Consider the following 288,358-nt stretch of genomic DNA (forward strand, 5'->3'; position numbering starts at 1 on the left):
CATTGCCTTCCCGTACATCCGCGTATACATACACGTAGGTCAAATGCGTGTACCATTGCCACGCTTAACTTGTTAGTTAGATAAAGAAGAAGAACGTAAGTAGCCGCGTAGCGAAGATACGGAACCTCAGGCTTGTACGAACGAATTATTCGAGCCTGTCTCTGCCTCGCACACTTGCACGAATAAAGTAGTAGCGTTGAGTAAAAGAGAGTTTTCTGGAAGCTGTTTACTCGCGTTAGAACGAACAGTTCGCTAGAGAAGCGTACCGTAATTGTGTACGGGTCAAGTTCAATGCGTCATTATGAATGTTAAAGAACTGGCTACGTGAGCATTAGTCGTTAGATTTATATCAGTAGCGTAAAAACAACTAAATTGTTTATGAAACGCTGTTAGGATGTCGAAATTGCTTATTGCGTGTAAAGTTCAAACATACGAGTAAGAAATCTCATTACAAATAAACTATGTAGTGTTCAGCATAATAGACAATGTCCCATTCATCTATTCTCGTTTATTTTATCTGAAAGGCAAAAAGGAATGCGGAGTAGGACGTTAGATGTTTCTTTTGAGCGTGACACAGCTTCTGGGAATTACTTGTAGTCAACAAAGCAGCGATATATTGTGCTTCGGAAGAGGGATTTTCGTAGGTAAGAAACATTAGAAACAGGATGAAATTTACTCTAGCACTTTGCGTGCGTTTACACTCCATTTCAGTATGGTATAATTAAACATGAAAATTCTTACGAAATACAATCCCGGACGTAAACGTTGTCGTTATTTATTTCGAATGTATTCCATCAAATTTCAGTACTGCTCCGAATGTATTTCGTCTTGACACTGTATAGTCACAGTATCTCAACTCGATCCTACATTCAATTCCGTTGACCTAGATTAAACGCTAGTCGAAGTGGCAGATATTCATAGGCCATTCCCCGTTTCTCTCCAGCTATATCGCTGTTGAAAGAAACAGATACGTCGACGTACGTTTTACAATTGCGAAACGTGTCCTGTAACGCTCATCAGCGTGGCATAAATGCAAGGTGGAGCGGGATTTTCGAATAGACTAATATGGATGCTGTGCGAGCGGTGAATTCCTTGTCGCAGGACTCGTAGCCGCTCCTACAGGGAGAAACAGAGACGGAGAAAGAGAGAGAAATTAAGAGAAGCGGAACAAGGGAGTGTGAAATAGTGGGATAGACCGGACTACGAAAAAGAGATCAATGAATAATTTTAAAGTAGTGAGCGGACGAAAAGCCATCGATTGAAATTTTCATCGTGCTTTTGCACGCGCATGTTCGTTCAATTATTTATTCACGGAATAACGAACGAAGAAGCAGATAAGTCGGGTTGGCGAGCAAACGAACGAAGAAGCGAACGGCGTATGGTTCGACGACGAAAGAAACTAAAATGGCAAGAAGGAAAGAGCGACGACACGTTGAACGGTTTTCGGACGTTATGGAAAATTTCAGGCGAGGTTACGTCGTCGAAAGGTTTCGAGCTAATCCTGTCGAGTACCTCTGACGCGACGCGACGTTCGAACTCGGCGGAGAGATAACTTGGGATATAGCTAATTTCATATTTGGCGTTCACACGTCGAATTTAAACGAGCACACGTGGCCGCGTCGCGTCACGTTATTATTAGGTGTCTGCAGCTCGTATAAAGCGTAGCCAGTGGTTTCTAGTGAATTTCAGTCTGACATTCAGCCGTTTTGTGTTTTAATATCGCGGCGTTCACGTTCGCGTCACCGTGCCGCCCACGCTTTAAATTCATTTCACGAAGTGCAGCAGCGTCGGGTTTGAAAAAGGGCGACGCACATGTCGTTCTCGACGTTTCCAATGGCAGGTCGCGTTACACAAGCGCGTGGAATTACAATATCGGATTTCATTTTCCGTCATAGGACCGGAGATTTCTCGGAGAAAGAGCCGACGGAATGCTTCCGAGTGAAATTCGCCGCGCGATGAACGGTTTTGCACGATCACCGCTCCTCTTGTCCTCCTTTGCAACAAGTATATTCTATACTAAGACCGGAGCACCCAGCTAGGATGATAGGCGTTTCCTTTAAACAAAATATAGTTGGCTGAAGATGGTTTCAGAAACCGAAGTGGGCGATGTATCGTCTGGACGCGAGAATACGTGTTTATCAAACCGTCTGGTCTCGTGGAACAGGAATTTGCTTCCAAATAATGATAAACTGCCCGCTTTTATTATTCTGGCTACGTATTTCTATTATAAGATTTCTCCATCCTGTTGAACTGACGAAGAACGTGGTACAACATTACACGATATACTTCGGACATTCTAACAGCCTATTCTTCGTTTTACCACCAGATCGATTCATTATACATACTGTTCATAAGAAACAGAATTGTACTAGCGATGATATTCGTCTAATTCAAGACGACTCGACGCTCGGTTATCCTCGTTTTCCTGACTGTAAAAGGAATTTTTATCAAGCCGCCCTGTTATTCGGCTCTTCGTTCGAACACCGATACTGGACGCGCGAACGCGTGAACTTTGTATTAGAAATCCGCGCGTTCACGAAACAAGAAACGATGATAAAAGCAGACGAGTTCAGGCTGGAATCAACTGGTTGAATTCCGCAGGAATTTTCGAGGCTTCCCCAACGGGCAATAACGAGGATTCGGCCTCGTTTATCACCACTTGTAGCTCTACTCTGGCCGGCCGAACCGTTTTCTCTCGCTCGTGTTCGCAAAAGGAAGAAGGCGCGACGACTATCTCGTTTCTGCGACGACCGCTTGGTCGGGTTGCGACGCTACGTAACCCTCTTTCAGCCCTTTATTTTCAGACCGTTTTCACACGTATCGCTACTACCACCATCGTCGCCACCGTCAGTATCTCTTTCTCCCTTTCACCATTTTTTTCTTGCTCTATTTTCTCCGCTCTGTTCACTTTCCAGCGAATCGAGAACTCGACGACGAGCACGCAAGCGCGTACGTTCATGCTCGTGTAAAAGCTATCCCATTCTCCTGCAACTATACGTGGAACTCCTGTTTTTCGATGCACGAAGCAGACGTTTGTCTGGCACGCGACTACTCGGCTTCTTCCACGTCCTCATTCTACTTTTGCTACACCGACGCACAGCTGATTCTTCTTTCTCGGTTCTGGTCGGATAGTACCTGCTCCCTCGAGGGTAAAAGCCGATTGCGTCGCGGAAAGTCAATGAGACAGCTGTGGCTGTGACCAACTCCCTCAATGGCTGATTATAACAAACTCTGCCGATGGATCGATTAGAAACCGGATTTATCTTCCCTTTTATCACGTACAATTACTCGATCGTGATCCTAGTCTCTTTATTGAATCTAGTTTTCCTTAGTTTATACGATAAAGACGCGCCTAAAGACGGTGATGAGCGTTACTTTACCTCGGCAGGCTTTCCATCAGTCCTCGACACCGTAAGATACATCCCGCGATAAGAAGAAAGTTTACGGAGATAGCTGACGTATTAATTAGTCAGCGCGTATTAATCTTCGTCGAGTAATCGAAACAAGTAACGAACGTCGTGCCCGTCATCGTGGTACACTGGCGCGGAACTTTTAATATTTCATGGTGTCATTTCCTTCTTTTTACTCTTTTCTTTTTTCTTTTTTATTGAAAACTCCTGCACAAGATGGACAATAACGCTGGGGCATCGATAGATTAACGACAAGATCGAATCCATCGTAACGTGGACGGGGAGTAACGCTGGGGAAAAGGAAATTAACAACTTCTCTTTTTCTTCTATCGTCAATTTTATTGCGACTTCTCGCCTCCACTCGGCAGGCAGATTCATCCTGACTAGTTGATTGCATGGAATTTACTCGAAAGACCCAAGATATGCCCGATACACACAACGAAGAAGATGACGAAATGAGAGTGGTCGATAGTTGCACGACGCTCTTTCCAGTATTCCGTTTTCCTCATCCCCTTCAGCTCTTCTCTTTACTCCTTCGTGGAACTCACCCCAGTTTCCATGCGAACGACGGCCCCGTGCTTCGCTTTCTTCACAGTTTAACGTAACATCTATACAAGTTCGGTGCGATACGTGTTTCAATGCAACCGTACAGCTACATTATCGAAAGCAACAATGACGACGACTTATTTTTCTTCCTCCGCATCTCTGCACTCTTTCAGTCACTTTTTTCCCGCCGTTGTTTCTCCACGTTTCTAATACGACCAAATGGGCTACGTCCTTCGCACAAACGAGTGCGTTAAACAATGAAATCTCCCAATTATGGTAAACTGGTAAACCGGTAAATTAGACGACAGATGGGTTTAATGACTGGACGTTGAAAGAAGTTTCGTTTGGCAGAGATCTAAGCCTTCTCGCACGATGAATTAATGTTATCAGTGAAGTTTAAGTCAGCACAAATTTAAATCATCTTCTTCTAATAAAGATGAAGTCTGTCATATTATTTTGGCAGATAATTTCTTTCATCTTCAGGTAACTTGCGTAATTTCATGATGTACGTTGGGAATGATCGTAGAATTCGATTCTGTAAAGTTTAAAGTAGGTCTCTTTGATGTAAAATAGATATTCCTCCCTTACGTCGGCGTAAACATTCAAAATTCTTTGATGTGATTTGCGAGTCATTTCGTGGAATATCCATATGTTAATTTTACAACGTTCCGATACAGGTTTTACTCACAAATTCCTAACTTTTCTTTTATAATTCATCACAACTTCGGTTTTGAAATGACGACGACATTGTATCTGAATATTCTGTATATCGTTACATCCTGTTTTAAATAATTCATTGTCTTCGCATTCTGCCATTTTTCAACATCTACAGATATTTCGCAATTGACTATCCCTCGAAAGCACATTCAGTAATTCGATCCTTCTATCATACTCGGTAGATACTCGTACTGATACTTTCGCAGTCATGATTCTTAATGTTTGCGATGGCAGAAGACATGCTATTAATAAAATCTTGTTATCAGCCGAAGAAAATACGAGGAGAAACGTTTCCTGAGAAAATATTTCCGATATATTCCGCGGAAACTTGTTGTAGAAAGCAACTTGCACTAAAAGCTGCTTCAAATATTGCATAAAACTTTAATTTATTATAACGAGTGTAACGACAAGAAGAAAATAAAATCTCCATTTCTCGCTTCAACGACGTACAAGCAGAAGCTTACAGCAGCTAAATTGGAATTTCGAACCATTTCAATCCACTCGAAACGATTCAAACTGTCTAACTGCTTTAATATTTTCTTTATTCCATCCTACAAACAAAATATCTGTGGGACAAATTGAAAAATTCCTTTGACCCTTTGCAGCAGGATATCTGTTCTCAGTCATCAAAGCAAAGAGCCACTCTAACTCAGCCAATCAACGCCCTGACGAAAGAATGTCGTGCATCGATAAATATTTAAATATATCGTATATTAAGTTTAGAGCAAACGCTATTCCTGGTTCGAAGAGGAAACTGAAATTGGTATAACAAGATGTCATTGGACGCCAACTGGAATGTTCAACTCCATTCATCCCACGCACTGAATATAACGTAATATCACGATCATTTATTCTCATTTTTATCAAGCTTTCTCAACGATGAAACGTTGAACAGTTGTAAGACTTGAAAGCTTGCACGAGCTACTTGAACGTTTCCTCTCATTATATTATTATTGTTCCTTCAATACTAAATAATTCCAATCAGTATAGCAGCCATGTCTGAGCGCGATACTATGGTAAAAAATTAAACAATCCAGAATCAAAGATGAGAAATTCTCAATAGAGATTGTTTTCAGTCGTTGTATTCCTCGAGTATCGAGCGCGAAGTTCGTACGTCTGGGTACAAGTTGGCCAATCAGCGAATATTTACAGATGTATCCCAAATTTATTAACGCACGCTTTTCGCGTCGAACGCAGTGAAAACATTTGGCATTTCGATAGTTCTTCGCGGTTCGGCTGCGTCGATAGCATCGTGTTGCGTTCGCGAAGGAGGTGCGAAGCACAGTGGCCAGAACGTTGTCCTCGCGAATTCATTTCCTTCGTTCCGAGGAAGGTCTTGAGATGTTCGATTCGATACGACGTTCCATTGAAAAAACGTGATTGGAATAAAATAGCGAATCGTCCGAATCTTCAGACAGAACAGGAGCAACAATAGCCGGCGTCTTTTCCTTTACTTTTGTTCTTTTCTTTTTTACAGTCGCGTCTTTGCCCTGATTGAATTTACAATTTTTGAGATGGAAAATTGCACACGAGCGATCGCGTGCATCACGGACCGGGGCGTCGATTCATCGCAGCCACGCAATTTGGCATAGCACGTGCTGTTAGCAAACCGATGCGACGGCTACAAATTGATGCCCTCTGGGCCCAATGTCGGTAAATTAATAGAACCAGCGTTAAGTTCAATCGATGATGCGCAATAAATTGATGAAATCGTTATTGCACAGTCCGGTATTATTTAATCAGCGATGCACACTTCATTCAAGCACAATTTTCTGAATAACCGTGTATAACTAGATGCTCGAATAACACTCCGGAGCCTGGTCCGGCCATTGTTCATCGACGTCGATGATACACTGTAGGACGCTTCATGCTACCGCGTTTCGTTAATGACACCGACTCCCTCGGTGTATCGCGACGTCCCCGGAGAGACACTTGCGTCACAATCGTCCCTGCAGCGTCTTCGTTCGTTGGCTATTTTTTCTCCCCTTGCGATACGTTGAGCTTTTACCTTCTTCCAGTCGAGTTTGTCCACTTTGTCGTTGTTCGAGTGCCAAAAATGCGAAGCTGCCAGCAAACCGTACCGCGGGATCGTGCTACTCGAAATTGCCCCAAAAAAGGGAAGAAGAATATTTCCCTTTCCTTTAGAACTGCGTGGAAAAGATACGTGACAATAATCAGAGAATTTCCTTTCGCGAGTTTCCTTTTCCATTTTTCTTCTTCGACACGAAACTTTCATGCGATCGTTCCGTGGCCTTTGTTCTTACGTCCGCATCTTGGACCTAGTTCCACGTTACACGTACTCGCTGGTCTTGGTAAACTCGTAAGCGTGCGCGTGACAGGTAATAGGTAACAGTTATTCGCAACGGCTCGGTGAAAATCCCGGGAAATTTATTAAAGGCCCGGCCTCGACGCGCACGGCAAACGAAAAGTTTCATTTGAGTATACGCGAGTCGGCGTACCACCTAAGTCTACGGTATTCTGCTTCTTTTAATTCCTCCTCTTCCACTCGTCTTTTGTCCACGATTTTTATCTCTCGAACGGGGGGCATCGTTGTAATACAGTTAGTTAACGACCGTCTCCTCTCCTATATACTTCAAATAAGGAAAATCCAACGTCGCCTGGTTTTACTGAAACATTTGGAAGAAGGCACAATCCCACCGAGAAACCGGAGTAAATACTTTATTTCAATCTTTAGAGGCCCCGTGTCTCTTATCTAAAAGGGTAGTCACAATGCGATCTTTTCAATCCGATGAAGTACAGAGTACCCCTTCAGAGACGCGCATTTAGGATCCGCGAATGTTTTGCGGAGGAGATGTAAACCGACCGTTATATTCGTTAATCCACTCTTAACGCAGTTAACGATCAGAGCGAGAGAGGGAGAGAATCCTTGGAAACAGTACAATGCGATCCAAGGCACGCCGTGAGACGCGCTCGGCCTTGATAGCTTTCGATGTAATCTGAAATTAATGCACGTTACGAGTTACGTGGTTGAAGCAGCGCATAAGCGTCACGAAGACTAAAAGAAATTTAAGATGCCACGGGACCCGGCCTGAATACAAATTAAACGCAAAGATTGTACACGTGGCTACGGTCCCTCAAAAATGGATAATACGCAAATTCCTTTCTCCGGTCACGCAATTCTAGCTAAGCTACGTTCTAAACTCTCGTCGAACGTTGTACTTTCCTTCGGATTTGGAAATTAGAGCGAGTCCGAAAGGATCATTCCGGTTGATGGAACCGTTGTCCGGCGTGTGATCTCGAACTTGCACCGACACGACGTGACCTTACGACTTGCAATGGTCTTGTCGTTTCGAGGACACGCAAAACTCACATTCGCATCAGCTGTTAACACGCGAGACTCACTTGTAACGATAAGCGTATGGTAATCCGCTGATCGTAAGCGATTTAAGATCATAGCGTTTGCTGTACGAAAGTTTCGACGAAAGATGGCGCGTTTAACAGCAGATCGTTTGTTAACGAGCTTTCAACATCTTCCTGACCCCGCGTCAATATTAGAGCAACGACGCGGCTCGTGAGCTGTCAGCTATTAGTAGTTAGTTACCATTCGCGTGCCGCCGCCGCTCGCTGTGGAAGACCCTCATCTAGGACGCACCGAGACTTACGACGTACACTCGCACTTGAACCGTTTGTCGACCAGAACACGCGGAGTGACTACGATTCAATCGGAACGTTACAACTAGGATTAGCGACACATTTTTAGAAACGCATGTAAGTTGTCCCTTATGCATAGGGTTATCGTGCTCGAGCACACGGAACGCATAGGATTGCACCGATAGGATTACCAAGTCGCAGAACATCGGTTATGTTACGGCTGATAATACCTACGAATCGTGTAACGCACAGAGGGATCTCAAAGGCTTCGCTAGAAATGCATGGAGCCGACCGTTGTAACATCCAGGTTGTCTGCCGTGGTGATCGTGTAGCATGGTACCGATGGATAGGGTAGACGTGAATCGAGCGATAATATCGGCTGCGCTTCGTTCGGCCACGAGCGTGCGAGGAACTCGAGGGCGAAAACCGCAGTCGAACCTCGGCGACGTTCTCAGTGGTCAACTTCGAACACAGATAGGACAGTGGCTCGGAGAGTAGCGAGAGCTTGTGGACGAAGATGAACGGGATACGCGCAGGCGGAATGGGGGTAAATAGACGAGCGGAGGAATAGAAGGAGAGGGTGAGAGAGGGTTAAACAGAAAGCGGGAGGAAAAGAGAAAGGGGAATAGGGTGAGAGAGTGAGAGGGTGGAAGGCGAGAAAGATAGAAGAGGGAGGCAGGCGCGTGAAGCGAGATGGAAGAGAAACAGATAGATTAATAGAGAGAGGGAGAACCGTGGCAGGTGCAGGAGAGGATTCGCGTACGGGCGGGTTAGTTGTGCGTACCAATCGCGGGTGCAGGGTACGTCCGCAGGCACGCAGGAGGAGGCGAAAACCGGGCACAGCCCCAGGAGCGGAGGGTCCCGGCGAACGGGGCAAAACCGCCCACGCTGCTTCCTGGGGACCGGCGCGCGTCTGCTCGCGCTGCGACGAGTGCAACGCATTGAGTACCGCGCGCGAAAACGGGCTTCAACGCGACTCGGTTGGGTGGTGGCCCGCTGTTCACTCGTCGGAGAGAAAACGCGAGACAAGGAGGCACGCGAGACAAGGAGGTACACGAGGAGCGACAGGGATGAGAAGAAAAAGAGAGGGATGCGTGAAGGAGGAAGGGTGAAGAACGGAAGAGGAAGAGGAGGACAGAGGAGAAGGAAGAAGGGTGGCAGGGGTTGACTCGGGGTAGGAGGTTAGCGGGGACGAGTGAGCTCTGGCGGAGGTTGGGCGACGGGGGTGGCGGCCGATTCTCGGTTGGTGGCGAAGGCTGAAGGGGAGAGAGAGGTGGCGGCGGTAGTGGCGGCGGCGGCGGCGGCGGCGGCGAACATAAAATCCCTCGCACATGCCTGGTGCATTCATTAGGGGGGATGTGTCCGTGCAGCGTACACGTCGACCTGCATCCACGCCACCCTCTCTCTCTCTCGGTGCCACCCCTGGCCTCAGTCGCGCTTCGCGGCCAACTTGGTACACACGCCACTTTGTTGTTTCTCCCTCTCGGAGTTTCGTCCGCATTTGTACGTCTTCGACGTCGCGTCGCGAGATAATCGTGCTACGCGAGAATATTTCGTTTCGATCTTGCCGTCGATCGTCGATTCAACGAGAAAAAGTAATCACCGACGGTCGTTATTAACACCGCTCTCTCTCTCTGATTACGCCGTCTGTGTTTCTCGTTTTTACATATCGAAACTTCCTTTCCTGCTTTGCTTCTTCGTTCGTTCGATTTGACGCGTTTGCGATCATGAATAACGAACGTTTCATGAGTTGAAGATACCGTATAGTAACTACTCGGTGTCGAACGATTATTACGAGTGCGTTCGTTCCGTTGGTAACTATCGTGTGCGCGAATGTACTGTCCATGAAGAAGGCAGAGATCGCAGTTGCATCGTGAAACGCAAAAGAAGCTGCCTGCTGATCGCCCCTTCCGTGAATGTGAAGAGGATCGTCTTCGTTCGTCACCAGCAAGGATTGTCCCCGTAAGATCGTCGCGGAAGATCTTCACGTAGGAGGATCAAAAGGGATCCTTCCTCTGAATCTGCATGGTGCGGCTACACGCCAGGCTGACAGGATTTCATGTTCACGAATTTCAGTAAACCAGGTAACGATGCGCCTAATCCGCCTTCACGGTATCGGCGCGTCGATTTTCAGATTTTCCTTCGCGCGACACCCTCGCGTCGTTAGCTCTATCGAGAGAATACGTTCAATTTGCGCGCTCGGCTTTCCTCTGGCTGCACGCGGTGGTTCGCTTAGAGGGGAGGCCAGCTGCGGATTCGCGCCTATTCCGTGGCCCGCAAACAACCTACCAGAACCGGACCCATCGATCGCGAGATCTAGAGGCATGCGTCGCGTGTTCCTCTCTCTCTCACTTTGTCAATCTCCCTTCGAGAGACTAAGACGCAACCCACGTCGAGGCAAAAACGTTCAACTACCGCCGATCAAATACGACGTTCATATTTCTTGTCGCACGATCGTTTAAACGCATTTGTTTGGTCAGTTTTTATCGACGTGCGAGCCTCGCTCGTTCGTTGATCCGCTGTTTTGACAGTTCGTTTTCTATTTTTACGCGAGTCGATAATCGGATAGGAAAATAAGGGAAATGGTTGCACCGTTCAACGTAGAAAATATGCGGAATGTATCGAAACCGAGGGATCAGAATCCCTTGTTAAATTCCGTAACTGGTCGGAAAACTGTATAGTTTAGCGGATTTCGATAATATGCTCAGTAAACTAGACTGTATTTATTGGTTTACCGTCCGATTGAAACATAAACTCGCTGAGCGCGGACAAAAATACGCGGTAACGCGATTGTCGATTCTCGAAAATATATTCGCCAACGAACGCGTGCGTGGCCTATTTCGTGACCATCGTATCGTTTCCATTGTTTCGCGAACAGTAAAACCAGGCGAAAGATGTTCCTTCACGCTGTAGATGAGAACAACGAAAATTTACGAGCGATGAAATTTCAATAAGCGAAACGAATATGAAAGTTAAAACTCGCCAAGACTGACTTTTGCTCAATAAAATGATAAAAAATCTATTTTTTTAAATACGTAGCTTTATTGTAGCAAATAGAGGAAATCCAAAATTGTACGTAAGATAGATCATAAAATAGGTGCAATATAGCACCTATCGTATTTCATGTCGGAAAAATTACATTTCAACTGAAACGGAGAAACGTTGTTTCTCAGTTTCTAGGTGCTTCAATTTAAGGTTTGTAATTAACCGAAGTGCGCGACGAATAAATACGCAACTATGCTATTACTCATTATGTAGCTTACATCTAAAATTGCAATTTACCTAGTTGCGTAAGGTAATAAATATTAAATTTCGCAATTTCTCATAGGAGACAGCGGCAGAAAGGAAAAGAGAGAGGGAATAAAGAAACTCATTTCTTCCTCGAATCAGAATTCGAAATACGTGAAATGATATTTCTGAATCGGAAACGTTGTTCGGCCCGTACAAACGAAACATTCCTTAAGATATAATTTAAAAGCGACGTTCTACTGACATATGTTTTTACAAAAGTTTGTCATGCAAATTTCCTAGAAATATACTGGTCGTTTCACAATCGAAAAATAGGATTTGAGAGAAATAAAACCGAGCGAAGAATTTTGTCGAGCACTAAGATTCGAAAGAAAAAAGACGAGCCGTACGTAGCTACGTTAGAATCTTCTCGGGATTATTTGCGCAATGTTTCTCCGGTAACGTTCTTTCCTTATGCAAATACAGAATGCCCTCCTTACATCGTGCACTTCGGTGGACAAATATTACAGTAACGGTATATCAAGATTAATTTTTAATCCGTCGCGATGAGCGGTGAGAAGCGAACCATATTTTATCATGCGCGCATGTAGTTTTTCCGTGCTTCGAGTTACCTACACGTTGATTAAGAGACAAATAGGATAAAAATAGAATTAACAAAAAACAAAAAGAGAGAAAAAGTAAAGAAAAATAAGTATCATGAACATATTCGCGTTTCATAAACCAATGAATAGTTATCGTTCATTTTCTATAGCTCGATGCAGCAGACGATGCTCCTATTAAAACGAACTGATCGAAAGTTCGAGCATGATCAACGCCAAACAATGTGTTTACACTCTACCCTTTTGGAAAAGACGACGGGAGGCAACAGAAAGCAAATTCTCGTGTCTCTCGAACGTATCGTGACGTCGTCCAAGATGACGCATCGATATCGATCGAATCCTTCGATCGCAGAAGATCGAAGGAGTATGTATTGCGCAAGAAAGAGAGAAAGAAAGAGAGAGAGAGAGAGACAGAGAGCCAGAGAAGAAAATTAATTCGCGGTATAACCAGGACTTCCAATTGTCCTGTACTAGCGGCAATATTTGTGCAGCGCGTAAGAACGTTTAATATAGGCCCCGAAGTTTCCGCAGCAAAACGTCTCGATCTTTTCAAAATTACACGTTTAAAGCGTGCTATTTCTTCTCCTTCTAAGCTACACCGCCGCATTGTCGCTAAGAAAACGTACGACCGAGCGCAGCAGCGTGCGTCTTTTATCGGGACAGCGTATTTTATGCGAACTTTCTTACTACTGCATTAAACTTTACTGCACCATCGTGAATCCGTTGCGTTTTGTTCGAGCGTGAATTATGTATACCATCGTATACGACACTCTTTTCGTTGCGAGTTTTAGTCCGAACAATCGGACCAAGTATCGAACAAGAATCGAAGGTACTTGAAGAACGATCGTGCACGTACATGTGTCGATCCATTAATTATTCATCGCGACAAAGAGAAGAAAAGATAATTAGAAGTTTTATCGCGAAATGCCGAGTTAATAGTCTGTGTTGGGTAATTTACGAGGAATCGGCGCGCGCGCAGTTAACGCGCGAACATGCGCGCAGCGCGAGAAGATCGCGCAAGCCGCGTGGCAGCGCTGCATTTCCGGTATGCACCGCGCGAAGATCGTCCCTGAAGATCTGCCAGCCGCACGGAAGACAGAAATATGTCTTTCTTCTTTTTTTTTTTTTTTTTGCCGCGCGACTTCTCAACGCGCTAGGGCGAAAAACAGCGACGTATCCAGCCACAATACGTCACGATATACCTGCTTCCACTTGTTTTCCTCGTGGAACAATCAAGGCCATCGCGAGATAATTATGCAGATAACGGTGATGCTCGCCGATATCCCAGCTGTAGGAGGATCTACAGGTCCGTTCCTTGCTTTACTATTTTTCTCTCTGTGTGTCTGTTCTTTAATATCACCGATCTTTGCTCTTTCACACATATGCATACACATGATTCAGTGTTGAATATTCTTGTTGATTTTAACTTTTTCTGACGATCATGTAGACATGTCATATTTACATATGAAACATATGTATATGTATATATATATTATTTTAGAAGCAGATTCTTTTCTCGAACGGTATCTATAGGCAACTCGCTCTAGGAACCGGTTCGCACAATTAATTGCGTAACCATTTAGTTGACCCAGGATGATGTTGTTAATGTCTGGTAAACGAGCAGGCTCTTTGTTAGCAATAGGTTTGCGTTCTTCGATGCGATAAAATCGACTCCGACGCGATTAAAAAAGTCCGTGTAAACGCGCCAATAGCTAACTACTGCAGCCTTTCTAGTACTTATTCATCGATGAAACGAGTAAATCCGACTTGATACCACCGGATACGATTACTCGTTCTCTCTTCTACTTCTTCTGTTTCCTTTAATTCTCGCGTTTGTACTATTTGCCACAGTCACCCGAACGAGGGCAAAGAGAAGGAAAAGTTGAGAAAAAGAAGATACATATATCGTGAGAAATTTTCTGCGAGTACGCGAGACGGAACAAGAAGTAGATTCGAGCAGAGAATCATTTAAAATTTCTCCCTTCCGCGCAATACTTTCGAATTCACTATACGTCCTGATACGGTTAATAATATTCTTCCTTTCGCTTATTTACGGGTCTCTCCTAAACGAGATGTCTGTTATAATTTACGATAACGCCTAGCCGCGAAGCGAAAGTACATCACGGAGCAAAACGCGAAGCTTTCTTTAAACGAAGTTATCGGTTTAAAATGTTTTCAGTCGGTGAATCAGTAAAAATATTGCGGCCCTAACTGCAGTATCTATTGTCTTCATTGCCAGGCCAATCGTTTAAAATCCTCAGAAACACACGAGCCCGAGATAAATTCAATTATACTCACTGTGTTATCCGCTTAATACACTGAATTCCTATTTGCTAACACGGCCGTATCTTCGTCGGGGACAAGCAGACGAATAGTAATTTTGCGCAGTGCCAATCAAAGTGCGGATTAAATCTGTTAATGGTCGGGCAAAGCTTGTAAATCCATATTCGAAAACCGATTAAGGAGATTTTCCAATTTTCCCGCTACCTATTGATTTCGAATGGTTAACGCGATTATCATTCGGCTCGCGGACGGCCGAAATTAATATCAGAAAGCTTACGATTTGCGCGAATTACCGTTTAGTGGAGTCAAATGAAGTCGATCGACTCCTTTACATTGCATGATTTTCCGTGAAATGTAATCCCCTCTCGTATAACGTAGCGCAAATACGTCCGTTTAACTAATGGACCAGCAGAAAAAAAAGCTGGTTTATGAAAAAGGTGTAGCAACATTTTCGTGTTCATCAGTCGTGTTCTATTCGCGGGAGTAGTTACATGATAATAACTGTGCAAACAAATCTTTAGATTAGATTTCGATTTTTAAGAAGGATGGGATTTGTTCAAGAATGAAACGGATTTTAAGGTTTTCTTTTTATAGCATCTGGTTCAAGGATCTATGAATTTTACATGCATTACGTGCATTACAATATCGTAACAGGGTATACGTTTGTCACGTTTTACGGAAAGCCGAATTTCCGTGTAACACTTTCAAAAGTATCACACGACGTATCTAAACGTATTTGTAAAAAATACTTTATAAAAAGTATTTTTATAAAAAAAAGAAGAGAAAGGAAGAGAAATTAATTTTTACTATGATAATTGTTTTCAATCACATGATTAGCTTTGTAGAATGAACAGAAATTGTTTCGTTTATTCCGATTATTATGGAAACATTTTAAGCTCTTAAACTTTCACGATTGAAATCATTGATATTTTTGATAGTACTATGATAGGAACTTTGTTAACAAGAGGAAAGTGTCCATTGAACAAAGTATAATTTCTATTAAAATAAGGCGCTTCAAACTGTCAATAAGATAAATGCGTTTAGTAAAAGTAGAATTGGGAATTTGTTTACTTTTTTTAACTTTTAACGTTTACGTATTCTATAATTTATACATTTCGACGGTAATTTTATTTAGGTAAATTATGTATCGCGTGTTATTTCCATTTTGGATTTATAATCGTATTATTATTATTATATCGTATCGTATACGAACGTTAAAAACGGAAAAATAAACTTTTGTATAACGATATTTTAATATAAGTCATTGTTTTCTACTTTTCGAAAAACAGATAATATTTTTCTTAGTTTGTCGTTGCATCTTAGGCTGAAATTAGCATTATTGGAAATATCGATACAAAAGTACGTAAATATAAAGTGAAAGAAACGTTCAATTAAACCGAAATTGTCGAGAGAAGTCGTATTGCGTGACTAGCAACGTTTGAATTTGAGCGCCCTTCGCGCCATTCCCCCCGGCAGATGCACGAAGGTCAAAAGTATTTTAAAAATAAGGCCGTAGGCATTGGCAGATTGGTATGGTAGTGGACGTTAAGGGTCGGGTGGCGTTGTAATGGCAAAAAGTTTGCGAAAGGTGAGTAATCATCGGGACGATAAACAAACTCGGGTCGTTAGTGTATACGATGCGTTAGTTAGCTGGCGCTGGGTTTAGGTAAATAAAGCCGCGTGTGAAGCGTGTTTGAATGGTTAGAAATCGAGCATCAACAAATCGAGTTTTCGCGAGAAGGCTCGTGGCTAGACGAGTACGGCCGACAATGGCGCCCAAGCCTCGCGAATATTGACATTGCCGAAAACATTATCTTCGAATATAGGATATTATCATATCCGTGGGTGACACATACTGCGTCGCAATTAATACTCTAACCTTCTTTTAATTCGCGCTACATTTGTCGAAGTGAAATCGCGAACACTGTTATTTTTCGGTTACTGAGGTTATGCGAAAAAATGTTTTTGGTACGTATAGTAGCGACGCGTGAACCCTGAAGGGTTTTACAGTTATACTGCAATGTGGCACATTTGCAGAAGCACGGAGGAAGTTGTGTGGGTCTAGAGTTGCGATATAATCTCTGAGGAGATATCGTCAGGCCGATATAGGAGAGTGTGCGTGAAGAAGGCGTGTGAGTTAACGTTTTAAGGGTTAGGGAGTCATTCTGTAGTCAGGGTGATCAAAGTCTCTAGTGTGGACAGTTCAGGGCAGCTAGTTTGGTTGTAGGGTTGGGATTGGAGATAGACAAGATGGACCAACAGTATTGCCTACGGTGGAACAATCATCCAGCCAACCTCACAGACGTTCTCAGCTCCTTGCTTGCCAGAGAGGCACTCTGCGACGTTACCCTGGCGTGTGTTGGAGAGACATTCAAGGCACACCAGACGATACTCTCTGCATGCAGTCCATATTTCGAGAGCATTTTCCTCCAGAATACCCATCCCCATCCAATTATATTCCTGAAGGATGTCAATGAAACGGAAATGAAGGCGTTGCTGCACTTTATGTATAAGGGAGAAGTTAACGTTAGTCAGCATCTGCTACCGATGTTCCTTAAAACAGCTGAGGCATTACAGATTAGAGGCCTCACTGATAATAGTGTAAATAACAAGGCAGAAGAGAAAAGTCCATCGCCAGAACCAGAAACACAATCTGGTGTTAGGCATACTGAATCGCCTAACCTTCAGCCTCTTCCTGAAAAGAGGAAACGAAAGGCCTCGGGCAGCTATGATGTTTCCCTTAGTGGTCCACCCAGTGAACGGTTCATGTCAGATTCTCAGGTACGTAATTTTAAATACTCTATATCGATGTTATTAGTTTATGCATGTAAGTATCACGAGAGTTATGTTTTTACTCTTAAATAATTCAGATATCATATATTTTTCCTCTGTCATAATTTCTGTTATTATTGTTTTCATTTTCAAGTTCATAATAAGCAGTTATTTAACAAAATGTCTGCAACAACAATGTAATAGAATAGAAATAGTGAAATAGAATATTTCATTCTTTCTAATCGTGCTAAAAATATTTCTTTATAAGAAATTTTAAATTCTTTTCTAATTCTTCCATATTTATTTACAATATGTATTCAAAATATATGTACAAAATTTGTCAATATTTTTCTGTAAACCTAATAAGAATTATGAAGTAGGTCACTTTCTTTTAATTTGTATCAGTTTTAAGATTTTTATGTACTCCGATAACTATAAGTACTAGCTACTCCATTTCTAGATAATCTGTATCCTATTTACAATGCATGAGAAATAAATTATGATAAAACGAGAAGAAAATTATGTCTCAGTATAAAACAAAGTAAACAGAAATTTCAATAGTGGTGAAATAATGATATATTATGTATTTTTGAAAATGGAGTACATAAAATACGTGTTTTGTTTTCTTTATTGTACGTTTATTTTATTATCTAATTGCCGCATTTTTAATATTATATGCAAGTTTATGTTGCAGTATTGGTTTTATGTAAATTTATCGCTTTTAAATAAATCGTTTTCAAAACATATGCTCCCGCGAAGTTGCGCGCGTGCGTTGTGCATGCATGCGTACACGTATACACGTGTAGTCACGTGTGTATGCTCAAAATTTTCTTACAGGTAGCGCCTAAAATTCGAAGATAATGATCGCACTTTATTATCATTAAATTATATATCTATATGATTGGACAGCTTTCCAAATATCTGTACTTGTAACCTTGGGGTATATAGCAAATGCTGATCTTAAAATATCATTTCTGTCACAGACTAATCCTTTACAATTAATGATGTTTTGGATAACTCCTCTCTTTAAGTAACTGTCCTGCATATTTTAATTTTGATAGAAATTTTCCAAATAATGTACAATAAAGAAAATAAATCAAAATTTTAGTCAATCAAAAGAATTTTTTTTTTATCATAAAGAAGAAGTTTCCTTTATGTTGTAAATTTAAATATGCTAGATACAAATATTATTATAACAATTATAAATAATTTTATTTGTAATGCTTCTAAAGTGCATAATTTTGTAATTGATTATTTTCCAGGCATCGTCACAATGTAGTTACAAATCAAGCCCTCCCGTGATTCCAAAGTTAAATAATGCCATGGGAGGTGATATGGAAGATGGTGGTCGACCTATGTCTCCTGCATCACAGCCACAACCTTCGATCAAGCAAGAGTTAGATCATCATCTGCCAGACTTCCATGACAACATTTCCCTCCCAGTAAGTACCCTTCAGTTTTTTTTCTTTTTTTATATTAGTATGTTTTAAATATTTATGAGAAAGAGTTACAACATGCATGTAGTGTAATTGATAGCATGTAAATAGTTGACAATATGTAGTTATATGCTTCCTGTAATATGAAATTTATATAGTAATTTGTAACATTTCTTTTTCTATGATTGCTGTATTATATTAGATTATTTATTAATTCAAAAAATAAATAACTTTTAACTATTCAATAGAATATTTAAATTCGTCCGTATAATTTTAATAAAAGTTGCTATGATCATTTATAATATTAAATATATAACAAATCAATTATTGCATTTTTTTCATATTTATAGTTAAAAGTTGCTTTAATGTAGTGTAAATTTTGATATTTTATGCATCATAATGGAATTAATCTTTTATGTTACGTATTGCTTTTATTTCAGAATGTTACTTTATTCTATTTTATTGTTGTATTGTGTAACCAAATTGTATTTAAAAAAAAATTTTTAACACACATGCATAGCTTGTAAGCTATTCGTGAAATTATACAATATATCGAGTAGATTGTACAAAAAATGTGAAGTTTCGTTACTGTTCCTGTAATCAATGATTTTCTACTATTTTCCTACAACTACTCAGTCCAAACAAACATGGGAAGGAAGGGATATCTAAATAGAGATACGAAATTGGCTTCTTATATGCTAAAAGACAAAATCAAAAATGTGTTGATTAAACACATATCCTTTCCTTCTCTGTTGACAGACTAGTGTGGAGTGGGAGGTTCAAAGAGATGGGAAGAGTGACGAAACTATGGATGTACAGAACATGACCCAAAATCAAGATCCTGCTGTGATACAAGTTTCTCGCGAAAGCACTATCATGGCTGGAGGTTCTATGTCTATCAATATGTCAGGGACTGCATTTAATAATCCTTACAAAGCTTCACAGAATCAATCTATATCTTTAAAGTCTAATTCTCAAAAGAGTAATAACGTAGAATTCAATTCTTTATTTGGTTCACTTCCCGAAAGTAATGCCAGTGGGAAAAAGTTTCACAGTAATAATGATGTAAATAGATCAATAATTGTAAATCCACAGCCAAGCATGTCAATAACTCAATCAAGTTTATGTAATATTTCACAACGTTCTATTACTCAAAGTAGAAAGGCTGGTAGATTCAAAATTGGATGGTTAGATATGTACTCTTGGCTTGAATATGACGAAAGAACGAATCTTATGTTTTGTAAATATTGTAGAAAATGGAGTGATTCAATTCCCGAAATACGTACTTCATTTGCTGCTGGGAATGGTAATTTTAGACTCGAGATTGTCAATCATCATGATAAGTGCAAGGCTCATAATTTGTGTGTAGCTAAAGAGAGCAAAGCAAAAGAAAGTTATTCTTACATTATGGAAACCTGTTGATTTTTCATTATAATTGTATCTTAATAACAGCTGATTTCTGATTAATTTTGCTCAATTAAGATTCGATCTAATTTCGATCATTAACAAAATATTTTGATCACGCAAAAGAAGGTTCGATGAATGCTATAAAAAGCCTTGTAAACATTTTTTTACTTTCTATTATTATAAGGTCTATATCTTCATATATGTCTGTAATTATTTAAGGCTGTACAAACTTTACCATCCATACCACATTTTGATAAAATTTAATTGTGTTATTTATTTTCTCTTAAAAACATGTTCATGCCATAATACATATTTTGAAAGCAATTCAAAAGGATATATATTCTTCTTCATATTATACTCAGTTTTAATAAACCATTAAACTGTCTATGCAATTTTGGGTAAGTGAACATAAATTACGAAGCTTGTCTTCTTTCAATATATATATATACTGTTTCAATATAGGATTAAAACTGACATTTTTACAAGATCTTTTTAAGAATTTTAGCTCTTATTATGACATTTTTAAATATCTTATATTTGTATAGTTAAGGCTGTTATCTTTTCATGGTTAATTAATCATTATAAAATTGTTTGATTCAAGTAAAATCCTTTTTTAAAATTTTATGTATCTTAGCAGATATTATATGATGAAATATTTTATGAAAATTATAAATAGTTTAAATATTTGTTTTTAATATTACGTTAAAATGCAACCGTTGTTCAAGTTTATAAAATTAATACGTAGATGTCTAAGTGAAAAATATGTTTATGTATCTAATGATATCTTTGACGTGAAAAAATATTTACACTTTCACGAGTTATATGTTAAAATTTATATTTGTATATTTGCGGATTTAATATTTTTATGTAATAACATTTACACTGCCAGTGTGTGTTATTAACATTGAAGTGTTGTTAGAAAGAGACGAATTGCCAAAGCATGTGTATTTTTGTGATGAATATCTCTCGCGTGAAATGTAAATAAATGTGCAAATTCAATATTTTTATTATAGAGAATGCTGACTTTTTCTATGAAATGTACGGAATAAGCATGGCATTTAAGATTTCAATGAATTGTCTTTCATGAAATCGACAAATTATATTTTCTTCTCCCTCCCTCCCATACTTATTATTATTAATTATGCAAATAGTAAATAAAAAACGACGTAATTCCGTTTTATTAATTTGGATCAATTTCAATAGTTGATTTTATTTATACGAACTAAGAAAAGTTCTTAGGAAAAAAGAAAAAAACATTTCGATTTCGATTTTATTTTCGATATTATCTCTTTTACTATCTCATGCTTTCAAGTAAATTAAATATTTTTTAAATGAATTCTTATCCGGTCAGATTATTCGAAAATTAACATTTGTTCCCCTCATATTTCGTTCTATTTAATCGTTGTTTAATTCAGCATAGTAGACGAATGCGATAGCAGTAAAGTAATTGATATATTTCGAGACGGAAGAATTTGTAGATAAATCCCTCGAAGTGTCTTTGTTCACAGTTGAATTTATAATGTATAATCGTGACGTGTGCAGGGTCATCCAGTTGGACTGCTAGGAGAAGAAGGAGGAGCAACAACAGGCACGCTAAGCGATGGCGTGTCAACAATTGAATCGTCTGAACACCATAATCCCCCAGAAATGCTCGACGGACTCGATGGTAAGACCTATAAATATCTATCATTATGATCAAAATTACATTTAGATTTCACGTATTTCCTTAGCTCCTTTGAACGCCGTTATTGCAACGACGATTTTGATAAGTCATCTTTCTCGTCGTTTTTAGTGAGTTTATCTTGGAATAATTCGAGGATACATTCCTCTTTTACTTCTTTTTTTTTTTTTCTCGTCACCTTTTTGTAGTAATTGATACAATTATGAATAATAAAATGAATAATGGCAAAAGATAGCTACGGAAATACCGGAGATCTAAGAAATCGAGGGAGATGTGCATGCACGTTTGCAAGAATTTTTGCGCGTCGAGTCGTACATATAGGCGTACGAAGCGAGCATCCCTCTATTTCCAAGTCTGGCAAGCGTAGTGAGTGGTAACCTCTTTTTAGAAAACACGAACAACTTTCTTTGCTACGATGTATCCTGTATATGTGTATGTATATATATGCATACATGAACTGACGACATGTGTGCGTGTATTATATATATATGTATATATATATATGGGTATAGATGACACAATATTCATCCTTGGTGTTGTGGTGATGGTATCGTGCATTTGCTATGTCACTATAGTAGTTACAAACCTGTCAATGTGTTAATAAAGCAATAGGAACTACATTACATCTAACAAAACAAAAAAAAAAAAAAAAAAAAGAAAAAAAATAAATAAAAAGAAAGCAACAAAAAAAAAACAGTTGCTTTTTCCCTTGGGAAGTGGTATCGGCAAAGTGGACATTTCTTCTGTTGGTATCAGCAAATGGACAGTACTCCTGTTTGATTGAGATTCTTGAGACGGCTGTATGGTTGATGATTGTACATAAGGTCTCGTATGTGTTGTGTTTCTTTCCTTCTTTTTTTTCTGTTACTCTATACACACTTACGTATATTACATATATATATATACATACATACACACGTGTATTTAGATACACCTATTTACTCACACCTTCACATCTAACATATCGGTGGATTTGCGTGTGCGTGACAAAATAACGGAATCCACGGTATGATTGCGCGCGTGAGCGAGTAAGTGCGTGTGGATGTGTCTCATCTGCGTGAGAACAAATGTATATACGTGTGTTTTGCATAGCTATAAACTTTATTTATAAACGAATACATATATACACGTATATATATGTAGATATGCATATTTCATTATATGTACGTGTGTATGTATGTATATATTATACGTATATCATTACGGCGGGATTCTCTGTGCATGTCTTTTTACACACTGTTTTTTCTATCCTCTTACAAATACCTTTTGCCACGTTCTTACGTCACCGTAACCAGCGATCTTAATCTTACATTCTCACGCGTCTCTCTTGCGCCTGTTTGTTTTAACCTGTATCACCAGTACATAAGTAAATGGAAATATTAGCAACAAAATACGGACATACACGTGCTGCGTTCTTGTTACGTAAGTGATCGATGGATCGAACACGAGCGTCGTACCGGTTTGGTAGCAAAGCGAGTTACATAACGTTACAGAATCGTTTTCGTTTGTAATCGTGATTTTTCTTGAGACGAATTTCGTCGTGTGACTGACTCAAGAGAAACACGTTACGCTGTCTAAACGATATCTATATAATGTTATCAAAGAATGCAAGCATTTTGTTGCTAACGTGACGGTCCGTTTACCATTTTTTGAAAACTGTTGGCGCTCGATCTTGCAGTAACATCATCGCTGTCGTCATTGTTGTCATAGTCTTCGTCGTCGTCGTCGTTTCACGATTGTATTAATTCGTATCGATGCTCGACAAATGGCAAAGGATGTTGACATAGAATTTCGCCACCCTGGCAAACGTTGAATATCGATTAATCTCCAGGATGCATCTCGCGTGTGTGTGTCAACTAGTACGTCGATAAAAGAAAGTAGCAGCGGAACAAACTCGCACCACTTTTTTTCTCCGACTATACTAGCACTCGTCTCGAGAAAGTATTGCATTTACAAGCAACCTCTTTCAACCAGGGTTCTTCCGCTTGCGTTGGTCTTTTAAACGGGACTCTTTCTTCTTTTACTTTTCGTATCCCGTTTTTATATATCTGATTTTGTATTTGTTTTTTATCTTTTACTTATTTACATTTTGTTCTATTTTTTTTTATGTTCTCTCTCTCTCTCTCTCTCTCTCTCTTTCTCTTTTCTCGATGTTGGTTTGCTCTCGTCGGTTGTGTGACGACGTGTTGTGTTTAGCTTTGCGTTTTTGTATTGTTATTCTGGACGATGATGAGATCGTAGGTGTGCGTTTTCTGTTTTTTCTTCTTTACGTGATATGAACGTTTTATATTTATATCTTTGGTTACGAGTAGGCATTTCTAGACATGCGTAATATTACTATATACGAGTGTGGTGTTTCGTAATGATATCATCGTAATATTGATTGGAGAACGTAATTAATTGAGAATCCCCTCTTTTCTGCAACCTATTTGACTTGACCGTAGAGTGTGGTACTATACGAGAGGCATATACACGTTTATATATTCCTCTCTCTCTCTCTTTATATATATATATATATATATACCTATATATAGAATATATATATATACCTTATCATGAGTCTGGTAGAGATTGTCGGTAATCATAATTAGTCGCCTAAGCAATTTAATTGAAACGGGATCTTGTAATTCCAGGAACATCAGGAACTTGCAAAAAAGAGAAGGATATAAGTAAAGAGAGTCAGTCGAAGCTAGAACACTCCAACCTCGGTACGGAGTGTTGTAAGCTTTGTGGCAAGAGCGTAGCGAACATAAAAAAGCACATGAAATCGCATTTCCCCGATAAATATCAGTGCCAAATCTGCATGATATCGTTAACGAGATCCGATAATTTGAAAAGGCATATTAAATTGAAGCACGGAATACGAGAGGGATCATTGATATCGCCGTTCATGCGCTTAGAGCATAAACATTTTTTAGCGAAATCGGAACCGGCTTACCTCACCTAGAATTCCATACGTTACGCTCGCGAAATACGAACGACGGGGAGTGATAAGAAATTAAGAAAAAAAAAGAAGAAATAAAAATACGTGCGCACGCGCTGATGCAAATCGTGTGCTCGGCTATATTTATACACAGCGGTCGTATAGAACATCGAAAAGATACGCGCGATAGACGGACATCGGACAGAGAGGAAGCAGAACCCGAGATTGTCGCGTAAAACGGCCGCGTTGCTTGCACATTCCAGAACACAGATGGAACGCGATGTCGCAATTCCATATAAAATTCACCCTTCGTCGTGTTTGTCTTGTACTACTGGCAATCATTTGCTTTATTTCTCTAATCAGTGAGCGAAGATCGCAACGCTTCGCTCCATTATTTTTAATCGTGTTCTTCGTTTGATATTTTCGTAAGAGAATCTAATTATTTATTATACATCTATATTTTAATATTTAAGAGTTTTTATTATTAAGAAAATAATTAGCACTTAGCCAACCGTGCGCGCCACAGCGAGCCATACGTTTCCACCGCACTCGAACAAACCATCCTATGTCCACTGCGCGTTTTTCATGATTTTTGCATGTTTTTAATGATTTTATTTAACGATTTCACATATTATTTGTACAAAACATCAAACTAAGAGTATATATTACAAATATAAAAAGATATAAAAATTAAAATTAAAAGCATTAAAAATGGCTAAAGATAAATAACTTGAATATGAATTAAAGGTTCATAATGCATTTTAATATTTGTTCACAGTATGCACCGTCCGATTATAACTTTATTTAGTCAATGTAACTTTTTAATTAACTTTGTTATCACTAAATTGGTGCATTTTATTATATATTGTATTTTATAAAAGTAAAAAAAGTACAATTAATTGGGAACAATTACAGGTAAAGAATAACTGGTAATAACAACAACAAAGTAAAAGAAAACGCGTTGCTAAAGTCAAAAAGGGAGATTTCCCTGTTTGGTCACGCAGCGATGTTTTTCACAGAGGGGAGATCTCCCCATTCGGTTGGTTAAGTGTTAAGCGTATTGAATATCTGGCCGTTTTTAGAAGAAACGGTCGCTAGTATCTCTTTTTCTTTTATTACTAATGTTCGTAGAATCGCTTAGATCTCACGTTCACAAAGTCAATTCGAGTACAAAGAGTGTAAAGGAACGTTGTGCAAATGTCTTTTGAGAGAAAAAAAAAAAGAAAAAAAATGTCGTGTTCGTAGAATACTACCTCCCGCGCGTGTGTTCTCGCGTACACGCGAGGATTTTAATCGTTTTTCCTCTTTAGAGCAAGCGAGAAAATTCTAAGTCTAACCAAGTGTGTTTACGTTCCGAAACGGAAAGGTTTTCCCTCTCAAAAATTGCCGTCACCGCTGCTCTTTCGTACGTACGCGGCGCATGGAACTGACTTTTAACACAGCGGCGCTCACCCCGCGAGCCCACTCGTTCATTTCTGACCAAAACTGAATTTCCATCGGGCCAGAGAGAAACCTCGAGATATTGCCTTTGATTAGATTTGCATAAGAGCGATACTTTGGCCGGCAAAACGTTGTGGAGCCCCGGCTTTTACCACAGGCGCGGGGATGATTTCCAAACCGCGAGGAAATTCTCCTCGAAATTGCTCGTAAAACGCCCCTGTTAACGAAACATCGACGCGTCTAGGGTATTTCATCCAGTTCCATGCCCGGTGTGCACTGTTATAATACTTACGCGCAACTTTGTATCTCGTAATGGCAGCCTTGTTCCGCAGGTGGAGAGAGGAAGATCAGTATTAAGTAACTATTTATACACTTATTTATAGATCCTATATTATATTATATTTATATTTATACATACATCGTAGGTTGTGAAATACGTCGAAGACTGAGTATACGAAAAAAAAGAAAAAATAATGAAAGAACCGTTGAATCTCGTGGGCCGGTGTGGCTCGATAAAATAGTCATTATGAACTAGTCTCTGAGGCCCGAAGGCTATTGCAAAAAAAAGCAGACTTTTCCATAGAGGTTTTTTTTCTGGTGCCTTTCCATTTAAAGTACAATATTTGTCTAATCAATGATCGATATCAGATATATGTTATATATATATTATATATATTACATATATATTATTATATATATTGTATATATATATATATATATAATAAACACAGCTATGATATCACATGCGTAATATGTAACGTGTGCGACCAGTCTCTTCTATCGACAGTGCATGACATCTAATAATCGAACATCGATCTTTCTCTGTGCTCGCGTGCTCACCTGCACGAATACATACAGAGAGACTTATACCTACGCGGAATACCAAAGAACAGTATACATACGTACATACATACATACACACGGAGATACGTACAGACTACAGAGACACGCCGTATGTCGGCTACCTATGTAACCCTTTCCTAGTAGAGTGAATCTGATCAAAGCGAAAAGAAAAGAGCTCGAGGGTAAACGGAGTGAGGCAGTCTCTCCGGATCGAATCACGTCGATGGCCGTTTTTCACACACGACTTTTCTCTATTTGCAGATACGACACTTTTAACCCCTCAGGGCATTGAGTGCGCGCCGATTACATACATTCAGAGAGTTAATCTGTCGGAGTTTTTCGAAAAGCTGCCGTATACGTATACTAGCAAATGCAAACTATGCGGTCGGGTCGTGTCGAATCTAAAGAATCATTATTTGACGCACAATCCAGGAAATTACGTGTGCCCGCTCTGTGGCTGTCGTAGGACTCGACTGGATAACTTGAAGGGTCACATTAAACAGAAACACCCTGAGATACAGATACTGCAGAAGTCCAGCGGCACCGTGCAGACATGAACAGAGTCTTGTCTCTAGCAATTCTCTCCGTGATATCTTCCCCTTTTGCACGGTATGCCGAGCGTTCGAGCATTTACGAGCACCACGGTGCATTCATTGAAATCGCAAGCACAACTATAACAATTGTTTTCAGTTGTGAATTTTCTTTATGAATACATCACGTGATATATTTATTACAGTAGAACGTTGATTATCCGGATATTAATTTTTCAACAATAAAAATGTCAATATAATCCGTTATCGATGATCATTTATATTACTGTACAGTAATGCAAATTAAATACAATTTTTATCAAAACCTACGTTAAGCTCAATGTGTAATTTCCACTTCTCTTTATCTGAGAATTTTATCCAGATAATCGATAACCGATATATCATTAGATAATTATAAATAGCATTCTACTGTATTATACAACTCGTACTTATTTTATACTACTTTTTAGGTTTAATTTCTCGCTCCCTATTTTCGAATTATTAGAGACTCGAGAGGGTATTGTAACGTTATCCATATTTTACATAGTATTGCAGAAAAATGTATTTAATCTTTCAGTAATTTCAGCGAGCACCGTAATAATACTTAAATCCTCGAACGTTCGCTCTATCCACCTAAAACCCTTTTACACGAGTGGTGGTAGCACGGTCGAAGGTCGTTTCGTCTTATCCGCTTCCTTCGGGTCTCGTCAGTCAACGTCAAGAACCGTTTCGCCGGCCCGTTCGTTCGTTCGATAGGCTCTTAACCCCAAGAACAGCATTGTGTGCGTCGTTTCAGCGATGAATAGGTGCGCGCGAAGCGTTCCCGTTCTTGAAAACGGTGATACGCTAGTCACGCAAGGTGGTCGAAAGTATACGAGACTTTAACGACGGGAACGAGACGAAAGACGCGGCGTATCGGCTCGTAATTTTCTGCTTACAAACCGAATGGATCGTGGTGTGAAATTCGCAGAAACCGCCCCTATCCCGTATCGGTTGTCCAACAATGTGCAATCGTTCGTATCGACGTCAGTATCGCGATGGATAAGCGGATTTCGCGATTGACGAATAGTCGACGCACGTGTTGTATACTGGTCGATCAAATCGATCCAAAATCAACGCCTATAGTTTCTGTCTGTAACCGAACACTGAAAACGAAACTATAAAAGGAAAAGTCGTTTCTAAAAGAAAAGATAAAAAAAGAAAGAAGAAAAACGGTAATAGATTCGTTATACATAATTGTAAATTAAGAGGCCCAAAGGGTGTATCGTTTTAAGATTAATTATTAATCGTTTGCTAGATATCTTGAGATTAATTCTATGAATTAGCTCGCTGTACTAAGTGGAGATCTTAGCGGAATGGATGGTTTGTAACTAAGAATTAAAAATGGAAATAGAATATATAATAAATTTGAAACACTGAAGAATGAAGGTGCTGGTACATCGTCTCGTAGTAAATAATTAATCATCTTTTAGACACGTTCAGATTAATCCCATGAATTTCTCCGTTCCACTGTAGAGAGACTTTAGAGGGAGAGAGTGTGGTGTCATAGGACGAGACACGTTATGTCACATCTCTGATACAAGGAACAGTTTCTCGTGTCACAACTCTGTCGACCTTAACACATGGTTGGCGTAAAGAATCAGTGGGTTTCCTTGTACATTAATAGAGAAACCCTTGGTAGAGGCGAAGTGGAAATTAGTATTACGCGACATTTCTCTATTGGTCTTGATGGTAGCTCGTTTCTTGGTCAAAGGACGTTTCACGGTTAGCGATAAAAAGCGTTTCGTCGTTTTGCGTCCAGTCGTGACGACGACATAGTCCACTGGTTCGATCCTCCTTGCATTTAATTACATCGTGCTCCCTTCATTAGCGTAATTATTCTTTTTGCGCACGTCTTCTTGCACCGTTCTTTTGACGATCGATCGATCTCCTTCTCCAACTTCCGTCCAAGCTCCGTTTTATTTTTCCAACCCCGACGCTGCTGTCGTCTGGCTGGTTTGTTAGCTATGCAGGTCGAGTTGCTGTAAATTAGCAGCTTAAATAACTTCTTTGTTCATGCCACTTTGCAAAAAATATCCTTATAAATACTGGCGTTTGTTAGGTGGTTGTTCCGGACTTGTCTTAATTTCGTTAACCGGTACTGTTTGTTCTCTCGCGAGTAATCTTGCTGCTAAGGAAACTTCGATCACTTAACATGCAGCAAACTTTAAGTTTGTGTATTGGAAAAATAGCAAATACGGAAGTTTTCGTGTTTATTTACAGCAAAATACTATTAGCATATCATTACATTTTATTGCAACATTTATGTAATAATTAACTAGGACAGTGCGTAAATTTCTTATCACTTTATAATACTTTCATATGATTACAAACGTTTGATAGTATGAAAATAAAATATACATAGAACCTGATAAAAAAATAATTCATCGGAAAATAAGGCTATGTATTGGCAATACTTTTTGCAGATAATTGGAAAGTATCGATTTATTTCCATATTTCTAGGGAATACAAGGATGCTAAAATATTTCATTTGCGGAAAATATTTCAATCTATCGCCCATTAAAATAGACATTGCTAGACGAGTTAAAAATAACTGACACGCTATTTTTCAAGAACTTGTAATATTTAAAACATATTTTTCACACTATAGTTTGTACATAAAATTCTTAAAATCATTTCTATGTCCGCTTTTATTCGCCTGTTTCATGCTATTTTATTGCCGTATATTATCATTCGTCTGATACGGATCAGTTTATAATAATTACTAGCTTCTGCATTTTTATCTTAGAACTAAATTCTGCTTTCACAGTCAAACATCACTCTGATTGTAAAGGATTAAACGTTTTTAAGATACGCCATCTGAAAAGAACGTGTAACCGATCTGTATTATCCATGTAAAATAATTTCAAATACACATTACTAAAATATTTTCAGACCAAAATTCGCTTCTAAAATAAACCTGAACGTCCCGATACTGCACTTAGGATTCCATGAAAATTCTATTAGTCGCCTGTCAGCACGATATTCTTCGCGAACAGCGATCGACTCCGCCAGAGTTCTATTAAAATTCTCCGTCCCAAATTTAACCAACGGGAGAATTTGATTTTGCGACACTTCCAAACAGGATGCCCGATTCTCTAAGTCTCTAGGAACATTATCGAGCTAACTAACGGAATCCTCTTACATACAGGAGCCTTTGTGTCAAGCGTGCTCGATCGTTTCTGGTACGCGAACAATCTCAACACTGGCTCCACTTGTTCGCTAATTGAGCCGCTATTCGTCAAATGTCTCTCGCCGTCTATTTTCCTTTCGTTTCTTTCCGCCTCTTTTTTTTTCTCGATGATACAGTTATTTCCACTTGGAAAATCAGCCGCTCGATCTCGCAGCGTCCGATATTCGTGCAGACCATTCATCGATCTCGAGCAAAGCGGCTTCGAAACGGTGTATTATACTTGTGGACGGTTCCACGATGCTCTATCACCTGTTTAATATCTTGGAGAGGGGCGAGGAGGAGTTTCAGAGGCAGGTAAAGAAAGGACCGATGAGAGAAAAGGGTGATGGAGTACAACTAAGAAACTGAGAGCAAGAGAAGATCCTTTTCGCGATAAGCTCCTTAATGGCATATCTTCTCGCACTTATTACAGGGCCGTACTTCATGGATGAACGATCAGGGTAGGAATCGACGGGCTGCTCGATAAGAGGATCACCGGTTAGGGACACGTAGCTATTGCAAAGAGTTTCGTTTTCTTGTGCACGCAAGAGGCTTTTGTTGCCTTTCTTTCTTTCGCATTCGTCTTCGCTTTAAACTTCGCTAGTTTAGTCAATGGAGGAAAAGAGTCTGCAGACTAGGTGCTCGAAACTGATCACGCGGCACTGAGACAAGTCGTCACCAAGTTGTAGAAACTGGATTCTTTTTCGTTGCTTCGCGATCTGTCGAAAATACCACGAGACAGAGACAGGAGAATTATATCTGCTCCGTTGAACTTCCTTCGGGTATAGCTTCTCATTAAAGATAGTATTTTATTGTAAAGCGTTTCTTCAGCTTTTTAGTATCTTTTTAATGAAATATTTACATCAGTTTTTCGATAGGAATTTGGAACGTACATTTATTCGTGTTTCGGAAGATTCGTAAATTTTTTAAGAAGATATAACCAGAATTGATAGTTGTAGTGCCTTTGTAATGAAATATTTACATCATCTATTCCGTAGGAATTTGGAACATTTATCCATATCTTAGAGCATTCGTACATTTTGTAAGAAGATAATTCTTCGAATGGATTTTTAAGGGGAAGTTTTCACGTCACTTTTGTTAGTTTCAATGAATTTTTACTTTTTCCGTACCTTTCGCGGACTGAAAGAAATAAAAATAGGTGCGCTCAAAGTTCAGAGGCAATAGGTCAAGTAGACTTTAACACGACATGGAAAATATTTCAAGGAACATTGGTTTTGAGAAAACTGCCTTATTCGTTGTAACATTTTCCAAACAATCACAATTCCCTGAATATTGAAAATTCAGACACAGAACTTCGTATAGATTTCCTCGAGACTATATTGTTTCAGAAAATAAGAAAAGGAATTCGACTTATTTAAGAAGCTACAATAGGATATTCCTTCAAGTTTTTCATGTTCGCTTGAGACGTGAACGATATGATCTCTGCACACGAATATGTTTGTTTTTGAAGCATTAACAATGCTTGGAACATACGCACGCCGCAGTTACCGCTCGACTTCCGGTCGCGACTCCTGGAGAACCTCTCGCCAGCATTATTTCGCGAAGTTTCCGCACGTATATGGTGCGAATTTTTCTGCCATTCGGAAATTTCCCTGAAATTTTTCCCTGAAGATTTTCCCTGAAATCTACCGTACCGTGAATATATGTATCTCTTTAGAATTAACTTGTGAAAGTTAAAATTAATCTATAGTAATAGATCGTTGGAAAAGATAGTTTGGTTTAATTGAAACGGACAAATGGATGCAGTTGGAGTTGTTTCAATTCGGTTTCAAATCGTTCATCTATTCCTGTCAGTGATTTAACTAGATTTGATGCAATATTTAATGATCGCTAATCTCTTTGGAATAACACGTCATATTTGGATCGCGAATTATTCAAATAGCGGGCATTACTCGTAGTCTCGTAGTATTTGGCGTATACGTTTGTTCAAACGAAATGTTTGCGCGCTAAAACGTCCGGATAATGTGAGATTCGGATTTAAACGCGAGTTTCAAATGTTCAGAGTAACGTTTGTCTTCTTTAGCTCTATCATTATTACCGCGTGCTTGGCTGAAGCGTGAGATTATTGTATTGCACCGGGTGTTTCGGAAATCTGACGATATAAGTGCGAAAAATGAGATTCTTTATGGAACATTAAATCTCGTAATAATATTTAATTTTAACGAAGTAAAATAACTGCAATATATTGTAGTAATTAAGATATTTTTATAAGTACATTTTATAGACGATTTTGCAAGAATACGATGTATTAATGGAACAAAAGTGTTTTATTTAATCCTTTGTATTGTGAGACCATGTGATAACACATGGTCATTCGTGGATGTTAAAAATTGCTTTGGAAGTGTACGTATGTCTATGTACATATGGACATCTTATGTTTTATACTCGCCGGTAATGAGATAATTTTAACGTCTCTTGTTAAATATGATTGTACAGTTCGAAATTTTCTTTACAATTTTATCGCTGAAATTTCCGAGTTTTCCGAATTTATGAATGCTCAACTTTTTAACTTATATATTTTATTTGTTAAAAAATTGATTTATATGTTGTAGTGTACCTTTGTGAAACATGTTACAGAAAGCAATTTTAGATTAACACGTATTAGAATTATATGCATATATATTTCTCGTATTATGCACGTTCTATTCCGAATATTTTATTAGTATAGAAGATTGATTAAAAATGCGTTTATCAAAAAAGTAAATTTTAAATCGGACAATATTAGAACCGATTAAGACAAGATAGAAAAATAATTATAGAACAAAAGGTTAGAAAAAATATAAAAAGTCCTATATGATGAATTGTGAAAATTAAGGTTGAACGGCGTGATCCTCTTAATCCTCTTTGATGGATACTGTTATATCCCGAAGCGAACTTTCAACCGTAGAAAATATTTCATTTCGTCTTTCCTTTTTTACGCGTATACCAATTTTTTTACACACGATGGTAGCGATCCGTTGCAAAATGCATTTATCTTACGTCCGAATGGTTATTGCATTCAAACATCTATCCTTCGCTTTAGATGTCCCCTTTGTTTGCATTCATCCGATGTCTCGAGCGTGTCATTATTTTCGTTTTGGTAGGTTGCACGATCAATCAACGTTAGTTATTGGTTCTATCCAGCAGCGGCACGATATTCCTCTGATTTTGACCTGGGCAAGCCGATAGGTTATGCGAGACTAAATCCAAACATATACGAACACTCCGCTTCGTTGAGGAAATTTACGAATGTCCGGTATGAGACGGTGAAATTATTATTAACCCATTTTCATCCATTTCGAGTTTCGTGCTAGGTGAAACAAGGCGAAGCACCGGACCTTTTGCGGCCATTAAAAATGAATCAATTTGCCAAGGTAGCTTTTAACCGATATCTGTCTCACGGGAGAGGGAGATGGTCCAACTTAAATCAACATAGATATAAATTTCATCGACGGTTAGAAGACAGTAGATTTTTTTCCTAACGTGTTCATCGTGTTGAAATTATCCAACGATCATTGAAAATAAATCGCCGTTTCTCATAACCGTGAATTTTCTCGTTCCTAGTTTTCCCTCGTCGAGCTAATAATCTCCTCTCCATTGCAGCGAATCTTTTCACGCGAGTATCACCTGGCAGAGGGAACGACGATGGGGTAAAACGTAGTTGGAGGGGTTTGGACGTCGGTATCGTTGGGAGAATCGTCGCCTGGAGAGAGAAAACTGGCGTCCCAAAACAGTTTCTATGACAGTTGTACGGTTGTTTCGTTGAAACCGCACACATGTATCATAGTGACTGGGCTGCTGTACATACATACGTAAACGGGGTTACATAGCCTCGAATGCAGTGGCATAGCGGAGAGAAATACGAGAGAGGGAGAGAGCTTGAGAGATATAATGCTACTCACCGACCTTCTTTATCCTAGTTTCTACCATCCTTATACGTACAGAGCTTCGTGTTCCCTCCACGTAACTCTCTCTCTCTCTCTTTTCTGTCTGCCTGTCTCTCTTATTATACTGTAATTCTACAGAGCGCAGTTGGCGAGAAATATAACGCCGTGATCGATGTCGGCGTATGCAAATGTCGGGCCTTGCGTTGTAAAAGATCGTCTTGCGTTGGTTAGAGCATACCGAAAAGGGATCCATCCATCCCGTCTTTCACATTTTTTTTTCTCCCCCTATGCACGCTAATCAACGTCCAGTCTCTCTCTTCCTCTCTCTCTGTTACAGTGTTGGCCAGTGGTGTCTCACTGGAGAAGAGAGAGAGGGTTGCGCCCCGGCAAGGTCAGAGTTCCAGCTGCCCTGTTGGATGCCTCCGCCCTTGCGATCCTCTCACGAGCCGAGGAATCCTCGTGCAGAGAGGGTGACGACGGGCGGCGGTGTGCTGGCAGTGGTGGTGTTGGTACTGGCCGTGTGTGCCGTTAGCCGTCGTATGTTTGTCCGGATAACCAGGAACGGTTGTCGTTCCCAACTGCGTGCAGCTGCCTCCCATTGTGGCACAAATCGGTCAGTAACCGAATGCACAGCGTAAGATCGCCACATCGACGTCGAATATTGTCGCTCTATTGGAATATTGTTCCTCCCTTCCACTTACAACCGCCTTCTGTTGCATCGTATTCTGTTCTATGTACATACATATGTATACACGAACTGGTAACTCGAGGACAACCAATCCAGCTCATTTAGCATCATCCTTTCATCCACGGCTATTCTGGCTTCATTCATTATAGTTACGCGCTCGCAAGTTTTTCCAGGTTTCTGGTACGTTTCGTCAGTCGAAATACGGAAGTCGTTTGATTCGACACAAGTCAGCAGCTGGATAGGTCGCGCAAACTTTCGACAACTTCCTCCGAAGAACTTTCTCGCAGGAAATTCGAAAGGCGACGATGGTCTTCGATAGCGTCAGGCTTCTGATTTCTCAGACTTTCCTGTGTCTTGGTTTCTAACGAACGTGGCAATCTTTCTATTTTCGTCGTACCACTGCCACCGCCGTGACGCATGTACGTAGAGGTATAAACGTACGAATAGATTCGAAAACATCGCAGGGGAGCAGTTGGATTGGAGCAAACTCCGCGAGGCGTATAATTATAAACGCTCGAGTATCGACACGATCGGCGACAGGTTCGCTCGGGTTATCATCAAAGGATGAACGTTTTCTACTTGGTTCGATTTCATTTTAGCCAATATCGTTGGCTCCGGAACGCACGATATAGCATAAATTCGTATGCATGCTCTCAAAGTACGTGCATGATCGAATCGACGAGGCACAAGTAGAGATACTCTGTTCTCTTCTCTGTGGCTGGCTTGCTAGATCGAGTTCTCCCCCTGTATTTTCCGTACGTTGTAGCCGGTGGGAAAAGTTCCGCGGAAATAAAGGATGAAACAAAAGGCGGAGTTTGAATGACTTCATCTCCCTGCACGGCGATCTTGCGGGAAACCGCACACCTACGCGCGCCGTTCAATTGAAACAGACCGTTTCGTCCAGTTGTTTTCTCCTCTTTCACTCTTGCTTGTTTCGCTTGATTAGGTAATATGGCCGACAAAAGTCGCGATAGTCGCTTCCAGAGAGGTTCGTGGCCGGAAATCTGCTACGCCCTGTGACTGGTCACTCGCCCTGAGTGTGCCAGTTCCCCGTTTGTTGGCCAGAGCTTCGCGATACTTTTCGAAGTTCATTTCTGGTCGATCGATCTTCGTCTCCCATCTAGATATACCAGGACTCTAAGCTCGAAAAGGGATTTTGCTACTTTAGCTCCGAATCCTCCATGCGATTAAACGCTCGTACCGTTGCCTTGATCGATCTTTCATTCTTCAGAATACGTTTTCATCCTATGTACTCTTATCATACTGCATTCTGGTACGAGACAGAGTAATATCGATGACCGAAATTCGCTAACTGTGGTCATTTCTCGGTTCAGCTTATGTAAGTACGTCCAGAGTATATCGAATCGGAAATTTGGAACATTCGTTTACGATTATTATATTACTGGTAATGAGTCCGCTGTAACGTACGAGCAACGTAGACGTAGTCGACGTAGAGCAGTGTCATTTGTAAAAACAATTTCATGCACGTCTTTCATCATTCTCCAGTTCAATAAATCTAATACAACCACTTCCTTTCTCTATTTCGTTCTGAAAATAGAGGACGATAGGCGAGAAGTATCGATTGGTCATACGTTCATAGAATGATTATAGGATCGAGTTGCAGACATTGTGAATCCGAACGATGACCGCATACTCAAAGTTTAAACTTGAATTTTGCACGAATAAGCTACATACAATGAAGCTATTTGACAATCTCGTCAATAAACGACTTTTCCTTTTAACGATAATTTGGAAAATTAAATTCGACAGACTGCGTCGTACTCGATTAAATCGTAAATCGATCAATGGCGAATCACGCGTGCTCATTGTCACTTACAAACATAAATTTTCTGTTTGCTGATGAAAGTAGCGAAAGAACTGAACGCGCCATACGCCCGTCTATGTCTGCACCAGCGTAAATCGCTTTATCATACATATTTAAAAAAAAGGAAAAAAAGAAAACCGCTATGGAGAATGAACACACGCCCGATGTACCTAGCAATTAGAATTCTTATCCTAGCATCACACGTAGGTGTAAATTAAGCGACAAGGATTCGAAGGAAATAAAATGAAAGCAAAATATATACATATATTTAAATATATATATATATTTACGAGAATATATATATACTGTAATATTTTTGTACTGAACAGATTTGTGAAATAAATGACGATGATTGAAAGCCAATTCCAAACCGTGGACCACGGGTGTTGTACTTTATCGTACGGCGAGGTATTATCGCTCGATACCGTTGCAAAAACACCTCGAGTCAGTCGGCTGCTATTTTTGGGAAGGGCAGGAGGGAAAAGAGGAGGACGGAGATGGGTGGGGGAGGAAAAAAAGAAAGTAATAAAAGACTGATAAAAGGAGACATGCAAAAGAGGGGGATGTGTGCTTCGTGGTCGGTGCGCTCCGACGCGCTATGCTGATACACGCGAGAGTTGTTCTTTCGGCGGATGATTTTTACGGAAGAAAAAGCGACCAGTCTCTCTTCCCTTCATTTTTTTTTTTTTTTTATATATCTCTTTTTCGTTGTTATTTTATTTGTTCTCTTTGGAAAAAAGAGGAGATTCTCGTTTCGATCGGAGGACAGAGGAATGTGTATCATCTCTCCTCGAACAGCTGCTTCTCTCGTGTTTTCGTTTTTTCAGTGTCTATTAATCTCCTTCTATCTTGCTCATTACACGTACATCTCTCTCTCTCTCTCTCTCTCTCTCTCTTTCTCTCTTACTGTCTACCTCTTGTTTGGGAACACGATCTGTTGTACATCATGCCTTTGTTGTTCAGCAGAGAGAGGATCACACGCAATGTAACCGTGTAACAAGCAATTCACGCTAACGCATATTACCAGCAAAGAGTCTAACAAAGTCTAACCGAGGATATCCTGCACTAACACAAAATATATACAGCATTATTTTTTATACACGTTGTCGGCTCCATGGAAGCAGATTACTCGATTCTGGTAACAGGTCGTACAGGAAGAAGATGACTTTTCTTTGAGGAATGGTATATACTTTGAAAATGCGGAGAGATCTTGATAAAAATATTTTCAATGCGTTCACTGTCCAGTGATTTGTATAGATACTGATACTGATTAACTTGACCACTTAAAATAATTCGTTTGTTTTTGATGCGTATCTGAACGTGCGTGTGATGGTATTTTCAATTATAGTGAAAAATATTATTTGTTTCGAGACAGAGTAAATATTATAATAAGCGAATAATTTTTCGTGTAGTTGTATCTTGCGACAGTTTAGAATAATCAATAATTTTTATCATAGTATAATAGTCATTATCGAGGCCAGGTATAATAATTTACGATGGCCATGACCTACATACGATCCTTAATGGAACAACTATATTAGAGAGATTATTGAACGAAATATTATTTTAACAAGTACTCGAAATAACGACTATCAAATTTAATACGTCACTTGGATCATTAAAAGTAAGTGTCGAGAAGACCCAGTATGTGAAATCCTATTTTTTTATAGAGCAGTAATTTAAAAATTCAGTAATTAATTCCATACTCGATGTAAATATGTGTTCTTGGTATTCTCTTGAATGTGTAAAAGATATTGATCGGATTTGTAGCCTATTTTTAAAAGGCTTGTATTTTTAGACCTAAACAGTTTCCCTTTCCAACTACGTTGCATTAAAGTACATCTCTTCGGGCAAGTGTCATAAAAATTAGACTTTACGTGTTTTTCCTGCGTGCATATTGATCTGTGACGTGTTAAAAAGATGAGAGAAGTTTGTAGATAAGTGAAATTGGAACAATTTCCATTAGTTATGCTAACAAGTAATTATCAAAGACGTCATATAGGTGTTTTCAAGGGAGTGTCACATGCATATCATAAAAGTACGTGACGAAACTTCTCATTTCTAAATGAAATTACTCGGGTTCAAGATGTAACAGCGAATACGTTAACTGAATAGAATGAGTTATGTGGATGTAATTCAAAGTCGTAATTCTGCATTTTTGATGAATCGTCTATATTAAGAATACCTGTATATATCAGGAATAATATACATATAATATCATACATATAATATACATAGTATCACGAAAGGACGGAAGAAGTATTATGAAAAACAGTATTACAGTAACATGCATAAAACTGGACAGTGAACCAGAGAGATTTGCTCTGGAATTATTTTATACGATGAGAATATGAGATAAAACATTAAAATTTGTTCAAACATAGCTCTCATACATTAACACTCTTCGAACGGACCATACTTTAATTAATCGTATCATTTATTTTTTCATCCTGATAAGCAATTCTGTTTGATTAGACATATTCATATTTACATTCCAAACGAAAGATACTCGTTTCGAAATACTGGTTAATAGCAAATTCAGTGAGTCACGATAGATATATCTCTTAAAAGTCGAAGAATCTATATAAATTTGTGCTACTTTCCCATACAACGTGTGTGAAAGTCGCTCATGTTCTAGAAGTATCGAGGCTTAAAATCACTCGAAGCAGTGACGCAAAACTGTTCGACTATCCACGGCTTTGAAAGATCTCATTCCACATTTTCGATTTACTTTTTCCCCCTAAGAATTAGTCGCTTTTCCTACGTACGCCACCTGTTATCGCGTAAAGAGGCCACGGTTACCTATATATATATATATATTTATTTATATATATATGTACATAAAGTGTGTAAAGGAACAAGGTTGTACAAAGTTCTCTTACAACGAGCGGGACGACGTCGACGAATCGACGCTTAAACCGTATTCCGCTGCGCGCTTGGTACTGTTACCTCTTTGAGCATCTCGCGAAATGAAAACGTGCTCTCGGCGTGCTCGTCGGAAATCAGATTTTATTGAAAATCGAACCAGCTGCAGAACGTCAAAAGTTTTAACGTCTTTGAAACGCGTTTTCTCCGCCCCTCTTTCACCTAGCGTCACTCTCCGTCCTTCGTCCCCCAATCCAGCTCCCTTTCTCTTCCTCCTTTTTCCTCCCCTTCTTCCTCCCCCTTTTTTCCTCCCCTTTTTCTGCCTTCTCGTCGACGCCCTTCCTACCAACGTTACCGTTAGTCGAGCTGATCGATCGAGAAGTTCAACGAAATGACCTTTTACCTTTTCCCCATAAACGCCCGTTATCTAGCCTATCACGCAAATATTATTTAAATTGTACGTTAATCGGGAACACAGAAAGAGAGAAAGAGAGAGAGAGAAAGAGAGAAAGGTAGCGTGAATGCAGTAGATCGATACGTCGACTCGCCGTGGAATCGTTTTATCAGCGACAGATATTCGCATATATGCACACGCGCATATGTATACCGAGTGTTCTAAATCATGATGGAATCGACAGTTGGGCGATTCTACGTGCGAAAATAAGTCGGAAATATAGAATAACGTTTCTTCTTGCGGCACGCGTCGTTTCCGATCAAATGGAATTTGAACATTTCGTTATTGTATGCCGAATTTATAATCAACAGAAGGTTATTCTACTCGCGAAGATAAGACACAAATGTAGAATAAAATTTCTCCGTTTGAAGCCTTATTTTCACGAAAGTTGCGTTTCCATCTGTTTGGTTAATTGTTGCGATATTTTCATTTTGTCGGAAACGAAACGTTCTAGGAAACAATTTCATTCCACATTTCCGACTCATTTTCACACGTAGAATCGCCTCCTTGTCGATCGTACCATGATTACCGGAACACCCTGTGAATATATAGCACGTGGATCGCATACATTTATATAGGTGCTCGCATCGATCTCCGTGACATGTGAGTCGTGTTACGAGACCTTGCGCACACTGACACCCTCTCGAGCATCGGGTATTATTGAAATCGAGTCTCTGTATGTTCATTGAGTCCCGAATCGCGGAATCTTGATATCTCTAAGTGCTGAGAATAAAAAGATCGCCCTTTTCCCGCTATCGACAACGGTGCACGCACTTTGAAACATGTGTGAGCCCGAAAGCGTTTAACTCTTTGAGAAAATATTGATCGGTCCATCCAGATGAGATATCCCCCTTTCTATCTCTCTTCTTCTCTCCTTCTCTCTTTGTCTGCCTGTCTGTCTCTCTCTTTCTCCGGATTCTCCGTGGGACTGCATTTTTCACAGATCGTAGAACACCTCAAACGAAGCCTCGCCGGCAGTTAGCGATGGGAACGAGTTCGGTACATGCGATTACGACGCGTAGATCAATTTAGTGGCTGAACGCTAGTTTTAATAGGATCGGGCAATATTTTAGAAATAAATAACACCGTGCAGTGTTCACGATCAGTGGGCTGGTAATATGTTCGAACCTTGCTATTGGATAGTTGTTTCATAGTGACTGTCAGAGGTAGAGTTATTGCGGGTAGCTTGAAGAAATGCACTGTGAAATTGGTGATGTTGAAGATGGTGATAGCTTTCGAACGTGAAATTTCATACAAATATTCAGGAGTTTGTACAGTTTTTATTTATGGGAAACTTCTGATGCGAAAAGTGATTTTGACAGATACCTGTGGGGAAGAACTATGTGTGTAGATATAGAGAGGAGGGAATATATTAAAAATAATATAGTTTAGTATAAAAGTTGAAAGTATAGTAGACATATTTTTTCTTACGTACTTCACACTCGTAGCTTAGATATTTATCGCAAATGTAATAAAAGAGTATAATAACATTTAATTTTCGCATAGGCGCGTTGATATACAGGAATATATAATAGATGTTATATACATATACGTATTTTCTATTTTATTTTTATTACGTCCAGAAATATAATCCCATAGAGGCTGATTAAAAGGGTACCCTACTCTATTGGTAAATAAAGACTTAAAAATAAATATATATGTTGTGACAATGTTTTATCAGTTAGTAAATATCAACGAATAACTGTAACTAATATTCACTGCTAAATCATACAAAGTAATTAGATAAGTTCAACTTAAACATTCTAAATATATGTAAATGTTACTGTTCCTTCCGCTATATAATACAAGGTTTGAACACATGCCATCAAAAATTGCTGTTAAATCATTTTATCAAATATTCTTAATTATCTCATCATGTCGCTCATTTAATGAAACAACTTACGATACACTCAGTCCCATCGCTATCCGCCTCCGCGCAGATTCGCCCGGCGAATAACAATTCTTACTCCGTAAACGTATTCGGAGTAGGTGGCTGCAACTTCATTTGAGGCAGCTTCCGTGCTTAAAACATTCCGGTGAAAAGATTATGCCGACGTGTTCCGCGTTGTCGGTGCAAAAACGCTAAATGGAGACGAACGAACCCGACACTTGGAGGTGTTCTGTGTGTCACTAGGTTGGGAAGTTCGTAACTGTATTAACCAGTTGGTTCAGCCGCTTAGAGAGTACTCCATTACGCGTTATGCCAATCCTCAACTTATTCGAGAGGTTGCAGGGCCTCGTATATTTGTACATATGTAGGTATAATGTATATTGGATAAAACAACACCAATTTAACGCCTTACTAGTTTTCCCCTTCATGACGGCAAACAATCGCTGCTTTATTTTTGTTGTTTATGATTAACGATCGATTTCGCTGGCATCGATTACCTGTTCTTTCCCTTTTCTGGTTCTATTTTTTTTTTTGTCGTCACCTTTCGTTCGGTTTTCTTAATTTTGGTTCTCCTTGAATGGAGTGTATAATCTTATGTATTTTTATTTATTTACGATTAATCCCTTAACGCAAAAAACCAAGTTCGAATTAATTATTCTGGAAAGCTCGCTTTGCCTACGCACAGAACTTGTAGCAAACTTGTACACGTCACCCATCATGCATTTTTTCTTGTTAATTGCACTGGTTTGAAAGTTTGAACGACCGTTTCTTTTTTTTTTCTTTTACAGAGGACTTTTTACGCAAAAGTAAATGTGTGTTGCACTTAATCCCGATGTACAGAGTGTCCTTTTACTTATGCGATATAATTATGATTGTCCTTCTTCCTCCTTTTCGTTCATGTTATTTATTTTCTTTTTTTTTTTTTTTTTGCTTCACTTCGTTTTTGTACTTTCATATTTTTGTTATAAGTAAGAGGAACATGTCGTGGTATAATTAACGTTTGTATTACGAACCTCCGCGGACATTGTGTTATCGCGGTTAAAATTTTTCATTGACACGAGTTACACTCGTTACGAAAGAGATTGGTACCGTTGTTTAACATAATGGAGTGTTCTCTAAGGTTTGAAAGAAACGAAATGTTAAAATAAATGTGATCGATCGATAGTAATGCATTACAACGCTCTTGACCAAGGTTAATTTTTTTATTTGTTAACATTTAAGGATGTAGTAGTAATTTCTATTGATAATTCGGATAAATGTTAAACGTTTACGTGAAAAGTAATTATTGTAAAAGGACTATAGCTCCATAAAAAGAGACGAAACACGATCGTGACTAATGATGGGATCAAACTTACCGTAAGTAAAAAATAAATTTGATTGTACGTATAAAATTAATGACAAATAGAAACGTTAAGCCTTCATTAACTTAGACATACGATACGACTCGATAGCTTGCGGTATACTTGAAGTGATATTAAATTTCAATTTTTAATATGTCGTATATCTAGAAATATCTTTTTCTATCGGTATATTTATGTTCAGACTACAATTATTTGACTGTTAGTAGTTGCTATTGCTCCTAGTATTCGTATGACAGAATTTTATAAAAGATCGCGTTACAGTTCCAGTAAATGTGAATAAGATATGGAAATAAATGAAAGATTATGCAGTGATAAAAGTAATGCCAGCTACATATATTGCGATAGATCCGTTCGAAACAGTTATCTTCCTACATATCAGTCGAATCGAGCAAAAAATATTTGATATTTATACAATTACAAGCTGACGTTTAAAAGCGCCATTAAGCCTGATCCCATCAACAATCGTATCTGTATATCGAAGCACTTAATTCGTTGAAATAGATTAAACGTTATAGGAAATATCGAAATTGCTTGGACTCTTGGTCAACCGGAGCGTTTGTAAATCGCTGCGCGTCAAATTCTCAGCCAAAATTCCAGTGGCAAACGTCGTCTCGTTTCTCTTTTTCTTTCTTCGTACGCGTGTGTGTTCCTCCCTTTTCTCGAATCTCTGCTTCGTTGTCCCGTGATTTCGATCGATCCATCAACCGTTCCTCGATCCTCTCTCTCGCGCGCCAAACGCTGCACGACACGCTCGACAAGGGTAACGCGTGAACGACCTCGCTTCTTGGGGTGGAGGAAAAAGAGGTTTCGAAGGCGAGGCGGAGGAAAGGTCTCTCTTCTCTTCGGTAGAGAGACAGGAAAGAGAAAGCATATAGAGTACGTGTGACACGGTCGCATGATCACGGCCTTGATTCGTAAGTAGGAGGGTAAACGCGGGGAAAATTAGTGGGGAGGTAGAAAAAAGAAAAAAGTAAAAGAAGAGGCTGTGAACTGTGGGGAAAAAAAGGAGTGACGGAGGAGGCGGCGAACGCGGAGGATGATGGGAAGGAAGGAGGTGGAGGAGACTAGAGAGGCAATCAAAGAGAGAGAAACTGAGACTGAGAGTACGAGAGAGAGAGCGTATACATGAGGAAAGAAAAAGAGAGAGAGAAAGAAGCGATCGAGCCGCCGTCGACACAGACTGGGCCGCGGGCGGCTCGTCGTCGTGTAGGTCGTGTTGGGTGGCCAACAGTTGAAAGTGACTTGTCTTGTGTTGATGTTGCAGGTTCAAAAGCCTGGCACATGCGGCTGACCTTTGACCGGGTGCCAGGCGGCTGCAACCTTCACAGGTGCAAGCTGTGCGGCAAGGTCGTGACGCACATCAGGAACCACTACCACGTCCACTTCCCCGGCAGGTTTGAGTGTCCTCTCTGTCGTGCCACGTACACACGTAGCGACAACCTGCGCACGCACTTTAAATTCAAACACCCCGAGGCAAGAAAGATCGATCTAAACGATTTCGTGACAGGCACCTTGGCGCTTTCCGCGATGACTAACGATACCATGAACACGCTGTCCTAAAACGCGGATGGACCGTGCACGCGTCTGTATATACCTTATAAATATATATACATATATATATAAGTATATATATGTAGGAATGTAGTATTGTGTAGTATCGTAGACGGATTGTCTGGGAGATATCGGGTGTGTGTTGTCAACGTTGTCATGGAGTGTTGTCAGCGTATTTATAAAAGAACCGTTGTAACCAAGTTACTTAATGACGAATAGTGATTGCGTAAACATAGATTGACGGAGTATCAAACGATATTGTAACAATCATACCGTTACCAAACCTACTAGCGTTATACCATTTTCCTAGAAATTGGGGGTTCGTCCCGGATCAAATCGTACTAGTGTTAAATTCCGGTGTGCGGTGTGATAAAAGACAATATCGTTGATCGTTAAAATTAGTGCAGTGTGTCGTTTGAATAATAGCGTTGAAAAAATAAAATGGGAAATGTTAAAGACGAACAATTGTCAAGTGAAGAAAGTTTGACGCTGAAAGAATTGAGGAGTAAGCTCGCACAGATTAATTTACCAATATCTATCGTTGATTGCCAGGCAATCCATACACGGTACTACACTATATTACATTCCTACATATATAATATATATATATATATAAATATATATACATATGTATATATATTTACTTTATACGTACGTACTGCGCCCCGGAAGCAAGAAAACCAGAAAAAAAGTAACGATGAATAATATATAAATAAATAATTTACACATGCATATATATACAAATATATATATATGTATGCATATACATGTATATATATGGGTATGAATATGCATATATATACATACATACATATATATAAGAACAGAAAAAGAAGAAAATGATATACAGAGAGCGCGAGTGGCTGCGCCGACAGGGGGGTATTGTCGCACTTTAGATCATAATACGATACGGCCCTGATGTCACGGCCACGCAAAGGCCGGTCTCTCTCGGCTTTTTTCTTTTTCGAACACCAAATCTTTTATAGGTTCTACGCTTAAGAAATCGACGAGATTCTCCTATCGCGCGGGAAGGGGGGTTTTTTTGTAAGCACGTGGTGTGTATGATGTTTAGCGACATTTTTTGGGGTGGGCTTGTCGTGTTAGTTAACAAAATCGTTCTCTGAGAAGAAAAAGCGAGCGAGCCGAGTGCCGCGCATGGCGAGTTGCGCGCGCGTCAGAATCTATTGTAAGGGGGCAGGCGAGTGCGGCGATTGGCGCGCACGCGCGGGAACGATCGGTCAGCTGGAGGAACGGCGCACGCGCATGCGCGTGATACGCCGCCGTCGCTGTCGCGGGAAACTTTTCTTCGAGAGCCGATTTTTAAGTTCGATTCGTCTCTGGCACGACACCAGTCAGATTTTTCACGATCGATAAACGATGCGGCGATGAAAGTTCCTTCTCGATTGCTGGCGCGTTAGCCGTTTGTTGTTTGTTGTTGTTTTCTTATTGACGATCGGCGCATCGAAAGCGGAGGCAGAGGTAAAGAGAGAGCCTGAGACGAATCAAGGTTGGCGCGGGTCGCTTATTTCTATATCTCGGCTGTTAGGCTCGCGGAATTCGCGTTATCCTCGGGCCGATCGGTAACGCGCGGGCGCGCATGCGCGCACGCGAACGCGCCCCGTGACGCGCACACGTAAACTCGCGCCATGCCGGCTGCCGTACGAAACGATGTTTCGAACATTGTCCAAAGACCGGGCAGCTTTATTTTTTTTGTGGTAAACTAGCGCTGCGCCGATCGACGATACTAAAGAGAGTTAGCTCGGGAGAGTTCACGATTCGCGCATATATTGCTCTATATATATATATATTATAAATATCGATAATGGGAGATTTAATGGAATTACATATTATATATATATATACATTATATATATATATATATATATATAAAGTGGGAGCAAACGTGGTGCCAATTCCTCCCGTAGTTGCTGCTGCCTAGCGGCCGATACACGCCGCTCGACAGCCGGAAAAGAAGAATTATAATTAATCAATCAATTAATTAATTATTAATGCGAAATTACTGGAAGTAATTCATTCGATACGCAGGGTGAGTTGTATAGTTGTTGAAGAGTTTATAGTTGGACTTCATATTAGAGTGTAATCGTGTGTTTCATCGGCGTTTCATCGGGAATCGTTGGCAATGTATTACGCCCACGTATGTACGTGCTGGTCCAGTTCGCGGGGTTTCACCTCCGCGGGATGGAATTTACGGGGGATTCTCGGGGAGTATTTGGCACATGGATACACTTCTACACTCTCACACATAGATACAGTCAGGAAACACGGACACATCAGGTATGTACACGACGAGAGAGGCAGGCGTTTGATACACCACACGTTAATTTGCACTTACACATAATACACGCACATGTACGTCTGTAGACGTACAGCGACGGGGACAAAGACACGGAACACGCAGCCACACGACATCCTCGTGTACTTCAGGAATCACCGGAAGTACGGCGACACGCAATATTAATCGACTAACAACGAAATCTTTTAGTCCTATGCATCGTTTCTAGCGGTCTTTTGTTTTTGTTAGAGATAAGAAGAACAGGAAATGACGATGATAATGAAGACACAAAAAGAAAGAAAGAAAAAAAAAAAGAACTACAAGAGGACAAAGGCGCAAGAAGAAGTACGTAGTGGCGCTTTGCAGTTCTAATATGAGCTCTGAACTATAAAACGCGTTGTTTATTACTTGAACACCTAAAAGTCTATGATATTTACAATTTAAACTGCACACCTCCGCGGATGCAATATCGGCAGCAGATAAATAGTGGAAAATCACGCGAGACATTCCACGAATTCGGAACTTAAGTGCATAGGCGAACACAATAAGAATCTTATCTGTAATCGGATTGATTTTATAGTACTATACTATATTATTATATTATACATTATATACGTTAATACGTTATGGTTAATCGGCCGGTTATTGCACGGTTCAAAATCCGGCAGCCGGACGGTAATGATAGTGTTATACGTTTTAAAATAACGATGTCAATTTTTATTCAAGAGGGCTGGTTACGAAATATTTCACAGCTATTAGGTTGCCCGAGAAGTTTTTTTTCGTTTCATAAGGTGATAATAGATGAACAACAATTTCTGTTTTATATTATTTTATTGAATTAGGTATAATCCATTTCGTTCTATTTCTATTATTATGTTCGTATATAATTCGATAAATTAATATAAAACAAAAAGACATTGTGCAACTATTATATCCTTATAAAACGAAAGAAACTTTTCGGACAATCCAATACATCGTTACACGTTGATATTTAATTGGTTGGGGTGCAATCTTTTTGTTCTACCTTTCTTCTTTGTTTGTTTTTACACGAGGAAATTTATATATACATATATTTACTTCCTTACACATTATAATATTATATTAACGATATAGGGGTTTTCTGAAAAGTAAGAGAAGGAAAGTAAGAAGGAGAAAGATATAACGTAGAGCCGTGTTGCGCAGACGTCCAGGCGTGGATGCGTGACACGATCACTATACACGCGTACACGCTCGGATTCGTATTTCGCATGGATGAATGGTTAACGTTTACAGCCGACGGACGGACGGACGGACGAAAATGCATATGGATGGTACGTGTGTTTCGAAGCTTAGGAAATCGTGTAACTCGCGTCGGGTAACACGTCGACTCAGTTGAAACGTCGAATCCGCTAGCTATTCAAAGAGCCAAACCGCTACATTGTGATCAAATGATATTACCCGTCGATCTTCTCTCTTTTGCAAAAAAGGGCACTTTGCATAGTTAAGGCTACAACCGAACACGCATATACCTATACATATATATATATATATATAGATACATAATTTAATAATATATAATATATATAATAACCAGAATATTAATATATTACGCAGATGATTAAGTATATTAATTAATATATTGGATAATTTATTTTATTTTGTTTTATCGTTTTAATGATTTTATATATGTGTTATTCACTGTTTATATATTACCACGCCAATACACAATTATATACACGGGGACACAAACATGAAACATACATATACATACAGACGCGTATATATATATATTATATACATATATTATAATTATATTACAATAACACGTTATATGCAGAATTTATTATTTATTATTATCGGATGGGGCGGGGCGAATTTGCGTCTTGCAAACGTTAAAACTTTCGACTTTTCTTTTCTTGTCGTCTCCTCGTTTTCCTCTTTTCTTATATATCAATTTCCGTTGCGATACGACTATGAGATTCAAATCTCTGCTCGTCTTCGCGTCTATACATATTTTTTCTATTCTTTTTCTTCTTCTTCTTCTTCTTCTTCTTTATATATATAACTACGTTTTCTCTTTTTATCTCACACCAAATATTTATATACGATAGCCGAGTGTTCCGAGTGCTGGTCAAAGAGAAAATCCGCTAGACGATCCAAACGATATCGCATTAGAATTTAGGATTTCACAGGGAGAAAATGTAACGAAATTTTCTTCGATCCTTCCGTCCTCCATCTACATACGTCTACGACTTCGAGCTCGTCCAAATATCATTGTTTTCCGTTTCGAACGCGATCCCAGTACTACTCTGTGCGGGTCTATCTTCGTTTCAATTATAATTATAATTGTGCAGTTTGAAAATGTTTACGAGTTTCTTAATAGATCGGTCGTCGAGATAAAACTTCAAGAGCCGAGATTGTGGAAAGTTCATGATGGACAAGTGAGTTCTCTGTAGTTTGAAATTTTATGACTCTTTTAATAGACGCCGGGGCGAGATAAAATTTTTAGGTCGCGGAGCATTCTCAGAAGGATTTTTAACGCGGCGTGATCTATTCTTTGGAATTTTATGATTCGTTCAGTGGATGTGTAGCGAAATTTTAGCAGTATCCGAAGTTAACGTTGGTGGTAGAAAAAGAATGATTGTGAAGTTCGCTAATTTTATTTGCGTCTGCTGTGGTTACGTTAAAGAGTTCTCTCTTAACTCACATAAGTGGATTTTCGTCTGTTTACAAAATTCTATGCTTAATTAGTGTTTCTCACTCCGAGAAAAAATGCAGCTATCTTTATATAACGGCGCATATCGTGGAATAAAATTGTTTAAAATCACTTTCGAATAATTGAAAATCCTCCTAGGTATCCTTAAAAAGGCTTAGAATTTTTATAAAAACCATTAATTTATAAAACCAAAAATTAAAAGCGAATCTTACTATAAGCACCTGGTGTCCAAAGAACAAGTGAAACAAAATTGTATAAAATCATTTTGAAGTAATCTGTGACACACTTTACGTCTTTATCGCATTCTTTGTAATTTACATACATGAAATTATGCAACGCGTAATCCCGACTACTCACTTTCCATTCGCAGTTCTTTATCTCTGAAATGTCAGGCCATTCACTCTCACGCATTCCATACGCAGATATTTATCGTTGCTTTGCTAGAGGAGTGACACATCTAGGAAAATTGTCAACTTTGAAATGGCATCTGCAAAAATTAATTCTAAAAACACGTTATTCGCTATTACGGAGGTCACCGTTATGTCATTGTTCCTCAATGAAATTTAATCGATAGAACGGGAGAACGCTGTCACAACTTAGAACAGACCTTTCAACTCTTTTCTAAACGATAAACAATTTTATTACAGGTGATCGAAACCCCAAAACTATTAATTAAATTAAAAAAGAACGATACTATTTTCATTGCTAAACAGTAGAGTAATTCATAATTGTTTGCTCCAAATCTTTTGTTTCCCGAAGAATTTATTTTTCTTAGTTGCATTACTAACGAAGCAACAATGAACTACAGTTACAAATTGCATCAAATTTCATGAAATACACTCTGAAAACGAAAGATACGTTAGATAGACATTTATACTAAGAAAACTACATAAACTATTGTATAATTTCTCAATCCACTTGTGCAGAGTTAAGAATTGTTTTATACAATCTTCACGTGGTTCTAAAACTTCGTAGTAAATACTTAGAAACCGTGTTCATCCTATTCATGCTCGTACACGGGGAATTCTCGTGTCTGACTAGTTACGGGCATTTCCCCTGCTGTTTTCGCAGTCGATACGTGTACACCTGGGCTTCATTGGCTAACTTTCACAGCAGATCGATGGGCAGCGCATGAAATTGCGTCTGAGTAGCATGTTAGGCTACGGTTGCACGTAATTACTAGTTAACGATGTCCGAGTTTCGCGTAATATCCCGATTTTTATCCAACATCACGACCTTACAAGGCCCTTGAAGCATGAATGCAGTCGAACTATTATCGCGTCGGTGAAATTGCAACTCGATTACGGACGACGATCTCGTAGCACGTGTGCCGTGCAGTCTGTCGAAGATTTTCCAGTAATATTGGTAGCTCGTTCGAGTTTTAAAGAAATCGAGAAAGTCGACCGACTTCGCTGTAAATTGAAAATTCAAATTGTTGAAATCGTCGACATCTTTCTATTAGCTTTCTAGTAGCTTTAGCTCTTTTTATTCGTCGAGTTTGTATTTTTATAATCGTCGAAAATCTTAAGATTGTCAGTCGGAGTAATTTATTCAAAATAGCTTGTTAATGGCTTGTCCGGAAAATTCGTAATTTTACAAAAGAAACGCATTATTATATAATATGTATTTTTTGGTGGTATTCCGCCGTTTCTTGGATAGCTTTATAATTTCTTTTCCAAAAAGCTCGCTTCTTCCGACAATGGGTTCTTTGAAATAGTTCCCGCAGTCCTCTAGACTATACAATTTTTTGTCGTAGAAATGAACGTTCTGTGAAGACCGGGATGAATGATAGTCAGACGATGCTCGTGAATGGAACGGATGGGGTTGAATATTTTTTGCCCGCTTTTCTTTCCTCAATCCCGTTATATTGGAAAGCAATTAAAATTTTTAGTCTTTCTATTTAATATCCAATTAATCCTAATATGTATCTGAATTTAGAATTTCATTTTTCGTAAGAATTACGAAGCACACAATATAGAAAAGTACTCGTATAAAGAATCCAAAACATCGTACTGTTTGTTGCAACGTTTAATGGATGAAACAAATTTCTGCTTAGTGCAAAATTCATAGAAATACGAATTCGAATAAACATCCGCGGTATAATATCGAATAATCCTGTTCCAGTCACGCCAAATACACAGTGGAACATTTTCGCTGTCAGAAACGTTACGATTTTTCCGAACAGTCCAATGAAATCGACAGGAACAGTAGGAAGTATTAAAATTACGCCCGAGGAAATATTTTAAATCACGCTTAGCTCGAAGGGTTAATTCGATCCTGCACGAAGCAAACATTCGAGCGTGCATCGTCGTGGCACGTTCTTTTTCTCTTTGTTCTTCTAAAACAGTTTCATATCGTAGTTCTGGTTTGAAATAAGGACGATTAAAGCGAAGCAACCGGCGAGCGCCGACGAAGGGGCTAGAAAGGATTAAAATTGCTTTCCGCGCGAGTAAAAAGTTACAATTATTACGTGACAGCGATTCGTAGATCCGTTTAAAAAGATCTCGCTGTTTCAAGATCTTCCAAATTTATTAAGACACCTGGGTCGTCTGAGATCTTCGCGAGACTCGAAACTTTCGAGCGACGATTTTAGTCGGCGAGCAATTTCTTCCGCCACACATTTCCTCGACCATAGATTTATTCGGAAATTGAATTAATAAACGACTGGAGTGTCCGAATTAAAAATTGCTGGAAGAAATACTACGACAAGAATTCGATTCTCTATTTTTCTACTTTGAATATATTCGATTAATTGGTCAGATTGCTGTGCTGTATAGAATGCTGTTTAGTAGCTGTTCGAACGAAACGAAGTTTTCGTGTTCCCGCGACGTTCTCCAACGATTTCTATGTTTTATGCCCGCCTTGCATGGTACTTTACATTTTGTCATTCGATTTCTTATCTGCATTCGCGAAATTATTTCTGATAGATCGAAAGCGAAAATAGTTGTTTCTGGAGTAGATATCTCTCTGGAGTTGCAATTTCGACGTTTAATTTTGACGAAGGCAAGATCAAGGGAACGAAGTATTACGAAGAAGTTAGTTGGAAGCTATAACTCACGTTCCTTTTGTTTAGAAAGTTTAAGAAAGTTGAAGAATTTTGAGGCTGATCGCATTTTCGATTCACTTTTCCACAAAGGAATTTCTTCTTGATGCTTGACTTTCTCAAATGGAAACTTTTAATGTTGGATTCTGGTACCTCAATCAAGGTATTCATCAAAAGTTATTAACTCACGGTTAAAACTTGGAACATCATTCGTATTCGCATTTTAAATATCTAGATCTCAATTTTCATACATTCACCATAGACTCCATATTATTTCGAAAAAAAATTAATAGCAGAAAAATTGTACATTCTGCTGGCAATCAAAAATCGTTGACTTATGTTCAAAAGTTTTTAGTATTGGTATCTCACGTCTTAAATATCCAAAATCATCTCTGCACATATTTCAAAGTTAAAAGAAGATAAAAGAAGAGATTTGTATTTCTGGCTATCGATCAGAATAATTCCTTAGTATCGTAATAATCGACGATAGGACAAAAACTTAATCGCGTAACGTTAGCCCATCAAATTCAAGCTTTAGAAGAAACTCATATTTCATACTTACGAATCTAATAAATTTCCACGAAAAAGAAGGAAAGACGGAAGAAGGAATCAGAAGGAATGTATATATATTTCTGGCTACCATGGTCGGAATGACTTGCAGCAATATGTCTTTCTCTTTTATTATTATCTTAATAATCGACTATAGCGCGAGATTTAATATGCGATATTTGCTCATCGAATTGAAATTTCGGAAAGATAACGTTTCGCGTATTCCAATCTGATAAATTCCACGAGTAACAAAACTAAAAAAAAAAGTGGATGGAAATTGTATTTCCGGCAACCAATCAGAAACTTCGAAAATCGAGTTATCATGTCAAATTGGTCATTCTTGAAACGCTTCACGAAATGCACTTGTAGAGAGCGGTTTAGAGGAATTAGTCGTCCGCGTCATGGATTCATCCGGCGGATGATTTCACGGAACGACGGACGCGTGTCGTCGTGGCTGGACGGGCTTTTTATTACAAGAACTGCACCGTCCACGCGACGCGATATATAATTAGTCCCGCGACCATGTCTATCGATCGCAACTCGCTCTTGACGTTGTCGTTCCCTTTTTGAATTTCGTGTTGATACGGCTGCACATGTTCGCCGGTTCTCGAGCACTGCCAATTTCGGAATTGTTGGCGCGCGCAGTTTGTCCAGAACGGATCGTGTCCAAATAACTACAAATACACACACATATTCTATTAACGAGGTACAAGGTGATTCGTGATACGACCGGAAAGAACGTGACTTCTCACGTAAAAAGAAGATTTTGTAACGTCATGTAAGAATCAAATTGTTTCTTAGGAATTAAAAAGTCGAGAGATTAAAAAAAAGAAAAGAAGAAATTGAGGTCTTTAATTTTTAGACGAGTTTCTTCGGAGTTCCTCCAAATTGAATCCAAACTGACACTTTGTTAATTTCTCATTAAATTCATCATATAAGGAAGATATCGGTACTTTGTTTTATGATCTATCTCGTAGCTGTACCGGATAAAGCGCACAGTTACTTTCAAATCAATGTAGCTACGTAAAATCAGTCGGATATACGCGTAACTTGGAATGCGTTTGTGCTAATTTCACGCGCTGCCAAAAAGATTCGCGAATTCAAAGTTCCCGTGCGTGTGTTTCGCGAATGTTGAAATTTAATTTCCTGAAAAACGACGGCCTATACGAACAGATCTTGTCCTATATCCTTATTCCCAGTTTATTCGGAAATGAAATTAATTTGCAATAATTCTAACGATACTCCGGTGCACGCGTACTTCACGAATTCCTAAATTCAATCTTCTCAAAAACTGCCATACGGAACGACCTTATTCTACATTCTCGACTTCCATACTTTTACATGGCCAACTAGATCCTTTACCGTTGCACTATAATTTCAACTCGCGACCCTGCATCGTACGATATTACACAAATATTAGTATTTTTGGTATAACACCGTACGAAATACTATTATCTACAAATCTGGCTGTATCATTGGCGAATAGACGGCTGACCATAAGTCAGCTAAGTTCTCCCCGTGCGATCGAATGAGATTCTATCGATAGAAAGAAAAAAAGAAAAAGGAGATCTGTGGGAACAGTGGAGAATTATCGATCGTTTCATTAACGGTGCATGCACACACAATGGCTCGCTGTAGAATAAAGATCGCGGTGGGAAAGTTTTTCGGCGAGAGATCGATGCACTTGGTGGCTAGAACGCGTGAGTTAAACGGTACTTTGGCCGATACTTGAGTCAGCCACGGGAAAACGCGGCGGGGGATCGTTAGCAGCCGTCCAGACGAGCATCGTCGAGCAGCCAGGCCTTTTCCGTTTGCACGAGCACACGGTGTGTGCCTGTCGTACCGTGGCAGTTCTGTTGTTACGTACTCGCGGCCCTATTTCTTCTTCGCGCGCTCCTCTCAGCGTTAGGGGTTGAGAGGTGTACACGCTCGACTTACAGAAGCGTAAACGCCGACGTTGAACATTCAACGGCAGGAGAAAACGATCAAACGAGCATCGATCGCGGTTTCTTTTCTCGCTGGTTAATCTCTCGACTTACATTGGCTTATTGTATTTCTCGTTTCTTTTATTTTCCTTCTTCTGTTTCCTTTTTTTTTTTTTTTTTTTTTCGTTGGTTGATTTTTTAGGAGAAGACTATCGTGTTTTCGTAAGGGTTGGAGCTCGTCCACTGTTTGATTAAAAGCTTTCATTTCCGAATTATTTGACCCTCAGTGGGCAAACTCAGTGGGTCGTTGGCGACGCGAACGAAATTTCATCTCTGAATTTTTGGTTCCATGGGGAAAACGGCCAAATGTTTGACTCGAGTGATTTTTACATTTTACAAAGCGTAGAATAGTAAACAAATCAGCTTGTTTCCTATTCTATGACGAGCATTGGTAATTGGTGCAAGTGTGTCGATATTTAGAAACGTGTAAGAATCTTTTATAAATGGAATATAACTTACTTGTGATTCTGCGATTAGCTTCTAACGAAAACGACGTTTTACTTGGTAATTGTAAATGTGTAGTTATACGATTATCCTGAGAACCAGTGGGCTAAATTGGAAATGCTTTATGTACTGCCTTATGATTTGCAGGGTAATTACTCTAGAGTATTAATGAAGGCTCGTCAAACGAGATTAAATCGATCGAACAAAATGTCGAGAAGGTTAATTGTAAATAGGCTGGTTCTAACTAGCGATTAACTTCGTCTGTAGGTTCGTAGGTACTGATTAAAAGTTACTGTGTAATAGAATACGGCTTTGGTTTAATATATTGTATTCTCGTATTCTTGGTGTGGTAATTTGGTAATAAAACGTGAGTCAGAATATTTACACGTTCTTTAATCTACGTCATGTTTAATAAATATAATCGATAATAAAATTAGGAGTATCATTCGAACATAGTCATATTGACACAAACGATTTAATGGAATCGAGAAAATATCACGAAGAAAATAACGTTCAAGCAATAAAATCTCAAACGAAGCGTTTTGAATGAAATCGTTAATTCATATATTCGATCGGTTCTCATTCGCTTTTACCAATTTGTCAACTTTTTATTGAAAAACGCAATTTTACGTGAGCTTCCTCTTAACGTAACACGGACTTTGAAGAGGTGTCATAATGTCATGCGTCAGAAAGATATTTCTCTTGTTTCGATCGCTTGTACAATTTTCTTCTGTTTTCCCATTCTTGATCTCCGTTTGCTGTCCGCTTCGTTCTCCGCCTACATTTATCTCACTTTGAACCTTATTTTTCTCCTTATCGAAATCGGTCCTGAGACGAGAGAAAATTGTCTTGAATTTATGCCAAACGCGGAATGTGCGTTCTACTTCATCGTGGCAGATAACTGTATGTATATGGGATGCTGTAAAAAAATGACGTCGAAATTTTCTTTAAGGTTACGCGTTCGACATTTTCAATAGCGAGATAAAGTAAAGAAGAAATTTGTAAATTAATTGAATTCAAACAATCGAGGAATTAAATAATTCTTAATATTTGATAATTGCTTGTAAAAGGAAAAAGAGAATATTTAGATCGAATATTTAAATATTCGCGGATCAAATGCATGGTAAATATGAAATTGAAGTTTCTTTAATTGTAACGATATTTATTTGGAAACGATGTTCTCTGAAAATATAGGAAGCAGAAATTACAAACTATATCGTTATTAAAAACCTTTCATTTACAGAAACGTTCACACGAAACTAGTTTCACGAATAAACTTTAAATTCTTCTTATTACAAATCTTAATAAATTTCGTGGCTATCGTAGACATTCAAATTGCAAATCAGCTTAACATTCTCACCATTCTATAATCTCTATAAATGTCTAATTACATGAAACTGAATCATCCTTGAAATTTACCGGACTAGACACGATCTAACGAATGTCATTCCTTTCACTCGATAAAACTTTTATCAAATATCCACGAGCGATTACACTTAGAAAAATAATAAATTACCAAAAGGTCCACGCGTGAAGAATAAAAGTTGGAGAATTACGAAGCTATAAAGGGTAGAAAGCGAAAAGCGTAGCTTATTTCGAAGACAACCCCTATGCGTACACGTTTTATACGTACGCACACACACACACATAAACACACACGCGCGCGCATGCACGCACAGGGTTAGAGAAATATTTCCAAAGGTATTTGCGGAGATCGACGGACAGAGCTGCTCGTTACGCCTTTAGTATTCGATCGCTATGCGAACCATTCGAAGAGCGACGCGTATTTCGAGCTGACGGGACGAAAAACAAGAAGGGGATGGAGAATGGCGCCAGGAACATGCTGCATAAGGATCTCGATGCGGCATTATCGTGAGTCGAACCATTGACGAGATCGATGAAAATTATCATCTCGATGTCGATTTATCTTTCGACGTCAAACGTCTTCTATAATTTCCATGAATCCATTTTAACATCGAATTTTTCAGGACAGAGAAGTTATCGTTGGTGGGAATATTTCATCGATGAGGATAATAAAAATTATCCTGTTTGTCCGTTCGAACATCGAACAAAGAAATTCTTCGTCTCTTCCATCTTGTGTTAATTTCAACAGCGAATGTTTCTTCGTCTACGGGCAAGAATTATTATCAGTTGCTATCAGTAAGCTTTTTATTTGTACGTGAACGTCAAAAAAGCAAATTCTTCGTCTTTCGTAATTGACATCAATCCTTTAAGAATCCTTTATTAGAATAACATTGTTGGTTACGTGGCTCTTTCATTTTAACGGCTCTTTAGAAGAAACATAGGAATTAAATATTGCGATGAGTACATCGATTAGTAGCAATGCAATAGTACGGTAGTAGGAATTCGATAGTAAATTAATAATCAATTAAAACAAGGCCTACGAAATATATACATATAGAGTACCTGCGAGCAGAGGATCACAGGGAATCTGTAAATCTTCTTCAAGAATAGTCCACGTTTTAACAGCGTTTTGCCAATTTTTTCACGTGCGTTCTTGACGTCGAGCGGCAATCATCTACTTCACATGCCTAATTCGAGCTTTAATTCCCGTAACGGACTTTCGAGTTAACAAATACAGACTGGCTGAACATCGTCAACCCCACTAATTGCAACACAAAAAACTTAACTATCTCGTCAATGAAATACCTTGAATCACATCCGCGTGTTCTACCTACTTTAGACGTTCCACTCTATTTTATTTCGTTTCTTTCTTTCCAGAAGAGAGTTAATAACGCTTTGATAGAAGTTTGCCGCGTTCTTCAGCGAAAAACCTTTGTTCGATAGTCAGGAGTGGAGGAGGACGGAAGGGGGGAGTTCTATAGTAGTTCCGATCGCAAGAATCAAGTTTCCTTTTGCCAGTAAGTTTCATCTTGGATACGATTTTCTTTCTCGCCACGATTTTTGGCACTCATTCGTTCGCAGTTGGTATCTGACTGGGCAAGGTTTCACCAGGAAAAACGAAATCAGACGCATACTCTCACATACATTCACACGTAGTATACGTAATTGTACACATACCGAGAAGTTCGTCTATCAGATGAGAGAGACCAGAAAACATATCCGTACGAAGTTATTTCTATGGAACGCGTAGAAAACACACGGGAACATGACGTACATACATGTATCAACTAGTCGAAAGAGAGAAGGATGAACCGGGGTGAAGGAGGCGCGAAGGGGAAAGAAATACTCGGCACACATTGAATCCACAAAATATCGAATTAATCCGGTCTGACGGCCTCTGTCCCAGATACATTGGTCACGGATCATCTGGCTGTTATATCGGAACCTTTATTAATTAAACGGAAATCTCTACTATGTACTATTATTACTATCGACTACACTACTACTATTATTACTACCGCTATTACTACTATTACTATTACTACTACCATTACTACTACTATTGCTACTACTACTGCTGCTGCTAATACTATTACTACTACTACTACAACTATTACTATTACTACTATTGCTACTATTACATAATAGGTATTTATATATTTACAATTGCGTGGTGTGGAGTGGAACATTGTGATATAATAGATTGGTGCTAACACCTTATTGAAATTGAAGATGAATTTAAAGAAATGAAACAAAAGAGAAAAAAAAAAAAATGACAAAAAAAAAATGAAGATGAAGAAATCGTGCAATATTTGCGAGAATAGGGGAAAAATGCGGGCCGAGGCAGCTGTCACTGGCCGAAACGCGCGTTAAGTTTTCCGTGGTGTTAAAACCGTGGCGAGGAGAATGGAGCGAGGCACAAGACGAATGAAAATCACGTTTCCGTTCACTTTTCCAAGCCGTCGCGTCGCGACAAAACGCACCGGTCGATCCCGTTCGCGCAAATTCTTCCGACCGTCTGACAGAAGAAAATGAAAAAGAAAAAGAAAGAAATACGGTTGTTCGCCAAAACGGAACCGGATCGTCGTATCGTTTTGTTCGTCTGTGAAATCGGGCAACTCTGTCCGATAGCTTCTTTCCACGCTTCGTTTTCCCTTTTTCTTTCGAGCACTCGTTATCTGTATCTTGATACCTTGATATCTTGATATTTTTCATATGGAATTCGTCTGACTCAGTCAACATTACTCCAAATTAAAGAAGGTTTAGTCGAAGGGTTCGTTAATGCGGAAAATATATTACGAAATATTTAGATTTTTATTGCAAGTGTCTCTACAAGGTTGGTTTTTTAGCCTTCGATCGGTTAAAACGTAGAGGATGTCACTTATTATTGGTTAAATGGTCCAATTTTTAATTAATTAGTGGATCTAACGCTTAATGTTCGTTATTAGTATTGTGACGTACGTTAAAACGGAATTTTATCGATATTTAACGTTAACCCTGTCTTTTGTATAATCAGATGTAATTTTGTAATTACATCTCTAAAGGTAGTGACAATTTCAAATAAATTTAGCGATTTCGACATACAGTAACGGACAAGGGTGCTAAAGATTATTGCAATTGTTTTAATCACTTGAATGCCAAATTTGCGCAATTAATCTGCCTTGTTGTAACGTAGAATTACGCTGATCGCAACTAGGATAAAAGATCATAATTCGATCAGAGCAAGTTCGTGAGAAATGAGGATAATTAAATCCAAGTGGTATAGTTTAATTGATTTCCACGTTAAAATTACGTCGTTTTACAAGCGAGTAATCGATATCCGACAAATGTAGCTATTCGAAAATCCATAAAACGAGAACATCGTTTCATCAACATCAAACTCAAGGTATGTTAACATTTTTCACGATGACTCTTAGAATCTCGGGACCAACTTCGATTTTCGTTACTGTATCCTCGAAATTGCTGGGAACAGTGACATTGGCCAGAAAAATTGGCCCGTGTAAGCAGCGCGATACGGCGTGATCCATTCGATCGAGTGGCACTCGAAGAATCAAGTGCGATCGAAACGCGATGGGGGAAAATTTGACAGACGAATTCGTTGGTTTAATCGTAGGATAAAAAGAGGGAAGAGAAAATAGAGGGAGAAAGGGAGAACGAAGAGGTGAGGCGAGGGTGCGAGAAAGAAGTCGACGAACGCGCGACGAGAAGAAAAGAAACTATGGCTGTGCAAGTGAATATTATGAGTGTAGTTACATAGGTGTAGGTGTTACCTAGGATCTAGGCTTAGCTGATCATAGGATAAGGAGCACGTTTATGGTGTTTTGTTTTCAGCTCGGCGAGTGACAGCTGCCCGTTTCGCCCTTGTACATTACCGAACTAAATAACAAAAAAAAAAATACTATTATTAATATCTCTTTATATTGTATATTAATATATACAAAGTACGAATTAATCATGGATATATATGTATATACACACACGGTATATGTATATATCTATCTTCGTATAAATATAAATATAAATATATATATATATATATATACATTTTGTTATTTTTCTCGGGGGATAATATATATATATATATATTAAAAAAGAAGATACTGTAATAATTGTAAATCGTGCGCGCAGGGAAATCGTGGTTCTCCACGCGCGTACTAACTGAGCGTGTTCTACTCGTCATTCGAAAAGAAACAAAGAAAAGAAAAAACGAAAAAAAAAGGAAAGAAAGAGTACTAATAATGGTAATAGGTAAAAATAATAATAATAATAATAATAATAATAATAAAAGGAAAAACGACGGCAAGTGTGAAAAAGAGGGGAAAATAAGAAGAGAAACTTAAGATTAACAAGTGAGAGAAGAAAAAGAATTGACGCGATTGTCAGACTGAAAGTTGTGATTTTGCATGGCAAGTGTATATATAGGGAAAGAGGAAACCAGAAAAAAGGGGGGAGGGGGGAAATAAAAATCTCTGCGTATATAGATTCAATGGTGTAGGTGAGAAAGGCGAGAAGGGTTTAAGGAATAGAAGAAAAATGAAAATGAAGAATTCGTTAAACCGTTGCATTTTCGCGTGTGTGAGAATGAACCAGAAAAAAAGCAATGTGCGAAAGAAAGAGAGAGAGAGAGAGAATATGAGCGCCTCAGCGTATATGCGTATGAAAGAGTAACAAACGATGAGTGAATATACACTAGTATGGATGTCAGACAAAAGAAGAAGGAACCAAATCGACGCGAAATGTCCTTCCTTTACCCCCATACCCTCACCTTTGTCCCCTGGAATCCCGAAATAATAAGAAAGCATCTCGCTTCCCTTTCGTTCTTTTTCACTTTCGTTACGTGGAGCTCCTCCAGCACCATCTCGCTTCTTTCTCTTCCTTTTTTCTTCCGTTCCTTCGTTTATACTTCGTTGCGACACTCTACATGCACAGACACACAATACAAAACGTGAAAATCGGAACAGAGAGAGAGTCGAACCTAGCTAGACGAAAGTGTTGTATACACATATCTGATCGAACGACCAATAGTCGGCCACTGTGAGAAGCCTTCTGTGTCTCATCGTCAATCGGACAACGTCGACCACACAGAGATCGCGCGTCGATGACGAGGGAACGAGGCCAGTCGGATCATCGAGCTGTCTGTCTGTCTTTCCATTCGCATTGAAGGCGCGTCCTGCATCACGTTGAAGGTGTTGGTCGTTAGCGATCGTCTTCGACGTTGTCACGATTAAAGGTGGAACTACCCCTGCAAGCGTTAAACGTTGCATTTAGATGCTTTCGTTCGTTACAGTTGTTTACACGATATCGTTCGCGCAGAGAATTTTCATCGGTGTGAGATGTTCGTATTATAATACGTCGAGGAAACATTGGTCTAAAGTTTGTATCGGTTTTCAACAAACGTGTTCGATTTGCATTAAGCCACGGTTACAGTGGATCTACGTTCTGATGGGCTATCGTTTTAACGGGTGGAACACTCGATAGTCGCGAGAAGACGCATCCACTGTAGCCTTAGACAAGCATACGACTGACGCTTATAGGGGACACCTTAACGTCGTTTATTGACGAGGAAGAAGACGCTCGAAGAGCCTGTCGCGTGTAAGATGGTCGGTGAGCACAAAAGGTTCGTAAGAAACGTGGCACGCTATGGTCTCCGTCGTTCTGGTTTAAGATCGGACGAATCATTGCGTATCAGTTACATTTTCGGCTCCGACAAACGTACAATAGGCGCACTATCGACGAGAAGAATAGAAAAAAAGAAACGTTGAAAGAAAGAAAAAAAAGAACAAAATCGCAAAAAAATGGAAACAATGAAAACGATTGAAGGAAATCGTGCACGAAAAGAAAATAAAAAAAAAATACAAAAAAAAAAGAGGAATACACGGAAAGAAATCGAGCAAGCGAAAAACTAACCGCAGACCATGCCGATACAAACGAGGACTAACGATCATAGGGCGTAATTGATTTTATTACCGAGAAGACAAACGTGAGAGAAAAAAAGTAAAATAATTAATAATAATGGGAAAAAGATGATTATTCTTACTACTTCTTATTGTTACTACGATTATATTCTTATTCTTATGGTTATTCTAACATTGCAAGTGTTATGTTACGATTGCAATTATTATATACACCTTTAATTATTATATAGTGTATAGATAATATATGGATGATGAGGATAAATGAAGCAAACATTACAAAAATTTGCAAAAAAAAATCCAACAAAAAAACTATGGAGAATTAATCACATGTGCATTTAATGTATTTCATACTAATTTTTTGATTAAACATAATTGTGTGTTAACCGAGCCGTCTATCTTTCTTTTTTCTTCCAGATCATTGTTCTTCTCCCTGCCCGTTAACGTCCGTACGCTACTCGACGTCAAACGAACTTACTAATTACGTACACGTAATCGGACGTTATCCCGCTCATAAGTCAAACATTTGCTAATCTTAAATATGAAATTTATGAAAATTAGATTTCTAGCGAGAGTCTTAGAATTCCTACAACACGCAGCATTGACCCACATAAAATAAAAAATAATTCAAAATACTCTATACCGATAAAATTCCCAATCAATCCAAACATGTATATGAAAGTTACAAGATATTCGCAGCAATTATATATCCAATAAAAAATTAATTCTCGTAAAGGGTTAAACGTATAATAAACGTTAAAAGTAATCCCAAAGTGAATATCGTATTCTTTATAAAATACAACGAATGCTTGTTTAAGTATCTTCGTAACCTCCGCGGAATATATATTTGCACTAAATACCTTGCAGCTTCTACATACATTTCCAAATTTCTTTCAAGCTTTATCGATACAATCGCGATAGTCGAGTCTCGTTACGGTGCTAATGATATTTCTGAAAGTATAGTTCGCGTTGTTTCACCTAACAATTCAAAGTGTGAACGCACTGTGTCTATAATAAGATCAATAATGCAAAACTTGGGTTCCAGTCAACCGAGAAACGATCGTCGATCATCGTACGGAGGTTAACGCAGTCGCAAGTGGGGCAAGTTTAGCGTGCGAATGCGATCATCGAGCGTCCGAATCATCGTAATTTCTGCCAGCTGTGATACCTGGTTTTAACCAGGGCACGCGTCTCTAGAGACAGTAACAGTTTCATTTCGTTTGAAGCGTTTCGTTTCAGATCACTGTGTGTGTCGATCGTCAGTTTCAGGCAGAGACGTCGCGACGCTGTTTGCCGTACCCGTGTCTCTGCCGATACATCCGGCTGCTGTCGTCGGGATCCGGTGGTCGGACGTATCGCTGTTGGAAAAACTAGACTATCGGGGCCGCGTTCAAACGTCCGATAATTCGTCCGGGCCGGATCTCTTTCCGCCATTTCTGACGATCCTCGCGTCCCGTCGTTGTCACGCTGACCAATTTTCCTTCGTCCACCGACACCGCGTGCATCGCTTCAGTTTTATTTTCCCTGCCGCTTCAACGCTCGCTGGCTTGTTATCCGCGACGAAACAAAGCGACAGTTTTGTGATTCCTGGCTTTCGAACGAGTCGAGAGGATTCCTTGTTAACCGGCAGCCAGGTTTATCCTTCCTTTTATTGGTAGTTGAAATACGGGGCGATGTTATGGAGTTCATATCTCTGGTGTTGGCTGATAAGAAGCATAATTGTCTGGAGAGTTAGTGGTATGGATTTGGAGTAATCGTAAAACTGTTTAGAGGAGAAAGAAGGTTTAAGATATACAAGTGTAATTGTGGATTGACGTAAGTTACAGCTTGTAAAGATGATTACTCTTCACTGTTATTGATATTTAATCTTTTTTTAATGTATGTTTAACTGCTATTTAATTTCATTCTAATCGCAAAAGCGCTATCTATATTGAAATACGATGTTCGACTTTAAAAATGGAAACTTCTATCAAGTTGTACACTTATGTATAATTAACGATTATTACTAACGACTAGGATGAATTGAACTGCGTGATAATTTGCTCATGAACGTCAAATTATCTTGCAACACAAACTTACACCTATAATTCGTAAAAAAAAGTTGAGTTAAAGAATTACATCAAGGAATTAGAAAATTGAACAATCAGTAACAAAATGAATAACAGAAACGTCGTCGTTAAAGTACTTCAAAGAAGGTCCTCGCGCAACCGCCCAGAAAATCGAGACAAATCGTCGATACCAGTTACATTTGCATTTCGTTTTCTGACAGCAACGCAACAAGTCCCCGCTACCGATTCAAAGACGTCGAGAGCGTCGAAGTAGAACGAGTGACAGAGAAAGACCATTTTCTCTTTCGTTCTTTCACGTTGATACTTCCGATCTGTGTCCTGAAAGCCGTGAAAAGGCGTTCTTGCGTTCAACGCGAAAGGCATTTTGTCCCGCTTGAATTATTAATTCAATTCCACAGCGAATCGATGCATTACCTTTCCAAAATTTCACACGCGTAGTTATATTCCTATGAATAGTTCGTGTGTGTGTGTTCTTTTTTTTTTTTTTGTTTGTGAGTGTTTGTATAGATCCTGTGCTAAGCTACGTGGCAAAAGATTGTATTTTAGTGTCTAGGATTTTGTATCGATATCCACCTATTATATAATCCTGCAGGATTTTATATTTGTGCAGCGTTTAGTGATCGAACATATAGAAGTATAAACTTTTCCTAATTGCCTTTTCGCAATCAGCAATTCGACTGTTAACGTAGCGCAGAGACTATCGTATCGCAGGTGGATCAGCTTGGTCAGATTTACAAACGACACGATCCGAGTGCTATTTGTGTTAGGAACAAAACTCCAAGTTACAAAATTGCTTGTGCAAGAGTACTTTTAGGTAGTCTTTCTCACGAAAAATTCCAATATTTCAATTTCTATCGTCGTTTTCATCCCGTTATACAAAGAAACATATGCGAGCCAGCTTCTACTTGGCGGAGGAATGCACAGACCAAAGGTACAAATTACCTGGACTTGATAAACGATACGATTCAGTTAAATACAACGCGTCTAATTGTAACGAACGAGATCTGAAGCTGCGTAAACGACAAAGATCCTAAATGATTCCCAATTCCACGAGAGAAACTCCAGTATTTTCAACTCCTCCCATCGTTTCGATCATCTCGTACGAACATACGTGAACCAGTTTCTGCCTCGTGAACAATGTTGCACGGACGAAAAATTTCGAATTGCAAATAGCTTCTAAGACTAATAAATAGGAACTGTATCCACTTCCTGCGAGTTAACATGCAGCCTTACACGCACACGTGCGCACGCTGGGGGCGGAGAGAACGCGAAACAGAATCGAAATTCGAATCGAAGCAAAAAAAGAAAGAAAAATAGAAAAAAACCAAAAAAAAAGAGAGAAAGAGATAGAAAAAAGAAAGCCAGAAATAGAGAGATGACGCGGCGACGCATTTTCGTCAGGCTTGCGCTGACCCTGTGGTTTCTGTTGTTGCAGAGCTGAAAAATTGGCGGATATCGCAAATATTTGAGAGACAGAGTAACACCGACGAGAGGAGGCGGTGCTCGTTGTGCGGTAAGGTCGTGTCGAACGTGCGCAATCACTATTACGTGCATTTCCCGGGAAAGTACGCCTGCTCGCTCTGTCCTGCGGTTTACACGCGTAGCGACACGCTGCTCACGCACACGCGTACTAAGCACGCGCACGCGCAATAGCGCACGCGTGCGTGCCGACAACTGTGGATCTAGCGCGACGATCCTTTACAATCGATCGTACTCCAAAGGCTCTTCTTACCATCCAAAATGATATCTCCATATCATCGCGGTTACACGTTTTTTCGCGTTTTAGGATGAGTTTCCAGATTTTCGAAAGATGCAGCTGCTTTTTGATTATTTGTATTTTGGAGCGGTTCTGGCTGATTTCGTCGTCTTCGTGGTTGAAAATAAGTGGAATGATTTTTCACCACAAGCAAGTTGTTGCGTAGGAGAAAGGTCGACGTCGAATCGTTTCGTGACGAAGAATTTGTATGCGGTGTCTTAAGGAGAAATGTTAAGTTGCTACGGAAAGATGTAATGTTACGTACGAAGTACATATATGTTTTTTTCAATGTATAAATACATAGTACGTTTCGTAATGTTCGAGCTTGACGATTAAATGAAAGGGCGTGTCAGGAGTCTAAACTCACCTTGCTACCACTCGTATGTGTTCAGATTAAAGCAAAGTGAGGTATAATGACAGAGGATGTATTTATCTAATAGGATCGTACATCAGTGGCGTTCGTTAATAGGGTAGACGGTTTATTCCTCTAGGTCGATGCTTCGGTGCGAAACACGATGCACGTAATGAATTTGTAATTTTGTGACTGCCAAAGATATTTCGTTACGTTGTGCATTTGTATATTTCGTTGAACTTTCATCGTTACAGTTTAAGCGTTCAGTTGCGTTGCATTGCATTAAGATATGTTGTGAAATTTGCAATGTTCATACATTTCTTCCTCGCGATTCGTGAAATTGCACGTATGGAAGGTATTACGTTGTATTTACTTTCTTACAACATAATTAATAGACGTTCAATTAATTCTATATAGAATAAAGTTGCGTTTCAAGAATTTGCATACATTTCTTCATATTATATACTTTTTATATTTCAATTTCTAGGTGGGTTTCGTAGGGTACGTTAGGTTTCGGATAATTTATAATAATATTCTGTATGTTGTAAACTATCCAAAAACTCACATGGATACCTATAGAATCTCGTATTTACTATTTCACCGGTTTAGTTTCTATACGAACTAAATAAATGATTTCAAACTGTGGATATATCTTCCTTATAGATATTCCTTCGTCATTTCAATTTCGACTGATCTCCTGTCTCGTTCTGCTATTTTAATTTCCACGCAGATTGCTACTAAATAGATTGAGGATGTTTCCAAATTATTTTACGCATTCTGAAACTGAGAATCTTCTCTTTCATGTATGGTTCGACCTTTTTGATTTTCATATATATATATGTATGAAATATATAAGCATCTTTTTTAGGGATTCAATGATATATGAATCTTTACGACTATGGTGATCAAAATTTAATATTTGAAACGTATGAAATACATAAATTAAACATTTAATATTTGATATTCTATTTAATTGTTACCTCTTCAATTGCATTCGTAAGTTTATGTAATTGGATATAAAAATGTTTCAAAAACTTTCGTATCATATTATATATTATATCATGTTGTATCATTCTTCCTATCACAAAGTTGCAAGTCTTGTACAGAATGAAGCACACGCTTCAAAGATTCACACAGAGATCTAAATAATCTATGGACACCATTCTGTCCTTTAAACTTCTACGTAAACCACGTATATCTACACTTGGAAGATACGTGTAAGACACTCAGATGTTCTGTGTTATGTATCTCGGTATCTCAACTTCTGCCAACTTCCGTAGATCAATCGCGTCATCGTTTCAAAGATTCATAGAGACGTACGGATATTCTATCCTGCTCCATGATCTTAACTTTTCAAGGATCTAAAGGATCCACTGTCCTTCGAACTTCATCGCCCAAAGTTAGCTGTAATTGTATACAATTTTAGAAAGATGAAGAATTTAATAATTTCTAGAGATTGTTTAGTAAATATCTAATAGCAAATAAAGCTAGTTTATTTATTGGCAGAAATCTGAAATTGAGAAAACTTCTGCCAATATTGGATATCATATTTTCTGTCGTTTCCTGTCATGTATAGGCTACATACACATAGGAATCTACGTTAGATCGTCGAATGTTTGCTACTTAATTTCTTCAGTTTCAGTCTATTTCATTCAGATATTTGTTCGTGGAAAGAAAACTCTGATAGTTGTGCATGTTGATGCTTTTATTAATTATAATAATCGAAGATTTCATAACAAATAGACTTTAGAGGAAGATATTGCCTTTTTCTAGTAGTTAAATATCATCCTAGAACGTATTGACGTGTAAAAATTGGTAAAATTGAGCAAAGCTCGCTTTTAGTCAATTTAAGATTCTCGTGGGTCCAAGTATTCGTTAGAAAGATTTTTCCAAAAGTAAAGTCATTTTTGCCAAAGTAAACATTTTCCAACAATTTCCAATTCTGGAATTTTCACAAATCTTAGTCCACTTGTTTGGTGTGTGCCTTTGCATAAAGCTTTGTTATATCCTGAGCATCTGAATTTTTCATATTTAACTTGTAAGGAGAAGTGTCTGTTATAAATATCAATTCACTTGATTAACTAGAACCTTTAATTATAATTCTTTTATACGTATAGGTACGTATTTTTGCTGTAAGCCTATAAAAGGAGAATATTAGAGAAATTTTTAATATACGTTGCTATAAGCGCTCGATACTTATTTTGCATCTTATTTCCAGCTCCTTTGCTATTTCTAGGAGACTCGTGATATTTATATTCATATAACGTTACATCACAGAAAAACTGGTTATGATGGGAATTATTTCGCTCGTAAGGACTCGAGTTACCTGCATTATGCATTAAAATAGGTATACAACGCTGCTGGTATACGAACGGTTTTGCTAAAAAATAAAAGTACTTTAAGGTTCATAATATCAGGCTTTATCAAATTATTAAAAAAAAAAAAAAAATAGTAAAATATCTTAAGCCTTTTCAGCGAAGGTGTATGTATATTTTAAACATTCACGTAGCTACTTGAGTAGCGTGGTTAAGTTTAAGAACCAGTACTCTTAAGTTCTGTACAGATTAAACACAGTTACCCCTTCAGTAGTGATTCCATATGTAGGATAATATAAATTTAGAATTATAATAATCAACGTATTTCATATTGTGAAAAAAAAATTAGAGATGACGGCAGAATTTTGAAACAATGCCAAAGATTTATATTTAATTACACAGACAAATTCTAGTAGGGACTTTTCTGAACCTTAATTCTTTTTATAAGTAATTTTGCCTTGCATCTTCGAATTTTTATTTTTGCAATCTTGCTTTCATTTTAAGAATAAAAAGTATTTTGTTTAGAAGAAACTCTTATATATGAAATTATTGATAATTAATTAAACAAATATCGATAACTATTCTCTCACATTTTTTACAAATTGAACAAAATTTTTAACGGTAAAAAAGTATAATTAGTATAAAAGTATAATTAATTAATTATCGTTGATAATGATATAAACGATATACAACAGGGTTGATAAATTGTGGACGAATGAAAAATTAGAGTGATGCGATGAAAATATATCGATATTACATATAGCTACATTTCTGTTTCAATAAAAGACAATATTAACTTTGCTGAAACCACCTGCATATTTTTAATAATAGCAAAAATAAAAAGACCCTGAAATCAATCATTTCGACGAGTCTGGCAGCTTTAGTATAACGTCAAACACGTGTTTTATTAATTAAATCTTTTAACAATTTGGATCGATCGACACATATTTTAATACTTACGTTCAGCAATATACGCGCACATGTACTCTGAAACGAACCTTTTTTAACAAACCTGTTCTTTCGTCGTTTGTTCAATTAATTAAATAAATTACTCATAACTCTATAAGTGACTTATAATATATTCTAAGTTAGATGTAAAAAGGAAATATCGTTACCACAGTGATAATCATTTCGTAATACAAAGAGCTACATATTATTTAGAAGATCGAATACACAGCGTAAAAGAATATTTTCTCTGTCTAAATGAAGCGTGAAAAATCCATTAAACAATCCCTTCTTACAAACACAATTTCACGAAATTTCGTCTCTGAAGCGTTCAGTGTCTCTAATCCAGCCAGCTGTTGGAGGGCATCGAAAATCGAAATTTCTCAATCGTTTGCAGTGCCGATTCGCACCAACGTTCCCACCAAGGTGATATTAATTCTGAGACAGGCGGTGATTCGATTCGACTCAGCTTCCCAACGGACCAACGTGCTGGGTCCAACATCGTAAATGTGCGAGCGGAAAATTTGATGGCCATACTTAAACGTTTTACGCTCTCCTAAACTCGACGAATTCCGCTCTGTGCACGGATTTCCTGTTCCAAGGTTCGACGCGGCAACCGCGGGTCTTCTGATAGCCTGGCACTCTTAGTTTCAAACGTTATTACAAACTGGAAACGATAGACCAGCTAGCGACCGGGTCCCTTGTGTCGAGATATTGTCTGGCTCGCCTCAACTTAAACGTTTCCTTCGTATCGCGCCCGGTCCCGCTGTAAAACCGAGTGATTTCGATAATGGAAAATTTGATAAAGCTATGCTGAGTTTTATGTTCCTCGTGGAAGCGATATTTTTCTGCTTTGTCGAGATGGTTAAGCAGATCGATCGTGCACATCGCTTTCGGTTAGATCCGCAAAATCCAAGCGAAATTGCTAACTGAGGAATGTCCATGAACTTTCCTCCGATGTGTTTTTAATCTCCAGAAGTCGAAGTTTCATGCAACGTGTGATTCTCCGTAAAATCGTAGTTACATAAAGGGTGTTTCGGTAATACAGCGATTACGCAACTTTGATTGACAAGAAACAATTAAATTTAACAAACTAATTAAATATAAGCGCTTTTGGTATCTGGTTTCCTCCGGCATAGTAAAACCTGGATTGCTCGAGTTTATTAGTTGTGAAAAATTAGTTTCGTATAGCATGTGATAGTTTATTGCACCTTGTTACTTATCTGTGTCCGAAAGATTATCTTTCTGAGTTGCAAATATTCTTTAAAATTAGTAGATCCGCAGGATTATTCGTTTGATCAATTTCGTCGAACTTTATCAAATTTTGAACCCTGCAGCTTTGTAAAAGGGAAAAGGGACAGGCGGTGGCTGTGAAATCGATAGCCCCTGACTTGGTAGACTGAAAATTGAATTCGTTTCGGCCTGCCCTAGATTTTTAAAAGTTCGTATCTCGCGTTTGGTATGGTTCTTGCGTAAAATAAAAATATTCCAGCTGTCAAACGTAGGAAACGACTGATAATATTGGCGCGTTAAAAAATGTAACAAAATTATCGCTTCCCTTTCTATCGACAATTACTTTTCATTATATGAAATATATTCAGGAAATGACGAAACGTATCTCATAGTAAGAATCCTTTATTTCATATACTTTTTCAAAATACGTTTTGTCAAGATCCATACGTGTTAAGTTTCCTAGGGACAAGAAAAAATGTCAAAGCGAAAGAGGTTGTTATAAAATGTAAACAAATTTTACCTTCCACGTGCTTTTAATCTTTAGAAGTTGAAGTTTTATAGATTGTACGATTTTCTGTAAAATTTCAATTACATAAAGGGCGTTCCAGTAATACACAGATGAATACAGCGATTAAGCAGCTTTTCTAATTAAACTTATAATTGTTGCGAAAGGTTTAATTAAATCTTCATTTGCTATACGCACGAAACTGGTAAAGTAAAAGGAGTAAAATGACGTTCGTGTTGTTCCATGTCGAAAATATGGACGGAAAATAAAGTTCCATTAAGCTCGCGCTACTTCTCCTGCGTTGTAGCATTTCACTTTGCGAAATGCAAATACCTTCGCACCAGCGTAAAATGAAACGAAATCAGAGCCTTTTAATGTTTTACGATATTCATCTACATTTGCAGGTAGATTACAAATAACAATTTTTCATGTTTCAAATTCTAATTTCCTATATTTCAATGTTCTAAATACCAATGCTCAAGTTGGACATTCTACTATTTCCGTGGTTGGAATAAAAAACTTTTATCATCAAACTTCCAATTGCATACACACGCCGAATTTGAATTTTCTGCATTTAAATTTCCCACATTTCAATTTTATTTAAATTCCATAGGCAAAATTGAAATTCTGTTAATATCAACTTCGTTGATAGCAACGATTATTAAAAAATACCTTTTACATCTCAACGCTCTGAACTACGAGAGAACGTATTATATTCGCTACGGTACATTGCCTTAACACAAACACGCGAACCTATTCAAATCGATGTCCTCAACCCCCTATATCCATCGAAGCGTTCTAATCCAATCTGAGGAACAAATTCTCGTCGTTGTTCACGAGTTTATAAGAAGCAGACATTTAGTAGACACGTTGTTTAACTTGCTAACTGGGTCGTCCCTTAATTGCGAACTTTTATAATCACGAAATTGCAAGTTAACAAAAGCAAGTTAAAGTTGGAGATTTTCAAATAACATGCAAAATAACCTGTAAAGGAAAAAGGGCGATTTATGGGTGAAAATTAATTTCAAAATTAACTGCAAAAAAATTGATGTAAAATTATAGACGTGTCTCATACAGTAGAAATTAATAAAAGGTCAGTAGATTTTGTAAAAATTTTCATATTATATAGTATTATCCTGTTAGTTTCAAAAGGATTGAAGAAAATATCGAGACGATGGGTACCGAATTTCTATGCTTCTTCGAGAGATTATTTCTCTCTTTGTCGATCCTGAATTTAGTAGTTCGTCCCATTAATAGCAGTGACCATGTGATTCGCACAAATATTGGCTCTTTCGTGACCCACGTTCCTCGCTTTTCCGACCGCTTTTGCTCTCTGCTTTCCTGAACGAAGGCATTTCGTGTGTATGAAACAATCCGATTACACGTTGTCCATGTTTGGAAGGGTTGATACACATCGAGAGATTCACGTTGTTGGTTGTGTGATAGGATTAAATAGTTTGAAGGATTGATTTTTGATTCTTATGCAAAATTATTGAACGAGCGTATACATTTTCGTACTTAGAATCTATTTAATAGAAATTCTTCGTTTTAGAAGTGTCTAAAAATTCTATCTTTACTTGTGATATTCTAATTAGTAACTAAATATGAAATTATAAGAATTTCACAGATCTTCGCTGTGAATCTTCCTAATTTTTCAATTGACTCGATAGCCACGTGGCTTGAATCGATATTTTCAAGTGTCTACGTAAATCTGCGAAAGTCTTCCTCGTTTTTTAGTTGAAGAGGATGTTGCGGTTAAATGGAAAGAATCAATATAAACAACTTTTGATTGCGCTAGCCGCGATTAAACGTACTTGTCTTTGAGAAAAAGTACGTGAAATGGAACTCTGAGAAATTGCCAGAAACCGCTTCGTTAGAAAGCTCCCCTTAAATAACGTTTCTTTCGAAGAAACAAAATGCCTCCCTTATAAAGCGTCTGCATCTTTCCTCTTTTTCTTATCGATGAGATTACATGAGATTTTTTAAACGAATAATTATAACGCAAATATTACTATTAACTGGCGAAAGTTGAACTTCCGATTTATATAAATCACGTTGAACATTTAACGATATATAAAATTTAACGTAAATAGAGTTTAAGCGAGAAAAGACGATGCGTATTGTGTCATTAACATCCCGATTAACTAACCATAATGGAAACGTCGTTAATAAAAAGAAAAACGTACAGGATGTGTTTTAGAATAGAATGAAATCGTTTCGCTGAAATATAATCTGAAATCGAATCATAGCGATTTAAGTTAGTCCAATGTTATTTTTCATAAAATAATATTCCGCGTTGATTATTACAAAAAAAAATTAGTATATTTTTTCAAGGCGTGAAAACACAGAGAAAAGAAAGCTACACTACAGTTTAATAAATTATGGAACTAACGAGATAATATTTATTTAAATAATAAAATAGTAAGTAATTTAATACAAAATACAAATTCTCAAAGATTTAACTTAAATCACTATGATTATCAGTGCGGAAAATATCGCCCACTTCTTTAAACACCCTGTATTAATTGACGAACGAACAGGCGCATACTTAAAGAATTTTTAATTAACGAACGTAATTTGGCGAATGGTTCGGCCATATCTTTAAGACTGCAGTTGCAATGAATTCCGGTTTTATATCGTTCGAAACTTTCGCAAGCTTCCGCTTTAATATTCTCATCTGATGGTGTCATTTACCCGTCCAGTTTTTGCTCGTAAACTTTCGTCGATTAGCGACGTTTCCATTACGGCTTTTTAGAACGAGCGCCACTCGTTCGACATCTAAAATCGCGAAAGCACGATTATACGGTCGCGTTTTGCGATTTCGGTTCGTGTACAGGTTATTACGACACGCAGTTTCACATCGGAAGAACTAGCCGGGTTACTTTGGCCTATTAACGAATCGGCAAAAGTTATTATTAAGTTGTTTCATAAGTTGCGCCGTTCTTTGCTGCCGAGCAAATTTTCAGAATTAAATTTAGAATTCCGAATATAGCGTGATAGAATGAAAGTGCGAAGCGTAATCTGGAATTCTATCGCGAAGTTACCCGCGAAAACGTGACGTTACGCTTAAAAAAGTGTCTAAAAAAACATTAAAAAAAAGAGAGAGAGAGAGAGAATTAAAAATGCACAGCAGTGCTCTGTGTTCGAAATTACTATTTTCTTAATTGTGTCGGATCTTTAATCAGAAAAATTGGCAACGTGCTGAAAGAATGGCGAGCGAAGGATATAAATTTGATAAGAAAAGAAAGGAAAAAATTGAGATAAAAATAAGGTAACAGTGGAACTAAAAATATTCGTCGGAACATATGGAAAAATATATTTGAATTTATGGAGTAAGGAGGGAATGTTATACTCTTAAAGGGAATACCAGACAGAAGAGATTCTGCCACTTAATTAACGTTAACAATGTAAAAACGAACGACGTGAAAATCAATCAAATTTCACAAACGTGACTCGTGATATTCTAAATTTTCCAAAGTTTTCGTAATTCCTAAAAATGTAAGATTTTGCCAATTTTTTAACCAGATCTTGGAGAGATTTAAGGATAGACGTTAAGCATTGTTGGAGGAAGTTAGTTGGTTAGTTGGCAAGCTCGTTGGTTTAAAGTAATCGAACGGTAACTGTGGTTAACTGTACTTTTCAGTACTTGTATCTAGCAGCCATGTAAAAGTTTGTACGGTAAAAAATTCGAGGATATTTAAGCGTTGCGCCGAGGACCTTCCATTTTGAGAGTTTTCTATCGGTTACGTTAGGTTTAAGCGAATTTACAAAACAATTATGAAGAAACTTGAATTGTATAAATATATGCATATCTGTGGAATAATAGATATACGAAAATGTGGTTATGGAATAAATAATTTTCAAGATGAAAATAGTTGGCTCAAGTTTAAAAGCTTTCGACTGGAAGTCTGCAGGTACTTTGGAAAATTGATTAAGAATCGTTGAAGTATTTACGAATGCCGCACCGACCAGATTATAACGAAAATCGAACTGGATGAGATTAATCGCTTTCTCGATAATTCGAACTTTATTTTATTTTAGTACACCGGAGATTAAAAATCAAACATTTTTTAGAAACATATAAAATGAAAATGTACGTTTTCAATGAATGACTAGAAATCGATTAAATCGATTAAAAATTCGAAGAATCCTTATTTTTAAAACAAGCAATTAAAATTTAAGTTTCGTTCCAGAAAAAAGAAAGAAATACTTGGAAAACAATTAGCACACTTCCAAAAATCCTAATCGTAATTCCACCAAAGTAAATCAGAGTTCACTACCTACACAAAATTCATCCTTTCCTCATTGTTCACAATATTTCCCTCGGTTTTTCACTGAAGACGAAATTTTGTCGAAGAACATGCGTAAACGATGGTTGAGTCGCGAAAATTCACAAGAATCCGAGAAGCAGTTGCTACTGGAGAGATGTGTACGAGAAAGTACTTATATATGTATGTATATAATTTTAGCGTGTATCACGACCGGCTCACGTGTAGTCGAGGCTCAACGATCAGACTCAAATAGGATTACTCGTGGCGCGTTGCCCGATAGATCGTGTGCAAACTTCTCCGTACATGATGTCGATAACCAGACGGCATAACGTGACGGTATAGTTGTGTTCACGCGGCACGGATTATCAGAAACGGCGGCGCCGTGGCAGAGCACCGCTTTCGAATAACTCTGGCTCGAGTGAAATATTCAATCGAGTCCGATACTCTATGTACACCGTCATTCCCTAGCCCTTGTTAACGATCGATCGCGTTTTACCATGCAGCTAGAACAGTTTTCCTTGCGACTAACGTCGTTGTTTACCATTTGAGATTAGCTCAGCTCGTGAGCGTGGTTGAGCGTTAGAGATTAGTGCAACCTGCGATCACGAAAAATGCACGAAGAAGGTTATTCCGTAGGAGTATGGGGCAGAAATAGTTTACAGTTTATGAATATCGTTTGGCAATTTTATGCACAGTGTTGTGTGGTTAGAGTTTGCTGAATCACCATTTGGACAGGGGTGATATTACTTTGAGAAGTGTGATCAATTTCGTTGAGGCATTTTCTTCTCGGGTTATGGGGATGTTGGGAATTAAAGGAGAGAAAATTTCGGGAAATGGTAAAAGGAGAAGTTGAATTAAGTTTTATGATTGCTATAACTGGTCAGAGCATCTAGGATATTTCTTATGCATTGTAGAATCGAATTAAGATAATCAACAGGTTTCATCTGTTCGAATCTGACACTCCGGACATTAATCCTTTTTCAATCTCTTGGAACCTCACAGACTACGTTCAGATTGAAAAGAGTGTATCCACCGTTAACAGGCAAAGTGTAAAGACCAGGCCTGACCAACTTGCAATTCATTAGATTCCTTGTATAATATTGCAGTATTTTTACCTTTTATACACACCAGTTTCCATATAGTTTGTAATCCTCTGTTAAACTGAATTCGAAATTCTATTTCATTCGATCTTCCTTTATTCGTGATATATAAAACGTACTTTTTTACATCACGCGTTACTCGATAAAACACCAACGTAGACATTCAACTCGGGAAATATGCAAGTAACTGAAAATTCTAAACTCCTTTCGAAACTAACTTACGGAGTTTCTGATGTAGACTACGAATCATTTGGAATAGAATGTCGAATATTGCTTAGACCTCGACGATCATTGCTACGATTTAAGATCGTACAATTTACCAAATGTTTAAGATCCGTCGACTCGTCACTCGAACCAATCACACAAATCCTCCTGCCTGAATATGTTCCTCGATATATGTTTTCCACGAAATCCTCCACACCACAAGAATACACGAGTTATCCAAGGAACAAGAAGCAGGTGAACGAAAACCGAGAAAACGCCAGCCACTTATACCTTGAGCCACACCGGAGGACTTATCACCATATTTCAACGATTCTACGGCCGAGACGATAATTCTTTCGGTATCGATCATCGTCTAGCGCAATCATAACTTTGCCACGTGCTCGCCAGAAGGATTACAGGCGTACGGAAGCCGGGCATCGTTCTCAGGTAATCCCTCGATAATATCGGCAAACGTTCGAGCATTTTTCCTCACCGACTGTGTCTATGGTTGCGTCGCTATGAAACGTGAGTATCCCATCTCGGCACGTTTGCCGAGGCTTCTGTATCCTGGAGAGATGCTGCGAGAGGGATGACGCTTGTACGCGCGTGAATGAAGTGTTGAGAGTTGAGAGCCTCTTTGTTTGCTGCTTCCATGTACACATTGCCCGCTTTCACACAACTACGCTACGTATCTGTATTATACACAGACTTACGAATGTATTTGAACTTTTGTAGAAAAACTTTTATGAGTATATCGTATCCCTTATGCGAAACATTTTGAAATTTGGAAATTTTCTTCACGCTGTTATGTTACCAGACTTGGCTGTTGTAATTATACTGGAAAAAGTTTGACATAAATTTGGAAGTAAAGAAATCATAAGATATTTGGTATACATTGGTCTCTCAGTTTATGCGGCACCTTTTTTACGCGGTAAATTATAACATAATTTTCGCGGTAGATTTTATGCGCGCCTTTAATTCACGCAGCCGGAAACATCATTATTTTTTTTTGTTAAGCAATTTGAAATAAATAAGTGTTTCTTTTGTACTGGCAGACTTTACGCGAATTTCATTCCACGTGGAGCGGATACTCCGTAAATTAAGCGACTAGCGTATATATTTCGTAGAGATGGCAAAATTACATTTAAACGGACAATTATATCGCAATATTCGGTGGGACCATATTAACAATAATTGTCGTGTGTTTATTCATACTGTATATTATGTTTTTACTAAATATATGTTTGCAATAAGTGATGCGTAATTTCTGTATATATTTTTTGGTTGACTTTAAATGTTGCCAATATAGTCGTGATAGTCGTGTATCGTTACTAATAAAATTTGAAAACGTTTCGTGTAACATACGTAGACATAAAAGTTTTCCATGGTAAGTGTTCATATAAATTCGTGAACCATTGTCACTTGCCCTCTCGATAATACAAAGATGTAGATGGTAAAATTCTTCCCTTAACTTGTAGACAAATTTCTATCGTAAATGTGACGTTATCACATTGGTTAACTCGGTGAATTTCGTGAGCTTGATTAGGAAGCTTCTTCCTGCCTTTATTATTGTCATTACAAGCTTAGAAACCTGAAGCTTGGAACGTTCTAATTGGGTTTCTCGTTGAGAAATGGTTCTAAACGACCAAAATTTGTAAACTCTACAGTTGTTATACCTTGTTACACGTTATAAGAGACTAAGAGTTTTCTTCCAGGAACAGTGCCTGTTTTATCAAGCACTGATAATTTTAAGTGCTGCAAGAATTCAAGCTAGAAGATGGACGTTTAAACGAGAATTTTATCAGCTTTTCGTCCGAAAACTGACCGGAAACCTACCTTTAACACCTTGACTGTTCTGTTATACGTTTCCATATTACACGAAAAGATGTTACGCGCTAATTCTCTAAAAAGTCGAAATGCCTTTAAACATGTCGAATCGAGTCGTTAGTAACTCGTTATTGTAATTCGTAGGTGATCAGTTAAATGAAAGTGGCGCGCACCGATGCAAATAAACCAACAATAGAATGTTTGCAACCTATCCTATCAAAAGAATGTAGAACAAATTCTACGCCGTCTTGTCTTTTCACATGCACACGGATTATCCTCTAATTGATAGCACTCGCTACATTATGCAAGGCGTTCTGTATACCTTGCAAGTACATCTTACATAACAGTCAAAGTATTAAACTTATGATATTTCCAAAAATTCTTCGCCTACTTCGCGAACTATCGAGAGCGAGCAAGCAGACAGAAATACATACACACCAAACGCTGAAACAAGAATAAAAAAAAATCAGAACTATCAAGAATCAAAAACAAAAAAAAAAAAAAAAAGATAGAGAAGCGATGGTTTGAAAGGAAGCAAAATCGAAATGACGGCGTGTTGGGTTTTCAGGTATGGTGCCCAACGTGCCGGTCGGTCTTTCTTATCACGAGATGTTCGCCGTGTCGCTCGGCTCGCCGGCGCTGTGGAGATGCCGAGCCTGCGGCAAACAGGTGACCAACCGTTGGCACCACTTCCACATACACACCGCCCAAAGGTCCTTGTGCCCGTATTGCCCGGCTACATACAGCAGGATCGACACCCTCCGCTCGCACATACGCACCAAGCACAGGGAGATAGTGTTCGCCAAAGGGTCCTTATAGAGGACGCTGATTGCCCCGCGAAGGAAGAGGCCACCGCCACTTCCGCCTCCTCGTCTCTTCGACGACAGGCCTATCGCGCCTTTCTTCGGATTTGGGCTGCCCTGACCGAGCATTGACGCTCGATTTTTGAACCCTTATCTACGCGGAGAACGCATACAGCACTTTTAAACCAGACCTTCGACCGATATTTTTCCATTTTTTATCTCTCCGGTTTTCCCCGAAGAGAATCGAAATGTCCTTCGTTTGGAAAAATTCGTGGTTCGCTCTAGTACGATTGCTTTGATATTTTCCACGTCTGACTTTTACTTTTTCCAATGTAATTCGCGTATTATTGTCGTTGAGTGTCGGTAATGGCGCCTTGACGGGTTCTTGGAGTTCTGAAGGCTTCGAAGCGAAGTACGAGTTTTCGAGTATAAACACGACGATAGTGGTACGAGATATATATATATATATATATATATATATATATATATATATATATTTCAAAGTTATGGAGAGAGGGGAAGATTTTCACGCGAGGATGAGTGGTAATGCTATTCGGAGGATTCTCGCGTTTCAAGACCACGAGATGGAGAATTCGAGAGTTGGTTCGAGGGGGCTTGAAATGGTAGAATCGTCGAGTGGATGGCTATGCAACGATATTCGACTACCAAATTCCTGCTATTACTCTTTAGTATTTAGCTCGTTCGTCGCGTGTGCAAATATTATCGGTGATGGGACGAGGTATATACTTGTAGTAAATGTTTGAAGAATTTATTGGAACGCGTGTCGTTTGGAAATTTAGAGATTGAGTGGAAATTGATCATGAACTTGGTGAATTTATACCGAGATATCGTTTTATCTGTAAATAGAGTCGCATATAAGAGCTTCACGAGAAGGTTAACGTTAAAAAGATATCGTGATTTTAATTTAGAAAAAAGAAACTGAAGCGTTAAATTAAACTGATTCATTTCGTTCCATCGCTGGTTTCTACCGTTTACAATTTCCACGCTGCGCTTCCTTCGAGGCACTTCAGCAACTCAAAGCTCCAAAAATGTTCAAGAAGCCTCGGGTGTTTAAAGATAACTTTAGTCGATTTTAGGCTTTTGGCAAGCTCGCGAAGGTTTCCTGAATTGATCAAACCTTCTATCAAGACGAGTGATTCAAGATTTCTATTTTCCACAAACAGAAAATAGCACAGTCGAGTGTCTGGACATCTCGAACTAGTTTTCCTTCGAGATATTTAGGTTCACGTTGGGGACAGTTTCTTACGAAAAGGCATAAAGAAAGACGCAGTTCGCGGGGTAAATTCATGCAACGAATGATTTCTAATAGGTATGTTGAACGTTTCGTCAACTTCTCACTGCGACGTCTCTCCGATCGTCGGCGTGATCGCGTATAACCGAAGAGGAGGCTGAACTTGGACGAAGAACGATCAAACCAAGAGAAACCAAAAAAAAAAAAAAAAAAAAGAAGCGGAATAACCGGAAAGAAGAAGAAAGAAGAAAACACATTGATGGAAGCTGGCACGGAGTCCGAATTTTTGCGAGGACAATCGATCGATGATAGCGTTTCGAATGGTCTCCTCTGGGACAAAACGGTGCGGTGTTATTCTCGTTTCTTGAGTGGTATCGATTGTACCTCTTCGCGTGTAGACGATCGTACAAATCGGGAGACACCGAAACTCGCTAGGATTCGTGTAAATAGTAAACGAAGTTTCTGTAGACTGGCTCGGTTGGACTGGACGGTGGTCGCGCGTGGATCGATCGATCGTCGATCGATCACTTTTGTTTCCCCACCGTTTTTGATTCTCTTAGTCGCGTTCGATCCTCCTTCTCTTTCCTCTTCAACTTCTGCGTCGATACCCCTAACTTTGGAACGTTCATCGTATTGTACGATCGTTCGAAGACGGAGCGAAAGATCGACGAGCAAAGGATCTACGAGATCAACGATTTTGATAGAGAGTGTCTGTGAAAACAAAAAAAAAAAAAAAAAAAAGACAACAAGAGAGAATAAAAGTAGAAGAGAAAGAGGATAGATGTGACGAATGAATGTCCAACGAGCTTGAAAATTAAACGGTCTAATTCTTTACGCAATGGAAGGCTGAAACGCGCGCTGTGATTAATGAACACCGAAAACTCAAAGGGTACTACGAATTATGATTGCGGTCCGTTTAATCGCTGTTACGTGTATCTTAATGTTGTTCGTTTCGTTTTGAGCTGGCACGAGACAGCTCGGTTCTACAATCAAACGACAGAAGCAAATTTACAGACGAGAGAAGAGAAAAGATATATCTCTTCTCGAGTGTTGTTAGGTGTCGACAGTATTCGCGTACGTGTGTGCGATGTCCCTGAGCAACAATACGGAGCTGTACATAATTTGGAGAGGAACGGGTGTGTATTCGAGGCGATATCCTGTTCGGATTTCTTTTCGTCAAACTCTAGAAAATATGGATTTTGACGAGGATTCTTATACTTGTTCGTCGATACTTGCTCTCGAATCGACCTCGTTGTCCTCTCCATCGATACGTGTAATTACATTTCTCTTTGGACCAATACTCTTCGTCTATTAAAGTAATCGTTGTCGAGGCTCGTTAAAGTACCTAAAAACGAAGAAAAACAAACACAAGTACACACAAGTCTCTCGTCGGTGTAAGGATCTTCGAGCGTGTGGTTCCTAAGTTAACTCGTAGAGGGTCGAGTGAAGCTCGAGTCAAGTCAGCGTGGAAACTTATGTGATACCGTATTAAGGGCCGATAAGTTAAGCTTTTACTTTTGCGTATTGCGTGTTGTGATGTGGCAGAGAAAACGTGTTTCTACGAAGCGCGCGGAACGGAAACGTCGATGATGTTTCAAGTGGCAGTCGAAGCGGAAGCCACGTACGTCACCGCGTATACTTAGCTCCTTTTGTTTTTATGTATGATACAGTAGAACTCTATTTATCAATTAATTAAACGAAATTTTAGATCTAATTAATTCTCTAATCTGATTATTAATCAATGAAACTAAATCCAGAAATCGTTTCGATTGAACTTGTATGAACTTTGAACGACAAATGCTGGATCGATTCTGTTATATTTATACGTTATTATCGTATCGAATTACAAAAAGTATTTGCACATATCTTTATTCTCTAACGAGGTATCGATTTTTACAGTCGCATGAAAGTACTACAATTAATAATATCAATCTTTTTTCGTCGTATGAAGATACTATTAATAAATAATACTTGGACCTAATTAATTAGTACGTAAATGCTATAATAAAAAATGTGCAAATAATTTTTGTAGTCACTGTATAACGCACATGTATTTCAAAAGTATCATAACTCGGAATAATTCTCTCCTGTATTAGGAAAACGTCAAAATTGTCAAAGAGGAAATTCAGAGGCTAACAGTGAAACATTACAAACATTTGACTATTATCTCGTAGAATCTATTTTCTATTTTCCAACGTTATATGTTTACTAGATCATTCTTTTAATAATTCATAGAGTCATGTCACTTTTGAAATACTACACGAAAAGTTCTTCTAAAAAAAATTGATTTATTTAGAATTTCTCCTACGTACGAGCCATTCAGAAGTTACGTCGATCAACTACATAAATGGGAAAGTAGAGAAATTACGAACTTTATTCTAAAAAATTTCCCTGCAAATACACATCCATTTATATCATTTCCTTGATAAACAGATTTATGAAAGTAAACAACCTGTTCCTGAGAAAGATCCTTGCTAACGAAATTATAAAACGAACAGTTGATCGGTTTCGCTTCTAGACAGCTCGTATAACAAACTATTTCTTCGTTGACGGACTTAGATAAATGGAATTCCACTGTACAGAGACTCTCGTCATATTTATTCTCAAATTTAGCTCCGTTGTGAAGGTGAAATATAACTACCCTCGAGAACTATTCTGGAATCATCCGAGTGATTAGTATACACGTTGTCGCGTGGTTACTTCCGCTTCCGAGTCCGCGATGAGCGCTCGATTCGGAGTTCCTCGTTTCGACGACGTGGCCAGCTGATCGAAATCGTTCCGCCCTGTGCTTTACGATCACTGTAAATGCAAAAAAAAAAAGAAAAAAATTGTGATCGAGACGAGCTGTCATCGCAATGACAAAAATAGAAGGTTGTGACGTTCGTTGGATGGACGCGGTATCGTCGAGTGGAACTCGTGCACACGACCAAAATGGAAGTAGAGTATACATGCATACGATACACGTACACTGAGACAGAAAGGCGTACACATAGAACAGGACACGAACACACATTACCTATAACGTATAAATATAAATATGGAACTATATATAGATAGGTAGATAGATATATACGTGTACACATCCACGTGTCGGCGGCCTGGCGCGTCTGAAATCGCGAGTTCGAGCAAAGACAGTGTTTGACTGCCCCGGATTTATCGACCGTTCCTCGATCGATATCACGAAGAAAGGTGTCGAGAAGCAAATATCCCTGTTTCGTCCCACGACTACCGTAGACAACGGAGTAACTGAAGAACCGAGTTTCAACGCTCCAACAACTAGGTAAAGTTTCAACAATTTCCAGATGCATTACGTTCATATCCTTTGAGATTACACGTCGATGGATTTTTCTGTCGATTCGTTTTTTTTTTTTTTTTTATTTCTTGCGTATTACACGCGATATTATATTTCTTCCTCCTTAAAGTTGAATAATTATTGATATCGATACGTGTAAATTATTCTGAGTCTTGAAATTATAGACCTACGTGTGATTTCAAGATCGTGCGTATCGTGATGTAGATTTGATGGTGGTTTTAAATTGTCTTTGATATCGATTTGGATTTTTCTAGAGTTTAATTATCGCCGATATTGACATTACTTTGTAAATAATTTTTATTACGGAAGTTTTGGATATTGTTATTAGTAATCAACGAAATACTAGTAATTAATGACGATTTTAAAGTAACGAAGTCTATTTATAGGATTTATGGGATTGATATTATTGTTTCCTAATGTTTATATTAATATTTTTCGTGCTAGTGTTGGGATATCGTCTCAAGATATGATATCAGCATCTGTGGATTATAGATTGATTTGATTTTGTAGAAGTCTTATTTATGTTAATATTTTTCAAGTTCAAATTGCGATGTTTATAAAAAAATATTGATACCAGTATTCGTCAATCAGCTTTAATTTGAAAGATTGCTCGTTATTATGAAAACATAAGACAACTTCAGCCACTTTAAATAGAAACAGGACCTATTCTGCGTCTTTTAACTATTCTGTTATATAATGTCCACAAAGAGCATTGAAAGATGGTAAGCTCGAACTTTAGAAGCACGAATTATTCATTCGAATGAAACAAAATGTGATTAAGAAACGTGGGTCGTAAAGTGCTTTCTCTTAAATGAAACATTTTCTTGTGACTTGTAGTAGAACCTATACGAAATATATTTTGAGATAAAATTAATGGATTAGCTCTGATAAATGCAAAGTAAAAATTAATGACTCTAAATGAGGTATAGCATTTCATAAAAACGCATACTTAAATGTATGAAATTTGAAATAAAAAAAAAAAAACCTATAAATCAAAATAACATTTTACAAACAAAAATGTATCACGAAGCTAAAGAAAAATAATTTTTTGAATCTACTTTTATTAATAATTCTGCTTTATTATTTGTATATGTAATTTCTGAAGCTTGGCATCAGCTTTCTGTCGGGTTAAAGTTCGCAGTTTTACTAATATCGACATAAACATCATATGAGGATCAGTTTAGTTTTAGAAAGTTGTACTTGTTTTGAACTAGAAATTGATGGATTGGTTCGAGCTCGATCCCTGGAAGTTTCAAAATTTCAAGACCCCGATGTCTCTCTGTAAACACTTTTTAATTAAAAAGTGATAAGATGATGATCGATGATACTGGTATTATCACGTTTGATTTTAGAACATGAACTTCTACATATTTTCGAATTAGAAACTAATAGATCGGTTCGTTTCACTTTCTCAAAGTCGGTTTTCTTTCAAAAGTCGGCGTTTTATTAAAGTTTTACACGTTACCTTTTACTACGAGGTAATAAAATAGTAATTTAAAGTTTCGTAGTTTCTACCACCTTCATTTCGCCACGTGTATTGCAATTTTACGATATTTTTATATTTATTATGCTTTATAATGGAAAATACGTGCAATAATGATAATCTACGTTTGAATTCTTCAAGTTTAATCTCATTACGTCGTATATTTTTATACTTTCTTTTCTGAATTCGTAGCTGTCACGCCGAAGATGATTGATAGCCACATTAAATATTCTCACGAAGTATAATAATATCAGCTTTAGGACACTTTTATATTTTAAATTTAGAATTAGTAAAAACTTAGCATTTTTAAGTAGACTCATCTTTTCTATTGAGATCTCGATAAGAAATGTGACGTTTATCAGAGAGTACTGCTACAAAGAAAATTTTTCTAATAAAAAGTTCAGATCTCACTGCGTGAAATGAATTTTACAGAGAAAGCTTCAAACAGTCATATCTTTTCATAAAGTTATAAAATTTGTAAGTTATAAAGTTATTTTAGTGATACAAAGCTATTTTCATAAAGTTTCGAAATGTAGAGTAAATAATAAAGATTCGATATAGGTTGAGAATGAAATTAAACAGGATATATTTTAATAAAAACGAAGAGGATCAACTCGCAAGTAAAAGAAATTCCACTTTATTACGATTAATTCGTCCGAGGAAAATTCATAAAAGTAATTGAGCATTATTCCTTCCAAGGGGGATGTTACTTTGCCCCTCAGACAAGCCAATTTTAGTATTTTTTATCATATTATTATTTATTATTATCCTTTTTTTCTTAATAACGTTCTCGGATATTTGTTATTAACAGAATCCAAGATGTTCGTGATAAAAAAGTTCCCTTTATCCTCGGAATGCTGCTTCGTCTCTTTATTCCGGCTACAAATTCATCTACCCTCACCCTTTGTCAAGTCTTTTGCTATTTATTCCTGCGTCAGTCTTCCTAGACGTAATTCATAATCGAACCCTTTTATCCTCTTAAAAGTAAAGTTACCCAATAATTGTCATATTTTTAATAAAAGATTCATCGTTGAAACGCGAAAGGGGAGAGCACTGAATTTGAATTTCAGCCCCAATTAAACTGAGAATTTTTCTTGACACGCGAAATTTCCGAACAATCAGACGCTGACAACTAAATTAAAACTTTGTTCCAACGATTTTTTTTCCCCTGATTTTTCCTTTTATACCCTACTCGCGACAAAGTTGACAATCGCCTCCCCCTCGTGGAAAATACGTGACTCTCGTTGATGATCGATTGTTTCTCGTTGTATTGTTTTTAAAATTCCGGCGACAATTTTTTCGTTGGATCTTTAATGGGTGGAAAGCTGTTCTGAATTAAAAATATTCGAAACTTCCGAAGCAAAGTTTTGCCATACCAAAGTGAATAGATCTGCGCGAATAGATTTTCAAGCGATTTCTGCTTGATGATATTTCTGAAACGATTCTCTTGTCTCAAATATAGGAAAATTTTTAGTAACTCTAGAATTGTAATTAGAATTTGACGTTCATCCCTACTTCTCGATAGCATTTGATCGTATCGCCGATTCCAAATAAGCCGTCTTCCAGAAATAAATTAAATTTTGTAAAAGTTTTTAGTAATTTTATTGCAAGAATACGTTGATAGAAGAGACGGAAATCTGCAGATATTAGAATTTCTTGACTGTTTGTATTTTTACAAAATTAATGAATTGTTATTGTTATAAAGAATTTGTTAATTTTGTGATATTATTTGTATTATTTATTTTCATTATCATTTGCTTTATCATTTGCATGATTTTCATTAACACGTTCAGTTTTACGTGCGATAATCATCTGATTATCGAAAATCATGATAAATATTTATCAAGCGTATACTCGAAATAGAATTAATTCATTTATATTTCGAATTATTTATATATATTCGAATTATGAAAAACACATTTTTGCAAATTTACAAATTGCAAAAACTTAAGAAACGCACATGCCTTTAAAGAAATTAAAAAATCAAAAATACTGTTGAGAGGTCGTGTAACATTTTTAGAAAAAAGGCTGTCCTTGAGAAGAACATTGAACATTCATCGGTTTTCGGATGAATGTAACAAGATAGATTAGACAGTAATTAAATAAAAAAAATATTGATACGAATTTTCTTCTACGTTAAAACGTTTGCACTCTAAAATTAATATTTATTTTTCATTTTCCTTTTTGTAGGAAGAACATTGACAAATTGGTAGCCGCGTTTCAATATTCAACAGAGTATTCTTTGTGTTGCTTCAATTTTAAATTTCAGTTTTTCTAGCAGAGAGATTTAATAGTATTGACACCAGACGTATTTTGATTTTTGACTCACGTCAGATTTCCATCAACGCATACATGCCATGCACATGACGGGATGCTTTCAGAAATTCACCAATCCAGTATTTGTAACGCATTATAAACGTTTTCCATCGATGCCGATGCCTGTGGCATCTATCTATTCACGATATATTTCTACGCACACACTTATCCTAGTAGAAACGAATATCAAATAAATCTCGCATGCGTTTTCTTTCTTTTTTTTTTTTTTTTTTAGAAAATTAAAAATAATTCTAGTGACACCGGTAAAAAGCTGCAGAGGCAAAATCAAGTTTTCTATTTACATTAAATTAAACGTATTTTTTAATTATCATATATAACATATAATCGTGTTTCCATAGTTTAAGAATTCAGTTTTATTTACACATGTTTATGCATTTACGAAAAGTTTAAATTTACTGAATGAATTCTAAATATGAAACGAAGAAAGGGTCTGAGACTTAGGAAGCATTTTTTAAAGTATACAGGGAGTGGCAAGACAAATAAATAGAAAATGTAAAATAAAACATAGTTTCGTTTGAACTCTCCTTTATAAAAATATATATATATATTATTATTTATATATATATAAATAAAGAAGGATAATTCTCGAACAGGCCTCTTTGAACGAAAAGGACGTATTCCACATTTTTTACTTATTTCCGCATCCGAAACGTCCTGCCACGCCTTGGATAAGAAATATTGCATAAATTTATATTTATTCGCTAAACTTTTTTCAATTGAATGGTTATGTTGATTTTTATTATTGTAAAACTGATTCTACGTATAAATCTTTCATTTTTGCACGTTTCATATTTTCTGACAAGACCGTGGCTTCTCCATTTTTCATATAGATATTTATAAATCTATTAAATCGTTCATTCAGAGACAAGCGTACAAAGTTTTTTAAATGTTTTCACGGGAAACGGGGTACCGGGATTTTAAATTATTAAAATTGCAGCTTCACGTTCCGACCATTTCTTATTGAAAGCCTGAATTAAATAACGATCGACATTAAGCAAACAATAATAAATATTAGAATGAGTTTTATTCACCGTTTCAAATGGTCAAAGAGTCGTTCGCTTGAATAACGTTGTTGCTCCATTAAACATAAAACATTTCCAATTTCCTGTGAATACTTTTCAATTGTTTTCGATGCACCTTCTTTCCTTTAAAATATGCTTTGTTTATGCGATAAAATGTTCGATATAGGATTTCTTTTTAACTAGTGACAAGTAATCGTTAAAATATCTATAACTTTCGATCATTAACAGACAGTTCGAAAGAATATTAAACAAACTTTATTCAGTTTAATAACACCATAAAACAGAATAAAGACGAAAATATTCCGAATATTTAAATAATTAATTAATAATAAGGTTTATGCATTTGTGTGAATTTTAAATATACACAAATCTGCACAACTTAAAATATTTCTATTTTGCAATAAAGCACCTTTCTCTTAGAATCTACATTTCATTTTCAAACTGATATCTAATTTTTGGTCGTATGAAAATACTACTAAGCGATACAAAATGTAATATACTTGGACCTAATAAATTAATGTATCATATAATAAATACTCTGGTGTGCAAATACCTTTTGCAATCACTAATACAAAATATTAAGTGTATATATATATATACACACACAGAACTAATAAAAAATATAGCACATATATAAAAATAAAATACTCGCTGTAGTATTTAGATTCCATTTACTCTTGGAGTAAAAACACGATTTTGCATAAATATTCACAGTCGATTCAGTAAAACTGGAACAAAATTTTATTGAAATAATGTTGAACACAGTGTTAGAAACACTCTTCTAAAAGAAAAAGCTCGGTTTTCTTCAGACAAGTAACCCACTCTGAAACTTTTAGCCGGCCACCGTGGCACAATTCAGATCCTCCAATACCAGAAAATTCACTCTCTTCCACACGGTGGCAACGTTTTAAAGACTTGGAATTCCATTTCACCGGTGTCTCGATCAACTACGAGTGTTTCGTACACTCGTTGTGCACGCCATTGACAACGAGATACGAAACGCAGTTTTTGGCGCATATGAAAGAGAGAGACACGTTCCTACGCGATTAAACGCGGTCGTTTAAAAGAAGAGGAGGTTCGATTTCTCGCGACAGGCCGTCGCCATCCGACCGAATTATTGCTCTCGATACCAAATGTTCCTTAAGTTGTTTCGCGAAAAACAAAAACAAAAAAAAAAAAAAACAAAAAATATAAGAAGGATGAAAAAATCGTTTCTGTACATAGTAACCGTGAATTGCAAACGCATACAACTCTCCTGAAGCACATTGTGACACAGCGCGAGAACGAGAGAATGCGAGAGCGAAAGAGACAGAAGAGAGAAAGAGAGATTGGATTATAACAAATTGTGATAACGCGAGTGAAGAACGGAAGTCGGTTCAGCACCTTTCGTAGGCAAAATTTCGCGGCTCCATGCTTGCGTTTGAAAATAGCACTATGATTGCGACAGATGAGTTCTCTGTACAAATTCTTACGGCAACTTGAGAAAACATAGAAATTTCCAAAATGCTGAAATACAAATAATTGGTAGAAATATATAAAACGTTTAAAACAGAATATTCCTTATAACACGTGGTAGGGAAAATAAATCTCCGTTCAAGTTCTATTTGTTTTTAATTATGTACCTACAAAAACATAGATTTGCACAAGCGTCCGCAATTTATTTCCGAGCGTATGCATTTCGGTTGTCGAACGTTTCGTCATCGAACCATGTATCCTCTGTAATCATAGTCTAATGAATATGATGAAAATATATCGCGAGTAAAATTCGATCCCTGAAGTCACGGAACCGACACGTTCTCGTCGCGACCTGCTAAAGGCCGGATTCATTGCACCACAACTCTATGTAATTGTATAAATATCATCGGTATCAAAAGTGTCAATATCTCGTGTTTCTTGATGGTACTTAAGATAAATCCGCAGCCCACTCGGGCAGCCGCGGCTGTTTGTTGATATTACTTCCGGATCCGGGGGTTGAAAGCTGCGATTCCGCTCCTCGAGACGATTTTTAAAAATGATTTCCGTGTCGACCGAGTATGTTTCAATCGCATAGATCGATGTTACTTAATGCTTGTCACACAGTCAATCTCCCATGGAGATTCGATCTGTTAAAAATGATATTAAAAATGTCGATGTGTTTTTAACAGTTTTCGGATCTGCGACTGTGTGTAGCGATTTTTCATGGGAAAGTGAATCGGAAATGTAGTGCAAGATTTTCTCATAGAAGATCCAGATTTTTGGTAAATTGACTATGAAAATTATTTAGAACACGCTGAAAACGTTGTTCACATTATCGATATATTTCTTAATTTCAATTTAATTTTGTTGCTTTTGTTGCCATCCACTTAAAGATTCTTCTGCTTCAATGACAAACATAGCGTTTAGTATCTTTACCAACAAATGGCAGTATTTTTAATGGTAGGTTATAGTAATCGTATATTAGAAATTAATTTTTAAATTACTAACGTCAATATCAAATTTGTCTCTTCAAGAGTCGTATTATAATCTTTTTTATTGATTTTCCTTATAAAACCATCCTTCTCGATCATTATACATGCATCGACTAAAGTTACGAACAGTGTATAAATTTCGAAAATTGGATATCTCGAAAGCAAAGTTTCCTACGAGAGAACTTTACTTCATTTCTGATGAATTCTTTCCGCAACTTCCATATCTATATAACATTGTTCGGTTCGTGGCAACAATTCCAAAGAAAACTTTGATAAAGTCATTTCAGAGCAGCATCGTCGTGAACAGTTTCGGCTCCTGGTGAAAGACCGTACTTTCTCGTGGCACGTTCCTTCCTTTTTTGGCCCGACCTGCGACTCGAGCTGAAAATCTTTTTTGTACATAAAGTCCGTGTTTGTGAGGGAGAGAGAGAAAGAGAGAAAAAGCGCGCGAGAGAGAGAGAGAGAGAGAGAAACAGAGGCTCCATGTGGGAGCCTGCCATGAAAGCGCTCCATGTGGTCGCAAGTCCTGGGCCGACCTTGCGTATAAACCAATTGCTCGTTTATATGCGATGTATTTTTGTGAACAGTATTGAAAGTGCTACTAAGCTGTACAGTCGTCATATGGTGAATGTATTATGATGTACCTATAATGTACATAGATATATTTAATTAAAGTGACTATGAATTTGTGTAAATCCTCTACTTTCTATTTTCACCCTCTGTCACAATTTAAAGGGGATGTTGCAACAAGAAGATAGTTCCACTTTATTTGAACGATATCATTTAATAATTAATATTGCTTACTTAATTAATAATGTAAAAAAAGTAATTCGAAGGATCTAAAAAATTGCAATTTGCAATCCAGAAAAGTCGCATCGCAGCATTTGAAAGTCGTATAGGCTCATAATCAATCGGTATTCGTAGTAATAAACTTTGACGCTTTTGAATATAAAACCTTTGAATATAAAGTCTACACTTCTTTTCCTCTTTCAATGGATGCAATTTAAATATTGGAGCTGTTTTCTTATTGCTGCGAACCCTTCAATTTTATTCGCAATATTAAAGCGTTATCGTCTTTTAAACGTGAAATTTGTTATATTTTCGAGATAATTAATTTCTTGGCGTGTAATACATAAAATACGTAGAATAGACATTTTTATTCTTCATTTTTCGTAATTTTGTTTAGTATCCGGAAATTCGTATCCATTCGTTTCCCAGATTTCTTATTTTGTATGAAATATACTTGGATTAAAAATACCATCTTTGCATCATTAATTACGTCGTTACCATTGGGAATCATTACTGAGGAAATGCCGAAATTCATTTGTAAAAAAGAAAGTTAATATGGAAAATATCCAGAATGGAATATTCAATTTCTCAACTTTGATCGTACTATTATTAACCTTTAATCTCTTCATTTGAAGATTTTCAAAATTCATCCGCATAAATGTATCAAGAGATCTACAGAATACAATGTTTGAATTATTCGTAATTAACTGTACAATTATCAAGATCCGATCACTGTTGGAGAAATTTTCAAAAGTCATCTATATACCAATCCCTCATTTTTAATTATTTTATTATCGATCTTCAACCCCTATCATTTTTAATTATACTACTATTAACTCTTAGTTTCCGAGGTTCGTCCTCACTTCAAGTTTATGTTATTACGACATAAAGAATAACTTGCAAATGAAAAGTCCAATTATTCATTTCTAATCGTGCCATTAACAAACTTTAAACTCTATTCGAAACTTTTTTAAATCAACTACGTTTTAAATGTCCCATCGCTTCTAACCGAACTTCGACAACTGATGGCTCAGCTCAAGCAAAAATACCCCCGAGTAAAAAAAAGGAAAGGCAAAAGATCTCGAACAGTGCGTCTCCTTAAAGAATCTACTGTGTAGGACTTGGGAAAGGTAGGTAAAACTCGTTCTTTCGATGGACTAAGAACAGCTTCCGGGAGATTGTTCGGGTGAAAAGTTGGCAGGAACGAGAGCGTTGGCCGAATAAACGAGGGAAAAACAGATAGATTTGCGAGAACAGATTCCCATTCGAATAACGATGCTTACTTTGTCGTCGTTATTTCCATTTAATTGCGATTTAATGCGATTTATGGGCCGAGAGATTATAAATATTTTCGATGATATTCATTTTGCCCTTTGACTGTTCTGAATATAAGTAGCGATCGAACGCAATAATTTCAATTCCAACTTTTATTACGCAAATCGCCTATAATATACGTCTTGCTTATTTTAAATAATAATATAGATGGTACGTTGTACATTTTCATGCAACTTTTACGATCAAATTAAATGCATTCGCCATTATGTCACCTTTATCTGTCGTTTTATGCAATTTCCTTTGGTAATTATACGCTTTAGTGGCGTTTTTGCACAGGACAAGGAAAGATTTTAATATCTGCTGCAGTTTCAAATTTCAGTTTAATTTACTTAATGTTCAAGATCCTATTAGTTTTCTACTTTATTCGATGAAAACTAGAAACAAAATTGAAATTAGTTACGTAGCACAGTCACGTTTGTTGCTATCTTATCGGTAGTTTTACGTTAGTTCAAAGATCATGTAATACTTCAGGGGGCCATTCGAATCTTTCTTGACGAACGTTTCAAGCAAACACGATGTTGGCGTTATGTATTAGTATATTGAAATAGCTTAAATTCTTTTAGTCAACATTGACGTAACATCATTTTTCACCATCACTGAAAATGGCACGTAGATCCTATCGTGGCGATAACTCGAAGAGTCAAGTTTCAAATATTTTTCTACAAAACTTCTAGAATTTTTATTTCTTTCGTACAAACTAGTAATAAATTTTGATTAATCATAAACGATTGTTTTTTACATAATCTGAAAGATAATTCGAATTTTAGCGCGCGGATAATCCGAAATTTGTCATTAATTTCGAAATTAAAAGTAATTTTTTTAAATTCATTGTTGATTTATCTTACAAAGATAAATGATAATAAAATCTTTGATGAAAATAACTCTACGAAGAGAATCTTGATCTCCCAGATAAATTTTCAAAGTATATTATTCATTCGTTTGATAAATCTACTTGGAAATAAAATCTGATTAATCAAGACATAGTAACGTTTCTAGTACAGATAACGCATCAAAGAAAATCGTGATTTCTTCGATAATTTTTCGCAACTGATTCCTTTCATAAACAAAAATTATACAAATTCCTGCTTAGCCATAAATAATCAGCTGTCGTTTCATTGCATAAATAATTACCAGTAAATATACACTTGGTAATTTCTAAAATCTGTATTAACTTTTCGTAACACAATAAGCTTCGTCTTACGCATTGTTTTTTCTGCTTCTTTGCAACGAAGAAAATCCCGGGAGAATCAACGAAGAGTACATAAAAGTCAGTATAGAAAATCTTCCTGGATCACTCGAACAGTGACTCATTTTCATTTTAAATAATGCTTCAAAACAAAAAGATTCGCGTAGCAGCTGCTGCTTTAAATCAAGTGTTTTACGACCAGTAAATCGTATTCTACGCTGAAATGCATTTCTTCCAGAATGGAAGACTACCTTCTCCGGTTATTTCTTAAGTACGCAGTTTTGAAGAACGATGGGTACGTTGCACAAAGCGTAATGATATGAAAAGCGAGATATCGTGACGTGATCGTCGAAAATTTCCTGCGTCATCGACGACAACGAGAGAGAACGAATCTCGAGTTATTTGCCTTGTTCTAAACGGGCTCAATGACGAACTGGTTAATTGTCAGCTATGGGATCGAGGTTATTCTACAGGGCGATCAAAGAAAAGAGACTCGAGGAATGAAAAATTAACTCAAAGAGCATAGATCGAAATTTATACATACGATCTTCCTTTCCTGACTTTGGAAACATTAAACAGATATTCCATGTGTTACAACCTAATCCGTATTACTGTAGATCAACGAATGAAGTTTTGCATTACAGTGACGTAATTGACAAGCCTTCTATTGTTGAAAAATTGTATTCGGGCAAGATTAATTATTAATAGTTACGCTAAGCCATCTTTATCTCGTATAGCTCTGTTTTTGCAAATTGTTTTCACATAATAATCTATCATATCGCGTTGGAATGGTATAAATATGCAGCCACTGATAACCTCTGCTTGGTATCTGAATAAAAGGAAGTGACTCGCGTTAAAATAAAATGAACTGATCTGGAACACTTGACGCTAACTTTTTGTCTACTTCCCCGGAGGGTATCGCGCAGATTTTTCATTCCACTTTTGAATCAGCTTCTACATGAATGTGTTATGTGTTATGTGTTATTCGCATGAGTTGTATTATTTCGTTTTCTCTTATTAAAAATAGGAGATATGTTAGGAATTAAAGTTGAAGATACAAAATATAGTTCGTTTTATCAATGCCAGAGATTATGTTATTTTTGAAATGTAAGAATAATACGAGATAATTACCGGACGATTTTTTACCATTTGTAAAATTCTAGTCAGAGGTTGAAAAGTTTTTACTACATCAAATTTTTCATTATAATTTGAGTTACGAAAAGTTTGATTATTAATGGTTTATACTGTTCATCGTGCCTTATACGACGTGGCGAATCAATCACTGACGAGTCGTGTTGGGTATGGTCGAGATTTTTCATAAAAAATTAGCGAGACACGAGCTACAATGATTAATGGAAAGGATCCTATTCTTCATGGTGACAACCCTCGTACACACGCTTCATGCGTACTCATCAAAAATTGAATAAGCTCGAATGTGACGTTCCATCGTATCTATGGCAATTTGCAAATCTATATTACATTCATTACTATTTTTGCTGCCCAAACAAATGTTCTTGGACGACCACGAATAATTCTTGCTTTCATGATTTAAATAAAGATTCGAACAAAGATGAGAAATTTAAGACAAAATGCTGCTGTAAGGTAACAAATACTAAATGTAAAAGTTAAGAATAGTTGAATAAATTTATTAGAAAATTATTTGTCTAATTGAAAGACAGCAGATTATTATTTTAGTAATATAATAGATAATAATATTATTTTAATAATTTTAGTAATTATTATTTTTTAAAGAATATTTTTGATTTTATAGAATATATTAAATAAATAAATTTTACATAGGTCTGTATTCCTTTTATGTAACCGGAACAAATATAAATCACTTCTTTTCAATTCTTTAATACAAGATTTACAAGATTTACAAAATTTAGGAATGAAGAAACAACATTTAATATTTCATAATTTTCCAAGACGTCCTCGAACTTGAGTACACGTTCTCGCTTTTTTGGTTGGCATAAATAAATTAATTCTTGATAATTCTACCTTCAATGTCGTGCAATGTCTTATCAGGCGGAAATGATATGCAGAAATTAGACTGTGTCACTCGATAATCACGTTCTCGCTAATCAATTAAGAAACACAATACAAATTACTACAAACATAAGAAAGTCAATGTTTCTAAGTCACGTAATCCTAACTACATCAATAAGAAAATGAATCACGTGCACTATATTAATGAAATCATAGTGACTAAAAAGATACATATTTTTCTTTAAATCTGATAATTCGATTCCCCAATGAAGTTAAATAAAAATTTACTTCGAAGCACTAGTGCGATAATGTTCATCAAACTCGGATACCATCTTCCTCGATATTTCTTGTTCCATCGCGAAAGACGGAAGGTCCACGGAAAATGATCGAATCACCTGGCGACATTACGCTTTCAACGGGTTAGGTATGCGAAGCCGAATGAAAAGTGCAATCTATTTTGAAATGCAAAGGTTTTTTTAAAACGTGACAAGTAAATGAAGTAGTTTGCGCTCGAAATATGTTACGAGCATTCGGTCACGAGTGAATACGCGACCATACGTAGAAGATTAGAATCATGTAAATTGTAAAGAATCAAAGTGACGAATAGCATCGCGAATGAGAACGATTTTCTTTGTATCGGAATGCAGGGGCGCGTGTCTTAAGTCAGACGTCATTGAAAATTATTCTTGTAACTTTCGGCGATTGTTATCGATAATTTCAACGTGTTATCATTTATCATTGTATGTATTTGTTATACGATTAAGTCTGATTTTTGGAGTTGAGATTTCAATGTTTGTTTTTGTTATTTGTTTTTTTTATGTTGATGAGAAATAAATTGTTTTCGTTTGTTTCACTTTGATACTGCAACTTGGATGATTTTTCTATCGTGTATTTGTTTCGTTAAGGAATTTGGTAATGTAAAGAAAGATATAAAAAAAAAGTTACAATTATATCTATATGGAAAATCAGATTCCTACAAAATTTAAATTTCTATCGAACGGATTTGGAGATTAAAGGTTACAGGGTTATATTCATGTAAACATAATCGAAGACCTTCGAAGGTTTCCCAGGTGTATCGAACAATTAAACCGAGTAAGCTGAGTAAACAAGTAAACCATTAGGTGCAGTTACCTTATCCGAATAAAAACAATGGATTTATGATACCATTGTCTATTGAAAAACGTTAAATCCTAAATTATCTCATTTTAGGAATCCTAAAATTCCAGGGTATATTGTAGCAAGGGATGACGAATGCCGATAATACGTTAATATTCTGATTAATATTCTGAGGCTCTAAAAGTAGCCTTTTACTTTCAAAAACATGTTATAAATTTGTTCTCATGTATCCTATTTCGTAGGATGAAACCTTATGTCTATATTATATTTAAACTTTACTTTACGGTCGAAAAATATTTATTATAGGTTATTATAATTAAGAAATTTTTCTTAAGAAACTGGAAACTTCGCTGTTGAACATAATTCTTGTACAGCAACAAATTTTGCTTCAGTTAATGTTAATATATAATTATATTTGTTATCGGTGATATTGCAAAAACATTGCGTTCTTATTTCTCTTGTAATACAAAAATCATTGAAATAGTTAATAATCGCTAGGTAAATAACACACGATAAACTTGGGCATATTTGAAGGCATATTGAGAAAAATTCATAATTAGTGAAAAACAATGATTAATTCTATGTTGCGTCACTCATGACTAACGATAATTACTGCAGATAAAATTCTCATTAAATAAATTTTGATGAAGCTAAAATGACACTATTTCGATCCGATATTCAAGTAAATTAACAAGAGAAAAGGATCAAATAATTAAGAACTTATTTAAGATAATTTAATTAAGAAATTAATTCAGTAAGTTTACTCTTTGCAATTAAGAACGTATCAACTTTAAATAGTTTTAAAATTCCATCGACAATTTGAATTTTTTCACTTTGGGATGATAAAATTGCGACGGATAAAATACTCACGGTTTGTTAAAATTGAAATATGCTGGATAGAATATATGTATATAGAAATGTTTTTTTAGAATTTCGTTGAAATAACTACCGAAATATGCACCGCGGTGCGACGAAGCCAATGAATTATAAATTTTTATGACGGAAATATTAATTGTATTAACACTTGGAGATAATATCAATAAAATAAAAAATATCAATTCATAATTTTCGTTCGCGCTTCTATATGTACATAAATATATACACATTACATGTACTCAATTCGACAATAACAAACATAGAAAAATGCGGTGATCGTATCTTTTTTGTATAATATTATTCGGTTGCAGTTTTCAACGATATCGTTGGCAAAATACGCTGCACTTATCTTGCAATGTACGTAGAACACTCGTAAAGAAGGATTATTTATATGTACTTATGCTGTGATATGATAAACAGGGATTTTAACGTAAAATCTTTAATTTGTTGAAAACTGGAAATTATTCAAGATATAATAAAAATCATAAAAAGCTTTTGTTTTAAACAAATAAACATAGTTGAACTCTTATCGAGTTCTAAACTCTGCGTATCAACAATCAATGATAAGCATCAAAATATTGACAAACTGAATATAACAATAATTTATAAAGTGTTTGAGACGTACCGTACAATTTCACTCCTTATGAGCGCCAAAGGTTACTTAATTAATTTAAGTTTTAGGTACAGTTAAGTTAGAATTACAGTTGGGTACACTTAGGTATTACTTACCTGGTAAGGCGGTTCCTCCAGGGTAAGGCTCTTCTACTGCATTACGGTTGAACTGACCTCTGCAAATACTCCTCATGTAGGTATCTCGGACAATTAAGCATTAAGTACGTCACTCTCTTACGGTAGAATTTCCTTTATTGTTTTCCAAAGATACCTGGAAAATTGCTTTATGGGGCTATAAATCTTCGTGAAAATGCTATAAGTGCGGAATAATTTGAATGGTTCGCGTAACGGGACTTCCGCCTAAGAAAATGTCTAGTTGTCCGGATGGTGGACAGATGGCTCTGAACGAGGCTAATTCATACATAGCTACGGCTACGTATATACACGTGATAGTTCAACGATACGACGGTACGGTAGACTTCGAGTCACGGTCGTCCGAAGTGCACGTGAGCTTCAAATGAACGGGAACTCGTTTCATTCAGAAACTACGAAGCCGCGGTTCTACTAGCCGCGTCTTGAATCTGCACGTATATTACCCAGCCAGTGTCATAGGACTTGTGTTTCGTATTTAACGGACTAAAATGACGTTGCGTGCGATTAAATGGGAAGACGGCAAGTTGGAGATACTGGATCAGATATTGTTACCGGCAATCTCCCGATACATCCCTGTCAAAGGCGTGGAGGATGGCTGGAAAGTCATCAATAACATGCAGGTACGTTTATCATGAAAACAGTGTGAAACTTTCGAACGTTTCTTCTTTTTTAAGAGTTGAGAGTTAGATTTTATAAAAAGTGAAAATAACTATCTTTCATGGTTGAGTTTGCTCGTGTCAAACGTAAGTTGTGTACGGGTATAATAGTGAGAGATATCGCATACAGTTGTACTTATTGACAAGCAATAAGAACTCAGAGCAGTTAAATTGTAGTAAACTGTGACAATTTGAGGTGATTCGCGCGAACAGAATTTTAATTGGAAGAATTAGTTGACTTAAATCGTTTGTCGTATATGGAACAATTTGCCATTGTTTCAGTTAACAGAATTGAAGATGTTTTTGCATTTAATTGTAGTCCACTTTCTGTAATATTCATAGGTTCGAGGCGCACCAGCTATAGCTATCGTGGGCTGTTTAAGTTTAGCAGCAGAGATTAGGAACGAAGAATATATGGACAAGAAGAGTCTACGACGGGATATAGAGGGCAAATTGAATTACTTGGTCTCTGCTCGACCAACTGCTGTTAATATGAAAATAGCAGCAGATGAATTAATTCAGTTGGCTAATAAGCTTAGTAAAGATGAGACTGTTAATATAATTGAAATGAAAGAAAGGTATAAGAATTGGTCTAAATCAAACAGATTAATTTGATTGCAATGTTGTTACTATTAATGATAATGGTTGTAGATTTATCGCAGCCATAGAAGCCATGTTGGAAAAGGATATCGCAGATAACAAGGCCATTGGGGACTATGGAGCTCAGGAAATTCTGAAGAACGTGTCTGGGGACAACTTCGTTAGGATCTTGACGCACTGTAACACTGGCAGTCTTGCAACAGCAGGTTATGGCACAGCTTTAGGTGTTATTAGATCCCTTCATAAGAGACATAGTCTTGGTAACGTTGGCATGTCTCTAGTCTCCATTATCAGTATTCGATAAAGTTATATAGTTTGTATTATTGCTACAGAACACGCATATTGCTCCGAAACAAGGCCATATAACCAAGGAGCGCGACTGACTGCGTATGAATTAGTATATGAAGATGTTCCTGCAACTTTAATTTGCGATGATATGGTGGCAGCACTGATGAAATCAAGAAATATCTCTGCAGTTGTTGTTGGTGCAGACAGGGTTGCTGCAAATGGTGATACAGCTAACAAAATTGGAACTTACCAGGTAATACGTGCTTCAATTATGTCCATTGGAATCTTTAAAATTGTTATAATATACTTATTTACTTTTGTTTTTTTACAGATTGCCATAGTTGCTAAGTACCACAATGTTCCCTTCTATGTAGCAGCTCCACGGACTTCCATAGACTTTAGTATTCCTAGTGGTGATCATATAGTTATTGAAGAAAGGCCAGAAAGAGAAATGACGCACATAAACGGTCAACGAATCGCGGCACCCGGAATACAATGTTGGAATCCAGCCTTTGACGTAACCCCAGCTAGTCTGATTAAAGGTATCATTACGGAAGTTGGGGTATACAGACCCGAAGATCTGATACAATTGAAAAACTATGAAAGCTCATAAAGTATCGATTGCTTATGAGCAAAGAATCTTCTGGATGCATTTATAAGAACGAATTAATCGGTGATTTCGATGTTACGACAAATTGTTGCCAGGCATTGTTTATTTAAAAACTTCAAGTTATAATAAAATTGTTGGCAGATTACGCTTATTTTAACACGTTAAGCCTGATGGACACAGTAAAATGTATCATGGTTATACATATTCGTATTAAATGCCTTATTACTTCGCTGTGATTTATATATATATATATATTTATAGTAATGATATCTCAAACAAATAGTTGTACTGATATTGAAAAAAGAATCAAATATTGATCAAATGGATCATTGGCATAAAATATAAGATAATCGAAAACATTTTTTTAATCATGTGTTCTTACAATTTTGCTCCACCCAAGTACCACCAGATGGCGTGAATACCTAAACTTCGACAATACAATGCGTAGGATCGGCAACTTTCAATTTTCCAACGCGTAAACAATTTAATTTTATTATAAAACGAATTTTACATAAGTGTAGATAAAGAAATAGTTTTACGGAATACGATAAATAAATATATAGTACAAATTTATCTTTAAGTAAAACAAACCTTCAGAAATTCTCGTCTCGAATCGCGTCGAATTCAAAATTACATTTTTTTGTTCCATTTTATTAATTCTCCTTACAAATCATCCACGCAATATAATAATTTCTCACAAATGTACAAGAAACAACAAAAATAAATGAGTGAAATAACCAACAATAAGAATATACGTTATAGAAACGAGAGAAGCCCATAGTGTAAGAATCGATCTCTTCCATAATCGATAGGTCTCGCGAGTTGTGCGGCTTCTTGGCGCGATTTCTTGCAGACCCACTTCAACGTGACTAGTCGAGAATCGGAACAGTGGATTCGCGCGAACAGTGATTTCTATTAAACGTGATTTGCGGCGAATATTTATCGTTCGAAGTGAACGACGAATTCGACACTGGGTACACAGCTACGACGTGTGTAGTTCCTTTGGGAAAACTTGAGAATCTATTTTGGCCGTTGAAAGGCGCGCGGGAACGCGTTCGCCGCGGGTTTCTCGAGTCGCGGTGCTTTAGTACGGTCAGCCTCTCCGCTTCGTGCAGAACTTCGTCGATCCCGGAATAGTTTCATCGGTTGCTCGTTGAAGTTCTTCGCGCGGCTGTTGCACGGGCCAGTTTTCACTTGTTGCGAGCGTGTTCGTTCACGAATTCCATCATCGTTCTAATAATTCCAACCGTCGCGTAATTTGATTTTTCTTGGCGGCTCCTGCTTGTGTATCGATCGAGAATAAAGAGGAACTATCCATAGTACAATAAAAAGTATCGAATTTCTTTTGAATATCTTCAGTTCATTCGTTGACACGATCGTTCAACCTGGAAGCCGATACGGAGAACGCGGGGATGGATGTGACGGACGTCCTCGGTCCTGACGCCTCGTCGGCGAACGATAAGGATGTTGTAAACAACGACAATAATAATGGCAACAACGAGGACGATGAAGCGCCCACTGTGGAGGAGACGTACGAGGTCACCACTACCAAACGGAAGACCGTTCGGACGAGCTACAAGATCCAAGAAGTAAGTGACAACATGTATAAGTGACACGTGCGATTACAGTAACTGAGATTCGTTGCTGGCGCCCCTACGTGGGCGTTTATTACAAACGGTTGCGACGTGCTTCCTCCACCGCCTTAAATTTTCGATTCTACCGTTGGATGCGAGAAAAGCGATGTCAATAGATAGCTTTATTCAAAAATATTTCCACATGAGATACTTTTACAACATTAGAAAGACATGTATACTGTATATTTCTTATATGTAATGACGCGTTTCTTTAAAATATCTATGATATTTAGAGTTTTAATATTTCTACTTCATGGGTTTATTATAATAAGAATCACATAATTAAGTAACCAGCGTTAGATAAATATAGTAAATAACTTTGTTTATTTAACATTTATGTAATGTTTAAAAAATGATACATGTTATATTTGGTTCATTAATATACTCCGTCAATATCAATTTGTAAATGCCATAACCTCATCAACTTGCAGATACAGCGATAGAATTTGGAAGAATTATAAAATGAAGTGAAGAATCTGTTTATTTGATATATCTAACAGGTCGATTATAGTTCGCTGTATAATTAATTCAAAATGGACGTCAATATATCGATAAACGATTAATCGATAGGATAATCACAGGGACACATCGAATGAAGTGCGTGCAGATTTAAGGCGGTTTTTTTTCTCTAGAGTTCCATTCGTACATGCCAAGAATAAACGCAGAGACCTGTGTTCGACTACGCTTGCTCGAGAATCTCGGTTCATTCTGATATTCGTCAAGGATAAATGGACTTATTTCGAACCGCGGATTTTCGTAGGATTTACCAACTTTATTTGGCGCGTAACTTTATTTGGTTTCGTTGATGCCCGCGGCACCACCAACAATGTAGTAGGCCGCACACGACGCTACACTGATTTGTATTTCCCGCGAATACTTTTTCTGAAAACTTCACGTGATTTTTATGTTATAACTAGACTGTGAATTTTTATGCTTTTATGACGAATATGTAGGTGTAAAATGTAATATGCAGAAATATATAAAACATATAAAACATCCAAAGAATATTGCCTTAGTTAGTTAAGATATCCTATCTATTATCTTTTTCATTGTTCAGGATGTATTGAAATATTTGAAGTTCATTGTGTTATTTACTTATTAAATAGTTATATCACATAGGTTGTAAACTGTTACGAGATAATGATTAGATAATAAAATATCTTAGTTTAAAAACTGATTGAAGAAAAATAAAGATAGCACAAAGAAAATGATAAAACTTCTGTTTTCCTCAATTTCGAAATGTTAGGACATTTTAATTAACGATAATTATGATATATTTAGTAGTTAAACAATTCTTTATCATTTTTTAATTATATTTATAAACATATGAATTTGCATAAATATCGGCAGTCTAATAATAATATTTGTTTTTATGTTATAATAATATTGGTATACTAGTCTTTGATAGGATACAAATTTTTGACGTTTCTTCTTGAAAATCTTATGTGTGATACAATTAATGACACTTAAATTGATGTTGATTATTTGTGGATTTTATTTGGAAATTAGGATTGATCGAGTCATGTGCAATTAACGAAATGCTTTATGGCTTACGTAATAAATAAAGATAGAAGATATTGTCGAACGTAGGCGGATCAAAGATGCCATAAATTGAATAGTTATGAAATGTATAGGTCAGGTCTCAGTTTAATGGTTTTCTAATTTTAAAAGGTAATTTTCGATGCTGTTTGTCAATTTATTTACTGAAGCCCGCTATCTTCTGGGTTTATTTTGTATCTTTTATAAACAAATAATAGGAACAATAAAATGAAGTTATCGTCCTAAATTAATAATTCTTGGAAATAGTACATTGCTATATTATCAGTAAGAGTGATCGATAAAGTCGGAATAAACTTAATCGTATATTTTGTTCAACATTTGCGCAAAACAAACTAAAATTTTTTAATATCATAGATATATCTTTCCGATTTTTCTTCAATATTCCAATCACGCAAATATTTGAATTTCGACACACGAATTCGATACTTGCAAATATTTCGTAGCTTCGAAGTATTGGAATTTTTCACAATATTTAGTATGATAACATATAGTTTTCGAGTAGAGATATTTTTTAAAGTACACAAGCCTTAAATTGTTGTATAATTAAATGCGAAATTATATTATTTAATTATTCTGAGTATTTAGTTACCATCAAATATTATCTGTGTGTAAAATTATAGACCCTAAAAATACCATTTGCAGAAATTTGTATAAAAATAATTATTTCTGACAATTCTATTGTTTTTATTGCGTGTTAATGTTGGTAGTTAAAAGATTTCGATATTTGATAATTTAGTGCGACAGTTAGGCTGTTAAGAATTCTATAAATTTCGGTCGTTGTTTGATAATATTTGAAACGAATCGAGATTTCATTGCACGTGATGATACGATCAAAACCTAACTTAGTTTACTCGAGCCTAATGCATAAAGTCAGCGAAGAAAATCTAAACATAAGTTCTAAACCAATCGTAAATACACACGCGGCCCGTCTCTAATTCCTGGTTAAAATCATATCTGAACACATTAGCGCGATAATATCGCACATTAGTGCAGTTAGTACAATAGCAATTTGAATTTGGATAAATTTCTTAGCAGGAAATTATAATAAAATTTCAAGATTTTATAATTAAATTTTAATTATTTTATTTTCTATTAATTAAAGATTTAAAGTGTTTTAGCAATTAAGCTTCTTTAAAAACATTTATTTTTGATAACATAAGAATTGAAAGAATTTCTAGGAAATATTCAGGTATCTTTCCAAAATATTTTCTCCAGGTCAAATTTGCTTTTAACAAAGTAAGGAAATTGCTCAATTTCATTCGTATATTATTTTATTTCGAGTACTTTATCCAAAATTTCTACCGATATTTAAATCTTCACCCAAAAACCAATTGTAACACACAGTCATAAACCTACATTCTTCGTTTCCTCATATTCTAAACAGGCCGTAGAACATTAACAATAGAAAAAGAAACTGTGGTCTCCCTTTACGTTTACAGACTGTTGGCAAAATTTACAGCAAACTCAACAAGAAACATTTTTTCCAACAACAAACGTTCTCTCGAAAAATCCAAGCAAAATCTTTCAAAAATAGAAACGGACGATCCAAGATCCAGAGACAAAGAGTTTCAAACGATTCATCAAAGTTGGTTGCTTCGTTCTTTTACAGCTCTAACGAGAAAGGGAAAGGGAACAGAATCAGTTCCGCGAAGTTGTCCGGTATTCATTGAGACTGTCGAGCTTTTAAAAGACAAAAGGGTAATTCGGGCACTAAATTAAATGGACGCGACGAAGCGACACGCCGCGACGTGGAATAAGAAAGATTAGTCGGGCGGCGTTTAATGCAAAATGAGCGGACAACGGGCGCGATTTACTCAGATTCTACGTCATTGTCGGTACGACGCGACGGTTTTAGATCTGGCAACGAACTCGTTTCGAACGGGGAAACGAAGATGGGGGGGGGGACGCGATGTAAATCCCGACCGATGAACGTCCGGCGAACATCCCTCACGATTGGGACTTCCGATTAACGATAATCACCTTCTGCTTCACGTCGATTCTCCCAGGTGTTGCCTCGTTTCGTGGAGAATTTGCTATAGCGAAATGGATTGCCTGTTGACTTCATATGTGTTTGCTATTTTTTGATTTGTGTATTATGGTTTTGTCTAGTGGAATTTGTATGCTATAAGTTTGATAGAATGCAGGAAAAATGTTTCATGAGGTTAAAATAAATAAGAAGAGATATTAAAAATCTATTGTGTGTGTGATCTATTTTTGTTGATCACCTGTAAAGAAGTTCTACGTTTTGTATTTTGATATTAGTAGTGCAGCTCACAGTGAAATATTTTAGTGTATTTATGTTATTTGAAAAGTAATATAATTTTGCCCTCTTGAAGTATAAAGGACTGGAAATTTTGTGTACAAATGGGAACAAAAATCAGAAATTAGAACATGTTCTTTTGTTTTATTTCGTTGAAGTATATGTTGTAATTGTTACAGTCAATAGGATGTATATCTGTATTTTTAAAATTCTAATTTATAGAAGATAATTAATTCGACAGTTATACGAAAAATTACACGTTTCCATTACATTTGACAAAATTTCTAATTTCATACACTACGGCCTTTACATAAATTTTCCTTTTTAAAAAGTAACTAAATCCCGTCCTTTTTTTAAAGATTCTCTTCCCGAATAAAAATATATACAAATTGCTCTCTACTGTGAAAGCAAATATTCACGATACAAAAATTCTCTCTGCACACTGAATCTTTCCACGCTTTCAAATTATTTTCTACATAAAGTTAGGATGCATTCAAACAAAAAAAAAAAAAAAAAAAAGAAAAATTCATCGTGAAAACAATCATTTCATGGAAATACTGGAGAAAATAAAGGGATAATGTTTCGACAACAGAAAACGTCTGTACGGTGGAAAGGTTGCCAGAGCGATTCAAACGAAAGTAACGTTCAATTTCCCATTGCTTGATGCTGGTTTTACGAACCTTTGCTCGCGTCGATAAATATTTATTTAATTAAAGTCAGTCGTCGCGGGTACGTGCGGCATCGCGCGGAAGATTTCAATAATAACTCGCGTCGGAATCGGTTGGGCTTGGCAAGAGGATAATTTCAGCCGGCTGTCTCTCTCCGCCGGACGTTCCATATAGACGTGTCGAAGATAGACATAGTTTTGGCCGTCTTGAAGCATTAATCCCTGAAACACACGTGCGCCACGGGTGTACGCGCAGGCCTGCAGCTTCGAAGCCGCAGATAATTCAACTAAATCATTCTCATCGTTATTATCATTGTCGTGTCGCGAGGGTAGACGTTGAATTATCACCCGCATAAATTTCGACGTTGCAAGGGGGATCCATCCGCTTTCTGTGAACGTTGAAATCAGAGAACTAACGAAACAGAACACTGAAATCAGAGAACGAATTAACATTAGCTGTGCTCCAATACTGATCGCGACAGGGGTAACCCGTTTCCGGTTTGCGTAGCGGATGACGTATGGCGTGTTGGCGGTAGCTTTGTTTTCATATGATAGTGTTGTTTCTGAAAAATTTGAGGCGGTTTAGCGTTCGGTTTAAATTTGGACCAAGGAGATATTTGCAGTTGTTTGCGTAATAGTAGATGGACGCATGGGTTCGATAATGCTTGGAAATCTAACAGTAAATGAGGATTGTTTTCCTTTTGCGAATGTTCTATTAGATTTTTTAGAATATCAAGGGAATAGTACAATTGCTCTAAATTTCAGACGCCTGTAAGTTAGCATTGTAAAGTGATTTTATAATTTTAAATGATAATGCTCCTTTTCCTATTTTGTGGAAGATGGACATATTTTTGTTATAGGATTTTACAATTCTTTTTATAACAGATCGTAGTTATAATATAGATTTTTAATTCTATAACGTAAAGGAAATGGTATAGTTTCGTCGAGTGATTAAAATTGAAATCGCTAGAGGTGTTTTATGCTGTCTTCAGAACGAATGTCGTTCTCAGTTTTTTCACAATTTCACATACTTTCAGATCTTTCAATAGTTGAAATAAATTATTCCAAGAACACTATCATAACGAACAGAAACTATATTTTTCAGCGAGTCTTACACGTCCCTTGTACCACACAGAGAAACAAAATGTCTCAAACATCGGGTCATTAATTCTTACAAACGAATGATTCAAACGTTGATTGAAGCGTGGAAACAATTACAGAAGACAAACGTGAGACGTAGCTGAAGGGGTGTTTGCAATTTGCGACTTGAATCGTCGTCTGGGAGCGAATGAGAACTGATAATCGTTCTTTTGTTGTACAGATGACACTGCTTAAGTCGAATAAACAGGAGCATCGTCGAAATCGGCGATTGCTCTCACGAAGGAGCAACCAGAAACGAAGAGGAAGATCGTTTTCTTTCCTCGTTCGTATCGGTCGTATCGGTAATCGACTTAAAAGTGACAGGTCGATCTGCGGATTGAATAAGTCGATAAATCGTCGTTAATGCGCTTCTTGCGACCGGGAACGAATTCGAAAGATCGAACGTTCGCACTGACTTGCTTTTAAAATAGAACCAAGGTCTGGGCGAGGCTTCGATCAGCTTTCGTTTCGTGGATCCTCAACATCTGTTAAAAAATATATTTCATCCAACAGAATTGCGTTTTAAGTTTAATTTTTATTTTTTATACGAATTTTATGCTATCTCGCGGTAGACCAAAAGATTTGCAATCGAAAAAAAATGATGTTGCTTCGATTTGTCGCCGTTCTGTCGGCTCGGCAAACGAAAGCTTTCGATGAATTTTCAGAGATTATTTAATAACTCACGAACTGTTTTCCGTTTCATTGATAGGAAAGTGGAGGTGGAATTAAAAAATGAGTGTTGGTTATAAAGCGAGCCGTAAATATTTGGAGGTTGATTAAACTTTGGATTAGTCGATGCGATGAAACAGGTTTCAGTTGAGCGTAGTTTTTAATATATTCGGATCCAATAAAATTTTAGCTATATTCATATTTTTATAGAAAAGATATTGAATCTATCGCAATGTATTCCAATAGAGTTATTCGTATATATTTTGAATTCCGGAGCAAATGTTCCATAGTTAATGTTTACAGCTAATTGGAGATTGCTTTTCCCTAAAAATTACAAGATTGATGAACCTGCGATTCTACACGAATAATTCTTTCTCTTATTTTCAGGAATGCGAAAGACAATTATAAGAAACCAAATAATTTTTGGAACTATTCTCCCGTAACAAGTATCCTAATTACTTAATTAAGGCAGTCTACGTTAGTGTATTTAACCCAACAGATTCGAATCATAAAATAAACGTTAGTTTTAATGTCTCCGTATTTTCTATTTCAAGCATCCATAGTTTTAGAGAGATCCAGTCTGGAAAGTGATTTCCTTGATAGCGGCAAATCCGGCGAGGAGCAGATTGCCCGAGGAAATTTATTCAAGCACGTGCTACCCGGGACAAAATACCCGGCAATTTAGTTGATGCGCGTTATATCCACGTTTAGATGTAAATACGATGTCAGGTTTGTTATTAATTCGGTCTAAAGGTAAAACACGTTGCATTTACGAGGTGATGCTAAGGTATGTGGTCTTCGCGGACCATATTCATTTTTCCTAACCTTTTGTCCTATATTTTATTCGTCTTTCGAATCAACGTTTCGCATATTTCGTGCACAATAGCAACAACACATTTACAATATACTTGTTCGCGCGTATCCGAAATTTTCGCGAATTTTCACGATGGAAAGTGAGATGAACGGGCGAACGAGAACACGGAAATTTAGATTACTGGCAACGCTAGAAGCGTTGAAGCGTAATCACACGAAACTGCGCTGTATATTCGCGACCGTATGCTTTACAACGCGCAAATATCCGGATTTTGTAGCTGGCAAACAGGAATACTTCATTCGTTGTCGTTAGATGTCCGTAACGTAATTGTAGTTTTACACAGCGGCAAAGTAGACCTTTTTGTTTTTCGTCTGCATGAGACTAAAAGGGAGTAGTTTCGAAAGCAATTTGTCTTCTGATGGTTTAATCTTATATTTTTAGAATAAGGGAAAGATTTTAGATTGACTAATTTTACGGATTTCGAGGAAGGAGAATTTTTAAGAATTACTTTGAACAATTTCCTAAGTTTGTTAGAAAATAAGAATAGTAGTAACACTAGTATTTAATATTTTCATTTATATCAATATTTCAATCGTAAGAGGAGGAACACAGTTGTTTTGAATTATTTTCGGATCAATTTTGCAGGTTTTTAAGCAAAGGAATTTTCGAAACATTCTTAAACATTTATTTTAAGTTTCTTTCTATGTATTTCATATTTCATATCGATTGTAGTATAAATATTTTAATTGACAATATTATAAGTGTAGTACCACAAAGTTTGAATGATGTTAATAGACAGTTTCTTGCGGAGAAACCCTGGTGGTTTTTCTTTTTTGACGAATAACGATGTTCATTGTTTCTAATACTATGAAGCTTTCATGAATACATTTATAATAATATTTAACACTGTGTTTGTTACATCCGGTGGCTCTTTACATAAACCGGAATCCATCCCTCGATCAAGATGACTACTAGCTGCGAAAATATAATTAGTCGGACCGCAATAATCCTAAGGAACTGTGATAAAACTAAACATTTTTATTTTACCGTTAAGGCTCTTAATTGTTGTTACGACCGTTCGCGGAGAGATGCGATCGCGAGGAAACGCGTCAGCGAGAGGCGTAAATTCTCGCTACGATTCGTATAATCGACGCTGCGAATTAGTGGTTCCCCTGTTTCGGTTAAGATAACAGAGACAGTTCAATGTATTAACAGGTTAATATAGCTTGTATATTTAATAATAATAAATATATAATAGAGTAAGTACAGTTAATATGTTACAGAAATTCGACTCGACTTTATGATATCTCCCGATATATTTGTTAGACTTAGCGACTTTATTCGTCAGATTTCTCGATGTATGCAATTAGAATCTTCAAATGAGTCTGATTACCCTTTGATCATTTCTTTGTCTTCTCGGGGAGACGACCCCCATTACGCTTGGGTCACATCACCGTTCGCGTTTATGATTACGTATGCTACGTTCTTTATGTGGATGAAATAATGGACCAAAATCTACGTTTCTGGGACTCGCTGCTTGGTGACAACTATGCGCTCGTCGATACATTGTATATTTTCTGTCGGGCAGATAAGACGATCAGTCTGCGACATTGTAGGACCGCGAGCGACGGTTAGAAATACGACCTATAGTAAGCCTCGTGGCGTAACAATTGTTATAAAAGACCTTCAAGTCGAGGCATTCCTTATGGTTATTTTTCAATTAGGTAAAAAATGGAAAAGTCAGATTTTTCTCATGTTCAATGGGTCATTTCCACCCGCGAGCGACCGGTGTTGAGGCGACCAATTCCCAGTAAAGTTTTCCTTTGCTATAGCATCGTCACCAAACTCCACTGGTTTGTTATTCTTAAATCAGTCAACATCTCTTGACTGATTTTTATCCGTTGATCAGTCAATGTCTTGACTGGTTTTCGTTCATTGATCAGTCATGTTGTAACTTGCTATTTATACGCCTTTGAGAATACGTCTGTACGTACAACGCGTAACTATTTCTGTCTACAAAGTTGTTGGAATAAAGTATATATTATAACCTGTTACTTCAGTGTTATAATCAATCAACCACCTCTATTATCCTAAACGAAATAGGGGACCGACCAATTCGTAGCGTTGATTATCGTAGCGAGAATTTACGACTCTCGTTGACGCGATCTTGTTGAACGATCGAATAGGGCTATCGTTTAAACAAAAAGTTGAACGTACGAATGAGAACCAAGATGTTTGGAAGATCATACTGGAAATGTTGATGATGTTTTGATATCCCAGATTCACTCTTTATAATAGACGCTGATGAAACAAAAATAGTTTTCAGTACTCTAAACGATAAACAAGTATTACAAACATTCTGGGATCTATTTCCTGATGTATTTTAATTGTTATTTGAGACTAAAAATAAATATATCAACTTTCTTTAGTACTGATTAAAATATACAATTCTTCTAGTAATGAATAATTAAAACTGAAATCCGAAGTAAAAGAAAAGAATTCCTTGATATCTTTGATTTCTTTCTTAGGTTTCTTAATGTTGTGATTAATGAGTTATATCGCTCTTTAGGAAATGAAAAATACACGATAACTAGTCGATTAATATTTTATAATCATTATTTCAGAATCCAGCGCAATGAAATAATTTTAAAAAATACAGAACACAAAATACTTTTAATTGTTCGATATATTGATTAACTGTATGAAATAGGATTGTAGAATTAAATTCAACTATCAGGAAAAATTCTGATGGAATCATGTAATTTTGAATATAAACGAAAGGGAGAGAGAAATCGGTCATCGTCGCGCCAGAGAATAGTTCAACGGTTGCCAGACAAGTAACTGAAAATTACTATGATTAATTGAACGTCAGAATCACGACGAGTAATTTGCACGATGAATTTCGCAAACTGCGAAAGAGCCATCCAGTTTACGCGTGGACGTTTCCGTCCTATTTCTTATCGTTTGCTGCTCATTCTTCGCTTAATTACATCGAAACTTTCGTTGCACATTCCTTTCATCGTTTAACGCGATTTCAAACTTTCTCCTTTTTCCTTTCCCTCTTCACATTTTCCTTTTATTTTTCAGATTTGTTTTCTCCGCGACTCGTAATTAAATAAAACGAATCGAATTAATACGGTAGGTACAGGCGAAGGAGAAATAAAATGATAAAAGGAGAAGATAAGAAAATCAGGGAAAAGAATAAAATTTGCTCGATGAAAATTGTTGGATAATTTAGTCTCTTTGGTTGGCTATAGGATTTATGGAAATGAATCTAATCTACGCGTGACTAATTATTCAACGGTCTTAACTTGTGGCTTGGGTGACAGTGAGCTGCGAGATTTATGGTAGGTAGTTACTCTGAAACGTTTAGTTGGTTGTCATAACGATGTAACTTTACAGTGATTCGATATGTAATACTAATGACAAGATGCGTTTCTCTGTTAGTCTTGTTGCTAGTATTTAATTTGAAAGTGAATCTTTGTCAGATGATGTTTTTTCCTTCATTGAAAATAAATGAATATTCATATCAAAGTGGGATTAATTTATTATACACAAGTTAATTTGGAAGTTGATTTTATTGCAGGAAGAGTGGTAAATGTGGATTAAAATAGATTAATAACGAATTAAATAATACATTACAGTAGATTGGGTAATAAAGGCAAATTGAGATTAAAGCGAATTAAGGGCTAATTAATTAAATTGCAAACCACATACTCGTGCATATGTTTAACAAAATTATCTTCATAAATGTGACAATATGTTCCTACAATTATATACATACGATTTCATTTCATGAAGAATATTATAAATTATCACAAAAAGGATGGAGATAATAATAACTATTTAATTGTTAGTGAAAATAAATTAGTTTATCGATTGAAACAAAAGCTAAATAATTAGCAGTTGTAATTAATGGACGGTTGACTGTTATACGATAAAAACTGAATTAAGTGAGCGAGAAACAGGAAGTTCTGTGCTTGCATCTCTGCAAGCTGCTGACGGTGCTAGTGTAAGTAAGATGTCGGAAACCTCTTAAAAAAAGACGAGACTTACACCCGGAAGCCTTAAATAGTATTAACTGCAAGAACCTGAAAGCCTTGAAAGTTCAAGTTACAAATCGTCAGATGAGATTTCTTCTTATGGAAAAGGAAGTTTTAAACCTCTTATAAAAAGACAAACAATTTTGTTGCCTAAGATTTTTGTATATCAATAACTATAGCTTTTAAAGAAAATACCAAACATGCAAGAAATTAAAAAGCATTCAGAAGAAAAGAAAGAAATGTTAAAGATCAAGACTTTGTTGATTAGCAATAGAAAAAAGCGATAGAAAAAATCTATTTGGAAAAAATTTTGTAAACAAATTTTCTTATAAAGAAATTCCTAAAATTGAGGATAAATCATACAAAAAGTTTATGAATTAAAAAAGTCAATAGGATAGAAAGAAGTAGATTGAATTTCGCACGTGTCTGACCAGAAACAAACCATATCTACTTGCATTCTTTTTCTCATCCTGCTATTGTTTTACATATCATTTTATTGCTTGTCGTTGTCCGGAGGTATTGATTAATTAACAGGAACTCTTTTACAATATTTCACGGTAAAAAGTTGCGTATAAAAAATTTGCATAACATGTATCGGAAAACGTTAATGTTTTTACTATTAAACGTTATTTTATTCCGGATATTAATTATGTCTCTGCGAAACTTCTAGCTACTTTACAGTTACACATTAGTAATTTGCAGTTAATATTAATTATTAAATATTGAAATTCACATCTTTCTGCACTAAAACCGTAATTTTTTATATTTTTGATACTACATCGTTTATCATTAAACAATTTTACCTTTACAATTGAACGAAATGCTATTTAAATTCCTGCATTGTTTTCTAAACACAAGGCTTATTGAAATTTAGTAAATCTAGCACTTTGACTTAAGGACGATGAAACGATAAACATTTCTTTCTGACAAAAAGATCACACGAAAAAATCTAGCAACAAATCTTGAAATTCATTTTGATCGAAAGAATGCAGATTGCTACAATTTCGACGAGCACAGAGTTTGCAACGACTGCTCGATCATTTCGTGTTCTTCGAGTATGAACATTCCTCATGCGCATACGTAAAAACGTAAACGTACGTACAAAGGACGATGCATGCATTCGAGTACGTACCTCGTGGTTCGCGACATTCTTGGCACGAGCGAGGAGTCTTGACAAAAATCTCGCCTCGGCCGACCTTGTGCCTCGAGGAGCCTAAGGTGACGACATAGTGGCTTCTGTAATTCAAACCTTCGATAAAATTCTAAACATTCGCAATGTCTTTTGGCAATTAGCAACCAGGCTGTCGCTGAGCAACTGTTGACTCGGTTAAACGATTTCTTTTCGTGTACTTATGGTGTGTCGATGATTTGAATCTGTGTAGGTTTGAATGTACAAGAGAAGAGTAAGGGTTTTTATAATTATGAGTTAAGTAGAACAAATTCTCATATCAAATTCGACTGAAGTTAGTTTGTAACTATCCTTTGAGAATAAGAATTCGAAAGTTGTTCCATATGTATAATACTTCAAAGTACAAGAAATGTATTTTTAAGTCCTATGATATAGCAAAGGAAGAAAAGAGCTTTTCATAACAGGAAAGATTTATTTTGATAAAATTCTTAATTTTGAAATAATTCCTACAATTTTTTTTCATATTTTTAATATTGGACTACATTAATGTTTACAAAACAAACTCTGAGGCGATGGCCAAAATTATTTCTTATAACAAGAATATTGAGAGAATATGATATCGTACGAAATCATTTGGCAAAAGCTGCGAACTACGCATGATACACATTATTATATGCATTTAAATCGCTCTTCAATCTTATATTTTTGTTCATCATTGAAAAAGATAAAAACGTTAAGCGCATATTAATCCGTTGTTGATGAATGTCGACAACGATCGTCCGAGCTTTCAGTTTATAATTTATCGATAGCCTGAGAGTTTAGTATTCTTGTAAATCGCAGCAATTACGAGATCGATGGCCGCTCGCGAGGCTGACGAAGTCTGGGTCGACGATTTTGGCGGAAACATTAATCGCGTACGATGACATCATCGTAGGTAGAAGCTACACAAGGTCGTGACAGCGTTGGTGATGCTATCACGAATAATTTCAGGATGTTCACTCCGCGTTTAGTCAGGCATATGCTTTTAGGAATGACTCTCGACTAGCTCGTAATTTTCATTTGCTTTATCACTTAGAACGTCAGTGAAAATTTACTACTCTTCGTCAGTGAAATTGAAGTTTTCATCTTGGATTAGCTACCATCAACTCTTAATCAAATATTAAAAACGCTCTCAAATGATTCTTCACCATTTATCGAAGTTCAATTCTTTAGACAATTCTCCTAGTTGTCAACTGTTTTAAATCCACTAATAAATATATATAATTAACTACATATGTCTCATTGACCATAAAATCGATCGTAAGAAATACAAATTCATGATAATATGACGAGAATGCCACATAAAAAGCATTTAATATTAAATTCTTTTAAGTGTTTATCCCATGGGATAATGTTAAACCCCATAAGCTTTAAACTCAGTTTTCTCAGTTTAAAAACTAGCGGAGACAGGGAGCGGTGAGAAATTGGAGCGACGAACATAAAGTGCAAACTGTCTACATATATTTCGAGGATATTGAACAATCCATTCTTCCAAGCGCCTAAATCTTCATCTCTCCAACTAAAATAATTAACAGGTCATCCGACGGTACCCCAAGCCGCAAAATTTCAATACCTCAATAAAATTCTAAAATTTCCTCGAACGACGGTCGTTATCGATGCCAGAATAGCGTGGGCCAGCGACGATTCGGTCGGATATTTCGAGTGGTCGTTTACAGAGGCTGTCGATGGCGCGATCATCGTGACGTCGATAGCTGCGTCTGTTTCAGCAGCAATTCCACGTCATTGCTTGCGGGCTGACTTATTTATATTCACGGTACGACACGGTAGGCGCTCGCCGCTATTTAGACCTGTTGCAGTCGAAATTGAAATTCTCATTGCAGATGCTTGCCAGCCATCGTATCGTGGCCGCTTCCTTGGCAACGTCATTCCCAATGTGAATTACAACGTCGATGGCTGCGCCGATACGAAATGCGGTACACGTAAATATTTTTGCTCGATTCTTTTAGCGACCCCCTTCGAAACAATGTTATATCGTACTCGTATATACCTTCGGACAGCATAGAATACTGACGTTTATGCGAACACGCGATGAAATATTCGTTCTACTCGGATGCAGTTCGCCAGATTTGTTGGGAACACATAGTAAGTCGCGTTATTGATTATAGCGATGAAAATGGTAGGTTAGTGATGCAGTTTCGCGTGAGAGCATGAGTAAGAACTGCTTTTAGTGGCCGTATATACTCACGACGCTGCGTTGAGGAAATTTTCTGTGTACGTCCCCCGTGAATAACGGAGTTCTTGATGTCTGAAAAGATTTGAAAATGCTCTTAGGAATATGTTTGATAGGATGAGTGATTATATTTTTATGTAAAGCGGTCAATGATCTTCACATTGATTGTAGGTAATAGGAAAAGGAACTTCGGGAATGAAGGAGAATGATTTGGAAATTTCTTTCGAAAGATGCAAGTAAATCAATGTGAATTAATGAACTAAATAATCTTATTTTTATGCGTTATTTAATCTTGGAATCATTTCTGGAAAGAATGATATTTTTTATAACGCTTGATTTCTTTGTATATTATATTTATAAATAAATTAATGCGCTGAAGTAAATATTACACGAAACGTGTTAAGGTGTATCGTTCTTTTGCGAATTTATTGGAGAGAGACGTGAGGAAGTAGAGGATTACGCGCTAGTGGAAACGGATAGTCATAGTCAGACTTCCTCTCTTCAACGTTTAACGTGTTATTGGTATTACGTTGTTATTGTTTACGTGTATATTGATGTTTCTATCTCTTTCTTAATCATTTCTTTTTCAAATATGATATAATATTGTTTTTCTGTAATAAAATGTATCTAATATGCGTCCTGGTCCAAAAATGTAATACATTCTTCTGTAGTTGTGTACTCAGATCGTGTTGCAACTCTTTAAATGTACCTTTTTTATTCTTCCTTCCTTCGTAAACATCTAAATATTTAAATATACACAAAGTAAGAATTCTAGTAATAATTTTTTATGAATTGTACTAAATATAGATTGTTTACAACTATGAGATCTATAAGATAATAATTTTCATATTACGTTATGTGTAATACTTATTAATACCTCTGGATTTGAATGTTCTAGTTTTACATTACATGAAATTTATGTAATTATATTTATTCGGATTTTTAAAAGTTACTATTTGACATTAGCCAAAATAACAGACAACGAATCAAAAGATTTACATTGACCAACTTTCGTGTTTCCTTTCTCATTCAAACACTAGTTGCTAAACTGTAATTCTAGCGAAGATATAAATATAGAGTTCGTTCAAAATATTGACTGGGAATATTCCTTTCAGAATTGAATCCGTTTACAACGTAGATAAAATGTTAGTTTATACGGCGAATTCAAATATTAACGTTGGCCACGAATCTGCAATTTTCTGGCTCTGTCTTTGTCCTTTTGCTTGCTCATTAATTAGACCGAAACGTCTTGGAATACTCGATCTACAGCAGAAGACGTGTCTGAAACGTACCTCTATTGTTTAATGCATAGTGACAACACGATGAATTATCTTTTAAATTAGGAAACGATTAAATACCCATAATGAGGAAGTATTAAATAAATCAATGATTTATTTTAGTCTCTCATTAAAATTTGTCAGAAACTTGTCTTCCAACGTTTAATTAATTCTAGAAGTTTATTTAGTTTCTAGTCTCTAGAATATATTTATTTGCTAGTAATGAAAAATCTTTACTTGAATAATTTGAATAAATCTGGAAATGTTTCTATTTCTAAGGCGAAATTTAATGTGAGATATCAAAATAAATTATTGCAAGTGTTCAAATATATTCGTGAACACTATATAGATCACATATCTTTACAATAATCATCATAAGTAAACATATATAAATAAAACATTTGAATACCTCCAAATAGATTTTCTTTTACTAATTTTTTTATTGTGCTTACGTATTTTATTATTCACATATAATAATATGAACAATATGAACGTAAATCTAACCATTTACAAGTCTACTAAAAAGCTAAATTAATGACATTTTCTCGATACAATAGATATCGTATAACAGATTTGAATAAAATTTCTCTTTCGAAGCTCGTGCGCCACAAATGACTCGAATCTTTGCTATTTAGCGTTTCCACGGCAGTTGTCCGCGATTATTGGGGTAAACGGCAATCATTGTGAATAATAGGCTGGAAATGGAGTAACATCGAGTAAATAGGATGGCCTTTATTCAGAGGTCGTGCAATCTTGAATGAAATGCACCACTTGGCAAGCCGAGTAACGCCAGCATGTCAAAAGATGTACCATGCATATCCGAGGAAGAAGCGAGATCAAACGTAGAAGCGCAATATTGTTGAATGGAACGGTAGACCGGGAAATATTAGTGTGAAATTAGATGATATTTCGACCATGATTTAGACTTTAAGCTGTTGAATGGAGGGTAACATACGAGAGAACATTAGAAGTAAAGGATAAAGTTATAGTACTTAGTATGGCAAAATGTTTTTCATTTAAGAGCAGAGTGCATTCTTTTTTAAATATTTGATGCATTGCCCGTAGCATTTACAGACCTAACACCCCAAAATGTTTTTGAAATTGCCAGGTTTATTTAGGAGTAGATCCAGCCCATCGTTATAGAAAACATTTTAAATCTTCGAAAGCAATTACAAATCATAAAACAAACATATCTGACTTTAAGTTCAATTAAATACAAAGTGAGGATAGTTATCATTCGTTGAATGTTAAACAGAACAAAAAAGAGAGAATCTATTTATAGACAGGTGCTTGTAATGCAAGTAGTATAATTTGTGCGATGAGATGATAGAGATTTGAGTACTTTAGATATTTTATGCGTGTTTTAATATTATATACCTACATCCTGTGCATTGTTGTATCTTTAAACTTGCCATAAATGCATAGAAAACCCCAGTCTATTCACTATAATTATGATATGTGTATTAGGAGCCAAATTTAATAGAAGATCGAAATTAAATTTCGAGCTTCTCCTACAACACAACAGATAGTAAATTTTCCACTTCAAACGGCTTCAAACTTGCCTCAAACGGCTCCAAACTTGTCTCAAACGTCTTCAAACTTGCCTCAAACATTCTCAAACCGAGCTCAGACGCCTAGATACCGGTGCACAACGAACTTCGAGGGAAAAATCTTAACGAAGTCGACAGAAATAAGCAACGCGTCGACGTTGGACAAATTTCTGGGCTCGCTTCGTTGATCGAGAACTAAGATCGCGTGGTATCGTTGCAAGCTGGGATCCAGGGGCAGTTTCTGTCGGCGAGCAAGAAAGAAAGAGACAGACAGATAGTGACGAGGGTAGAGAGGCTATGCTGCTTCCGTTTTGGTTTCTGGTCGATGCCTCTGGCGTCTCAATTAGCGAACACTCTCTCTGTCTTGCGCCCCTTTTGCTCTTTCTCTCTTCGTGGTTGGGTGCTCGGTCATGCTCGACGCACCGAGGCCGATCCGTGGCCGATTCTCGAAATAGATTCGCTTCGTTGTCCGTCCTCGCTGCTTACCGCTTATCCTTTCCTCGATCCCGCCTTCCTTCGGCCCATGAATCTACCGAATACCAGTTGCCCTGCGAATTGATCGCTCTCGTGTTGCACGAGTTTTGTTTGGGCTCATCTCGAGCGAAATCGATCGGATTAAGTATGGTGGAACGTGTCGCGTATTGGCTGGCTTAGGGGTTGGAAGGTGGTTACTTGTGGAATTATTAAAGAGAGAAAGAGGTTTTGAATAACGCCTGTTTCGTACGAAAGGGGAGTTTGAGAGAGTAGGTTTGCATGCGGGTAAATATGAAGGATATTACTGGAATTTTGTGGAGAATTCTGTAGCTTAATCGAAAAGTGGAGACTAACATTAGAATTATCAGACTGATTAAAATGACCAATTCGTAATTTTTCTCAGAAATTTTGTAGGTGCGATTGCTAGAAATTTCACCTTTCGTTGTATTATATTTGTATGAAAAATAGATTTATCTATATTATCGTATTTATATTAAATCAATAAATAAGCCGAAGTGGAGAGATCTGTGACAAGTAATTACTATCGCAAAAGGACTTCCCATCGAAGTTGACAAATTTGAATAAGACAGCAATAACCATAAGCTCGTAAAAGTATGGGAGTTCTCAGAAGTATGAAAATGACGTACTAAAGACGAGAATTCTAGGATCAAATTTAGAGGAGAATTTAGAGGTTCGTGCGACTCGTTTCTCTATAGTTACGTAGGAATAAACAATGCATAATGAGCAAAAGTTGTCGCAGAAAGTTCGCAAGGGAACCTAATAAGAGAATTTCAGAGAGAACGTCAAGCAGCTATGCATATCGAGACGATGAACAGAGAAAATTTCATAGAAAAGCTAAAGGCAACGAATTTGCTTTGAGAATTAATCAAAGTGTTTAGTGAAGGAATACTCTCTTGTACGTTTTAATTATCCTTGTAGTATTTGTTTCGAGAAAACAGTGAGATTATCAATTTAACAGTCTACTAGATATTCTTAAAATAAAACAAGGTACGATATACTATGTTTTCGAGGATTACGGGATAGCATCGTTGCATTAGAGTGGATCCATATTTATTTCATCATTTTCTTGTGATGGATACAAATGCTTAGAATATTAACAGAATGTTGCGCTCCATCTCAAAAAGTATTATTTATGAAGGTAGTATTTTTGAAGGTATTTATTGGATGGAAACTAATTTGAGCACGGACGCTCGTTCACTGCCAGTTTCGTGGAACTATAGATTATATAGCTCGGACACTCAGCGTTATTTGTTTCACTCGGAACTTTCTCACTGTCTTTTCGTCTCCTCCTTTTTCCCTCTTTTCTGTCCAATTATCCGCTTCCTTCTAAATAATTCAATAATTTCCAAGAATATACTGTCTTTGTTATGAATGTAAGATATCCTGGTTAGGAAATTGGTCAATATATTATCGATTGTCTTTTATTGACTTATTGAAGCTTCATAGAAGCTGGTCTGCCTGACCAGTTGGCTGTTTTGCTATAAACAATTTATCAAATACAGTAAGTTTCTTCTTGAGACCGTATTACTTTAGATATACATATATACAAATAGATAAAATTATTCTTTGTGATTTATTTAGCGATTCGTACTTCAAGAAAGTGAATTGTGAGGAATGCTGGCTTTGTTATAGATTCTGAAGATATACTGTTTTATTTCTAGTATATTAATTTCATTCTTTATTATTTATTTAATGTTTCATCTATAAAAAGACAAATTTATTTCACATAGGTTAAATCTACTTGTCTGTACTTAAAGAAAATGTTGATTAGCAACCAATGCTTCGATCCTTTTGTTTCTTAATTATTTTTATATAGTTTATCGGAATATGTATGAAAGTATGTTCACTGAAACATTCTTCGGAAAGCTTTCTCATTTTAATTATAATGACATACTCTTTATTCTTTTCCATCTTTATTGTTCGTTACGGTTAAACGGCTTGAAATTTTAAATATTTCCCAGGGTATCTTAATAATATGATGAAAAGTTACTTTCTAGAAGAATTAATATTAATTTAAACATCAAAAGCAGATAAATAAGCGCTGAAATTAAACACGAAATATAAACAAAAAATATTTGTGAAAGAGAAGAAATTATTTCTTATTATTTAAGCAGAAATCTTTAAAAAATCATCGTCAACTCTTATTAAGTAAATTATTAAATACTATAGCGTGGAAAGAAATGTTCAGTTCGTTGTTCACACTGGGGCGTTCGTTTTATTCGATCCGTCGATGAACGTGGTAAACTGATCGTGTACACCTAAACTTAGATCCAGCTTCTACGATACGTGGTTCAAATCGGGACAGAAATACGATAGTAAGTGGTAGCAGCGATCCCGTACTCGTGACAGAAAATCCTTGGTCAATTTTAATGGGGTTTAGGCGCCAATATATCGTGTGACGAATCGTCGTCAGGTGGTCGCATCGGACCACTGCCATCATGTTCGTCGTATAAGTATCATTGTCCTCTGTCTAATCTCAAGTGGATGGAAGAACCTTGTTTCTTGATTGCAACAGCTAATTAAAGTTTGATCAAGCTGTTTGTAATGCGTTAATATGTTGACGAATGTGAAGAAATGTTAAAATGTTAGATATACTTGAATACACTTTGTTCATAATTATTATACTAACTCTAAACTAAACTGCAGTTTTATATAATATAATATTTTTGTTGATAGTAAGTAGTATAAAATGAAACATGTTTGGTAAAAATTCTTCGATATTTTATGTTGCTGTCACAATTTATTCGCAATTATTGAAACAGGTGTGTAATATTGATAATATTTTTATCGATAGAGAACAGAATGAAACATATTGTGAAGAGAGCCTCTATATAATAACTATTAAATTTATTGTCATAGGTGAAGGAAAATTTATTTTTAGTAAAATATATCTCGGTTATAATTTTCAACGATTGACGACTACATTACAAAATCCACGGTAACGAGAACCGATAAACGAATTTCAATTCAATATTGAGATTCGGCTTATTTTAATACGAATATTCTAAAAAAATATTGCAGCGTTGTTAAGCTGGTGAATAACTCAGCTTAAATCACATCGAATAGGAAAAGAAAAACAAATTGGAAATGTAATATTTGCATTGGAAATTACAGTATGAAATCCAATATGAAACTCGGTATGAAATATAAAAATTCCCAGAACTACATTTATAACGAATAAAACCATAAATTATTCACGTTGATGCGTATTTCCTATACAAATATATTTCTCTGGAATATAAATGCAGTAGTTCTCGCGTGAAATAAAATTCAACTTATATCTCGCGGATAAAAAAACATACTGTGCGTGTCGGAAAGATATGCATTCGCTATAAACGTACTGTTCAAAATAATTACCAGAGTCAACAAATCTCAGTATTGTCATGTTTAATAACATAAATAGAAGTTATATACACGAACTACAAGATACCTACTGCAAACATCTATTTAGTAAAAAAATTAATATACGCTGCAAACAACCATTTTAAACATAAACATGAAATATTTTGTAGCTTCTACGTACATTATCAAATTTATCTCAAACTGTACCAACATAGTCATGATAGTCGTACCTTGTTACGACGCTAATGAAATTTCAAAATCTTTCGCATAATACACATAATTTATTCATAAAAATTGTCGAATAATTTCGTGAGCTACTGCACATATTTTTAACCATAGACACGCACACATTGCAGGAAAATAATGAAGAGACACATTGTTGCAGACGGATCTGGCTTCGATTGTAACTCATAGCTATTTGTGTACTTACGTATTCATATATTCGATCCGAGGTTTGTCCATCCAGTCGAAAATAAATTTCATTCGTTCATCTCGGGATGAAACGATGTGCGAACGTAGATATTGTTTGGATCGCTGTTCATTTGTGTTGAAATAGACGTGTATAAAATTGCGTCAAATTTATTACAGTTACATATCCCTAGAACGTGATATTGGTATAAATAAGATGTAGAAAGTTTTGCTTCACTTAAAGCGGATATTGATAGGTTTTAATTATTTAGAGTAGACAAACTTTTAAACGAAGCCTTGCGTATTTCAATTAGTTATTAACTAAGAGTTAACGGTCCATTTAAAGTTTAAGACATAAGTCTCACGGCTGGAGAAATGGAACCATTCATTAAGCTGGATCTTCAATATATACTGGAACATTCTATAGCACCTTGATGCACCTTTTAACTACTAAAATTATAATACTAAAATTATAGCGTCGTTTATTTATTGAAGACTTGCACTATTTCCTTAATCACAATTGATAGTGAAACGAGCTACAAATCTAGTAAATTTTCTTTACGATTGTGTTTGAGGATTATAAAAGAAAAATACAACGAACATAATGAATCGAGATTCAGAATAAAATAATAAAAATTTCAAAATGAAATTTCTTTATACACGAAGATGATTTCTTATTGATTTAAGAAAATTTATTCAACTGTTTGATACTACAATAAATATACCGCGCCTAAATCATTATGATTAATGTAATGTGATGGAAATAAACCTACAATACATAATTTTGACAGATTTAGTAGTTCCAGTATCAATAATTTCACACATCACGAGACTTTCCTCGATTTTTCTTGCTTCGTATCTCGAGCATGTTTTCATTGCTTCCTCTTCAAACAAAGGATCTTCTTTGCTGCGGTCACTCGAGTCCGCTCATAAAACGTCCAGACGTGCTTAGTGGATACATACATATCGCAGATAAGATTTACGTTTCTCTTTGAAGGCTTTCTTACCCCTGTTGTGACGAAAACATGCAAACGTTCCATAATTTGATTTACGCTGGAAGTTTTCGCGTGCATACCGAACCCTTTTGCCACGTAAAAATAACTAATGAGATTCGACGTTACTATACTTGTTATTGTCTTTGCTTAAAATTGGAATCCATCGCATATGCATCCGTGCCCTTTCCTTGGCAAACACTTTTGGAAATTTTGCTTGCGCCGGAAAATCAATTTTGCAGAACTGAACTAATATTGTTAGCGAAATTTTACACGTTGCAAGATACGAGTTATCGGTATTAATAAATGTCATTAATATTAGCATAAACAACAGTAACAACTAATTAATGGAACAGAGCTTTGTATTCGTGCAGGGTTGCGATTCAATATATGTAAGTGTACGTGTATTGTACATAGAACAATCGCAAGAGTAGTTTGGTAAATTATATTAACTAGGAACGTGTCGATCTCTGTATTTTTCTAGCGTAAGTTCCATTGAAAAAACCTGAAGTGAGCTAGAAATTCCAAGAAGTCTGTTCAGATTCTGAATCTGCATCATAAAATCATTTAATATGCGAAGTACTGCATAGAATCGAATAATAACAAGTGCAGTAATAATTACAACATATTTTCAAATAATAATATATTTTCTACAAAATTAGTAGGTCATTGTAAAAATTCGTGTCCGATTTCAATTGATGTCAGCAGATTAATTCTCTCAATGGGATTAGTATTATAATATCGAATATATAATTTCTTTATAGTCTAACATTTCAAACGAGGCAATAATTCTTAAACATTTTGATAATTTCACAGTGAGTTTTACCTAGTTTACCTAATTTTTCTTAGTTGGCCCAATATTAATAAATGAAACTGTAGATATCAACAATGCATTCTGTCGCGAATATATCATAACGAATGGATTATATATCTGATCTGAAGTTTACGGTATTCTGTTTGGACGTGAACATGTTTAATCGAATCTTGAAAAATATAAAAGATGTGCACGTATCGTAAACATTGGTGTCACTGCCCCATAAGGTAGCCTTCCGTGGCGTGTTGGTCTATCGATGAATAAAAATAAAGATATCCATCTTTTGCCTGAATGCCCGTATTTTTAATCAAAGTCCGCGCAGCGAGACGCGGCTTACACTTTCCTCAATTCCGTTGAAAGTGTTCTCGCAAAATAGCCTCGTGACAGAAATAACGCGTTCCCGATAAAAAGCTCGTTGTTACGTTATGTAATAACACGCACGTGTCTCAACGATGCCGATCTTCTCGCATTGTTATTCGTTTGTCTTTCTTTTTGTGATAAAGCATCGTGTATACGAATCTTGGAACTTCTCTGTGATTTTTGAAAATGTTGAAAATTCAGGCTATCGGATAGTTTCAACATTCTGCAGATAGAAACCTTCACTTTACGTATCTCTTGTGAATAATCGTGGCGTGCATAAATTGTGGAATATTTTTAGTATCTTTGAAACCTGCAAAGTGATTTTTTGCGTGATTAGTCGGACAGTTTCAATATTTCAACCATCATGCAGATTTAGAAACCTCATTTCGTTTATTCTCTATCGGCGAGAGTTATGAATATGAACTGAAATTTATATATAAATTGGAATATTATGCAATTTTTATCCTATTTCTTAAGTGTAGTTCTTTTTAAACTTTTGAGTTCTTAGGTAGATAATTTCAATATTTGAGATACTTTACATATTTTGATAGAAGTATTCATTCTACTTCTTTTTTTTTATGATATACGCGACTTAATCACTTTAAGAATCTAAATATCAGAAAGTAAAAATGACGAATTGCTACTTCAACTTGTCGATCAATCGTTAAGGGCCAAGTTTGTAACTCTGTGTAAACTCATCAGATCCTTAACTGAGACTTTTTCATCTTTCGATGGTGCTACTTTATGTGTTCTTCAAAACTTTTAAATGAATCTGAAGTTCAACAAAATCTTCGTCACAAAAATTCTCGAACGTCGCAGAAAACTTTTTATCGCTAGTTTTATTCAAACGTTGCCCCTGATATTAAAATTACTCTGATTATTTGCGCGGCGAATTCCTTTCAACAAGTAATAATTGCTTGTTTAAATTGTCTGCAATTTCACTTGGTGCAAATACAACGCGAGTGCTTTGTGTCTCGTAATACAATTATTTGTTAATAAAATAAGCCATAAAATTGAATATTCGATTTGTGAAAAATACTGAAATTAAAATAAAATTAAAGATGAATTCCAACAAACAAAATTAAGATAAAGTTTTAAGTAAATTTACATAGGCCAAATTGAAATCAATTTTTAAGTAAAATTATTGTAACAAATTACAAATATCGGATCTATCGATCAATGATGTATGGAGTGATTTGCAACCTTTCAGAAATGCTAAGGAAATTTCGTAATTTTATAACGATAATTGGAAGCTTTCCATCTCTCGCAATATCGAACTGTTCGATTTTAAACCGTAGTGATTTATTGCTATGTTAATAGGATTAAAGATCAGAGGGACTGGAAGGTCCCTCTGGTCTTTAATTAGATAGAGAAGGCTCTCTGTCTCGAAATACTTATTTTTTCATTTTGATTTAATATAAAGAGAAACAATCATATTGACCGTGAAGGCTCTGACGTAAGGGGCAACAACATTGGCGCAAATTTTGGAGCGCAGCTTAAAAATATCCTACTCGAAACAGCTGCGTGGATGGAAAGTTTCCTCGATTCACCAACGACCTGTGAAGTTTGGAAGGGATTCGTGAAAGCTCTCATTGAATACTTTCGATCTTTTTCCAATCGCGAAATTCTTAAAATTATCGGTGTTTTAACATGTCTGTACTTTATTTGACATTCGTCGGTAATTTAAATTAATTTTCTGTCAAAGGAGGAAGCTTCAGTGCAACTAGTTGTTTATTGAAATTACCGTGATATTACAATTTGTAATACAACGTATAAAAATATGTAAAAACGTATAACATAATGTAACATAATTTTGTAATATATTGTAATTAAATTTCTCTCTACATTTCATAGAATATTCATATTTATGAATATTTCTCCCCTCAGGTAGCTTATATTTGTAATAGAATATTTTCTACTCGATCGATTCAATTTTCGCTTATATTTCTTTTAGAAGAAAAGATGGATATCCTCATTGGATATTGCAGAAGCTAGTTCGATACTTGCAAGAGTATGTTCGAAATATTTGAATCCTTTATTCTATGTATTATTGCGTCTAAATAAATTACGATGCTTTGTAGTTTATGTATTAAATAAAATTATATAATATTAAACCAAATGAAAATTAAATACCTTTTTAAGTTCTTAAACAGATGGTAACTTGTCTCACTAAAAATAAGGAAAAAATATCTTTCACTTCATTGTACGAAATTATTATATATAATGCCAACAAATTGACTGTAAGGACTGACTAGAAACAATCTAATGCAGCATAATAATTCTGAATAATTCTAAGTTGTAATAAAAATTCTGTAACAAAGTACAACTTCTTTTAATCTAATACAATAGTTCCATAATAATTCTAGTGAGGGAATTATAAAAAATAAAATTCCAATGGAAATAAGGAAAAACATGTTAAGATAGATACACTGTAATCGTTGGAAAATGATCGTTTATGATACGAAGCTAAAGGGTAAAATACGGAAAGATCGGTTGCGGGCACAGGAACATCAGAAACGTTTCAAACCAACAATTGTACAATGAAGAGTTTCTAGACCGTTTTGAACACGAGAATCCAGAATAATCCGGAGAATGCGAAGCTAATTAGAGAACGGAATTAATTACTCGCGGAATGGACGTCGACGAAATTGCAACCGAGGACATGCATGTATCTTCCTTGTTTAACTAATGAGGTTGCGTACGCCAACGACAAATTCGTTTGTTGAAATATTCGCGATATCCTTTTGCAGACTGAATGATTATAAATTGTTATTATCTTGATTACGACATTAACATATGTAGCAAAGATTTTATGAATGAAGCTCGTTTAGAGCTGTGCCCTGTATTCTCTGTGATTATGTTCGTACGTTTGGGAGTTTTCTGCAACGTGCCGCGAACATTTTCATTTTTCAGCGTTTCGTTGCTCGGTGAAAAAAGTGTCTGCTCGAAATTTGGCAGTTCTAACGCATTACGGTTCAAAGAATTCTCTTGTTTTGACAAATAAATGTTTTCGTTATTCGTTGCCATCGAATTGACGCATGGTATGCGTTAATTGGAGTTTTTGGTATTGTAAAAATAAACAGAGGGTTGAGATTTCTCCTTTGAAAGAAACCTGCAGGTTTGGCTAAGATAAAAAGAAAGAAAAGAAGATTGAGAATTAATTCAGTTCATTAATACTACGCTTTAGTTAATTAGTACTTTATATTAAATATAATTCGACCAAGATCAGATAATTCTTTCATGAAATATGTTATCACGATTTAACTGAAATCTTAATTCTAGCTAAATTAGAATTTTTGTTATTTCTTTTGCTAGAACTTCCTTTATTTCAAATTAGTATTAAGTAGAATCCATCCAGCAGTAGAAAATCTAATTTAATATAATTCCATTTCACAATTCAGTTTAATTTAAATTGAAAACACAGTTGTTAATGCAAAGCAAAGTAGATGAATTCAACGTAATTTGATGTGAAGCAAGATTTTGTTCGTATGTATTGAAACTTTAAATATCAAATATTCATGTAATCAATAACTTAATCTTAATCAAATTCTGTATGATTAATTCTTCGTGATATAAGTCAAGTTCCTTCATTAAATAATTTTCTAATTAACTTTTATTATAGCAATGTGAAAATATTGTATGCAAAATTGTTTAGCTTTTTGCAACTATTACCGAATTCTGTTTGCTTGTCTTTTGCACTGATAGAGAAAAATATAGAAAATTAATTTGTTTAATTGAAGAATATTCGGCAATTAAATTTCCGCAAATATTGCCCTACCGAAAAAATCGCATTCTTCCGACTTAGTCAGCTGCAGAATGCAATTGCATAAAACCAGTGTCGCTGACAACCCTAATTGCTTTTCTACTTCTCCATACGCGTTGTAGTAAAACAATTAAATCCTTGATTCGCGTAGAAACTCACTGAATATTAAAACGATTTAGATATTCAAACCACCAACTAGATTTTTCTAATTACGATCGATCGATCAATGACGTTTGCCATTCTCGATTTTTTAATTTCCGAACAAAATTTATAAACAGTTTGTCTATTGCCAATTGTGTAACACATTTGATCGTCAGTAGAATAATGTATGAAATGAAAACAAATTTCAGTAAAGAGATATATTCCATTAGGATATTAGACCTAATTTTATATAAAATAAATAGAGTGTACAGGATTATTGTCCTGTCTTTGTAAAAAAATATATTTGTCACAAATATTTATGTATTGATAGCTGTGCAAATTTCGTAGCTTTCGTAGTTTTATTTTCCACTATAATATTCTCTAACATTAAGCATTATATTCTTATTAGAGCATAGATATATTGGTGGATTATACTCTAATAAGTCATTATTTTTCATTATATTTTGTTAAAAACATCCATCATACTGTAATGAGTATAATGAAAAACATAAAAATCGAACATTTTCGTTCGTATACTATTCCTTCTATTTTTATCTCTCGCTGTTCTTCGCAAGTAGCTATAAACAGCTAGCCAACCGTATTTTTTATGATTTGAAGCAGTGAATTTGGAACGAGCATATGTTGCATTGTATTTTCCATTAGACCCACCAACGCAATTTTTAAATTTACTTCTTTAAATCTGAATTAAATAATTAAAGAAAAATGAAAAAGAATTCTAGTAGAAGTAATAAAAATTCGAAATTTTCCGCAAGTCAGTATATGATTAGTTAGCTCCACGCTAAATTTCAAAAGCTACGCTTTACATCCGCGACGTAAGCTCGTCTCCATCTGGCGGCTCACCGGAAAAACTCTCGAGCTTTCAAGTTCCCGCGTAAGCTTTCAACTGGTGTTGCCATCTGGACGAATCTCAACGAACCGGTTTTATGTTTATAAATAATCCATTTTACAGCTGAATAGTTGCTTCGTGGTTTAACGTCGATCGTCCATTGGCCTCGTAAATTCACTTAAAAATTCATTCTCATGGGACTTGTCTCTCAAATGTTAGAATCTTGGGCATATTAACTTGATGTCAGGACCAGAACCCCCGGTTCCTTGACTTTGTTGAAACAGAGTCCATTGTGCTTTGTTAAATTGGTTGTTTGCTTTTCTTCTGCTTGAATTAGAAAGATGAACTCTCTGGATCTATGGAGAACATCATTATGGGATCTGTTGAGTAAGGGAATTTCTTGAATCCTACTGAAAGAGTAAATAAAAATTGAAGTGAGTTTTATTTTATTCTTTACGTTTTGCAATTTCGAATAGCTGGAAATAATTATTTTGTCTTCTCGATAAAAAGCCATTGTATGATCTGCATAATTTATTCAATTTTCACTTCATTTCGATTTTAACGATTCCTACTTTACTAAATTCTAGCAAGTTTGCATACGAAATGTTAAAAAATTGAATGAACAAAAATTGAACTACGATATTAATACATCTACAAAGATAAAAATATTTATCGACGAGAGGAAGATTTAGGAAATTAATACAATAAAATCAGAGTTTTCACGTGTTAAAATCTAATATAAGAAATTCGAGTATAATCAGATTCGTTCGAAAACGGATGATGTCTCGGCTCAATATCTTATTCTTACTAAACACGAGCAAATCCATCATAAATTTAATTAACAAAAATTAAGTCATCGTTTGAGAAGAATCCCACTCCTCTCATCTGTTCACCCAGCTGTCCTTATTCCTTTCAAACTGCTAGATCGAATATAGAGGTATTTACGTACAACTATTTTCTGTCGCAATTGCCAAAGAAGCTTCACACGATTTACGAAGAGGATTTGCACTTGGCTAGCCTCGTCTCGTAATTTCGCTGGTTTTCTTCCAGACCATCGTTTCCGGAATATCGTGGTGGCGTCGTCGCAACGACTTTCAAATCAGGTTACGGATGAAAAATATCGCCTTCTGCAATGCAAATTCGTTGTAAATATCAAAACGAGTCACAAGTTTAAGTTTCTGTACAATTCGTGCAAATTGTCTGTAAGGAATTTTTGAAGTCAACGCTACTATGTTCCATTGTTAGAATCTATCCTCCTGATAATCGTGCTTTTCAGAAGTCAAGCTTTGCTTTTCGTAAATTTCTCATCTTGAAAATTATCTAGGTTCGCGATTAACATTCTTGAAAAATAAATATTCTGATCGAACGAGTTTGTTTAGGCAGATGGCATAATAATAATGCATAGTAAATTAGGCATATTCAAAGCAATAATATTTTCGTAAGGATATCGCTTCTCTCTGTTTTTCAATGTTCCAATTGATCACTGTGGCTTTTGAATGGATTAATTAATGGTTCCTTCAAGTATTAGTTAACGGGTAAAGGTAAACGATATAAGCTGCATAAGAATTTATAGTTTCTCATCTAGTGTTTATCTTGGTGAACGATCAAAGGAAATTGTACGGATTATTTTTAACTTGCTACCAAAAATAGACGTTCTCGTGGAAGGAAACCGGAGAAAACGATTCTATAAATCTATTTTATCGGTTTATAATAAAAATCTACTTTATTTTTATTTAGACTAGATTTTTATATATATTGATTTATGTTTAGTAGATTCATATTGCAGAAAACGAAAACGATTTGGGAAATCTACTTTATTACGTGCTAAATCAATATTTTTATCTTCGTGGAGATTCGTGTTATTCGCAAAATTATGCAACTCCATGAACGTCGTAGACAACACTATTTTACGTGAATTAAAATCTCGCTTATTGTGTCTTGTGCTTTCAATATATCAGCGTTGAATTTTGTAACCTAGAAATCTTTAGAAAAGCAGAAAAAAAAAGGGTGTGTGCTGCGAGAGATCGGAGATTTATTCGCACGTGACGTTCATAAAGTTCGAAATAACTTTCGAACATTTATTTTTGTCTATATAGTATACTTATGTTTCTTCTTTTTATTCAAACTTCAAAATATTACGTGGACGCGTCTTCGTTTGAAGAAATCGCGAAGAAATCTAAAATACAGTTAAATCCAAACGCATATTATTCGTTTGAAATGAAACCGAGGTAAGATTCGCCGTTATAAAGTACAAAAGACAGAAATCTGGAGTTTAAGACGATAAAAGACGCGAATTTACAAAACCACCGAGCAGATGAATAAAGGCGTGTCGTTGTGTGCGTAGTTCAAAAGAGAGATGGTATAAGCCGCTGAGAAGGTGAAAATAAAAATCTTAGCCATTAAACCCGAAGAAAGGGTAACTCGACTAACGCAGAAAGAAAGCTTGAAAAGTAAGAAAATGGAAACGTACGAAGGGAGGATTCAGCGAAGCGAGAGAGGTCAGAGACGTGTCGAGTCAGAAAATAGATGAGACACGAAACAGAATTTTCCGCGGCAAAGTCCAGACAAAAAGGAACGAAGAAAATTGACGTACGTTGTTGGCATCATAGAGTCGTAGAGGAAATAAGATATATCTGATAAACAGAAAGAAAATTTCATGAGTCGATGCCGCGAAGTCTTTCGTCATTTATCTGTCCTCCTATCTATTTCTTCAATTTGATTTCAAACATTTCTACATTCCGCTTTCCTGTCGCTTACGTTCGTACCTGTTTGACTTGATAATCAGAATAATTTCAATCGGTTTCTCAATCGAAGCTCGAGAGCATACGCTGTAAAATAGAAGTAGGTTAATTTCCATATGCACTCACGAAACTAAATAGATTCTAACAATAAGTGAAATTTCATGCTTGAATTTCCATTCTCCGGATTCTTATTTTTATTGGAAAAAGTTGCAAGTAATTGCAACGGTCGTATAATGTATTAGAGGTATCGACAAGTTGACATTTTGCAAACTTAGTGTGATAAAAGACAAAGGTTAGACACAAAGGATCCAGTTTATCTATGGAAGCTTACAAATATTGTTCGTCTTTGATATTTTTCTTTTTCATAAAGTCAGAATGGGATATATCTACAATCTACTCGATCCCATATCTATAGCGAAGATAATTCGCTATAAGATTGGAAGACGAAATAAGTGACTTTTGTGCGGAGAGTTAAACGAGTTTGGCTCGCGACGTGAAGTTTCCTACCGCGATGACATCGATGCATCAATACCTTGTTAGTAATTGATTTGTTAGACGCTGAACAATATGAGATACATTCTTTCGCATTATTCTTCTACGTTTTTGAACAGGAAAATAATTTAATACTTTAAGAGTTTCTGATTTACAAACGGGTTACTAATGGTAATCAATAAACGATATAACTATAATTTTGTTCGGAAAGTATTAATGACGTAGTCAGTGAATTACGGCAGAGAATAAAAAATTCAATTAGAAGAAAACTGTTTCATGAATATGCAAGTAATACTACATGGACGAAACTACGTTTTAATAATTAACCATTTTATCACCGTTACTACTAATTATTGTGGAAGGTATTTTAATTAAAACACCGTTAACACTTAGTAATGCAATTATAAAATTTTCATACGTACGATTACATGATATTAAAACACGAAATATCATCGCATCTATTTCCATCAATTCTTTGTTTTATTTTTTCTTTACGTGACGACAATTCTAGTGGGATTTTTATTATAATACGCTTTTTTTAGATGCGACCAAAAATAACTGAGGTTAAGTGATAATATTTTTGTACGGAAATCGTAATATTTCGTTGCGGATGGAAGAATGTTGTACCTGTTTATTTAAGACGTTCATATACAAATCGGTAGTACTTGTATTTTTATTTTTATATTCGTCCCGTTGATCTATAATTATTATGATGTCAAGCTATGAATATCTATCGTTGCGGTAAGCGAATTTTTTCTTAAAGAAAGGATCGAAATAAAGAACAATAAAAATAGTGCATAAATTAATGTATAAAGTACGTTTGAAACAGACTAAATAAGAGATTCGCAAGTAAGGTATTTCCAAGGTATTTGCTATAGTAGCGTAAATTGCTGCGAACTACCCTACTACAACATGTTATTCCTCTCTCATAAAACATAACTCGAAAAATTCAAATAAAAAATTACAACTGCCGAAACGTTTATATCAAACCAAGAATTCTCTTCCTCAAGAATTATAAAATTGAATCAATAATGTCAACTCAAAAAATAGAAGACTATTATCGCGGCTGATGTTATAAATAGTCAATTAAAAGAAAAATTTGTCCAATCACCGAGAATTCAGATTTCAACAAACGATACCATTTTCGTCATTCGAACCATCGTACAAAACATTTAAACCAACTAGTCTTCTCCAAAGACTATAGAATTCAGCCGATGCTTTCAATCCACTCAAGTCGTTGATACTCCCATAAGCAATCAATTAAAACAGACAAACAAAAATTGTTTCTTCCTTTATTCTTCGTTTACGTATCACAAAAAAAAAAAAAAAGATAGGAAAGGAAAACGATTTCAATAAACTACGCTATTTTCCTTGTGAAGGCGCTCGTCCAACAATTTCACTCGGTCCCTGGCCGACAAAAGGCTGCCTTTCAGAGAACGAACGCATATAATGGCCATAAATTCGATGACGGCGCGTTGCGATCGTAAACGACGTCGATGTCTTATGAGTTCATTCACGTTGCCGCTGCTGTCAACGAGCCAGTTCCACACAGGAATCCGATTTACGAACGCGTAACGTCGATATTTGATTTATTTGGCCGGATCCGCGTGGCCGAAATAGAGATCCGCGTTCTCCATTATTCTTTACGCGTTTCGATGTGCGTCACCGCCCCACCTTGCTTCACTGTTTGTTTCGTTTTTCAACCCCGGACGGCGCGAGCCTTTGTCCGCGAGCGAAGCTCGCAATCAACGCCCTTTGTCTCCCTTAAACTCGACCGGCGTTGAAAACTCGACGTGTCGCGCTCGATGAGAACCATCGGCCGTTTTCAGTGATAAATTCCGATCGAAATTCATCGCGGGACAGTGCCGCCTATACGGATTGTATACGAGGGTGGAAATTGATTTGCGCGCCAGGGGTTGATTGTAAGTAAAAGAAAAATGCAGTAATTGGTCACGTTTGAAACGATAGAGAGGCGCGGCTGATGGCTGCTGTGCTTCCGAAGCATCGTGCGTTTGTGTAATTTGCGTGGTATGGATCACTCTTTTTTAGTAATTTTCAAAGGGGATAGAATTGTACGGTAGGAGTTTTTTGCGACAGGTCGAGCGGAAATGAAATTATCGACAAAAATCGGATCTGGTTATTTCGACTCGATTTATTAGAGATTTTTATTTCACAGGCTTAAGCTGGAGTTTGGAATTTAAAGAAAGGAGGTGAAGAAATTTGTCGTTTATGAACTAATATTTGTAATAATATGTGAAGCTTATACGCATAAATATGCATTTAAAAACACAATACGCTCTTTATAAAATCACAGAATCGATGGAACAAAATCTCGACAATGAGTTTCGTTCGATAATCCCTTGACATTGTACTTTCCATCCTCGAATCCATCCTCGAGAGTAGCAGCGTCTGAGGGGTAGTCGCGTAGCTCTTCGTCGTGTATCGTCGTCACGAGACGTCGTGGTGGCCATCGTCGTCCTAATTATACGTGTTTCTCCGTATTTCTGGAATTAGACTGAGGATGGGGCGCGGTGCGGTTGACTCTCTCGCGGTAAAGCGGAGGCGTGCTTCTGAAGCTCAGTCGCGCGTGATCCACCTCGAATCGCGCATTCATCCTGCACGAAGAAGCTACTTTCGTGAACAACTTCGTCGCGCCTTCGCAGCAATCAGGCTCGTCCGATGGGGCGTCCACGTAGGTATCGATCCGTGCCCCGAGTACCGATCGATCGTCGATCCTGCTGATCGAGGAACCTTCTCGTCTTCGTCCTTTACGCTCCTAATATCTCAATATTAGAATTTCCTTTCTGTTTCTAATATTTTTTATTATTTTCATTTACACTCGTATAAATATTTCTTCTATGTGATAAAATTAAATTACTATAAAATTAGAGTTCTATGTTAGATATAGAGATTAATAATTAAATAAAATATTTGTAATAAATATAAGGAATCTTTGGATAAAAAGATGAACGTGAAAGTGGCTGAAAATAAAAATAGAAATTAGGTTTGAAGAAAGTATCAAGTTAGTGTACTTGGAACAGAGGCTACAGAAATCTCAGATATTTTAAAAGTGTTCCTCGATCACGCTATCGATATCTACGAGGGAGTCAACCGCTGAGAGATATTCGTTCGAGAAGCAAGACCGTTCGAGTGCGTATCGTGATTCAGTGAGAGGGTTACAATCTTTCTTCTCCGCACGATCGTTGACCAACGCGATCTCAGTGTAGTTTAAGTTGTGAAACGCGAAGAGGATCGCAAACAGTCGCCATGGCAACCACGCAAGTCTTCCAGGACTGGGACTCACCCCATGATACCATCAGCTCTATGACCAGGTCAAGCACTCGTAAAACTACCACCACTACTACCACCAGGCGAGAGGTAAGATTATTTTGGGTCAAAATAGTGATGACAAAAATGAGAGTGATAAGAATTATAGCTAGAGATAAAGATTGCACGATAAAATTATGCGTTAATTCCATTTTCCATTGATGCACGGTTCGTATTCGATAGAGGATAGTTTTGGATCGTAGAGTGGGTTAGCTGTGAATTTATTTAAAACGCAGAGTAAGTTTGGATGCTGGTAAGCCAGCTGTTTACCGTTGCATGCGTGTTTCTGGTTAACTAGACGATGTAGGCTGTTATGTAGGTAGAAATTGTGAGCGCAGTTTTCTGCAGTTTCGCAACAACTGAAACTAGGTCTTGTGATGGTTTCTGGAGACGATTGTTTTGGAGATAGGAGACCTATTTTAAATATCGTTAAGACAAACATTAATTATGCATGAGTAAAATTATAAGTTTGGAAGCTTCTTCACTTTCGTTGCAAAAAATGGTACTTCTAACGCCAATTATTAGATTCTACGATGTGCTACAATCACATAAATTTTAGAATGAATTCTGAAATGACTAATTAAAATACTGTAAGCTTGAAAACTTCGAGAAATAGTAAATTTAGTGGATTTAATGAAAGAATGTCGTGTAGAAGCTGGTATATAATTCTTTATAAGGAGTTTTTTTTCTTTCTGGAGTTTGATAAAACAAACCTAGATTGCCTGCGAAGCACGAAAATATATGTTTTCCTGTGGAGGATTAAATTATCGCGTGTGGATTGGCTATAAGCGATATCCTCGGAACCTGCAAGGCATGCACAAAATCCAAATCGATGTTATGCCGCGTGAGTGCAGCCTAAAATTAGAAGCATCCGCGATCAAACACAGCTAATCTGATTCTCGGAAAATTTCAAGTAACATTGCACGATTTTCGTACGACACATCATCTCGTTCTGACAGTTTTGTCGGAAAATTGTACGAGCGGGCAGCGTTTGACGTTACATAATTCTGCCTCCTGATATGATCCAACAAATTAAACTCGAAACATACTGCAGTCGGATTGCCTAAAACGTAGCATGAAAATAGCGTTCGCTTCTGCCTGTTGGTCACGATACGAGCAAGCACAGATTAGCTTCCGGTTTCTGTCTCGACCTCGAACATTTTCCACGAGGAAGAAACATCGACTCTCGAGTGGTGCACGCTTCATCTTCTCGTAAAATACGCGATTGTCGTTGTTGACGGATGACTGTCTGACCAGCAGTCCAAGCATAATATTGCGTTTACGTGAAAATCACATGACCGAGAGAAATTTTTAGAGGAGTGGGTGGTATGAGAGAAATTGGCTTTAAGAATCTTCCTATGAGGATGTAGCTAAAATTAATTTTTTTCAATTAATATTTTTTCTATTGTTTGAGCTACTCTTCAAATATTAAAATATGTACATTGTATAAACCCGAAAAAGTTGAACTGTCAAAGAATTTTATGTGAATCGATGTAGAATAGAAATTAAGCATTAGTTGTATTTTATAGGCGGTGTTTTATAATGTACACTATGATGGAATCTATACTGTTATTTCTTTTTATTCTTGAAGAAAAAATTGCTATTTTCAGGTAAAAGATGTTATTTTTCCATTTTCTTCGTTACGATAAGTTTCTCGTTTCCTTCCATTCGAAGCTTTCGTATAATTATATCAAGCTTACCTTCTTTTACTACTATATTCATTTTTTACAATTCCTTGCGATTTTATTATAATATTTCACTTCCTGCAATACCTGAAGGGCATAAATCATGCGTGCATTTTGTTCCAAGTGAATCTGTAGAAACAACCTCGATGTACTCAGAACATCATTAAATATAGTTATTAAATTCAATATAACGAAAATGAAGTACTTTCAGAGAAGATTCTAGTTTAAACAATCAAGAAATAAACCATTTAAAAATTCTACCGAAAAAACGGTGGAAAGTACAAAATACGGAGCGTCTTGTACAAGTGTGTGTGTTTAATATCGTTCCCTCTATTCGATCGTGCGTTCGTTTATGAAAAAACCAAATTTATTTGCGCCGTCCCGAGGAGTTTTAATTAACAATATCTCATTCTGCATCAGAAAGTATCTCATCGAAGCGATGGATTTATACGTTTCCTCTGCTCTATTTATTTGTTTGTAGTTTCAGCATCGCTATATATACTGCACACGACTGTCTAGAAAATGAAGTCGTTATAATTATAACAATACAACCGTGACCGAACAATTCGCACAATTATTTGCGTAACTTAACCGAGCTTTTGGAAGCAGTGTTCTCTGCGAGGCTCCTGCGTACATAGGAGCGTTGCCAGGACCCAAGGCCGATCTGCCTCCCCGACTAAAATCGTGATAAACACCCGTGAAAATCGTGAACACGATGAGTAATCTCGTCTCTGCTGGCCGTCTGCTTTTTTATATATTTTCCGCCGCTTATAGTTCATTTCCACGAAGACTGAAACATATAAAATATTCTAACGAATTTCGTGTGAAATGTCTTATCAATATTTCGAGAAACACATTTTCTTGCAAGTATCCGTTGCTCGTAATATACAGTGGCACGCAAAAGTCAGGTAAATGTTCACTTCATATGTACGTTAAAGAATTGTTGTATCAATGTGTCTTGTAATATTAGTAAGAATTTTAACGTTGGTATTATTAATGTTAATATCAAAGAAACACATAATTATAGAACTATTTTTCCAATGTGTTAGTTTATTTTAGTTGTCAATCTAGAAATTCTTTCAGATATCAATTTTGGAATATACATATGCGAAGCGAAATATTTATCTGATTAGACACTTTTACACATCATTGTATATTCGAGAACATATATCCCGCAGGAATAGAAGTTTGCATAACATTTTATAAACATGTTAAACACGAAAGGTAGCAGCTAAGATAGATATATGTTTGTTTATATAATTTTATATTTTTTAAATTCTAAATTGAACTGAAACAAGCTCGAAATATTTGGTATAGGAAAATTACTATTACTTAATACACGGTGAACAGGCAAAATCTAATATGAAATGTTATTATTCGCACGATGATTGGGTTTGGATTTTCCTCGCGTGATGATTTGTTTATTAAACGATGTTCATACGTCTATTGGTAGATTCAATCACATTATTTCAAGATCTCGTCATGCGTAGTTTATATTTGAAGAAAACAATGAAATTAGAAAAGAAATCGACGTTGTTCGTAAAAGTAGGTATCAACAAATTTAATGTGCGATTAATTAAAGTGATCTGGTTTTGTAATTACAGAAAAGAAATGAAAATCTTTTCCTAATGCATCTGGTTGATGTATAAAAAATTCAAACACCTCGGTATTAATATAGATTTTGATTTCATTACAATGCTGTATAGAATGTCTTAATTCAATCTTTTAATTTATTTTTTGATTTAATGCATTTTTTTGATATTTTTTGATTTTGAATGTGTAACAATAAATTATCTTTTGTTGTACATTTTGTATGAAAGAGAAATCAGCAGCTTAAATAGAAATTTCACATAGAGGAGTTTATTTTGTATTTTGCATAATGCGCATAAAACAATGACATAATTACACCAAAAATAAATGTGTAAATAAGGAATCATGTGCAATAATAGAAAGTTTGTCTAGGATTTTGCAAGAATTACTATTTATGATACATTTAAGACATTATTCGACAGTGTACGTACATCATATGCTTTCTATGTGTCTTCCAAGCATGTTTGTATTATCGTTGCCAATTTCGAGGTCAATTTTAAACGACATCATAAATAAATATTATTAATGTTGTTGGATGGTGTGCACAGTAATTTAATGATAATGATAGATCGGAATTCGGAGCAGTGGAACGATGCCATTGTTGGTTAGGCATGCGGGTATATGATTTTTAGAATGTCACAGTCGTCGACGTGAAAATGTTAGTCATCGGAGGACAGGTCTTAATTTATATTAGCGTTGTTTGAAAATATTTGTTGTTAATATTATACAATATCGCGGATGATAATTTCTTGAAGGAAATTTAGCAAAATGCTGCAGAATTTTTCAAAAATTTGCTTTTCGCGTCTTCTATGACAGTACGTTTGTATTAGTACATAACTGTGAACAATTTTAGGATATCAATTGATACTGCTTCTAGTTTCTAAACGATAATTCGTTGGTCGAAAATTTACGAGCAGGACGAGTTCAATTCTCAGACGAGATTTTACTTTCCAGACGAAGATATACGCGTAATAAAATAATATACATAAATGAATTATGTATGAAACGTAGAAAACATATGAATACTTTTTAATAACAATTTAGTTTGCAATACCACGAAATACTGTTTCACTCAAACTTAACAAATCAACAATCTTCTATTGTAGCATCTACCGACTACTATGTCTAAAGAAACTATGTTTAAAGAAAGATATACGCGTCCTTACTTTTCATTTTTAGTCGCTGGACAAATAAATCTCCCGTTTTTACAAATTTAAGTTTTGAAAAAGAAAGAGAGAAAACGTCTGATGAATAATACTTTGGGAAAATAACTGCTAGAGCAACGTTCTTAGTCGACCAACCTTGATGATTCACAACGATATACATACGCTCTATTACACGCTTTTTATATCTTTCACTTCGTTCTCTCTGTTCTAATGCTCTCAAAACACGCGTTTCGACAAACGTTCTCGTTTTAGGAGACATCGAAAACTTCCTAAACGAACCAAAGCCTATTCAGCGGTGGAAATTGTGGAAATTCCTCGCGTTTGATACACATGTTTCGAATTAAACATATTAATTTTGCCTATTAATATTTTTACCTAACTTATTAATATTTAATGGTGAAAAAACATTGTAGAATAGATAAGAAGTGGGTCGATGTTACACGTCCCTTCTATTTTGGTTTCAACTTCTGTATACACTTGGTGTTTTTCTTGGATGATTTTCTATGAGTTACAGATGTTTACTATGGTTGTATCGATGAGATAAGTAATCCTTTTCTGTTTGTCCTATACAGTTACACATGTCTGCTCTGTTATTTTAGATTAGTTACAACCATCGCACGAAATTTTCCAATTTCACTTGTATAGCTTACCTGTTGTAATTTAGAACAGACCTTGCTATATTCTAACATCCTGACATTTAAAATTTGTTACATTTAGTACGCAAAATTGATCCCTTTTATTCTTTGTATCCGATTTTCAATTCCTTTGTTATGGTTTATCTGTGCTATATCATTTTGAAGTGTAGGGAATATTTTGACATGAATATTCGAAGAGATCAATATCTTTTATCTGTATCAGTATTCATTACTGGTTATTTCGTTGTCTTCATAAAATTCAAAATATTCCGCATTCTCTTTCTATCTATTATTGCGGCTATGTTATCGCTTATGTTACAACGCAATAAATTATAGAATTCTAAGTGCATCGCCAAAGATCAAGCGTAGATTGCTATGTTATATAGAATTATTCAGTTTAAATCGCAATTTCTTGCGCAAAATTAAAGTTGTACGTTGTATTCACGGCAAAGTGCCATTCTAGCCTTATCCTTAATCATATGATGCAATGTACAATTTTTAGAAGAAATCTTGACATTGATATATTTATCATTGCACACGGTATACATATTTCCTGTACTATATTAAATTCATTGCATTTCGTATTTGCATTTTTTCTACCAAGTTGCTCCACTTTTTTCGGTAAATTCGATATTTCTCAATGATCGAATAATTAAAGATCCCTCTATCGTTTTTACTTAAAGAAATGTTCTTAAATATTATTGTAAAATAATATGAATCAGTCCATAACGTTATCGGATTATTGAACTACAAAGGATTTTTTAATTATTCGTTGTTATGCTCGCGAGGAGATTTGGAATTGTTATATGTAATAACAATTTTTTATAAATATTCTGTTAATTAAATAAAAAATAAAATATTCTGTTGTTTATAGTGTAAGATGTATTTATTATGATTATTGTAAAATGATATGAATCAGCCCATAACGTTATTGGATTATTGAACTACAAAGGATTTTTTAATTATTCGTTGTTATGCTCGCGAGGAGATTTGGAATTGTTATATGTAATAACAATTTTTTATAAATATTCTGTTAATTAAATAGAAAATAAAATATTCTGTTGTTTATAGTGTAAGATGTATTTATTATGATTATTGTAAAATGATATGAATCAGTCCATAACGTTATTGGATTATTGAACTACAAAGGATTTTTTAATTATTCGTTGTTATGCTCGCGAGGAAATTTGGAATTGTTATATGTAATAACAATTTTTTATAAATATTCTGTTAATTAAATAAAAAATAAAATATTCTGTTGTTTATAGTGTAAGATGTATTTATTATGATTATTGTAAAATGATATGAATCAGCCCATAACGTTATTGGATTATTGAACTACAAAGGATTTTTTAATTATTCGTTGTTATGTTCGCGAGGAAATTTGGAATTGTTATATGTAATAACAATTTTTTATAAATATTCTGTTAACATTGTTTATAGTATAAGATGTACGTACGTATGTAGTACATGATGTAATAATGAATTATATGAGACACTTCTTAGCTTTGTTTTATGATAGGATACCACACTCTTGGCGTAGATTGTGATTCACGTGTGACGAGTTACACTCGTGACGAGGTTTAATTTTGGTTCACAAACTCGAGGAATGATGAACACATGTTCCGTATAGTATATCGATGTTCTTCGTTCATTCAAGTGTTACAGTAGGAAACGTTATGAACTCTACTGTATGCACATACACGTGTAAGATGACTCATAAGTCAAGGGGTGGATTCGGTTAGAGAAAGATGAATAGAAACGAATATAAATAGAATTCTTTTATTAGAATACTTTTTAAATATACGAAAGTGGGCAAAGATCATCGGGCGATTCCCTAATGTCGTACCTTGACTTTCTAATCACAGAGTTATATAAAAATCAAATATTTGAAATTCAAACATCTTATTAATTTTCTGAAAGAGAAATTCAAAGATTGGCAAAATGATAAAATTGCCCTAGAAAGTAACCGATAATACGCAATTCATTAATAGTCCGCGAGTTTTTAGACATCTATAGAAAATTTGACGGTGATAAATTGCACATAATATGAAAAAGTATATAAAATATGCAAATTACAGTGCTCTTTGTAATACTTGTCAGATAAAAACATCTCTTTACCGGGGCTCTACCTTTTTAATCATCTTCTCAAAGATATGAATTTGCATAAAAATTCAATCTGTTCATTGGTAATAAACGCGAAATTAAATTACGCTTTACACAGCGTCAGACAAATATCTAAAATATAATGAAGACTGCACGATGGCAACATTCCTGGAGAAATGAACTCGAAGCAAGGGAAGGAATTTCTTGCACCGATGACAGTTTTCGTTTGTAGGGATGATTACTTTCAGAAAGGGAATGAGTTAGCTTATTGCGGGAGGGTAACGCTGTCAGACGTAAACGACTATTTCAAGTGGACGCATCGCGACGGCGAAAGACGCGTAGCCGAGGCCTCTGGAAATAGAAGAGTGACACAAGAGTGAAGGCCTGCGGCGTACGAGAGCCGCGAATGCACCGTAAAGTTGCTTATTTTAAATAGGAGCAACGTCGACGCGATCTGCCTGCTCTCACGAAGGCTCCGCCGATGGAAATAGCAGAGGCCATTTAATGAATTATCCGTTACGTTTGCGCGTGTTCGTTTCGAGATCGTAAACAGTGAATCGGGACCCTCCATTACCTTCCGCAATTCCAGCAAATCACGAGATCTTCCGGCTCTTTATTAATCCTTTGTAAGAACAAAGAATGTTTCCTTGAATGTTGATTATGAGAAAGATTGTTATGGAGTTAAAATGAATGATCTGTTTAGTGGGAATGAATGTAAATTTTGTTGCAGTGTTTGCTACTCAGAAACAATTAGTAACTTGATACTAATAGACTGAACCAATAGTGCGATACTTGTGACGAAATTGTAATGTTAACTTTTATTCAGATAATAATTGATTATTGATTATATGTATCCTCTCCAGTCGCGGGGAGACGCGATCGCGTTGAAGCGTGTAAATTCCCGTTACGATTATAACAATCGACACCACAAACAGGTTGATCCCCTTATTTCTTGTGGGATAATAGGGGTGTTTGTTGTGTAATAAAACTGTAATCAACAGTTCTATAATATATATATTTTCAATAACTTATAACACTTGATATTACGTCGTCTAAGTATATAATATTAACTATATATTTAACTTGACTATACGAAGATTGGAAGGACAGTAGATGACTGTTCTAAGGATAACACCTTGATTTGACTATACGAAGATTGGAAGAACAATAGATGACTGCTCTAAGGATAACACCTTAATTTGACTATACGAAGATTGGAAGAACAGTAGTAGACCCGTCTCGTACTATTAAGGAGGAAAGCTCCATGTGGGTGTGCCTTTTTGAACTAAGAACGCGTATTCGTTGTTCACACTTTTCGGTACAATCTATAACTGAAAATACTTATATGAATAGAGATTATGCTAAAAAGATTCGGTTTATGGTGGTTCCTTAGATTTATTACGGATCAGTGTAACGATGTGTAGGCCTTGGCGACCAGACCATGAGGGACGTCTCACGAACCATCTCGCGCGACATAACATTATGTAAAGTATATTTGGGCATGCATTAAAGAATGCTGCATAGTTTTAGTATCTAGAACAGGTTGTGATTTAACTGATTAAACGATGAATATCGTTTATATTTATTATTCGTTTTTTGTAATATTGTTTCTTATCTTGGATTGGAACGACATGTTATGCTTGTAGGATATTTTCATTAAGCTTATAAAATGTATTTTTTTATGCGAAATATTTTAATAGGTTTATCAATAAACGAGAGTTATTCAGGTGTTAAAAGTATTTAAACAATTCTTTTTTAGAATTGGAGAATATTCCTTTTTAAGCTTAGAAAAGCTTTTAGAATCAAACTTTCTGTTTACTGGAATAAATTGTTCATATTTAGAACGAACGATGAAACTAGCAAGTAAATGGAAGAAAGGAAACAATGGATAATACGATATACCGAATAAAATACTACCATCGAGAGTGATGTAATATGAATGTTCCTCTTAATGATCTAAAAGTAAATGCGGAGATAGGAAACAATGGGTAATGTAATACTGTGAATCCAATCTTATCATTAAAAGACAGGAATGATGTAATATGAATTGTCTCTTAAGGATCATGAATGGAAACTTAATTTTAAGTATCGAATAGACGTATTTCGAGATATGTCAGAAATTTATACGATTATTGCAATAATATTACAACTGATTATTAATTAAAATATTAAGAATTCTTCGTAAAAAATTTCAAGTAAAATCGTATTTTTCTTCTTTGCATAAAATTTGAACGTATGTGCTTCGTAGATAGTAGAATTAATTTGCATTAAACACAGCAAGAATATATTAAAATTGATGAGAAAACAAGGAGATAATATCATTTAACATTTTACTACTATGCTATTCTCAGGGATTTTGCATTTGGAAATTCTAATTAATATTCTATAATGTCATATTTCAATTTTTTGTCGAAATATATATCTGAATGATTATCCCAAACGTAACTTATCAGGATGTCGGAATGGATTCCAGATAACATAATTCAACGAGAATTCGTTTTTTCTACGTCAAAAAATAGCAATTGCTTAACTGTGCTCAATTAAGAATTTGAAAAATATCAAAATTTCTGGATCGTTACCTCGCTATCATAAATTCAGGTCGCGACAGTAGAACGATTCCACTTGTGGTCAGACGCAGCGGCAACTTTTAGAGCATGACGGATACCTTGAATGGCCTCGAATAACCTTGCACCACAGGTCGTTGCGCCGATATTTGATCTCACTACCACTAAACCATGAAAAGAAAACGATATCCCGCGGCTAAATATTCAAACAAGTTTCAAGTTACCTATATTTACGATATATTTAGAACTAACCGATGGTAACTTGAAATCATCGATTCTAAAATTGCATCGTAATGAGGTTAGACATTATTCACTATCAGGATGATCAATTTGTAACTTTTTATAGAAATACGACAGCCTCTATAGAAACATTTCCTTCTGGAATCCTTTAGCAAACCTAGACATCTCTTTGGAATTGATGATCCATAGATTCATCAAATTGAACATCCTCGTCTGTACGACCAGAACGTATCCGATTGCCTGCAAGACCTCAAACTTTCGTTCTTGATTAATGAAAACCGTTGTGTGCAAATGCTTTCGCTTTCGTTCGTCTCGCGACGATCCAAGAATTTCATCTCTGACGTCGCAATACGAAACGAACCATCCAATCGACTTTGACGAATTTTGAGAGTAAATTTAATCCACCTGCCCAGGAACAACAGTTTTACATGTTCGGCTGAAGATTCAATCTTCCGCGATATTCCCAAACAAACGCACAGTAACACGGATTAAAGGATAAAGAGATCGAAGAATCCCTTTGAGGTGCTTTATCGCACCAGAAGAAACAACGTCGCGAGTGCTTTCATGTCACAAGCTCGAGCTCACGGTTGGCACGCTAATTACGTAGCTGCGGTCCCTAACTACACTAGCAGCGTAACTCACAAAGAAGTGCTCATCCCAGTCGCATCGCGAGACACAAGCCAGCCATCAATCACAGTCACAGTATACCGCATCTGATGTTATCTTAGCGAGTCCCGGGAAAAGCGGTAGGACAAGGCCCGGATGTTCCGAACTTGTGCATCTGGCAAGTCTTTCGTGGCCATAAAAGCGGCTCCGGCTCTGTGCCATTTAAACCACGGTCGGAAGAGAGCGTTCCACGAGATCCATAGTCACGGTGATAATTAAGTCGCTTTATGATGCATCGTCGAGCGGGAACGATGAATCGTCCGCGAGGATGATAAACGAACACGCGGACGAGACACGCGGGTGAGTCTTCGAGACGCAGATAAAACGCGTTCTTAGAAATCTGGAAATGTCAGCGTAGCCCAACAAACGATGCTTATGATGAAATTATCGATTTTCAAGATTTCGTGGTTTCTACTGGGCTTGTCCTTTAGTTAAGTCCAAGAGAAAGATAAGAACATTGTTTATCGTTGTATTTGTCGTTTTTTTCGATAAGGCGAAGTTAAGCCCTATATTTATATTCACGAAGAACATAGGCAAAAATGGATCTTCGACTTCGTCTGTCTCATGTGCCAAATATACATATATTTTGGTCTTGCGAAAATTTGTGTTAATCATAAGAAACAAAGTAATTTGGAACCTTGGAAAAATCGCTCGAGAAAGAAGAAAAATTATTTATCCACCATTTGGTGTTTTCGTTAGCTGCACTTCTTATACCTCGAGAGCTAATCGATACTTGCATCCATATTTGTTAGGATTTTTCGTCTTTTTTGAAAGAAGCTACCGAAGCTTGCATTAAGTTTTTTGAAACAGTCTGTAAATAGCAAAAAATTAGCATAAAAGAAGTGGTGCTTAGATTATTTAATCAAATTAACAGCTCCTACATGGATAGATTGAGCTTAGGTTGGGATTAGGTTGGGGTTAGGATTTCAAATTGTTCTTCCATTTCGCTACGAGTTTTCGAACGGGTCAATAGAAAGGAACTCGTTTAGCCGAAAGGATTTATAGTCGTGGAATTCGTATTTTCTTCGTCGTCTCGTGTTCGTTGTCTTCGCAATCGAATTGTGTGAAAAATGAAGACGTGAATCGTTCCACCAAAGACGACAGAACCCCTCTACGTAATGGAGACTGGCAGGCATGCGTGGCTGAATGAGATAAATGGCGGCCAACGCGAGCTAACATTCACCTTCCGCGATGGAATCTCGCGGCCTACCGAATCCGTGCGCGGATATTATTTGCTGTGGCCAACGTTCCGCTGCTATTACGAGCTACCAGTGAATAGTTCAGGCTATTTCGTGCGACCGTTAATGAAGAACAGGCTTTGAAGTAGCGTCGTGGGACTGGAACGGTTTATAGAAGTTGTAGCTGCATTTAGAATTACTATTAATTCTTAGGCTGTGTAATAAAACGAGGGAGAATTTAGAATGTAAGATTTAGAAGATTATTATGAGGATCACGTGGGAAAAATATGACGAAACTGTCTCTGTTGATTTTTTCATTTTGACGCTAGTCCATGGTTGGAGCAGAGTATTTTAATATACTTGCGTAGGTACTTGGGAAGGAGGTTTGTTAAAACCAAAGATACGAGTCTTTTAGAAACTGTTTATATATCTACGAGGTTCCATAACAAGCGAATGACACGATGTTACGAATAAATAACATTTCTGAAATATTGAAAAAAGTTTGCAAAACAATATTTTGCAAATCCTTGGAATGTAAATTGTATTAGTAAAATGTTTCTGTCCTTAATGGGTTCAGTGGAAAGTAACAGGAGACGACATATGATATTGTTTCTTCGTGCTCCAAGTGTAATTCACGTATTTATATTGTCATATTTTGAGCAATAACTCGTTAATAAACAATAAATTGTGATTTATCGCAACCTTTAAACGTAAAGTTTAAGAGGCGTAGTCTTTGGGCGCCTGTGGATGGGCAATTCGCCAAACATCGCCATTTTCGTCGAGTTTTCGTAAAGTTTTGGATAAGAAATAGCATGTCGATTGATATGGAGACTACACACATGTTCCGGTCTTGCATTTATGTAAGTCCTAGCAGTGGTTTATATTATTAGCCACAAAGTTCTTTTAACATAGCAAGAGACTACCGTGAATAATTCATGATTTATAACGCGTTATTTAAAATGTAAATGAAGGAAGTAAAACGCAATTGGGTTATGCAGCTAATGCTATTTTACGGTATACGTGTAAAGTGGTAAAGTATTTTAGATATTTCATAAATAGTATAAATAATTCGATACAATTTCCTACATACTTATGTACGTATAAAAATAATATTATCTAATGTAATATTCGCCTGTAATGTTTATTTCAAATATAAATATGAAAATATCTGTTCGTTCCATGATCGATGCATTGCAATGGCAAGAACACCTTCCATAAATTGAAGAATATCTTGCACCAGTGCATGAATATTTTTCATATTGTTGGATCAATTTAGTTGGAAGCGTCGAGTAAAGTTTTCAGCAAAAGAGAAATTAGAAATTAAAATTTTACTGCGATAGTTTCTATACATTGAAGCAGTTGAACTCCTAAGAAGCATGAATAATTCTAGGAACGCCCCAGAAACAAAATAGTATCCGTGCTTTTGTGTTATTACATTTCCAGCGAAGAGATAGTTGGGCAATGGTCGTAAACGGTTTAGTGAAATATAATGCTTCAAGTACTAAAACGCATACAACTTGGCTCTTTTCCACTCTACCGTTTAAGTATCTACTTAATTATAATGTAAATTAATATTTCAATAAAGGCCATCGTATAAGACACAAGGTACGTCGTTTATTCTTATCGTTGTTATTTAAATATTCTGAACTTTGAAATAATATCTGCCATCAACCAAACGCAACATACTTACAAAGATGTGAGAAGCTTCATTTATTCTTATTGTTCATTCATTCTTCGTTTATTTGTTATTTACATATTCCAAAGAACCAAGGCAATGCCCAAAGCTAAAAGGTACATTCACACACTATGTTGGAAAATTTATTTTCAAATTTTTCTGTTTCAGCTTACGATATAGCTTGTAATAAATTGTAGCTTCTAATAAAGATGAACGAAATCATATTTGCAAAAGTGCCATAAAATATAATTCATTACGCATTACGATGTGATACATTGCAACTGACAAGTAAACATCGTTATGTTTGAAAGGAAAAGATAAATCGAAAGCTTTTGTTTGATGATGAAAAATGGAAATCTCCTTATAGTGTGCACCGATTTTTCCAGCGGTGACGTGCACTTGTTAGCAAATTTTCTGCATTGACAACGACGGATGTTACTTCTCATTTGTCACCGGTTCTGAGGTATTTTGGCGATGGCCTACAAACTTTCAGCGAGATGCACGTGCTTGGAACTTAAATGTTCATTGCGATCTGTAAGCTCCGTCAGCTGCCTACAGTATTTTAAGACGAAAGCCTCTTCAAAAGATGCGAATCGTTTCTTCCAGACTGTTGTATATAAAACGAAATTATTCAACGTGAAAAATGTTCATCCATTGTTCAAATTTAATGTGGGCAGAAGTTATTTAACTTAATAAGTGATGCTATATACGATGCTTCAAAACTGATGTAAACATATTTATGTTTAGATATCATAGTATTTTTTACAAAAGAAATCTACAGATATTCAGAATTCATCCTTTGTACCAAGTAGAATCGTTTTAAAATTACTTGAAAGATCCTGACAAAATTATTTAGACATTTTTCCAATAGTCGAATTTCGAAGTTTATCGAAGAAAAAGAAACAAAAATAATGAGATAAATCCTTAAAACACAGGCAAAGAATTAATTTTCATTCGCGTTATAAATCTTACGAGAGGGAGAGTAGCCATTCCAGAAAAATAAAGTTTACGATTGAGAAAACGATATTGCGGTTATAATTCTTTTATTTGCCGTTACCTGAAATACGTAATCTTCTATGCTGTTACGGTTCGCTTTTAAACGCGAGAATTATTGCTGCACCGTTTATTTGTCTGCTTTAGACTGTTTATATCACAGATTAGACTTCGGCAATTTTCTGAGCAAATGTACACACGCAAATTGTAGATGCCTCTCCTTAGAATTTGAACTGCGAATATTTCAATAATTTCATATCTAGTTCTCCTTTCGATTTTTCCCTTCAATTTTATATTAAGCATTTTTCTAAAATGTAAAAGACCTTCTCCGTCGTTGAGACAGCAACGAGATTGAAATAAACAAATTCGATGATCGCAACACGTTTAAAAGTCATCGTACGGTTTCGTCCAAGTCTACGATTAGCGCAACGCCATACCAAATCCTGCGTCTTAGTAGAATCTAAAATAGAATCTCGCAAAAATCATCACGCGAAATCTCAACGTCTATCCGAGTACCCGTCAAACGAATTCGCCTCTCGGTTCCTCGTCGAAAAAACAGCGAGAACAGCACGTGCGCGATTTTCCGCGTCAAAGTACACGACATCTGGCACAGAATTCGTGCAGAAATAACGCGAGAGAAATGAAGAGAAAGAAGCAACGTGTATTACGCAACCGAGCTTACATATGTAAGTATGGTTGCGTGATTTTTTCGCCACGAAACGCAGGAGCAAGTTTCGCTGTTCGCTCGAACAGTATGAAGCAGGAGCCAGGAAGAAGGCGGATCCTTTTACCATGACAAATCGTTGGTAGAGATAGATTGCTAGAAACTCGTTAATTCGACATCGGTACAAAGTTTCGGCCCGTTGGCATGTAAATATACCTGGCACGTATTCTTTGGCGCTCGTCTTTGCGAGCGTTTCGCTTTTCTTCCAGTCGACGCGATTAAAATCCCATTTAACACGTTTCGCGTCTCAGAAGAAATTTAGACGGAATTTTGAACGAAAAACAAGAATATATGGCGTAATTTTTGGAAGATGAACCTCGTTTTGGACAACTTTTATGTTCGAATATTTTGAAGTCTCAAACATAAAAATTTTATTCAGACGAAAGGTTTCAGATTCCAAGATTCTTTTATTGTATCGGCTAATCTAAAAGATTAATATAGCAGAGATGCATTTCGAATACTTACGCGGATTTATCATACAAGAAATAGATGACTTTGATGAATCTATGCCGATTCATTACAGAACGCTGTGCCAAACTACAAATTTATCGTTGAACAAGCGTAGGCACTAACGATAAGCTTCAGAAGCGAACTAACTTTTTATCAACAGTTCGATTAATCGTCTCGCTTCGATAGAGAGTAAAATATTAATGTTGCACTATACTACGACAAATTTGATAAATTACAGTTTTAAATTACTTGTACTTTTATGAAGAATTTTTGCAAAAATAAAGTTTCTATGGAATTTTATAATTATAAAATTTAGAAACTTTTATCGACGATGCGATCCATTTGCATAAATACATAACGGTTTTCAACGAATGCAATAGGTCTGTTTAGAATTGCAGATATCTTCAGCGCCAGGGTGCAGTCATGCATGATGCTAGCTGATTCGAAATAATTTACACAAAACTGGCCTTCGAAATTGGATATAAAGAAAATTAACTGCGAATTCCACCTAGAATATGAAATTTATCGTATGATGTACGAACTTCCACTCTGCTTCGACTATAAATCTCGCCATTCAAATCTCGCCTTTGGCAAGTATTGTTCTCTAAACTTCACGAAACTTAAATAAGAATTATTAACACGTTGTCAAACGTTTTGTTAAAGTTCCAAGAGATCCGTTAACAATATCCTCGTAAACCAAAACAATTTTGGAAGTTTCAAAATTCTGATATATAACATTGTAAATATTCCTCTTTTGCTTCCAAATATCGTCAAAGACGATTTCACGTGAATTATCCCATGGAAACATACCGACAAGGATCGTTTCCTCTTTTGAAACAACTCCAAGATAATATATATTACATGTAAAATCCGATAGCACACACCCCCGCACAAAAATTTGGCGCACCCTTTGTGCCTTTCTGACGAATAAAACTTACCGTACATTTTTTCGAACAATAAAGATACATATCGTAATTATAAATAAAATAATTATTCTCTTAAGAAAAGTCATTGTTTATTTCGCTCTAAACTTTCAGAAAATTTTAAGCGGAAGTGGCTACAACATAAAAATCTATTTCTATTATCCGGAACACTATAACTAAATAAATAATCAAACGCGAAAAAGAAGAGAACAGAAAAGAAACATTTGAAACAAGAAAACAGAGTTTGTTAAAAGTTTGCATAACTCGATAACCAGAGCCGCGCAAACAAAGTCATCGCATCAGCTCGCAAACTGTCAATTTCAATATTCAAGAAGTGCATCAAGGCTGAGCAGGGTCGAAGAACAAGAGCACGAAGCATCCGAACAAATAAACTGTGCAACAGTATTCCTCTGGTTCGCCGAGTGGAAACACGAGACGGGTCGAAGGTAGAAGGAGCCCACTGCATCCTGGGTAGCATCAAATAAAAGAATTATAACCATGGAATCGCGTTTCGGAATCGCGAAGTCTACTCGCGCCTGGCGTATGCCTTTAATCTTCTCGGACGATTCTCATCGGGGAAGAAAATGGAAGAGTTAAGAGACGAAGAGAAATCTCCGCCAAGGTAAAACACTCTGAACCCCTGGAATCGTTCTCCAAGCGCGGATCAACGAAAGTTGCTTGGGTAAAAATCTCTCCCTCTCTCTCTCCAGATTTCCGGATAACAGCGCTCGTATTTTTAACGCGAACACGCTCGAAAACGTGGCCCCGTACGTTCAACAATCCACCAGCAGCTGGCTCGCTTTATTTTTTCATCGCCCGCCAGCGTCAATATTATTATTGGCTCGCCGAGCAACTCGCTGATCCGCGGGATTTTCGCGAGCTGGGCGTCGAATTTGGGTCGAAATATCAGCTTCCGTCAATGAAACTTCCTCGCACGAGGGATGCTTTAGCTCGCACCAGGTTCTTAGCGCTCGAACAGCAACAGGAGATTCTGTTGAGTGATTAGGGAAACAGGGAAGTGGAACATCGTCGTTCAGAGTTTTTATTTCGATACGGAGATTTCACTTTGCACTTAAGGGAGAGTTTGCTTTCCGAAGTAGTTGAAATATCGGTGTTTTGGTTGTTACAGCTTCCGTTGATAATGGTGTAACGTCCTGAGGATATTCCTGAGAAATATCGAGAAACGACGAGAAAACTGCCAACCGATAAGAAGAAAATGTAGATTCTTTTTATTCTCCAGAGTAGAATCTTCCCCTTACTTCGTCGCTCTTCCTTCGGTGCCAAAGCAAATACCAAACTTTACTCTCGAACGACGTACGAACTAATTCACAGTGACACTCGTTAGAGAAGGTAGAGGCGGCAGCTGGTGTTTGCTTGTAAAGCAACGTGAACAGCCTCCTCGACGTGACAGAAAGAAATTCTCGTTGAAGATTCGGGTCTTTGATCTTTACCCTGTGAGAAGAGCCGTTCTAAGAGCATTTCTTCCCCACGCCACCCCAAACCGCCGTTTATAAAAATACATACGACGAACAGTGGCCGCTATTTCGACGCGTCCGATCGATTCACGGGCGTATTTTCAGATTCTGGACGACCTTGGACGATGAGAATACCCCGTACTTCCCTACTCGTACGAATGTCACACGTTTCGTGGGTAAAAAAAGAACTGGCGGAACCTCTATCGCGAAATCTTCCTGCCTATCGTTCGTTCTTTGGTCTTTCTATCGACTGATTAACTCTCACCAGTTTCTCCTGTCAGCTTGACAAACTTTTCCGGTGAAAGATTCCGGTCATTTATAGAACAATTTCTCTGAAACCTTTTTATAACATCTTGACATCTTTTTTTATTCCTCGTGAAGAGTGTGAGATCCGAGTAAAACAATTTTCAAAATTTCTTATTTATCTCTCCATTACATCGATTTTTTACCACTGTGTTAAATTGACATCGAGGGACATATTAAGATATGAAACTGAGGGAAGATGCGGTGAGAGTTGTGAGTTGAGCGAATCAACGATGTCATTAGTTGTTATAACGTTACATATTACAAGGATATTATATATTTGATAGTGTTTTCATGACAATTCTGAATAATCTTGTAGGATATCAATGGATAAATAGAAAAAAGAAGGAAACAGGAAAAATAGTATTTTAGTGAGAAATTATTGTAATAGTTGATATCTAAATAAATAAATTGAATAAATAAATCTAAATAAACAATAAAAAATTAAAAATAAAAATAAAAGAGTATGTACAATTACATCAATGATTGGTAATCGATAAACATTTTCAATGTTAACTGTTTTGTAGTCTTCAACAGCTTTGAAATTTTTTCCTTCATGAGATATAAACTTTATTTGGAATAACTCTCTGTTATTAATATTCTGTAGTCCTTTATGGATCTTTTATAGTTTCGAATTCTTCTGAGTACGCAGTTTGACATTTTACACACATTATAGCAAGTTCTGCGAGCAGTTTGAAATATTTTAGATTTTTATAGCATCTACTCGTTCAAAAATAGATCTTTCTTGCATGTGACTGTGCTGTAGATTTTAAGAAACGTGTATGGACATTGGAAGATCACGTACAAAGGATAACGACAAAGATAACATCAAAGGCTGGACGATCTTCGTCTTGTTTTGGATCATTCGTACACTCTTCAGGCTTTATAGTTTCGCCTTTAAAACGTTCTTCTTTCCTTGATATTTATCACGCCCCATCATAAATATCTTGTTCCATTGCAGCGGTCAAAAAGAATCAGATTTACGACACATCTTTAGCGAGTATTATAGATATTCGAGAAGAAGGAGTTTAAAACTCTTTTTCCGATATAATTTATAAACGATGAATGTCATTTTTAGTTATCAAAAGTATAGCAATCGGAATTTTTATTCCATGTGTTTTACTGTCAAATATTATCAATTCAATTATCATAAACATTGCGCTGACATTAGATTATCATATGTATAATATACATTTTTCTCTGTTCATAAATACGAATAGTTTCCTCTCTTGCGAAATAATATTTTCACTTTAAATATTTCATAATATTATAAAATCTTAATATTATATCAGAGGAAATAAAAATTATTATTAGTTATTCAATACCTTGTAACATAATTCACTTTGCACTGTTAAGTTTAAATTAAAAGACATTACAAAAATCAACAGTAATTTTCTTTAGCTAGATCGATTTTTGGCTAAAAATTTTTTTGAAGCACACAGAATTTTTAGCTGAATTTTTCCTAAAATCCCTTAGGCTTTATAAAACACGCGATGATTCGAAACTTTTGCCGATAGTGTACTGTTTTCTGCCCTATATTTTTACTTTACTTTGTAAACTCTGTACTTTCAAATGTAACTAGAATAGGTGAAATCGGCAAAGAGAACGAATCGAATGCAATGGGTGCAAGAGTTTTGTCGTCGATCTAGGTTGAACTGGCACGTAAATAATCCTGGGTGTCGATCTGATTTAAATTTAGCGCCGGCAAATCACAGAGCGAAGCCGCTGCACCAGCAAATCCATCACGGAAATGGCTCGAGTATCAAAGTCGGTCGATTGCTGCCTGGCGATTGTTTAAAGTTATTTTTTACTTAACTTCGACAGTCTGTAACTTCGTAGAACGGTAGAACAAAACCATAAAATGAAATTGGCCATTTTCCATGCGAGTTTTTATCGTCGATCGAACAGCTCGGATCTGTTGAAAGGACGTAAATGAGACTAAACAGAATCTTCTACTGTTTTCGCGAATCGACAGATTTACGATTAACTTTACTCACATGTGATGTGGTTATCCGAATGGGTTCGAAGACGGATTTGCAACTGCATTCTTCCAAATGTTTATTTATTGCTGTGCGTTTTATGCACTTTAAAATTGAAGGCTTGAAGAACGAGTCTTGAAAGAAGGTGGATTGATATTAGTGAATTTATTGGAGGAATTCGTGAAGTATCTAAAACTTCCTAGAATTTCGAAAGTTCTCTGTTATTTTATACGATATTATTTTGATTTATAGTACTATATTTATAGATATCGCAGATGAATTAAAAAAGTTTAGTTCATTTTGATCCTATATTCAATAGTATTGATCCTATCGGAAATCATCCCAGTTAAAATGTAGCTTTATTTTAAGTTTCTGTAAATATAACTGTTGGTGTGAGCTTGTGAACGATTTTAGAATACAATTTTCTTATAAAATTTAATAACACTTTGACAAAAATGTTTGAAATATTTTCTAGCCAAACATTTATTTCTTTTTTTTTTTTTAATGAAGAAATAGTAATAAATCTTGCGAAAAATGCAAATGTTAGTGGTATTATCAATTAGTAATAACGTCAATTGGAAATGAAACGTATTATCTGCTATGTAATAAGTATACCAAAGATTGAATTTTGATTAGATTTCAATAGCCAAAGTTCTACATAATACGAGCATATTTCAATCAGTTGGTCGATCGATCGTGATGAATGTGAATCTCTACGTTTATGCGTTTCGTGTAATGGACATAAATAACGAAAGCAAACGAGTACAACGTTATGTAGAGCAGTGGGTTAGCTTTGTATCATTGACATTCAGCTGCTTAAACATTTGCATAAATTTCCCATTTCTAGTATACATCACACGTGGATTTATCTCTTTTTGACATTTATACAGCCTACTAATGGTTCTTCAACGTAAATACTATATTTCAAGGAAAGAATATCTTATTTTTCTTTACCATTTATCTCTTTTTTTTTAATTCGATTCAACGCTGAAAATATCAATGACGATGATAAATATTCTAAAGGAACGATCAATAGTGGGAATAAAATTGTGAATAGAACAATGGCCATTTATTTATTTGTGACGATCGAATTTAGGAAGAACACCTTCATTAACCTAAATTAAAAATGGAAATACCTAAAATGATTTTAGTTAGAAAATTCAAATGTTGTAGTGCAGTTATGCGTTAATTTATGAAATTAAATAAAGGTATATTATTGACAAATACTAATTAATTTATTATTGAATTATTCGATATTTACTTTTTCAATAATTTTATATAAAGAATCTTTTGTTATTCGTATAAAAATGTTTCTACACACCCAGTATATTTCTCTACCTCCTCTATAATTCTATGTTTGATGAAGTTTGAGATAAAAGTCACCTATTGACACATCTTGTTTATTCGTTAGATATATAGAAAAAGAATACATACAATTCCTTTTTATAATAAGAATTTTATAATAAAAATAATTATTATTTCTTTAAAGTTTTACGCAACAAAAGACCAACTGAACATTTTAATAATTCTATATATTTTATTCCAAACTTTGAACGCCTACAGTTAGTCAGCCGCTAAAACAATACACCAAAATAAACATAATACGAAATTACTAAGCATTCATAAATCTTAGTAGGATTTATCAAACGCTGTTTGATAATACTATTATAGTCGTCGATTTCAATACTGTCAGATTCTATATATAATTCAATCGACACGCTATTGCCTTAGTCACATCTCATCGAGATTCTGGTCGTTCCACGATATTCTGTCGATTCGAAGAGAATAAAAGATTTCGATGAGTGCACGGACAATGGCGGTTATTCTTTTCACCGATAGCTTACTCACGACCGGAAGCTGACTTCTATTATCGCGGCTCTCAGCGAACTGATTCCAAGTATCGTTTTATTCGCCGCAATGAATTCGACGGACGAACCGAGGCAAAATAAAATTTGACGCGCGTCACTCTCACGCGCTTTGTAAGCAGCCACGCGAGAATACACGAGGTTTCGTGTGACTCTTTGTCGAGTTTCGGCCGTGGGCTAGCGAGGCCGGGTCATTTTTCTTTGCCTTGCATCTCGTCTTCCCTTTCGGAAGTTGCGGTAGATATAATATCAGTAGTTGCGGTATCTCTTCTTACTGTTAAACCGAAAATACGCTTGGGACGATGAGAAATTTGGTCGACGAGGTCGTTGATAAATGAAAATCACGGAAGAGAAACTCTGATTATTCTATATTATTAAAAATTAAATGGAGTTAAATACGATGATTATAAAAAGTATTTGCATACCATTGCATTTATCGTAGCACTTACGTGCTAATTAATTTAGTCAAGATATATTAAACTTGATATAATTTAGTAGTGCTATGCTACAGTTATAAAAATTTGTTACTATGAAAATGAAATGTAGAACACGATGATAAGAAGCTTTATTAGAGGATAAGAATAATAAATGTACGATACAAATACTTTTTATATAGCATATATAGTAGCAGTAAGAAATATAAAGTATAAAATACATCTGTTTAATATTAATTAATTTCTAACTAAGAAAATTAACGTTACGTAATGTAATAACGAAGGAATAATTTACTGTCTGCTGTTTTATGTTTATTTTTGTTAAAGAGCATCGCTAAGTATTCCGGGCAGTCAGGAAATATCGATCGAATTTTCATTGGGCCGTGAAAATATAATTGTACGGAGGAATTGAGATACCAAAGAATCGCTCGTGTAAATATCTAACTGAAGTTGCAGAAGTTAAAAATCCGTGGAATCCGCGCGCTTCGGCCAGCTGATACCGCACGAATGGAATTCCGCGATCCGTTTCCCCGTTCAATTCCGTTCATTATTCCACCGCGGCCTGTGTGTTTCGCGATATTTCATCCTATTAACTGTTAAACGGGATATTATTAACTAGTGTTATATACTCATAAAACTTTAATCGTTAGAGCGTGATTCCGCGTGCCAGCCGAATTTCAACGATTTGTATAATTCGAGTATTTCAAAGTTTAATTAAATTAAAACTTTAAAATCGAACCTTTAAAAAATTCCAGATTTAACTAAATCATTTCATTTATTATCCGTTACTTACACATAGTCATTATCTTAATTCTTTCGCCGTTTATTCTTGTCATTCTTATTTGGAATTTTTGACAACTATTTTAAATACTTATTTTGAATTTTGAATAATAAATAATAATATTTTGAATAATAAACGAAGGGAAGTGAAAATGTGATAAAATTTCTATTCGAAATAAAAAAGTAATCTATGGAAAGGTAATTCTATATTCACTTTATTTAATAAAGAGAGAAATATCGCGTCATATGCGATTATGGTTTTGCTTGGATTATTTGATTTTACAGTATAATTCTACTTTCAACCCTATATTATTATAGAATGAATATAAATAAATTCTATCGAATAAGATATACCTTAACTAAAATACAAATAAAATGAAATACTCTAAAATCAAGTACCTAACCTAATCCAAACCTATTGTGACCTAACGTTTCTCTTAGGTGAAGATCAAAGCAACTTCACGAGAGAGCTGCACCTTCTACGCGACGTGCACGTCGTTTGTCCCACGTCCATGGACAAAGATCAAATTTTTGGGTTAATGGCACGTTGCTGTCGCAGTATTTTCACATTCCATTCTGCTTAGCATTGAACGCACATGCGTATCGTATGCGAAAAGCCTTGCTCCGTATTTCGTTGTTGTATCTATCTCGCTCATAACAGAACGCACCTCGGATGCATTCGATATGCGATATTCTATGTATATGTATGTACGTGGACAATTCTCTCTCTCCCACTCTTTTTCTCTCCTTGTGGACAAAATTAATAGACCCTGAGAATGCATTGGCCGACGAATCTAATAACGTCGACGAGCTAAATGACAAGCAGATCCGTGTGACGCCGATCATTCGATTACTTCTTGTGAATCGGTATTAGTTTTACTGTTTGACAGTTGGCACAGTGCTTTGGTTCGCTGCAAAAGTGGAGTAATAAATTGTCCTTTGATTCTCGGGTGAGCTGGATATCGCTGTTTGTGGTCATTTGAACGAGTTTAAATGTCGATGGTCTTTAAATAAACTTGATTCGATATACGTACAATTGCAATTCATTTATTAGATCATCTCATAAGCAATGTCGTAGCAGCTCGGATCTAACAGACGAATGATGTAATCGTAGAGTATAGTTACTTGTACTGTTTCTCATTTTTCAAATAACGTGTCAATCATTTTTGCAAGAATTGTGACAATCATTTTTAACCTACGCGTACTTCCCCAATTTTCCCCATGTAATTGTCTTTTAGAGTAAGTTGAACGATATTGGCTGTTACCGAATTTGTTCTTGTTTTCCGTTATAGGATGAGAAATTTTTAAGTATGTGTATTTTTATGTATATATTTGCATGTGGTAGAGGATAAGAAACTTGTTGAAAATTTGAAGACAATATATTTTTCTTATTCATCTCATCATCTTACAAAAATACTACTCGAAACTCGATCCACAATTTAAAGAGAATTAAATCGAATCCCAGCAGAAGCAATCGTTCCAATTTCAAATCCTTCCTAATCTCTATTAAAAGGAATGCACTAACAAAACTAGATAGGTATGTTGCGATTTTCTCAAACAACCGCTCCATCCAGAAGTTTCAAGTTAGGACAAAAGCTGGTCGTAAAACGGCACACGGAGATTTTTACGAAAGCCCAGGTTGCTCGATCGATTAAACATTGGACCGATTTAGCGTAACTAGAATCGAGGCGCGTTCGTCACAATAAATTTCATGGTTGAACCGGTGCACACTTCTGCTCGGTCTGATCACGATCAACCGGACCAGTTTGCCACCCACGCGTGGGAAACCAACTTGCGAAAAGGTCACTCGCGTGTACTTTTCTCTCTGGTTTCGTTACGACATATTGTTGTTTGCTTTGGAGTAATTAATTAGTCAGCTCCTGGAGTTTGGTTTATCGTTTCAAAGGAAGATGACTTTCAACTAAAAAAACAGCGTCATTTTTCTCTATTTTTAAAGAAGGGAAACAACGATATTATTCCTAATAACGCCGCAGGTGCATAGAAGATGGTTTGAAACGAATGTTGCATCCGCACGTGGTATGGATCTGCACTGAATGGGAATAGAAGCGATAAATGTTTATTGGGTTCGTTAGTGATCGTGAAATGTTTGTATTTCAATATTATAATACCACTGATAATTATTATTATAATGTTGAAACAATGACAATATTAAATTAAATATCCTATTATTTATTAAATTTTCAGAGTTCAATATTCCAATAGCATTGATAATAATTAACGATATAACGCTGTACCGATAATAATATTACAATATGATTTAAATGAAATATTTCATTATTTGCTTTTCGAAAGAAGAACAGATTTAAATAGGATTTTTGCAGATGAGGATCTTTTACTTGATTATTTGTTGATTCATTCTTTTCTATTGAATTTTTAATGAATTTTTAACGATTCTATTAATTTAATGGATTCTTTAATTATTTTTAAATAAAAGACTTGTACTTTCTTCATTCAAAATTAAGTAATAACAATTAAATTTCAACTAAACGCGATCATCGTATGAAATATTGAATTTATACAATGAACGAATTCCATGAATAAATACATAAATTTATTCGAGTAATTAACTTTCGCCTCTGGTTTCTACAATAATGCTAATTACAATTTCCAATAACTAATTTTCAACTGTTATAAATTCATACAGGCGATCAGATATTATATGAATGCCTGATATGACTTATGTGACATAATTGATAAGAAAGTTATTAAAAGATATCATTGTAGCTATATAATGAATGTTAGCAACGAACATAAATAAATCTGACTTAATTAAATGATTTATTTATTTTGTTTCAACCAGAGTATTGTTATCTGAAATCTTCTCTCTTTTAATTGGAGTTTAATGTAGCATCGACCACAATTCTCCAGATAATTTTCAACTAAACAAAATTATTTTTCACTATCAATTAAAAATGTATCTAATAACCAAGTCTACCCTAAAAACCAAGTATGTTTTTCTAGCCTGATTGTTGGCAGAATGAAGAGTACTTTTACATTCTTATTACCATTATTTTAACCTTCTTATTTCTAATATTTTTCATTCTATTCGTGATTCAATAAAATACTCGCCACGCAGGCCAACTTCATGCGCGCGCGTTTGCTTGCGAAATTAATATTATCAGTTATCGACGTAATGACGCACATGTGCGGCTAAATAACTGAACGGTGGCATTTAAAGTGACATTTCAGCCGATGTACAATTTACGCGGAGCAACCTGTCACGGATAGAAGTGGACATTAACGCGAAATAGAAATAAAATCCCGTTAAAAATATTTTTAGACGTATCCGTGAAAGTAACACGCCTCATCTTTGCATTTTGTATCTTTTTTACAAGCTGATAAACGAAACGTACCGTTTCGAAAGTCGAAAATTTGTTGCAGACGTTCCTTCGACAATGCCGTTCTTTCATTTAACCCGGGCGCACCTCTTTCATTTATTTAGAATCAGACTTGGCAACCCGATTCTCACGACTACAGCGAATTGTTTATCGTCCAACAACTTTCTATCTATCTAAGTTGAGAATCTTTGAGAGAACAGGAAGTGCGTCGTTGACGATGAACAAAGTGTCTTGAGACAACAAATCTTTCAGATCTAGGTACTTGCCCTCACGAATGTTTTAATTAAATTTGGTAAAATTTGAAGTAATTGGAATCAAATATTCTTTGGATATTATTATCGTTATTCTCTTTTTATTTATCATCTTGTACTTTCTTTGAGTCAGAAAATATTCCTCTCTTTCTGTGTATTGAACAAGCTTGCTCAAGTACGATTTGCAAAAAGTTGAAATGTAAATTGAGCTGTTTGCAAGAGGAATTTTCGTATTTTGGTATGTATTCTGTTTACCAATAGTACATCTGTTTGTTATTAGTGGCACGCGATGTCTTCATTTGGCCATCCTTCAAATGTTTAATTTGGTTGTAGATTGCACAATTAGACCCTAATAATAGATCTACTGAGTTAATGCACTCTTCTTAGACGAGCATGTCGCTTATAAATATTAGTTTAAATGATGTATCGTTTCCACATTTTCCAACTGTTCACATGATGAAGAAACAACTGTCAAATTTTCAAACGTAAATCATCAGTGAAAGCGAATTTGTGATTTTCGTGAAACCTTCGATTGTCGCATTTAAGTAATCTTCAGAAATAAAAAATCCTTACGTATAATCGCAATTTTAACGAAGAAATAAAATTGGTAATGCAATGAAACAAAATTCGTCAGAAAAGTATTCACATAATTTCCAAAAATTAAAAGAATTATTATAAAATTACGATTATAATGAAACAAACGTGATAAACTAAAACGTGATAACTAAAGATAGTAGAATTACATAAAAAATTAAATATTGGACGATTCATCTTAATCTGTCCACACAGTTATCTTCCAATTAGAAAAAATATTTCAAATAGAACTTACACCGTTTCGAAGGAATATCAAATTTTTGTCTAGATAGAGATGCTTTTGAGATTTCAAAGAATCTTTTCCTCTTTTCAACAGAGTACGTATCAATAAACTTTTCAGCAAGCTATAAATGAAATAACATAGTGTGCCCAGCGTTAGTGTATCTTATTCTGAAACAAATTCACTGATATGTTGATCTTTTAATGCCAATCAAGAATATTTATCATAAAAATTGATGATTGTCAACGACAAAGCAGCAGATAGTAAACGAGGAAAGAAACTGGTTCAAAATTCTGAAACGAACCTGTCCAACGTGTTTCAAAATTAAATATCACATTAGCATGCTAAAAATAAAGCAAACTGCACAATCGTAAAAATGTTTATTCGTTGAAACGTAACATGGCAATCGCCCACTTTCACGCGGCTAGTGATATGCAACAAAAACGTGAATTTTTTATTTCTATCATTTATGCAAACGAGAACATAAATGCTCGCGCGTGAAACATGATGATATTGTTGCTGCTGCACGATGCTGGTGAACAACGTAAGAGTAGCAACACCGTATAATAACATTCCGAGAAATTGTTTCGAGCCGGCAAACAAATAGTTGCCCATCGAGATTCGAGTGATATCATCTCGCAGGCTCGAGAAATGATCTCATCGCACCTACATATTCGCAGTTAAGTAGAAATACCGCGGAAATCTCAAGATATTTTGCAAACGCATCTCTCTTTGCGAATGAACGGCACATTTTCTCCAGTTTCCATGGCTGCAACGTTCTTTCGTGCGATTAACGCACGTGTCTAGTTGTCTTCTTGCATCATTTTTGATGGATGATCAACATTAATGCCTCGTCTATCTGTTTATACCTCGTAAGCTATTTGTTTACCATTTACGCAGAATATTACGAGCTATGGTAATAAGTTAATATAGATTCTCTAGCCATTCTTTTCTGAACTTGGTAAGAATTATGGAATTTCATCAGATTATAACGTAATTTCATTCTGATACTTGTTGCCTGAGAATAATGTTTATTATCGTTTCAAGTTATTCAGCTGTGATTTCGTAATTTAATTTGCTAAAAGATTAAGTAGTTTTCTTATTTTATTTATTCTGTAATATTATATTGTAATTTATTACGTTATAAATTATATGAATTTATATTGTAATAGTAGTGGTTTTATGTCTATAAGAGTAATGTTTAAGAATTTCTGCTGCTTAAGACAAGAAATAGCGAGAGTGATTTGGGAGATTGTGATTGAAGTGAAACTGTAGGATTTCACGGGGGATAAATGTAGTTTACAGAGTATTAAAGAAGATTTATTCTCTTTCATTTGAAAAGTCACTTTTCGTATCGCGCTTGCTATCGAACGTCCCTAGAACGACTTCGTTTTTGTTTGCGGTGAAAGCTCATTAGATAACGCTAATAGCAGTTGATTCGCCTCAGAAACCCATCACGATTATTTAACCGTCCACTTTGTCGTACATACCTCGTATTAAAAGTAAATTCCCTTAATATCGAAGAAATTCTGTTGAAATTAAATAAATTGAATATCTTTTTATTACGACACACGTTATTCCTCCGTATACTTTTCCACTAAACTCTAATGTTAGTGTACACGTAAACGACGTATATTAAAAAACATCTCCACCTTACATAAACGAACGTATCAGCTAAAAAACCCTACTAGAAATTCAAAGGAATGTAATCTCTCATCCGTCCATTTAAAAATCATCCGCCAGCGGTTTAATGGTTTCGCATTGGCGAAAATTGGCTGGCTCACGCGTAGGTACATCACGTTCGTGACAATTGCCATGGCACTATTAATGCAAATTGCCGTGAAACGGGTTAAGCTGGTCTCAATGGCGGATGCTCTTAATTGCCAATGGACTGGGTAACGATTACGATTGCGTTTTTCCGAGTGAAAACGCCGATAGAGAAAAAACACCGACCTAGCCGTGTATGGAGACGCGCCAACAGGCCAGTGAAAGTCGTTTTGAACGAAATCGCCGGTGGTTCGTACACTTTGCTAGCCAACGTGTCGCACAATACCACTACTACTGGTGCTGGCCGTCCTCTCATCGAGCTTCCAGCATAAAAGTCAGTTGTTTAGTAGCGCTCCAGCTCCAGAGGCTTCGTCTTGGTTCGCGTGCCACTCCTTTAGTGTCTTCTTCGTGCATCTAGTCTCGTTCACCTGACGCTCGATTCTTCGATATCCACCGATACTTCGTGACTGGAAATCGACGTTCTTCTGTGCGCTCTCCGTGAGTAAGTAATTGGATTTTAATGGAGATATGATAGAGTATGGAAAAGATATTGTACGAAATGTTAGAAAACTTCAGGTTCTAATGTTTGAGGACTTTGAGGTTCGTTTGGGGTTGAAGCTTTGGTTGTGGCGTAGTCGTTATTAACTTGGATATGTCTATCTTGTAAGAAAATTATTGTAAGGTGATTGTAAGGTGTATTGTTTTATTTTTGTAGCATTCATGTTATCCAATACATCTTACAATGTAATTTTTTGGAAATTCACTTAAAAGATGAGCTGAAATTTGTCACTTGCAAGATGCACTTATGCCGGTTTTTCATCGAACTTCTTATTTGAAACGATATAATATGTATAAACGAATTGTCAAATTAGGAATGTTTTATTTTGTAGGAGAACTTTTTAGATAATTTAATTGACGTTGAACCACGATGTTTAATTGAAGTCCTCGTTTAGGAATCATAATCGTAAAATAATTCGGTGGTTTTTTCCAGTCTAGTCGTTCAAGGTTAGTTTAATACATCTAGCAGACTGAATGGAGGACTGATCTTAACTTTGATACTTTGTACTGCTACGTCGCATTTAACAGGGCTATATTAGTGCAATAATAAATACGCGACTGTGTGCTAATTTTTGTTAAAACGTTTCTACGTTCTGAAAGAGATTTTCTTCTCTCTGCCATTGATACATTATTTTCAAATTGCTTATATTATATCTGAACGATCAAAGTATAATTAATACTTCAAGCATGGAGGAAGATCGATAAATTGAATGAAAGCAGGGATAAAATATGTGAAATATTAAACGTGGACATTTAATTGTTTCGAATACTATTCTCTCCGAAGTATCATCGTGGATTGATTATTTTATCGCTAATCAGTATCACATTGATCAATTTCGGAATATTCGTTATTCCATTATCAGAATATTCACCTGTTCTATTGCGAGATATCTACATCGGGACGACAATTCACGAAAATTCATCACATGCTTGTGTGAAAATTTTGTCGTGGTTATTCGTAATAGAATATCCATTATTTGTATAAATAATAGGAAAACGTTGATTGAAGCAAACAAACCGTTATGTTATAGATTAGGAATTTTAATGGAATATATATAGGAACATTTAAATAACAGATTGCAAATAATGCGGATTCCATTATATTTATAATTGCATTATATAGGTATCGATTATTTTGCTGTATTGTACATATAACATTTATATTGAAATATTTATTTTAAGAGAAACGAGTATTTTCATTCGAATTAGCAATATATCAAAAATTAACCAAACACAATTCCTTCATTCTTCAATTTCCATTAATAATCTTTTTCTTTAAATTGGTAATATATTCTACAAATAACAGTGCATTCAAATTAGGGGCATAGTAAATGAGCATTCGCGTTACTTTTACTTTTTTCTGCTATATTACTCTTATTACTCTGTTATATATGTACACATAAGCGTATATTCCTTTTTAACCGTCTAATCATCCCATAGCATTCCATCAGAACGAAATTTCTATATATATTGTTTTTTTCATAAAAAATTATTAAACTTACAAGTTATTTAGAAACGCTGGAAGCAAGGACTATGGTTATTCTTTCATTTTCCACTTTCTCATTGCTAAACATCTCATGAATAATTACTAAAATATTTTCCGAATCACTAAACATTCAAATTAGCAGCATAGCAGGCAACCAGTTACCATTCTATTATTTCGAAACTACTAACTCTGCAAATGAAAAACAATACTACCAATAGACCCTTCACAAGTAGTTACATATATTATTTTCGCATAACTCGCTAACAAATATCTTCTAAAAAAAAAAAAGAAAAAGAAAATACAAAAATATTTCCAAAATAAGTAAGTATCTGAAATTAAAAATATTTCGTTCAATCAATCCCCATCTTTTTATTGTTCAATAATTCTAAAAACTTCAAAAATCTTGTGAAAACGATTCAAACGAAATTTTTCCACAAAATCGCTCTGAGAACGATTCACAACAAATTCATCCACAAATCTCCTAACCATTGTTCTGTTATTCTCTGTTCTCATTTCTATCACTAATCGATCGCGTAGATAAAATAACGTTATGTTGCAGAGCGCGTTGCAATAATTGCTCGACACCATTGTGTTGAATAGTCGTGGAAGAAAAGTGCAGTTAATTAACGACCGACCAATGTTTGATCGACTCGGTGATTTCGCACGGTAGTTATTGTAGCGATCGATGAGACATAACAGGCGGTCGCACTACGGAATTTTCGCGTTGATTAATTGTCCAAATGCCTCGATCTATGAAATGACTGGCTTCCTGTCCGAGTACCGGTGATTTCGTTGATTTAATTTGGACGGTGGACAGGCTAGGTCGGTCAGCGCGTGTTATTATTACCGAAACGGGCGTTCTCCGCGTTCTATGGCTCGATACGCACCACGTAGCGATCCATGATCACCGATAAAAGCGAACACACCCTGACGCTATATTTGTAAGTCACGTACGAGTACCGGAAGATCGCGTCGAGCATCGCTGACCTACGCCAACCGACTTCGACTTGGTCGTGGGTAAAGAATTCTTCTTACGAGCGATGGTGATGAGCGGACTAAGGATGTTTATGCAAATTTATAGCTTCATGAACGCGAGTAAAATGAAACTTACCTATGCACAGATTTAATTTATTTATTAAATATCAATACTATGCTTTGGGTATTTTATATATTTTTGTAACTTTGATGTTCTCGTAAATGCACCAACATCCGCTATAGAATGGTATCTTAGAAGAAGAATTTTTCACGCTTTCGGTGGTTGCACATGTAGTTGTTGTCAAGAGTAGGGAGAAAAGTGACCTGTATCGAACATTGAATAATAAATTTTTATCTAACTTTTTTTATAAATAGCGTCACTCCGGGAAAAAGATCAGGAAAAAAAGGAATGAATAGCATGTAAGTGCTTATTTACTTTACCTATTAGGTGTGCTTTGTAACGTAGTATGTAACTATTTATAGTTTTACACAATACGTCGCATAACTTTGTCTATGCGGGTATAAATATATTGTACAAGGTAGACAAAGTCAATATCTTATGTAATGTGTCATAATATCAATGCGTAAGTCCGTTGCTGAGATCGAGTAAACAGCAATAATACTTCAGAGCTTATTTTCCGAGTTATTATTACTTAGTTATTGTTATTTTCTCTCAAGAAGTGATATTTGTCAAACATCATTATCTGAAATCCTTGTTTAAAGTTGATGTTTACCAAAGATTATTGCAGGTTAACGATCAACAACGATAAAAGTAAAAAAACCATAATCCCTATTCGATGTTTATTTTTACTAATATATCTCGAAGTTTATCAAAAATTTCATTAATATTAACGTATTTGAAAATAATACATAGACATCTCCTATCACAAAAACATGATGTTTAAAAAATTGTAACTACGACGAATAGTTGACAATTATTTTCTTGAAGTTACTTTGCTAAAAGCTGAAGATAATCTCCAACTATTTTTCTTGCTGCTCTAATCGGCTGAACTTTCAATTTAAGTATTTAACTCGACACACTTCCGTCCATGAAATACGTTAATAGACGTGACCAAAGAAAACGTACGAGCATATACTGCTTAATGAGAATTAGCAGCAAAAACAAATCTATCATTGAGAAACGAGTCAGTATAACATTTATCATTTGCTTTCTTGCGATCGTAATTTCTAAAATAAGTCAATGTTGATATCTCGATTGATCAATGAACTTGAACAACTTTCACAATTATCTCCATATCGGTTACACATAAAAATTTATTACAACTCAGCACAATATTCAACTTCTTTATCTAATAACTATCATAAGCTGATATTAATTATCAATAGGAACATTTATTGATAAATTTATTTTCAGTAGCCAAACTGATTAACGATTATTAAGATTATACTTAACATCCAATTCCAAAGATACAGATGATTCTCATAAATTTATTCATCGGTAGAAAAATAATAAAAATAATAATATATTAAAACTTTTAATTTGTTTAATTTCAAAAAATAATATCTGTAACATCATCGCTTTCCTCTATTTTTCGATGCATCGTATACTATTTACCAGCGTGACTTTCAACGTCGATTTAAACGTTGATTTATTCAACCGAACTATTTTCTCGAATTCAAAGAACGCTCGAGGTCCTACCCATTTGAAAGAGAACGTTCGTTTTTTGGCCTGATCGTCCGTAGATTGAAAAGTCGACACGATGACCCAGATCACGAATCTGGAATCAATACACTTTCACGATTACGGGACCTTTTGCGTACATACGGGCCAAATATGCTCGGTCGGAGCTCTTTTGGCCCATTGCCAATAAGGATCTGTTTAGCAGGAAATCGACGCTCACAATTTGCATCGATCGTGTTTTCTAGACAGTATATCAATTGTAATATCGTGGGACTCGGACAAACGTGAAACTACACGCTTAATGTACATTGTGCAATACCTTTAGAGAAAACTGAAGATGGTTGTCATCATTGTGTCGAACGAATCTTTCTCGGTGATTTATCTTTGAATGTTTATTGGCTGTTCGATTGAAGCGAGTCACGTGTACATCGAGAAAATCGAGATTGATCACTGAAATCGTAGGCAGTCGTAAATTTAATAGTGGTTTATAGTTACGTCTGACTTTTAAATCAGCTTGTAAGAATATTGCAAACTTCTAACATTTTCAATATAAAAGTCTTCTACCATATACGTATTCTCCCCTTAAAAGTAACAGCCAGAGAAACCGTAGAAAATATCTCACGTAGTGAAAATATTTCAGGCGAAGACATAGAAACTTTCCCTTGTATTATGCCCGACGTTTAAACAAACTTTTACGAATATTTGAAACTTCAAAACCTTTCGATGTAGAATTTTCTCGCAAATCTGTATTTTCCTGCAAAAAGTAACAACCAGAAAAATCGTACAACTCGTAACAGAACGAACTAGTTTATCTCACAACGAATTAGCTTTGCGGGTCTTCCTATTTTTCAGTATAGCTGTATAAATCTGTATATGGATATTACTCGCGAGTAAATTTCTACAACTCATTTGCTACCACTTAAATCAGGAAGAAGGAAAGTAGAAAAGATATAGAAAAAATAAAGCAGATCATGATTTATTCAGATCTCGTCACTGTTGAAGAAGAAAGTGAACATTTCTCTTCGATGGAACGTCAAGTTGCAATTAGATTATTAAAAGCATAGAAAATGACCGGAGCATTAAAAAAAAAAAAAAAAAAAAAAAAAAAAGAGAAGGAAACAAGCACAGAGAAAAACTGGTTAGATTCGGCAACAGTACTTTCACGTCTCACCCTCATCGTCAGTTGGAAAGAGACGTTCTTTTCGATAGAACGTCAAGTTATAATTAATTGGGTGCATAGAAGATGGTCAGGGCATGGCTGTACTAACGAGCCAATTAGTCTTTCAATGTTAAATTAATTAGGAAACGCCTATGGCTTGAAAAAAAGAGAGAGAGAGAACACGACGGTATTATAAAGTCACGTTGCATCCTGTATCATTAATTCCCTATGCTCGATGAAAATTCGAACGCGTGGAACGATTTTCGAGCTTCGTTTGCAACGTAACGGTCATTAAAATCCACGCACCCGTGACGGCTGCAACAACGGTTCCTGTTGCAGGATGAGCTATTTCCAAGCGGCCAACAGTTTAGCACAGGCCGCTATCTATCTCGGAACAACAGGTAGCGCGATGTCGATGGGTGCGAACACCGCGTTGCATAATCCTCGCGTTTCTGAATGGCTGATGACGCTTCGAAATTGGTGCCCTTAGAATTCGTGCTTTTTCTTTCTCAATGAAACTATTTTCCTCTTTTATTTTTTCTTCTCTCGTTTTGCTTCGGAGGACCGAGTTTGGGATTGTTTTGCAAATAAGATATTTATTGGGGAAATTTTTCAAATTATTTATCACTTAGCGGTATTATGCTTTATTTAGAGAAAGCTTTGATTCTTTTAAGAATGAAATTTAGTATTTAACTCTTTGTACAATTCCGACGCAGTCAGAGCGAAAATTGTTGTTTGATTTTGTTTTCACTGGTAAAAGATAAAAAAAGAAGAGAATATGAATGGCTAAACAAATTCACGGACATTTATGATGTTTACTTAATGATATAAAATTTTCCACTTCAAAAAATGTAAAAAGTGTTCTAGAAATGCTGCCATATCTACAATTGGTACTATATTTGCGAATAGATTAACTTATTAGGTACCATGATTTTCATTTTGGAATTACAGAAAGAATTTTATTTCAATTTCACAGTATCGATGTAATATTTTCTAGTCAATTAACTATGTTAATACCAGATCAGGTAGAACGTATATATATCAGGTATAAGTTTATGGTCGTTCATCTCAGATTCGGATCTTGTAAAAAGTGCAAATTCATTCCTTACAGATGTACATACTCGACTTGTTCCATTAGACATGTACCGTGTAAGTGCTTCTATTACGATGAGATTGAAAGAACATCGTTTTGCAACATGAGAAAGTAAATCACAGATTAGATTCTATTTACTTTCAGCAAATAGGCAGTAAACGTCGATAAGCAGAATTCGATACTTGTCTGGTGCAAGATATCTATTCGATTAGATGTACATATGTACGTATTTTGACAAATACATATTTGTCATGGAAATAAAGATGTACGAAGAGAAATCTCGTCATCGTTATATTCTTTCGTGGAAAATTATTCTCCGAGTTATCAATAGCATTTACAAAAATTAGAATATATCGTTAAATGTTAAGAAACTATCGTTAAATATCGAGGAACATAATCACTTATACAGGTTCAACTCAAAATAAATTGTAAGATGTAATGCAGATTTAATTTTAAGATAAATTTCAATATTCACAGGATACGGTTAATGTCGTTTCCTGAAGCTTCTTTCCATTTTATCAACTTCAACAAATTAGTAGATTCAGGTTTAAAGATGATATTTAAGATTTAAAAAATGACCTCTGTTAAAGTAAAGGCGACTAAAATTTCAGAATATTGCAGCCTGTTCGAAACAATAATAAAAACTTCAAAGTGCTTTAAAATATCCGATTCAACTCGTTGAAAAATATAATTTCCTTCGTGTCATAAAATAAAGTACCAAAGAAACTAAGAGTGACGTTCTGTTATAAAACACAGTAAACACATTTCAAAACTCGATGTTACACAAGCAACAGGAAGACTCGACGAACTTGTCTCTATATTTGGTCACATCTCGTTTCCTTCGGTCAACTTTTCCCGCTGTTGCGAATGTGTTACCTGTGTCCATATCGATTCTAATTGCGAATGTCTAGCGCGAACAGCTGGCAGTTGCTCCGTTGTAGGAGAAAGACACGAAAGGATTCGAGTTTCCGATTTCTACGCATGGAAATTCGAATCAATCCGGTCGCGTGCTACGCAATACTCGGAGAAACTATGACGAACGTACGTACGTTGTGAAACTCATAGACAATTCTCTATTCCAGAGAATAAGAGATTATTGTTGCTTGAATATTAATATCACTGTTAGATCAGCTTAATTACAATTATATAAAGACACAAGATAATGGACTTTCTGTCTTATACGTAGAAGATTTAGTAATTTGTTGTTAAATTAGTTTCCAAGTACAAAAAATTACTATACATAGAATATACTTGTGAAATATACTACGATAACAGCACACGATATATCAAATGGTAAAAATCATCATACACATTTTGGATACGACATAATCTTTTTCTACTAGTTTCTCATAATAAACGATCGTTGATAACATCAACGTATATTCCCATAACTAAACTACATACTTTTGCCATTAAATTAAATTCATAGTACAAGGAAATATACTTTTTTTTTCATTAGATAAACAGTTATTCTATTTCAATGTAATCGATTGACTTGCAGAATACTTGATTGCGCGTGGGTGGCGAATAATCATGCCTTGTAGTCGCCACTATGGATATCATTGATCCTCAATAACGCACGCGAGTAATACACGAGATCATTGTGCAATATTATCTAGAAGTCTAAATATCCCAAACCGTTGACGGCGGAGAGATTACTGTACCTTATCGATTAACTTCGAAGTCCTCGAGAGTTTAAGTTTCGCAATTCCTCGACTGACCATAAAAGTCTTCGCTTCCACTCCTGTTGCTCGGTTTATCGGAACTTGTCGATAAGTTTTGTTAATTGAATGTTACGTTAGCATTTGCTTCGTGTTCAGTCTTCAGAATACGCTGGAAGTTGCATTCATGAAACAAACTGTTAATCCTTATAGTCGCCTGTCTATATATTTTTCATATTTCACTGATAACATAGGTAAGTTACATAAAATCGATTTTTAATATTTAGTTTCTATAATATTTTCAACGTGTACTTTCTATGGTACAAAATTTGAATAAGATCAGATTTCAGAATATTTTTTACGAGAGAGTAATATTTAAGTTTTATAGGATTTTATCGAATGTGAGTTTCATAAAAATTGAAATTGGCTTTTCGTTGTTGTATTTCATTCATTTATGTTTCCTTTTAGAGACTAAATTCTTTTACTTTATTAGCTATTATTTGTAATAATAATTTCAATGTTATCAAGAGTATTATTAATTGGAATTGATTTGATATTTTTAAAGATTTAAAGCACCATAAGTACATTTCGTTCATAAATCTCTACATTATTAAAGGTCTATTAACGAAATATTTAGTTTCGCAAAGAATTACGCTTATTTCATAGCCAACATTTCATAATTCAAAGTGTACATAATAAGCTGGAAGAATAGTTATACCATTTAAGATCCTCTCACGAGATTGTCCTCTACAAAGAAGGAAACTAATGGAGCATTCTGCAGACTTAATAACTGGTCTTTTCTATGATCTTGTACTTGTATTCTCCGCGATAATCCTTTAATAAAATTCAACCTCCACGGCTGTATAAAAGCATTGATTTCTCGCTCAGAAAGCTGCCTGAAGAAAATTAAGATACTTAACTCTAATCTCCACAAATAATTAATAGATTTAACAGACAACATTTCTTATAGAATAAAGATGAGATTAAAGCTAAAAATGATAAAATACAACACTGTTTATTACGATACTACGCAATGATCTGGTGCAAGTAAAATTAAAAATCACATACGATACGTTACGAATTTCTTTCAAACTTAAACAGAAAATAAAAAGTGAATTCATCGTAAGGAATAAAATTAAATCCTTTCATCCCATCTTTATAAAAGTATATATTCTCCATACAGCAGCACAATTTTCCTGAAAACCGCGTCAATTAACACAGTAGATCATTTACGTTTCGTGTCACGTTAATTGATGGTAACTGGTCTAAAGTGTATTAAACGCGTTTCTCGGAAACCAGTCGCTGCTTCTTTTCAAATTCCTCTATGGACTACGTCGTGAATCCTGCTTCGTTTCGCTGAGAAATTAGTTTTGTAGACTCGTTAGGCGCTCTTTTGAGGAAACATAGACTGCTAATTGCGTGCACGACCTATTAGCGTAGGCTATCAACGCACAAGATACGTATATCGTCCCGATTGTGACCTTCTTCTATGGCCATTACTGATACCTAAATCGACCTAATTTCGAGACACCGCGAAACTTTGTGGGAAATGTAACCTGTAGAGAGCGAGCGGAAGTTTCGAAACTGACGACAGCCAGTTAGGCTGAAACGAAGTCTTTTGTTGTGACGTAAAGTTGTTGGCGCGGTTTCCAGTCCACTCACGGCTAATGAGCTTTGGGCGAAAGTGTTGGTGAAAGGGCTATGTTTCGGAGAAATGCTGATATGAATTTTATATATTTCGTTGTAGACTTGAGCAATACTAGTTTAGATAAGATAGTTGTTAACAAACTAAGATAGTTTGCGTCAATTTGATATATGTTTGTAATAAACGTGAAAGAGAATCTTGCTCTTGGATTCCAGGAATTTGATTTTTTGTTATTTTGATTAAATGAATTTGTAAGATTATAGTTAGTTTGACAGATATTTAAAATTGCTTTAATTCAATGTTGATAAATTCAATATAGACATTTCTGGTATAGGAACAGTGAAAGTTTGGATGAATATGTAGATGTTCCGAATCTATTTTAATAATTTTTAGAAATTAGGATCGTATAGCCTATATTTGAGGAATGCTAAAAATAGAAACAAAGTTTATATAAAGATGGACTCTTTAAAACTTTACGAGAAAAGCATGATGAATATATAAAGTAAACTTGCTTGTATTTAGAATTAAACAAGGTAAAAATAGCTGAATGATCGACATAATCACTCGCTATCAATACTCCAGATAAAAATATATCCTTCTGCTGCTAATTTAAGGTTAACATGAATGAACAGTTAAATTTATAACTTCACAAACTTCCTGTCTTGCCTCATATTAAGGCCGCTATCAGCCCCTTCATTCATTATAGTCTTTTACTAAAGTTTTAAGCAATTTATGTTCTCATAAAATGTTTCTCTTATTTCTTCTCGCAGAACGTATTGACTAACTTTCAAGAAAATCTTGAAACTCTTTGTATACTTCTACTAATTATACCATTAATATCAATATAATGTATTTAAGAAAAGACCCTATTCTTCAGAATACGAACTTCATATCTAAGATTCTTCCCAGATGCTTGTCGATGTCATTTTACCATTACCATAACCTGCGTTATTGAATCGTTAAAACTTTACAGTTTTAAGAATTTCAGGTAGATTTATGGGGGCGACCGAATAACTCGTAAACGTATATATTTCTTGCGAACTAGTTCGCGTTTACTTTCATCGCTGACGGTCCGGATCCAAACGACGCAAGTTTCCCAAACGAATTAGACACAAGGAATTTCTGTCGCGTTGAATAAAACGTTCGCAAGAAATGTCGCGATATACCGGCTGATGCAAGTATTTGAACACTTACGATACAAAACTTTTATTTCCATTTTGTGTGTCATATACAGAACATTTGAATTTTTATTAGCACTGTAGAGAGGCACGATTGTCATGGTTATATTTGTAAAATTTGAAACAAATCTGAACACACGTATATAAAAATTGTAAGATATTTGCTGTATATTTGGTAAAAAATTACTATACAACATGAATAGCCATCTTAAACGTATAATGAGTATTACATATTGACCCATAGAAGAGATATTGAAATATATTAATATAATGGATAGTTGACCGTTTAAGTAAGGGAAACCGGCGCAAGTTGATGTAGTGAAATTATCTGCATGCTATATGTACATATTATGGCTGTGTATCTCAAGTTTATTGGCCAAGTACTCTTTACGCTGCAGTGTACATTTGTATACGTAGGCGTTGGTAGTCGCTATTCAATAGCTTCCGTTTCTAGAGAAATAAAGTAAATATTCGCGTTGCCTTCTCAGTCTGTCTGGAGCTACTATACAGAACTTTATATTACATAATTTAACATTAAGTCGTTTGAAAATAACGTAATTACGTTGGGTTCTTTCGTTTATATGATCTATATTTCTTTATGGAGATGTTTTTATATAATGACTACCAGGAGGATACACTGATACGTCTTCTTTGAAGAAGGCTGATACAGTGCATCAATTTTCATAACCACGTAAAATAGTCAATAACAAAGCGTTGTTTACTCATTCTGGATAATCATGAATCTCAGCTATATTTAATTGTTCTTCATTTTTGTAATGATAATAACGTAATTCAGTAGCTGCAGCCACTAGATAAATCAGTCTACTTTTAAAGAACATTATTTTGCTGCAATGGATAATTGGATATGCAATAATCCAGGAAAAATTCTAAATATCCTAAGGCTGGTAAAAGAAAAAGAAATTCAAGAGGCAAGAAGAGAATGACCTCAATGATCCTTGCTGACTCGCCAGGGAAAAAACGGCTGGAAAATGAAGTAACGGGAAAGGATAATAGAAAATTAATAAAACAAGAAGGAGCACGCAAGAAATTGTGTAATTCTTCAATGAGAAATAACGATGATGAAGAAATTAAAGCCACAAGTAGCGGTAACAAAAGTATAAATTAAAAAATCAGTTAAAAAGACTTAATAATAAACCTACAGCTGATAAAAATGAATCAGAATTGGAAATTGAAGACGCCTTATGTTTAACTTGTTCTGAACCATTTTGGAACCATAATGGATTCAATGCATACTATATGTGGAATGTGGTAAAGACATTCCCAATTATGTATGTATTAATTGCTACTTGGATTTAGAAAGTAATTATCTCCTCATGTTGTTTTTAAGTAAAGATATCTATACTTATTTTATTTATTATATTATCAATTATCAGTTTATTAACTTATTTATTAATTTAAACAACAACAAGAGTATATTTCGGGCAATAAAAATGGTTATTAAGAATAACAATAAGATTATATAGATATCAAAATGCTCCACCATAGGAGATGCATCAAATTATAATTTATTTCGCATATATTTTTTTGAGTTTAATTTACGATATGTAATGAGGAAGGTTCAAACTACGTTTCAGCATACTCTATTTACGTTATTGATTCAAACAAAAATTGCAGAAATCAGAAACTGATTTCAATACAATTATAATAGTCGAATTCCATAAAATAGTACTGATGAAATTTCGAAAAATGTTTTGCGTAACACACATAGCGTAATATTCATAAAAGGTGTATTCATAAAGTGTTCGAATACTTTTGGTGAGCTTGTGTAGTTTTCTGGACGAGCGTCAAGCAGCTCGCTTTGTTTCCGTTATTATTAGAAACAGTGACATCCGTGGCATCCAAATTTCGCGCGATTCTGATCAATTTTTCACGCATGCTGTATTCGCGAGAACCAAATGGTCGATGTTGCGTTTTCTTTTCTTCTCTTTGCTTCCTTTTCCTTTCACTTTTTTTCTTCGAGGAGCTTTCACACGAAGCTTTTTTCCAACGCGAGTCTGTTATGTGGCGTAAAATTATTGTCGGCGTGTGATCCGCCCAGATAGAAAACGATTCGCCTTTTTTTGCGACCGTGAAAGTAAGCAGGAGCGGTTTTCATTCTGCTATACAGAAATAAACCTGCCAAGAAGCCGTACAAATTAATTAACGGGCAGATTTCTCGCGGCCAGTGAGAGCACACGCGCGCGTTATTTGGAACACTGAAAGTTTCATTCTAGATCTGATCGTCGATATGCACGGCACTATAATTGATCTTCCTCGCGGTATTGTCTTCCGGTTATTCATCAGTACAATGACGAATAATATTTGCATTGAAAGAGGAAAGTATGCAGGTTCAATGGAATACATTTTGTTACATCATAGTCATGGAAAGAGTGTGCTAATAATTTAATATTCGGTTGCATCCTCTTCGGAAATTACGTAACTCTAGGATTGCGTATGAGAAAATAGGGAGTTGGCGATGAAGCGAAGACATTGATAAATATGAATATTAGAAATCTGCAATTTTTATCTAATAGAATCCTGTAGAAATAAACATCGTATTTTATTCGTTTGAAAAAACATGTATTTTAATTTTATACTTCGTACAATACACATCAATTCTTATTGCTTGAACATGTTCCTATTCGCATTAAGTTTAAAGTACACTAGGTTTAAAACCTTTTAAAAATTCAACAAAAGAAAAAGACATAGCTTATCATGTTGTTGAATGTGATCTGCGTATTAAAATACTCGTCCTTAGTCATTAAATGACGTTAAAATAAAATGATTTTCGTATATACATTAGTATGGGTTTATATATAATTTAATTAATGGTCACATAATAGCCCACTTCGTCTCAGTCATATCAATCTCACTTACAGTTTATCATAACTAGAAATTAATGTCCGTCTTGTACTTTTTTTTATAAATTATATTCGGTTATACGCTCCTGTGCTTTCGCATCATTTTGTATTATATTACATTAATCAGTTTTCTTCTTGCATTCTTTTTTCTCTTCCTTTCTTTTGTACAATTTGACGTAATACGACGCTAATTTGATGCGAAAAATGGACTATTTGACTCGCCTATTAATAACAATAACGATAATAAAAATAATAATAGTAATTGTACGATCAAACGACAAAAACGTATTCGTGGTAGCAGCAGATATTAAGTTGCTGTATTCCTGAGCGCAGGGGTGTAATCGTTATTAATGCGGGCCTAGGTCACGGGCGGCGGATCGTCTTTGGAGGCGGCTAGTTAGTTCGCGGGAAGGCCAGTGGCCGCGCTCGCGCTCACTATAAATAATCATGGCGCGGGGATGTCCAAGTATAGACCGTTGGGAGATTGCCAGCCTGCGAGGAGGCCTCAGCTATTTTTGAGGCTGTCGCCGCTACGAGCGCTACAACGCACGATAGACGCTCTCTAATCAAAACTGCACGGCCGAAGAACGACAGAGATGGCCGCTCTGTCTTTTCCGACCGCGAACCACGGGCCTACGCAACACGCTCCCACCTAGCATGCACAATTTCCCCACTCTTAGCATACACACCGATTACCGGTCTTTGCGCGACCTTGAGTAGAATTGATTTATCGCGTTAATCATCTTGACACGGACCGGTGGAGGGTCCACGTGTTTCATCAAATTCTTTTCGATTACATATTGTACATACTCCGCACGAAAATTGCAGCTATATGTGTATCATGTGTCATAATTATAACGCTGTCGTCAATTATTTATCACCTTATTAGTTAGATGATTTTCGTTGGATGGCTAATTTAATGGATCATAAGGTCACAAATTATGGCATCATGTAAATGTAGAATGATGTTAGTCGTTAGAATGAATAATTTCTTCAACGTGGATTGTCGTGTAGTATTGTATATAGTACTTTAATATTGTATAATTCAGCTATTTTATGTGAAAGACAAACCCTTTTATGCTAAAAGATCTTGAATCGTCAGCTACTTTTAAGGGTATTGAATGATTCAATGCAAGAGCGAAAATGGTAAATGGTTGTTCAACCTCAACGAATTTTATACGTATATGGAGGTGTTTTGAAACAACCGCCACGGGTGCTACATCAACGTCAATACCTGCGCGACGCTAGACGCGCAGAAACTTTCTCCATGGGTTAGCATCTTGTATACTTCATTCAAACTAACACTCTGTACGGTTGATGTCAAACGGCTTAAGGCGATAATTGAATGAAAACTTTCTCGTTATTATAGACAATTAGGAAAATTAAATAAATATTTCTTGCGTTTTGAAAAGCTATTCCATATTGAGTAAATATTTTGAGATTTCTTCGAATAATTACGAAACATACTACGGAGCGATAATTCATTTCACTTGTTCTTTGTTCAAATATGGTATAAGCGTCAAAGGGCGCTGCCGCAATCAGCCGCAATCGGTGAACTGGTCAGTGAAGTGTGCGTTTGTCGTGAGAAGTGGGTGAGGTATTTGATTGCGAGCGGTTCACCTAATTTCGCATTGAAGGACCGTATCATTGTGGTTCATTGTTGTGAACGATTTGTCAGTAGTAAGTTTCATTCTTGTTTAGATGTTAATATTTGAGAGACGGTCACGAATCGCCGTTTAGCGTGGGTTGTCGATTTGGCAGATGAGTTGTCAATGAAAATCGATCCCGAATTATCTGGGGCAAAGGGCATCAGCCGGATTGGACAGTTGCCGAATTTAAATGCAACTTGTCGATTTGCTGATCGTTCGATCAGGAACATTGCCTGCGTGTACTCTTAGGCGTAGTGATAAACGTGTTCCGTGACGAAATACCTCGTCGCTAATATTGTATACGGAAAAATATAATTCGTCGTTTCGGCTTCGATTTTCTGGTCGTCCGTCGAAGGCCATTGTTTTTGTCATTTGGTTGTTTCAATCATTCATTGAACTTCACGCGTGTCTATTTATGCAAATTTAAGGAGAGTGAAACTATTTGTTAATAAAATATTACGAAAATTATCAGAAAAATTTTCATCAATTTTTCCACATATTTAGTAATCAGTATCTAAGAATTCATACTCTGTGCTCCTTTATAATGCGGATGTGTTAGAATATTAACATAGTTTAATAGTATCATAGCAGTTTTATATAGCATTAGATAATTATATTAATAACTCTGCTAATAAAATGTCACGGAGGCACTCTGTAGTTGACCAAGAACCATGGGAAACTTTCCAGACTTCTTCATCGACCAAAACTACCACTATGACAACTGCAGCAAAGCTTTATGGCAAGGATTTGAGTGAATACGATGATGTGGATGTGGATGATTTGTTGGCACAACTCACCCCAGAAGAAATTAATATATTAGCAAAGGAAGTGGATCCTGATGTAAGAGAATTAGAATTGTTTTTGCCATGTTTAATTTATAATAGCTGATATAAATATATTTCATATACTCTTTATTCTTGTAGGATAGCTTTATGCCACCATCACAACGTTGTAGCTATGAATGTGACAAGAGTCCTACAGGACCGCTAAATCGCAAGAAACTTATTGAACACATCAACAAACAAGCTTTAGAGACACCAGATAGACCGGAATTAAAACCTTATGTACCTGGTGTAATAAGAGGGAAAAAGGTATTGTTTTAAATCAAATATTTTGTTTTTAATACATATGAAACAAAAAATATTGATATACATGTTTTCGTTGTATACTTTTAGTGGGTTCCTCCTCCTCAAGAAACTGCAAAAGAAAAAGAAGCAGATGAGCAAATTGCTATTGATCTTGGAGAAGAATATGAGCAAGCATTGTCTAATGCTACTCAAGAAGAAATTATTGATCTTGCTGGTGAATATAATTTTCTACAATAGAATAATATAATTTTCAGTAATGGCAGATTTATTTTGACATCTAATATTAATTTTTTGCATGTAGCTATTCTTGGATTTCATTCCATGATGAATCAAGATCAGTATCATGCTTCCCTATTAAATTCTGGCCAACCTGTTGGTTTGGGTTGGGATGGTGTAACAAAAGCTAGTCAACCAAAACCTTATCCAATGGAACCACCTAATGATACAGACGTTGATGCCACTATTAAACAAGTGCGAGAAGACGATACTTCGCTAATTGATTTAAATTGGAATAACATCAAAGTAGGTATATGAAACCTATTACTGATTGTACACGCACAGAACGTTCGGTATTTATAATCACATAACGTTATTATATGTAACATTATTATTTTCCAGAATATATCTGATGAAAAGTTTATCCAACTATTTGAAGGGCTGGAGATAAATACACATCTCGAATCCTTAAGTTTAACAAATGTGGGACTCACTGATAAGACTGCACAAAGGTTGGCAGATGCCTTAGAGAAAAATTCTACGCTCAGAGTACTCAAGTTAGTATAATGCATTTTATTTACTTTGTATTGTATCAATAATCTTTATCAGATATAATAAGTTAAATCTATAACTTTTTAGTGTGGAAACAAACTTTATAAGCCCAGCTGTGATAGTGAGGCTCATCAGGGCACTCCTTAAAACGAAGTCAATAGAAGAATTTCGATGTTCGAATCAGGTAAGATACAGTGAAAATTTTATATCTTTACATCTATTAATTTATCTACCAAATACAATAAAATTTTCGTGATGATTAATATATTTTGTTTTTGTATTTAATATATAGAGGTCACAGGTGTTGGGAAATAAAATTGAGATGGAAATTACACAATTGGTGGAACAAAATCCGACATTGCTCCGACTTGGTCTTCACTTGGAATTTAACGATGCTAGACATCGCGTGGCCGCACATTTACAACGCAACATTGATAGGAGTAAGTAGAAATAATATATTTCTAAAAAATATTTCCTTCATAGAAGTTTTAATTTTGGACATATCAAAATAATTTTTTATGAAGGTCCTGTGAAAAATTTTATATTGAGCTTAAATAAGAAATAACTTTATTCTTTTTCTATATATGTTTGTATACAGAATCTGTTCTTTAATATAAAATGATCATTTATCATTTAAGTCTTAAGTGATATTCATCAAATAAACCATAAGTGTTAACGTCTTATTCTTGATATAACTTTGTAGTTGTATCAGAGATATCAATGATTCATTAGATCGAACAATTAATCTTTTTTTTCAGGTATATTATAATTAAAATATCAGTTCATATGTCTCAAATATTCATTTATAATGAAAAAAGTTTTTCCAGATGATTTATTTATCGAGGGATATGTGCCACATTGGAATCGTACTTTTTATATTATTCAAACAATTATTCTTATATTCTATATAGACACGATTTTTTCCTGTCGTTCATGCTGCAGCGATATTCATACTGTTAATTTTTCGTTTAGATGGGAGCAATTGTATGGGGGACCATGGAGATTATATGACGAAATGCTTCTAACTCTTCCGAATCTGCTTCGTAGTCTTTCATAGCGCTTTATTAGCACATCATCATTCATCCATTCATCCTGCTAAATTCATTTATTATTTTTCTAGCTAGTGATATAGAGGTAATTATGAGTGTACCCATTTGCAATCAACATTTCTTCATACCTCTAACAATCTGTGCACTCTAATAACCCCTTTCATCTAGCCACTTTGAAAGTTCCATTTCATTTCTCGTACTAGGAAGATGTTGTACCTAGAAACTTCATCGACAAGTGTAAAACATAATCTGTTTCCAATTTTCAGCCAAGTACAGGACCAAAGATTAAAGTGCATAGGCATTTAATTTGGTATGAGTCTGTTTAAGTCGCGATTATTTCCCATTACTGCTTATATATAGCTTATTTAACATTGATAAGCAGCAAAGCAGATGTAATCTTTGATTCATGCTTTTGTGCAGTTTCGCTTTATTTAATTTACTAAAGAAAATGTTTGTTAATAGTATTAGTTTAGAAAACACATGAAAACACTATTTTCGAATACAAAACGATGAATTTTCAAGACAATGACAACTTCTCAACAATAAATTCTTTTAGGTCCAAATCTTGCCTTATATTCACCTTGCAGCATGCATATCTTTCACATGTTTTCATGTTCCCAGTGCAAGCTTTTTATCTGTTTTGTTTTATCATTCTCACGTTCATCTCACAATTATAATTTGGAAAATGTTTCACGTAAATACGTGAAACGCCTGCATCGATTTATATTTTGTCTGAAACTTGTTCCATCCTTATGAAATAGCTATAATAGTATTCGAAAGATTTTAACGAATTATTTATTTTGTTAGTCTGTCGTGTGCAACGCGCTAAGCTAGAGGCCGGTGAACTTCCTAAAAGTTTCGCTATCCCAGTAGGTGGTGTAAGAAACGAAACGTAGCGTTGACTTTTTATAGCGCAGTGAGTAATATTTGTGGGCAAGGAAGTCCCGTATCGAAAACTTGTCTTTAATGCCTGATTTTTTACAATTTACAATTTTCATGATGTCGAATGTAAGTGAATGTCCAGATAAAACCGTATCCTTGATTCGTAAATTAAATTATTTGCTTGCGATTGTTCATTTGTTAACTGCATTTTATACCGGTTTGATTAATTCGTGAATAGACCTTGGTCTAACAGTGACCGTTCTTAAAATTGTTTGAATCAGTAAATATGTTCGTATTTGTATATCCTTTATATTAGTAAAAAAGAAAATGGCCAGTACTTTTAATAATAAAATAAATAACTAGCGGATAATCATGAGCATTATTAGGATTGAGAATTCTATTCAATTAATATCTGATATTATAATGATATTATGGCACAATTATTATGGCTGTATATTAGTATAATAATTACCAATTATCAAAAATATTTACAGCAGTGATAGTTATCAAACAATATAAACATAACAAAGAATTTTATATTATCTGCAGCACTAATAGCACTAATTGACGGTAACAGTGACAACAATGATTAACAATGACAACAATCTCTTATACGTACACTATTATTAACATTCATGCATCCATCGCACGATTTTATTTTAAGTTGCTCGCATTATCTCTTCTCTCATTTCAATCTGTCGCACACATCTGCTAAAGCAATAACGATAAACTACAGTATAAGAAAGTACGCGAAGAGAAATACGACAATCTATTCGAACACGAACGAATCTTTCAATGCGATGATCAATTGATATGATAAGTACACACATCACAGATTGTCTTTCCAGGCGGAGTCCTCGAATCAACGTATGCCAATGGTCCGCACCCTATTTCGCAATTTATGGTCTCATTGTCGCGTAGATGCGCGTCACATAACGTTTAGGTTGTACGACAATTACAGTGATCACGATGAGCCCAAAGGATTACGATGGCGAGCCACGCCTATTTTAACTGATTAGGGATCTCGAAACGATCAATTAATCGTAATAAAGTTATCTATCTGTGTTACACTTGCTACAGTCTTTAAATGTGTACATTCCAATCTCGTTTCAACAAATACAAAAATTTGCAACATTTCAAGAAAAACTTTCATACAAAATTAAAACGAGAAATCACGTATATGTATATTTCCATTAAACTTAAGAAATTTTTTAATATTACAATTTCGAAAACGAATGCATGTAATAAGCAGGATTAATGATGAAGAAAAAGATCGATTTGGATCGCTTCGATTTCTCTTATATTTTTTAGTCGCCATATAGAATGGATTAGTTTGTATAACGATTTTACCACCCACCGATATGAGACTCTACGAGTCAGAGCTGCGATGTATACTTACGACACCTCTATTCTTTCCCAACAGTACGGAAAGACCTAACGCTGCGGCTACAGTTCCGATTCTTTAACATGAACCACAGGAAACCTGCCTTGATTCAATGAAAGGTAGCTACCCCTTTAGTGGTGGTCGATCAACAGATTGATGCTGCGCGTTTTTCTTGCGGCAAGCCTTAACTGCTCTTGTTACTTTGCAGCTTAACTAACGTTGCTTTTCGATAGATGCAAGGTTTTGTGCGCTTGAGAGGAATACAGGATCAGTGTAAAAGCGTTTTGAGCTACGAACGATGTTCAAGTATTTGAGAACTTTACGGTTACTTGAGAGGTCTATAATTTCTAGGAAATTATGTTTTATGAGATTCTGTGACATAGATTCCTAATAGTGAAAGAGTTACAATAGTTTAATGTTGGAAGAAAATTGTACTGAAAATTTTATTTTATTTTGGTATTTTCTACTAAAGATATTTAAAGTATATATTATATTTTAAGTCTTCAAACTTTGCCAGTCAACCATATATATTGTAATTAATATTGTTTCATACGTTATAGCATAATTAAAGGTATCTAGATTCAAAGATAACACATATGGTAACGAAAGAATCTGTTTTTAAGAAATTCTCAACTATTTGTAATTTTAGTATCTGCTGGAATTCAATAATTTAATTTTCAATAAAAACACAAAGATTTTCTAGTAAATGGAAATTTATGAGTATCGGGTTTACAATTTTGAATGATGAAGAATCATGCGCCGTTGAAATTAAGAATGAATGAATTTATGTCAAGGAGGATCTCACAAAACATAGGATTCATTCGTTGCATGGTTAGTATCTCGTTCGTAATGCATCACGACACGTTAGTTCGTAATGAAAGTCGAAAACAGAGTTTTGCGCTTGATCTGACACGTCGTTAACTGCGAATGGTGTTTGTAGACGAGCTTTAACTCTGGTCGACGGCCTCGCTCTCAGGATTTAGGTGCACATCCTATCAAACCCGATGAAGTCGTGACGCGTTAATTTCCACGCAAGCTTCCAGAAGCTCGGTTCGCCTTGCGTGACGTCCTCTCGACGTTAAATGTCGAGCAGCGAGCGGTTTAACGTGTGACGACGTGCCTAGTGATGGGATCAACCGTATCGCGAGTAACATCGTAAAGTCTGATGAAGCATTTGACTAATTGCCTTCGAATTTTCCGTCAAGTATTCCCAACGGATACGTAAAAGCGACTTGAAATTAATCTTCTCCTCATTCGTTAAAAAATTATATTATTTGTTATTACACTTTGTAGAGATTGTGAAATATTTTTTAGTTGAAGTTTAGATTACTTTTCAATAATTATTTTATGTTATAGAACGATGCTGTTCTAGAAAATGTTTCTTCAAGATTTAATGGAATTAATAGTATGTTTAATATATTTCAGTATATTATTCGATATATTTTAGTTACTGCAAAAACCAACAAAGTATTTCAATTGATTAACATATAAAGATAACAATTTTGTGTTACACAAGTTTACAATATTTCATAGCTTTTTATATTGTGATACTATTTTCGATAACCGTTTTCATGATCCCATCACTAAATGTGCGCTAGCAGCCGAAAGTACGAGACTGTATAATTATGATGAAATCTATGATAATTAAGCGGTACCCTTAATAAGAGCAACTAACAACTAGTTATTTAATCATAGTAAGATGATCTTAATAATTAGCATATTTCTTAGTTGGTAGTACAAGGACTAAATCTTCTTTTACTTCTTTATTTTCATTCAAGAATCATATTCTTCCTGTTACATGCAAAGAGTTCAGATAATATTATAGGATAGTTTATATAATAATTACAATTAACATTACAATTATCAGCATCCAATCCGTATCTCAGTATATTAACATAATTATAACTAAAAATTAAACAAGTATATACATAGACAATTGATTCATTTTGTTAAAAATATTTGCAAAAAATATTCTAGCATTAATATTATTATATACGTTTGCAAATCTTTTAACTTCGTAATAACTACAAATAATTATCTTTTTTTATTTTTCGATATACTGTAATATAAAATTATATCCTTTAGTGTTCGAAAAACGATATTTAATGCTTTCACGTGAATCCAGGTCTCGTACTTTTGGCCGATAGTGCACGCCAGCGATAGTGTAACTACCATACACGCTGATACATGGCAGCAGGTTCGGATCGCGATGAAACTGTTCCGTTGGATCAACCGCGAACTGCTCCCGATAAAGTTTTTCCCTTGCGCGAGGGTACAACTCAATTAACCGGTCGTTTGGTGGAAAGTTCGTAGCCAGATCGCCGCTTTACAGTTCAGATTAGCTGTTTGCCTAGGAATACGGGAGTAATTTCTTCTCGTCACGCGAATAACTTTCCAACTTAGCTACGGGACACAATGTTTTTGCCTAAAAGCCAGCTAGAAGTTTCTCAAGTTATATTTTGCCCTTTTACGTCTTATTGTTAACCCCTTGCGTTTCAACCAAGTTATTATTGATTTGAGCGGAGACATTTCGAGAGTCGTTTGAAAGCAATTGGTCAATTAGACTGTAATAGTCTAGCAGAGTTAGAAATTAGTACCGCGTGCGATATAAATTTCGTAAATTTGTTATACTTTGATCCTACGATTTATGGTTACATAAATGCGTAATAAATTGAAACGGTCGTACAATTTTTCGTACAACGGTATTACAACGTTTTTAGCGTATTAAGATTAGCCAGGTTTTATGCTGCGCGTCAGTTTTGTGGAAATTTAACAGACGGGCAAATTGACGGGTTTCGTATTTCACGGAGATTGTATAAAATTAAATTCTCAACTTTGACGCTTTGGGGTATGTCTGCATCAATGTATAACATTTCATTTCACGAGAATGCCAGTGACATTTTTTTATATAAACACACGTTTGATGGCATTTTTTGACTAGCTGATTAAATATCCTATGGTGAAACATTTATTTGTGACAAACGATACAGCCAGACATTTTTAATATGCGAGAGGAGAGCTACATATACATCTAAAAGTGTAACGAATGAAAATTTAAATTAATTCAGGATAGAAAATTGATTTGTTACGCAAGGGGTTGCCTGTTCATTCAGAAATCTTCTAGAAGCTCTTTAAATTACGTACAAGTTATTAACCCTTTCTTGTCCAACAATTTTTATTTAGTTTTTCTAGAAGAATAAGTATTATATACATACAAAAATCTTAAAAGTCAATCATATTGTTATTTATCCGTAGACAAGCAAAATTTCGTTCTTCGATTTTTTTGAAAAGAATTTTCATTGTGATCGATGAAAGTTTCAAACACTTAACGAACAATTATCTAGTATAATATTACAGTCGATAAACATTCTAAGAGTTTTTCAAATGTTTCTTGATATCCAAAACAATACAAAAAATTAAACTTTAATGTTAAATGGGTCCATCTTTCATCTTGTTGCTTGCAAAGTTATATCGCATACGATATACAACATGAAAATTACATTTCGTTAAAAATAACACGGGACAATAAAGGGTTAATTACAACTAATATTTCATCGGTACATATAAACTAATGAAAACTGTCATTTTACACACTAAACTCCACCCTCACAATGATATAAATTCATCGACGAAAAGAATTTCAGCTATTCAACGAACGCTTAAAAACCAGAAAATAATCGTGAAAATCGAAATTATTCGAAAGTGGACCAATTTACACGGTTGAAACGGTAAATCCCCGACCAAATCGGATCGATTATGCGCGAGCTTATTTCGCCTTTCTGATAACTATTTGCGGGCATAAACTTCATCACAGTGGTCGAACGATTTTCACGATTAGCCGAATTTAACGCTTTAAATGTCAAACGAGCGTCGAGTACCGCGGATTTCCAAAGTGCTCGATGTTCATGCATCGACGAAATTTCCAGCGGATCGCTCGTGTTTCCGTCATAACACGTCATGGACGTGTTATTACCAGGCTAAAAGATTGCTGTGACGTACGAGTTTCCACGTAAATCCTCTACCTTTCCTCCCCTTCTGTTTCAGTGTTTGAAATGTGACGTGCATCGACGTGTTGAAACGTTTTCTTTGAAAATAACAGCGTGATATACGATATTTTCGATTAACACTATCGTCTTGTTTGCAGTTGGACCTGTCTTTTCTTTCTTACTAACAGATTGGACAATTAACTCTTAAAAGCTATCGTTGAAAGAAATTACATTGATGCTATCATGGGTGAAATTCTACCTAAATAGATCCTTTTTAATTTAGAAATAAATAAAATCAAATAAATGTAATTGATGTTATCCTTACGTTTGATATTAGGCGAAAGGTAGTATCATTAAGGGACGATAATATTAAAGAAAAATACGTTTGGTGTGAGATTTCACCCATGGTAGTCCTTAAGGGTTAAGATCGTTTGTGGAGCTTCTTTCCTCTTGCATGGAACTAACGCGTGGAAAGTATACAATATCGTTCCTTTTTGCATTCGGGAACGAAGGAGTTTTATTGGTAAATCTTTTACTAGAAGAAAAAGGAAGGAGCTCCAATGATTTATGCGAGGATCGAACTATAAAGAATTTTGCGCTTATGATTCTGTTAAAATTAATTATATATTGAATAAAGATTACAATATTATATTATTTTTGTCCAGTATAATGATCATATTGTAATTTAACGAATTAGTTATTGATTTAATATTTCACGTGTATTCACTGTCGTATTGAATAAAAGCTGTGCCACGAAAAATTCCTCGATATAAATGAAAGGAATTTAAATGATGTCGCATATTTCCAGCAGATCGCGATGAAAAATAATTCCGTCGAAAATAAAATTCCACACATAGGACGAGTATTTCGAAATTGCAGAAAATCATATAAAGAAAAAAGGAAATATAGAAATGTCGTAAAATTCTTTGATTCGTCCTCGTTCAACCATTCACTTCATCGAAACGTTGCAAAGAGAAGAATTCTACGGGGACTTTTCCAACAATTTGCCCCCTCCGATGCATGTTCTAACGAAGCTCGAATGAGCGCGCGCTGTTTGCCGGTTCGAGACGAAAGTTGTTTAATTCGGCGACATGATGGATGTATCAGCGACTCTAGGAAAAAGCGGCAGCAATTTCTGCGATAGAAAGTCCGAATTCGGGGCGAACGAAAGACAATTAAAAAGCAACGAGCATCCATGGCCAAGCACACACGCGGATATATTTTACGTCGTCGCCCGGGTTATTCCTGGCTCGCGTGGAAATTGCAATTTTCCCGGTCGGATTACGTTCTGAACGAGGCCAGGGACACTCTCTTTCTCTTTCTAATTCGAAGTTCCGCTGGTTTTAATCGTGTAACGGTTGCGCGCTTTGGCACGACGGAAATCGCGATAATTGATTCGAAAAGCTTCCCTTTTTTTCATCGAGATAAATCGGATATCATCGTGTTGTTTGCCGTAAATTTTCAGCTGAAGCGTCAAAGTAGAGCTTCTTTGTTAGAGCTGTATGATATTAGTTTGTTATTATTGTTGTTTATGTTTAATTGCAGTAGTGGAGAATGTCTTCTTTTATTAAATTTCTGCGAGAGAAATTTTCCGCAGATCATCTTCTGTTAAGTTTCAATAATTGTAGGATGAAAAATTGGAATTTTATCAGAAATGTTATATCAATAAGAGACGTAAAGGAAAAGGAAAATTTACAGTCAACCAGTTTCAAAAAATATGTACATATTTTCCTTTCATCAGCGAGTCGATAAGAAGACAGCTAGGCAATTATCCTGTTCTATTTGAGTTTATTCGGAATATTTTTTGATGGAAATGAATTATTCTCTTTGCAACGTTTGCGGCGGAGCAAAAATATGTATAAAGCAGGGGTTGAAATATGACTTTGATTTCAGTTAGATTACTATTAATACGGGTGATGATTCTCCGTAAAAGAAATATATTCAAATTGCGTAATCCGATATTCTTTTGTGGGACTCTGTAGAGTATGTGTTTGATTAAAATCTTAGGAAATTTTTAAGCGATTAATCTTCAAGCTTTTGTTACCTTCATAGTCAAAATTATATAAATAATTTAGAAAACAAAAAAGAATGATGTGAGTAACCATTAACAGTTTTATCTGACTAATTAATTGTTGCGTAAATGAGAGCTTTTCAGCGTTTCAATTTGGTTTTTGATTTTTCAAAATACTTAAACAGATTCTCTTTTAACGATATTTTATCTTTCTCTATTTAAATAATCAAAATATGAAAAATAAAATTCTATACGCGTGATTTAATTATCTGAAGAATGAAATTTTAATTCACCCCTTTAAACAGGGGTGGTTTTTTTAATAATTAGAAAACAAAAAGTAATATTCTTTTTTTCTTTTTTTGGAACGAAGTCCCGGATATGAAAAGTTTATGTTAAACATCTTTGATTCCTTTCACGAAGAATCATCCCCTACACTACAGGACACCCTTTGCATAAGAACCACTTTCGTTTAACAAATTTTCATTAATCAATTTCAACCTCTGACGTGAAAAAGTGTGTGCTGCGTGTTGATTGCATTCTCTTCACCGGCATGCAACCGATCGGTGAAGATTTTTTAATTCTAAAATGCTGAACGCAGAAGATGACAGTGTTTCGGGTGTCTGTTGCAGTACGGCAGTCCCGGCTCGGGGTGGCGACATCTTAACGCGAAGTGGCGTTCGCCTAGGTATTATTTGTACATATATTATATATTTATTTACCTATATGTTATACATACGTACATATATAATATGCATAAGATATATATATATATATAGATACATAAAGAAAAGAAAAAACACCACTTACTATCACGCATTGCTCGCGACATAAATGATAATTTCACGCAAATGATAATTCGCATCGTGTAACTTGTGAACAAGAATCGATAAGTGGACGTTCTTGGCGAAGCTTCTTTTTCCATTTTATGTATTAATATTATGCCTCTGTCAATATGTGTCGAAGAATAAAACGATGTCGTTCTCCGGCGTTTGTTTCAATTCCAATCGCAACGCAACCGTGATGGGACACGTTCCATTTAAATTCGTCGAACAAACGATCGGGAATAATGAACCAACCGAGTGTTGTTTTCTTGTTTTTTCCTTTTTTTCTCTTTTTCTGTCTTTGTCCCTTTTTTTTTTTTTTTTTCGTAAATTCTCTCCGCTTTACGTGACGATTCTCTGCCTCGTTGAAGGCCGAGCACGTTCACGCTGTTACATACTATGTTCGTTTTGCATGAGTATTTGTACTTTGGCGCAAATTAAACCGCAAATAAACCGTTCTGGCATACACTATTTCGTCCCCCGTTTGTTTACCTCGATCATGTACGATTCCCCTAGCGATAATTCTCTGGTAATGAGAGCAGCGAGTTCTACTTCAACCCTTAAATCAGCTCCACCGATTCTCTATCTTCTCTTTGAATTATTATTGTACGACGATGGTCGTTTTAGCGATTGATTTCGTTGGTACTTCGAAATTGACCAAATGTTTCCTTACAAGCGGGTACATGCAAGTGATAATCAATGAGTTCGCAAATGGAAATGGTGTTAAGTTTGAGATAACGTGATGGGTTCGACGAAATGTAAGTATAGTACTATAGCTTTACGCTGGTATGTAATATACGTGAATTCATGAATTACATGTGTATAATATTATACGAGTATATAATGTTAATGCGAGAAGGGATTCAAGAAATTTTTGAACATCCGCTATTTGAACTATATAAGGTGGAACAATCGTAGTAATGATAAAAGACAATTTTAACGATGACCATGATCGTAGCTGCGAAAAGTGTAACTTAATATATAGGAAATGTTTAAGAAGCATTTCTATTAGCTTATACTTTTGTTCATATCTTGTTATATACAGAAAGAGTACTCTCGTGTTTCGGTGAAAACTTATAGTTACTTGTTCATTCGCGTTTTAATCGTAACAGTGTAATATACAACTAATATACAATTCCCAAGAAACACCTTTAATTATAATTACTTAGAAATATAATAAAACAGTATTTAAGAAAATATGACAAGAACAAAATTACTAACCTGTGAACTAATCTAATGTTAAACTATTTCAGTTTAAGGGTTGAACGTACGATCCGCTGGCTCTATATAAACGATTGTTGGTTGGAAATTCGGTGGCGATAGCTAGGGAAATAATTTCTTGGTGTCTACATATATCAGACGACGCGAGAGCTCTTTTTATCGGCGTGCGTGCTCCCAAGTTGCCTGGTCGATTTCGAGATTGCATCCTGTGCGCCCAACGAGTAGTTAACTACCTGCAGCTTGTATCGTGCCACCAGCCAAGTTACACGGGGTAGGGCGTACGTGTTACTCCATATAATAACACGTTTAAAACTATCCACCGTGACTTTTTTAAAGCTGCTCGCTCTGATACATGTTTTCCGGGATAATCGTAGGAGGAGAGCTCGCGGAACACGCGCCGCGTTTACTAATGAGCGTTCGCCCGCCACTGTTTGCTTGCTTCCCCCGCGATTCCGTGTTCCATCGTCCGTACAAAACGCGTTCCTCCTGTAATTTCGTTCAGAAACGACCATCCGAACGTTTCTCGAGTTCTGCAGCATAGTAACAATTCCTAGGGAGTACGTATTTCGTTCCGTGAAATTTCCAAACAATTTATAAAAATTATACAGCTGAATCGATAGGACGCTGTTCAAAAACCGCGTGTCGATGCCTTTTAAAACGTTCGCGGCGGTTCTTCGTGAAAGAGCGACTGTCGATGAAAGGTCCTTCGGGAGACGAGTTTCGAGTTTCGATGTTTATTTGGATATTCCGAACGGAAGTTCACGGAATTTGGAAAAATTCTGTGCAATGAGGTTTAGCGGAAATCCTACGTTCGATAAGTTTGCGGATGTTTGAAGCTTTGGAATCGCGAGTGTAGAGAAATTTAGAATATTCGAAGTCCTGTTGGCGAATGTTTGGAAATGTAGGAATTTTTGTAGCTTTTCGTTCAATGTTTATGAACGTCGTGGAAAGCTTGGGAATTTAAAATCCGTACGAATATTAATCCTCGAATGCATGATTTCTTTAAATATAACAAAGGATTTTGAAAATATTCGTCTACTCTGAAACTAGTTTCATCTTTTCGGTCCTTTCTATTTGTAAAAAGAATTTCTTTCAAAATAGCTACGAGATATATTATAGAACATACAAACGAATCATATCTTATTAGTTGTATTTAAATTATTTTAACGTAATAACATCCGGATATTGAAACTATAATAGACGAAGATAATGAAACGGAAAAATTGTTGATTTTATTTTATTCGCTTAGATCAATACTTCGTGTTGTATAATGCGGATGTATTTGATATTGGTAACGTAACTATATTCAACATACCATACAGTAAGTAATACTTATCTGATTTATATTATAAAATAAAAGTACGCTGTAAAATGTCAACCCTGTATGTATGCATTTAAGGATTAATAACTTCAAAACTTTGAAAATTCTAAAGTCACAACTTGAAAGTTTCGAAGCTTCTTTCATATTTAAGAATTAAATATTTAGTTTAAATGTCCCAAGAATCCAAAATACGTACCAGGAAGCTTATTTTATCCTCAATTGTTTATTAAATTACTTCTTCTCTGATTATTACTTCTTCGATTAGTGAAGCAATTTCAGCCTCTTCCTTAAAAAATTTAATATCCCAACGCTTCCGAGAATTATCTTTTTGAAGCTTCTGAAATCTTGCAGCAAACAGCAGATTAACGTCCAAAGCATTTCAAATTGCTTTCGCTCCCTGCTAATTAAATTCGTATAATAAATCTACGGCTGTAAAATTTTCTATTCGTTAGAAAAAATTGCAAGAGTTCCTGAATTTACGAAAATTTGCATGTCGGTTAACATATCTCGACCGAAACGTGGGAGCACGATGTTTTGGGTTTCGATACTCTGTTAGCCGTGAAAATATTTGTGTCTCATCGAATCTCGACAGAAATCGCATTGCACGATACGTTTTCCCGCGGTTTTTCATTTTTGCTAGATATTTTTTATCCGTGTGGCACTGATACTTCTTTTTTTTTTTTAAATATACCTTCCAACGTTTTCGTAGGTGGAAACTGTAACACTACCTTTTTTTTCGATGCATATCTTTATTTACTGCACTCAAGAGTATTTTTTACACACAGCCATTGTGATTAAACATTAATTCAAACGTTATTTTAATTAGTGCTTGGTAGCACGTATTGGTTTGCAGTAGAGAATCTGTAAGATGGTCATCAAACGTTTAACAAGTATTAAATAGAAGTATTGGGTTGAAGAGAAAAGTTGAATGTAATATTTGGCCATTATTTCAGCGTTAATAAATAATCAGATTGTCGAATGCGAGTTAGAATTAACTGATTATGTATATACACTGGTAGAGATTGTGTAGGTCTCACAAGGACCAAAACATAGCAAACCCATTAAGGACCAAGCAATGAAATAATTCTTAACAAGCAATTTATTGCTTTATCAAGGTAAAACAAATGTATTAGAATAATAGATGGTGTTCGGAACTTTACCACGCGAGTCAAAAATACAAAGAAGAGATTTTTTAATTAAAAGAACACTACCATCATAACGTTACAAATACTCAATTTCTGCATGTGTTATTTTAAATCGTAGAAGATACTGAAGAGACTGAGAGAAATATTCAGTAACGTTAGAACGAAGAATTCGATGATATAAATTAACTAATTACATTATCTTCTATGAAGTAATAGCACATCGATATAATTTTTATCAAACTCCAATGAAATAAATTCGTTGACACGACAAGTGAAATATTGCGTTAATGCAAAATTGATCCTTGACGGGTTCATATTAAATGGTGACTAATCTACCGTGATTAATACCAGTAAGAAAATATTAAAAGAGAACACTGAACGAACGATCGAATGACAGAAAGGTATTAAGTCGGAAATACTTTGACACCCTGCAAGTTCCACGTGGAAGGGAGAACACTGGCGTTGTGAGTTAATTAAATTTATGTCGATTTCCCTTTTGAACGTTTGTCAGCTGAGTAGACTCGATTGTAGGTGGATTTTGAGTTGAAAGATCCCAGGACTACGGCGAATGATGTTAAGGACGGGAGAATAATAATGAGGTTTGGCCGACTGTTTGTCCGCTGAACTCTCTGTTCTTTCCTTTGCAAATGAACCCATTTGTATTCAGTCGTAGGGTTAATTCGTCCCTGGTCAATATCCACGCCTAGAAGCTCTCGTTAAATTTTAGAACGCCGAGTACGTCGGTCCACGAATACACCGAAGAAGATTATTTTCAGTATAGGAACGCGATTACGAGCAATTTCACCAGCACGTGTTTGCGCTCTTCGCGCCGTTTCCGGTTCGCTCCCTGCGCTTGGCGTTGATACGCCGAAGCAAATTGCTTGTTTGCGTTATGAGTTACGTAAAAGATGAAGATAGTCCGTGTTAAATTCTCTCGAAAGTTCCAGTTTCGAGAATTATTACACGTAAATATTGAAACGGTGTTGTTTGGCATAGAAGTCTTGTGGAATAAAAGTTAAGCGACCTGGTCACTGCGAAAGAAATGAGAAAGATTGAATAAAATTGTCGATTTATCTATCTTGGTATTTGTATTAGATTATTACATACGATATAACGTCGATTTATTATACATAGTTCATCGGCAATTTTCGATACGTTTGTCGTATCAAGTTATAGTTCTACGTCTAAGCATTCAATTGTAATAATGCAATAACGAAGTTTTACACTAATATGAATTTTAGTATATTAAGCTTTTACATATTTGTAAAATTCTAATTAGGATTTCGATCAAGAATTTACTTGTTTTGGTGTAATATTTCATTCATATTTTATTTACGTTCGGGTAATTCAGTTAGCATAAAGTGAAAGCGAGTACCTCAAGATAGATAAATTTTAGTCAATGAAATAATAAAACAGGGTAAGAGAGAGTCCCTGGTACTGATACGACTAGGAATAAAGTTTACGAGATTACCGGGACTTGAAATTGACGTAACTTTCTTAAGATAGAAGGCATGGCACTAAAAATGAGAAATTCTGGACCAGTGGCAATTGAATTTCTAATGGAATGAATTAACATATATTTCAAATAATATAAAAATTTAGCCGGTTTCTTAAATGATAAAGTATATCGAAATAATAAGAGCATATGGTTCCATTGCAAGAAGTAATGACACTAAAATGTTTATATTAGATAATCATCTTAAAAGAATTAACACGCTTCAAGACAATAAATTAAGGTTTACTTAGAACGATATAACAGTTCATCGTGTTTTTAAATAATAAAATAGATAAAGACCCATACGCGAATAAAAGCATATGGTTCTAATACAAGAAGTAATAACAATATAATATAAAATATCTCTCATCCTTATCCTTGTAAAAGATTCTTCCCATGGTAGTAAACTTTTATTTAAATAATACATGTATTCTTTTTCTATTTGAGAAATCATTATATATACACGAACTTAACATAGTACGTAAACAACTATTATTAAAAATGCTTGTTATTCGCAAGTCCATCATTCTATCATTTTCCATTAAATTTCATCGTTATTTAGCACGAACAAGATAATTTTTCCTGAATCTAAAGTGATATCTTATTCGTTTTATTTACGATATTATAAACACTTTTTAAAGTCTGTTATTATTTCAAAGAAATTATATTAATATAATACACATACTCACAAGAAACACGGAGAAATTATTACAAAATATAAATTCGGAAAAAGTCATCTTCGATCAAACAATCCACCAATTCGCGATCAATTTTATAAGCAAATACACAATCTAGAAACGCGAACGAAATACCAATGGACGTTAAAATTGCAGACAAACCCATTAAATGTAGTTGAAAAGTTATATCGTTCGAATAATTACGATCACGGTGCAACGTGTTTCATTCTTGCACGCACAAAGACACGCGGAACAGGGGAAATTCACGTGGTTTTACCTGTGATTGATGCAGGCTGTGCTACTTTGTTCCGCGAAATTGGCGGGTAAACGCCAGGTCCGGCGGAAAAACGGCGGAACCGGCAAGACTCGCGATAGAAGTTCGAGCCAATTTATTTGCCAATTGGAGCTTCAATTACTTTTTCAGCCGGCCTGCGTACGGCTCAGTTTTTTCTTCACCGTGCCTTGCTTTTTATTTTTTTATTCCTTCGTTTTTTACTCTTTTCTATTTTTTTTCTTTTTTTTTTTTTTTACTTCTCGTTTTACCGTCCTCGGTTTTTATCCTTCGTCAGAAATCGTCGACCATTTCGTCTCATCTATTTTGGATTTTACGCTGTCATCGATGCCGCCTCTACTTCTTTTTTCCTCGGCTGCCCGGTTTTTCTCCCTTTCATCGGATCCCGTGAACCAATTTTTCCTCGCTGGATATTAAAGTCGATTCCTCTATCACCGTGCGCGCATTCATCTCGAGAAATTTCATAGTTTTCGGAAATTCGACGTTTCCCCTCTATTTCTATCCATTTCAGCTGCGTTTCCGATATTCACGCCCCTCTGGGGCTCTTGCTCCAGCCGATTAAATTGAATCTTTTTTTCTCTTAAAACCAGCTATTCCTGATGTTTTTACAAGCGAATGTCATGAAAAAAGTCTCTGGTGAAATATTTCTGATCCATTGGTTTATCTTTGTCCAAACGTTTAAAGTTAAGAGTTTGTCTATTGAAGTTAGAATTTACTTTTTCGAATGTTTGAAACTTTTATATCGGAAATATCAATTTATATACGTTACTTTAATCTTTATACCGCGACCCGTTCTACTATGTTTAGATTTTGTGGTATGCATACATCATCGTGTGCTACACATCATTATAGGATGTAATTGCATACCCTCGCTATTCGATCATGGTTTTCACAGTATTTATGGTTTTAATGAAAGAAGATATTCAGATATATTAATTTGTATGTAGAGATCTTCAATCTGTTGCAAGTATAATCATAATTGATAAATCATAATTCGTATCACGTCAGTGACATTACGAGGCATGCGTTCAATGCACGTAATAATGCACTGTTAGAATTTTAGTGATGTTTCTACTATAACGTAACCAACGTTTGACATTTTTCACTATAAATGAAAATCTATAGAAAAGACATAGAAACTTTGAAAAATCAATTTTTCTTATTAACCCCATAGGAGGGAAATATTTTTAAAAAGAATCATTTATGAATGTTCTCAAAAGTTAAAAGAAAAACCATTCTCTCGACACTCTATAGGTTTCATGAAAAAAATTCCTTTCAAATTTTGCGAACGTTAATAAACAACTGTCAGAGTTAATTGTTCGTCATCATAGCTTTTACGATGAAAATTGTTTCTCTTTTAACTTGCGCCAACATTTGAGAAACAATTCTCAGCGCTGATTGTGCCCCGTCCTTCCATAGGTTTAATACTAAAAATTGATTTTCTTTCACTTTTGTAAACGCTGATGAATGAATCAAGCTCATAAATTGGAAAGTACAGGAAGTGATGATGCTACAAACTCTGTTTTTCAAAACCTTCGAGTTCGCCATATTATTTGTGCCATGGTGCCAATGGTGTGCTTAAGTAACGAAATTTAAATTTAATGAAACATTCACATATAGTATAACACGCGGTAATAAATAATTAATAAAAAATACTGTTGATCAGTTTGGCTTCTTAGAGGCTCAAATAATTCCGAGAATTAATTATTCCTACATACGGTTAGTAGTAAAAAATATATGTTTCTCTTAACTTTAGAGATACTGAGCGTAAGGTGAAGGTTCTTTCTAAGATTGAAACGGTAAATCAAAGAAAACTGGACTCACGAGGAAAGACGATATAGACGCACTTATCACGTTGCCATTGTTAGACATATCTGCCGGTGTATTCTTTGCGCGACTTGGGAACCTGCCTGGCTTGTTGAAACTTCCTATACCGAGGCGGAACGTTATCTTTCAGCTTCATGTTCAGTGTCAGGAACATGTAGAAGTCGCATGGAATTAGATATATTTCAATAGTAGAACAATATGTATAGTTCTTGTTTCGTAGAAACTATACGCATGTTGAGTTCACATTCATAAAAGTAAGTTTAGCGACACATCTGTGCCGATGTCTGGGAAAGTTATGAAACGAATGTTAAAGAAACCTAAAAAAAAAAAAATATATATATAAAGATTCCCGATGGGTTATCTCGTCTTTTCCGGTTAATAGGTTGATTGCATTATAATATTTTACACATTTACGAGTTTTATATGTGGAATATAAATCTATATACCTATATGAAATAGAAAGACAGGATCGGTGAATGTGGTTACGTAACAGTCTTTATGCGACTTATGATTACAAAGTATACTTATGGTCATAGAATAGTGGGTTAAGCGATTCAGTTTGCGAAATTGATCCAGAATAAGCCAAGTCTTCGTCGCAAGGAAATCCTGCAGTCGAAGCCAAGGATTTCAGCTATACGTTTTCCATAATGGCATAGTTATAGCTATAATAGTTCCTCGTGACCTGTTTTTTCTTTTCTCCGACACAATGTCGGTAAAAGGACGAATGAAATTGTGATAAAGCGAATATTACGAGTAAAGAGGTAGAAATTAATCGAAACATCGTGAAACAACGAATAAATGAAATAATAAGTAATCAAAATCATTGCAAAAAGAAAAGAGTGGTTTCTCTACAACAGGATAATGAAATGAAAATTTAAAATGATATTCTCGATTTCACGTTATTTTATTCGAATTCGACGATTACTTCGTGATGTGTGATGAAATATGTACATATGTATGTACTTATGTATGTTGATATTATCAGTAGATATATTCATGAAGCTATGAGCGAGAGAAAAATTGAATTGATAATAAAAAGTTTAAATCATATCAGTGGTTACCGTTACGGTACGTTTTATTATTTTTATCGTCCAATATTTTTTGTATCATGTCGTCATATTAAATTCCTGTTCTTTAGGATTATCCTGTAATGAAACCACGGTTAATGGATGGTTCACGATAACTTATCATTAGCCGAGCCAAGATATTCAAGCCATTCAAGCAAGATTTTGTCCTCGCAGTAGCCAAAAGGATAAAAAATCCAGCGTTACTTTGGTACATAGGATTTTAAAATAATCTTTTATAATAAATGTTAAAGGTTGAATGTCGTGCTTTATTAATAGTTGACTGTTTAACACGTTGACTGCCACGATGCTCATCGGTGGTTAGTAAATTTTCTACAATGTTTAACATAAGATAAATTTTATGGAATAAAAAATTTTCAACATCGTAAATGACATAACATAACATTGTTAAAAACAAATTGACGCAACTACAATATAATATTTTGCAAATATTAAATGTTACAGTGTATCTTTCAATGTATTTGCTCCCACGGCGAAATATATAAAAGTCGCATGACAGTCAACTTGTTACATACTTTTGCGATCCCCGTCGAATGTACACTTGTCCTAATGATCGTAAATATAATTTCCATACGTATCTTCAAATTTCCTCCAAACTCTGCATTGTTAAAAATTGTTAAAAACAAATTGACGCAACTACAATATAATATTTTGCAAATATTAAATGTTACAGTGTATCTTTCAATGTATTTGCTCCCACGGCGAAATATATAAAAGTCGCGTGACAGTCAACTTGTTACATACTTTAGCGATCCCCGTCGAATGTACACTTGTCCTAATGATCATAAATATAATTTCCACACGTATCTTCAAATTTCCTCCAAACTCTGCCAATATAATCATCGCGATCGAGTCTTATAAATGTTAATACGCATTTAAAAAATTGAAGCATGCAAAAACACGAACATCGAATTCAATACCTAAAACGTAAAAATACATAAAAATTCAAAATATAATACTCGTTGTAACATTCGACGGATGAAACAAGCGTTTGCTTAGATTTTCAATTGTATTTATGAAAATATGAATTTGCATAAAAATCTGCCATCTACTCGCAACAGTGCTAATGAGAAAATGTCTCATACAACACGCACGACATATTTGTGAAAGGTACCACTACTACACCCTTGGACAAAAAGATAGCACATGTGTGCTATCATTAATTTCTCATAGATAGAGTCCGAATTTCCCAAGTTTGACGAATGGCATATAAACAGTACCTTGTAGTAATAAGGTATATGAGCTTGAAACTGTATCTTCGCTATTCCTCTTGTATTTATCAACAATGATTGTGAAATCCGGTCGGCGAAATGATAGCACACTTTCAAAAGTTGTAGTGTTTATTATCTACTAAATTGTACAAAAATAAAAAACCTTTTAAAATTTAATAATGTGTGGATCCTCCCTTATTCTCCACCACCTCCAGCATTCGTTTCGGCAAAGAACGATATAGTTTTCTAATATAATCCAGCGATATATTTCTCCATTCCTCTTCAAGGCACTTTTTTAACTGATTAATACTTTCAAATTGCCTATTTTCTCTATAAACGGCATTGCTTAATTTACTCCAACAGTTTTCGATTATGTTTAAATCGGGGGAGCATGCAGGCCAGTCCAAAACTGCAATATTTTCTGTTGAAAAATATTCTTTCACAACCTTAGCGGTGTGAACTGCAGCATTATCTTGCTGAAAAATAAAATCTTGTCTCGCAATATGTGTTGCGTACTTTGCAATTTGATTTTGTATCAAATTACGATAGGTTATAGCATTCATCTTGCTGCGAATTGATATTAAATCAGTCTTTCCGTTATACCCAATACCTGCCCAAAGCATAATGCTACCTCCACCCATTTGACGCCGTATTTGTGACAATTTTTTTTTTCTTACATCATGATAGTAAAAATTGAATCCATCTGGGCCATCTAAATTAAATCTTTTTTTATCTGTAAATATAACTTTCCTCCACTTCTTGTTCCACCGTATATGTTCTTTTGCAAAATATAATCGATGCTCCTTGTGAATCTGCTTTAGAGCTGGTCTTCGTTTTAATTTCATCCGCTTTATGTGCGCGGATTGTTGTAGTACACGTCTGACATTCCGAGGATTAGTTTTTACGCCAACTTTTTCTGCAATTTCACGTGACGTGAGAAGCGAATTTGACGCGGCACGTAAAATTGCACGTTTTTCACGAGTACTAATCGCGGAAGGTCTCCCACTGCTTTTTTTTGTTCCATAATTATTTACATCTTTCAGTAAATTATAAATGACTTTCCGACTTCTACTGAGAACTTTTGCAATTTTAGAAATAGTAAAGTTTTCTTTCTTTAATTTCAAAACTGTTTGAATCTCTTCACTATTTAGCTGTTTTCCACGTCCCATTGTTTGAATCGAAATTTGTAAGGTTTCTAATGAAATTCTTCTACTTTTCACTACGTCTACACCACTCAGAATACACAGAAATACTAAGGAATGGAAACAAAATGCTTGGTGTGCTATCATTTCGCCGACCGGATTTCACAATCATTGTTGATAAATACAAGAGGAATAGCGAAGATACAGTTTCAAGCTCATATACCTTATTACTACAAGGTACTGTTTATATGCCATTCGTCAAACTTGGGAAATTCGGACTCTATCTATGAGAAATTAATGATAGCACACATGTGCTATCTTTTTGTCCAAGGGTGTAGTTTCGACTACTAGCATGAGCTACTGATAGATTGAACGTGTCTCGAAACAGGTGCACGAAACGTAGAGAACAAGGCTTAGAATTATTTATCAGGATGATTATTGAGGTCCGTAATTCTATTGCGCTTCCGATGCACTGTCATCGGTGGAAGCGGTGAAACTGGCGTCGTCTCTGTTTCACAGTCTACGCGGCCACGTTGATAATTAATTCGCCGTGAAATAGGGATCGCAGAGGGTCTCCCCGCGGGCTGAGGGCGCCGCAGCGGTCGTATATCGCGGCGAAAGCTGTAATGCGAGGTTATTAACGATCCTGTCGTCGTGGAACTCGCCTTTTGCTCACGCGTTACGTAACAACGCGGCAATGCCTCAATCCGATAACACGGCCGCATTCACGTGACGTCAATACGTTTGCGTAAACCAGACGATCGATCTCCCTCCTCGTTTTACCAGCCGCGTTTTTTGGCACACATTACAACCCCTCTACTCTTCCTGTTCGAGTATCTTGCGACGCGGTTGTGCGTGTAATTTTTCTGCTCTTTCGCTTTTATTATTTTTAAGCGAACTTTGAAAGGGACACACCCTCGTTTGTGATCGTTACAATGATAACGCTTACGAGGAAATTGGGAAAGTTATTAGCGGATTATGGATTTTAATGCATCTATGGGGAATTTAAAGGTAAAATGCACGCGATGAATATGATACGTAATAGTAGACGAGTAGAATACTCGTTGCAATATCAAGTGGGTAAAACAAATGCTAGGGTTTCGGATGTTTAAATTAAATTGTATAAAAATATATATATTTGTAGAGATATTCGATCCAGTTATTGGGAAGCTACTAAGATTTTATGTTATGAATTTGATTTTTCAATTGAGCAAAATTAAAATGTTATGAAGTTACTCGTACGTTTAATATTAGGATATGCAATAAAAATGAATTTGTTCTTTGTATAGGGAAATTAAATTAAGTCAATCGGAAGGGATATCAACTTGAAATTCTTCCACTTTGGAATACTTTTTAGTTATGAATCTATTGAAATAAAAAAAGTTGTGATTGGATATTTGTTGCATTAATTTGATAGAATTAGCAAGGGATTTACTGTAGATGTAAATTGCAAAATAATTCGAAATATTTCACGAATCAGTGGACATCTTTGACCTTAGGTAATTATTAGGTAATTCTCGTAGGATCTCGAGTATGTAATCCACCTTGATCATTGAGAGATTAGGTGATGATAGTAGGTCAATGTAAGGACCAGGCCCAAGGGACAACAGATCCTGTGTCCATAAATTGCTTGTACGTCATCCTTGTACTATCCTTCGACACATCTGTTTATATTGTCCACAGAAATACAAATTTTCTAGGTTCTAGCAGATATTTTTTTAAAGACATTAGTTAAACCTTCTTCAGCATAAGAATTTTAATTACTTCATGATACTTCTTTACGCTATTTTTACAAAATTTAAATTTAATTATCGTTCTTTAAAAAATAGCTAAATTCCATTATAGAATAGCTGTTTGATTATCCTAAATTAACGTCACAAATTTCTTTCTTAATTGGACAGTGACTTCCTTTCTAACTCACTCCCTCTCTTCAATCGTAGGCTTTTATTTAGAACAATTAATTCATAATTTATAATTTATATGAAAAGCCTCATGGTTCAATATATTTAGCTGCAACTATTCATTTGTAGTAATAAGAAGGCAGCTATAGTATTGAAATAATATTTATAGTTATTAATAGTTTTTAGAAGGAAAAGAAAGACGTAGGTTTCGTATCGAAAGCTACGAAAATTTATTGGTACGATTATTAGTTTGACCGTGGATTTATATTTATAATCGATTTTAGCTGGTTTTCGTTGCCTAACTCAAATTATTATAGAAAATGAAGCTGCCTCCTTATCGCAGCAACGTCTTCAATTTTTTAATTTTCTCATTTGTTCAGGCCCGAGATATAGCTACTCGAAACTGACATCTTTTTCACTTAAGGAGGACGATTCAGATCGTAAAGGTTCAAACTGTGGTACTATGAATCTCTGCTTAAAAATATTCCAATTAATATACATAATTCGTTCGAACGAGGAGCCATTCCGTCTTGCACGCGGTTCATTGAATTTGCGAAATTGCGAATTTCTATGTTCCAAAGTTGAGAAATCCTTGGCCCTCGAGTAGTAGGAAGTTACAAGGGTTTCAATTTGTACCATTCAAATCCAGACGATGCTTCCTTCCCTTACGATTAATCTAGTGTGGCGTCAAGATCGATCGATGCGCTCTTTCTGGTTCGGAGCTGGGTTAAGTCCGATCATCGACACACTAGCCTTAATTACTCTGCTCAGCAAGTTGCACGTCAATCGGAAAGCTTTCTGCTCGAGCTCGGCGAAGAAAAGTGATGGACCATCCAGATTAGCGATTCTACCTTAAAGGCGTCTTAATGGTTCACGATCTATTTTCCCTTAAGGGAAAAACAGTTTCGCTGAATAAAAATCAAGAAATGTTGATTTCAATATCGTTAGGAAAATAAAGTGCAATTTATTCGATCTCATACACTTATTCGTTTGAACGTAGATTTTATTCAGTCAGATTCAATCAGTTTCGATTGTAATTAAGGTGTATGAAAAATTTGTTCAACTCGACTCGATATTATTCGTAATTTGTTATTAAAATATTAAACCACGTTCGATAATATATACCGTTGTTTTATCTTTGACTTTAAAAGTATATAATGCACCATATTTCTTTTTTCTCTTTTTTTCCTTTTTTAGTTTCTTGCCTACGACTTGTCATGTTTTGTCGTATGTTAATATAGTTATTCTATGGAGAACTTTACAAGCTCGATTGTTCCCAATTGTCACACCAGTAGAATTTCTATTCCTAAATTTACTAATTTATTGCACCAGTTAAGAAACACGAAGAATTTCCGAACGGTAAGGAATTTTTAAGCGAATTATTTATCAAACTTTCTCGTTCCTTTTACGTAAGAAAAATGTATTGCCATTGATCACAGCTTGTGATATTTCTCTAATGGTATTAGTTTCGTTGTGCCGAAGAAACTTAGTCGATCAAGCACCAATCAATACGGGCGAACAATTTTCGAACAATAATACAATTCTACCCAAACTCTCATCAAATTCTACAATTCCACTCACGTTTATTACAAGGTCCAAAGACAGCCCGAAAAGTAAACGATCCTGGCGTCGGCAATCCCATCGTAAGTCCTTTCCAAGCGAACCAATCGAACTCGTCCCGTGCAAGCGAAGATTTGCCTGCCCTGGAAATTCAAACGATGACCAATGAAGGAACTATTTTCGCGTGGGAAATCGGTTGCAAACAGCCATCGAAACTGAAGCAGCGATGCGCACGGACGACGTTGATCGTCGACGGAAGCGTTTCACGATTCCAGGCAACCGGATTCGCCCGGTGACGTAATGCAAACGAGAAGAGAAGAAAACTTCTTCGAATCACGAAGTCGAACGTTTCACACTCGATTGACACGTCACTGGGTTTCATCCTCTCGCTCAGCCAGGGAGAAACTTCCACCAATTTCACCCAGCTATTTTCTCTTCATCCATTTTTCCTTCGTGTTCGCGTTTTCCTAGACGCAACAACCTTTTAGGAATATATCCGCGAGTGGACGTGCCACGTCGGAATTTAATGTCCCGTGAAACGAGCCTTTCCTCTCGTCCGGCTTGCTTCCGAATTCGCTACCTCTCACCCCCTTTATCATTACGCGTACAGTTGCAACCGCGTAAAACGACATCGCGGGCTTCGCTGACAAACACTCGCTAATAGAATATCCTCTTGAAAATTATGGCTTTTCCCCCGGAGAATCTGGTTAGTCGGTTACGTAAACGATGATTTTATAAGGGACACGTAAGTTGTTTCCTTGGGTTTCTGTTTTTAAGATTTTATCGATTGGTATTATGGCCTTTAGGTAGATACATTGGTTTTATATGCAATTTTTCGATATATTGCTTTGGTAATACTTTCAATCGATATTTAGACATTTTTATTATAATTTCGATACAGAAATAAAAACTAAGGTCAGGTATACCTTCGTTCGTAAGAATTAGGACACTTAGAAAAGAAGAGACAAGCTTGACAAACTATCACGAACTTTCATTAAATCTCACGATTTTCATGGCTGATGAATTAGTTATTAATATTCTGCTTCTATGATGAAAATTCTATGATGTGATATTTTCACTTTGTAAATGATCCTTGATGTCTCCGTTGCATTGTGCAAATTCTGTTAAGTCAAATGTTTTCTATGTTTCTCGATAAAAATTATAATTCGATGGAAGGAAATTGGAGAAGTGAATTTTTAGTTTAATTCCTCTATGGAGGTTTAAATTGTGTAATTTCAGAAGAAAGGTAGTCACGCATCGATTCTGCTACTGCTCTAACGGTGGATCGATACTCGAAATACTTTTTGACCACATTCGGGATGCGCCATTCCGATCGCGAAACTTTTCGTGGCTGCGTTTCATTTATCTCCCGCTGGCAGACACAGCCGCTCCTATTCTGTAAAAAAATTACGGCACACCGATAAATCTGATTTCTACCGAAAGTTTTCCATACGATAGTCGTTCGCGATTCCTCATGATTTGTGGAGAAAAAATGGCCCTCCCTTTCAACGGTGGCATCCTGATGAGAAATCAACGGAAATGTTTCGGAAATCGACGGACAAATTTTACTGAATTTGTTTTTTTCCATTTCCAACGACTTTCGACTCTGTTTTTTGATGATACGTATTATTGGGAATTTATTGCAGTCGAATTTTTGCAAAAAAGATATTGCAATTGCTGCATTGCATAATTTCGAACGTGTTGATTAGACTTTTAAATTTAATATATTGAATTTACCTAGAAATATGTAATAACATTTTTCTTCTTCGTTTTAATTACTTTTCAACACTTTTTTTACTTTATAAACGGCGATATTTTCTATATAAATAAAATAAAATCGTAATTCTAGTATTTTACTTATTATCCTGTATTTCCTGTAACATAGCGATTCGTACGTTGTTTAAAGTTAATATCGTAAAATATTGGCTAAACTATTTTCTGGAAAGCAAACGTCAAAAATTTTGAAGGAGGAAGATGACGAGACAGAATGTCGGAGGGTATGCGATTCGAGGTGAAATGCTGAAAATTGATGCATTTATCGTCGTCGAATAACAAACAGTTTATTCATGAAATCTGTCAGTTTCGTTTACACCAGACTAAAATCAAGACTGTGTTTGTAAAAGCAATACGCGGAACCACAGTTTGCTGTTTAAATATCAAATATCAATGTTGTTCGTATATTGACGCTGTCACTGTTGTGGTTTCGAGCTGAAATCCTTTCGTAATATGATAGATTTTTTCGTGTGATGCACGTTCGATATAATGTAATTGCTTTTTCCAAAGAAAAATTTTATTAATGAAATTGAATTAAAAGTTTGATATATCGCATTATATTTGTAGTTCTCACCGCTTCAATTTAATTAAAATAAAAAAATAAGATTTGTGTATTTATGTATAGATTTTTGTATAATTTTGAAGCAAAATATTTTGTTAACTACAAATACCGAAATGTTTCAATAACTGGTAACTTTCGTTTGAAAATTTCTCATAATATTCCCTGTTTTGAAACGCAAATTTTTATTTATGACCAGATCGGAAGAGGAAACTGCTACTTCAAACTAGAAGTACGCTTTTCAAGAATCGTCAAACTAAAAATTCGTTTTTTCTTTTTTTTTAGGGATCGTGAAATTAAGAATTATTTATATAATAATAGTTAATAATTATTTAAAAATAATAATTACGAATTATATATATAAAAAGAAACAAATTTTGCTTTAGTGACACCACTTCAGGCGTAAGAGTAAAAATAGCTATGAAAAGTATTCGCATATAGCTTTATTCTCCAATGAGGTATTTTTTAAATCAGGTTTTACGTCATAATATCAACTTTACTCGTACGTTCGTAACATAAAATTTTCGCAATCCTGAAAATACTACTATCTGATACGAAATATAATATATTTGGTGTTAATTAGTACGTAAATGCCACAATAAATACGATAGCATGTAAATAATTTTTGTAGTCGCTGTGCATAAATAAAAGATAAATAAATATTGTACTTTTTAAAAAACAAAGAAAAAATACAAAATTATATATAACGTATCGAATGTGCTATAGATGGATGTTTATCAGTGTGACAATTTCTTCGTTACATTATACGAATACATAAATTATTTCAGCTTCCCTTAGATAGACAGAAAGATCGTAAAATATTTGATAAAAATCAACGTTATGTTGTTCAATCAGTATAATTCTGCCTTGAATATATTCTCGAAAATAGTAATTCAGCTGGAGCAAATGTTCATAATGTTTCATCGATTCTCCCTAAAATTGTCACGACTGGCTGATTTTAATTAATACATGTTGCATCCAATGCATACAGGCCGAGCCAGTGTTTGCACTTTAAACAATATTCTGCATAATAACGCGTCGCTCGCCGATAGAATCGATTTGCCAACGGCACGGAGACCTTTTTTGCTTATCGAGATCGTTGAAAACGTTGGTGACACGTTAAAAATGCGCGTACCACGCTTGCACATCCCAGATAGTAATTTCCGTCGAAGTTGTAATTTGTTTGCTGGTTTACACGATCGGAGAGCCGTTTTCCAAGTATAAGAAAAATTTGAAATTTTTATGCGTTCGTGCTGGAATTTCGAAGCGTGTCGCGAAGATAAAGCCTTGATAAATTATTTTCTAGTTCGAGCAATATATTTCGTATAATTAATCTTCGATACCCGATGTCCTATTTCCTCAATTTTAATTTTCCTTCAACGCAAATAAATTTCAGAATGATTCGTTACATTTGGCAAATATATATACATAAATACAATTATGATACAAATATTCGATATAAATTTCCTTTTAAAAAGAAGTATTTATTTTTATAGACAGGAATCGTATTTATTTAAATACGATAAAACGTGCGTGAATTATCAAAGATAATCGTTGATTTCGAAATCCTCTACATTGTCCGCAATATTGTTATTGGAAATACAGATATTATTATCACATTTTGTTTTATAAAATGAAACACTTAAGCACTTATTGTTTAGGTTTAAATACGTATTGATTTCCTCTTTTTCAAAGCAGGTACATTCGACAAGGAACTGAAAAAGTAGCATATATAATTATTTTCATTTTCTAATTATGTTCGACGAGTTAAATTTGAATTAACTTTTCTACAATCTATGTGTATAAAATGCGTGGTTATACAAACATTTTACGTAATAAGATAATGGAAAGCGAGATAAATACACATAGATTGTATAATCTCCTAATCAATCCTTTTTTTTTATATAATCTATATCTTTTATTGTATAATCTCTTCCTATCTATCTGTATCTATCATACAAATACGTTACATGATTTTGTAATCTACCTGTAATCTCTCTATATGCTTTACATCCTTAAAAGGTAACTTTAATCTCCACTACTTATCATTATCTTCCTTTTATAAAACACATTATATACCAGAAAATAAAAAAGACACTATAAAGTTTTAATCTATTGAAAGAAAATCAAAGGCTTCTTATACTAATATTAACTATCTTTATGATAATATATAATATATGAAAATTATATGTAATATCTTCATTAATAAAATTTCTATTTCTATTATTTTTACAAAATCTCAATGAACAAAAAAGGAAACAAAAAGAATGTTTTAATATTTCTATTTTCCAACACAAGAAACGCCATACACTTTTCATATTCGCGTTCTTCAATAAACTATCCTTTGGAATTATATCCCAATCGTCAACTTTCGCCATCGTTTCAACTTTATTCGTAACCTTTTTCGACGAAATTTTCCCGCACAGCAGCAGCGGCAGCCTAAGCCATCAAAACCGAAGATTTTCACGGTGAAACAAACGTTGGCTGGCGTACAACCGTTCGCGTTAATTACTGAAACTTTAGGAATCGCGTGCCTCACGGAATAAAAGAGAATACTGTATCCACTGGGATTATCCCTCCGAAAGATGCTGTCACTGCAAACTGTCGGCCGACATTTTTCTGTGGCCACGGTTTTTTCACGTTTCACGCTTTGTCCCTGTCGCGTCGCGTCGCTTTGATCTTCCTCGGCCTCAGAGTCCTCCGCGTCCATTTATATCTTCGCGAGCTACGAATCGAGGTTGAACGCGAGCATAGCTCGCTGGAATTTAAATCATTCATTACGCTCTCGTCGTTGTTTGTAGCTCGTGGATCTCGTGCACAATTATCGTTTCGATGAACCTTTGAAATTTCGATGTCGTTGACATTAAGCGACAGAGAACGTGAAAACTGTTATTCGCGTTCAAGAATGTATTTAGGGATATTCGGAGAGTTGATGGATCTTTCTATTGCGCTTAAATTGTATTTGGAGAATTGGGAAGTACAGTCGATCGGCTATTTAAATTGGTTTGCTTCTGTTTAAAAATGTGTTGAATATTTGAAAATACTATTTAGGTATATTTAGAAATATTTGGCAATATTTGGTATCTATCTGCTTGCTATCAAGTGTTTGCTATCATATAATCATAATCATGTAATAATATATCATAATCTATAATATGTTTGCTATCTAATCTGTGCTCATCCGAAGATGTTCGCTACGTCTGAGAAAACGTTAACGATCTTGAGATAATCTTTGATGAAATTTATTGGAAGTAAATTGACAAAAGATTAAGGAAAGAAATCCAAATAAGAAGGTTTCTATAGTTTGCACTCGGTGGAGTATTTATCTTCAACTTGATTTATATTTGTCTAGGAATACTTGGAATATTTAAAAACGTCAATATTTAAAAACAACAACAAATAGTTTCAACTTCAGAAATAGTATTTCACTATTGAGTGTTAGTTAATTTATATTCATAAGCAACGGAGGGTAGCTGGTTTAAGGATTTTACTATGAATGTAAACTTTAAGCTTCCGATTGCGAGAAAGGCGATTCTTTTTCAGGAACTAGCTAATCGAAATACAGATCGTTCCTATTTATATATTCTTAAGTGGACATTTTAAAACTCAGGAAGTGCTTTCAAGCAAACACGTGTTCGTTAGATGTTAAGATTCAATACACATGTAGAACATTCCTGTTTCCTAAGAGTGAAACATTTCCTGAAAGTGGAAAAAAGAGCTCGCCTCGAGTTATTCCGAGGTAGCAAGATTTTCCATATCAGAAAGTTACATTATTTAGTGAAAAGAAATTTTTTGAACGTAAATTAAAGGTAGAAATACTTTGTTTTTAATATTAATATAATTACACAATATATTTCAATGAAATTCTCTAAGTTTAAATTATTTTTAAAAAATTAGTTCCCCTAAAATATTTTTGAAGATTTTTTTACAAATAATTTTTAATCTTTAATCGTCGTGTTTTCGATAAAAGTACCTGTTACTCGCATTTCTTAAAACTCGAATTAATTTACATCTTTTCTATAATTTGCTATAGGAAGGTTCACTAATCGAATCCAATTAAGAATCCAATTAGATACACTAAGTAAATTATTCGCCGTGAATTTTCCACTATCGGTGTTTATCATTACTTAGATCACATGCAATTGAATGCAGAAGCAGGATATTTCCACGACAACGTCTCCAGTGAGATTCGCGTCTAGACAACGACTCCAATCGAAATAATTCAAGACAGTTCTATCTAGAGAATTGTTGCAGTCAAGCGACGTTACATTCAAAAGAATACTGAGGCTAAATTGCTTTATATTTTAACTCTAATTCTTTCTGCCTTAGAACAAAATTCTCTTTATTGCTCGTGCTTTTAATCTCGCAGTTTGAGAAATTTTTAATTATTCCAGAATGTTAGGTTAATCTATATATGCATTCTGACCCCATTATCGCTTAAAATATGCGAGTTTTATATGACGTGAACTAAATAAATAAATGAGAAGAGGTTATTTTTAAAGAAGCATCAAGCTCCTCGAAGCAAACTTAAAATAATAATTGTTACTTTCTTCAATTGGGACCATATGCTGCTCTACTTTGAAATTATCGTTCGATTATTTATTTAAAGAAACCGAACGCAAAAAAGCTAATTGCTCAGTAAAAATTATTTTTAGAATTTACCTTTCTAAAAACCTCCTTTCCCATTTAGTTCAATATTATCTGCTCTGCAAGTCATTCAGCCTCGTTCGAAATCCTCGATGCATTATCCTCCACTTCAACAACTGTTTAAAATACTCAACGTTTCCCCACCTTCAAAAATATCCTCCTGTAATTTCTTCCAATTATTTGAAAAGTAACTTGGTGAAACGAAGTGGTTTCCTGAAACAAGCGATATAAATGAAAATAGTGATTTCATACCGGGCAAGAATCGTTCAATACGACATAATATGACTTTTATTCTTTGGAGAATCAAGTTTAAAGATCTTAACTTGTTGGATTTTTAGAAGAAGGAAGACTTTTTCCAATATTTTTACTCGTTAAAAAAAAATCGTTAGCTTTTATAATATCCATTGTCTTCGTTACTCTTAAAAACAATTAATAAATACTTGATTTCCAATTTTGGTTAATCGAGATTAATTAAGAATATCCAATGAATTTTCAAATTCCGATTTCTCCACGTTGAAATCTTTTAAATAAATTCTGTCTTACATTGCAACAGCCACGTTCTCCATGACACAATTATATAAATGACGATACGTCGAATTTTCTTCGAAAAGAAACGCAATCGCCGTGTTCTTCGTCAAATGATCGATCGATTCAGTGGACTCGAGGATCCCAGATCAGCAAGCTTGGTCACATGTTCTCACACAAGGCCATCGATGGGCGACTTTTTTCCACAGATCGTCTACACCGCACGGGAAGGTCTTCCCGCAATTATACCATCGGTTGGGCCGTACGTCGATGATGATGATCACCAACGTTCACGAATCTCGACAAGGACGACCTTTCATGGCGACCAAGACGCTCGAGTAATCTGTCAGCGACCATTTATTGTATTAATCGGATCAATTTGGTATTTAGAATAAGACAGAAGTTTTAAATTATATGATTTTCAAAAGAATGCAGTTTAGACGAATGACAATTCATTTTTAAGTTCATTCGTTTGCGATTGAGGGATGATCAACCCTTAACTGCTACGTGAGATAACGCGATATCTCGAACGTTATAAATATCGTTGTAATTTTGTTTTCAAGCAACAAATGACACTGAGTGCCGCTAATCTTCGGCTACTAATTTATTAATAATTACAAACTGTGTAACATTAAAGCTACGATATTACAATGTTACATTTACGATGTCGATTAATTAAAAATATTACGACATTGGATTTTATATTTATTTATAATTTATAAGAAAATTTAAATTTTTATTGCGGAGCAATTCGCAACCAGCGAACTCGCGTGAGTTTCTATTTCAATGTAGCAGTTATGGGTTAAATATAATAGTTTATCAGTGCAATCTAGAATAGCGGATAGTTTGGAGTAATTTAAGTTGCTTTCAAAGCGTTGTGAAGCATCGATCTGTTTTTAAAATGGACCAATTCTGGTTGCATTTGAGATATTTAAAATTATCGAAAAGCAAGTCACACAAGTGACGGAGAACTTTTCTAATTTCCCAGGACTTTTGCTTTAGTTCTTGGAAGAAAATTCTCTCAACGTTTCTACATTCAAATTGTGCTTTTACATTCGATTCATCAACCATTTGAAAAGTTTACGGATCTGGAAATTGTAGAACCTCGAAAGTTTCGACCTTTAACTAACGAGAAAGAAGATATTGGAAATCTGAAATCTTCCAGATTTCATATAAGTCCGAATTTCTAGAGAATCTTACAAGGACACGAGTGAAAAAATGTTCAATAGACACGCACAGGTTGAAAGTAACGAAGCTTCGGTACTGAAAGCTTTCGTGCGTTCGAGCTTCTCTTTTTTTCTTCAAGAATTTGTGGACCATCTGGAAATACCACTGTCGTTCGAGAGCACTTAGCGTTCATAGCTAAAACAGATACCAATTTTCAAAGAAGATATATCCAATTTTTGGACCGTTTCGTGATCTAGTAATACTAAAACGAAAATCGTAGAAGGAAACTTTTCAGGATTCTAAATTGAAAATGATCCAGATCTTGTATGAATTTGGCACGTTGATAAATGTAAAAAAGGTAACATATATCTAACATATTTTTTATTTACTTGATCATCTCTTTTTCTCTTCGATTAAGTTAAAATAGGAAATCATTGTCTGTCTCGAATTCGCTTGGTTAAAATTCGATTATATTTAAAAACGTCAATCGCGTTTCTCAAAACGGTTCGAACGAATTTTGTTATAATTATACTTGAGTTCGTTACTGTGTTCGTGTTCTTGCAATTAATTATGCTTACAAGCAACAAATAAGACAAACGTTTATCATCTATATCGATTCGAAATAAAGGTGTGATATCAGAACCGAGCGTTAAAATTATATGAAAAAATGAGAGAAAAAAAAAAAGGAAAGATTAAGAAACACAATTCGATGCTTCCTATCGCTATCGATCGAATTCGATCTCGTCGATTACTTCTCTGGTGGTTCTCGCGATAAAGGGGTTCCGCGGTTTTGGTTTCGAAAGCAGCCTAGCCGTTCCGGCGACGCTTCCGGTTTCCCTTCCCAGCGCATTCAGAGCTCCCGGAAGTGTCTCGTTTTCCCAACCGGATGCCACGGAACCCGCTGAATCGCACCTGACCACTTCCTGCGTCCAATACCCTTTATCGTCCCTCTTCGCAGGTCAACGAATTTCAACGTCGTCCCCAGACTCTACGATCGTCTCCCTCTCTCTCTCTCTCTCTCTCTCTTTCTCCCTTCTATTTTATTTTTATTTCGCATCGTTTCGATGGAAGTTTTGTCAAATTTACTCCGTAAATTCCAATACCATCGACGGTCAACATAAATCGAGCGCACAGTCGTTTCGTTCCCGTTTTCGAATTTTATTTCACCGATTTCATCCGACGCTCGAAAGTTGGGCGGATAGAATCGATGAAATTTTTTTCGCGTCACATGCCAGTTTTCACGAACTTTAACGGCGGAAATTTCACACGAGTTTCGTCGTTGGAAGAATTCCACTTTTACTCTCTCAGCGAAGAGTCTACGTAACACGTTGCTCTTACCGTTCACGTTTAGCCCGGGTTATTTCTGTTTTGCTAGCGTGCAACTTCATTTTTGATCATTTGCTTAAAACAAATCAAGAAGCTTTCGCACGACGCTACCTACGTTCGCTATAAAATTGATTTTCAAGTAAATGCTTCCGCGCGAAACGATCGCACTCGACGTCGTGCCGTTCGGATGAAACTGAATCGTGTTCGTCCGTGAAATTCAATTGCTTTTCGTTCTATTAGATTGGTGTATATGAAATGTCGTTTCTTGGAACGCGAAACTTTAACCAGCCGAAGTTTTTTCCCAAACATCGAATATAAAGTAACGTCCCATTGAATTTTTCGAAAGCTTTTCCTAACCATAGATTTATAAAAATGATCACCTATTAAAGAATTCTCTCGTGTAGAAAAATATCTCTTCTTCAAACGCTAAATTTACGTCCTCAGCGATGTTCGTGACAATTCTCCAAATTTAATCTCATGTAAGGAAATTATACGAATATTCCAATTATTCACGATGATATCGATCAATCAAAATCGAATTCAAATCTTGTGCACACGTTTTAGACGTGTCAATCTAGAAATTCTTCTGTTAAAAATTTTATTAAAAATCATCTATTCTCCCGATTTTAGAGAAACGATATTTTACATGCGTCGAGCTAATAATTTCCTTTTATCTCGCTATTTTGTAAAAAATCGTCTAACAAAAGACTCTAGAAAATCTCGATTTTCTTTTACATTTTTCCTCTTAAGTGATCAACGAGAGAGACTTGTGTGCGTATAACTTGTTTTTTTTTTTTTTTTTTTTAACGTTCCTGTTGAAACACTTGAAACGGAGCGATGTTATGTCACTTGGGCCGCGTGATCGGAAGAGCGTCGAGTGTTGCACCCTCAAAAGTTCGGTGAAACGAGTCGCCTTTGACGTAACGTTCATTCGTCGACACTCGAAATCATCCTGAAAATCGTCCTCGCTCGTAAGTAGCTGTCAGAGTATCAAGAACGATCGTTTCTACGAGTAGCGAACGAAACTAATATCTCGAGAAGTTAAATGGCGTCTCCGACGTGGAAGATTAGTTCTTGGCTAGTTTCGATGGCTGCCCCGCGTTGTGATACAATTTTGAAGCGATAACATTCGGTAGAAATTTAGGCGGATTTTGTTAAAATATATGGGGTAGATTGTTGCTATCAAACGAAACACCTTGTTTCTGTGACATTTTAATTTTTCAGACGATAATATGAATTAAAAAAGTTAGAATGATATATTAATATATAAATATCGTGTAGTAGATATTTTATACCGTTACATGAACTTGTCTTATTTCAATTAATATCGTGTAACAACTGAGATAAACATTCGTATGTTTTCTATTTAATTTTTACTAATAAGAAACTTTACAAGTCACAAGGTATTGATATTGATCACAAGGTATTCTTGCGTAACATTAACAAGTTTGGTAACGAAAATTATGAAACTTCACAACCAAATTTTCCACGTATATTTGTGAATCGATCTACTCAACGAAAAATGATAAAAATTTGTAACTTGTAAGTTTAGCGATAATATTAGTTGGTAAATGATTGTGCAAGAGAATGTTGGATTAGCAAATTATTTGTTCCACGTTCTTCTCTTATCCTTGCAACGATAAAGCTTATTCTCTATACACCAAAATTTCTACTGTGTATTTCACGGTTCGTTATCGTCGAACCAACTCGGTGGACGATTAAATTCCAAGTAAAATCGATTCTAAACCCCTGCAAAATTACACGAGAGTTAACTGAAGATAATATTAAAAGAAATTTCAAGCTGCGACTTGGACTATCCTTGTGATGCTACGGCGGTAACAGACTGTGCCACGTAACAACCGCTTTAAACGAATCTTTCCGCCATATTAACCGGTCGGAGGTCGCCTGGATTTCCCGTGAAATATCATTTTTAGCCGGTGACCGCCGTGGGCGGGCATTCGAGGAACGGCTGACCAGGACTCTTTTCGTGCGGTCGTGTCGAATATTGTCTGTAATCGAGAGAACGTTTCTGAGAGAATGAGATCGACCGAATGGGTGGGAGTGAATGTAATATACGAGTCGTTTCTGTCGCCTCTCGTCGTTTCGAACGCGTGCAGTCCTTGCGTTGGAGACACACCGTGGTAAACCCCAGAGCGGTTTTATCGCATCGCGAGATGTAAGAAATTTGCCAGTAATATTAATATATTACCACACTTCTCCTAATGGTAGGTCGTATGCTTCGTGGAAAGTTTCGTCGAACTTGGAAAAGGAACGGCTGGCAGAAATTCTTGGTTAGCGAAAATTTGGTTAGTTGTGGAATAAACAGATTCTTCGATGAATAACTCTTGCATATCGTTGTATTTTTCAGTTTGAAATTATACAAAAATTGAGAAACTGTTTGGTATAGTAGATGGAAGAATTGGTTTTTAAAAACACCAACATCGATCGAAGATTTTTCTTTTACTTTGACCAGACGTCCTTCTTTTTCAAAAGTCTTGTAATCGATCAATGATACTGCAAACTAACAATAAGTAGATTATCTTCAGAAAATTCGACCAAGCTTTCCTCTATATGCGAGTTGAATAACGATCGGAGATGATCGTTTCTTGGAAAAATAAAAAGAGAAAAAGAAGGTGGAGGAAAAGGGAAACTTCGCTGTCCCTTTCGTGATTCGTTAGGTTTCTATTATATTCAGGTTTCTGATCAGCGAAATAGCTTCTCATCTCCGGTCGTTGCATACGCGATATTCGTTAAGGTACTAATGAAACTATTATTCTAATTAATGATTAGCATCGATACGATATCAGTCTGTACATATTGTCTTCGCTGTCATTTCTTATACTTCGTCGTGACTTGTAAATGCAGTAGAGAACGAATGGTCGCGTGTATGATCGACTTGTGCAAGAAATTCGCTCGCACGAGCGAAGAATGAACGACGTATAGAAAAAAAAAGTGAGAATTCGACGCGTTTAACCTCTTGAGGGAAATGATGTTATTTAACATTATCTGTCAGTTGAGAAGTAAGAAATATTTATTTGTCTCTTGTCTTTTTCTTTTATTAGATTTATCCCTGGAGAGGTTAATGGATATAGAAAAATAAAAGTAAAGATGAGACATTTTAACGAGCGTAACGTATGTTTATCGCGTGTCTCGATGTTAGAAATAGAAATAATTGATTAAGAAAAATGACGGTATAGTCATTTGTCTCGCTCGCGGCCTTTCCAATACGCCTTCTTCTTTGTAATTCACGTATTTGCATACACACTCCGGCACACGATACGCATATTGCATCCATGTACCAAACTAAAATGCACGCGCACGATCGAAAAGCCTTGCTGCTAGCCTTATCTTGTAACACGAAGTATGAATAAATCATTGAAAACGTAAAAATGGTGTTTGTTCATTTTCTTGAACTCGAGGCCAAGAAGGTTTGTACTCTACAATTTTTGTTACGTAAAATATAAAACACAGAGACGTGTACAGATCGAAACGAAGTATTTTAAAATCGAACAACGTAGTCCAAGCTGTTGTAGAAATTTTCCTACGCGTAGGTGTATTATACAATGCAATTAAAAAACTATGGCGAGAAAGAAGGGCAGAATCTTCATATTTCTAATATTCAACGAAAATATCCATTTTGTATATTTACAGATGAAGATAAATGGAAATGTTTATATTTTACGTTCATCATAGATATGCCAGCATGAAGGAAATGCGTTGAATGGAGAACACGTGAAACGCTTACCGATTTGATGCAAATGAAGGTAATGTTTAATGCAAATTCCAAGCGATTATATTATGGAAACTTAAAAGTCATTAAAGCACAAATGCTCTGGAAAAATAGGGCAACACTGTTAATTCCTTCGTGTATGCTATTTATCGTTTAATTGCTTAACTTGCCAAATGTTCATACGCAACGTAAAAAGCGTGGAATATAGTCACGAAAAATACAGAAGATTAAAATATTCCACGTGAACGTTCCAGGCTAAGTATATCAATGATAAAGAAGAACAAATTAAAGTAAAACTAACTGGATCTGTGAAACACATTAAAAAGCTGAGGAAAACGACGATTAAATCGATCAAACCTATCTTACCTTCTATACTCTTCGACTAACATCGAAACATTATATATACGTATCTCTATTTTCAAAACAACTGACCTTACTTTCCTATAAATACGTTGTCCTACAAATTGTTTCTTTATCCTATCGCAGCCTGAACACATCCAATTCCAACTTCTTATTCGATTCGACTATTGTAACAAGATTGTGCCGGCGAAGAAACGCGAAGGGTTCACGAACACGTGGTCCGCGACGGCACTTGTTCGTGGCAAGTTCTAGACGGCGACAAGTTCGTCTGAATCTGGCTGAATGGACGCATAGATGGCCGTTGAATGCAGTCGTTTACAGGCACGCATTGAATCGGTCCCGGAACGTGGTCCATTCATAAGCAAACCAGGGAACGGGGCCAGCTCGCAGAGGAGGAGAAGACGGAGGAGGAGGATGTCTTATCGGGCGACAAAGCGTCTAATCCGCGTGCCGATTTCCGGGCCGCCGATTCCGGACCCCGGAATCCACGCTCCGTCGAATATATCCGACTTAACGATCGCCGATTATTGAATGCAAATTGATTCCCGAGTTGCTGCCGGGATCAGACGTTTCTCCAGTTTCGAATCCGTGCTTCAATTGCACGACCGATGCTCCTATCGCGCTACGTCGCGTCGTCTTTTCGAAGGTACGAAGCAGCTTCTGCGAATTACTGGCATTCGTAGAAAATGAAAACGTTGTAGGAAATTTTTGGCACGAGCCAAACCTTGTTAAACCTGAAAGAGAACTGTGCGCTTTAGATTAGTATTTTCTAGCTTTTATAACGCGGTTATTTTATTATTACTAACGCGGTTATGTGGCTCGCTATCGGTGAGAATTTCTTTTTGAAGAATTATTATTATCTAGTTTCAAAGTATATGATATAACGCGTATATCATTTTTCTTGATATATGGTGTAGTTTGTGAATTTCAAATTGTACACATTTTTAAATAAAATTGTTTCATACTCGTGTTATTTCGTTTCGTATAGAACTAATGAAACTATTATTCTAATTAATGATTAGCATCGATACGATATCAGTCTGTACATATTGTCTTATACTTCGAGCCAAACGAATCGTTACAATACCATTCGTTCATAATTTCTTTTCTATTTTGGATACGACGTAATAACTATCCCAAGATTACAGACCTACGATGGTATATTTTCTATATATCTAACGTTATAATTTGTTTATTTAAAATAAATATTGTAATTGATAGAAGTATATATCTTTAAATAAGACAATAAAAATACACTATACTGTACATTACGGTACAATAACTAGCATAATACACGTATTACATTGTAATACAAATTACTATACGTTGTACTATTAAACATTTACCTCTATGTTCCCCTTAAACTAACGCGTCATCGAATAACCAATTTCCTCTTCTACACCTAAAAGTGATTAAACCGAGGAAGAACGAGAGTCGTCAAACGTTTCAAGAGACTAAGAACAAGCCGAGTTAGCAAAATCACGTCGTTAATCGTATATCCCGATGTAATTCAAAATATATTGCCCAAGGGTGTTATTTGGCCCACCAATTTCATTGATTATCGTTGCGCGTGTATCACCATGGAGAGCGATTGCTGCGAATTAGGTAATTTCCTTAACGATCCTCTACACCGTAACTTTCGCTGCTGCTAGTTAGCGATCCTCTTAATTATCGCTGAAACTCGTTGGATACTTTCTTTGAAAACTTCGTTCTTGAGATGTTTATTAATCAAATGCCGCGTCGTCGCAATCAATGATTGAATTCCCCTGGATGCGTTCTCCTTCAGGTATTCCTCTCCTCTGTCAGTAGCTTTCGTTTCACAAGTTATCGTTTGTTTCTTGAAAATTCGACGTCGATACAAACTTCTTAACGAGACGAACGGCGAAATAAGTAATTGTACGACCGGTCCACTGGGAAATTCTTCGACGAAACGCGCGAATTCAAAGTCTGGTGACTGGCTAGGGAGTTGGAGCTATAGTGTGTCGCTGCTGTGGTCAGAGTTTAACGTTATCGAGCTAATTACCTTATCGAACGATTGCTTTGTTCAGTGAATTGGAAACGTTGTTGATCGGGTTTTCGTTGATCAAGCCTTTCAATTACTCTTGCTTCCATCATTTTCACTTCAAGTATCGTATTATTCTACGTCGTTCATACGTCTGATCCCACTAACAAGTTAAATAGATCAGCTGTATGTCTTTCTTAATAAATCATTCTATGTCTATGTATATTCTGAAACGCTCGCGTCACTTATAGCGTGATTTAATACATTAAACGTGAACTGGTCATCGTTGTTTTGATATTTCACGTCTCTCCTGCAACCTTTTGATGAAACATGCGTATGTACCTGCATATACCACATGTTCATCTTATTTTCAGGCAGAGAAAAAACCTGGCGAAGTTTGCTGTGTAGATACAAGTAGAGCGAATTGAGATCTCGTATGTTCACGTTAGAGATATAAAGTTTATAAATGTGTCTCACGTAAGTAGAACGTGATCCCTGAAAACAAAAATAAACTCTGGCCGCCATATTTTCCGCGCTGTTGGACATGTTTTATATTTTCCTTGATATTCTTATAGTTATGGAAATCTGCTGTGTGAAATGCAAATTAAGGAACGCGCCACGGACCCTGAATAATCGCCTAATTCGATTTTTTAGCGCGTTAAGCTTGCACGAAACTTCCACTTGCTTTGCGAAACTAGATTAACATCTCGTGCAGACGTTACGAATCGCGAAGAACGCTATCAACGTATGCGAATTTTTCGTATATACATACATATGTATATCGTGTGTGTGTGTTGTGTGGGCTTTCAAACAAGAGCAAACTTATGGAAACTGTGTTAAACTTGAATGAAGTACCTATAATAAGTACCTATAATATAATAAGAGCTGTGCATCGTTATAACGCTAGCGAAATTTAAAGAAATATAATACACTCGTGTAACATAAACATTTGAACGAATCACACATGTATACACAAATGGGTGATTTTTCACGAAGATATTTTTATCTCTTATATGAAGATTAGAATAAAATTGTTTCTCGTAATATTTTCTTCGGACATGGAATTTTATTTTCTTCAGGCGTGGAATTTTATTTCCTCCTAGCTGATTGTGAAAATATTTCAGTAGCCTATAGATGCTTCGCATTGTTTAGTTTAATCCAATCGTCAATTGGTAACATGAAAAATAATAGCCAAGACAGTGGAATATAAATTTGCTCAGAAATTGATTCTGACAGTTTTTAATTTTCAATTATCTTGGATATTTTATAACTTATGCAAAATAATTTTCTTACTGTATATCATATAATACAGCAAATAACGTCTTCGTCGTTTATTTATCATGGAAAGTAACAGTCTATGAATTATCAATAAAAATGTGTAAGAAATTATAATTTACATTAGTCTTTTATATTTGCACGGACGAATTACCATTTAATGAAATAAATTGATCGCAAGCAACGCTTCGTTTAAAGTATAAAGCATAGCGTTTGCCAGGTACCATACCAGAAAGCATATGTAATACAATGGCGCGTTAAATCATCGACGGCGTTTGCCAAAAATGATAAATGGCCAACGATTTGTTTTCCTTTTTATCGTGTGTGTTTCGAATAATTGATTCGACGTGTCAACATCAACTTCAATTTCACCGTAAAATGAATTTATTACAAACAATTCACTGACCGAAAGTGTGCGTGCGCTTTACAACAAAATTGAATATAAGCGAAATTTCACCCCAAACTCGCCTATGTTACTCGCCGTGATTTATCTCGTTAAATCTTGCAGAACTATTTATCATATAAATTCGACGTATCGATCATACAAATAATATCGCCGGAGAAAATAAAAAAAATTACAAACATTTAAAACATACAGTGGCATCGTGCAAGTGTTTCAATTTGCCACGATAATCTTCCATGAACGTATCACGCGTGTAAAAACGGAACGTTTTCAAATTTCGTTGATACTATAGCGATGCAGAATAATCATAATTACATTAGTAAAATTTCAAGCCAATTTAAAAACGTGAATCTATAGAATGTCAAAATATATAGAAAATATTTGTATGCTTTAGTCTACGGATTAAAACGATGAAACAACGTCCAGCAAAAGTATGGTCAGAGGGTTATTTTTCGAGTTATAAACAATTTCGTTTTACGCTAGAAACGTACCAACATCGATAAATCCGCTGACGAGTTTGCGTGAATATATGCCAGTCTAATTCCCACAAACATTTTCAATATTTCACATTTCAACAGAAATTTCCAAAATTCCTAATTTCCATTCTAAAACGAACTGATCGTAGGCGAAGAGGAATTACTCGTTCGATCGCAAGGAATATTTTCTTGCAAACTCTATACAAGATGTTTCGGAGTTTAATAGTCAATCTTTGACAGTACGTTCTACGGGTATAATCGAATAAAAAATATAGATATACGCGAAACATAGGTCACTTAAGGCTTTACTGAAAGTTATAATATAAAAGAATTATCTGCTACGTCGCGAGGAATATTCTTTTGCAAGCTCTATACCGTACATTCGCCATGTCTCACTGTTTGTATGTCCATAAACAACACAGACATTTACGTGGTCGTATTAAACCGTATACTCGTATCTGCTCGGCGTGGCCTGATCGTATTGGGAAATGAACGACTTTCGACCCTCGCCGCGGATATCTGAAAGTATTCGAGCTACGATAACCCCCGGGCCGATCGACATTTTGCAACGTGCAACGCTGACGTAACTTCCCGTAACACGAAGGACTTCTTCCGCAACGCCTCTAATGGAGTCTTAATGGAGCTCTTTGAACCACGACAGCGAACGCAGCCTCCTTCTATAACACGAAAATAAATACTTTACGCATTGTCTCGAGAGAACTAACGTTCCTTTTTTCAACACTCATTTCGTCGATCAACCATTACTTTAAAGTTTTAATTTCGTCCCCGATGAGAGGTTTCTCCCGATAGCTAATAAAATAGCTAAGAGCTTTGTGGTTTAATATCTGGATGTTTGTTTGACGAGATATTAGAAAACAGATATATATTGGTATAAGTGGTAATTTAAAGAGAATAGAAAATCCTAGATCAAACTTATATGTTTTAACCAATAACTCGCGCATACAAGTTTACATAAAAGAAGATTAATATTTGACAGAAGAAATTAATTTTTAATATACACATTTATAATATACAATTATATAATTATAATTTTTAATTATATTTTTTTATATTAATTATAATTGTAATTATATAATATACATACATTTATAATATACAAACAAATTCCTCCTAAATATGTTATATAATTGAATTTCTCATCTAACGGTGTTAAGGACTTAAAAAAGATTTGATCCTATGATATTTTAGACGCTAGAATATTTCAGAAATTATTCTTTCGACATTCCAATGTAAAAAAATGATTTCTCTCCTTTAAAATATTTTCTCCCATATAAGTTTTGTTTTTGAAAAAAGTTATTTCCCATATAAATTTCATGAGAAAAATCAAGGTTTCGAAATTTCTCTATCGCTATTACTACCACAAATATACATCTAAGGATAAATAATTATTTCGTGATTTTCCAACAATCAACATATCTGTTTTTAAACTGGCGACTTACCCTGTCTCTTACTTGAGTATCAATTTGAATTTCGGAACAGTCGAGGTTCGAGGAAACGGTGAAAATAAGAGGTGGAATAAGTAATGAATGGAAAGTGGACGGCGGAGTGCGAACGTCGGGAAATTGACGAGTCGGGCAACGAACTTGCGCGAAAAATACGGAAAACGAAGGAAAATAGAATACGTAAGCGAGATGCATAAAGAATGCGCACTAATTATTCACACTACCATCGAATTACTGTGTCAAAGGCAAGGGGCTCGTTGCTTCGGATTTATCGTCCCCCCTCCCCCTAAAAATGCAAACTAGTCAAGATTCTGCGATGTAATTAATATTCTGCAGTAACGTGATATTGCTGGTCGAAAAACAGATGCCTGGAACTATTTGCGATGCTGCGACTAAAAGCATATTGGATTTTTTATGGCAATTCAAATTATTTATTACACGTAACTTAAAAATTGAAAAACCGGTACAAAGTTTTATTAATGTGCAAGAGTTTAAAAAATTCAGTACATAAGATTTAATAAATTGTCGATTTAGATGGGAGACTGAGTAGAATATTTGGGAATACGAGGGTTGAATAAAAGATATTTCCAATTTTATAATTGTTCAATTATGTATGTGCTACGTGTTCTGTTTTGACAATTTGAGTACTTTGTCCGCTTGAGTATAATTGATATTTTTTAGAAAATTATCGTTTCGTCCATTTGAAGGTTAAATTGAAAACACGAGAATTATATTTGAAGTACAATATCTTTCAAACGTCTTCCTGGCTTTTCTTGCAAATATTCACTCTGCCGATGATATCGGCATTTGCGATTCAATTTTGTCGATAACTCAATAGAATGCCATTTTCTATTAACTCGAGGCAAATTAAAGAAGCACCTTTGAAATTAAAGAATTAATCGCCAAACTAATTCCATAGAAGCTGAGTGTTTCAGATTTTTCTATTAAACGCTTCATTGGGAAGTTAAATTTTCCATTAAACGATCCAACTCAAACAACGAAGAAATCAACTCTGAAAACTTCGGCAACTAATCTCCGCGTCGCACGCTCTATAGAATTTTATAATTCTTGCACTCGTCTTAAATATTCAACGCTAAATGAGTCTAAAGCTTTAAACAAATATATCTAACATCTTTGCGTTGGAATATTCTTTATCTTTGCCAATAGTCCGTAAATTTTCTGCGTTGAAAAGCAATGCTGTTTCACGATCGCGCTGTAAACTCGGCTAGACAGCGAAACATCGCATTGGCTGGATGGTTTCTTCTTTCCTGAAAGATAAAATCACGGAACGGAAGGGGTCAGCTGAAAAACGGATATCGATCGAAAGTCGTCCGGTTGTGCTCCGTATTGCCGTGGAAACGAACAAAAAGCACGATGTCAGGAACTCGTAAAACCGATTATCACCTTCAAGTAATTATCCAAGCAGCATACTCGAGGCAAGTATCCGGTCGCCTCTTGCACCCACGTAATTACTCTAAGTTGAACAGTGCGAGAGGTAAAAAGCAGAAAATGACAAGGAAACTCGGCCAATCGGATTAAAGGTGATGCGAACGTGAAAGTTATTATCGATCGATGGACAATAAGTTGCACGGAGATTCACGCAGAAACGAAATTGAGTCATCATAGAAGTATTCATAGTGCTGGTGTGAATTTTAAGTCTATCGAATCACGTAAAACTTTCAAGACAATGTTGAGTTTCCTTTAAAAATTATTCTGAAATATTGAATGTCAGGGATTATCGAATTAGACGTTTGTCTAGAAATTCTACGATAGAAGTTAGGAGGTATACCATTGAATATTGTAGAAGTTCAGAGCATTAGCTTTACATTACATTACATTAGCAATCTGTCGAAAAGGGCTATTTAAAAACATAAGATATCATTAAGAAAAGATGGTCGCAAACAATTCAAAGTATTTTTAGCTGCGTATTAAAACTAAAAAGAGTTAAAAACAGTTAAGAATAAAGTTTAATTTAATGTTTATGAATAATAAATTGAAATAACGAAAAGTAGAAAACGAAGGATAAATAAGGAAGGTGGAACTTCGTGGTCATCTGGGTTGCTATCAGTATATCTAGTTCATTGCTTGTACTCGATATTTTTCCAATTTCCGTTTCACAGTTTTATATATTTTAATATTTTTATATATTTTAATCCTTTTCAACACATGAAAGTTTTATAGAAAATCTGAGATGTTGCAAAGCATTATAGAGTTTAATATAATTCTAGTGGGTATTTTATGATATTAAAGAAATTCAGTTTGTTATTTAGAAATAATCAAAGACTGTAATATAAGTGACTGAAAATATGCACAATTTTCTACAGATATTTAGTAACGTTAAATCTGTAATAGTAAAAGTCCGGAAGCAATTAAATCTCATGAAAACGTGATAGGAAATCGCTGAGTTTTGCAGGAAGAAGAATTCTAGAAGTTTGAGAATCTTCTATTGCATGCAATAGTACTTTGGAGGTAGAAATTTAAGATTCTGTAGAAATTCGAAGATGCATATTTGAATTCAACGCAATTCGAGAATGTCTCCTTCTATAATACAAGAGTATGAAAATAGGCTAAATTTCTTTAAAATGGCAAAGAATTCGAATAAAATATTTTACACTGACTATAATGTGATTTTATAGAATAATTTGTCTGATTTCGAGATTACTTAATAATCTTCCATCTGCTGTAATACCGCGGTAAAATTATCAAACCTTGACTATTACTTGGCAACCTGTTTATCTTCAGACTCGTCTATTTCTAAATTATAAATGAGATTAAGTAGGTTTTCCTAAATGAACAGATTCGCTTGCAACGTTAGTGGAAGCAGTGACATTTAAATAGTTAATGCACACTGTATCGTACATATGTGATAAATACTAGAATACATTATCGCTATGCTTTCAAATACGTAATTTAACTTTCACAAAATAATAGCGAGTTTCTCATTATTAAGTTGCAATTGGTTCGTACATTTCGATGGAATTCGCCAATGTTGCCACAAATTGACCAAAGTGTACGAATCTTTATAAACAGTGATATAACTAAAAAGACGAAATAGAGCTGCTTCCTTACTGCTCCAGTGCGCAATTTCAAACAAATTTGCTTTTCGAAGCTTCCTCCAGAATAAACCTGATCTATAATATTACCTAAAGCTCTCATACACGAAATTCTATTCTAAAGCCTTTATACACGGACAAATTCATAGTAGCTGTAATAGACGATTATATACACGCGTGCATGTACATATACATATGTACGTACATAATTTCCATTAGTCCGTAACTGAGAGGATCTATAATCTGGAACATGCAATGAATTCAATTTCACGCAGGAAAAATAAGGACATAGGGGCGTGAGGAGGGCGGGCAGACGTTACGTTTTACATCGAAAAGAAAGCACAAGAACAGCTTGCAACTTGTTAAGAAAGGAACGCGATCGGAGCAATAACAGTAAATGACAAAGCAACGAACGCAGCGGCTCTCGTTTCAAATGCAGATCAGTAGGGGAAACGGTAGCGCGGCTTCATTTCCGGTTCCTACGAGCGATTCCGCGTGAACGCTAAAACCAACATCGTTGGTGGCGTTCGTCGCGTTCGCGTTTATCGGCGCCATTTTAAAGGGAAATGCGACCGAACCGCGCGACGGCCGATGCCTTTACTGAAAAAGCTTGCGCCAGTGAAAAGTCCCGCTAGCTTCAGCCACGAAGTGAATCGCAAATTGCGTGGAAATAACGCTCGCCTTTTTCATCGTCATTCATTGTTAACCAGCTATATAACTAGAACTGCGTTTGCTTATGCGAGAAAGAATAATGATCGACTAGAGTTTCCCGCTTTAATCTGGGAATTATGAATGATTGATATAAATAGACTGGTTGGACCGTGATATTGTGATCGAGTGAAAGAGTACAACGATAGGTTGGAATATCGATCGGAACTCTTCATTTTCAATCTGAAACGTGGGAGGATACTGTTACGAAGAGCGAAATAAATTTAAAGGATATGGATACGTTGATATATGTGTTTAGAGTTAGTTAATCTTTTCAAGAGAGGCAAATATTTTTAATATTATATATTTTATGATGTTCTGTCGATTATCGTTTGTGTCATTTCATGGTAAGTTTTGTATTGATTTATAATTTGTTCGATGAAGCATCAATGTCAGATTGTCATGTCGAAAGATTTTAATTCTGAATCTGTTGAGTAATTAAGTTTCTAGTTGTGCGTACAGTGATTGGATTTTTGAATCTAAGATCAGGAATATTTTATAAATATCGAAAAAGGAGGTAAACGTAAGTTGATATATCGGAAATGGAAAGTTTAGTATCGGCGGAAGTTTAATTTTATTTGTAATATCAACTGTTGTAAGGATAATTAAAAAACGTTACAAAACTATTATTATTTTGATCAAGAGGAAACAAAGCTACCTTATTTTTCCGAGTTGTGAATTTTAGAGATTTAAAGAGATTTTTCTTTGTCAGAAGTATTTTAAAAGCCACGACACAACTTTCATCATAGTTTACCTTAGCCTCTGGCATTGCTTTATGTCAAGAAAAATTCTTTGAAGCAAGATAAACTGTTACAGCTGAATCTGGAGAAAATCAGAGTTTCGAGACAGTCCTCAATCTTCACCTTCTGTCTCAGATTTTCTTAAAAATCCTACTTTCATGCCTGAAACGATAATCTAATTATAAATATATAACAAAATATATAGCTTTATCTATCGCTATATATCACAGCAAATTTCATAATTAAACGATCAAATCCCAATACTTAATGCTTTATGATCTTCAGGATTCTGAAAAAAAATTAGGATTACTCACTCAAGTAAACTTATTATGTAATAATTTCTTAGGCCAATTGTTAAACAATCGAACCCTATACAGAGTCGCGGAACAGAATTATGAGGCTGTGAATATTTTTGCCACTGCCACACATCAAGAATTCACACAAGGATCAAGTAATTAGTCGACTTGATATAAAACACCAGCATTTAAAAAAATCGTTTAACTGGATTTTCGCTTGGAACAAGGATAGAATTTCCAATAATTTCTAAAACGGCCTCAAACATACATTTTATGTTATGTTATGTAAAATGATGTCTTCGTCATTTACGTTGTGTATAATATTGACGTGATTGTAAAATCAACGTATCGTTGAAGCTGCTCTGTTACAAGATATCAAATATTCGGTCAAGATTTAACACATGGTGCAAAAATAAACTCACCAGCAACTCATCGATATGCAAATTTAGTCTCTAATAAAAATTTCGTCCTAATAAAAGTGCCAATAAGCGATAAAATTGCAAACATAACAAAGAATCATTTAAAATTAAACTTCCTTGATTTACTATCGTTTAATGTTTTATCTGTATACTCATTTCACGTACCTTCCTACGTATATAGCTGGACTTGGGTAAAATTTTCCCCAGCGAAATTGGGTCGCGACTGGATAAAGTTTAAGAAGCGTTGCATTAAACCGATACAAGTCAACCAGCTTTAATATCCATCAATTAAACACAATTTAAAAAATTACAAGGACACAGTACTATGATATAAATAGTCATTAAATACATGGCAAGAAAATACAACCGTTCCTCTGTTATCGTATAAAATCTCAAAGTAAATTAAATGCAGATACGTCGCAATTGCATTACAAACAATATATTCGTCATTTTACACGCAAACTCGCCCAAAGCGATTCACTTTTCGAAGGAAAACGCGATCTGCCCTGATTTGTCTCCATTGGAGAAACATCCCCATTGGTAGTACACCACTACCGGACTAGGATCGTTACATTTATTCAATTATGCGCTCGTTTTATTTGGTTCCGGCAGGAGCACGTACCTTTCAAAGGGTACAACAGCGAACATTTCCATTTTCCGTGTCGTTCTATCTCGCAGCAAGCGTTCCCCGGACCACGGCATAGAACTTTGTTTCAACTTTAAACGTCGTGTTTCCAGCCCGCCCGCATCCATTCTTGTTACAAAGTGTCGCGCGACGAGGAAGTACGCTTCGCCATGCTTTAATCGCTCCTTTTTCTTCCGAAACCGTCTACCATTATCGTCACAGCGCCGCCGCCCCTAATCTGTTCAGCTTTTCGTGCCTCGGCTTAGATCTTCTTGCTTTTTCGCGGTTTTACTTATGAACATTTTCTTCCCGCTACATTCTCCCCTGTCAATTCGTATTAGATAAGCTATTCTTTCGCGTATCGAATACTAGAAACGTTGACACTTTACCGTTGTGTTGTTGAATAAGTCGGGAGACAATTGTGGAGTTGAAATGGTGAATAGCATGCAGCGACTACGAAAGGTATTTGCACATACCTTTAGTTCCGAATGAAGTGGTTCTCTTTTTATTAAGTTTTGTATATATCTGGTTTTCAGAGGATCAAATTTTCGTAGTCGTATGAAGGTACACACTGTGGTAGAAATGGTATCAAATTTGAGATATATGAAATACTTGTACAAATAGAAGCGAATATAACGGTGCGTAAATACTTTCGTCAGCCACCCTATGTGTCACAAATTATTTTCTTACGTTTTTCTTAAGAAAGAAGATTTAAATTTCATATAGAATTCAGTGAAAGAATGACGGATGTTAAAATAATGTGTTTTAACTTTTAGGATTACGGTAAGATGTGATTGCCAAAAATTGTGGTGCAAAAAGGTGGAAGTATAATGTGAAAATAAATAAATTTGTCTAACTGTTTACGCGCTTTTCACGCGAAATGTGATTTTTCTTTCAAAGCTAATGTCGTTTCATAAGGTAGAGAGTTGTTTCACTCGAACAAAAGCAAAGACGACAATTTCGTTGAAAATCGGACATTCGCTACGGCATGAAGAAGAAACTGTCTAACCAATCGATAGCTTCTGGCTAAGACGTAGTTCGGCTCAACCAAGTTGAAGATTCGATTAAGAGACTAGGTATGGAGATTCTCTAAGAATGTTCTAGAATTTGAAACTGTTCGACGCAAGACGAAAAGTTTCTGGCTAGTTTTCTACGTCTCGCTAAGAAGATTGTCCATCCGAAATTATAGTTCGCTTTAACGGAAGTAACCAAAGTTCGTGTTCATAATATGCAAAAGTCCGGTAGATATAGCGGTCGAGCGATTTTTAACCACTGGAATTGGAAATAGAGAGATCAACTTCTTCGGAATACTGACACAATAATAATTATAATAGAATAGTAATTACTGTTAATTTTTCGATTTTAGACTTTTCCTACTCGTTATAGGATTAGGTTAAAGTCTAATAGCAAAACATCCCATGAAAAACTAAATCTTGAAATTAATTCTGATAGATTATCGACCAATCCTATTCTTCGTATTATAGAAAATAATCCTTGTGAATCATCATTCAGAGATACTTGTAGAATTAGTATACGTTTACTAAAAAGAAAGAACAGGAAGGTAAGTAGATTTTTGCCGGAAGTAATATGGTTGCTACACTCGAAAACAAGTGGGGATACAACTTCAAAGGGATATAATCTCTATTGTCCAAGGTCGGCGACAAAGCACGCGTTTCCGGCTTGTGGGAAACTTGTAATCCCGACACGAGAAAGTTGTCAACACTATGCGCTAATTATAAGTTCGTTAATTGGCAAGTGGACCCACTCGTGATATGCTTTCCATCAGGTCCAGGCGCCAGGAAAATGACGATGACGGATAGACTAAGATCACCTGTTCTGCACGATCGATACCGTTAAATCGAATAACGTTTGATCCAAAAAATTACCGTTACAAATTTTCTCAGATGTTCTACCTTATTAAACAATTTACAGAATTCCATAAAATGAACCCCTGCAGTGCTCGAAAGTGAGTTTCGAATTATCAAAAATATACAATACATTATAAAAATTTACAGAATCCTCTAATTTCGAATCACTGTGCAAAATCGCGAAGATTCGAACCACCTTTACAAGCATCTAGTAAAAAAACATCTCCAAACAGGTTTTAACAAATTTTGTCAAACACGTTGCTTTATATTAGACAACGCAAAGATGCTGCCATTTCGCGTAGCAACAAAATCATCGCGAGTAATCACGAGGACGAAGCAGAATACTGAACAATTCATCCGCCAGATCGTTAAAAAATGTAGACACGACGTAGCCGGTGTACCAAGAAAATTCACCGGTGGCCTTACAGCATTTTTTCTCGTGGCAGTCGTTTCAGCCTTATAATAATCAGATATAAGGGGGTAAGACACGAGACATCCTAAACAAAGTGCACCACACTGGGGGTGGGTCGTTATTTCAGGGGCAGTTAAGTTCTAACGACTCGCCGGCGCTTCCGTTGCCGTCTCAAATAATCGCTGGCTCTCGCAGCGGGAAGCTGAGCATCCCGCGAAACATCGCGAGAGCGTAACTCGCAGGGAATTCCAGCAGCGCGCGTGCCAACTGTTTCCGCCAGTGAATTTCGCGAATTCCAAGACGCTGGCTGGCGTCGAATTCGTAAAATGCGCGCACTCTTCGCGAGCATGTGGCGAAAGCAAATTGCGTGTATTCCCGCGGCGAACGTGAATGGAATTTGCCACGCACTCCTTTCGTGATAAGATTTTACAAACATTCTTTCTTAATTATTTTTAACGTTGCTTCCACGTATAGCATCGTTATCAGCACAGATAATTTAGTTTATTAATTATATTAATAGCATGGCGATCTACAATCTTTGTTTCGTTAATCAAAGAAGTTTTGCAATTTACAATCTTTGATACAGTGCTAGCGTGAGTGGAATAGCAATTGTATGAGATTTATCAAGTTTTCCTCTCAATTCGATACGTTATATATATTTTCTTAATTAAGGTCTTGAGAGTTCGATGAACGGAATTAATTCTTTCCAGTCGTTGAGATTTAGGAGATTGAATGTACGATTGATTTGTACTATTTTTGTTCGTAAGCATTGAAACATCTGGTGTCGTATAAAATACATTAAATAAGATATTTTGCTATCTACTTTCTGTATATTTAATATACCTACGGAAACATTTACAGGGTACTAATAACTAATGACGTATCGGTTCAAAGATGAAGCTCGAGACTAAGAAAAAATGTGTCTTCTGAAAATTTTCATTACTATGAATTTTTCATTCAATCTCTACGATCAATTATTTAAACTATTTGATATCTTCGATAATATAATAGACAATAATTGTAACTTTATGTAAATTTGAAAATCCACAAACCTACTGCATCGTAAAATGCATTTACAAGCAGGTGAAATTATATTTGGTACTTAAAAATACGAGGCAAGATCCGAAGACGATGATTCTAAAGGGCAGAGACTGCTAAGGGCATCGTCTTTGTTATTCGAGCGCGCATTAATACACGGCCATTTTGCACTGTACTGACAAAAGACAATATAATGACACGCGCAGCCGCGATGAGCCGTGCTGCTTGTCCGCAGCAGCTGCCGGATGCTAATTGCTGCCTGTCCCCGGAAATTATAATTAGACCGCGCAATCAACGCCAACACGAAATTCCTTGTTCGGCCGTCTTAACGAACGCCACCCACCACCGAACGAGAAAGAACGAACAAGCCTGATGCATTTTTCACTTCCCAATCCTTTTATTTCGCCGTTTGCCGCGATGTTTCAGGCGTCCACGGGAATGAAAGCGTAGGCGGAAGATATATTCGCGCACGGCTTCTGCCGTGTATACGTTTCGCTTTGTATTTTTAGCAAACATAGAGGAAAGTGAGAAAAACATCCTTTTTGGAGCTTGCTACGTGTATTTTTATCAGTTTCGTTATTCCTGATTTAACTCGTTAAAGGAGCGTTCTTAACAGCGAAATATGTTGCTTGCAAATTGTTTTATAGCGACCGTGGAATTTTTTGATTTACTTATGAAGATAACGTGAAAAATATTGCGGATGTTAATATTAAGAGAAGCTTTGCTTAGAAGTTGATGGAGAGCGTTGGATGATAAAGGTGATTTTCTTCTGTGAAAGAGACTGGATATTACATCGTAGTATTATTAGATTTTTCGATTTGGCAAAAATATATATACCGATGTGAATATGATAGTCTGTTCGACAATCCTTCTAGCTATGATTTCAATCATTTTGATTGATACTTTGATTGATCTCGATAAGAGAAATTGACAAGTGTCAGGTTTTTTAGATTATTGGAAATGGTAGAAATGTTACTGTGTACCTTGTTTATTAAAGAAAGAAAGAAGATATTTTCCTCGTCAGAAAGAAATGTAACAGGAAAATGATCGAAAGCTCGATAAATTTATCCTATCTAAAATTGCTAACGAAGCATATTTTGTTTCTAGAAATAGTTACAAGCTAAATTAAGACGAGCTTGGTATACGTTTATACGCTCGTCACTCTACAGATTAGTCAGTTTTTTGTACTACCATATAAAAATTGTAAGATGCAAAAGTTCTAAAAATTATACCGCCATACTGAAAAGGGTTAACCGCTTCAACTGCCAATGAATTCGTTATAATATTATTCGTTACAAACTCGCTAGTCGAGGTAATTTCTTGTAGCTCGCACGAAGAACTTACGCAAAATTCCTTTATCTTTACATGAAACAAGTTTACGAGTTGGAACGGACGGTAGATATTCAGCGAACTTACCAAAAGTTAATCTACTTATCTGCTCCAGTTGCTGGGTGCTTCAACGTTTTCCCCAGACCCGGCGATTTTGCGTAATTGAATGCATAATTCCTTCAAAGAAAACGATCCGGCGCGGCTTACCACTCGAATTGGAATACTTATGACGTTTCACGGGAGACGCCACTTGACAATTTGCTTCCTCGATTTCACTTCCACCCGTTCGTTGCCATTTTCAGCTCCATTTCTCTGCTCGTTGCGAGCGAACCGCGAAAGAAACGGTGAAAATAAGAGAAAGAGTGAGAGAAAGAAGAGAAGAGAAGAAGAAAGTAGAAGGAAATGAAAGAAAGGCCGCGAATTCCCCGGAGCAGTCGCTTTCTTAAGCCTCGTGAAATTTTAAAAACACAAACCCTGTGGTTGCTCTCGGGACGAACTTTCGGCTGAGATTTTTCGATAAGAATTCTTCGAGACAGGTTAAACGTATTTGGCGCTTGAATAAGTAAGTGGACTGAAAAATCCAACGAAAGCCAGTTTCCGCTGTCTTTGCTCTAATGAAAGTACAGTATGTGGAAAGTGATTCGTTTAAACAATCGCGGTTCGAAATGTACGCTCGTTAAAAAAATATCAACGTGTATTTTGATGTACGCACTGTTCAAATCGTTTAGCATTATTATTGATTGCGTTTTACGATTCGTTAGAAATTTTTTAGATACCTTAGTTTTTTGCTCGTATATCTAGTTTTTTCACGAGGTGCAGCTAAAACGTTTTGTACCATTTGACCATTGATCGACGATGCAGGATATTTTATTCCTATTATTCATACACAAATTATTGGTTTTCTATAATTTCTTCTTTATGAAAATTGGATGATAGTAGCTATTTGAAAATAAAAGAAAACTTGATTTTGTACTAACAAATTACCATATAATTACTAATTTCACCAAACAGATTAACACAAAAATTATTCTTTAACCATTGTTTTAATATTGCAAACAGTTGTCTGCGATAAATATCTGGTCGCATAGTTTCATTTTATTACAATAATTCTTTAAGTGATCATCGTTAACCTCTTTTATGTGTAACATCTAATATCCAGAATATCACATAAAACTAAAATTCCACAGTTTAAATGTAGCATCAAAGTTTTACTTCGTTTTCACATCGTGGAAAATTTTTCCCTGAGATAGATAAAAATAGGTCGAAAGAAGGAAGAAAAAGTTGCTGGATTAAAAGCTCTCCGCACACTTAGCAATATTATACTTTTCGTATCGGTTATCGTATATCAAGATCAAGTTTGCGCGTATCGCGCAAAGCGCGCTCGGTTTCCGGCGGAGGGGAAATCGAAGTCGTAGCTAGAATTTTTCGCTGTGGCGAAGGGGAACTAAAAGCGGAGAAAAGTTTCCTCTAACCGTGTCAAACTTTCTTCGCGACCTTTCCGCGCTGTCGCCGCGCGAACCCGCTGTTTCCGATATTCCACGCACCAATGAGCTTCCTTCGGACGATTTTTCCCGACTCAACGAATTCGACGCCCCGTGAAATACGCGTCTCTAACTTCCGGACGAACTGCTGCCCCGACCAAATACACGCCTGTCGGAATACGCCGATTCAAAACTATAAACTTCTTGTTAGCGAATTCATTATTATTGCCTTTTATAGGATTATTGTCGCGTACGATACTGTAAAATGAGTTTACCGTGTATTTTAAATAACTTTTCTGATGTCAGAAAATTGCAATTTTACCAAACTGCAAATTGCAGGATTGTCAAACTGCGGATGTTTCTTCGATTTCCTATTTTTCCGAACATGATTGGAAGATAGAATCTAAATAAAAATTTGTCTCGTGCTAAGTAAGTACAGCAGAGTTTTGATTAATCGAGTCCCGTTTAACCGAAGTGTTTTCAACTTTACCATAACTTCGTATTTTTCGAATGTTTAACACGAAGAGTAGGAAAGTGTAAATATTCAGATATCGTTAAGGCAACTAATCTTTCGATGAATTAAATATTTGGTTAAACTTAGATACACTTGCTATATTATATTATCAAAACGTTTTTTACAATTCTATTGCACGATTTATCACAGGCTCTTCCGTCCTATAGGAGTTTTTGATTATCAGAGGCAGGTTCGGTCTATATTACATAGAAGTGTGACATTTAAGAGCTCATGGTTACTTTGATATCTCAGAGAGTGTAAAATGTAAGAAAATAAAATTGCATTTATCTTATGCATTTGTCTTAATTCATTAAAAAATTTTTCAGTGAAACCAATATGTAAGGAGCTATTTCAGATAGCACTTCTCACTGACTCACCCTGTATATATTAAATTTACAAAATTTGCTAACGCAACGTGCTTTATTAATTTGCCTGTAATTACGAAACCCTATCACAAAGGATTATCTATATTTCAATTCCTCGTTTTTCGACTCGCACTGCTTTTAGGAAATTAAAGATAATTTCGTTCAGAATCAGTGATTCATCGATTCTGCGGATGTGAATCGGTGAGAATCTACAAGTTAGTCAACCGATTTAATCTACTTTTCTCTATCTAGAATCTCTAAGATATTACAGAATTTGCACTCTACGAGTTCGCTTTAGAGTTTTATGCATGCATAATTCATCTAGGCATACGTATCCGCTTCATGCGCAAAATTTTCTATCGACCAGCGATTACCTTCGTCGAGTGGGTTGATATCTCAGAAATTTTCGATTTATTTATTCATAAGCTAAAATAAATATTTCGGATACTATTAAATAAGAAATTTGTGTCCCTGTTGATCTTATTCACTCTCTTGAGAAAATTTCTCCTTTTACTTTCTCAGGACTCTTTCAGCTGCTCCAGAGCAAACACGTGAGTCACTGTGCACACATGTCAACAGAAATGCATCCATATTGAGATCAGACAGAATATATATCCCAGTTCACAAATGATGGAACGCTTGTAGGTTTCATATACATGAAACGTGATAATTAACTCAATTGATTAGAATTTTATGTCCATGTAAAATAATAATCCGAAACGTGCAACAAAAGTTTGTAGGAACTTCCCAGAGTTACACAGAGAAATAGTGAATTAACGATTATATCTATCCTACGTTCTTTTATTATTTTTCTCAGAAAATTTCGGTCTATTCTTTCCTCCACTGATTTGATAATATTCTTGAAACAATAATATTCTATTTCTTTTTGCAAGGAAATAGTGAATTAATAATTACACACATTTTATATCTGTCTCTTATTTTGTTGGTATAATTATCATTATTGTGTAACTATTAAGATAACCAATGTTCTAATACTGTGACGAACAACATTTTGAAAATTTGCAAACGTATGAAAATTCACATATTTAGCTCCAAACCCAAATGAAAAGACAATTTTGATTGATAATACAAGATCGATCGACAACCTACCGAATCCTAAACCTGTTTCCCAATGTGAGCGAAAAATAGGAAATTTGTCTCATGATGATCCTTCTTCTTGTTTCTTATGCTACGAGCTAATAAAAAATCCACACCATCCTTTTAAAACTCCATAAATATACTTCGAACAATCGTATTCTTTTCCCCGTCTATTCATTCGAGAAAGTCGATCTGTCCCCCAAAAATGTGTCTTGGCCACCAAGAAAACGGTTCACAAGTGAAAGGGAAAACCGATCGGGAAAGTGGGACGATTATCAGCGACTTTTACAGGGCCTTTTGCGAGCATGAATGTTGCCGATCGTGTTGATCGGATCGCCCTATAAATAAAGCCGAAATCAGATTGAATCCCATTTCGGGGTCGTACAATATTGGCGACCTTCCAATATCAGCGACGCAGGGTTTGTGAGTACAATTCGCCTTGCCGGCTGAAATCCAATCCATTTCGCCTGACCTAGAATCTTGGAATGTTCGCTGCAGCGTCCCAAGTTCATCGTCTTTCGGAAGACTTCAAATATTTATGTAAAACAATGGCGTTATCGTTTCGTCTCTGACTCGATAATGGCGCGACCCTCTTCCGGTTCGCGTTTCAATGAAAAAGGGTTATTTATTCATAAAGCTTCCGGCACCTAATTTCGTATTGATGATCCGATTTATTCAATCACTTTGTCGATTATATACGGTATTTAACCTTGGAATCGTTGTTGGCGTTCGATGAAAATTAGACGTAAGGATACGTTGAATAAGGATTTAACGAGATTGACGACAAGGCGCAAGTCACAAATTGCTGATATTTATAAATATTTTTACATAATGGAAACAAATTTCATAATAGATGGAATGGAATTTTACAGGAAAATAAATTTTACAAATTACGAATCATCTCGCTCTTCTGTGATTTACAATCCGCCACTTGTCGGTTTATTAACGTTATTAATTGGTAAATTATTGTTCGAGAACGCCCTCGTTAATCTTTGAAGTATTATTGAGTAATTAGACATTTTGTAATGGCACACGCTGTACCTACCTATAGAACGAATTTTTATCTTGAAAGATTCTCGTAAACATCTAAAGATTCGAGCCTCGCTGTAAAAATGTTTGATTCCAGGGGGAGGAAACGTGAAACTAGCGAGGAAAAGGAATATTTTTTACCGCAATAATACAAATATATTCGTTATATGATACGGAAACATTAAAAGAAAATACGAAAACATTTCCCTAATTTATTAAATCTCGGATATTTTGGAGAAAAGAACGTTCATCTAATCTATTCATTGAAGAGAATTGGTAAGACATTATTTGAAAAAACGCGCAATAAAATTATGAAGCGCGGAAGATTTTGTGGGATAAGAGCTTTACCGTGATTAAAAGATATCAAGGAGTGATTGCCTGGACTGGGAAGAAAGTTTGCCCTAAAAAGATATTTCCAGTTATAGCGGTTGATACCAGTTTGATTGAGGAAATAAAAAGCCTGCGTCTAGTTAAGACAGATCAGCAGAAAAATCTCGGCAATCGTAAGAATACCAGGGCAAATTTATAGAACCGTTGTTTTTATCCAATAACGAACGTGCTGGTATTTTCTGTACAAGATATCGAAAAAGGAAGGACATGAGACTTTAAGCGCGCATTCTTTTTGCCAAGAAGGATAAAATATGTTTAATCAATATACAGTCATCTACATAAGTTATCTGTATAAAATAATAATAAAGTAGTTCTTAATATAATAGAAACTAATTTTTAATCGCATTTTACTTTAATAAAAATAGCTTTATTTAAGAGATATATTTTGACGAGTGGGAAGAAGCTTCCATTCAGGAATTAGTTACTGAATATTTGAAGCATTACGTTCGTGATCCTCGTTCGCCACTTGAAAACTTAGATTTGTTTGAAGTTTCATTTACAGGATAACCAAGGATTGAGGTTATTCTAGCCAAATACCCTAATATGTAATATAAAGTGCCCTAATTGGGTCAGGTTATATATTTGAAATGGTTGAGAGATAGAGGGAAAAGCAAGATTAATCGGCATTTGATGCTCCATATTCTTGTGCCATTATTATACGCTCATATACGAGCGTGTAAAATGCAAATGTGCTTTATCGCTGGAAATTTACATTGGTATCAACCAATTTTTCGATCTCTGCAAAAAGATTATGACATATTTGTTCAAGCAGATTGTTATTCTTGCTCTTAGTTTGAAATCCATCAATTAAATATAAAATACTGCGTGCTGAAAAACACAATGCGTTTAATAAAATTATTGAATTATTCGTTATTACAATTCTTTCTCCAATAAAAATGATTTTCGTCTTTAAATATTTGTTATCACCAAATCGTATTACATCTTCTACTTCAAGAGTATTGTTAAAGAATCCTAAAGAAATCTAAATGTTAAACGACGTGAATGTTAAAACCGACGATTTTTAGTACCTATAACCGAGACAGCTGTGCGAATTTTTAGCTTTACAACCATTTAACAAATTTATAGACAAGATGTACATCTTGCAATAGCCTTAAGAGCCGAAATAAATGAATAGAACATCTACAGTGTTTACCATCGCGTTTATCATGAAAAATTTACCATTTTCTTTCCCGCTTAATAAATTTTTTGCTAATTTATCATTTACGTCGTTTATCGTCTAAAAGCTTCCAAACTTTCAAGCTTCACTGCCATAAACATAACACGTTACTATTGTAATATAATTTACAGCACTTACTATAACACTACAATTAAATGCGCTAATAATCTGTGTTAATACCCACTTACAAATTGTTTTCCATAATTTTTTTCACAAACATTTTACGAGAGGATTTCTTTTATAAAATACCAAAGTAATCCTCGTCGCAAATTTTCATGGTTCTATTTTGAGAATAAATCCAGAGAAAATGAAACACAGGCGCTTCGAGTGCTTTCGTACAACCACCAATACATTTACTACGAAGCCACGCTCCTGGATGTGAATGGAATCAATTATCCCGAAAGGGAATAGGTAATGACATCATTGTAATGCACTTCTAGAGATGAAACACCTGGTTCATTAACGTCTAACGCTCAAACGATGAGCGCCACGATTCGAATATTCTGCTGGTTTTATAGCGGACCGTATATCTAGTCGTAAAATAATTAAGCGTCATAAAACTTTCAATGGGTAGATAAACGTATTCCTGAAATTTGATCGTTAAATCGTAAAGGCGTGGAATTACGCGAAGGGGGAATAATCCTGAAAGGAGGAGGAAAATATCAGATGAAATATTATATTTTCATTCCTGACTTATAGATTCTGCTTGATATTAACAGCGCTTCACACGATTTTGTATGCAGATTGAGAAATATTTGCTTTAATAATATTGCAACTTCGGTTTTTTGTTAAATCGTTGTTTGGCGTTTTATGTAATTTCATTTAATTGGTGACAATAATAATTCTTGGTGTAAATTCTTTACAATTATAAATAACTTTATAACACGAGAGAGAATCACACTCGCCAAAGAAATATTGGATGACATATTAGATGAAATATGGTTTCTAATTTTCACGAATCCTTATTAATTTAAATTTCATACCATTTACAATTCCAATTAGAGAATCTTTTTCGTAGTCTTATTATTCTACATGCGTATATTTTTGATGTAACGCCTTTTATTTTCGATGTCATTAACCTTCGAATAGTTAAAACTTGGAACAAAGTAAAATTCACAAAATATTGAATAATTCACAAAGATCGTAAAAGTAGCAGAAACAAATATATTTCTTTATCATTCCAAGTATTATACATTTGTAATTTCTGGAACTCATTATATGCTCTACCACTTTGGAATTTGGTAAAATATTTATTAAAAAACAGTTTACAGTATTCTCTCGCTTTCTTTGATAACAGACTTAAAATACTTTCAGTTCCGAAAGTAGAATAGCGAAAGAGTTCAAATGTTTGATGCTTACGTTATCGATCAGGAAAAAAGACTGAGAAACATTTGAGCAAAAAATTGTTAAAATTAAAAATCTTCGTACACTTTTTAGTCCCCGAAAGTACAGAAAGAAGCAATTCTCGATGAAACCACAAAAGCTTTGCCGCAAACGAAATGCAAGAAGAATGCTGTTGATTTTTCATTATCTTAAAATAATGCACGTTTAAATATTTTCATTGCACTTGAACATGCGAAAAAGCGGCGAGAACGAAAGTTGCTTAATCTAAAGGAGAAAATACAAGGGTCTTTCTCAAAGCTTCTGAGGTTTCAGAACTATTGTTTTCCTTCCTACTGTAATAAAACCAACATACTTTCTACATATTCAAATTAGAATGTACTCTACTTCGCCTACATCTTAAATATCATTTTTTAAACAATAGAAGCCTATCTAACAGCGTGTGATAATTTAATAATTTAATATTTTTGAATAGCGTTATTGGATTTATTCTAAAAGCTCTGATCGTGTAAAGGATATTGCTATTAGTTATGGAATATAGTTTATGATCACGGTCGAAGTATGAAGTTCCACATGTCTCTGTTGCGTTAATTAATCACAAAACATTCGATAATTCAGTGTACAGAATTTTGATATAATCAAATTTTGATAGAATAAACCAACGGTGGACGTATATTATGAGAGATTAATTGAATAGATTAGAACTTGGAATTCGCGCAATTATACAGTGTGTCAACTAATTTTCCCGGCTGATATAATAAATTAGAAACAATTACGCTTCTTTCTATTACGAATTGCAATCTTTTTCAATACCCAGGCTTAGGATTAAATTAAAAGAAATTTTCCAGGTAACTATTATTCGACTTCGTCTTCAAATTTGCATACGAAGCCAAACATAGGAATAATCTATGATACATGTAAATTCGACTACTTTGTAAAATGAATATGATGATGTTTCACATATTTATTATTTATTAGCTTCACATATAGTTGTAGATTTTTGAATAAGAAATGCATGGCAAATTACGTTAGACCATCGAAGGAAATTGTCAAAGCACACAGCTCTCATTAAAATTCGATTATATTTTTTGATCAAAACGCGCATGAAATTACGTTGTTTCATTAGTAGTTTAAAATAAAGAAACGTTTATATTTCCTTATTTTCATACATTATATCATTAGTTGACAGCTACGCATCGTACTACTGAAATTCGCGGTCAGTTAGCAAAACAAAGCTTAGTGGTAAACGAGCCAAAGGGTGTGGAAGGGATGATAACGGTCGTCAGTTGAGGAAACAGCTCGAGAATATTTATACAGATTCATTAAAATATCTACGAAACTAATCTGCGAATGCAAAGTACAAAATCTTGTTCTTGTACTGAAGATCAAAGTAGCACTTGATATAACAGAACAATTAGATTATTCAGAGAAGATAGTACATCTTGAAAGAACGATAATAAAAAGCAAAATAAATTGCTTGGAACAAATTTCTACTTTCATTGCTTTCCTGCCTTCTCCTGCTTTAATATCGAATTCGCGCCTGAAATTATTCTCACATTTTATAGAACGCCGTGTTCAATCTTTAGTGATTAAGAATACTTTGGAAACTTCAGCGCGAAACGTTTGAAATATGTCCTTGGACTTTTTAAAAATTCGAAGATAGCTTATTGAATTTCGTAGAAATCTAAAGCGCTTCATGCAAATTGGACAGATGTGTCCGAACTTGGTTGAAACTGAAAAACAGGTTTATAATAAAATCTCAAATGAAAAATATTACACTAAAATCCTTAGGAAGTCTAGCGAAACTTTATTTGCTGTAGTAACTCTGAATTATAAGAAATTATAAGAAGTTGGACAGGTGTCGCGATTACGTCAATTTTGCGTCTACTCCAATATACGCCTTTTAAGTAGCATTAAAAATAGCTAAAACTTGGGAATTTTTCATAAATAATTCATAAAATGAAAGATTCAGGAGGTTCCGTGTGATATTAACGTAGCTTTCTACGTTGATTCAATCCTTTTCAAAGAAAACTGTTACGAAATGGAGAGTTTATTCGATTGCCACGTTCAAAATAGGAAATTAGTTTTGATTCAAAAACCAGAATCCATTATACAGGGTATTTCACTGAACTAGACTATCTTAAATATCTTGCTTATTTTTTATGATAGGAAAAATATCAGAGGAAAAGAATATTCGGTTCGAATGTAGCGATAGACAAACCAATTTTCTCAAAGCCAATATACGTTTCAAAAATTTGAATGTTTGTAAAACTGTTAATAGTTTATCCTCCATAATCTACGAAAGAATTTTTTTACGTTTCTTTCTCTTCTTATAATTTTCCATTATTTATTTCATTTAGTTGTTGCATGTAGCATCAACTTTTAAATCTATTAAAATTTTCTACGATAAAAATTAAAGTATATATGTATGAAATCTAATAAAAAGTCGTTTTATTGGAAAATAAAGGTATATCGTAGTGTATGCCGATACTTTTCGTAGTCGTTAATTAATTAAATTATATTTACAACGTATGAAAGTTCCCCGTAAATTCACCATCGTCTCTTTAATTATGAGGATGTTATTCGTCAAGGACGAATTTTTTGAGCGACGTGTTTCAGGCGTCAGCGACGTTTCACGTGGCGCCAAAGACGTCACAGCTAGGGCATTATCCGTGAATAAGGGCTGGTGAATGTGCTCGTACCACAGATCCTCGCTGCGATTATCGGAAAAACGATCTCCGTCTGACGTGTGATGGCTTTATGAGCTCTGCTTTCATCTCTCTCTTTCTCTCTTTCTTTGGCTCTACCTCTTTCCCTTCGTATACCCCCAGCCTCATCTTCTTGCTTTCTTTGATAAGATGGAACAAGGATCCTCCGACGCTCGAGGAAAATTGCGGAGATTACAAATAACGTCCGAACGTAAATACCATCCCGACGAAGAGGATGATCGAAAGTTTCAGCGCTGGCGGATTAATAGATCGGTTTTGCGGGGGAATTCCTTTGAATCAGCCAGGCGATCTATTGCTCGCGAGACTCTCGAAAAATTTCAGTTTACTTGGCGAAGAGAAGTAAGTAGTTTAAGCTGTTCCGTACGCGGCGTAAGTTTCAGCCAAGTTATGCAGATCGATCGGTTATTATCATTTTCGTGGTTGGTAGAATGTAAAATATTAAAGGAATTATTTAACCCATTAAGAGCCAACATTGCGTCAACCTAACATTCTATTAACAATCGAATTTCATAACAGTTTAAGCTATTCGAACAGCGACGTTTCCTTTTCTAACTTGCATAGACTCGTATTTGTTAAGATTATTTGTTAAGATTTATGTGGTAAATTGTAAGGTATTGTAAGTATATATATTGCGAATATTAAAGTACAAAGTGTGGAATACAATGTAAGCTGGTCCAGATCCTCACGCTAGTAAAGTTACCCTGAGACTAAAAGAACCCCGAAGCCAACGTCGCACGTGTACCGCTTAGGGTCTGTCATCGACGCATTCTTTTGTCTATGCGCTATCGATGACCTTAGCGCTTGAGAAAATCGAAGACCAGATGTAGAATTTTCTTTGAAGTGGCGATCACTTCAACAGTATTCATCACACAAAAATACATCATGAAAAATTACTGTTTAAGCGTGATTTTTCCCAGTTTTAACGTTGTTATGTCTACCATAGACATCTTAATATGAAAAGCTACAAAATCTCTATTATATGTGGTCCTATTATATCTCCAATATCTGTCTGTCTTATGAACGAACGTCGATCGTTTCTTTGGTGGTCAGAATATTTTAAATATCATTATATGCTCAACCGATTCTCGGTTTTTCTCGAAACTTTGGGAAAACGTTTACGTAGCTAATTACTCGGGGGCAAATTCACAGGCAACGAAGTAAGAAGTTCTAATTTCATGTATTTAGGCTACACAACCACGGGACACTTTCTCGGAGTTGTTTAAAACGGAATTAACCATTCCCAAATATTCATGCATATTCACGCCATTGGGGAGTTCGTTAACGCAGCAGTTTAATCATGTCGGTATTATACCGCAAAATTTGATATTGCAAATTCGTGTGGCGTAACGAATGTACTTTCGTAATGTGCAGATCATGAGTTTCATCGTTGAAACTATACTTTGAACGGAAGAAAGCTTAAGAACGCTTACAGTCCAAAAGCTTCTTTAATCGTGTTACAAGTAACTGACGTAACGCCAGCATTAACATCTCTTTAAGCGTTCGCTAAAGATACCACAAAAAAAAAAAAGAGGACAAAGAAAAAGCCAGACCAATAATTAAATTTAATTAGAACTCAGTAAGTTTCTTAACTTTTAAGTAAGTCAAGTTTCTTAACTTTTAATTTCGTCGTGTAATTTTGTTGATCGCAAAGAAATCGTCGTTTCTATCGCTTTCTATCGATTAATTCTCGATTCTTGATTTAAAAGGTACGTCATTATTGAAATTTCAAAGGGTTGAATTTCTCTTGCTTTTAATTTTCTCAAACCTTTAGATACGTAAAATATCGCGTGGAAGGAATTTAAGAAAATTCAAATCCCTGACGAAATTGCGGGAATGAAAGTGTGGAAAATTCATCTGGAAAACGCGTTATCCTGAAATTTCTTTTAGGTTTTTCTCGAAACTGCATTTTCTGGCCTGGCCCAAGTGAAAAATCCAGAAGTACAAGTCTATTTTCTTCGAACTTCGAAAAATATACTCCGCGATATGTTCTACAATGATCGTTACGATCTTTTCATTGAGAAAGTTTCAAAAAATCTGTTCTTCTTTCGGTGCAAATTTTTCCTCCAAATTATGGCCATTTCTACGTTCGTTGAAAATTTTTACAAATTCCACGCTACACTTTGCAGTAATCTGAATGATTTAAGAAACTATTAACGGGTTGTATGCACGTTTACCGTGTTCCGTCTAAACTTCTTTTACGGCGTCCTCTAATATACTTAGTCCCACGTGTAACATTCGCAACGAGAATTTCGTACTTGTATAGGAACACGCGACTGAATTCTACTACCTTTATTTCTGCGAATATTTCTGGTCGATGTGAAAGATCCTTTATGGCTCAGCTTGATATTTCCATCGCGAAACTTCATCCCTTTTCATCCCTCGATACTCGAAGATCCGCGTTTTCAGCTCGCTAATAATAGCCCGGGTATCGCGATATAATTATTATCGACGAGGAAACGGGATATTTCTCGCGACTGAATAAACAAAACACTGCCGGAGGAACGGTCCGTTTGGCATAATAATTAAGTCATAGGAAAGTGGCGATGCGACGCTGAGGGTCGAATTAATTCGTCCACAATGGAGCGGCACCGTTAGACAAAGAGAGAGTACTGTTAGCACAGGACCTGAAATAATAATTCCTGTCGACTGTTTGCTAACGAGGTTACGGAGGCCAAGATTATTCCTCGGGAGCAGAGGATGAAGTCTCGATGCGATGCTAAGACGGCTAAAGTTGAAGCTTTAGTTCAGCGAAGAAAGAACAGGATGGGCTCGAAACTACGTTTGAAAAGAGACGAAAGAGAAGGTGAAGGAGCGGAAGGGATCGTTTGCTTGTCTTGAAAACGCACTGCGTACGCTTCTGCCGCCGGTTCATTAAAACAAAAATGTTTGCCTTGGGTAGGAAAATAACCGGCACGATTTTCCGCTTACAGTTAAGCTAGTCGAGTATCCATATTTTAAAAAAATGGCGATTGGGTTATCCTGGTTAGATGAGTTTGTTAGACGTTTACTCGTCGCTGTTTTCGAGTTGGCTGTAACTTGATTAACTCTTTAGATACGACTTTTAGATACGTTAACGAGCAACGTAATACGTCGATAATTATACTTAGTTCCGTTATTTTTTTGCGTTTAAAGGAACATTATATGGAAATGTACGAGTATTTAAAGGGTTAATTAATTGAATGCGTGGGCAAGGGTATTAAGCCTGATCTTTGAGAGAAAGATATTTTTTGTTACTGTAAGAATGAACGTGTCCGAATGAATATTAATTAGCGTCACTGGAATCCCTTCGGCTATTCTATCAAAAATATTTTTATTAACATAAAATATGAATATATTAAGATTGACATAAGAATGAAGGAGTGAATATATTATATCAAGGCAATTACCATCTTCCATCTTTTTTATAAAGCAGACATTAGGTCGATATTCTCTGAATAAATATTATACGTTTGAAATTTCCAGACCGATTCGATTAATAATTATTATCCTGTTCGTGGTTCTTGAATTTCCGTGCCCCCATTTCGCAGCTATTTCAACAAACAAACAGGCTTTTACTGTTTTAAGAAAAGTGCAACGGAACATAGCAGTAGAAAAACGTGCGTGCCTACAACGATTCTTCCACATTTTTCTCTAAAACCAAGAAACATCTTCGAGGGATAGAAAAACAAACGATGAGCTCGAAAGACGATTCACAAAAGCAGTGTTTATATCAAGCACAGAAATATTTCGCATCATTTTCCTTCAACGAGGCAATACCTACTCACAACATCAGCATCGTTAATCCACTGAAAAGAAAAACTCGTTTTGGGCGAAAGAGGGAAGCGGCGGTACACCATTTGGGATCCCTCGCCCTAACGTTCTCATTGTTTCGAGTCACGTAAAACGAAGAACGTCTGGTCTGAGCGGTAACGCGAGCGACCGAAAGCAGAGGAGTAACCCGTAGAAATTGACGCGGTGAATGAGTCGTAAAAACGCGAGGAATCTTGCGTCGCGGATTATAACCGAGGCATAGCCACCCCGGAATTTTGTAAGCAGAAACGACGCGATTTACGAGGGTTCAGGTTGTGAGCTGCTCGTCTGACGCCTTTTTCCTCGTGACGTTTAAAATCCTGCCGCTGTGTATCTTCGCGTAACGGATGGAACTAACGCCACGGTGCGCGGTATCGAAGGGGCTTCTTTGTTTTATAGTCACCAAGGAGTTCGCGAAAGCTTCGAGACAGGAAGAACTTTGGCCCTTAAACTGACGACTTATGAAGGATCGATGGGAATCGATCGCCTTGCACTTTTCTAAGCGACAACAAACGGGTTGAACGAAAATTGATGGGCTGAACAATTCTACGATTCAGTAATAGCAGGATTAGAAATCCTCCTTAGGAAATTTTGGATAATTTAATAATTTCGAGATTACGGTTTCTTTTCAAAAAATTGTTTGTGCGTTGGGTTATATTCGTTTGAATTTTTTTAAGAAAAAAAAGTATTCGATATTGTTATATATGAGACCTATATAATCTACGATTTTATTTTGTTTTAAGATATTTCGTAATATAAATTCATATTTTACTAATTCATCCTATCGTTCGAAAATATTCGTCCTTTTATCGAAAAGATTTCATCTGTGTATTTTCATATTCTTTAAATTATTTAGTGATATATATACGAAGAAAATTGTCAAACTATTGAAATGCTTAATATAATATATTGCTATTAATAATATAGCGAATATTCCGATGCGAAAATGTACAGGGTGTACGCAAAAATAGGATCAGAATAGAAAGAAATCTGTGTTACGATCTTATTCCTTTGGTCGTGCTTGTTAACGCACGAATCTGCATAAACAGCAGCAGTCTAATTATAAGTTGAAAATAAAGTTTAAGGAATTCCGATTTTATCGTCAAATACATCTTATTTTAAGTTCGCATTTTCCAATGCAAAGCTACATCCGAAGCGTAATTGAAAGCGGTGGAAAATATGAAGATTAAACCCTGTTCCATTTTATTCCAAGTGATTTCGACGCATAAACACATTTAAATTGAACAACACGCGTACAGGAGTGTTCAATCGAATTTGGAACCGTGTATATACGGAAATATCTGCATCTAATACCGACGCGTTCAATTTCACCAGCGAATAACTCGTGAAATCGGTAACGCGGAGGAATTGAAGTAGGTCGAGAGATAATTCGATCATTAATTTACAAACGCGTGATTTTATTTATTTATTGCTCATGACGCGTGCCACAAGGCGGCTGCACCCCTTCAATTAACCTCATTAATTTCACGTTCGGCAACGATGCAATTTTCATTTATCCTTTTGTTTTAATTGCGCCCACGCAAACTTGCCTCGTTTGCAATTCGCATTATATAAAACATCGTTTCGTCCTGTATGTGTATACAGAGCGTTCCGATGACCAATGATAACACCAGACAGATGCTGATTTTATATTTTAAAAAAGGAAAATACAACATAGCGGAGAATTATTTTCAACGAGGCTTTATCTCCGGGAAAATTGATTTTAAATATTTGTTTGGTCAATGTCCACGGATTTTGCTGTAGATTAATATATCTACGCGTGTTTGCGTAAATTCTATTAAGTCATAAGAACATACGATAAAACAGAGTGTTCATGAACGATAAATTTGATTACTTTAGAAATTGTGCAAAATGTTTGTCATTTTGTTTCCTGTACACAATATTGCTTTTCCCGTTAAATCTCGATATTTCTCTTAGTACGTATGAATTTCTGCTTTTCATTACTTTAACCTAGATATGTTCTAGTCCTTTTATTTCTTTTCAAAATAATGATTCGAATTATTATATTAATATAACACTGTATTATGTACACCTTTCTTACGATCGCTTTAATTATCCAAAAAGAAATCAAGATATTAAAATCTATCAAATAAATATTTGAAATAAATTTTATCGAATTTTATCGAAAATAAAGCTCCATGTGATAAAATTATATTGCGTGCTTTCAGCATATTCTTCTTATATTTAACTGGGCAGGGTATCTAACATACATATCAGTATATGGTAATATCGATAAATGTTTAATGAAACTAATTCTTCCGGGAAAAGGGAAATAGCAAAAGAAGGCCAGATCGGTTCAAGCGTTTGGGCAGAACTGTGAACTAACTTCAATTTGCATAGACATCAAAGAGAATTTTAGAACACAGTTGATCCTTTCGAACCTTAAAACTGCACTGTCAGCCGAAAGTTTCTAAAGGTCGCGAGGGAATCCAGAAAAGCGAAGTCTACTGTTTTAACTCGATATAAAATATCTTTTGATATTGCTAAATGGAAAAGAGCATTTTTAAATCGAACGGGTGAATATTAAATTAGATTATACTAATCCTTCTAATTCCTCCCAGGTAGTCCATACTCTGTGTTTCATTGTATTTTATACATTTTATTCTTGACAAAATAATTTCGCTATAGGGAAAGTATCAAAAACTCGAAAGAAAACGTTCGTACGGTATTTGGAAGCACAAAATTGAATAGGAAGATTAACAGAAAAATTGGAATCTTTCGGACTACATTATCGGAGAATTTCTGCTTCAGTTACAAAGACAAGGATTTGTTGAAAGATAGCTTAATCGTGTCACGAACGAGAAGAGAAACAGGCGCGTTGGTAAAAGCGACAAAAGTCTCCTACATGTATCCGAGAATTCTTATTTTGTGAAACTCTGACAGTAGTTTTGAGCGAGAAAGATACCGAAACACGGAGAACAAAGTTCAGAATCGCGAGCTACAAGATTGGCCAACTTTTATTTGAAACCAGAAGCCTATACATGTGGGTTCTGTTGCCGTTACCTTAAGGAGATTCGGTGAAACACGTACTTGTGCGATGTCTCAAACAATACACGATTCATCGCGAAATACTAGCGAAATTCACGAATGTTTTAAATTTGCGAAGGAATTTATTAATTTATTTCTAAAGAATTTATTAATTATTCTTACTATGTAAGTTGAGGTTTTAAACAATTTTTTCAAACGAATATACAGTTGTAAATTTTAATCTTTGAAAATTATAGGTACAAAATACAAATAATAATTTATATGTAATATTTGAATTTTATTTTCATGTCTTTCGAGATCGATAAATAAATTCCTTGAAATTGACACTACTTTAAAATTAGCGAAATTTACGTGGCAAATTATACGTTAGCTATAAGAATAGGTTTGGCAATTTTAACATTTTCAAATACTTCATTGGTGAACAGTATAAAATACAAAAAGCATACGATAGAAATATACTAGAAGCCAATATTTACACACTATCTATATCATCAATAATATTTATTCGATTACGATGTTAATTTTGGACCAGATCCAAAAGCAGCATATTTAACCAATATCTCACCTTTCCTCCTCACTGAAAATTCCAATAAATGAACAAATGAAATTAAATTAACAAAATGAGCAAACCACTATACACACAGCCATAGCGTCATCGTACATACAATAACTACGATCTTACTAGAAGGAGAACTATTTTCTATTCTCAGTGACATTGTCGGGACTGGCCGACACTTTTATCGCCAAGGTGCTTCAACCGCGGTTTAAGGCCCGTCTGTCTCCTGAGTTACGTTTACACAGTCAGCGTGGCGGGTTTTATCGTCGACCTAACCACCAGCTCCACTAAACGATGACACCCTTTATTACCTTGCCACGTTACGAGGTCGAGCCGACAGACTGGCAAGCAGGTTGGCCAGTGAGGAGAAGAAGGTCCGACCAGAGCGTGACCTACACTACTGCGAGCCAGTGGATGGGCCAGTGACAAAAGTCGGACAGGAATAAATCAGTTGGGTCGTTTTGATGCCGCGAAACGGCCACTCGTTCGGCCAAGGAAGCTTCCCGCGATATTTTCTCAATTGATTTATACTGAACCGGCTTGCATCCAAGTTTTTATCTAGCGCGTTTTCCGCTCAAACCAGCGCGATGAAAAATTGATCACGGAAATGCGAGCAGCCTGGAATACTGCTTCTTTCGGTGACATGTTGTTCGACAGGATGGATATTGAATAATAATAGCATGGCGTTACATTTTTTTTTTTTTTAATACAAGTAGGATATATTTGGTAGGAAGAGTGGATGAAACGTTGGAAATACTAATTTCTCTAAGGGGAGTAATGAAAGTTTCGTAATCCAGGAAGAAATAGGAATTTTTAAGAAATTGTTTCTTTCATGGTGGTTGAAGACATTTTACCGTTTAAGAGAATTTTCAATGGTTTAACAATTCTTTGACAGGGAAACAATTCAGGTGCGAGAGTAAAACATAAATTCCATAACGATAAGAGCAGGAATTTCAGTGAAACTAATTAATTATTAGGTAAATTATATTGTATTAATTGCTAATTAATTGTTAAATAAATAAGAAAGTAATTAATTGGTTTCTCTTAAAGGAAAAAGGAATTTTCCTAGTCTCAGATTAAGCTAGTGAAGTCTTTTTATGCTTCACGACTTTCGTACGCTGCCGTTGATTCTTTTAAATAGATTACCTGTTCTGGTGCGCTTAAACGGCAAGTCTGTTAAATAGACTTCTTGGCAAATTTACTGGTTGGCTCAGAAACAAATGCGATTCTCCATTTCCTTTGCGTACCCTGCCATATCATCCCTAGATCCTGTCGTCTATTCTTTCGAAGTTCCTCTATACTCTTCTCTTTTTCTCCAGACAATTCTCCTTCTCTTCTCCAGATCCATTAGAATAATACCATGTTTAATTGTCCTTTTGACACATTTATGATCGTCTTTTCCCAAACATAAAAGAGGAAATTTATTTAATTGTCTTCGTTACGTTATCTGTAACTTTTATTTCGCTCCTTAACGCATTCATCGCTACAATAGACACCGTTAAATGGTACAAAATTTTTTCATCTATGTCTCATTATTTACTAGTGCGCGTGATGAAACGAGTAACTTAAGATTGTGCAACGCATCATTACCGATGGGATTTGTTAAGTTACGAGTATGTTCAATAGTGCAAAAGTTGAAGATAAAGATAATCGAACGACTAAAATTATTTCGTACGTAAGAATACATACGTTTCAATTGCCTTGTTCTTCGTTTTCTAATCTGTTACTGTAATCCTTCTGCGCTTCCAAATCATTTTCAAAATTAATATGAATATTTTTCAAATAAATTGATAAATAATATATTAACAATATACTTGTTATTTAATATTGCTCAAATAATTTATTACATATAAATTATCATATGTTATACATTTATATATTTCATAACATTATCTGCATTTTTATATACCTTGGTCCTACACTTAGTTATGTATATCAATCAATTTCATTTAGAAATTAATTGGTGTAAATGGAGAGAGACAGCTTACACGCGACTGGTTCTGAAGCTGCTAATGAATTAACAATTTACTAACGATATAAAATGTTTTTAATTGACAGAAATGTTGAGAATTGTATACGAAAATTGTATTACTTTTCATTAATATATATATAATATAATAGCTGCAAAGTTATGGAGCCGAAAGCAGTTTTATCTGGAAATATTGAAGTAATAAAATTCCACATCCCGTTCCATGTCGATTAAAGTACTTCAAGGTTCATTGACTTGAAACTAGAACGATATTGGCAAAGATTTGATGGAATCATCAAAGGACTAAAGTTGCAGACCGAAATTACAAAAATCTTCTAACGAGATACGGATTTAATATCGTTTTCACGCCATCATATTAAAAATCAAACGATTTGAAACGAAAGAATTTTTACCATCGAAAAGAGCGAAAATTTTCATACGGGAAACATATAAATTTTTTAAATGTTATTTTTGTGTCATTCTCTTTTAAAATGTAGACTCAATACACTTTGGCTCTGTGATCCTGTTGATAACAAGAGAAAATGATATACTTATTTTTCGATACTACCAAAAAATCTAATTGTACACGATTTTTCTATCGATAAGAAAAAAAAAAAAACTCTTGGTCCCCATAAACGGTGGCTGAAGCACGTCTGCGCGTTTGGTGTAAACGTTCACCGACAAATTGAACAAGCGCCGGCGCTGAAGATCGTAGGAAAGCGGCTTCCCTCCCAACGACAGACAAAGCGATCTCTGTTAATTGAAATGCAGTTTGTGCGCAATCAACACTTCATCTCTTGAATTCCATTTCCCATTGTGATTCCCCTGTTTGAGCTACAACGCCACCGTGACACTGTCTGCGTGAAACGTGGAACGGTTAGTATAGATCGTCGGGTTCGCGTTAAGATTAATTAAAATCTTGCTTCGGGATTTAGTTTGGTACGTGACTATAATTTCCCGTAGCTGCTCGAGCTTATTTTCCAACGAATTCGTCCCTCGATTTTACGATTTCGGAATGTGCCCATTGTTTCTGTTCTGAATTTTGGGATCGGCCAATGTTTCGCGCACAGGAATACCGTATTCTCTCCGGTTAGGATGAGGAACGAGCATTGAGAATAGTCTTTTGCTATGTTTCGCGAAATATTGGATGGATTTTTCATACGCTGCATGCTACGAAATTTCTCGTACATATAATTAGGAGTGGAATGATTTTATTGGGAAAACTAGACCAAAATTACGAAATAAATAGTTCTTATTATTGTGGATTTGTTAGAGGAATGTCGCGATTAAGAATAGCAAATTTTTGGGGAAATTGAGATAGAAAGTTTGCGGTTGAACATTGTTAAAGTAATAATGTATAACGTTTTCTTAAATACAAAATTTATATATAACAGAATAACTTGAAGTATTTACGTACACCGCTCTATTCTCTGATACATCTCAAACAGGAATGAATTTGTTTCATTGCACATTCATTCATTCAATACATACACGATGCACTCGTCTCATGGGGTTTTCCTTTTGTCTTCCTCTCTCTCATTCCTCGCTCGTAAAACACAGATGTACACGCATCTATTTTCTAAGAAGAATTATTAATTACATTCGACTATTTAACAATGGAGGAAATTGTTGTCTTTTATAATCCAGGTAATAGAGGTAAAATAGAAATAAGGAAACATTAGAAGAAAATACAATAAAAAATAAAAACTTCACAAACCATTAATTATTCAAATATTTACCAATGGGATCTATCAACGAACATCGTAAATCATGTCAGAATTTAGAGTTAAGGACAGAGGGGCGAATAAAAGAAAACCTCTCTCTAGGAAGTGGAGAAAAGGATGGACAGTAAAGATTGGTATTTAAATTTGTCATTGTAGAAAACGATAAATTGAACTGTCGGAAAATTTAAAAATGAATAACCGTCTGAATAACAAAATTTAGAATTGCGGTCAGTGGGATGAATAAAAGAGAATCATGCCTGGATTGGCAAAAAGGAACAGATAGTAGAAATCATTTAAATTTATCATTTCAGGAAATGAAAAATTGAATTCCTTTAAGTCAACTGATCATTTGTTTAAAGTAAAAAGTTCATGTATTTGTTACGCAGATTTTAAGGGAACCAATTTCTAAGATTTAATATTTGACGGAACATTAAAACTTTAATGAGAGGACTTTGGTCTATTTGAAGATTCGAGCAAAACTATGAGCCAAATTCAATTTGCGTGTACATCTAAGAGAATTTTAAAACGCATGCGATCTTCTTCAACTTCCAAACTGTCGATTAGAAGTTCCTAAGGAACTAAACTGTTTCCAGGCAGGAGATTAATTATTTCAACTTAATTAAAAGCAAGTAAATTGGGAGACACGCGGTGTTCTATTGCAAATCGATAAGAGAATTAGCATTCGATGCTGATATAACAATTAAACTATTCTAAAGGATACCGTTCGGGGACTACACGAAACCGTCTCAAATTGATTTTTGCAAACTTTACATATTTATGATTTCGTATGTAGGTTATCGATTGCCCGTGTTAGTTCTTTTGCCAGATTTCAGTTGTGTTAGTTCTTTTGCCAGACTTCAGCTGTGTCAAGGGAAGGGACCCGCTAGTAACTTTTGATTAAAACAAGAGATCCGTTCATTCAAATGAAATTTCAACCGCACGTATTATATTCTTTCAAGATATCGTATATTTGATTAAATTAATTTCCGCGTGATTCAATGTAACTTCCTAACGAGTAACTTAGAATTATTAGTTTTTAGATCATTAAACGTTTTAGACTGCAGTTACATATTTGTAATAAAAATGATTAACAATATAATTGAATATTACAATTATTCCTCTGTAAGAAATTTATCAGAATTTCTAACAAAAGATTCTATAATACACTTATCAGATTTATAAACATTATCGGTTTAAAGATTCAGAACGTTTTAGAATGGAACTGTATATTCTTGATAGAACTGATCGACATTGGACATCGATATTGGATTAAAAAATTACTCTTCTGCCAGAAACGTGGTGGCCTTTGTACTTTAAAGAATTCCCTTACTTGATATATACAGAGCAGTAGCAGAAACGGGTCAACGACGGAGAAACGCGATCAATATAATACACTGTATAATCCAAAACATGGGGTTAATCGTAACATGGCGATTGATCGTTGCGGGCTGGCTCCCTTAGACGACCAGATTAACGGTATATAAACTTTTTACAATGGAAAGTTACGGCATAAAGCATCAACGACCGCAGGCACCGGCTTCTCTAACCTACGCCCGCGTTTATTTATGCTCGCAACTAAATCACTCGGGCCATTATATTATACGAGGTTAGACCACGAAGCGAAGCGACGCCCATCGTTCGAAAATTTCGAATTTTTGAAATTTTATTCCACGCTATCGGTGCCCAGCGATTGATCATATCGGAATTTCGTTTGTTCATGTTTTTAATAGCCGGCCCTTTGTCTTCGTAAACGTACACTTTTCGCGAGCACGCGATTCCTATGAGCTGCTTCGAATATTTCCTGCAGTTTTTCAGTCTAATTTTTTCGTTTACATGGATGTTAACATTCGTCTGTTTCTTGTGTCCGTGTTAGTTTTCCATTTTATGTTTGAAAGAATTTTCATTGTCGTCACAATTGCAATTTGGAAGGAACAATTGAAATATGTGTACTATGAAAATTATTTCATTTTAATGGCTGTAGTTCTTTGTATAAGATGTCGGTATAGATACAAATTAAATTAAATATTTCTTTCTTTGAATATTTTTAGCTATAAATACAGTTCATACGTAGTCTCGCTATATTTGATTTTTGTTTCTAGATTTTTTCAAATTTTTTAATATTTTGCATTCTGATTTTCGCTTTCCTGACTTTTCTAATTTTATTCGCGTCTCACTTCTACAATGTATTATTCCATAGGTAAATTAACATATCTTGACTCGTTTATTTTTACATTTTTCCATGCTACCTATTTAATTATAAATTAATATGTTTTGTGATAAGTAATAATTCAAGGAAGAAGATAAATATTTCAGCTTGTACAGATCTGCCGAAACTACTGAAATTTTATATTACAACTTCATTTTTATCAATTCTGACTACAATTAAATCATCGTAAATCTTTCCAAGTCGTCGAATTTCCATAAATCTTTCGCAACCCTACTTCGTACAGTCCCATCTTTTATCGTTACACGAACAATAAATTCGTTTGACAAGGATTATGAAAAGTTAATAAATTCCCAATGGTTTCAGCGCTTTTGAGACTATTAATAAATCCTTCAAGTATTTTGAATTTCGTTACCCTCGAGTATCTTTACAGCAAACGAGACCCTTGAGGAAAGCTTCATAAATAAAAATCTAAAGGATTCAAGAACGTCTTCTCGTAGAAGAAGTATGTGCCTACGCACTCATGTTTACATAACTTTTCATCATTACTTCCTAATATTATCTAAAACATATGCTTTTCGAGACGAATTTATTAGTGGAAAAATTAATATATATATACACAGCATAATTAATTATTTGTGCAAGTATTTCGCTTCAGACAAATCGATAAAGATCAATATAGATTTTGATGGACATTTATTCATATCGTTTATTAGACGTGTTTATTAGATCTTTTGAAATCCTAAATTAGAAAAGTTCGTATAAAACGCTAAAACGAAGCTAACTACATCGAAAAGTAATAAAAGAAATGGAACGAATATTTCCAGGACGATAAATAAAGAATACTAGAAAAAACGTGATAAATTCGTTTCGGTTAATTTCTGTAATTTCAATTACAGTTAGTTGGAATGCTAGGTAGAATTTTTAAGTGACACAGTTAACTAACCTTTTACGTTCGCGGGCACACATGAAGCACTTAAAAATAGGTGATAAATCTTTCGTATCTTTGCAAAAAAAAAAAGAACGACCAAATACAGAGCTGATGTTACGGCAATTGATATTTTTTAAATACAGTAGCGGACAAAAGTTTAAGACGATGATTTGTAAACCGGATTACAAACATCTTATACGCATATTGTTCTTCTATTCGGTTTGTCTCTTTGGAATAACGTAGCTGTATGTTTGACCTTCGTAACCTCAGACAGTCAGTTGTTAAATACAAACAATGTAGGAGTTACAACAGTTAGTTACCGCCTAGCACTTGGAAACAGTGGACATTAGTTTAAGACGATCTGTGTAAAACGTGAGTACGAGTACAGTTTTTGAACATTTTGATTCTGGAATGTCAAAATCATTGTTTAGTGTACCTTTTATTGCTTAAAATTCATTTAGGTAGGAACAGACTATGGGTAAATCAAAGAATTTACTTGAAAACGAAAGGGAACAAATCGTAAGGCTGCGAAAGCAAAGTAAAACCTTCACCGAAATAGCAAATATAGTGAACAGGTCAGAAACAGCTTGTAAACAAGCTTGGTATAAATGTTTAAAGACAGGCATGTATTGCGATCAACCGAAAAACGGAAGACCACGGAAAACAACACCGAAAATGGATCGCCGGATTCATCGATTGAGCGAAAAGGATCGTTTTCGTAGTGCAAATAATATTGCTGCGGAGATAAACTATGAAAACGATACACAAATTAGTGCTAGAACTGTTAGGAGAAGATTAGAAGACTTTAACTTAAGAGGACGAAAACCCCAAAAGAAACCACTGCTGAGTTCTAGGAATCGAAAAAGACGACTTGCATTTGCTAAAGCTCATAAGCATTGGACAAGTGAAGATTGGCAAAAGGTATTGTTTTCTGACGAATCGAAATTCAATCGCGTCTGTTCTGACGGGATACGGTACGTTAGACGTCGAATTGGCGAAAGTTTGAAAACACAGTGCGTTTTAAAAACTCTTAAACATGGTGGTGGCAACGTTATGGTGTGGGCGTGTTTTTCTCGAAGCGGCCCTGGTCCGATATGTCGTATCAATGGAATTATGGACCGTTTTCAATACAAGGACATACTCAAGAACACAATGTTACCTTTTGCACGCAACAATATGAGTGATGATTTTATTTTTCAAAATGATAATGATCCGAAGCACACGGCTCGGGTTGTGAAACAGTTTTTTCAAGAAGAAAATATCACCGTGCTGCCGTGGCCGTCGCAATCACCAGACATTAACCCAATCGAGAATTTGTGAAGCATCATAAAAAAGACAGTACAAGGTTATAAACCGAAAAATTTAAATGAACTTTACTCTACGATTGAAACAGCCTGGAATAATATTACGGTAGATTAATATAAAAAATTAATAGATTCTATGCCAAGAAGATGTACCGAAGGGATAAGAAATAACGGATATTGAACAAAATATTGAATTTAAACAAAAATTGTGTATATTTTTTAACCAAAAATTAATATTTTTTGTATAGTCTTAAACTTTTGACCGACGAAATATTATACAGATTTCGTTCCTTTTTTATAACTTAGCTATTGAGCAAAATATCAAAATGAAATTTTTTTTCTAAGTGTACAAACAAATGTACAATTAGTTAATACCAAAAGTAGAACACCGTATTTATATTTTTTATGGAAAGTAAATCAATTATTTATTTCTTCCATTTCGTCTTAAACTTTTGTCCGCTACTGTATATATGAAAATGCATATTTAATCTCAAAATTGAATAAAAGACAATTTTGGCCAAATATATGACTGGTTGACAATACATCGAAGTTTAAAACTGCTTTCTTGCAAAAGAGGGAAAATAGGTCATCATATTCCTTTTTTGTCCTTTTGAGTGTTAAAAAAAGATTTGAAAATAGAATTTATTGTTATATCGCTTTGGCTTTTATAGTTATTTAGTAAACTATTAATAACCGAAGATTGCCCTTCATTGTGTCCATAATCCTGACAATAAATATTCCAGTATTTTAAAATCACCAATTTTTCCAAAGTGCAACGTTTCGTTAATGCATAGAATATTAATGATCCATGCGAGGTGCATGGAAAGCTATTGTATAAATTAAACCGAAGCAAGACGCTGACGAGATAATCTATTCGCTTTAATTCCATTATTAAGCAGATTTTAAGTGAAGAAGCTCGATCGATTCTGAGGGTTCACCGCAGCCGAATACTAATCGATTAATAAACATATTTAACATGGAACTCTGCGAACGTATAGATATACATTGACTTTCTACTGTCATCCGAACATTTTGCATTTAAATGTAAGACACTGCACCATATTCTCAATGTATAATTAAGTCCATATGTTCTGTATAATATTTCAGTCATTCTATTCTCATGAATTATTAATACACGTCTTATTATTAATAGGTAATTGATTTTTAATAGGTTTTAAATTTTCATCGACTTTTTCAGAGTTACAGGCTTCAGCAAATTTTCTGCAATTATACATTTAAGTATTGATTTTAATTCATAGAATATCGCTCGAAAATATCAAAGCATGTTTGTTCTTGATAGAATATATTAGGTCTGTACATTACGTAATTTTATTAAACACATTTATTAATATGTATTTGATAACTCATATGCTTGACATTGATAGACGTATCTTAAAATATAAATAAAGAGAACTGTGCGTAATAATTTTATTCTGTGTTCTAATTACAACAGCCTACGTATTATTAAATATTATACGATACAATTAACACATATATTAAACCCTCTATAGGCAAACATACTTTTTTATATTAACTATATCGTATAGGACCAAACCTAATCCCCTTTTCCGTTTCAGACTTTCTAAAAATGTGACAAATTTGTATACTTATTAATATCTCTATTGCATCACATAATCGCATACAATCTTTGATTAAATCAAATATTCGAAATTTTGTTCAATGAAGGTAAACATTTGTAAACAAGAAATAAGAAAGTCGATGGAGTGCTAAAAACTTATATATAATAATAAAATCGGTGTTTATCAAAAAATGGACGTCAAATCCACATAACATCATGTACTTATTTTCAAACTGTTCAATCTCTAAGCTACAAAAACGATATAACGAAGCAGCATTATTAATTAGTGCAAAGCCAGTGGTTCATCAAACACAAATCACGCATTTAGTTTCAATGCACTATTAGTGCGTTTTTAAATAAATAATTTGAATTTACAATTTATTGATCCCATTAAAATGTCATTAATTTACTAGCGCATTAATATATTAATAATATCCATTTATCTATAATGAATCAACCAAAACGTTCAACTACTTGCAAACGATAATGTGCATATATCTATGTACCCTATAGCAGTGTTACATTGTTAAATATTTGTTGTGCTTTTGAATATAATATTGTTTAATCTTCGAACGTTATCGCACGTACTGAAATTGAGAAACATACATGTTTAACCGCAGTTTCTGTAGCAAAAAATATTTAGGGTTGATACACAGAATCAGCGTTCAAATAGATTGAAATTATTTTTGCTTTTAATAGGCAATGCTAAATCGCGAATTTACGAGAATACCGAATTTAGCTATTATGGCAGAATTATGAGGGAATTTATAACAGAGGGTTTTTGTTTTAAATATTTTAAGAATATCACGGAGAATGGTGTTCGTAACAAAACTACACCCGCAAAGTCCTTTAATTAACTTCAGAATAATTACAGCGTACCAAAAGGTAATTGCTATATTTTAAGCTGAAAATTAAAGGTCTAGAAATAATAGGGCGAAAATTAGCAACTTTCATTAACACGAATCTCATTAACCACTAAATTTTCAGAATGTGTGTTTATGTGACATTTTACATTCAGAATTATGCTTCAAATAGATTGATGAATTTGCAAACAAATTATTCTAGACTCTCTTCATGTGCATTATATTTTTTCGGACCTCGATGCCTTCTAGCTATTAAATTGCTGAATGTAATAATAATTAGCATCATAATTAATGCTCTTAAACAGAAAATATTGTTTAATCCAAACTGTGTTATGCAATCCGACTTCGTACAATTTACGTCTGCAATGAAATTTTCGTATATTTCTTTCAGTATTACACAACCTGCAAATTTTTTAATCACCTGTCTGTAGTAATAAATCCTCTTCTTCCTTGATTACTGTCACGAGGCACAAAAGAGTGAATTTATAATTTCAACAGTACAAGATTACACCAACAGTTCTGTATACCACTGACAAAAACTTTTCGATGTACTAAACTTTTGGGTATCTAGTTCCTCAAGATCTCTCACGTTCCTTTTTTGTAATATAAATTACGTGACCATGAAAATTTAAACAAGTAAAATTTTACGAATTATTAATTAATTGGACTTTATTAGACTTTTATTGATATCAAAAGTTATTTCATTTTTCTTAACACGAAAATTTATACTTGAGTAAAACATCGAAAAAATAATAGTTTTAAAGCTAACAATATCGTAAAAGCGAAAACTACATTTTGTTAACAGGAGCATAGAATTCTTTTCCACGCCTCACAGCAACAACGGTGATAAATAAATACGTCTTTGAATAAAATCTTTAAGCAGCTACCTATACAATTTCAACGATATAAGAATATGTCAAGCAATAAAATTCCAATGTACGAATAGAAAAGAATGTGATTATCGTTGTCTGTGGTCCACCTTAGCGAAAGGTGAACAACCTTACAGCCTCCAAAATTTCTGTCAATACCGTACGTTCCCTTCTTCCTCGTCTGATGAAAATTGAACTTGAAACTTCGCTGCAGTTGGATTAGTGTTATCGACAGTGTACGTCGAGAAAGAGAAGTTCACCGTGGAAATTCGTCAGTTTTTCTTGCGATGACGCGCCTTTGATGTCACGGGTCAAGAGACGCGATGCCCGCGACAGGAAATGCTCGGTAGCTCTCCTCTCAACGGGATAATACATGTAAATATAATCTGGCGGGCTTTCACGGTGCATTTAATGTTTCACGAGCGTGCGGAATGGATGCTGCACGTTCGCGCAGTATCTATGTGCGCTTGAACAAAATTTTCGGGGTCGAATGCTGACGCGAAAAAGCAAGGCCGACTACCTGTGACCCTAACCGATCTGAATTATTGCGTAACCGCTTCGTCCGCGATCCTATGTTGTCTTTGGCTTTATGGGATTACCATCAAACAATTGATTTCGGAGCGAGCTTTCCTTTACACATCCGCGCGCGTCTGCTGTGTCAATCCACGTGAAAATACGGGTTTGGTAGGGTAGACTGCTCTCGTGAACTGTTGCGCGACAATGAAAATATTTGTATGTGTCTTTATGGGATATTTATAGTTCGGTGGAAAACATTGAATTTATGGCGTTGACTTTATTTGGCGGTTTTTAGAAGCAAGTTCAAATTTGTTAAATTAAAAATTTGTATTTATTTTATTCATATATGGATATCAGCATAAACCTAACCCTTCAATTGTAGGTGTTTCAATGGGATCAGACTGTTTCCATCGGGTTGAGTTTCTCGCAAGATAAATAGAAAATCTCTTTTTCCTTCTGCTTAAAAAGAATTATTTGGCGACCGTTTTATGATAAACTTAATTCAGAACGTTCGGAGATGTTATATGAATTTTTTTTAATTTTGTTGACAATTATTATCTACTGATAAATGCATTGGATATGAGAGACTCTTGTCTGCAGTCCAAGGGTTAATTATTAACCCTGAAACATGCAGATATTTCACGTTTATTATTTTCCAAGCTACATGTACGTATTATTATTCCGTTGAATTATACAAATAATTACACCTCTTAAATGAATTTTATTATCATCTAGGAGTAAAAATTCTTTACGACTGACTTTCTGCGATATTACTACTGACTACTGCGAGTTAGAGTGCGTGGGCGAGCTGAGAAAGCGTTATAGGAATAGAAGTTGTTGTATACTTATCTAATAACTAATAAGTAAATATGTAAATATTTATATGTCTAAATATTTCATATATTTATAATATATGAAAATACGCGATCAAATGTGCATGTCTGATTATATAGAGGCACAAGGATCCTATCCTTATATTTTTATACTCGTAACAGCAATTTGATATTAAAATAATAGTCTACTAAAAATTGGTAAATTGGTAAAATTGAGAAATTGATAAGAGCATCGAGCAAAATTGTATAGATATCTAAAAGTGGATTAAAATAAATTGATCAATCCATTTATTGCTTGCTCCAAACAAGATATGGTTCATAGAGCAAATAGAGTATGAATTGATTAATTCGTTTAAAACTAACGATAGCGCACGATAATAATGAACGTAATATTTTGTGAGATATTTATGGAGTCATGTTTGAAAGTTATGTAGCGATAAAAATGAAGCAAATGATTGTTTCATACCGTTAAAGATAAAAATGATACCCGCCTTTTAATTTATGATTTAATCTGTCATCCTGTTTCGAAAAACGTTAATTTTGTTTAATTTTCACGCTAACAATTGATAAAGACGTGATATGATTCTTTGTATTTTGGTCCATCGCATATCGTCAAGGCAACTGATATAAAACAATGCAACGTAGCCGCAATACACAGCATAATTCACAGAAATTACACTATTTACTCGAATAAGCATCGAACTAACAAACTTCATTTAAATTTTTATCTCTGTTGGCTCTTTTCCAGTAAGTCTCGAACGATTTGAAACGAGAAAATTCGTGGAACATATACGAAATGAGATACGAGATTCACTTCTGAAACAATATTTTTGCATTTTATGAGACAACTTTCGTGCCTACCTATCTCTGTTGACCCTGATACGTGAAATTTCAATCTCGCGTGTTATTCCGCAAACGGATGATTTCGTGATAAACAATTTATAACCAATTTACAACCAACAGTGACAAAATTCGTCAATTCATGGCTACTGCACTCGTTATCTTCATAACGCTATTATAAACTAACATTGATCCATCAAACTCTTTTAATAAAAAACGAAATTATGGGAAAATAACATTTCTATTTTTTCATATAATTTTGTAGCTTTTGAAATAAAACAGTATTTCACAAAATTGTATGCACTTTATAAAAACTGTAATTTCTTTCTCCTTTTAACATATGATATTTATATTTTCTATAAAAAATAAGCTAATATAAATATCATTACAAAATTTCTGTGTTTTATGAGAACCACAATCTTTTTTCTCAAATTGTCGATATGAAAGAAATTACTATCATTGTCCTTGTTGTCATTTTTCATGCATAAATTATGATTTTTATTTATATCTATTGTATTACGTGAACGCTATTACTATTGTTCAAATCGTAATTGCTTTAAAATAAATTACATACAGGCGCTCTTCATGAATTTGCAGTGCTCTATGTAACATACATAACATACACAATAATACTCATTCATATCACACAACAATTCATAGATAATGCGCTCCTGATTCTATTTATCATTCTTTATTAATCAATGAATCACATGTTTGTAGCAATTAGCAATTACATCTACTTAATTATTACACGACTAAACTGTGGCTCACTGGCAGTTAATCGTTCATCGTATTAATTTCTTCACTTATTAACCTTTCTCTTTTCGATAACGATGCCATAATAATTGAAACTAATGTTAACGTTATATCGGAGGACAACGTTTTAATATCGTATTTTCGCTAAAAGAATGATACCTCATAGCGTGAATTTTTCAATCGCTACGTTTCATTTACAGTCAGAAATAAAAGGAACAACTCAGAACACCATAACTTCCTATCAGAGAGCCATAGCCAGCTTCCGAACGGTTCATAAACTCGCGGAATAGTTCGGATACGATGAACGACAAATTCAACGCGAGACCTCGGATTCGAACCGTAAACAGGAGACCATAAAAACGCCACGCAAGTGAATTTCAAGTCATCGCCATGTGTATGCTGTCGGCCATTTGCGAGACGTTGCCACGGCAAAATGTTTTACCGTGTTTTCCTTGACTGAATGGTTCGTGGGGGAGAAATTGTCAAGGCAACTTCGTACACCCGTAGAAAAATAATTTCGCGAGAAGAAAAAGTTTGAAAACTCAGGGACGTTGTCTGTCAAGTGCATCCACGAGCTCCATTTTCGACATATCATACAAGTGTCTTTTGTACCTTTATAATAATTAATGCGAGTATTTTACTGTCAGATACATTTCGTATAATTATTCTTCCTTTGAAACACGTATAATGTAATTTTTTACATTTGTCACATTATATAATAATATAATCCTACGACTGATTTCCTGTGATTGTTATTCGTTTGAAGCGTACATCGTATAATGTGCATTGAAAATTGTATTACGATGATAGATACCATACTCATCGGAAAAAAATATTATAGTTTTGTTTCAATTGCGACATTGTTCTTGTGAGAAAGGAAATTTCTTTGGTAGAATATTTTTTACTCGGTAGAATTAAATTTTTTATGTAGAAATAAATAAAACGTATACAGAATAAAATTTTGTTTAATTTCGCTGAAAAGGTTTCGTTGTAAATAAGAAATTAGATTTGGAAATTCATCGAGCATAACGACATTGTTAAAATGGATCGAAATCATGCTCTTAATTGTTGAATAAGGCAAAGTTTTAAGTCTGAGAACTAATAAATTTATTTTTAGACAGGTCTTATTGTATCGATAAAAGTATCGAAGAACTTTTTGAAATACTAATACGAGGATGCTCCAAAGTAAAACAAAAAAGGGCATACCGATGTTAAGAACACGTTCTTTTCTTAAGCAAGTATAAAACTTTAAGCTCTTCTTCTAAGGAAAGCAATTTGCTATAGCTCACCGACAGAACCGACAGCCCATCGCTAAATAAAGTCCTCTATTTCCTACGTGAGTGGTCACGTTACTTTCAGTTATAAAACTATCGTCAATTTTATAACCGACGATTATCTATTTATGATTTTTATCAATAATATTGTTATTGGGTAAATTGTGAAGCTTACAGCTACTGGATTGTACAATGAACACCAGAACAATTATTTAATTTATGTTTCAAATTTTAGAGCATTGCTTGAATAAAATAATTCTTTTTTTTAATTGCAGAGTTAATTCATATAACATGGTAATTATCAGAACTTAATCAATTAAATGAATATTAAATTACCCACATAAATAATATCAGCTTCGTGGAATAAGTTTCTTCTAAATAATTTCGTTGGGATGTTTCAAAACTACAAAAACCTATCGACAAACTTGAAACAGCAAAAGAATAAAATTAATGTAAAGTTGTTATAATTTAGTAAAGGTGAATTCAAATCTCAAAGCTCAGAAAACCCTCCTTTTTCTTGATGTAAAACCGAAACCAAAGTTCATGATAAATGTATAAAGAATTAAATTCCAAATTCCATCTTCAACATTTCACGTAACAAATTAATAATATAAAAAGATAAATTTACAAATTTCCGCTAATTTGTCTTGTTTTATTTCTCTCGCGAGATCTTACGTTTCTCTCGCGATCCTCAGATGTAAAAAGATGTAACAGGAAAATTCAAAAGCGTGTGAACAGTAACTCGATGGTCGCGTATTTTGCTTTGGCGAATATATTCGTTGGTGTCGAACGCATCGGACGCACTTAATATCCAGGCTACGTATGCGAGGAAAATTCGAATTGTCTTTGCATACTTAAATCAACCGGGTTATAATGTATCGTTGCGCATTGAACCCTTGGCCATGTATAATTCGCTGGACTACGGAAATCCCGGTTATCCGGTGTGTGCGTGCCGCTGTTGGATATCGGTTATTAATTATCCAAGTAATAGCCGCGTAATTGGAGGTCCCGGGAGGACCCGATGCCAGCCGCAGGGGCGAGAAACGCTGGACATTTGCCTAGGCCACCGATCAGAACCTCTGTTGCACCCATATTTGCATTTTTATACCTTGTATGCATGCATAAAACGTGTCACGTTTTATTATTTGCTATATCGCTGGCTGGGGATACCATAGGGTCCTTTGAGATGTGAAAGAGCTCGTTTTTTTTTTTTTTTTCGTTCTTATATCCAAGTATAAAAAGTCATATCTGGTATGACGAAAGTATGACAATTTGAAAGTAAAAAATGTTTGATGATTACTATAGAAGAAATTTGTAATATTGACACTGGTAAAACTGTGGTTTGAGGTTTACGAGGAAAAGCAAATGGAACACTATTCTCTCTGAATCTTGTCATTTTTTTCTCCGGAAACGACTATAATTTTTATTTTAATTATTTTTTAAAATATGACATAAAGGAGTAGCTTCTCTCTTGAGACGAAAAAGTAGTAAACAAATGAATTATGACAAAGGTCTTGAATTAATACAATGAATAACAATGTGAAGTTTCATACAAATCGGCATAGCAATTGTTGATATAATATCATTCTATTAGAACATAAAAAACGTATTTAACACAGAAATTTAGTATATGACAATAGAGATGTGAAAACGACATTTGTGATTTATATATAAAATGCTTTATCATAGTATTGAGACTTCATATGCTCGGTGAACAAGAAGAAGGAACATTTAATTGATAAATTAAAAATAATTCTGTTCATGAAACTTCAGTGCTATTAAATGAACATTCATCATTTGCTGATATTCATAGGTATGGTGTTATATAAATTTACTGTGCATCGATTGAATAAGTATTGATTCTGTCGAAAACGGAATAAACCGCAATGTATTCGATGTATATATTATACATACATATATCCCTGAAATCCCTGACCAATCGTTACCAATACATATTAATGACGAACTTAATACATTCGCGTTATATAAAACACCATATAAATTTATACATTCCTTTAGAAATTGAGATTAGATAAAATCGATACATTTGTGTGATGTGTATGTATAAATAGAATCTAATAAAATTAAGATATTTGCATAAATTAATAAATTTTACTTTGTCATTGGAAATAGTTGACTGGTTATTAGGTTGCGCTAATATTACCTACAGGGAGTGGATGTTGAAGTTAAATGGAGTTAAATGGATTTCAAATAATTAAGGATGAATAATTAATCATTCGTAATGATAATTTCCAATACATCATCGCTGGGCAAATGGAAATGGTTACTAGCGCCAGAGCTAATATTATTTTGTTCATAAATTGTTCATGTGACCCATTTCCAACGAAAAAACTTGCGAGAACTGAATACAACATACGATCCTGGGGTATAAATCGGAAATTTGATGTTTAAACAATTTTAATATCTGCAAGTATTAAAAATACTTCGTTTTAATTTTAGCTTGAAATTATAAGAGTGGGATAAGTACGAAAACGAATCTGTCAATAAGGTATACAAGTGATTGATTAAATTTTAATGAATTTTACTTATAATTACTATACGTAACATTTGAATTTCTACACGAATATCAACTATGAGCAACAAAAGAAGAGAAGAGTTTAATAACAAACTCGAGGGAAGTTTCCAAGAAATTTCTATAAAATCCAGAATTGTACGTTAGATCACAACGAATGTCTCAAAATTGAGAAAATTCCCGAAAATAACGAGACGCTTCTGATACCTCTTGGCGTTCGAGGTATTTCAACGTGGTTTAAAATTCGTGTTACGTTTCATTAACTCAACCACTTTTCGTGTAAAAATTCACTGCTATAAATCAGGCGGTAATCAGAGGTCGAGAAAGTTCGTCCACAAATCAAACCAAATGCACGGGAGTAAATTCAATTTCATAAACATCCCTTCTTCGAGCAACACGGGCTAAGGGTTGGAAGAATAAAAACTGGAATAACCCGTTTCTTCTGGTAAAGGGGTAGCGGCTCTATATTCGCGCAATTTCGTGTCCCAAGATCGGGAGTGGCTGGCGAAAAACACAATCGAGTGGTTGAGCCATTTCCACGCCATTACGCGGTCGAACAGAAGGGTCGGTGGTTGGTTTTTCCGTGGCAATAAGGGCACGGCGACAATGAAGATGAGTGAAAAGCGCAAGAAACATCGCTAGGAAAACACCGGATGGAACAGCACGGATAGGAAGGCTGCAGAGAGAGAGTCGTGGAAACGTAATAAAGCCAATATCGGCGAGCAGATTGGAAAATAACCGCTTAACGCGGTAAGAGGACAACGGCTTCCTCCTCTTTATATCGAACGGCCGTGGAAGAAACGTTGGTGCACGGTGATCCGGAAAAACAGCACGGAAAAATGGCCCAGAGAACCAAGAGAGGACCCCACTGCGTCCGCTCTTTCTCTCTATATATGATGAAAGCATTTTTTCTCCCTCATCTCGTTATATCCTCTCTTTTTCTCTCTCTCTCTCTCTCTCTCTCTTTTTCAAACATACGCACGCACATGCACATACACTCCGTATGAAGATGCTTATCGCGTCGAAGTCCACCAGAATTTCGCGATATGGAGGAATATTCATGGAATATGACGGTGCTTACGTTTTTTGCAACCGACCATGTTCGGTACGAAACGAATAAACAAGAACATGGTGACGATCCTTCGTCATAGCACGCTGGCATGACACGTGTTAGCTGTAATGTCGACGAAATTTTGTCTTCCTTCCTTTATTTTTCAGGAATTTTTCCCATTTTATTATTAAATCTACGTTAGGATGCGTGTCTTTTACTTTATTTTAACCCATTAACGCACGAATTATTGTTTGATTTACTAATGTCCATGACATATGCGTTAAATTTTAATGCTTGGATATTTCCAATGGAAATTCTGCCGAGTTGGATGAAATTTTTCAATTTTTGATGCGGTTATGCTTTTTGCTTGTTATGCAAATGCTTTCCGATGGTTCCTTCCTTCCTTTGAAACAGATATTAGTTCTGCACTGTACCTTTTCCTATGTATTCTTCTAAATGAACTGGTTGGTACTTCTAGCTTGTATAACAAGACAATATCTTTATGCAATCTTCGCGTTTTCTTCCTTCAGATACCAACTTCGTTCTTATTACACGAATACACACGTACAGTGTATCCCGTTTGAACACAGGAACGCAATTATTTTCCAAACTACTGATTATTTCAAAAAAGTATTTCAAGTAGAATTTTCTCTATTTACAGGATGAATTTGACTTCGACACAAGATGATATCTACGAATAGGATGTGACGGACACAAATCTCATCTAGATAGATACCTCTCTGAGATTTTGATGTGAAACTTATATCAGTGATAGAATTAAACGTTTTCATTGAACTAGACGTGTAGTTCATCCGATGACGAATTCACTGAAAATATAATATTTTTGTTTTTCACAGCCACTCAAAGTCGGCTATTCTTGTTTGAAAAACATGTTGAACAAAATAGAAGAAAGGGAGGGCTGAAGTTCTCTATATAAAAAATCAGAAATTCTTCGTTACATCGTAATAAAAAAAATGTCTTCAATATCTTTGAACGAACCCCTAAAAAAGGTGAGTTTAAACGAACTCGCGAGGAACTGTGTCGTAAAACGATGGAACTAATAAACTTTCCTTTGATTTCGTACCGGGTCGTTTCCCTACGCACGAGGTCTCCGCTTTTAAACACATGGGAACGCGACGCAATTCCGCTCACGCAATACGGAACTTTCAAACAGAAAACCCACTTCACCGGATAGAAGCTTTTTACGGGGCCGATTCCATACGTATCCGTAAATATTGATTTATTTCTTCGGAAATGTCGCTACATCCGCGGTTACTGCTCACAAACGTTTCGGTATAAAGCTGAATTTATAAATAACCAGATGTGTATGTGCACACGTATGAATATATACTGCGTGTTCCATACGATTGAAACGAACCATAGCGTTAGAACGGTAGAAAATAGGGGAAAAATATCACTAGGCAAGTTGTATGTAAATGGTTTCGAGTGATGATGTGTCTTCTCCGCAAGTGAAGACGTTCCGAAGATTTCAAATTTACCTCTATTTCTTCTTCAAGTGGAGCTATACATTATTTTGTACATCGTTCGATGTATTTTTCGATTATCTATCGAGGCACTTGAGTCGAAAAGTGATTAGTTAAAAAGATATTTTAACTATAACGTTGCAAAACTTGTGTAAAAGACATGGAAAGATGATAGAGTACTTTTTTGTGTATGATGATGTTTTATTCCATGATTTTACATATTTCCAATATTTGGGTACATTTCCACGAAGATAAACATTTATTTCAGTGTTCAAATGCTATATCTTTTTTTCGATTGTGGTTATTGTATATTTCTTGTATATTTGGAATCGTAAGGCTTCATTAGCTTAATGTTAATATTAATTACAATTATTTGTTACTTTATTATTAATCGTTAAATGGAAGGTAAATATCCTCTTCTGGGAAAACGAAATTGTTTCGGTCGGTTAAATTGGGATTTGATTGGGATTTAACGTTTAAATGTATCCATTCGTTTTATTTTGTAACCGAAGAGACATCTCTTAAAATATCGATGGAATATTCCACGTCTCCATTAGCTTGTATCCGAAAGAAAAATGCATGATACGAATTGAGTTAGTCGATAATTCATCAACAACATCCAGAATGTTAAAGGCAATGCCACTTTAGAAGTCTACGTAATTATACACTCTGTACTTCTATTAATAATTTCAGCGTTAAATATAAGCAAATTAACACATATACATTTTAGATTTATAATCGCCACGCGTACAAAACATTGGGAAAATAATCCATAAATCTCGCAGTTTTTTCTTACGTGTACTATATTTGTTATAAAAATATTGAAGATTCTTTTAATCTTTAAACAAACGTCGTGTAATACTGGTTTGATTAATAATTTCCAAAATAACCTTATATTTCTGTCTTTCATAATTATATTAACCAAAAGTATTATATATGTGACAATTTTTCTACGAATAAATATTTTCCGAAAACGTTTGAGCAAGGTGAAATGAGATTACGAATTTTTTAAATTGTCTGTTCTCGTCGCCAGCGCATTCTCCACAGCGCAATCATTGAGCCAATTTCCTTTAGACTTGATACGTGACCTTCCATAAACCGTTCATAGGATTCCTTGAAAATTTTATCAAAGATCGAAAAACGTTAAAGGCGGCACAAGGGTGGCAGTCAAGCGAAGCTCTGTGAAAGCTTAATAAACGATACATAGATTCTGGCCGCAGTCAAAGGACGGCATTGACGAAATAAATGGGAAAGAAGATTATTTCAAAAGATAAAAGCACTTGAAAGCATAAACGTAGTAGGATTAATTGAGCGGTTTACAATTTTACCTTTGTGTCAATGCGTGAAGAATGGAACCAAACCGGTTATCGGCATTCCTAACAGAATATTTTGCTCGATATGGTTTAAATTAAAAATTAATAATCGATTGGGAGATTAAACTCCTTTAACAATCCCTTCCACTTGAACTGCGCAGCGTTAAATTGCAGGGGAAATTAAATTGCGGACGGATTAAATCGATATGATTCGAAATTGTCGTAAAGAGTTAAACTCGATGGAGCTGTATTGCCAACTGTTCTATCGGAAACTCCACATGAAGCGATGAAAAATGTACGTTCTGTTAACGTTTTGTAAGTTGTAAATAGAGAGACGTGGAAACACAATACACATATATGCATTTAGATATGGTCAAACGATACTAAAACACACCTTTTCTTCGTATGATGTATTATTTTTTAAATTTCATCGTACAAATTTTCAGTAATAAATGTTCCAGTACTGTCGTGAACTATTGCGGATACGACTGAAAAATGATTGCAAATTTTTAACCAACAGTTTATAGTTACGGAGGCATAAAATGAAGTTGTTTTTTATTGTTCCTTTCATTTACTTCGATTAAAATAACATTTTTATTGTGCTGGCGTTTGAATACTTCCGTCGATTATAGATAAAATTGCCAAAGTGAACCCAAGTTTTTTGCTAGTAAAATGTGCAATCATAACAGTATTAGAAACTAATTTTACTTTATTATATTATATTAAGATTAATTAATGAATTCTAGAGGTAACGTTATCGCCAAATTTTTTATATTTATCGATTAAGAAGCAGATTGAATTGACGAAAGAGCTTTAAGTAGCTTGTCTGGATGTTCAACGCGGCAAGATCGGAACTGCGTTTGCTAGGTTTGTACGCGAAATCCGAAAGGCGAGACGCACTTCCCCGTCTGCTTTTCAGCGACTATCCTCGTCACTCGGGTTTCAAAAGAGTCGGATACGTATTACCGGAAGCGTACTTTGTAGCTGTAGCTGCTGGATCAAAAGGGGATGATGGTCAAAGTAAAAAGGGGTGAATTCGTAATCACGATCAGGAAAAGACGCGACACGGACGTCCACAATGACTGAATGTAAACCGAGATTGGAAAAAGAGTGACCCTCTCCGAATACGATGTAATTAACAGGTTGCATCGGAGAACACCCAGGCCTCTAGCTGGATTTTTCTGATAGCGGAATTTTTCCGGCTCCTCCCTTTGTTTAATTCTTCAAATGTTCTTTCTATTTCTAAACGAGTAGAAATATCCCTCGATTTTTTAAAAAACAAAGGAGATTACAAATAAATAAATATAGATATTTAGTCATTCTCTTGTTTTGATAAAATTGAAAATTAATTTTATTCAAAATTCCTATGTCTATGTATTTAATCACTGAGAATAAATCTATATTATTTAAAATATAGAACCAGTTATTTTGACTTACAGTATGCCGATTGACAGTTTGATTGATAATCGTACAGTAGAATAAATCGATCAAAGAACACGATAACGTTTCTTACCGAAGGGGATTCTTTATGCCATGAACGGGGCAATCCGATGTATTTACGCATTAACGTTCAAGATATAGGTACATGTCTGCACGTGATATTGGTTTTCGTTCTCCAACCAGTTCGTAATTGCTTCGCTCTGGACAATTCCAGGCAATTCTCTCTTTTATCCTATGTACGTATGCCACCTCTTATTCGCTTCGCAGCATTGAAAGCAAATCCAACTCGATTTGCGTTTTCGATTGCGGTGAAAAAGTTCTACGACCCTTGCCACAAACTGCGATCAAAGTTATCACGACTAAGAATGTTATTACTGCACTAGTTTCGTGTCAAAGGGGCGTTATTTAACGAACGTATTATTGAATGGCTAACTCTGTCCTTCTTAGTAAAAATGTCCTATGTATTGTCACGAAACATCCGAGAGAAGTAAAGTTTTATTATTTAAAATATCTATTATTTATTTATCAATTGTAAACACTGACCCATTGTTCTCTAACAGTCTGTATAATATTTAAAGACTTAAAAGAATATCATTTAACTTAATGCATTATAATAACTTCTGAAAAATGAAGAAGGTTCTACATGGATTATTTTAACTAATTGCAAGAAAGACAGAACTGAAAGCTTTCGTATTTCTAATTTAGTTTGTTCTTTGCATCATTTTCATATCACAGAGTTAGCTACTCGGTATTTTTTTAAATATTCATGGTTAAAATTTAGCTACCGCTACAATTTTCAAATTTCATACGTACGTGTATCAGTGTTGTTACTACAACGAGAAAGGTAAATGTATCACGTGGAAAAATTATTTACATGTTTCATTACTCCGTTTCGCTATGTCACGTTCACGATTTTATTGCTCTAGAACTACTGCCTTTTCAGATATGCATTTACATGTGTCATATAAATGTAGACTTTATATAGATGAAGATAATTAATATTCGTGTAATGTGTGGAATACATTATTGGCATATGTAATTATTTTTCATTTAAAAAATTTGACCACTGGTATTTTATATTTATTATTAATACACTCTTTCCTCATTTTTAAATGTGATATGATACAGTAAATCTCAGTAATTTCATATATCCCAGTAATATGATATATCGTAACCAAATGTATTACTTTTTTTATTTAAATTTTCCTGTTACGTCAACTCATTCTGATCGTTTCTGTAATAATTGTATTAGTGTCCTGTTATGATACAAATGCAATCTAATATGTAACGAGAAATAATTCCTTTACTGTATACGTAGGTACTAGCAATATTTTGCTTTGTTTGCTTTGTTGTTTAAAGCTTTGCTTTGCTTTGTTGTTTACGTTAAATAATGTAACTATAAACGATATTGTTTGTAAAATCCTACGCTCCAAATTCCACCATTTCACCATGGACAATAATCCTATCTTCCAGAGAATATCAAAAGTATATAGAGACTACTATCTTGATTAAGGACAATGGCGTTTCTTTGAATATTCAAGAACAGGCTTTCTTTTATCTCTCGTAATTAGTTGTCTCGAAAAAAGCTTGCAAAAGAAAAAGAAATTCCGTCCAACAAATTTTCTTAATTAATCCGTGTAAAAGACAGAGAATATGCCACTTATTTGTATCTTTAGTACCATTTACTTATATACTTCTTATTTAAATAATCTTATTTAAAGAAGTATCTTATATAAATAATGCTTCTTTAAATACTGTTAATTCGTTTAGATATACAAATTGAAACTGAACTCTGGCGAGATCCTGTTTAGCTATTTCAGACAAAGAAGATTTTATAATATGCTTCAAGGTGTTCACATCAATCACAGATGAAAAGAAAATAATTAATTCGAATACAATATCTTTAAATATCTATCAAAGTAACTAGCGCGTCTAATAAACCACACCCTACGACGATACTTATCTCTTACATAACGTCTTATTTATTTATGAATTTATTTTAAGACGATTTCATTAACAATAAGATCATTATCGATCACCAAAAATACATAATTAGCAATTACACCAATAACATCTTGCTAGCAGACTTAGGGTGCATTGTTTTAACGAATTAGTACTTAGACCTCAAATAATAAAGAAAAAGAAAGAAAGCTAATTATACCTTCCCAGTCTAGTCAAAGATCAAACGCGTACAATAAAAATCTTTTGAAATCCGAAACGCTTCGCCTAATAACCGAGACACGTAGTATGCAAAACGGGTAGGTGAGATTCTCGGCTGGCATCGATAAAAATTCCCGCGTGTAGAATCGGGGTGGCTTCCAGGGGAAGTTGTCGAGTGACAGTACGGAGAGATAGGACGAAGGGATGGCGAAGAGGGCGAAAAGCATCGCTTAGCAAGGAAAAGGACATGGTGTGCCGGGCAAACACGGGAAATTATGCGCCGGCCGAGAATTCCAGCGAACAATGCTTGGTGACGTAAGCGGTATTTCGGCGGTGAAGAACGAGCCACAAGGCCAGAAACTAGCGGCGGTGACGTTAACCCGCGCGGGTTGCGGACGAAAGCTACTCATTCTACGGGAACGTGCAAGTACTCTTACGAACTTGCTCCCGATTAATTGCGGAGAACGTCGCCCAAGTCCTGGAACGGACTCGATCTATCTGTGCGTTTTATACTTCCATCAGAGCGATTAATATCGGTAATAGCTAGCGATGGGATCAAGTTCGATATCGAGTTCCGTATCCCCTTGCGTTGATCAATCGACTTCCTGAATATGTCGTGGATCGAACAGATGATCAATGGAATAAGTATTTGCTTGACGAATTAATTATTGTTCATTTGTGATAATAATGCACTTTCAGAGTTATGTTTCTGTATATACATAGTCGTTATGAAGATACGATAATTAATTCTATAATAACTGGAACGTATAGAGAAACGACAACGACAAAATCTATTTTTTTAAATTCATATTGAAATTTGGTATTATTCATGCCGTTCCTTTATGATAAATAAATTCATGAAAACACGACTTTTCATATGTTGAATATTAATTATACGTATATGGATAACGTGAAATTGATAACTGGATAAAGAGTGGAGTTGATCAGTCTGACATTTCAGAGAGCTGTATTACAATATATCTGCAACATAAAAGATATTAAGTAATTTTAACCGTAAATTAAAATGTGAAATTTTTACTCTATAAGCATTTTTTGAACGCTTTTCTAATACTTTGTTCACATTTCCCTATAAAAATCCTATAGGTATAATTATGTTCATCCTCGGTGCTTGCAATGTGTTTTGTCCCATCACTAGTAATGAGTTTGTCGAAATCCTTGGCTCTAAGGCACCGCTTCCTACGTTGTACGACCTTACAGACACGCGTTCCAAGCATTTTTCCAATGAAACGCGTCTGCTACGTGCCGACCGTCTTACTCGATGCTTTGGTCGACTTCTCGATTGATAACGAATGGAGAAATTATACGAATAATGCGCAAAGTTACAAAATTCTTCAATGGAATTCCCTAACGGAAATACTGTATCTCCTCTTTTCTTTACGTACTTTAATTTCTTAACCACCTGCCAATATTTTTTATACAGAAGGATGAAATCTTCAAGGTAGATAACTTTCAAAGAAGAGGTAAAAAATTTGGCAGAAGAACCAAATTAATAGCAGAAATCTATAGCGAGTAAATAGAGAAACTGTCCATGGAATTAGTAAAGATACGATGTAGGTTAATCGACAAACTAGGGAAACTAATCTTCGTGCGTGATAGTTCAGAACGTCGCGTGTCGAAAATGATTGTGAGCTACCTTTTTAAAACATAGAATATTTTTTAAACATGTAAATAAATTCTTAACAAATACTCTTTCAATTTTTTCATACTACAATAACATTCGAAGAATCGTTGAATTATAGAACCAGAGATTTCCATAAAATTGGGATAATGAAATTAGCCGATTGTTCGTTAAAAATGTACACGTAGAGTCATATAAAAATTAAATTTCGATTAAATATTATGACTAATATCTTGACACGATAACGTAGTTGAAATCTCATTCGAGAAAACGAAAGAGATAATTCATCAACTTGAAGAAATACTAATTAAAATTCGGAGCTTAAACTTTAACAGAAACTTAATCCATTGCTAACAGTTTCCTTGAATTCCAAATTGGCAAATCCACTTTGCGTTTAAAAAATACATTGGAAGGGTCTCGTTTGAAATTCCGTACGCGACGATCGTCTTTAAAGCGGCGAGATCGATGCGGCGGCTCCAGCGTGAGGGTAAACTAGAATCGCGAAATGAGTGGCATACACCTTGAAAAGGTGTCTGGAGGGCGAAGAATCTCGAGACACTACGTGAATCCTATCTCGCGCAGCTCAAATGGATGAAATCCGCGCCCATAGTCGCACATTTACGCGTGTGTGCTTTTTATATCGAGTGCGATCTCAGGTTTTAGACGAGCTTTCAACTTGTTTCCAGACTCGTTCGCGCTGACGGAAGACGATTAAGCGTGTGGTAACGTTTCATTTATTAGCAGCTTCGAATCATTCCTTGTTCCTTGTGGAATTGTCACGAAATTCTTTTTCATTAAAGTGAAATAGTGAATGGTGAACGGTGTATACTATTGGTCAAGACTATCTACACATGAAATTTTTTGTCAACCAATTTATTAATTTTGTTATTATTCCTATTAGCTTTGTTTATTGTATTTTTTACCGCATAATTAAATTGTATATCAGCGAATGAGTATGAGAGTACATTGTACAAAATTGATTTTTCCCAGAATCAGCAATAGAATCCAAGAGCTTAATATGTAGGTTTAAAGATGGTTTAAAATTGGTATCAGAAAAAATATATATAAAAATATATAGAATTTGAATATACTATATTATAGTAAAAATAAATTGTAGAATCAATCTTTCACAATGATTTATATACAAAGATATACATATATATACATATGTATATAAGTAGGAATACATATGCACGCATCTTGACTGGTCGTGCAATAAAATGCGCAATAGCAATTTAAACGTGGCCAGTAAATTTCGTTTGCAATTAGGTTAATCCAATTCAATGATGCTAAATTAAACGTTAACGACGGATCATGGTGTTTCATTTGCAGCTCGATCAGTTAAGTGTTCTGTACACGCGTTTTGAGCAAATGTAAGCGGTAGCACAGTTGCGATATCATTAAATGAATGAAAAGACAAATTAGTTTTGAAATATATTGGTA

The 288,358-nt window shown here is 35.5% G+C and overlaps 3 protein-coding genes across 29 annotated transcripts; all 3 read left to right on the forward strand.

Annotated features, from left to right (window-relative positions):
• The first annotated feature begins 9,615 nt into the window (after positions 1-9,615).
• Positions 9,616-93,145, forward strand: LOC132906579 (sex determination protein fruitless). 15 transcript variants are annotated; one of them, XR_009658001.1, is made up of 7 exons: positions 9,621-13,439; positions 16,644-17,197; positions 18,451-18,630; positions 21,574-21,697; positions 43,058-43,075; positions 44,895-47,476; positions 47,564-52,838. XR_009658001.1 is itself a non-coding variant. In XM_060958884.1 (6 exons), the coding sequence occupies exons 1-6, from the start codon at positions 13,181-13,183 to the stop codon at positions 45,188-45,190; spliced, it is 1,431 nt and encodes a 476-aa protein (XP_060814867.1). In that variant the 5' UTR covers positions 9,621-13,180; the 3' UTR covers positions 45,191-52,838. The 15 variants fall into 15 exon arrangements, 13 of the variants coding, with proteins under 13 accessions (XP_060814866.1, XP_060814868.1, XP_060814867.1 ...); XR_009658002.1 differs by lacking the exons at positions 43,058-43,075; positions 44,895-47,476; positions 47,564-52,838 and adding exons at positions 80,613-81,121; positions 82,178-93,145; XM_060958884.1 differs by having other exon boundaries at positions 44,895-52,838.
• A 7,902-nt stretch (positions 93,146-101,047) lies between these two features.
• LOC132906583 (methylthioribose-1-phosphate isomerase) lies at positions 101,048-103,279 on the forward strand. 2 transcript variants are annotated; one of them, XM_060958910.1, is made up of 5 exons: positions 101,048-101,377; positions 101,756-101,991; positions 102,065-102,219; positions 102,346-102,554; positions 102,633-103,279. In XM_060958910.1, exons 1-5 carry the CDS (start codon positions 101,246-101,248, stop codon positions 102,912-102,914), a joined length of 1,014 nt encoding a protein of 337 aa, XP_060814893.1. In that variant the 5' UTR covers positions 101,048-101,245; the 3' UTR covers positions 102,915-103,279. The 2 variants fall into 2 exon arrangements, with proteins under 2 accessions (XP_060814893.1, XP_060814892.1); XM_060958909.1 differs by having other exon boundaries at positions 101,050-101,377; positions 102,065-102,273.
• Positions 103,280-103,849: 570 nt separating this feature from the next.
• On the forward strand, positions 103,850-225,388 carry LOC132906581 (tropomodulin). Of its 12 annotated transcripts, none has more exons than XR_009658003.1 (11): positions 103,850-104,500; positions 185,823-185,975; positions 186,059-186,226; positions 186,311-186,437; positions 186,525-186,745; positions 186,842-186,996; positions 187,079-187,175; positions 187,284-187,431; positions 188,848-188,956; positions 196,933-196,988; positions 206,241-206,426. XR_009658003.1 is itself a non-coding variant. In XM_060958897.1 (10 exons), exons 1-9 carry the CDS (start codon positions 104,324-104,326, stop codon positions 188,934-188,936), a joined length of 1,335 nt encoding a protein of 444 aa, XP_060814880.1. In that variant the 5' UTR covers positions 103,850-104,323; the 3' UTR covers positions 188,937-188,956; positions 196,933-197,286. The 12 variants fall into 12 exon arrangements, 9 of the variants coding, with proteins under 9 accessions (XP_060814880.1, XP_060814882.1, XP_060814881.1 ...); XR_009658004.1 differs by lacking the exons at positions 188,848-188,956; positions 206,241-206,426 and adding exons at positions 190,346-190,425; positions 219,715-225,388 and having other exon boundaries at positions 103,859-104,500; XR_009658005.1 differs by lacking the exon at positions 188,848-188,956 and adding an exon at positions 190,346-190,425 and having other exon boundaries at positions 103,859-104,500.
• The last annotated feature ends 62,970 nt before the right edge of the window (positions 225,389-288,358 follow it).

The sequence above is a fragment of the Bombus pascuorum genome, chromosome 4, assembly GCF_905332965.1.
Source record: "Bombus pascuorum chromosome 4, iyBomPasc1.1, whole genome shotgun sequence".
Lineage (NCBI taxonomy): Eukaryota > Metazoa > Arthropoda > Insecta > Hymenoptera > Apidae > Bombus > Bombus pascuorum.

Excerpts from the sequence above, each read along its gene's own strand:
- LOC132906579 (XM_060958883.1), top strand. The coding sequence starts at position 13,181 with ATGCACCGCGCGAAGATCGTCCCTGAAGATCTGCCAGCCGCACGGAAG. Across the intron at positions 17,198-18,450 it reads GGTTCATGTCAGATTCTCAG|GCATCGTCACAATGTAGTTA; the intron begins GTACGTAATTTT and ends ATTATTTTCCAG. Across the intron at positions 18,631-19,383 it reads ATGACAACATTTCCCTCCCA|ACTAGTGTGGAGTGGGAGGT; the intron begins GTAAGTACCCTT and ends CTCTGTTGACAG.
- LOC132906583 (XM_060958909.1), top strand. The coding sequence starts at position 101,246 with ATGACGTTGCGTGCGATTAAATGGGAAGACGGCAAGTTGGAGATACTG. Across the intron at positions 101,378-101,755 it reads AAGTCATCAATAACATGCAG|GTTCGAGGCGCACCAGCTAT; the intron begins GTACGTTTATCA and ends TAATATTCATAG. Across the intron at positions 102,274-102,345 it reads TCATAAGAGACATAGTCTTG|AACACGCATATTGCTCCGAA; the intron begins GTAACGTTGGCA and ends TTATTGCTACAG.
- LOC132906581 (XM_060958897.1), top strand. The coding sequence starts at position 104,324 with ATGGATGTGACGGACGTCCTCGGTCCTGACGCCTCGTCGGCGAACGAT. Across the intron at positions 186,746-186,841 it reads TAAATTGGAATAACATCAAA|AATATATCTGATGAAAAGTT; the intron begins GTAGGTATATGA and ends ATTATTTTCCAG. Across the intron at positions 186,997-187,078 it reads TCTACGCTCAGAGTACTCAA|TGTGGAAACAAACTTTATAA; the intron begins GTTAGTATAATG and ends ATAACTTTTTAG.